Source organism: Chionomys nivalis, chromosome 22 (assembly GCF_950005125.1).
Source record: "Chionomys nivalis chromosome 22, mChiNiv1.1, whole genome shotgun sequence".
NCBI classification, from domain to species: Eukaryota; Metazoa; Chordata; class Mammalia; order Rodentia; family Cricetidae; genus Chionomys; species Chionomys nivalis.
In genome coordinates, this window is record NC_080107.1 from 22,360,326 (window position 1) to 22,648,683 (window position 288,358).

General features: G+C 42.1%; 2 protein-coding genes across 2 annotated transcripts in view; both read left to right on the forward strand.

Moving 5' to 3' along the window:
- Positions 1-40,065: 40,065 nt before the first annotated feature.
- Positions 40,066-158,127, forward strand: Acvr1 (activin A receptor type 1). The gene is made up of 10 exons (XM_057754948.1): positions 40,066-40,154; positions 110,069-110,142; positions 130,250-130,513; positions 132,425-132,636; positions 135,886-135,985; positions 139,875-140,021; positions 144,419-144,694; positions 148,909-149,106; positions 156,042-156,172; positions 156,883-158,127. Exons 2-10 carry the CDS (start codon positions 110,076-110,078, stop codon positions 157,015-157,017), a joined length of 1,530 nt encoding a protein of 509 aa, XP_057610931.1. The 5' UTR covers positions 40,066-40,154; positions 110,069-110,075; the 3' UTR covers positions 157,018-158,127.
- An 89,983-nt stretch (positions 158,128-248,110) lies between these two features.
- Positions 248,111-288,358, forward strand: part of Acvr1c (activin A receptor type 1C) — an 87,520-nt gene continuing 47,272 nt past the window's right edge. Inside the window, exons 1-2 of the mRNA XM_057754908.1 lie at positions 248,111-248,355; positions 285,984-286,214. Of these exons, the coding sequence (XP_057610891.1) occupies positions 248,283-248,355; positions 285,984-286,214 (304 nt within the window). The 5' untranslated portion in view covers positions 248,111-248,282. The remainder of the gene's footprint in view (positions 248,356-285,983; positions 286,215-288,358) is intronic.

The window sequence follows — 288,358 nt, forward strand, 5'->3', positions numbered from 1 at the left end:
GAAGGTCATGAGCCCAGATAATAGACATTGAGCTACAGGATTTGTTTTTACCTCTGTAGATACTGGTTTTTGCTTTGATTTTTTTTCTTTTCTCTTTTTTCTTTTTGTCACTATGCCCTGGTTCTTCCCTCTTGGAATAAAAAAGTATGTAACAGCTTTATTTTCCAGAGGCCACAGTTAAAAGACTTTAGACTTTTAAAGAGAGATGGAACTTACAGGCGCTGTGAATTTTAGACTGTGATACTTCTAAAGTCATAGTATATTTAATATTGTGATTCTAGCATGAGGTCTTGGGGATAAACAAGAAAAGAAGATGATGATTTAATAGTGATTTTGTTTGTTTGATTTTTTTTTGTTTTGATTGTTTTTGTTTTTCTTTGTAGTCCTGGCTGTCCTGGAACTTTCTCTGTAGACCTGGCTGGCCTCAAACTCAGAGCTCTGCCTTCCTCAGCCTCCTGAATGCTGGGATTAAAGGTGTGCACGACCACCGCCTGGCCTAATAGTGATATTTTTGTGTGTCAAATTGACAAGGAGTTCCTTGTATTGGTTGTTTTTTGTCAGTTTGACAAGCTAGAGTCATCTGAGAAGAGAGAGCCGCATTTGAGGGGCTGTCTCTAGGGGTTGTCCTGTAGGCATGCCTGTGAAGCATCTTATTAATTATTAATGATTGATGGGAAAAGTCCACTGTGGGTGGTACCACCCCAGGGCAGGTAGTTCTAGGTTGCATAAGAAAACAAACTGAGCGACCCATAGATAGCAATCCAGTAAATAGCATGCCTCCATGGCCTCTACTTGAGTTCCAGCCTTGGCGTCCCTTTGTGATAGACCGTAGATTGTGAGCCCCATAAATCCTTTCTTCTCCATGTTGATCCATACAACATGCTCATCCCAGCAACAGAAAGCAGAGTAGGAGCTCGGAGGAGTGTCTTCAAAGGAGGGAGGGAGGGGCCTGATGACCCCAGCCTGCATAAAAGCCAGACATGGTGGCTTGGGTCTATAAACACAGGCCCAGCACTCCTACAGAGAAAGGGGAATTGGAGATGGGAGAATGGACAGGAACGATGCAGTAATGGGAACCCAGAGCAGATGCAGAAATACTGGAGAGATCTTGGTTCAGAAACGAAGTGGGAGAGAATCAACTCCAAAAACGTTGTCTCTTGACCTCCACACACCTGCTGTGGTTCAAGTACACACACACACACACACACACACAGAGTCCTTTTTTTAAAATGGAACAGAATCAGATTTGCGGAAAAGATGGAAAATAAGTGGGAATAATGGAAACTACAAACGGGTAACTCAGATGTCAATTCTTTTCGGAACTCATCTAGATTTGTCTAATCAACAGATAATTTATGACTTTCTGAAAAGAGCATACTAACCATTTCATAGAGTGAAGAATTTGTTCAAAATAAGTCCTACTTTGGAGCCAAATGAGTCAAGCTCATTTTCTTTCTCCCGTTCTTTGGACTACTAAACTGGCATATGAGAGGACTGTCATAGACCTGCTTTATCTGGAATACACTGAAGGTCTCAGTAATAACATATTTTGATAGTGTTGGAGCTGTTGGACAATCAGACTTAGCATGTTGATTAAGATGGTGCTTTGGGAAGCCTCAATTAATGACAAATTGCTCTTCGCTGTCTAACTTCTGATGTAATGGATAAATAAACATGTGTGTTAGCCGAATTGAGAAAAATCCCTCCTCTTTGTTTTGGCAAAACTGATAGGACATTTCACCTTGTTCTGTGTGCATAGACTGGCTCCTAATATTTGCCAGTATTCTACCCCTCACAGCACTAGGCTCTGTCTCTAGTCTCGGGCACAGTGGGCCACCAATGACCTCAGGGTCAGGGGCAGCCGGGTGCCTGTCAGAGGGGAATGTCTCACACAGAAGATTGTGGAGAAGAGTGTTGTGAGAATGTGCTGGGGCATTTTTAGTCCCTTCTCCAAAATTCATGAGCCACCCCGCACAGATTCCAGTGGAAGGGGTGTGTTAGAAGTGGCAGAAGTTACGATCCTGCTAGTTTTGGAAAATTAGAAGTTATTCTGGGTCAAATTTGATATACACGGAGGTGGATACAGAGATTCCTTATAGCAGGGATGTAACCTGGACTCTTCTATTATTGGTGCTCTATAGCCAAATGTTGTCATTTGATGCATAGAAAATATGGAAGAAACATGTGTGTGTGTACGTGTATGTGTGTGTGTGTATTCCTTTAAGGTTGATACAAAAATGAGGATGACAACCAACACATAAATGATGGGACAAATTTTAGCAGATCCTAACTAAAGCAGGTGTAGGGCCACGGGCCTATATTCCTAGCACTTGAGTTGCAGAGGAAGGAGGATTAGGAGTTCGAAGTCAACCTCAGCTACGTAGAAAACTAGAGGCCCACATGGGCTACATGACACCTTCTCTTAAAAATTCAAAGCAAGCACTGGGATGTAAATTAGTGGCAAAGTGCTAGCCTGGCTTGTGCAACGCCCCAAGTTCGACCACTAGCACCACAAAGAGGAAAATAAGCAAACAAATCAAAACATTTAAAGTCGGTGTGACCCAAGGCTGGTATCTCCTAAATACGATTGAAGAACATTCAATATCACCCTATTATGTTAAAAAATTAAAAAGAACAGCTCTATATACCACACAATTTCATGGCAATCGGGTGGAGAAAAACAGCTTTGGGTGTATTCCAGGGGTTTTAATTACCAGAACTTGGTAGAGGTTAACTGCTGTGAATCATCTATGAAAAATATCAATGCAGTGTCTGGCCACATGTGCTCAGCTACTGACTAGCATGCACAGGCAGGTCCTGTGCTGGGCCCTGTAGTTAATGGTGGACGATGGATGGCATAATCTGCCTAGTTAAGGGTGCATATTTTAGGAGGAACATTGGCTGGGCATGGGGGAGCATACCTGTAATGGCAGCCCTCAGTGGGCTGGGGCAGAAAGACCGATATGATGAGATCAAGGCCAGCAAGAGCTACATAGCAATCTCATCTCAAAAACTATATTCAAAATTAAAACAAGAGCAATCTTCTTAAACTAGAGAATTGGCAACTGGGGACTGAGTTCAGTTTTCCTGGGGTTCAAAGACAGCTTATCCTAACCAGGAGGAACAGTATTAAGTGTTTTATTGGTAAAGATTATTTTATCTGGATTTGCAAGATGCATGCATAACTAACAACAATAGGACAATTAGGATCTTATGTGGCAATAAGGAAAAAATACTGCTAGGCTAAGGCAATTGGGGCCAGGGGGCCATCCCTCCGCTCTTCTTTGCATTCTTCTTCCCTCTAGGACCTAGAGTCTAGGTAGACTTTTCTTTTAGTGTGGTTCCTTTGTACTTATGAGGTGACTTCTACCAACACCAGAGACATCAACCTTCCCTATTAGGAAATCTTTCCTCCGTGGCCCATGATTGTAATCCCAACACTTGGGAGCCTGAGGAAACAGGATTGGGGCTAATGGGACAGCCCAGGCTCCACAGCAAAAGCATCTTCCCTTTGACCTTTGAACAGCAGGGTTGACACTAAGAACTGGTTAGTTCTTAGCTGTAAAGCAATGCAGGGCACAGATTGGCTGAAGCCTAATCGGTGCAACCAGTTTCTTGCAAGGGGATTGTCATTAGCATGATTGCCTTGATTGAGGATTGGTTGGCCTCCTGAGGGGTTTGGGCAGCATGGAAGAGTAGAGGGTGTCTGTGTAGCATTTGGGTTCTGTGTGAATGTAAGAAGACACCTGGGATGGATGCTGAGTAGACAGCGCTAAGAGAAGGAAGGCCTTCTTTTGTAGATGTCTGTGAGGGAAGAGACACTGGGCACATTCCCTTTCGTTCTCTCAGTGGGAATGCCTTCCTTTTCTGAGTAACATAAAATCCACACCGTTAAACCTTGCGCCGTGGTCAAGAGGCATTTGTCTTGTTTCTCCATTTGTGACTATGCCACGTATGTTCTGTTAGGCAGGGCGCAATATAAGAAGGCACAAGAGGAAATCCAAGGCTCACACTATACTCTTCAGCCTCTGTTTACTGGAAATGGATCTGACCTTAGCTTTTCATCTGTTGAGTTCTTGTGTCTAATTGATCTGTGATTGATCTTGAACAAGGCTACCACCACTAAAAACCTCAACAAGAATGAATGCCCTGCCTTTGGAAGTCTTCATGACCAGACTAGCCCAAAAGTACGCTTTCAAAGGGAATTCTGGCTGGGCATGCTGGCCCAAGCCTGTGGTCTCACGTACTGAGGAGGCTGAAGCATATGATTGCCTGATTCTAGGAGCTTGGATCCAACCTCACCAAGATAGTGAGAGGGGCTAGGTTGGGATTCTGGGTCTCTTGGGTGCTCTGCAACCATACATCTAAGGATCAGACCTCAAGAGCAAGAGACGGAATCAATGCTGTCCAATAGGCTTCCCGTGATCATGGAAGCTTTTTTTCTGTCTCACCACCCAATAAACACATTTGTAGCCACATGTAGCTATTAGACATGTGGCTATTTGAAACATGGCTTATCTGACCGAAGAGGGATTTGAATATTTTTTTATTCGCTATGAAGTACTTTTAAAGCAGAAATGAAATAGGCATGTGTATTGCAGTGTGGGTTATGTTTCCTGCATTCTGGTCTCAACACTGTGCTCTGAAAAGCTTGTGGGGCTTTCAACTTTTGTTTATCTGAATACTCAATAATTTGAGTTGCCAAGCCTGGTGGAGTACCCTGTGCAAGACTACGTGCTCTCATAGCACATTAGGAACTTCTGGGGAACATAAAATAAATAGATTGCAGGGTCCTTGCCCTTAAGGAACTTCCTGTGTAGTAACCAGCTTTTGCTGTGTGTCTTCCAGTTTCTGCCAAGCCTGAAAGTGTTAGTTCCATGTTAAAGGGGGGAAATTAAGCAATAATTAGGAGAGATGATGCTTGGCAGGGGCTTTTTTTATCTCAAGGCTACCAGATTTTGTTCATGGAATTTGAGAACATGAGTGATTTGCATATGTTGCATAAATTTGCATCTTGTATTCAAGAGACCTGACTCCAAGTCTATGAAGTACAATTTAATTAATTAGTGGAACCTACTATAGTTGTATTCAAAGCAGGATTCAGGGCTTCACACACAGGAACTAGCTAGCTACTGACACCAATTCAGAAAACTCCAGACCAAGGCAGGACCAACATACACACACAGACAAACACACACAGAGAGCCAGAGGGGCAGGGAAAAGGATCATAGCTGCTGGGGAAGGATATGTACCAGGAGCTTGGGTCAACCCTAATCCCTGTTTTCTATGCATTTTTGTGCATTGGATGTATGATTTCCAATAGCCAACAGTGGAAAAACTCAATAGTATTCATTTGTGCTTTTTGCTGCTGTCTTTAGCATCTTCCACCCTACTTCTTACCTTGTTCCTTTGTAGATAGCTGGAACCTGCATGGGTACTCACAGATAATTTGAAAGAGGAAAGATGAGTAAAAGAGAGGGTGCCTCATAAGAAAAGGGTGGTCCACTTCCACCTCCCCACACCCACGGCCTCGTCTCTCTTTCCTCTACTAAACATCCTTTTAAGATCTTTTTTTTTTTCCTTTTAAGATCTATGCTGGTCTCTTTTCACACCTCTGACACAACGTTCAATAACAGATCCTTGTTCTGAAGGAGCATAACACTGGCGCTGGAGAATTGAGCACACTGGATATAAAGGAAATGAAGGCTCATCTGAGAAGATAGATACACTATGCTCCTGCGGAGGGATGGGAGATTTCATAAAGGATGGGGCAGTGTAGCAGCAGACGAGAACAGGGCAGGCAGGAAGAGATCACTTGGACAGCATACTCCAAGGACTAACCCGTTTGTTGGGGTGCGGCTAGGAGTGGGGGACAGGTAGAGTCACAAAATGAGAGCAGCCCATAGGTGCCTACTAAGCTGCCTGAAGAGAAAAAGTTACTTGAATGTAACTGTGTGTTCTCTGTCACTTGACAATGAATGAAAACACGGCAGAAACCCCAGCAGAAGGGCAGGTTGACTTTTTTGCTAGAACAAAGGCATCTGCTCTGAGCATCTGCTGACCTGGTTAGCTTCGGGTCTGTTCCCAGCACTTCCTACTTTCTAGAACACGGGTTCTGTTTGTTTTGTTTTTCAAGACAGGGTTTCTCTGTGCAGCCTTGGATGTCCTGGAGCTCACTCTGTAGACCCAGTTGACCTCAGACACAAAGAGAACCACCTGCCTCTGCCTCCAGCGTGCTGAGATTAGAGGTGTCCACCACCACACTTAGTTTAGAATACAGCCATGTGGCTGCCTATAACCCGAGAGCAGTGCCTACCTGCAGGACAGCTCACAGTGCTGAGACTGAGTTGGAAAATTGCCCCAAATGCCGGAGCCAGCCTTGGTAAAGTTTCCTTGCAGATACTCTTGAGTCTATTTATTCATTGGAACGCCCCAAAAGTGAATGTCGAGCCTACTTGCAGAGATGCTGGACATTCATCTGGAAGCCCCAATATGGCTTACATCCAAGCCTAGCTACTCTGGAGGTGAGTCAGGAGGATCACAAGTTTGACACCTTGCCTGCAGAGTGCTTCAATGCCATCCTGGGGGGTTTAGTGAGACCTCATACAAAAATTAAAAGTATAAAAGAGCTAGGCATATAAATAGTGGTCGAGCACTCACCTAGCATGCACAGGGTTCAAGCTTCAATTCCTCGCACCACAAACAACAACCCATAATTATCTGATATGATTCTATGGTATATTACAGCTTTAAAATATTTTCATGTTCATTAAAATGTCATCAAGTGATGTCCGAGTAATCAGTTAACAATTTCTCCAAGGAAGGAAAAGACTTCTGCCAATTTCCATGGTGTAAGTATGCTCACTGTGGTCACTTCCGGCTACCATACAATTCCAATGCTCAGAAGTTAGAAAAATGAGAACAGTATGTTTGAGCAAGCTGGGGAGCACGGTCACTGTCATACTCTACATGCCTCTCATTTGTTTGATTTTCCCCCCTCAGCATTATGGTCTTTGAGATTTCCTCATGTTGATATACATTATTTCTAGTTTTTTCTTTCTTTCCTTCTTTTTTTTTTTTTTAACTTTCATGACTGTCTAGTTTATATGAAGGAACTAAAATTTATTATTTTCTTTCTTTTTGATGGGTATTTATCTTGATATTCCAATTGGTTTACTCTTTAAAATCATGTGAGGGACTGGAGAGGCGGCTCAGCAGTTAAGACACTGACTGCTCTTCCAGAGGACCTGGGTTCAATTTGTAGCACCAATGTGTTAGCACACGACCATTAGTGACTCCAGTCCTGGGGATCTGACATGCCCTCCTGTGCCTGTAGAGCAGTGTCCTCAAATACAGCAATCAAAACGGCCATATACATAAAATAAAATGTAAAAAATAATATATAGAAAATGTGGTCTGGGGATGTAGCTCAGTTGATGGGGTTCATGGCCATTATCTGGGAAGCCTTAGGTTTTTTCCCTAAAGACAAAGTTCATCCTTGGTGATATAGTGAATTTAAGGACAGTTTGGGCCCAGACAAGTCTCTGGAGAGAGAGAGAGAGAGAGAGAGAGAGAGAGAGAGAGAGAGAGAGAGAGAGAGGAGAGAGAGAGAGAGAGATAAAGACCATTATTTTCAATGTTTCTTGATGCTCGGGTAGAAAAGACATTTTAATTTAGATGGAGTTTTTTGGTGTTTAATAATAATGTTCCAACAGATTACACTTTGCTTTATTTTTATAAGTATTTGTGCTGTTTGCATGCTCACTAACTACTTATGTATGTGTGCTACTATTCCCTGCATTTTCCACCACTCTTATTTTTTTTAAATTGTATTTTTATTTATTCCTTGGAAAGTCCTACATTTATACAATGTATTTTGATCATTTACATCTACTACTACTTCCTTCAAGTATTCTCCACTCCATCATCCTTCCAACTTCATGTTCTTCTTCTTTTTTTGGGGGGGGGGGGTTCGAGACAGGGTTTCTCTGTAGCTTCTTGGTTCCTGTCCTGGAACTCACTCTGTAGACCAGGGTGGCCTCAAACTCACAGAGATCCGCCTGCCTCTGCCTTCCCAGTGCTGGGATTAAAGGCGTGTGCCACTACCGCCCGGCCCTCATGTTCTTCTTTTTCATTATTAATAACTTCTTGAGCATAATTAGTGCTTCCTGTACTTGTTATGGGTGTGGGACACGAGAAAGCCACCAGTCACTGTGTTCCTAAAGGGAAACAACTCTCCCCAACTCAGCAATCATCTCCGGTGAACAGCTCCTTGCAAAGCTTTGTGCATGGGGGTCCCCTCTCCAACTCATACTGGAATTTTGACTGCCTTGATCTTGTGTGATATTTTTATCATGTTCTGGCAAATTAAGCTTGCTTGAAGTCAGAGGGCAGAGATAGCCACTAGCCAACCAAAATTAACACAGAGGTTTTGGAGGATTCTAGACAGAAAGGATGGGAAGCAGTCAGGTAGGGTGGAGAGGGATCTTAGCCCTTTTGGAAGAAGGAATGGAAGCCGGGCGGTGGTGGTGCACGCCTTTAATCCCAGCACTCGGGAGGCAGAGGCAGGTGGATCTCTGTGAGTTCGAGGCCAGCCTGGTCTACGAGAGCTAGTTCCAGGACAGGAACCAAAAGCTACGGAGAAACCCTGTCTCGAAAAATCCATAAAAAAAAAAAAAAAAGGAATGGAGCAGGAAGGAGAGGGACTGATGGCTTCTTTGCTTCTCTGATCCTTCAGATTTTTACCCTGATACCTGGTTCCTGAATTTTCATTGATAAAGAATATTTAGAGTAATACTTCATGATCTTGTGTAGGTAACTACAACTGCGTTGAAGTGATGTGTGTAACGGCCGTGTCATGTCCAGACGTCAGCCTTTCCCGGCTCTCCTCTCCATCTTCCAGCTGTTACATGCTTTCTGCCCCGTCGTTCACGGTGCTCCCTGAGCCTAGGGCAGGAGTGGGTTCATGACGAATTCCCATCCCAAATGAGCATCCAGAGCATTCACCATTTTCGCCAATTATGAGTCTCTGAATTAACTACTTGTCACTGCAAAACGAAGCTTCTCTGATCAAAGATGAGTAGCACAAATCTATAGGTATAGTCATACAAATTAGAGAGTAGTTTGACAGCAAGACCATTTAGCGAAACAACAGCAGTTGGCTCCTCCTTAGAGCCTGTGATCTCCTGTCATAGGCATTTGAGCAGAATGACGGTAGCAGGCATAAAATTCCTCTTGTGGAGCAGGCTTCATCTCCAGTTAGAAAGTAGGTGGTTTCTCTCATAACTGTCGTGCCACTATCACACCAATGAACACATCCTGCTAGATAAGGGGAGAAACCATTGGTTTGTTTCCTTTCCCAGTAGCCTGCATAGCATCTTCTGGCGCTTTGTAAGCCAGCCAGCAGGGAGAAATGTCCTGCTCAGTTGGGGTTGATTTCTCTATGGCCTACTTTATTGTTGTTTTGGTTGTTTGTTTGTTTTTTTTTGTTTTGTTTTTTTTTTGCTCTAGCTGTCCTGGATCTTGCTCTGTAGACCAGGCTAATCTCAAACTCAGAGAGCTGCCTGCCTTCGCCTCCTGAGTGCTGGATTAAAGGTGTGTGCCACCACCACCACCCTGCTCTATGTCCTTCTCTTAAGAGTGATTGGTTCTACAGCAACAGTCAATGTGAGTGTATTTAGAAAGATCATATGGATGGCATTTGATTGGTGTCCTGATAAGACGAGGAACACCAGCATGCTCGCTACATGTCCATAAAAGGAAGACTGTGGGCAAGAACACCGACCGCCATTTACTAGCTGGGCAGTAGTCCTCACCAGAACCTGCTAAAAAAATAAAAATTTCTAGCATCTTGCCTTGAGCGTTATGACAAAGTAGATACCTTTTATTAAAATCACCTCATCTGTGAGAACTTGACATGGTAACCAGACTAAATATAATAGGCATTATAATGTTGAGATTAAATAGGTATGGTTTTCTTCTATTTTTGGAGACATTATTTCCTTCTAACCAAGCTTTGACTCTTAACTACATCTGAGTAACTCCCATACTGGCCTCTTGCTCAGTTATCCTTCTAATTTAGCTTAGTTCCATCTTCTGTCTTGCACAGTTGCTCTCTTCCGGCTACTTTCTCAGTTTCCCCCAAACTTGCAAGACTCCTCAAGACCTCCATGAAAACCTTCATGGAGGAGCTCTACTTGCTCAGAATAATCTGCCTTATTCCTTGGGGATGACAAAATCCTACCCATTAAAAGAAATACAACTCAAATTCTAGTCTGTAAGACTTAAGACTCCTAGTTCAAATCCAAAGACACCCAAACCAAACTTCTGCAGACACAGGAAAATCACTTACCTCGACAGTGACACGGACCCAAGCAATGCCATTAGGGCCCTCCTTATGACCTGTGTCACTTCCCTGGCACTGCATTTTTGGACCTTCCTACAGACATCCTAAAAGTCCTGCCATTAGGCCACAGAAAACTCTGTCCTTAAAAAGATTTCCTGGTGCGCTTCTTTCTCCTGCTCCTCAATTTCTGCGTCTCAGAGAAGAAGGTCAGTTGGGCTGATTTGAATAAGTGCCTCCCTTTGGGCAATCATTCCAACAGAAAGCACTGGGTACTGGCAGAGCCAGGTTTAGAGAACCTGTAGACAGCAGAGGAAGGAAGGCTGAGCCTTAGGACTAGCTAACCCATTAAGATACGTGGAGCATGGAAGTAAAATTCCCTTCACTTTGGGAAGGAGATTGGCATTTCTTCACATTTCATACATTGAATCCTAACATGATAGTGTAGAGATGTGGGTAGGTACTTTGAGAGATGATTTGGTCATGAAGGCTTTACCCTCATAAATAGAATTAGTTCTTGTCAGAGGGTGCTCCCCTGCCACCTCTACCATGTGAGGACATAACTAGATGACACTGGTTTATGAAGCAGACAGCAAGCTCTGCCAAAGCCTCAAATTTACTGGACTCTTGTCCCTAGGATTCCCAGCTGCTAAAACTGTAAGGCATTGCTGTATGCTGCTTATAGGTTACTCAGTCTGAAGTATTTTGCTAAGGCACCCCAAAACAAGCTAAAACACCCCAAAAGAAATTAGATAGACAACAGAATGTCTCACGTACACTATGTATGCATGAAGTTGCCCTTTCTCTTGTCTTCAAGGCTCCTCTCTACAAGTGAACTGTTTCTAGAATCTCTCACTCCATTTCCAAGGACCTTGTGTTTGGTGCTATTCTCCTTAAAGCTGGCAATCCTGTCTTCATTTACCGTATGTCTTTCACAGTTACAAGACTGCGAGCATGCATCAAGGATCTAATAAAGGCTTCCTAATTCTTCGGTCTGTGCCCTTATGTTTTCAATGGAGTATATCATTTAGATACATTTCTATTGACTTGATTTTAGGGCTTTTGTTTGTCTAATTGTTTATTGCTTGTTTGTGTTGTTTTTTAGTAACAGTCTATAATGGTTACCATATCTATTGCTGTGATGCAATACCAAGACCATAGAAAGTTATAGGAAGAATAGTTTATTTGGGCTCAGAGCTCCAGAGGGGTAAGAGTCCGCCATAGCAGGGAAGCATAGCAGTAAGTGTCAGATATGGTGGCTAGCACAGGAAACTGAGAGTGCACATCTTCAACTCAACTGCAAGAGTGAAATAGGGAGAACAAACCAGAAGGGAGTCAGCTATGAAGTCCCAAAGTCTGCCCCTAGTAAGGCATTTTCTATGACAAGGCTGCACCTTTTCATACAGCACCAAGTGGGGACCAAATATTCAAATGCCTGAGCCTGTAATGGGAGTATCTCATTTAAACCACCAGAGGGTCTCACTGTGTTAGCCCAGGCTGGCCTGGAACTCAAAGAGTTTTGTCTTCCTCTGCCTCCACAGTCCTGGGATCAAAAGATGCATCACCATGCCCAGCCTGGCTGTGGTCTTAACTCAAGTGAGAACTTTCATGTTCTGGTGATATCTCGAACAAGAAGCCATGGTTTCACATGTTCATTTCATGTTCGCACTACATTGCAATTTGCAACATGCTTTCACATTGTGTGATTTTTATATGTGGAAAAGAAAAAGGTACCATTTCAATTGCATAGGTGTGGAGGCCCAAAAATATGAACCTATTTTCACCTTGTCTGAAGGTCAGAGAGTTTTAGTTTGTTCAAAGCTGTTGACAACGAGTGTGGCTACACACCCTGACCTAGGGTGTGGTTACTTGGTCTTTGTGACATTAAGATGGCCCATATAGGTAGATCTTTTCCACCCTGACCAATGGTCAGGATATTCAAGCATACTTCTGCTTCTTCTTTTGAAATAGGAGGTTTGACCTAGGGAGTGGCTGCCTTCAGGATTCTTGGTCTAGGGTGGGTTTACTGCTTAAACAACAGGATGATTTTCTCATGGATTAATAGCTTGATGACTCAAAGTATTGTAGCAAGTAACTGTTCTAGTTGTCCTTTGTATCATGTTAAAGCAGTCTTTTGTATTCTTCCCCCTATTTTATTGGGGTATGGGAAATTAAACGCAGGTGGATTTCAATATTCACTGGAACTCCCTCCTGGTACTAGCCTATATTTTCTGTTTTATTATTTTTACTCATGTCTTCATTCTCTTTACTATTTTTCTAATCTCCGTGGTAAGTGGTATTTTTGTTGAAGCTGGTCCCCAACACATAGGTAAGGAAAATAAAGATCAGATGTGGTCCCTTTGCTTAGCCAAGTCTGGCTGCCAAATAGCACAGATTGGCCCCAACCTTTGGGGTTTTGCTTTTCCACCACAGCCCAAGGACAGGGACTAAGTGCTAAGGAAGGAATGGTGGGACACTTTTCTGAAACGGTACCCTGGGGAGCTGCCTTCATGAAACTCTGGTGTCTCTCCACCATGGAAGAGAATTCCATGAATGGGGCTGCCCTGTAGAATCTCTACCTCCGTGCCTGGAACACATGTTTGCAGCTTGGAACCAAAGCATCTTTGTGGCCCTGAATGTTACTAAGGAGAGATTCAGCCTACGTTTAAATGCCAGATGACAGAAGCAAGTGGCCAAGCAGTGCAGGCATCTTTGCCAAGTTGGAAAGGGAGCAAGTGTGACTAAGCCAATGGGACTAGAGGTGGCAAACAATTCATGTCTGGTTGGAACCAAGCACTGTGTTGGTAATAACACTTCCAGAACAAGCAAGGGTGACCATAAGCCCCTGTTCCAAGGAGCCCTGTGAAGAAATGAGCCGCCTGCTTAGGTGGTACTTCATGGGAATCCATCAGTGGAGTCTCCCTCGAACAATCCCAGCAATGATGGCAGAGTCACGACCTGGCCTCCCCTGCCTGCTGCTAACCCAACAGAAGCTTGTAAAGGCAGAACTTCAGGGCCCAGACGTCTTGTTTCTGTTGCTTTTGCCTTTGCCAGAGCGTTGCTCCAGAGGAGGTTTGCATTGTGTTATAATCACACGGTTTGCAAAGTGATAGTTACGAGTCTGTTAGCATTTCCACCCCAAACCTCGCATTTTCAGCTGCTCACAGTGACTCAAATATAAGAATTCTCTTTAGGCTGAAATTTGGCACACAGGGTCTCAGGCCCAGCTGGGGAGCAATTTCAACCTTTTTTTGGGACCGGATTTCAATAACATCCATTTGGCTGTTTTTGAATAACAGCAAAAGTACAACAGAAGAGAAGTTAGTGGGTTTTTTTAGTGCAAAATGTCACCATTATGTGCCTGCAGAAATGGTACGGGGTGGGGACCCACCCTATCAACTCCCAGCAACCTAGCAGGTGATTCGCCTCTGAGTGGTCTGAGTATGTACACTATATTCTTAAATATATATTTAAAAAAAAACATTCTAGTCTGTTATTCAGAACAGAGGAGAGATTTTGTTTAATAACATATTGTGTTTTTGAAAAGCAAAGTTGACTTGGGAACAATGACGTACACTAGTGGATATTGAATGTCTCCTACACCCACCGCACAGTGCCACCCAGGCGATGGCAAATTGCAGGATGCAACCGAGTTCCCACATGGAAAGGAAAGACTGGCAAACAAGCAGTGGAATGGGGGCTGGGGAAAGACATTCTCATGACTGCACAAATGACAAGAGCCCAGAGACCCAAGATCTTGTGCTTTCTTCTGCAGGGAGAAGATGCCAGAACTCAGATCCTTTCTCCACGTCCCCAGTCACTTATAGCAATGAATCAAGTCATACATTCCTGAAAGGCAAAATGATTAGAAAACAAAACAAAACAAAACTTGGTCTGGTTTCTTTTAAATGAAACATTTGTGGGGGAGCAAAGAAAACTCGATGGATATAGATAATCCCAGCGTTCAGGAGGCTGATGCAGGAGGATCACAAGTTTGAGATCCTGCCTCAAAAAACAAAATAATAATGAGTCATTGAAAATAATACCACGCTTGTGCATTCACCATGCAAAATATGAAACAAACATTCCAAACACAACTGAAGTTCTTTTGTGTATCCACTTTGCTGATAATTTCTTGTCTTTTCATGTCAAGATTTATTACTGTTTTCTTAATGTAGGATACTATTCTAATTTTATTTCAAGGAACTTATGATTCTTCTTCGTCCTGTATTATTAAGGTTTATCTACATCCTGTTTGTGTTTATGCCTTTTCTCGACAGGAAACCCCACGTTCCACTCAGAAGTAATCACCTACACCATAGCTGCAGCCCAAGACTGAACAGCGTATTTCCCGTCTGAAGGCAAAGTAAGGTAATTTTCCTCAACCACTGTCAAAGGGCCTCAAGGACTGCTTCTAACTAGACTGTAAATACGTGGTTTGCAGACTGGGGAAGAGCTCTCTCTAGGACTTAAATTCAGATCCCCCGAACCCATGATCCCAGTGTTCAGAAAAAGAGCCAGACCATCTTTGGAACAAGCTGGCTAGTTAGACTAATCTGCATTTGTAAGCTCCATTTCAACTGAGAGATCCTGCCTCAAAGAATAAAGCAGAGTGTGATCAAGGAAGACTCCTAACCCTCATCCCAGGGCCACATATGCCCACACACATGCATTTGTACCCGAATGTACACCTGCACCTACATACATGTTCATGTGCATGCACACCACACATGAATACATAGGAAAGAAAGGGGTTTTGTCACTGCTTTTTGTTTGTTTGTTTGTTTGTTTGTTTCATTAACAACTCCATCAATTCCAGTATCGGAGTTATGTCTGACTGAAACGCAAACCATCCTCACCTCTTTTTGGATCATAGGCCTTTGCTTTTTTTGTTTTGTTTTTGTTTGTTTAGGCCCACATGTTTCAGGAAATCAGGGTCTTTTTCTAAGTTCCAGGGCTATAAGCAGTAATTCTAGTAATTAGAAACCTAGGTCCAAAAGCCAAGGTGCAGTGGTTCACACCTGTAGTCTCAGCCCTTGAGAAGCTGAAGCAAGAGTCTTGTGAGTTCAAGGCCAGCCTGATCTACACAAAGAGGCTAGATTCAAGATTGCTTTATTTGGACCAGTGTGGCGGCACACGGCTATAATCCCAGCACTTACGAGGCAGAAGCAGGACCACCATCAGGTCAAGGTTATCCTCAGCTATTTACGTATTTAGTAAGTTTGAGATCATCCTGTGCTCCACATGACCCAGTCTTAAAAACATTCCCTCCCCCAAAAAATCCCCCCAAGGGCTGGAGTGACAGTTCAGGGAAGAGCCAAGAACACATAATGTTCCTACAGAGGACCCTAGTTCAGTTCCCAACATACACACATCAGGGGGCTCACAACTGCCTGTATCTCTCTGGTTCCAGGGAATCCAACATCCTCTTCTGGCCTCTGCAAGCACCTGAGTCTACATGATACACACAAACTCACTCAGGCACACACTTGTACACATAAGGTTAAAAAGTATTTTAAGCTGGGCAGTGGCAGCACGTGCCTTTAATACCAGCACGTGGGAGGCAGAGGCAAGTGGATTTCTGTGAGATTGAGACCAGCCGGGTCTACAGAGTGAGTTCCAGGACAGGCTCCAAAGCTACACAGAGAAAACCTGACTAGAAAAATAATGTGTGTGTGTGTGTGTATAATAACTTTTTTAAAAGTTTCCTTTGTTTAGTGTTTGTACAACCTGAGATAAATCATTAAAACAATCTTCATTCATTGTCATAGTTATAGCTAAATAATGTGGAAGATGCCCCAGAGCTGGAGTTATAGGCAGTTGTGAACCACTCAGCATGGGTGCGGGAACTGAACGTGGGACCAGTAGAAGAAATGAGTGCTCATAGCGGCGTCAAGACACCCCTCCAGCTCCATAGGATTATTTTAGTGTTTCTGAGTCACTGAATTCACCAGTGCAGAATAAAAGCCCCCTGAAGGCCAGGAGTGTCATGGTGTCATGCGTTTGAGTCACGCAGACATCCCTAGCATGGTACAGGGCCTTTGGCATGGCACATGCCCATGTGGTCCATATGTGTTTAACTAAATTGCCTGAATTTTCAGACTCATGAAATTTCAGGCCTCTCTCTCTCTCTCTCTCTCTCTCTCTCTCTCTCTCTCTCTCTCTCTGTGTGTGTGTGTGTGTGTGTGTGTGTGTGAGAGAGAGAGAGAGAGAGAGAGAGAGAGAGAGAGAGAGAGAGAGGTGTACCCTGTTACTTGTCACCAAAATCACCTTGGCAGACCAAACTTCTTAAACTGTCCCTGCCTGCACACTCAAACAGACCTTGTTGTGCCAGGGGTTAGCACAGTGGAATCCATAGCTCCATTTAATTCATTCAGAGGTGGGCTCCTGGCACAAACCAAGCCAATCTTAGTATTTTGAGGAATCAGGACTGGGTTTAAGACTGGTTAAATGTGACCTTGCTGCTACGTGGCAGCTATGCTAGGTGCCCTTGTGAGTTGCAGATGCAGCGAGTGAATGAGGGGGAGATCAAGGCCAATCGACTGTAGAAACAGACCAAGGACAAGCCCCAGAGGCAGCAGAGTGTGAGGAGCTCCTACTTTCCAGTTCTTGACAGTTGGAGGTCAGGTTTTCTTGTAATAAAGCCTCTTTCTTCCTTACATCATTCTGAGCAAGGAGGAAAGATTGTTAGAGACCTTTTGTTTGTGTGTTGGTTTTAATTATAGCCATGTATTCTAGGCAAACCACACCTTACTTGCTATAAGCATAACATGTATTCATAAAAATAATCACTTTCAATACAGTAAAAAACAAAACAAAAACCCACCAAGGAACAAATCCAACCAAACATACAACCATGAAAGCTTTGGACCCTTCCGCGAGTAACAGACTGGATGACCCTGGGGGTCTCCGGTCTACCTTTCGCTGCTCTTGGCAGCCATTCTGATCCTCTCCTCTTCTGGCTTCTCTTCCAAATCAGCTTTGAATGACCTCGCAGTTGGCTTTTTGTTTCTCTTTGAGGTTCGCATGCTCAACTCTAAGAATTGGTTATCCCTATCAACCTAAAGCTGGCTGGACTCCACATCTAAAAGGTTGCAGTAGCACACAGACCAGCTGGTGGAAGGCCGTGCCTGATGGCCGTTGTACAACTGCTTGCACATCTGCAGGTCCTGGCGTGCCCTTCTATTACTGTCTGCTTTCTATTGCATGCTGTCAGAGGTCTGGTGACTGCATCTGTTTGAAGTGTGTCTGTAGGACTCTGAACATGGATCCGTATGTGGCTTGGAGCAAGGAAATAGGTCCAGCAAAGTGTGCTCACGAAGTGCTGATGGGTGGAAATGTTGGAAGAGGTGTGTGGTCACGTAAAGGGACTGCTTCCATATTTACCTCTGAGCTAAGGATCATCTTAAACGTTCCCACACCCAGCTGCCTTCTCCGTGCTCTGAAGAGAGACCTGCTCATAATGGTAAATCCCTTGTACCTGTCACTCAGTTGAGTTAGCTGTTTCCACATTAATAGGATTTGGTGTTAGCAATTAAGAATTGTTCATTTTGTATTCCTCCTCTAACATGCCTTCCTCTACTTTCCTGGTATCTATCACTGTAGACACACATGCACACACACATGTGTACGCACATGCACACACGCAAACATCCACCCACACATGTGCATACACATGCACATACACACACGCACACACACAAGCACAAGTACACACGCATGCACACACTCGCACACACACGCACACACATGTGCGCACACACAAATACCTGCACACACATGCACACACACAAACACACACTTTCATTTGAAACACTGAACCTGGAGGCTTCCCTATACTTGGCCAGTATCTTCAAGGTCACTGATGTTACTTCTCGTCTCTGCTGTGTGGGAGCCAGAGAGTGAGTCACCAGGGTGAATACTGCCTCTGTAATACTACCAGATTGTGTTTGTCTCCACTTCAAAGCTCCTCACTTTAACAGAATAGTATTTCTCCATCCCGCCCACCCAAACAGCAGTCTGGATGCTGAAAAGCAGCAGTTACATGAACAGCACTCTTCTTTCCTTAGGCCTTCCCTTCCCCCACCTCAGAGTAGTAGCAAGACCTTCAGGGAAGCCATGAGGCCTCAAACTAGACAGGTTTGGCCAACTAGAGAGCACAGCTGGGCATCTTGTTTAACCCTCCCTCTCGCCCTCTCGTCCTTCCTCCCTCTTCTCCTCCTCTTCTTTCTCCTAGCCTCTTTCAGTTTTATCACATGATACTATAACTATACCTTTCTTGACCTCCCTTAATCATTCCTTGTCTCTGTAGGTCTTAATTGTCTTTTCTTTTCCATTCATGAAAGAGTTTATGATTCTGAGTTTTCTGAGATATGAAAGACAGACTGGGGAGAGTGCTTTAGACTCAGAATCTAAAGAGAAAGAGGGAAGGGGAGAGAACAAGAGACAGAGAGAGAAAGAGAGACAGACGGACAGGCAGGCAGACAGATAGACAGAGAATCTTTCCCACTTTCACGATGTCATAAGCTCACCTGTAGTAAACTCATGACCTTGACATATTGGCATATCTGCTGCACAGCGACTACCATGGAAGGGAGAGTTAGTCAGGGACACAGCCACAGCGATAATTACTTTATATTCATATTTCAACTCCCATGACTAAAAGAAGCCACACTAACTTGGTTTTGAGACAAGGTTTTGCTATAAAATGGTATATAACTCAGGTTGGCCCTGAACCTATGATCTTCCTGCCTTAGTCTCTTAGTCACAGAGATTACAGTTGTGAACCACCCAGTCGTCTTACTCACCTGTGAGTACGATGAGATTCAAAGATTTGAAATCGCTTGCCCAAGACAACAGGCAGTAGCAGAAATGAGGAAAATGATCATGTAAGTACCAGGATTATGCCTTTTACTCTTGTTAGTGTTGAGTGAGAGATCGGGCATTAACCCATCTTTATTTCTCAAGGTTTCCATGACCTGAATTCTTATTTCAATTTATGGAATACACAGAAAGAGTATACTTTTCTCTGATCCTTCTTATGTTACTTGAGCCCAAGGTGACCTCTGGTTGTTGCCAGCAGTGTTTGGACTTACCATCCCTACACTAACACAGCACATCTTATATTTCCTGCATGTTCTCATTCACGCCTGTGTGTGCTAATCAAGTGTCCTCTAGGCCTAAAAAAGTGACACAGCTTACCACCCATGCTGGGGCATTTGTGTGAAGAAAGGAATATTATTATAGCCATGCTAGACATACCAGGATGCATGGCTATCTTCTCTGGACAAAGTATAATGAAGCTGATGTCTCCTGTGAACCAGGAGACTGCTTACAGCCCCGTCCTAACAAAACAAGAGAACAGAGGTTGTAGGGGATGGAAGAGCCACCTGCCACCTTTACATGGCTCTGGGGGTTGGACTCTGGTCGCCATGTCTGTAAAGCAAGCGCCTTTGCCTGCTAAGCCATTTAGTCATCCCTCAACAGTCATTTTAATAATTTAAAATTACACTTATTTATTTATTTTTTTGGGGGGGCATTGTGCACACGTGTAGAAAGCAACTCCCAGAAGTCAATTCTCTCTATCCACCCAGGGGGCTCTGGGGATTGAACTCAGGTCTTTAGGCTTGGCGGCAGGCACTTTTACCGACTTAGCCATCTTGCTGGCCAAATCATTTTTTGGCTCTACTCTGGATATGCTGAAAATATATTCTGCGTCAGTTTTGGGTAACTAACTGCATTTTAAACGCTCCTTTAAAAAAAAAAGAAAGAAAGAAATCATCTCTTTATCAAAGTGATACCAAATATTTGCACACTCATTCTACCCTGAGAGGTGGGAAGGAGGTTCCTGCTGGAGTCAATTGCTCGACTGTTTACAACATTAGGATTTCTTCAGCGATGCCATCTCTGTGGCCTTCATCACTCACTATTTGAATCAAATAATTTAAACCACATGAGCCTTTTCTCTATTTTTTTTTGGGGGGGGGGTGGTTGAGGTTGCTGTGGGTTGAGCCAGAGATCATACATGTTAAATGTGTGCTTCTCCATAGAGAGACACTCTAGTACCTTAAACTATGCTAACCTTGTAATTACTCCTAGCATAAATTCTTAGGGATTCTGAGCCATGAATATATACATCTATGCATATACATATATGTATATGTACACATATGGCCAAGAATATATTCTTAGCATCTTACATTGGATTAAGAAAAGGGAACATTTCAATGCCTTCCGAACATCACAGTAATAACAGTTGCCATAAAATGAACAACATACATGTCAGTTATTCGCATACAATACCCCGAATATCTAAAGCCTGTAAGAAGGCAAGCAACCTCTGCTTTATATTTGGGGAATCCCCAGCTCAGAGAAGTTGGGTGACCGGCCTGAGACCATTCAGCTTGTGCCTAGCAGAGCTTGAAATATTTGGGGAACTCGTAAGCGCTCTGTGAATACAGAAAAATGGTTATTGGAAGGCCACGTCATGCATGTGAGCCAGTATGCCCTTTGGAGAACAAGCCCTAGACACAGACCTGAGCAGCGGTGTCGAGACACAGAGAGTCGTGTCTGTGTTATAGACAGCGCCAATTACCGGTTCGCATTTGGGATGGCTTGGGGCGCAGCTAAGTGTTTTCCAGGCTAGCCTGGGGATTTACTTCTCTTTTGTTGGCTGAGCTGCTGCACCGCTCTTGATTCCTATTTTCAAGGCAGCACAAGCGCAGCGAATGTTCTCTAATTGCGCTCCCTTCCTGCAGTATGCCTGCTCCTTCTGAGCTCTGCGGGCTGGTTCCATACGCAGCTCGGGTGGGGAAGGGCTGGTGGCAGCTGCAAGTTGGTGTGTGACACATTGGGTAGTCATATTTCTCTTCTCTGTGGCCCTCCAAAGCCCTTTCCAACATAACTTTCCCCCATCTGTTCTCGTTTGCACTGCATAATAGGGGACAGGTTTTGGAACTTGGGATTCAAAAAAAAAAAAAAAAAAAATTAAGAGAAAATAAAAATGAGATGGAATTTGAGTAGAAAGAAACTCACTGGCTTCCCCCCGCCCCTCAATTGCTGGGATCATTACCAGAGTATTAAATCGATCAAGTTTTTGTCTACTTGATTCCTTTTACATGGTAGGGAGGAAGAGAGAGAGAGAGAGAGAGAGAGAGAGAGAGAGAGAGAGAGAGAGAGAGAGAACTCAAATTGCTTTCAATTGCTTTCAATTGTCTGCATAGCAATAAGACAGGCAAGCATGGCCGAGCCAGGACACATCCAGCCTTGCCCATAACCTGGCTTAACTTTCCTCGTGTTTGTTCAGCTCCTTTAATAAGTGCATTAATTGTCTCAAGCCCCGGGTTCCTCCTCTGAACAATGGAGGCCAGATGGGGAGCTTAGAATATCTACAGCCATATTCAGAAGCATCACAAGACCACCTCTGTGTTCTCCGCGATCTGGGAAACAATACAAACACCACATTTCTACATTTTGCCACAATCCATTTTTCTTCTGTAAACCTGGGGGTGGGGGGAGGCAGGGGGAGGTGACTGCCAGGATACTCCCGATTTCACAGATATCTCCTTGACGCTGACATAGGCGTTTAAGTTTGAAGAGTGAACACATTTAAGGAAGAATATTCAGTAAACAATAAACATGGATCTGACAAAACAAAAAGGATACAAGAAAGCCTGCTGAGGAAGCAATTAGGGGCTGGGGGTATGGTTGGTGGAGTGCTTGTCTCTCATGCAGGAAATGCATCCCCCTGTCCTACAGAAGCAAAATAAAATAAAATAAAATAACTAGATGTGCTGACGATGCCTGTAATCCCAGCTCGGGAGGGATCAGAAATAAAAGGTCATGCTGGAGGCCTAGCAAGTTGGAGGCTAACCTGGGCTATCCAAGTGGAGTGGTGTTTCTTTCATCCTTTTCTTAGGGTCTCTGAGAAAGTTTTATTATGGTGTCAGTCGTAAGTTCCCAGTGTGACATTACTCATAGACCTGAGGTCACTGGCTCGGCAGGAGTTTATAGTCCTTTGAGGGGGCGTGCAGCCCTCCTTGACAAGCCCATGAAAGGTCATGGTTTCCTTGGGAAAAGATATATTCTTATGCTCCCACACACCTGCCTAGAATTTCTGGGTCCCCAAGATAATTTAGCACCCACCTGCAGACTCCTGAAGGAGCAGGGAGCATGCACTCATGGCTGTGTCTGCCTGCTTCGCTATTTTCTTGGGTTCCTGGGTCAGTGGTTGAGTCTTGAGACCTCGTTTTCTATATATCTGTAAGGAACGCCATCTTCCCTTCCTCTTTGCAGAGGCAGGGGAAAACAACCCAGCTTGCTGTCTGTGCTGATGAGACAGTACACACAACCTTTACTTCCCAGCCTCCCCCATGCCCGCTTTCTCAAAACCCAGATATACTACAAAAATATCTGTAGCCGAGACCTCTTCTTAGGTTTTTCCAGGTCAACTCCTTTTCACTTGGGAGGTGCAGCTCCCTACTTTATTAATGTAGAAACTCTGAGCGCCGCCATTTCTTGGTTGCCTGTTACTGATTCATCCAGAGACTGGAACCTGTCACAGATAGACCAATTGGCATCCCGGTTTTGCGTACCAGAGTCTCTGAAAAGAAATCCAAGGTGTGAGCCAGGATAGGCTTCTCGTTTGTTAATTCTGTACAGAAGAGCCAGGCCCACACGGGTTCAATAATACAGCTCCCCCCAGCAGCTTCTTGGGAGGTAAATATTATTTTTATAATCCTTTATGCATCCTCTCTCCATATTTCCCATAATTCTCAACCCCTTCTTCCCAAGTTCTCTTACTCATGAGAGAAGGGTGATGATAGTCAGAAAAACTATTCTTCTTTAATCTAGGACACAGGATTTCTATGTAAAGGAAGCTTTTTTGTTGGTGGTGGTCATTGAGATAGGAGCTCAAACTCACTGTGTAGCTGAGAATGCTCTTGGACTCTAGATCCTCCTGTCCTCCCAAGCGCCAGGCTTACAGAACCATGCCCAGCCCAGAAGAAGAATGATAAACAGATGCATTTACTGAAAGCACTCAGGTGCTGGATTGTTTTGCTGGAGGTTAGATGCATGCTCTCATTTCATAACTCCACCTTCCTCTTGAAGCAGGTAGAATGATCCACTTCCCTGTGCAGATAAGGAAACCGTTGCATAGACAGAAAGTTCTGCAACTAGCTGCAGCTTCAATACCTATTCTGTTTTTTCTTTTTAAACTCCCTAAAATAATTTGGTTTACTTCACTTATTTTTGGTTGTTAAGTCTAGGGCACTGGTTTGCTACATAGTCCATGTGGCATCAAGCTTGCCACCATCCTGTCTGGGTCTCAGCCTCCCCAATGCAGCGATTCTAAGACATCAAATGTGGCCTCTTTAATTTTGAATAACTAACTTATCACATAGTCTGGAGCTCTGCTCAAAACATTAATAATGAGGGTCCGGAGAGATAGCTTAGAGGTTAAGAGCGCTTGCAGCTCTTCTAGAGGACCTAGGTTTGGTTCCTAGCACCCACATTGCAGCTCACAAACACCTGCAACTCCAGTTCCAGGGAATCCAGCTCTGCAGGTACCTGAATGCATAAGGTGCACACCGATTCATTCGCACACACTCCAGTTCCAGGGGAGATGCTGCCCTCTTCTGACCTCTGCTGGCACCGCACACACATGTGATGCACTTACATGCAGACAGTCAGAAAACTCACATATATAAAATATATTAAATAAATATTTTTAAAAGCATTAAACCACATTGCCTTCCTCTTTCTTTTCTGTTGTTTCCATGTTTCTACCCCATGGCTGGGGATGTCTGTGCAGTAACAGCCAACAAAGAAAGTGCATACTTGCTTTTACTATCTTCTCTTTTGACTGAAATTATGCGGCATAGTATCCCTGACAGGGATCTTTTTGTTTTATTTGCCAAAATATTGAGACGTTCACCTTGTATTATCTGTTACAAACTTCCTTATTGCAGTTTTCAAATGTTCTGGCGGTCATTGTAGGGATGGATCGTCACTTAGTGACAAAGTATGTTACGCTGCTGAACACTTAGGTCATTTCCACCTTTTGCTTTTCTGTTTAGTGCTGCTACAAGAACTTGGCACACACCACCTTACAACTAAACATCTGTAGACACTGAAATACGTTTAACAGATACCAAGTATCTACAGCATAGAGCTACAAGGTGAAGTGTGTGTGTGTGCGTTTATACTTTTGCAAGGACATTTCAAGCTGCCCTCTACAGACTTTGGACCCCCCTACCACACTGGCCATAACACGAGAGCAATGCAGTATTCTTTGTGACTTCAGGCTCTCCTACTCACTTCTGAAAGATTTATCTTCTCAAAAAGTATCTCAGGGATGATTTATGAAAAAAAGTACAGAAGCTGGGATGTAGTCATAGGTGGGGCCTTTACCTAGCAAAACCCAGTGCTCTTGGTTCGGTTGCAACCAACACACACACACAAAGATGTGCACACACACATGCACTCTCTCTCTGTCTCTCTCTGTCTCTCTCTGTCTCTCTCTGTCTCTCTCTCTCACACACACACAGACACACACACACACAAACACATACACACACACTCACTCACACATTTTTGCTCTTTCCTCCCCCCTTCCTCCCTGCATGATTAGTTTTATTATCCCCTGTTGTCTACTTTCCCCCCTCCTTTGCTTAGAGCTCCCCCTACCTTCCAAAGGAAGCTGAAGTTTATGAGCTTAGAACCTTGATCAAATCTGATCTGCTTAAGGGTTCTACTAGCAGGTGATTGACCTCCAAGCCTTGTAAATTAAGTCTTTCTATGGGGCTTTTAATAACACCTCCCTAGTCCCAATGACAGCAGCCCCAGACTGGAAAGACCCACCACAAAGTTCCCTGCCTCTGATCTTAACAGCAGCCACACATAGCCCAACCCATACAGAGTCTCCCCGTCCTTTTTCCTTTCTTTCTTTCTTTCTTTCTTTCTTTCTTTCTTTCTTTCTTTCTTTCTTTCTTTCTTCTTCTTCTTCTTCTTCTTTTTTCACATCCTTCCTTCCTTTTCTTTCTCTATTTTTTTTTTGACAAAGGGTTTCACCATGTAGTCTGTTGTCTGTCCTAGAATTCACTAGGTAGACCAGGTTGGCCTGGAACTCAGAGATCCTCCTGCCTCTACCTCTCCAGTTCTGGGATGAAAGGCGTGTGCCACCACACCTGCCTTTTTCTTTTCTTTTTAAGGACAGGGTCACTCTATGTAGCCCTGGCTTTTATGGAACTTCCTATGTAGACCAGACTGGCCTTGAAGTCAAAGTGATGTGCAAGTGAGTCACTGACCTGGCTCTTTAGATTCATTGGGAGGCTATTGACTGGGGAGTCTAAAATAGCCCCGCCTCCACTCATGGTAGAAGTGTCTAGGATCAGCAGAAACAAGTTTTGGAGAACCCTTGTGTTCATGTGCATTTCAGATTTATAAAACACCCAAAGGAGCAACAATCTTCCTTAAAAAATCAACATGGCCCGCATGGTGGTGGCACAAGCCTTTAAATCTCAGCACTCAGGAGGCAGCAGCAGGAGGATGTCTGCAAGTTGCAGACCAGTGGAGAAGGGGAGGGGTCTGCATTATAAGACCTTGTCTCCAAAGAGGGGGCAGACAAGATGATGTAATTAGCGGTGACTGAAATTTGATAACTCTGTCTAAAAACTGCCCTCCATGATCAACCCAATAAAACATCTAAAGGACGAACAGAGACAGCCCTCACTCCCTCACACTCCTTTCCTCTTGGTGGTTTCCATGCCAATCGTTCAGGCAGGAAGAACCAGGAGCAATCTCCTCTTTGTAATGATAAAGCTTTGTCTTCCAGGCAACTTTAAGTTCAGTTCTGAAACTTTCAAATGTGGCTTTGCAGGCTTCTGTGAGTCAACTGCTACTGAATCACACAAAGAGGGCCTTTATTAATAAGCATATTCTGCTCATTGCAGAGAAAATGAATGCCTCAGAATAATTTGCCAAATATTTAACAAGAAAACAGAAAAAAAAACACAATGCGGTAAACAGACAAGGACGTGATGAGCTGTCTAGGTAATTGGTTGTTTCTGTGCACCTGGTTCCAAAGACAATATTTAATGTGTAATCTGTTTCATCTGCTCAGGGAAGTGAGTGTAACTCTACCCTCTGGATCACATCTGCATTAAAATGAGGGGAGGCAGAGTCTCATTGCCGTGCGTGGAAATTTATGCACACGCGTTGCCTTTTTACATGGAGACAGCAATTATACCCCTAGAAATGCAGTCTGTGGGAGAAAATGACATATTCAAGGCTGGGGAACAAAAGCCTAAAGCTAAGGGGACATTAACGAGGTTGGGAACCCCCTCTCAACAATTAACATGATCATTTACAAAATCTGCAGTCTATAAAATTATTTTTAAAACATGTTTTTCAAAAACAATGTGGCTTTCTTTTTTTTACTTCCCTAAAAAAATTCATTAGCAGTCGTAGAGAATCTGTTTAACTACTCCACACCAACAAATATTTTAAACTCTCATCAGAGATACCTAGTGATTAAAAAGCACCAAAGTGGTAGATGACCATTGGCTTAAAACAGTCCTGAATGAATTGGGTGGGGAGGGAGGGGTGGTGGTGGTGAGGGGGAGGGTGTGGGCTGGGAGTGTGCCTAAGACTGGTTCACGCTTATATCAGAAAGTTGTGTTTGGAAACAACAATCCTTAGGCAGGTTTATACAGAAAGGAGGGAGGGAAGAAGGGTGGAAGGAAATAAGAAGGAAAGAAAGAAATGAAAACTAGTAACTCATTAAAAAAAAATCATTTGTTGGGTGAGTCTATTAAAGGAAAAAAAAAGCCACTGAAGTGGGTTCAAGTTTTTGCTTCTCCCATCCTCTCTGGAGACTTTACAGAATAGCAAGGAGGGTTGTGTTGCCTGCCCTCGCAACAGCAGGGCAGGGATGTGGAGTGAGACAGGAGAAATAAAATATGAAACAAGCCAGTCAACAAAAACAGACTCGGCATTCCTCTCCACCTGCGCTACCAATAACAAACATCATGTATGACAAAGGGCAGAGATAAACAGATGGGGATGGCGGATGCTGTGCAAATGACTTTTGCAGGGTCATGTGACTCCTGGTCCAGCTCTTTTTGTGGGGACAGGGTTTCTCTGGTGTAGCCTTGGCTGCCCTGGAACTCGCTCTGGAGACCAAACTGGACTTCAACACACAGACATCTGTCTGCCTCTGCCCCTGGAGTGCTGGGATTAAAGGTGTGCACACCCCCCCCCCCAGCTGGTCCAGCACTTCTGAGCTGTACCGGCCTACTTTCATTCTCTGGGGTATCTCCTTTTGTCTTTTTATAAGTATTGGTGTTTGATCTACATGTGTTTGTGAGGGACCCGGATCCACTGGAACTTGAGTTACAGACAGTTGTGAGCTGCCATGCGGGTGCTGGGAATTGAACTTGGGTCTTCTGGAAGTGCAGCCAATGCTCTTATCCACTAAGCCATCTCTCCAGCCCCTCTTCTTTCTTAATAACCCTTTTCTAGGACCTCATCATGTGCTCCTGCTATTGTTTTTCCTTGGGACACAAGAACCTGGACATCTCAGCAAGTGCCCCTCCCTACTGTGACTGGACCTTAAACATCCCTCATATCCTCCTTTCTGGGCACAGAAAAGATGCATGTCACATACCACCTGTTCTCAGGTATGGCTTATATCACCACCAAACTATATTTCTCCTAGACTAAGATAGAGCACCATGAGTCAACACAGTCGACCAATTGTTATACAAGTTCTCAGGTTTTTAATGCTTGACCTTAATATTTAGTGTATTTGTATGTACTGGTAATATGTAGTAATTTGTATGCACATAATTTTTTATTCATTTTTTTCAAAATATGAGTGAACACTCTACTTTTATTACTTTCATAGGAAGCTTATCATTTCAACTTAGGAAAGCTTGATTTAAAACCATTTAGATATTTAGAATGTATGCATGTATTTGAAACTTTTATTAAACAGGAACATAAACATCACCAAATTTTCTTCTGTTTTCTTTCCTTCCTTCTTCTAAGACAGTCTCACCATGCAACCCTGGCAGGATCAAGTTGGCCTAGAACTCATAGAGCTCTACCCAATTCTGCTGGGATTACACTTGTACCAATATGCCTAGCTTCTTCTTTTCTAACTACCAATCTTTTGAAAAGGAAAAAAAGTAGAAATTATATTAAATCATTTCTAAATCGTTGCCATTATTTTGTTCCAAAGGTCTCATAGTGATGATAATGTTACAATTTTTGCTTTATTCTGAAAAAAATCAAGTATCTAATGAAGACTGTTTTGAGTATTGTTACCAATGCCCAACTCCTAAGTAGATGAGAGTCATGTGGGAGCAAACGATTCTTTGTGGAAATGTTGAATGGTTTCTAAGACAGGGTTTCATACAGCCCAGCAAACCTCCAACCAGCTATGCAGCTTAGAACGGGGGCCTTGAATTCCTCAGCCACTTGCTGCCACCTCCCAGGTGCCGGGATCTCAGACGAGTGTCACTCCTCTAGGTTCTAAACACTTGTCACCAAATCTGTGCCTAATTTGCCAACAGAAATCACAAACCCTTCTTAACAGCGAGGTCACTTCTCCCATGGAAATGCACATTAGAGCACGTGAGAGGTACCAGGGAACAATTTTTGGATGGCCATTTTCTTCAGTAAATTGCTTTTTCTTTGGCCTTTTCACCAACTATGCAGAGCTAATCACTGCTTCCTCTTTGCTGTGAGGCCATTCCTTTCCCATCCCAGCCTCTTCTCCACGACAAGGAGAACTAGGTGCTTTCAGAGTTCACGTCTTGAAACTCTGGCTTCTTCAATAACATAATAACAATAACAGTAACAACAGCTGAAGGGCTGTTAGAGTGGGACACTTGCTTCCTCCATTCCAGACTGAGTTGGACCCTAGAGGACCTGTGCTGTCTGTGGCGCACTAAGAGGAACTGAGTCAACACACTCATCAGTTTGAAAACTCAGATTTGTCAACAAGAAAATGGAATTAAGATTGGAGAATTTCCTATTTTGGCAACATTTGCCTCAAGACTGGGGTTATATAGAGATGAATTTAACTGAACAATTTATCTAGCCACCTAAGAAAACGAAAGCTCATTTAATACTCCCCCCACCCCCATTATTGGTAGCAGATAGTATTTCAGGAAGTTGCAATGAAGTAAGCACATAGTTGCTTTATCCAAGGAACTTCACAACTGGTCTTCCTTATTCCTTGAAGTTTCTTCGACAATAGAAAATACTCCTCCAGAGCAGATGAATAGCCCTGTTCTGAGGATGGAGTGCTAATACTCAAGAGTTACTGATAGATTAGAATCTCTATCTTGCTCTTACTTAGCAAGCAAGAACCCCCATAATATTCTTAGTAAAAGTAACACCAATGTAGATAGAGTGGCGGGCTGCTTCCCGTTGCTCAGCTCCCAGCCACTGGCTAGCTTTACCCAAAATAATTACACGGAAGCTGTATTCTTTTAAACATTGTTTGGCCCATTAGCTAGCTCTAGCCTCTTACAGGCTAACTCTCACATCTTGATTAACCCATTTCTATTAATGAGTGTAGCACCACGAGGTGGTGGCTTACTGGGAAGGATCTTAACCTGCGTCCATCTTGGAGAGGAGAGCTATAGCATCTGACCTACTTCCCTTCTTCCCAGCATTTTGTTTTGTCTACTCCGCCTACCTAATTTTCTGTCCTATCAAAGGGTCAAGGCAGTTTCTTTATTAACCAATGAAAGTAACACATAGACACATGACCCTCCTCCATCACACCAATACCACAACAGAATAAGCAAAGCGCATTAATTGAAAGAAAACTAGAAAACTACACAATGATGTGTGGACAAAGTCTGGTGTCATTAATAATAATCAAATGAGTTCAAACTAAAACAAATTTTGGGGGGATGTTTGTGATGCTGGGGACTGAACCTCAGCCTTCACATGAGGTGGGCAGGTGCTCCACTATGTTACCAAAACAGATCAAAACAGTTAACTTTAAAAATTCCCTGTTGGACTGGATGGGGGTGGTCTATTTCTTTAATCCCAGCACTCAGGAGGCAGAAGCAGAAGGATCTCTGTGAATTTGACAGAGTGGGTTCCAGGACAGGCTCCAAAGCTACAGAGAAACCCTGCCTTGAAAAATTAAAAAAAAAAAATCAAAACAACAATAGCAACAACAAAAGACCTCCCCCCCCCTCCAGTTCCCAACTGACAAGGACAGGGTTGGAGACAGTCTAACCAAGCATGGTGGAAGACCCCTGTAATTTCAGCTTCTGGGAGTCAGAGATAGGAAGATCACTGTAAGTTTGAGTCCAGCTTGTTTTACATAGTGAGTAACAAGCCAGCCAGGGCTATAAAGTGAGACCCTGTCTAAAATAAAATAATTAAAAAATTTAAAAAAAGAGAAAAGAAAACTCAAACATATTAATGGAAAGGACTCAGAAACTTAGCAATCAGAAATATGATTAGGGTTGTACTCTTGGGATTCTATCCTAAAGAAGATGGTATGTGCCCAAAAGTTGTGTATAGCCATAGATCTTAGTCACACTCTCAGAGAATATCTAAGGACTTCGACAAATACTCAGAATACAGCCAAAAAAGGAAAAGAATCTATGTGTTTTTACACATAATATGTGACTATTAATACAAACAACCCAGGTAAAATTATCCCAATTATTTACTTACAGTGTATATAGCAAAAATAATCTTACCTTCTTTGAAATACTCCTTTTTGCAGCAGGAGAGATATCTCAGTAGTTTAGAACTCTAGCTACTCTAGTTTTCCAGAGAACCCAGGTTTGATCCCCAGCTCCCACATGCTGGCTTATAACCAACTATAATGCCAGTTCCACGGGAGTCTGACACCCTCTTTTGGCCTCCACAGGCATTGTAAACATGAGGTATATAGACATACATGCATCAAAACACCCATATACAAAATATGATAATTTAAAAATGCTTTTCTCTGCGTTTATCTTTAAAGTCCATGTGACATTATTTTTACTTTTAATTTCCAACAAGTTTGTTTATTCTTATTAATAACTATTATGAAAAATAAAGATATAAACCAATAATAAAGAGTATACAGTAGGAGATCACTGGTATATACAGGGTTTCACTTGGAGGCAATGAAGGTGATTTGAAATTGATCTGCAGTGATGATTGCATTGAACAATTGAAATGGGTGATGTGGACAGTATGAAAATTATTGCTCAAGGAGTCTGTAAAGATGGCTCAGTGGTTAAGAACACGTTTGGTTCTTCCAGAGGACTGAAGTGAGCTTTCCAGCACCCATGTCAGGCAGCTCATAATGCCTGTAACTCCAGGGAATCCACTGTCTTTGGTTTCTGTGGGCATTTGCACACATGAACATATGACTGCGCACAAACACACATATACATGGCTTAAAATCAAATAAGTCTTCAAAGGGAATTACAGCTCAACATCATTTCTATTAAAAAGATGGAGTTTGGGGCTGGGTGTGCAGGCACATGTCTTTATTCCCAGTCCTTGGGAGGCTGCGAATTTGAGGCCAGCCTGGTCTGTAGTGAATTGTAGGCCAGCTCAGGCTACATAGTGAGTCCTTGTCATAAACAAACAAGAAGTAGGGGTTGGGGTGCATGTGGCTCTGTAGTTGAGTGCTTGCCCAGTCTGCCCAAGGCCCTGGGTTCAATCTATAGTGCATGCACTTGTATGTATATGTATTTCTCTGTGCATGCGTGTGTGCAAACATACACATGGTACAAAGATGACCTGCACTGACAGAATCTCAAGATTATCACTGTTGGCATCTTTGTGCATAGCCCTCTATACTCATTTCTGCACAGCATACACAATAGTCTAAAAAACCTCAAGAATTGGGTCACAGAATGCATACCACTTAAGAAAGCATTTTTAATTACAACATGTATAATTTCATAATCAGAAAGTAAAATTGGACCAAACGGTAGTTAGGAGAACCAAATTCTAGCCCCAGCCTTCCCTTAAGTAGTTGTGAAACCTTGAAATGCTGTGTGTTTCGGGGACTAACTTTTCCACGGCTAATAGGCAGGGATGGGATCAGAGGAAGATCTCGGGAAGCTCCCAAGCTTCCTAAGAGGATAACAAAGTAAAATAGTCTTGGGAGTAACAATTTTATTGTAACAGAAAAAACTGTTTATCAAAAGATGACTAGTGAACATCCAGATACATTGTGACATTAATTAAAAACAAAAAGCATAGAAGAGCGTATACTATGTTACCAGTTGTGACAAAGCAAAAGAAAACACATGTAATTGTTCCTATTTCTAGAAAGTTTCTGAAAGGATACATGGCAGCTGGCAAGGAGAGGAAACTGGTTCTTTGTGCTTGCTTCACTACGGTCTGTCCTTTTGTCCTTGTGTATGCTCTATCATTCATTTGCCCATGGGTTTGGGTGTTGTGATTGAACCCAAGGCTTTGAACAAGGGCAAGACGAGCACTGTGGTACATGTCAGCCCCTTGAATGATCTTTGCAAACGCCACCAACAAAACCACATGAAGACAAAAACCTTGGCAACAAGGCCTATGGATGTCTTGTGTAGCGAGACCTAAAGAATTCACTTCCTGGTGTTAACTCGATGGATCACTTCCCTTTCCATGACTGGTGAGACCCACATGGTTTGGAGTTGGTCCGGTGGCCTCAGACTCGTCCTGTGGTCATTTCCATCAGCCTTCATCCCACTGGGTCTAAAAGGCTTTCTGGGCGTTCCTGGAAATCTTGAGCTCTTTACTCTCAGAAAGGTCAAATGCAGGAATTCAGCAAAAGTCTGGGATTTCAGAACTGAGAGGTCTCAAGATGCAGCTGAGCCCTGGCTCCACACCAGAGGAGAAGAGTGGAGGCTCTGAAATCTGAAGTTACTTGCATAAGGTCACATGGCTAGTTCTCCACTATATGTAATTAACCTTAGTAGCTGCTCTCTGGAGTTTCATTCAAAAAAAGTAGGTTAATAAAAAGGAAGTGCCCACATTTTAGATATGGTTAGAATTGGGGCCACATTAGGCCTTAGAAAATTAATTTGATTTCTTATCTATGACAATGTCTTTGCAGTACAAACGCTCAGAGAAAAATCAGGAAAAGGAACAGTCTCTAAAAACGAAAAGCCACCTTGATTCAGAGTTCTACCATGCTGAAATTTGAAATGTATTTGCTTAATTTGATGAAGAAATTGATTTGATCTTCCTAACTGCATTTATCTGAGGGACTCATGGGACTGGCTTTTGAAGCCCACATCTAGACAATGAAGCTACATTAACCATAGTTAAGTAAGTTAAAAAACTCTAGGAACTTCAGCGTTAGGACCTCAGGAAAGACTGAGTGAATCCAGCTGTCAAGGATGCTGGGAAGTCAATCAGGGGGAGTCTGAAATGCCAGCCAAGGTGGCAGAGTCTTGGGAAACAATTTCCTTCTCAAAGAAAGAAAGAGACCTACAAGTAGAGTGTGCACACACACACACAGAGACACACACACACACACCCCAAAGCTGAAACCCCAGTGCCGCACCTCCCACTTTAGAAATACGAATCCATATGCATTCTTCACCAGCGGGATTCTGTCCCATGACTGTCAGATCCTTTGAAAATATGTGCATTTCTATTTTTATAATGTTTATTATTTCTGCTTATTAAAGTCATGCTATAGAATAATTGGAACAGAGAGACCGGGAAAAAAAGGATCAGAAGGCACATTTCTGGTGTATGCAAGGCGTCTCCAGATTGTCAGACACAGGGTCTCTGTAGCCCAGGCTTGCCATCACTTACTAGGTAGCCCAGACTGATCTCAAACTTGCAGTGATTCTCCTGCCTCAGAGAGAAAGAGACACCCAGAAACACTGAGAGAGAGAGAGAGAGAGAGAGAGAGAGAGAGAGAGAGAGAGAGAGAGAGAGAGAGAGAGAGAAAGGAGGGAGCAAAGAAAAGGAAGGGAGGAGGGGAGGCACTCACTCAATTTTCTGAAATATTTTTTTGTAGAGTTTAGTGTGTGTGTGTGTGTGTATGTGTGTGTGTTGACAGTGTCTTCCCCTGTTGCCCTCCACTGTAATCATCATTATTATTGAGACAGGTCTCTCTATCTAAAACTGACTGTCCTGAAGCTCACTATATAGACCAGGCTGGCCTCAACTCAGAGAACGGCCTGTCACTGCCTCCCTAGTGCTTGGTTTAAAGGTGTGTGCCACGACCCACCACACACATACTTTTTGAACAGGGATCTCTCTGAATCCAAAATTCACCTATTGGCTAGACTGGCTGGCCAATGAGCTCCAAGGATCTTTCTGTCTCTGCTGAGCCAGCGCTGGGGTTTCAGGGGCAGGCTCCTGATATAATGCTGTGATCTAAGCTTATGCCCTGATACTTGCTCAGCAAACCACCCATTGGGTTATCTTCCTCTTGCTCTTTTGTCCTTTGCATCTCTGTGAGAGGGAGAGACAGTTATGGCCTGATGGAGTCAAAATGTATATTTTCAACTTAGAACTCATTGATGGCATCTCCAAAGTTATAAGATGATGGTTATTCTTTTAATGAAAACGCTTTTTGGTTTGATGCTTATTATTTTCTTAGCATAAATTCTTGAGGTACAACTATAGTGTCAAAGGGTATAATTATTCTTAAGATGTTGATAAGTATCACCTAATTATCTCTTATAAATTATTTTTCAGTTAGCAATTTCCTCAGAAACTATTAAATCAATTTTACCAACAGAAACATGCTTAGTTATTGACAAAGGTTAATGCAATATTTGCATGGACTATTTTATTTGTTTTGTATTGCCTATCCTTCAGTATTTATCACTTTATTTATTTGTTTATTTTATAAGGCATGGTCTGTCCATGTAGGTCTGGGAACTACTTATGTAGACAAGGCTGGCCTCGAACTCACAGAGATTCTATATCTATCTCCCAAAAGGAATACTATTGCTATGCCTTGTGGATCTTTTTTCAGTTTCTCCAGTTCTTAAAGAATAAACATTCTTAATTCTCACACATAATCACTTTGATTTTCATCAAATTTGACTTTTAATTAGAGGGTCCATTTTGTTGATTTTAAGTTTTTTGTACATCAAAATTTTTAACACTTTTGGATATGCATTGTGAATAATTTCATTGTTCCCCCCTTATTTGATTATTCTTTGAACAAATTTTGGGGATGAGTTTTACATAGTCAATTCAAATCAATTACCATTTATTCTATGTTTTCTATTTAGAAAGCTATTTTCTTCCTAAAAATAAGAATTTATTTAGTCTTGCTTTCAATTAATTCAGGATTTAAAATAATTTAACTCTTATCTTGGTGGTACTATACATCTATAGTCTAAGTGACTGGGAAAAAGGGGTCCCCTGAGCTCAGAAGTTGTAGAGTGACCCCCCACATTCTATTTATTCCTTGTATAAATATTTCAGAACTGATGTTAGCAGACACGAACAGAATTTTTCCAAAGTGCCTCAACAGGGTTTAATAAACAATTTTTCCCCCAAGACTTTGTAACATTTTTTTTTAAACCACAGATGGCCCCAAGTTATTATACACTGGTGTGTCAGGCAAAACTGTCACAATGCCTGGCGTGGAAAATGGACAGCTTCAGGAAGTCCTGTGTGGTACCCACACTTTACTGAGTACAGTAGATGACCAATAAACTCATATGAAACACACAACTAATGAGTCACAGAAACAGTTGGAAAATTTAAACAAGCAACAATGTTCTTTATGATTCTCATTGTTCCCATTTGGGAAGGAAGGTGCTAAGTCAGGGTTTTTAGTGGTCACTTTAGCTTGAGGTCCTCTTCTATCTCCCACTGTCAGATCAAGTCAGTTCCATCTTTAGATCACGGCATTAGTTTTGTGATTAGTTTTGTCACAACATTAGGACTAAATTTCATATCTCAACACCTTTCAGTTCATGATTCTCCAAAAACAGTTACGATGAAATGGGTCAGTTTTTTCCTCACACTTGAGTTTCGTGATGTACAGACACCTTTAAAAGGAAAAAAAAATCCTATGGATTGCCAATTATACTATTTTTATTAAACTGTCCCTGCCATTAGAGATACATAACAAAAAGCTGTGGTCCAGAATATGATACTAATTAATTTCTTTAATATGACTTTCTTTTCACACATTGTAATTACACTAAAGGCACAAATCTCCTGGATTAGGAGATCTTGGGGTGGGAGCAGAAGAGCAAGTGCCCTCATTCATGTCTGACAAGAGAATCTGGAGACTCACTGCACCTCGAACCCCACAGAACCCTCAAAGCTCTTTATCTAGGCTGTGGAAATGCTCACCCGGACTCCAGGGCTCAACTTAAATGGGAATAGTCACTAGCCCAGATATCAGCTAATCTGCATACGCTTGTGACCACCAAAACCAAACGAGACAGGGACAAATTATAAACCCAACGCTTAAAATCACTTTCTTTAATGATAGCATCCTGTTGAGGAGAAATGTCCATCCTCATCACAAACAGGATGCTATTGCTAGGAAGGAGGAAGTGGGTTTTGGCTGTTTGTTTTTTCTTTTTAGCTGTCTACAAGGATTTTATATGCCCACCACTGCTTCAACAGACTATCAGAATCTGTTCATTGCTTCAACCAGTAGCCTTGATTTTTCTTCTAGAACCCTTGAGAAGCTGAGCTGCTGCACACTGTCAGGATCTTTCCCAACGCTTCCTGTCCAGGAGCATCTCGCCATTATTTGAGAGGATTTGTTTTGGGAAGTTGGTAAGCCAACAAAACTGATGTCTGCTTGATGCATTTAAATAAAACATGTTCTTCTATCCCATCATAAAATGTAAACTCTGGAACCAACAGGAAATGGCTTCAAGATACAAATGACTCAATTCAGCTATCTAAATATTTTAAATGAAAAGAATTAAAAACATTACAATTTCTGGCAAGTATCCCTTACAGCCTCGAGTGTGGAAAGGGCGTGGTTGTTACTTGTAGGATTAAAAAGCTTAACTATAAAAGTGAAGCCGTCTGCAAAAATCTTATGGAATACATTCCCCACATTTTATAGAAAAATAGCATACAGGACTCTTCGGTTGCTCAAGACCCTATTTCCTAATAGTTTTTGAAATCTGTTGACTTTTAGAAATGAACATGTTGATCTGGGCGTAAAGGAGGAGGATATGCGGAAAACAGAGAAGGTGCCAATTCAAAATGCAGCCGGCGGTTAATTAAGAGGAGTCGGGCTCCCTGAAACATATGACTGGAATTGGAGAAGCTTAGACTGACAGAAGATTTATTTCCTCCATATTGCTCTAAGGGTGTGATTTCTCTCTCTCTCCCTAGTTTTCTTTCTTTCTTTCTTTCTTTCTTTCTTTCTTTCTTTCTTTCTTTCTTTCTTTCTCTCTTTCTCTCTTTCTCTCTTTCTTTTCTTTTTTCTTTCTTTCTTTCTCTCCACTAGGGTTAAATCAGTGGGTTGGCTCTTGGGGTGGAAGAGGCAGTGATTTCCCACAGAGCCCATTTGTACTCCAGAGACATTTGCTTGTTGCTATTGGGATGGGAGAGGTGTCCTATGGAATCTGAGGAGTACTAGTCAAGGATGTTGCTAAATATATTTCAACATGTAGAATGGCAAACCCAGCTCAAAGTACCAACAGTGCCAAGGTTGAGAACTCCTGGAACAAGGTCCCTATGCCAGAGGGCTTCGCTCTATGTGCACAGGGCTTGTGAGAAGTTGTATCTCTGTCTGCTCTCTTATCTTACCTATACATATGTACACACAAAGTACAGTACAAGGCCACAAGTACTACACAGAGTCCTCCCATACAACTTCATAGAACACTGGGTAGTCACAGGAGAGCTGTTAGGAGGTCTTGAGCTAGGCACAGGAAGAACACAAAGCAGGCCAAGCTCCCTTGATTCACCTATCAGCAAGCCCTTATTAAACTAAATTCACACGCACAACCAGGCATGATGATATACGACAACCAACCAAACCCCCTAGCTTCCTGGCCTCCTGGAGGGGACTGTAAACATTTGGAGGACTAAAAGCATACACCAGCTTGAAGAGGTAGCTGCATTGGAACCTCACAACCACTGCCTGTCATTTCCCCCTCTTCGGTTAAAAGTGTGTTCAAGGTCAAAAACAGTGAGCTACTGACCCTTCAGCTAAATGTCACCAATGGCTCTGTTGCATTGTTTCATTGAGCAGGGATACAGATTGGTAGTCTTGCCTTGATCTGACCTGGAGTTTCCTCTCTGATCTCCACCAAATACAACTACATGGCCTTTCTAAATGAACCATCCAAACACAAAAGAACCAACAAGCTCCTTGTCTTTTTGCTTACACAACACCTGAAGGCTATTCTCTAGCTGTTCCTTGCACACATGCCTGTGTTACTAGCACGGCTGCAAACTCCTGCAAAGGCCAGACCTTCCATTTCCTTTGCAAGCGTCTACAGTGCTGCAGCCAGCGACCCAATAAATGCCCTCTGCATGAAGGGACATGTAGGGATAAAAAATTCTTGGTGTCACGATTTTACTTTGCTTTGTGAGAGGATTGTACATTATAAGCTTCTAGAGAGCAGAGAAAATGGTTTGGTGCACCATGTAAAATTTGATCCTTGCATGCCTTTTTTTTTTTTTTTTTTATGCTCCAGATAATATTAGCACACTGGGGTGTTTTTGTGTATCTAAGGACCGAGGTTGTCAGCCTCTCTGCGGCGGGGAATGTTCCTTCCTTCCCACTGTAAGCTCCCATGGCGCCTAGGACAGGGCGGGATTATTGCAGAAGCCCCCTTCCCCCGCGACTTGCTTATTATTATTACCAAGGAAGCAGACTGCGAAAATGGCAAACGCTTGCATAACCCCAGACCCTGCGAGGAAATGAGCAGAGTGGAAGGGGATCAGCAGGCAGGGCAGCGACGGCCTGGCCAAGGCGGAGCATTGAACACCCACCCCTCCGCCTGACACGCAGGGTTGAGGATGAGCGCACGAGCCCCCGCAGTCCCCGGCAGGCTGCCTGCCGCTCGCCCGCCCCGCGCCCCGGGAGCTGTCCAGACGGCCCCGCCCGCGCCTACCTGGCCGCTCCCCGCGCCGCGCTCCTTCCCTCCCCCCCCTGCGTCCCGCCAGCCCTGCTCGTAGCAGCCCGCAGCCGGGGCGGCCCGAGGGGTCGGAGGTCGGGGCGACGGGCGAGCGCGGCTAGGCTGGCGGGCTCCCCGGGGCCGGGCGCCTGCAGGGGGCGCGAGGAGCGCCCCGCCCCGCCGCCGGCCCTCTCCCTCCCGGCTCCCTGGATCCGCGCCGGGAGGAAATGATGTGTTGCTGCCTGGTTAATCACAGCTCCAGACACTCATTGGCCGAGCGCTCCGCAGCCACTTCCTCCTCCTCCTCCCGCTCCTCCCGCTCCAGCTCCCGGTCGCCGCCGCCGCCGCCGCCCCCAAGCGCTGGGGGAACTTTGCTGCCGCCGGCTCCCCGCCGCCCCCGGCCGAGCCCCGCGTCGCCGCAAGTTTCCTCCGCCCTCCTCCCCGCCCTCCGCCTCCCGCCCCGCGCCAGTCGTCTTCCCGGCTCCAGCCCGATCCCTGCCGCCAGCCTGCGTGCGCCCCGGCCCCGTGGCTGCCAGCCTCCCGCCCCGTGCCGCGCCGCGCCGCGCTCCGCCGCCGCAACCGTCGCCGCCGCCGGGGCCACCCGCCCGCGGCCCGCGGAGTTCCGGGCTCCTCACCGGCTGCAGCGCCCCGCCCCGCCCCGCGCCTCCCGCGCCGCCCTGCAGCGCCCCGCCGCCTCGCGCTCTCCGCCTCCCCGGGTTCAGCACCCGGCCGCCGCTGGACCAGAGGTGAGGACAGGTCGCTGGCCGCGCCGCCGGAACGGGGAGGATCGAAGGAGGAGGAGGAGGGAACCTAGCTGGAGGCGAAGCCGGGATGGGGGTGGAGGGTGGGCGTCTCGGTGCCTCCCCCTCGCTTTCATTCTTTCTCCGGCAAGCTGCGTGCCCTCTCGACAGGGGGAAGCCGCTGCGGAACGAAACTGTCTTGCTATGGGCCTCGGCTGCGGGTGGGATCCGGGGAGGGCAGAGGCTTGGAGCTGGGGTCTCGAGTGTGCTCGGGTGTGTGAAGGGTGAACTCCTGCAGGGTGTGCGCCTCGGACTTAAAAATCGATCTGGCCTCCCGGCCCCGGGCTCACCTTCCAAGCTGAGCTTGGCAGACTAAAGAGATTGGCGAGTCACCCCCACCCTCAAAATATCCATCCCTTCCAAGAGGAATTTTCTGCTGGAGAGACAGCCAATAAACTCTGTTCAACTCCCTCCCTCCCTCTGTCCTTCCTAGCTGCAGTTTCAAAAAGCTTCAAAGCCAGGAATGTGGGATTCATCTTGCGATCCCCAGAAGGCAGATGTGGTTACAGATGTTGCACGGTACTTTGCCAAGTTTAAAACCCTTCCTTCAACACTAACCAAAACAACGAAGCTAGAACCTTAGGCGCTCAGGGGAGAATTGTGGGCCTCTGGGTCACTGCGTGCATGGACTTCCGTCTGGTTCAGAAACTGGCTTGGCTCTGTCCAGTTTGTGCCAGATACGTCTCCCACCCTTCCCTACCTCCCTTTACCCCTGGAGTTCTGAACAACCACCCCCTTGCAGGGCAGAGGAGCGGCGGAGGAAGCTACTTGAAAAAGAAAAGAAAGGAAAAGAAAAGAAAAGAAAAAACCCATCCATTTTGTAGCAGAAGAAAAGTGTTGGTTAAAAAGTTGTCATTCATTTGGTGTTTGGAGAGAGGCAGACTGTAATGCAGTGGATTTGTTCCCTTTATTGGCTTTTTCTGCATTGTGGTTTGGGTGAATGGTATGAGATGATGGGAAATATCTCTGATCCCACACATGTTTAATGTAATTGTATGTATATGTATTTACGTTTGCTTAGCTATGTCATTTTTGAAAAAAAAAATCCCCAAATTGAGACCTAACCCAATGAGTTTAAAGAATCCTGTTCCTGAGAGGCAGACTGCTCTGACAGCCCAAGGGAAGGCGGTGGCAAAAAATAGACACCACCTCCCTTTTCCCCAAAAAATTCTTCCTGGAAAGGTGGTGTTAAGAAACTTCAGAGATGGGCTGATCCAAGTGGCGGGCCTTAAATGGAAACACTATAGTATGTCCTGGCACTAGTCTCTGGAGGTGGGTTGCTGGCCAGGGGCCCAGGCTTGGGCAGGCGGCAGACACTAGACTTGTGCTGACCTCAGACACTGCCTTGCCATGCTGCTCTACAGTTGGCACACTGCTTAAGTATGAAACCCAGGCCTCACCCATGGCACTCCTGGAGACAGTGCGGTCACGAGGTTATTTTAAGTCTGGATAGGCTCTGGATTACCATGCGAAGATCCAGTCCCTTGTTCTGTGATTTGGTTACTTTTGTTTTCTGTCCCGGGGCTGATGAATGGAAGGAAGCGTTCTGTGGCCGAGCTGCTGGCCTTAGGTTGCTGTCGCTTTGTAATGGGCCATAGCATCTCTGCTGCCATTGTATATGTGAATCCTCTGAGGTGATGAGTGACGAGGAGATAAACCCTGGCTAGACGGCAGAGATCAAGGACCGGCATGGGCATGCGCTGGCTTTGTGCTCTCTCTTTCCACTGTGTCGCTGAGTTTTGCTGGAAACAGAGCGTGTTTTTTTTAGATCAAACTTGATTGAGATAATAGCCTTACAACTTTTGCGCGTTGGACTAAAAATGATCACTTGAATCTGAATAAATTTCTTGTAATTGCTAAGTAATTACAGAGAATATTAAGGATGCGGAGTTAAAATGCCATATTCAGGAATGTAATGCGTTTCAGGAGCGAGGAACTTAATTTGATTAATAGCATTGTAATGAGTGCCCTCCCCTCCAGACTGGTAATTTACTAAGTTTTCTTCCTGCACTCAGGCAACGGGTGACAGTGGCTGAGTTGGTAAATAGAGGGTATCTTACCCATGCTTCTGCTCTTTCTAAGGTTGGACTGCGATTTGGTCATGATAGGCTTCTAGGTGTTTCTTTAGGTTGGATGCAGTAGTCGGCGAGTTGAGGGAGATACAGGACAGAAATGGATTTGAAAAATGATCTTGCTCTCCAAGGTCACAAAGAAAGAATCAATGCTGGGGGACCTGATCGCTCCTCTGTGGCTTTCTTGACTTGTTGGGTTCTTCTATCACGATTCATTTTCGTGTGATCGAATCTCATGTCCACCCCACCAGGGATTATGGAGAAGCAAAGTATGAGTGGGGAGCCAAACCCTTGGATATGTTCATGTAGAGTTAACGATAGGATGATGGGATGTGCCGAGTATGAGCCATGCAGCATGCCCACCTCCATATGAACACTTTGCATGCTTTCCCTTGTGCGCTTCTCCCGTAGGAACCTGAGGCTTGATAGATTTAGGCTGTGGAGTTCGTATTTGTTTTTTTTTTAAGTATGTTTATTTATTTATTATGCATACAATATTCTGTCTGTGTGTATGTCTGAAGGCCAGAAGAGGGCACCAGACCTCATTACAGATGGTTGTGAGCCACCATGTGGTTGCCGGGAATTGAACTCAGAACCTTTGGAAGAGCAGGCAATGCTCTTAACCACTGAGCCATCTCTCCAACCCTGGAGTTCGTATTTGACTCCATAACTCCTGGGACTCCAGAACACATGTCCCAGGCTCTTGTCGCTAGTGGTTGTCAAACTTTTTTTTGCAGCAGCTCAGTGTCACTTAACTTTAATTATTTCATATCGTGCTTCTTCGGTTTTAGATTTATTTTTTATTTTACATTTATGGGTGTTTTGCCTGCGTGTATGTCTGTATACCTCATGCAGTGTCTGTGCAGGCCAGAAGAGGGTGTTGGAACCTCTGAAACTGGAGTTATGAACCTTTGCTAGCTGCCATGTAGATGCTGGGAATCGAACCTGGGTACTTTGAAAGAGCGACCAGTGCTCTTGGCTTCTAAGGCATCTCTCCAGCCCCCTTTAATATTTTTCTTAAAAGAAAACCCAATAATTTAAAAACACCATCTTTTAAGAAGCAGCCAGCTCTTGGGTTAGGAAACAATGCAGTCATGAAGATAGAATCGACTTATACTGAGCCCTCAAATGCAAGGCGGTGGTTATGTGCGTCTGTGCTGCAGGGACCTGGGGTAAGGGCAAAGAAGGTCACACTATTGGTGACATCCAGATTTTTTGATTGAGGAATCGAGTTCATGGGTGCTGACTTTAGTTTTACACTTCATAAGCTACATACATGCTACATTTTTTCTCTGTGAAGCGATAAAGAAAATTAAACATAGTAATTAGCATAATGATTACTTGGGACTACTTCACTGCACTTTGCTGACTGTAGCCCCTAGCTTGCTTCCTTGCATGAAGGAGACACCTTTACTATTGGCTGGTTGACAAAACCATGGGTAATCATTTAAAGCTGATGAGTAAAGTTGAGGTATTGCCCCTTGTCTGTTTTCTGCTCCTTCTGCCCTCATTCCCTGTATCATGAGTGCCGGGACAGCCTGGGCTTCGCAGGGGTTTCTCCTGAGGGGCCTGGGCTGCGCTGCAGCTGGCCCTTTTCAGCGTCATCTCATCTCCAGGATGGGGCCCAGAATGGAGTCACAAAGCCTTTACGTGCTTGCGTGTCTAGCGGTGAAGCTAAGTGACTGCTCGGGACCGGAGTGCTGTTGAAGGGGGAGCAGTGCCTGGGGAAAGTGTTAGCAGTGTTAAGTTGGGGAGGCTGGGCAGTGAAGGATTTTAATTGGAATCCACAGTCTCCTGTGTTATTTTCCCAAGCAAGTTTTGGGCACTGTGGCTTTATTCCTGGAAATGAGGATTTGGAATTAGGTTTCCTGGTACCGAATGCCTTCTTTGATCTTTTGGAATGAAAACTCGGTGTTTTTTTTTTTCTCCCTGTGGCCAGTTCTAGCTTAGAAGATACGAAGGAAAGATTGGCCTCTTTTTTTTAAAAAAAAAGCCATTTTTGATAGTCCTGCTTGTTTAAGAATCAGAAGCACAGAGGCCTGGAGAGATGGTTTGATGTTGAGAGCACTGACCGCTCTTCCAGAGGACCTGGGTTCAATTCCCAGTACCCACATGGCAGCTCACAACTGTCTGTAACTCCAGTTCCAGGGGACCCAGCATTCATGACAAAACACCAGTGCGCATTAAAAAAACAATCAGAAACCCCACACTAGGTTTGGTCTGTTGCAAAGTACAGTCTAATAAAAACCTCTGTCGGAAAAAGCTTCATGGAATTGGTTTGGCTGGTGCATCCTGACTTTTAGTTGAGATGGAAGGTGGTTTTGCACCCCCCTCCACCCCAAACTAACTAGTAAGAGACCCATCAGGATAAAAAGAAGAAGGGAGGCTGCGGTGGTAGCCTAGTGGTTCAAGCCCCTGCATCACCATTGGGGGGCAGGGAGGACAAGGAGAAGAAAACTCAGCTTCCTTGATAAAAATGAACACACACACGCGCGCGCGCGCACACACACACACACGTTCGCCCTCCCCACCGTCCACAACTGCCCTCCCAGGCAGGGTTGGGAATCTGAGCCTGTTTGTGAGGATCGTCCCAGGTCCTGAGAGCTCGGCGTGTCAGTTTCCACTGCTTCATTGTTTGACTTCGGGGTTTTCGGTCCCAGACCAACATTCCACTTTGCCCATTAGGGTTGCTTCACTGTTTACTCTGGGTGCTTGGCCTTTATTTCAGTGACTGGGAAAGCCATTTCAGATTCTGCTCTTTCTAAATTCTGTGTAGATACATGTAGTGGCTGAAGGTTGTTTGGGGGCAGAGGGCAAAGTAAGCAGCCATAGCACAGATGTCCTGTTGGGTCTCCGAGGCCAACTCTCCACCCACTGGAAGGCCTGACCTTGACTCATCTGACCCTCTCTCACCACCTTTCCCTTTCTTTGGGAAAAGTCAGAAAAATCTCACCTCAAGGAAGACTGTGTCCTGATTTTCTCAGCCCGGCTATATTCTAAGCATTGTATCAGCGTCCCCCCCCCCCCTTGGGCCTTGATTCATCTCTTTGAGGTATTGACCTGAGAGTTAGTCATTCTTTATTTTATTCTTTCCCTGTGGTTTGTTGCCTTTCACTGACTTCAGACCTTTTCAGTTGTCTCACTGACTGCGCTCAAGGCAAGGACTATGTCTTTCTTGTCCTTTGTGTATCTTGTACATCTAACCCCGTACTGGATCAGAAAACCAGTACTTTCCTTTAGATAAATTCTAAAGAAGATTCATTTTAGTTTTAACTCCTCTCTCTCTCTCTCTCTCTCTGTCTCTCTCTCTCTGTCTCTCTCTCTCTGTCTCTCTGTGTGTGTGTGTGTGTGTGTGTGTGTGTATGTGCACATGAGTGCAGTGCCTGCGAAGTCCAGTAGAGGGCATTAGATCCTCTGGAGCTGGGTTACAGGTGGTTGTGGACTGTCTAATGTAGATGCTAGAAGCCAAACTTGGGCCCTGTGTAAGAGTACTATATGCTTTTAACTGCTGAGCCAGCTTTCCAACAATATGGAATGTTTTCTTAATCCTGAGAGGATGAAGGGATGACTGGATGTTATGGATGTAAAGGGACCCTGTATTTTAGTAAAGGGGACAGCACAGAGAAGAAAACCATCTTGATACCTGGTCCCTATGCATGGATGGGAAGCAAGTGGAAGACATATACTAGGTGAGGAAAGTGTATTTGGTACCCCTGCCCTGTTTTTATCTCTGTGATGATGATAAAAACCCAGGGCCTCACTCCTCCTAATGTGCTCTATGACTGAGTCCCCTCTTTCACCCTTGGCTGTAGCTTATACTTAGTAAATTTAGCAAATATTTATTTATTTATTTTTAATGTTTTATTTTAAACAATTTATGTGCATTGGTGTTTTGCCTGCATGTATGTCTGTAGGAGGGTGTCTGGTACCCTGGAACTGGAGTTACAGGCAGTTGTGAGCGACCATGTGGTTGCTGGGAATTGAACCCAGGTCCTCTGGAAAAGCAGCCAGTGCTCTTAACTGTTGAACCCCTTCAGTAAATATTTATTGCATTCCTTTCAGTGCACATTTTTTTTTCTCCTCTGTGAGTAGGTAAGGGAGACACTTCTATTCCAGGGTAGAACATTTTAACTCATTTTTTTGTTTCCACCGCAAGGAATCCTGCATTAATGTGGGACTCAAACACTGGCTAATCAAGCCCTTTATTCTGATTTTCTCCTGTGACAAGTGTGTGTTCCCAAAGAATTGGCAGTGAAAACCGAACACTAGACAGTGATTATGTCAGAGGGAAAGAAAGAATGTGAACATGCCAGGCAGTGGTGGCGCATGCCTTTAATCCCAGCACTCTGTGTCAGAGGCAGGCGGATCTCTGTGAGTTTGAGGCCAGCCTGGTCTACAGAGGGAGTTCCAGGACAGCCAGGGCTACACTGAAAAACCTTGGTTCAAAAAAAAAAAATTGTCAAGGAAAAGAATGTGTACAAGCTTTTTGGAAAATGTATAGAGTCCAAAGTAAACCCCTCTCTTACTGCATTTTAGGGGTTGACTTTGAGTGGATGTAACCACAAGGAACTGTTCAACCTGAACACTTGTTGCCTGGGCAGTTTGGTGACCTGTGAAAGCCAGGATTGGCCGTTCGCGGTTACACTGCAGCATAGCTGCCATTGAAAAGCAAGATTGCCCTAGGTTTTGCTTCTGCTTTAGCTGATGGAAGAATTATTGATTGAACCACTAAAAACATAACCTTGTGTTTTATAAGAAATAGACTGATGGAATAAAGAGAGGTGTGGGGCTTGGTGCTGCTCAGACTGAGATGGGAGAGGTGACGCTGTTTGGAGTGTGCAGCCTGTAGGTGAGGTCTGGAAAGGATCTCGAGGGGAAGCGGTTTGGAGCAGAGGGGCGTTTAGGATGACGCTGAAACCCAGGTTCTGAATGTTATTCACTTGTGGGTCTTTCTCCTAGTGGAAATATCATGTAGTTAGCTACTGTCCTGAGGTAATGCTGGTTGTCACCAAGAATGCCAGAGCACTTGAATTGTGTCTCTTTTTTTGGCTCCAGGGACGTAGACCAGACAGTTAGACCTAGGAATAGTGCGTAGGGGACAAGAGGACAGGCGGTGGCTGTCCAAAGTGACTTTTTTTTTTGGTAGGAAAAATGGTGAGGGACAAGTGAACTCAATGTTATTTTTTATGTGGTTTTTCAACGGGAAGGATCTGAGCCATTGTGGGCAGTAGGGGCTGGAACAAGTATCTTCCCAGTGCGGTCTAGAGAGAAACGGAGCAGCTCGTTCTGGAGATAGAACATTAGGTAAACATAAATGTTCAATGTCAGGGTTTTCAAAAGACTTTTGACTCACAGGGACACATTTTCCATTACGGTCTGGGACACACACACTTCTCCACATGCATATTAGAAACGAAACCAAATTATGGCGTTCACTAGACTATATTGTAATGCTTTCTAATTTCTGTTCAGTTTTTATTTAAAAATTCTGATCTCTATCTACTAAATTGATTTCAAAACTTGCTAATGGTTCCTAATCAGTAGTTAGGAAAAAAAAAGTGTTCTGTTCCAGGTATTGTGGAAATTAGCCTTAATTTGTTTATTGAATAGTTGCTAATCTGAGTGAGTATTTTGTCAGGTTTTTTTTTTTTTTTTTTTTTGGCATGAGAAAGCCTCCACCTCTCTCCTTCTCCCACCGTTTTCTTTTCTTAGTGCAAGAAGAATTTTTGCCTTTTTTTCAAATCATTTGAAAAGGGCTCATGTGGGACTTGCTGAGCCCCACCAATAGCAAAGATGGGGGCTGATTCATTTGAACTGGGCAGGAGCCCTCGGCTCTCTGTTTATGGAAACCATACTTAAATAAAATGGCTTCTTTCCGTTGAAGAGGCAAACAGGAGTAGCTACCTGCTCATACCGAAAAGATGGGAATGAAGTTTGGACGATGACGCCATCATGTATTACTCAAAAATGAAAAACGAAAGGTTAACTGTTGGCGTAAACAGTTCGCCCATTGCCATTGTCTTTATTAGTAAACGTTTCTGCATTCTTGCATCTTCTTCTTTTGCCTCTTCGGTCTTCATTTACTGAATGTTCATCATGTCTTCCTGTACTTGGGCTGAGCATGAAGCCTAATAAAACCAACTAGACTTGCAGGAATTTTGGAGGGGAGTTACGCATCTCCTGTAAGAGGCAGAGTAACTATCTCGGTCAGAAGGTCTAGAGAGAGAGGATCAGCCCAGCACCTGGCTGCTGTTTGGCCAGGCTCGGAAAGAGGTGTCATTTACGTTATCATCATGACAGATTTGTGTGTAGCTGTGAGATGGGCAGCATTCTGGAGATAGGTTCTGGTTCTAGTGAAGAGGAGGTAGTCGGTTTGCTGTGGGAGCCAGGGGGAAGACAGTGTTGACCGGACACATTTTCAGTCACTGGATCGGATTTTACATCTTGGCATTCCTCGGGAGAACATCCAAGACCTGGGAAAACAGGAAGGTGCAGTTCCCGTAGTGTACCTTGACTGTGTGGAGTATGCAAGGTGAAAGAAAGAAGAAAGGGTAATGTGGTACCTTGTGGTTTCCTGGGTTACTGGGAGAACAGGCCTGGAGCTGTGGATATGGGAGAGTTGATAGTGCTGTCTAGCATGTACAAAACCCTGGGTTTGATCTCTAGCACTGCCTAAGCCAGATGTACTGGTCGACACTTGTAATTCCAGCACTTGAGAGGTGGAGGAGGACCTGAAGTTGAGAGTTATCCTCAACTACAGAGGGAGTTTGAGGCCAGCCTGTCTTAAGAAGCTAAAAAGAATCTGGTCCTGAGCAAGCTATCCTGTGTTAGCTCATTTGATACTCTTATCCACTTGAAGTAGCTTCTTCCGCTAGACCCACTCTGCAGAGGAGAGACAGAAATTCGCGAGACACGACAGCGTGATCAGCCTGAGGTCACACATCTGAGCTTGAACCCAGGCTCTCCAGGTCACCATGCCCCTCCCCCCCATTGTTGCAAGTAAGGCTAGAAGTAGAAACTCCTAGTTCCCAGGCTAGTGTGCCTTAGAGTTACGTTATGGTTGGCACTGCATTTTAAACATTTCTTAAAAGCCGGGCGGTGGTGGCGCACGCCTTTAATCCCAGCACTCGGGAGGCAGAGGCAGGCGGATCTCTGTGAGTTCGAGACCAGCCTGGTCTACAGAGCTAGTTCCAGGATAGGCTCCAAAGCCACAGAGAAACCCTGTCTTGAAAAACCAAAATAAATAAATAAATAAATAAACATTTCTTAAAAGGTTGCCATTATTGAAGATGAGGTCATTTCCTACTAAAATAGCCCAACTTCCATTCGTTCTTGTGACTCCGCGATACTGGTAACCCCTTGATCCTGTTCCTGGAGGAAGCTGTGAGAGCCACTTGTGGTTGTCTGAAGGGTCATAGGTTCTGAGTTTGCCTCTGTCTCAGCTCACCCTGTTTTCTCCTAGACGCTGACATCTGCTAATAGTTGCTTCTTATCCCCTGTTCTTGCTCTGGGGTTTTAAGACCTCCCTAACCTGCCTTGTTTTTCCTACACTCTAATTGCACTGTCCTTGTGGCTGTGTGTGCTTGAGACCCTCACGCTGTTGGCCTCTAGGGAATTTGTTTGGTAGTGAGGATTTATTTCTCAGAAGCCAGGAAGAAACAATAATACTAGATGGAACAGGTTTTTAGTTTGGGGCTGGAGACAGAGTTTGTTGGATAACTCACTTGTGATGAGAAGGAGGGTGGGGTTGGAGTAAATGTATCTGACTTGTGGAAATTGCATGACTGGGGTAATGGTGTTGATCTTAAAGTATGAAGTTGGCAAGAGGAGCTTGTTTGGAACGGGATGAGGTTGCTGGGAGAGCAAGGGCACCGTAGAGTAGTTTTCTTTCGGTCCTGTGAGAAGTTGGGGATATAGCATTAGAATCCTGGAGGTGAAGATTTGGGGCTTTGGCTTATTTTGATTGGATCTGTGTTCCTGCTTGATGAGAGGATGAATGTGGGGGCGGCCCCTTTTGGGAATGGGGAGAGGTGGCCCAGAGCGTCCATGACAAAATGGACCCCGGGGCAAACAGTTCAGAGTTTCTTATTGACTTTTTGGGGTCAAGCGTCAAGCCTCTCACATGAATTAAATGTTTATCCTAAGGAAGGAATAAACTCAGCCGTTCCACTTCTCCACATGGGAGCTGATAAGCGTCTTTTCATAGACTCAGAAGCAGGTGGCCGCTGTCTTTGATAGATGACGACATCTGTAAGTTACACGCATGCTTTCCTTAGGTGAAACTGATTCTGTGACTTGAAGTTTTTATTCAAAAGTATTTATTTATCTTTGTATCATAGGTCATAGAAGAAGAACCTATTGAGTCCCAAGATGGGGGAAATTGCCAGAGGGTAATAATGACTCTCTGTGAGGTTTTATTCTGGCTAGGAATGGAATGTTCCTTGACCAATTCACATGAATCCATACCTCCATACCTCCACCTCCATCCAGCTTATTGTTTCTTGACTAGCTAGGTCCACCTCCGCTGCGTGGTCTTCTCCACCTGGTTGCCTTTTGATCTCCCAAAGGTCTGGACATTCTGTCTACAGGTGGGGTGATTCTTGCTCAGGCGTGGGTGCTGCTTATGGAAATCTTCCAGGAATTCACTCCTTTTCTTCTCATAGACTTGCAACTGCTTTCGGGGACGTGCAGCTCTGGCTTTTAAAAATTCAAGTTAACCTTTATTTATTTATTTATTTATTTATTTATTTATTTATTTATTTACTTATTTATTTTTTAACTTACATGCTAAAATCTTTATCTCACACGTACACATTCCAGGCGTTCCTGAACGCGTGTTTCCTTGGGTTTGGTTACTACTTGTGTTTCTGGCCGTTTACACTGTGCTCGGGATGCACGTACGTGTTACAAAACAGGAAGGAAAAGAGAACCCAGGAAAAAGTAGTTTTGTACTTCCACCTTCTGTTTTCTGTTATTAAAGGGAAGGCACCAGTCAGTCAGAGGAATTGTTGCAGCTCAGTTCAGGAGTGCTTGTGTCGCATAGGGAAGACCCCCGCTTTAATCCCCAGCATCAAAAAGAAGAAAAAAAATCCAAGTTCGCCATTTTCTCAGTGGTAACATTTAATTATGTTTGCAGTCTTATACTAATGGTGGCGTGTTTATTAGATACAGAATTTTACCATGGTTCCCAGGATGGCTCAGGGTTCCTGGAGTCAAGCAGTCATTTTGCATTGGCCTCTCAGGTAGCAAAAACTCCAAGTGTCCGCCACCGTTCTGACTGTGAATGATCTTTGTTTCTATGTGTGCTGTTCTTTGTACAAATTTCAGTTCTGTACCTGTTTTTTTGTTTGTTTGTTTTTGTTTTAACTAGTCTTGGAAAACTTCTCTGTTCATATGAACAAAGTTGTCTTCTTATTTACTTGCAGTACTGAGGGCCTCTCACCCCGCGTGTGCTAGGTGAGCACATCTCTGAACTGCCTCTTTTACTTTGGATCACCTTGTATTATGTACTATAACTTATGTTTGCTTTAGACAACCTTGTGTGCTGTAGCATTGCAGTGACTGAGTTTATAGATGCAGAAATGTTTATTGACTGTGTTTATGCATGCAGTCTTGCATTGACTGCGTTTATGTATGCAGTCTTGCATTGACTGTGTTTATGTTTGCAATAGTTCCCCCATTATCCACGGTTTTACTTCCTGCTCTCAGTTGTCATTGCTCAACTGTGGTTCGAAAATATTTCATGGAGAGTTCCAGAAATAGTTTTAAGTTTAAAATAACGTTTACTATGCGATATCATTTTAATTATTTTGTTTTATTATATGACCATTAATCTTCTACATGGTTTGTAAATTGTGCTTTTGCATAGGCATGTCCATTCTAGGGAGAACTGGGGTTCACGTACGTTTCAATGCTCTCCACTGAAAGCGCCCACTGGGTGTCTTGGGGCGTCTCCCTTGAGGGGGGAGCATACTGCTTACTGAACATCTGTGTCTGGACAGCTTGATTTACTAATTCCTGCACATCTGAGAATAAATACCGATGATTGCTCTTTGCTTTGTAACTTTATTGAGGTAGCAGTGTGCATCAGGCTTTTCGTATGTGTTTGGGGAACACAATGCATGGTGAGGATGCAGGACCCAGCCTTGTCTGCTTTTGCTGAAAGCCGGTTATGTGGTCAAAGAAAGTAATTTTATTTTCAGTGTTTTCCTGTCTGTCAAGGAAGGCAGGAATTATTTAGCGCTGGTTCTTCCTAATGTTAAATAATTCTCTAGTCTCTCTTTTTTTTTTTTTTTCGGTTTTTCCAGTAAGTGGAGTCTGGTGATTTTTTTTTTTTCCCCTATGTAAGTTTAAGTCTGTGAGTAACTGTGGGCTTTGGAAGCCTTGCAAACCACAGCTTTACTTTGATTGTTTTAAAGTACCATGTCTGCCTATGTATGTCAAAAGCGGAGCTTATGTGGCTGATGGCTGAATTTTTTTCTAAAAAAAAATGTTGCGAGTGATAAGTAAGCATTTAGTGACCAAGGAACTCATATAGTCAGCTTTCTATTATTGATCACGGATAGAGACAGTGGGTTTTTATACTTAGGGAAAAAGTTTTATTTTTTAATAGCTTTAAAAAACTAATAGGCTAGTGATGGACAGTCTATAAGAAACAGCAAAATTTTATTTATGATTTTGGAGCAGATCAGAGGAGACTGCTTTTGATCATGTTGTAAGATTTAGAAAATACAATAAGGTTTATTTCTGAAGCACTTAGTCAGCATTTTTTCCTTGGTGGTGCTGGGACTGGAACCCAGGGCCTGTGTAAACCAGGGAGAGCTGCAAGGCTGAAGTACATCTTGTAGGGCTTAACCACTAGGACACTCGCTGTGTTTAATAATGCCATTGACACCTTTGCACTAACCAAGCTAGATATAGCTAAAATTTTAAACACATAGCATCATATAAAATTCATGTTTGTTCTCTGTCCTGGATTTTCCCTTTAGAATTGGTTCCCACAGCCAAGCACTGCATTTGACTCTTTCATTTGATCCGCTTGGAATTTTTGGATAGCTAATATAATAAACTTTTTTCTAGAACATTTTTGAGCCCTTGGTTCCCCCCCCCTTTTTTTGGTATTTATTAAACCTCTTTCCATATACAAATTTATTTACATAGCTGTAGCGAAGACAAAACCAAAACAGAGCAGCTTAGATATTCTCTCGCAGAAATGAAGTTTTATTTGTTTGTAAAACTGAATCCTACGTAGTCCCCTAAAACGATGACTTCAGATGACTGTTCATGGGAGCATCATACATTTTTGGGGAGACAGGGTCTCTTTCAGGCCTGGAACTTGCAGTGATCCTCCTGCCTCTGCATGCAGTGCCAGGATTATAGGTGTCTGCCACCACAGCCAGCTCAGGATCATAGTTTGAATTTTCCTTAGTGCCATTTAGATCGATGGTTATGAAGCTGTGCCATAAAGGGGGAGACAAGCTCCTAGGGGATACACTGCGACAGTGGCAGCTGCCATTTCCTGTGACATCGTGCCATGGGCCGTGATGATTAGGAGAGACAGTCAGTAAGCACAAAGGAGTGGAGTAAATATCAGGACCTTAGGTCACCTCTATAAGGTAGCATTAAAGATGGCCTCCTTCCTTATAATGGCGATTCACAATATTGCGACTTTTGCTCCTCTTGAGTAAAATCTACCCTGTCTCTATAGGGTTTTATGCCTATGTGAGGATTTAAACAATGATCTGGTAGCTACACTTTGGAGAGGCTGGCTTTAATTTTACATAGTGCAGGCGTATTTGATTGGTGCGAGTGTCTAATTATAATTATTGACACAGTTCTAATGCTGTTTTAAGTGTGATATGTCCGTGATTTTGATAGCTCTGACTGCCTTGGGCCCGCCATGGCAGTCCTCATAGAGGGTTGTTTAAACTTCACATTGTGGGAGGGATTCTCAGTGAAGTGGATGCTGGGGGAGCTTCAGGGGTCATCTTCCAGGGCAGTGATGTTTGTGAGCTGCTTGTGGAAGTTCAACACAAGTTCTCAGGTAGCCTAGGGCCATCCAGGCAGAGGCTTGGGCGGTGGGGGGTGGGGGAGACGACAGCATCTGCATCCTTTAAAAGTAAACATCAGCAGTGATGTCTCAGTGAATGCTAATGGGACCAGAGATGAGGCAATGGTGTCTTTAGAACACAGACCTACCAGGAATCCTGCTGAGCTGGATTCAGCTTCTCACTGCCCTTAGCAGGTCCGTTTGTTTGTTTGTTCTTCGAGACAGGGTTTCTCTGTAGCTTTGGTGCCTGTCCTGGAACTAGTTCTTGTGGACCAGGCTGGCCTTGAACTCAGAGAGATCCACCTGCCTCTGCCCCCCAGGTGCTAGGATTAAAGGCGTCCTCCACCACCACCCTAATTTGAATGCCTTTAGAAGTCTGAGATCCAGTGAGGCAACAGCAAGCAGTAATATGCAAGAGAGCTGGGAAGGGACCAACCACGTGCTAAGGAGTATTGATTTTGATTTTTTTAAAGTATGGTTGATAATTCAGAAATAATAGAGGACTCTCATTTTCTAAATAATGTGTGTGTGTGTGTGTGTGTGTGTAAGTCCCAGGTCAGTGTAGACTTTTCCCATTGCTCTCCACCTTTATTTCTTGAGACAGGGTCTCTCACTGAAACTAAAGCACCTTAGGCCTGGCTGTCCAATGAGCTTCAGGGTTCTTTCTGTTCTTGAGCCCTGAAGCTGGGTTTGAAGGCCTGTGTTACCATGCCTTGTTTTTACATGGGTTCTTGGGATCCGAACCCAGGTCCTTGTGCTTGTATGTAGCACACTTTTCTGACTGAACCATCTCTCCAACCCCCACAAATATTTCTTTTGCCAGGTAAATGCAAATTTAGCTCCATCCCTGGACCCCATGGGGAAACTGACACAACATAGTTGTCCCCTGACCCCCACATGTGTGCTGTGGTATGCCCCGCCCCCCATCCTTGTGCACACACAGGAGTAATAGATTTTTAAAAAATTAAAGAAAAATCAGGAACTCAAATCACACCGCGGGAGTTCCACTAAAAAGGTCCCCAAATAAGTGTGCGAAGCACATTGTCTCAGACAGTGTAGAAGGTGAACCGAGAGTTCCGAAGCGTCTGTGATGAGGAAAATCATTAACTTAATCACTTCTACTGGGACATCCCTGGGGTCTTCCAAATTTATTCCGCAGAGGAACCCTGTGCAGCTGTTAACACCCCAGGCTTAGCAGACTGCCTTCTGCTGAGTACTTTCTGGGAAAGCCAGCATTGCTTCTCAGGCTCATAACACTGCTTATCTGTGTTGGGAGGCCAGCTGTCCGGGCTTGCCTGGGAACCAGGGATGTCCTGGGATATAGGACTTGTAGTATCGAGGTCCCGAGCCAAAGCTGGGATTCTATTTGCTTATCATACATAGGAATTTTCTTTCTTTCTTTCTTTTCCTTAAACACCAGCCGCAGCCACTTTCTGATGGAGTGGTTCCCAGTCTTGTTTACATCCCTGTATCCCATCCCAGTTGCTAAGCGTGTGACTAAATTGGTCTGGGATACTATGGAATGTTTCAAAGGTCCCCCAAGTTATCCTACCATCTATAAAAGTTGTTCAAAGCAATTAAATGTGTGGGAATGTAGTCTTGATGTGTCGCTTACGGATTGATTTTAATATGCAATAGAAAAGAACATTATCCATGAAAAAGAAAAGAGCCGAAATGCCACTTAGTAGCGTGCCAGGGGACCGCAGTCCTCCATGCTCTACACTGTGGGAACACTCTAGAAGGACTGGCAGGCTGGAAGGGCAGTGAGGAACACAGGCCTCTATTTAACAAGGGTGTGGCTTTAGAGGTTTTTAAGACTGTTTGGAATACTGAACGGCTGGGACGTGGTTCGGGAGGGGACAGGGTCTGGGGTAATTAGCTGTAGGTGAATACTGGAAGGTGACTTGGATTGATTGGCCTCGGCGCACTCGGTGGAACTGTCTAGAATGAACAGTTTAGGGGAGAGCATGGGGCAGGGTCACATAAGCGTTTTTACCTAGTGCAGGCAGTGGGGAACCACATTCTTCAGGGAGAAAGGTCAGAAAGTAGAACAGGCCTGGGGTCTGCCATGGGTGTCTGGAAAAGAGCAGTGTGGGTATAGCTGGTGGGTGGCTAGCACCCTAGGAACGGTGCCTACAGAGCTGATTTGTGTTGGTCATTTACGACCTCTTAAGTGTTTATTCTATGGATTCAAGATGAAGTCACATTATAATGGGTCAAGAAGGAGGAGGTAGCTAGCTGGAACTAAGGACTTTTCTAGAAGTTTTTCCTAAAGAAAGGGCTTGAGGTAATAATACTGGACCTTAGGAAATAGGCCCTGGCCTGATGATTAGACACCTCTTATTCATGGAGACTATTCCAAGAGTAAACACAGACGGGCTGGTCAGATACTCAAAGGAGGCAACAGAGTCTACCAGGGCTCCATGAAGTAGTTTTGCAATATAGCTAGCTCACGTTTTGCTTTGTTTTATTTTGTTTTCCCCCCCCACTTTCTCTGAAGCTTCTCTTGTCGTTTCCCAGACACAGCAGCTGAAAGGTCAGAACTGACGCGTTTATAAATGCCTTTAAGGGTTCTTTTTATGGTGGCGGTAAGATTGTATGTGATGGTGAGTCAACCTTTGTTCCCTCCCTTCTGAGATTACACAGAGCAGGACACTGGTGGCCCTCTCAGGTCCCTCCTGCAGGAAGCAAGGCTGACAATAGGATTATTCCACTTTTCAGGGAAGTTTGTATAGAGTAAGGACTTAATGATGATTAATGATTTTCGGGATGTGTCCAAGATGGAAGCATGATTTTTGGTGTGGTGGTTTTTCCATTATATTGATGGGGAGTATGCTTAAAATTTTTTCTTTTTGTTTTGTTTTCTGTTTCTAGTGTTCATAGTTTTTTTTTTTTATTTATTTATTTTATTTTTACTAAATTTTTTATTTACTGCTGCCCTGAGACCTTGGATGGTGGTAGTGATGGTGGGTAGAGGGGTTCTTCCCACTCATAAGATGTTTCCTGTTACCTTTGAGTGAGAGTCACAGGAGCACAACAACAGGATTGACAAAGACATCATGCATGGATCATGTAGCTTGAACTTGTGTCATGAATGGGCCATGCAATTATCTTGAGGTCAGTGCTATTGTTTTGCATGTTTTGTAAACATTTAAAATGTACCTGGCCTTCTCACCCTAAGAACATTCCCTCTTCAGATGCCTTTTTGATTTATGAAGAAATTGTGTCCCAATAAGTTTTTTTTTTTTTTTTGGTTTTTGGAGACAGGGTTTCTCTGTGGTTTTGGAGCCTGTCCTGGAACTAGCTCTTGTAGACCAGGCTGGTCTCGAACTCACAGAGATCCGCCTGCCTCTGCCTCCCAAGTGCTGGGATTAAAGGCGTGCGCCACCACAGCCCGGCAATTGTGTCCCAATAAATTCAGCATAAGTCGAAAATATCCAGAGTCAAAACACGTTTTAACCCAGTGACAGCTTAGCTTATTGGTGATGTTATTCTAAAGAACCCTTATGCCTGAGGCTGAGCTGAGAAGGGGAAGGAGTATCTTATCTATTATAACTCTGGGGGAAAGATCACAATTCACATTAAAAATAAAACCAGTAAAACCATTTGTGTGTGTGTGTGTGTGTGTGTGTATGTGTGTATGTGTACGCACGTGTGCGTGCACTTGCTTCCAATGCACATTTATAGAGTTCGGAGAATAATTTGGGGGAGTTGCGTTTTTCCTTCAACTGTGGGTTTCAGGGATTGAACTCAGATCTTCAGACTTTGGTGCTAGTGCCCTGGCCATTTTACTAACCCCCCAATTTCATATCTTTTTCACTTCTCCTCTTCTTCCTCATCCTCTTTCCTTCCCTCCCTCCTCCCTCTTCCTTCCTTCCTTCCTTCCTTCCTTCCTTCCTTCCTTCCTTCCTTCCTTCCTTCCTTCCTTCCCTCCTCCCCTCTCTCCTCCCCCCCTTTCTTTGAGGCGGAGTCTCTTCCTCTATATAGTCCTGGCTGCTTTGGAGCTTGCTATGTATACCAAGCAGATGTCAAACTCACAGAGACCCACCTGCCTCTGCCTCCTGAGTGCTAGGCTTAAGGGTCTGTGCCACAAAACCTGGCTTTCCTTTCTTTCTTTTTTTAAATTTAAATTTTTCATGTAGCTTTTTTTGAGACAGGGTGTCTTTGCGGACAGTCTGGTCTTGAACAGACAGAAATCAGGCTGCCTCTGCCTCTCAAGTGCTGGATTAAAGTTGTGTACCACCATGCCTGGCCTCACATTGAAGGAAACATTTATTATTTTGTGTGTATGATGTATGGGTAGGTGTGTACATGCCGTGGCAGGCTCTGTGAAGTCAACTGTCCCTTTTCACCTGTAATGTGGATTCCAGGGATGGAACCCACCCAAATTACCAGGCACATCGGCAAGTGCCTTTACCCTCTGTCTCCCAGATTCCCATTTCTAAGTAGGGGTTATAGGATAGAGTAAATGTCCATGAGTCGAGCCGTCATAAACCAGATTGAGTGTGTTCTAATACACTTTATGTTGAGGCTGCCTCCTTATGAGAGCCTCTCATGCACTGTGGAGCAGGGACCGGCACAGAGATGACTCAAACCTCCTCAAGGAGCTGACAGTCTAGAAATAATACCTTATTCAGTAACTCTCACGGACGCTCTGGATTACATGTTGAGAACAGAGGAATTGTTATTGTGTTATACTTTCTCCTTCTTAATCACAACGAACCACTGTCAAGTTTTTAATCCACCAATCTATCTATGTATCAATTATCTATCTATCTATCTATCTATCTATCTATCTATCTATCTATCTATCTATCAATCATCTATCAGTCTGCCTGTCTGTCTGTCTGTCCTATCATATATCCATCCATCCATCCATCCATCCATCCATCCATCCATCCATCCATCCATCCATCTATCCATCCATCTATTTTCTGATGAGTCATTAAATCTATAATATTAGGATTTGGAGAAAGGGAATGATTGGAGAATAAAGTGATGGAATCAGAGAATCAGAATAAGAGGCAGTAGTTTGGTTAGTGAGGGGTTCTGCCTGAGCTGTAAACAGTTGAAAGTAGGTGAGAGTCATTCGGGAAGATGGGAAGATGCAAAGGAGCACACCAGTGGGGCCTGAGGATGGGATAGGAGAATTCAGTCCAATGTCTTAGAGGGGAACGTGGTAGACGTCTTTCCAGCCTTACTTACAGCCACAGGATGACAAAAGCATATAATATTTTTTTTTTCTGTCTCTACTAAGCGCTGGTAGAGTGTAGTTTCTTTTGTGCAATTCAGTTTGCATGGCAGTTTAAAAAAAAAACATATTTCTTAGGGTAAAGAAAAGCCATAAAAATTGGACTCTCTCTTGTGTTGATATTAAAATTTTAGGCTGTTTCATTATGGAGGAAGGAATGTTTTAGTCATCAAAGAGACCGAGGAGGATGAGTTAATGTTTGGTCATCGGAAGATGTAGCATTAAGAGCTTATTTCTTCTGGGAGGAGCAAAGGGCAATCGATGAGTCAGGCAGACTCTTAAGTCATTCCCCTCCACTTGGTTCTGCTACTCTCCTGCTAAAGGACCACAGACCCAGCAAGTACAGCTCAGACAGTGATGCATGCTGCCGTTTTTGTTTTTGTTTTTTTTGTTTTTTTTCCCGAATGGGAAGACCTCCTGAGAGGACACACGGCGGTCCACCACAACTATGATTCTTAAGAAGCTGGCATCTATCTATCTGTCTGTCTGTCTGTCTGTCTGTCTGTCTGGGCTGTGGCTCCAAGTGGCCTAGAACTCACAAAGTACCCCACGCTGGCTTTGAACCTGAGGCATACTCCTGCGTTAGCCTCCCCACTGCTGGCATCCCAAGCACAAGCCTCTGTGCCTTAAAGCTGGCACGACTGACTATGGGGGTACATGTGAGTTGTTCAGCTAGGGAATATGCTCTAGTTTAGTTGGTTTGAAACCTCAAAGTGCTGTTTACGATTCTGACTGGGCAGTGTTCTCCCTTGCGCTGAGCCATAGAAGGGGCCGCGCTGGCTCATAACCCCGGGAGAGTGGAAGCATACTTTGTGGATAAGGACACTTTTTGGGGCGCTTGATGTTTCTTAGTCTTGTGGCAGAATCTTCGGTCTCTCTGTACCTGATGCTGGTGGATTCTGTTATTTTAGTTTTAATTCTTGGTAGCTCAATCTGACCTGGAACGTACTATGTACATCAGGAGGCTGGCTTTGGAATGACAGAGATGCACCTACCTCTAGCTACCTCCTTGGTGTTGGGATTGCCACACCTGGCAATAATCTTCCATTTTTGTGGAGATAGAAGCGATTGCCAAATATTTGTGTAAATCAGTGGAAGGCAATTAGAAATATGTCTCTCAAAGAGGAGAATGAAATGTTAAGAAATAAAAAACTGTCTCAGTCTTTATTTTCGGGTCTGTTTGATTCAGGTTCCTGTTCTTCAGCTTTCTTTTGTCTTTGAATACTAACTATGTTTCAGGTTCTCTGCCAGTGACACAGGCCCAGAGGTGCTATTCTGGGCTTCCAGAGAATTCACAGCTTAGCGAGGGAGCCGCACGAATAGGTGGCTGGGTTCAGTTTCGGAAGTGCGTAAGGTGTGCAGTGTACAGCAGAGATGGGGGGGGGGGGACACACCTACTTGCTTTCGGGAAAGCGTGTAGACAGGTCTTGACAAGGGTGGTTACTAAGGTTGTAAGACTTTGAGTGGCAAGTTTGCTTTGTGATGTAAGGAAGGGTACTCCAGCTTGGAGAACATTCCACACAGAGGTGGAGGGCATAGCCGGAAAACATGGCACCTGCCAGGAACCTCAGATAGTTCAGGTAAACAATAGCATACAGTGAGTGTACCCTAATGGTGTTGTTGGGATGCAGGGCTGGAGAGGTGGGGAGGGGATTTCCTCACTGAGTGAGACTGCTTACTGTTTGCTAGACAGTTCAGACATCCTTCTCCAACTTTGTTCCTATTGGGGAACTGCAGGCAGGAAAGAGAGTTGATTAGATTTGAATTTTGGAATCATCACTAGCAACAGTTTTGAGGTTGGCCTTTTAGACGTTTATCTATAGCAGGCACAGTGGGACACACCTGCAATCCCAGCACACAGGTGGTTGAGGCAGGAGGCTTGATATCTGTAAGTGAGCCAGGTCTACATAGAAAGATCCTACTTCTTTTCACTTCAAGGAAGCTCTTCCTGGCTTCTCTGGCCACCCAAATTGGCTGTCTCTGTCCCCGAGGTTTGAGGCCCTTAGTAGGTAACACGGAAGGACCACCTGAACAGGATCCCACGACAGCTGCTGCAGAGCTGTTCAGATAGCAGAGATGGCAGGGCAGCCGAAGACGCCGTCGAGATGCTCTGAGCTGCACGGAGTTGGGAGCTTATGGATTATTTCTGTATTGTCAGTTTTCACATCCGCATTTGTCTTATGTCGCCCAGACTGCTGTATTTGGGAGGGTCACACTGTCCTACTCACTGAGTCTGGCTGCCAACACAAATCTGAAAGGTGCTGCATCAGTTCTGCGGCTTGTTCCATGTTCCCTTGCCCTCTGCTTACCACTTGTCTTTCATCCCTACCAGTGTAGGACCTTATTTTTGCTTATTTCTTAGTTTATCTGGTCCATATCAATACGCTTTTTTTTTTTTTTTTTTTGGATCATGATTATCACTTAGGAAAGATTTGAGTCTAATCATTACACTTGTGGTAGTTTGAACGCAATTGGTTCCCATAAGCCCGAAGGGAGTGGCACTATTAGGAGGTGTGGCTTTGTTGGAGTAGGTGTGGCCTTGTTGGAGGAAGTGGGTCACTGTGGGAATGGGTTGTAGTCTCCTATAGTCAAGCTACTCCCAGTGAGATAGACTATCTTCTTGTTCCCTGCAAGATGTAGCCAGCGCCAAGTCTGCCTGCCCACTGCCATGCTCCGTGCCATGACGATAATGGACTGAACCTCTGAAACTGTAAGCCACCACCTCAGTTAAATGTTTTTCTTTATAAGAGCTGCCGAGGTCATGGTGTCTCTTCACAACAATAGAAACCCTAAGCCTGCTCTTGATGTAGAAACTGAGCAGGTGTGTTTCTTCAACGTTCTGTCCATATTAAATTGCAAATACTTCATAAGAGGTCTCGTTATGCTTTGCTGAAGCCGGATGTGTACAAATCGGGGATCTTACTGGAGAAGGAAACTGTGTCGCTCCTGTTCATTAAAGTGAGTTTAAGATCTGCTCCCAGAGCTTGCGGGGGACTTCAGTTTGCTGTCCAGAGTCTCGTGGAATGGTCATTATAGGTGTTCTGTAGCACCTAGTGTTAGATCAGTTCAGGTGTTTCTTTGTTGACATACATTGCTCCAAAGTTTGCAGTTTTCTGAAATTGCTTTCCTCTTTTTGAATTTCCATTTTCAAAGTTCTCTGAGTGTTCATTGTTCAATAAGGTAGCTGCCAACCCTAGTCTACCTAGAGATGCTGCTGTCTCTAATGAATCTACTGACTTCAAGTTGAAAGCCTTTGCAGGAAAGGCCGATTCATGGAGCAGAAGGTTAAGGCCGACTATTCCTGGAATTAAGATCAGAGCATGAAGGAGCAAAATGGCCACAATTCAAGCTGTTAGGCTTGCTCATTATCCCTGCTGGTTTATACATGTGTATTTATGGCCTGTGTCTTCTGCTAATACTGAGTCGTTTTTGAAAACGAAGTAAATGCGAATAAACGCGTGTGTAGAAATACTTTGTATAATCGTGAGTAGTGTGCCAAGAGTTACTGAGCTTCGAAAAAAAATATATATATAAAAGAAAGCCCCCTAAGTCGTCAGCTTTGGCATATGATTCTAATGCCACTAACCTAGGTAGGTTATCCAAATGCTTTACGATGTTTGCCAGCTCTTCCTGGTGCCTGCGTGTTCTGAACAAGGGCCACAAATATACATGTATAAAGCAGCAAGAACAACCAGCAAGCCTGGGCAGTGGTGGCGCACGCCTTTAATCCCAGCACTCGGGAGGCAGAGCAAGGAGGATCTCTGTGAGTTTGAAGCCAGCCTGGTCTACAGAGTGAGTTCTAAGACAGCCCAGGCTACACAGAGAAACCCCGTCTCAAAAAAACAAAAAAACAAAACAAAAACAACAAAACCAAGCAAGCCTAACAGAAGCCGTGAAGTCATGAGTAAAGAGTATTAGAAATATTTTCAAAGTAATTTTTGATTTCCATGAGTTCCAATATTTTGTTTTTGTTCTAGAAGATGACTGGAATCTAGAAGCCCTGTTCTCAGTGCTTCTTATTTGATAGCGCTGTTTGTTTCTCACCTATAACACACTAGGGACAGAAATTGAGATGTAAGTGTTTTAGAGAATGTTTCAGTAATTTGGCTGCACCATAACTGGACACATGGTTAGTGGATTCTGTCACAGGACAAGGTGTTTTGAAGAAAGCATTGGTCCGTGGTGGGAGGGAAGTTTAGTTGGACAAGCTCTGGTCTAGGTGGAAGTGAGTGATTGCTCTGGTCTAGGTAGGAGTGATCGATTGCTTTGGTCTAGGTGGGAGTGAGCTGTTATTGCTCAGACTGGGCTTGCACCGTGAGAAGAGGCTCCAATTGGAGTGTGGATAAACTTGGATGGTAGAGCGGTGAGAAACTGCTACAGGAATAGATGTCAGATTATTATAGATTATCTTTTCCACTCCCGTAATCCCTAATTTGTTTGTGAAGCAGTTAAGGTTAAAAAAAACCATAGCTGATATTATTTTTGCCAGGTCTTCAGTTTGCTAGAAATGCTTCTTCTGCCCGACTGTTCATAATCTTTCCAATCAACTCACACTAATTTTTGGCCAGCCTATGAGCTAACCATTTCTGTATCTAGAAGAAAACTTTGAGACTGCTCAGGTCGATTTTTAGCCAGGGGGCATTTCCTTTCTGCCTCTGTACACCCTCTTACACCGCAGATCCTGTCTCGCCTAGACTGCTCCAATCCGGGCCAGCTCACATTTGTGCGACCTGTCTGCAAATCTACCTATCGTCCATTGTATTGCTCACAGCAAGGACATCTTTTCTCAGGCTCTTCTGGGGCAGCATCTGGGAGCATCTGGGAACTGGATCCCTCTGACAGTTCCCTCTTTCCATCCTCTGATGTCTGGGTGACGATGCTGTAGGTTGAAAGCTTGGTTGGGATTGCCAACTGAAGCACCTACTGGCCGTGCCTCCACACAGGCTGTTTGAGCTTCCCTAGAACAGGAGACGGAACCTGCAAGTTTCTTAAGACGTGGTCCTAGCTCGGAACTGTTACTGTCACCTCCACCACATTGTGTTTGTTGAGCTGCCATAGATTCCAGGGGAGAGGGGCTAAACCCACCTTGATGGGAGGAGAGCAGAGAATGCTGGCCCTTAAATGGTGGCAACCAACCTATCTATACCTACTCATTTATACCTACATCAGTTGCTCCCTCCCTCTGCCCCAGTCTCCTTTCTATCTCGATGCCGGCTCATGAATCTCCCTTCTTTCCTTCCTTCCTTCCTTCCTTCCTTCCTTCCTTCCTTCCTTCCTTCCTTCCTTCCTTCCTTCCTTCCTTCCTTCCTTCCTTCCTCCTCCTCCCTCCCCCCCCCTCCCTCCCTCCCTCCCTCCCTCCCTCCCTCCCTCCCTCCCTCCCTCCCTCCCTCCCTCCCTCCCTCCTTCCCTTTCTTTTTCAAGACAGTGTTTCTCTTTAGCTTTGTAACCTGTCCTGGAACTTGCTCTTTAGGCCTTTGAACTCACAGAGATCCACCTGCCTCTACCTCCGGAGTGCTGGGATTAAAGTCATGCACCACCACTGCCCGGTCCAGTTTATCCTTCATAATGTATCCTACATTATTATTTTTCTGGTTCCTTTGCAGCTGTCTTTAGTAGACGCCCGAGTCTTTGAATATAAGAACCAGGTCTCGCCGGGCGATGGTGGCGCACGCCTTTAATCCCAGCACTCGGGAGGCAGAGGCAGGCGGATCTCTGTGAGTTCGAGACCAGCCTGGTCTGCAGAGCTAGTTCCAGGACAGGCTCCAAAGCCACAGAGAAACTCTGTCTCGAAAAAACCAAAAAAAAAAAAAAAAAAAAAAAAAAAAAAGAACCAGGTCTCGTTTATCTTTGCGTACCTCATAGCAGGCATGTTCCTTGAATGGAGCTTTCAATGTCAAAGCAAGCAGGTCCCAGAGTGAGAGCCAGATGGGTTGGGAGTTAGCAGTGGCTAAGTAGGGAATTGTAAGAAACAAATCAAAAGCTTCCCATTGGAATAGAGATTGTTTCTGATGTTGAATTTTAAAGCTTTAAGAAAACTGTCTCTCCATTATAAAGCAGTTCTAAAGCAAAAGTTCTAAGCCTCGCCGCCCCCCCCCCCCATTGCCATAAAATTAAAGGAACTCTCTTTTAGTTTAAAAGAGGAGGATGGATTTTTTGCTATTAACCATCTTTTTGCCCAGGTCAGTCTTTGACCTTGACATTCAGGTCTTAGTGTTTTTTTATTTTTTGAAAACGATTGTTTCAGTCCATTACTGGGTCAGTTTAGTGAGTAACATCCAAGGCTATAGATAAAGGGAGACAGAAGGTATGGATAAAAATTCATGTCTTGCAAGGATAAGAATTATTTCATGAAATTTTCAGTTTTAGTTTTATACATGCCATGTTGGTAATGAGCTGAAATGTAAAATGTATTTTTTTCTGTTTTAATTAGAGATAAAGTTTATCAGAGGACTTACGTATAAATGCCTTGTAAACTCTGACCTTGTGGCTTATTTCTTTTTTTTTTAAATTCTTTCAAAGTTCTTTCTTAGGGATTTACTTACCATCTTCCAATGAGCCCACATGCATTTTTTCTTTCTGTTTTAGCCGTCCTTCCTTTCCCCAGTTTCTTCCTAGGTGCCTACAATCCCAGTGTTTGTAGAGAGAGAGGGATCCGGAGTGCAAGGCTAGTGAGACCGAAAACGACCTAATTTCTCAGTTTGGCATATGCTGCTGTATCTCTCCCCTTCCGGAGACTCCAGACAGCCCTTGTTCTCAAGATAAACAGGAGGATTTGGCTTATTCTCTTTTCTGCTGGCTCTTGTGTGTTTGTGTGTATGCGGGGTGAGTGTGCATGCAGGTGCTTGTTTGTGTGCGGTTCAGAGGACCACTCCGGCTGTTGTTCCTCAGGTTAGGACACTTCTCTTTGGAAACAGCCTCTCACTTACCTCACTAGGCCTGTTAGCCAGTGAGAATCTCCTTCACTTCCTCACACCTGGTCTTTACCAAACCAAACCAACCAACAAAAGGAATGAGTTCTATGATCGCATGATCGCATTCAATTTCTTACGCTTGCAAGGCAAGTGCTTCACACGACTGAGGTCTCTCTCCAGCCCCCTCTGGTATTTCTTACTGAAGCGTAGGACCTGCAGGGTAAAGTGTGCAACATCTCAGCACACAACTCAGTGAGTTACTGTGCCTGTGTTTGTCTGTGTGAGCATTGTAGAGGGAAACCGACTATTCTTAGGTCCTCTGCAGAGCGAGACGGATGGGTGACTAAAAGAGTGGATTTTCTGTTTGTTTACTTTGCCATGTTTAGAGTATTTCCACCCCCTATCTGTAGTTTTTCTGTAATTTTAGTTATTGCATGTCATCCTAAGCCACCAAATAATACAATGAAAAATCCTGGAAATAAATAATTAAACTGCTTGTTATTCCTAACAAGAATGGTAAGAGCATGTGTTATACCAGTCCATTCTTTTGGGTGTCAACCTTGCTCCTTTGTGACGGTTTGGTGAAGTTTATGCTACTTGCCTGTTAAGTCAGTTAGTAAACATCACAGCCATCAGCTCGATCCTCTGAGGTGGTGTCTTAGAAACTCTTACTGTTTATTTAATAATGGCCCTGAAGAACAGCTAATCACGCTGACACTTTTACTATCTTATCATTATATTAGTAGTTATTGATGGTAATCCACTACTGTGAAAACAGGTGTTAGTGGGTGTGGACCCTGATCAGAGTTTGAAGTATCCTCTGGGGATCTGGAATGTGTCTGTTTTGGAGAGGGAAGACCACTGTAATCACGTTTAGTTGTGTGTGTGTGTGTGTGTGTGTGTGTTCTGTAGAGCCCGTGGCAGTCAGAGGACACTGAATGTTGGTTCTTTTTTTTTTTTTTTTTTTTTTTTTTTTTTTGGTTTTTCGAGACAGGGTTTCTCTGTGGCTTTGGAACCTGTCCTGGAACTAGCTCTTGTAGACCAGGCTGGTCTCGAACTCACAGAGATCCGCCTGCCTCTGCCTCCCGAGTGCTGGGATTAAAGGCGTGAATGTTGGGTCTTACCTTACAACTTATTGGAAAGCTGCCTGTTGTTGGGTGCTGTGTGTGCCAAGCTAGCTGACTGGGGGCTTTCTCCTCTCTCTGGCTTCCCTCTTGCAGTGGGAGTACTAGGATTATGGGCCACAATGTCTCTGGGATCCACACTGAGGTCCTGACACTTGATTTACACAGTGAGCCGTTCTCAGGAGTCGAACCGGATAGAGCCTAGTTTTACAAGGCAAAGAGGTCTCAGGCAACTGAGTTGGGAAAGTGTTAGTCGGCGAGGTAGGAGATGCCTGTGAACTGGTGCAGAATTAACTGGGACCAGAAGAGCTAAGGGGTGGAGGAGATGGAGAATCAGGAAGAACTGGAGGGGAGGAGGGATGGAAATGGGGAATCATTTCAGGAAGAATTCAGAGAAGCAAAACCTAAATTTCAGAAAAGAAACAAAAATTAATTTGCTGTTGCTACCCTGCCAAGTTATGACTTTTTTTAAATCTCAAAAGCATAAGGGTTCATTCATTTACAGTTTTGTAGACTCTTGGGGAGAATTTGCTTCCTGGGGCTTGTGGCCCCTTCTGTCTGTGAAGGACATTCTTTTTCAGTCTCTGTTCTGGTCTCCTCACTTTCTCTTTGGAGTTACAATCCTCCCCATCTCCTTCTTAAGGGAAGCTTGTGTTATATTTAGGGCCCACCAGGATAATCTAGGATAATCAGCTCACCTCCAAATCCTTATTTAATTGCATCTGCAGAGTCCCCTGTCCTGTATGGCAGCACTCACAGGTTCTGGAGATAAGGATGTAGACACTCAGGTTTTGTTTTTCAAGGATTTTTCTTGACAAAAAGGGAAGGGTTATCAGGTATTCCAAGCTAGCCCGCTCTCCTTTTTAATATCATATTGATATTCCGACCACAGCACATTGTGGATTTATTTTCTTGTAGGAACATGTCTACTGAGTCCCCGTTAGCTAATAGAACTAGTAGAGGCCGGACTGACATTCAGGCTGCTGGTTAGCCCAAGAACACATTGAGCTTTGGTGTCTTCTTTTCATGTCAAGCAGCTGGCTTTCTCCATTGTTTCTTTCCTGACCAGCTTGGTTTTTCCTGTGTTCTTTCTTCCTCTGGCTTATAGGGTCCCCAACCCCTTCTTTCCCCAGTGGTCCTTGCTATCTCTTACTGGTTTCCTTGGGCACACTTGATGACTTCTGGTGGTGACAGGATTGAATTCTATCACAGTTGTGGATGTTCTAAAATGTGAAGTCAAGGTTCCAGCAAGGCCCTGTGCTCCCGGTGCCTGGTGGGGAGATTCCTTTCTTGTCCTTTCCAGTTCCATCCTGATCTGTGACTGGATAACTCCAGTCTGCCTCTACCCATATAGGATCCTTCCTCCTCTCCCTGCATCCTCTGTGAGGACATTGTCATTGGATGTCAGGCCCACACAGATAATCCAGGATGATCTCAGCCTGAGACCCTTAACCTAATTAGTGTAATTAATTTGTAAAGACCCTCTTCCAAATAAGCTCTGTGTCAGTCAGGCCTGCTGTGGCTGTAGCAGCTGAGAGAAGCAAGTTCAAGGAAGCACGTTGGCTCATGTTTCCAGATGTTGATGACCAGTTAGTGTGAGGCTTAGTTTCTCCCACTGCAGGTTAAGGGCCTCCAACTGTGGATACCTCAGTGGATTTGCCCATTGAGAAAATCAGAGCACTCCTGTTCAGTCACATTTCAAAACTGATGAACCACCATCTGGGGACCAAGCCTTGCACACATGAAATATTAGCGGGGGTTCTTCCACAAATCTTAATGAAGACATGTCACGTTCTCTTGGAATAGGATATGCACATGACTGCGAGGTGACACTAATAACCCCACCCATGCCACCTATGCCAGCAGTCCTAGATTGCTTCTTTGAGTGACATCCCTACCCAACCTTTTCTGTTATTTTGTTTTGGTAACGTCATGCCTTATTCCTTTTTGGTAGCAGTAAAGGAGCTGCCCTTTGTATCTCTGGGCCCTTCCTTGAGTACTTGAGTGTCTGGAAAGGGAACAGAGGTTGACACACCAGTGGATGAACATAGAAACACTTGGTAATCTGGTTGGGGCAGTGGCTTTGGAGGTCTGCAGGATGAAGCTTTGAGACCCATTGGCAGATTGGGCCTTGTCATTGTCTCTTGAGAATTTGTCATACCTTTCTCTCGGGTGTCGTTATTTTCACTGGAATTATCCTTTCTAATTGGAGTTATCCTCCTCAGTGCTGGAATCTGCCATCCTGCCCACCATCCCCAGAAGATGCTTGCAGGTACCTGCACATGGTCTCCTGCAATGCACCAGAGCTGGAGTCAGGGAGGGCAGCCTGGCACTCATAGGAGATGGTTGCTTAGTGTCATCTACTTTGCCTTGATCTCTGCACAGCTGCTGTGGATAGCTTGCCTGTGAGCATGGGTCTCTGGCTGTTTTCCTGATTATGCTCAATTTTATTTGGTTTGATTTTAAGGTTATCAGATAGCGTTTTGTCGCAGTCTTAACTCTGAGTGGATGCTGCCACCCTAGTCCTCTTAAAGTGAGACTGTGACTTTTCCGAACAAAGCCTTGGAAGGTGATTCATTTTAGCCTTATTTGTATTTTAAAGCTGGTATTCGGTGACCAACTTCATCCACGAATCTGGTGACTGCTGAAGTCCTTGTAATGCAACTATTTCTTAGAGTGACAGTGTTCCATGCCCATCAGGTACACGTTAATCCTGTGCTATGGCATCCCAATGGAGAAGGAACACAGAGGCTGTGATGCAGTGGAGAAAATGGCCTGTAGTGTTGGGCAGTGTGGAGCTGGGTTGGGTGTGCTGGTCTACTACACTTTGGAGTTGTGATATCAGAGAAGTTACATAACGTCTGTGAACCTGAGGTGGCTTTCATCTGGAAAAGGGGGATAACTCGTGTATCATGGTGCATACTGGAAGAATTAAGTATAATGATTTGCAGATAAATCCCTAGCTCAACAGTGTTTGGTACCTGAAAGTATTTAGAATATTGTGTTTACTAGTGTTTATATACAGGAGAAACTGAGGCAGGAGTAATGACGTAGGAATCTTCCAGACTGCCTCTAGGAAGACTCTGGAGTTGGGTGTGCTAGTCATGACAGCAATGGCTGTTGTTACCTTGTGGAAAGGGAACAGTAACCAGCTCCTTCCCTGATCTGACCTACTTGTTACACCAGAGCGCTTTTAAACTCTACTTGCCCTTACTGCAGCGCACCTCCAAATTCAATGGAACTATCCATTTTAGAAGTGCTTTGGTTAGCATTAGATTCCTCCCCATCCCTCTCCACTCCTCCTCTTTTTTCCCACAGTGCTGGAGCCCAGACTCAGGACATTGTGCACGCTACGCAAGGACACTGCCGCTGAACGGCATCCTCAACTCAAAATACATATTTTTAAGGAATGACTGTTGAAGCTCGAGGTTTATTCTGCATCGCGGGGCTTCTACAACAGCAATGTGATTAAATACAGCGTCTTTTGAACTAGGCAATCTGGAGTTCACACAGCGGGTCTCAAGAACCAGATGAAAGTTACAACAGACCCTTATCCAGGATGAACATTTTAATTAAAATGTTTCTGTGTATCATTTCTGCTGAGTGGGAGGAGAGTATGGGCGAAGCTTATCTGTTGTGGAGTATTATTTTAAAATGTGTTACATTTGTTTATGCTGTGGAACATTTTGTTTAATGATGCAAAGATGTGTTGCATTCCTTTATGTTGCATTTGTTTAACTCTGTGAAGCTGTGTTACTTTGTCTAAAACATCTGATGGGTCTAATAAAGAGCTGAAGGGCTAATAGCCAGGCAGGAGACAGAATATGCAGTGCTGGCAAGCAGATGGAATAAATAGGACAAAATCTGGAAAGAAAATCTTGGAGGAAAAGAAAGAGGAGGAGAGGAAGACATCAGTGGCCAGCCAACCAGCTACACAGAAAGCCACAGAATAAGAAAGAAAGATATACAGAAATAGAAAAAAGTAAAAGCCCAGGGGCAAAGGATGGATGGGATACTTTTAAGATAAGAAAAGCTGGCTAGGAACAAGCAAAGCTAAGGCCAGGCATTCATTTGGAAGACTAAGACTCCATGTGTGATTTATTTGAGAGCTGGGTGTCATGCCTCTTAAAAGAGAAAAGAGTTAAAGAAAGCAATAGCACTTAACATTGTCTGACCTTGACCATTGATGTTATTGGCTGTTGATGACATTGCCCTGGTTTGTAAGTTGAGGTTTTAAGTAGTCTTGTATGTACTTATATGGAAAGGGTGTTCTCAGAGATTTGGGGTCTTCACAGGAGTGATGTAGTTAGATGAATGAGTTAACTTCTGTGTGGAATTCCATGCTCTGTGCATTGGCTTTTATGACTCTAATGTCTGCCTACCGTAGACACTCAGTATCCTGGAGGGAAAATGTGCGGATGTAGGTAGGAGAGACAGTGAGCTTAGTGGGCCCAGAACTCTGTGAAGTTTATTTCTAGTATGACCTTTGCTAGGGTCAGGAGGTTGATTGAAGAGACCTGTCCATACTTTGGAGCAGCAACCATATCAAACACTTTGGCAAGTCCTTATAAGTAGTATTGCCTTTGGGTATCTATAGTGTGGGTTCTTTTTTTTTTTCCTCCATGTTCATGATAAGGAATGTTTCTGTAGAATGTTTCCTCCTCAAGCCAAATCAACTCCGGGGCTTTGTGGTTGTCTTAAAGGAGTAGGGCAAGGTTGGTCTTCCTCCCCTTCTAGTGGCACTGCACATTTTTATATTGTATGGTTTATTCTCAGCCCCATATTGAGATTTTTTAAAAAATTATTTTTAGATCTAGCACCTCTTCTTTTCAAACTTTGAGGATCAGAAGCTAAAAACGGACAAGACAGGGGTGTGACCTGAGGCCTAATTTGGCACTGAGAAAGTTGTGCACATGTCTCCTGTTTTTGCCATGCCTGGTTGCTTGTTCTGACTTTTCCTGGGGGAAAGTCCTAGCTACAATTTCTGCCACCAACAGGAGAGAGAATCGTGGCTCTGCCAGGTCTGTAGCTAGGAAGATATTTATAGTTCGCTGTCAGTGGCTGGGAGTCCACCCTGGCTTGGCATATGCCTTCTGTCTGAAAGTTCTGGATGTTCTTGACCTGGACCCTGCCCTTGTTGGCCAGACAGCAGTTAATGATAAAGTGGATGCCTGCAGGATGCAGCAAGTGATGGCCTTGGCAGCTCCTGGCTTGCAAGTGCTTGTGCTTTGACCAGCCTGGGTGTTCAGCCAAGAGAGTGGCCCTGTCTATTGCTTACTCTGCTCCTGGCTTCCATAGCCATGGCTTCCTAGCCTTCCTTGTAGCTCTGCTCAATGACATGGGGGTTGTGTGATCTGAGATTTTGTTTTGTTTTTTTTAGACAAGATTTCCTTTTATAGCCCAGGCTGACACTAAGCTCATGACATCTCTTCTGCCTTAGCCTCTTAAGTGCTGGGATCGCAGACCCAAGCCCCTACACTAGGTTCTAGTCCATTTTCTTTCTCCCACTTGTACCACGCTTAGATGTATAACAGCCCCAAAGGAAAACACACATCGTGAGCCTACCTCGCTCATCTCTCCATAAATCCAGGTCAGACGTCTAGACCTGCTTTACAGAATGGCCTGAATTAGGCCACACCCCCATTTCCAGTTTATAGCAGGCCTGAGGACTACAAGGAAACATCTTATTTATTCCTGGGTTTCATGGTAAGGTAGGAAGAAGGTGTATTTGGATGCTATTAGAGGCCATGGGGATGTGCATGTGTTTCTTTTGCATTTGTAAGTCCTAGAAAGCCCAGGTGACATCGAAGGCTGCTTCAGATCTGGGCTGACTAGTGCTCCAGCAGGGTCTGTGGGAACTTGTCCCTGGCCCCTGCCACTCTCTTCCCCCCCTCCCCAGGCACCCAAACTCTTCCTGTATCAGCTCCATTCTCAAGCAAGATTTCCCTTAATGACATCAGGATTGCTATGGCATATTCTCCCACATTCACGCAGACGGAGAAAACCGAGCGTTCTTTGCTAGTTGTTCCAATAAAGATCTCAGAGTCACTGTGGCTGGGTCAGTCTAGGTCATAGCTCACCCCCAAATCCAATTCAACGCGCCGCATGGTGCAGTCTGTCCATCCTCAGCATGGATTCAAGAAAAGGAGCGCTTGGGATGCCAGTTCAGATTCAGGGGTTGTTTCTGGAAAAGCTGGGGTGCAGGTTGGAGAGCTGGGGAAGAATGATTCCATAAAGCTCATGTTGAGGACTTTCTTTATTATGAATGAACACTAGTTTTGGGTCACTTCTATTTTGTTGGAATTTTAAGAAGTAGTAACCCTGTTCTGAGTAAGTCTAGCACTCCCCAGAAGCAGAGAGTTGGGGCCTGTGCTGCTGTGCTGGGGTGATCTCTTCAGGGTATTGAAGGATGCTGTGCTTGGTGACTCTGTGTTACGACATAGCGCGGTAAGCCCTCACACCTTGTAGGCCCATTGTGGATTGCTGTGAGATGACCGGTCCCAACAGGTTTCATTTGTCTCTGCAAACACATGTTCCATTTCTCTCTGGCCATTCAGGTTCATTTTTGGTGACCGTCTTGTCAGCTTGGGACTGGGGATCATGGAGGACAGGCTGTGTTTTGGCAGCACTTCAAGCCTGGAGCAGCATCCTGCAGCCAGCACTATAAGCTGTATAATTTGTCCACGGAGGCCTATGCATTATAGAGATGAAAATTCCTTCCCTGGCAGCATTCACTGCTTAGCATGCAGCAATTTGGCTGTCAGAAACAGCTGGCCCTGCAGGGTGGGACAATAGAAAGGCGAGACCAGAGAGAGGCCAGTGCTTACTCAAGTCTCCCACTGTGAGAGGATCAAGTTACCTTATGGAGACTGTCGTTAGGCACAGCTTCTGGAAGCACCAGCCTGTAGCTCAGATACTTAGTGACTTTCCTTTTTTTTTCCTTCTCCTGAATGGAACAATAACAAAAATTTTAAATTGAATGATTAACTTTTGCTGACACTCAGATGTTCAGTTTTGGGGTAATGAGCATTCCTGAGGAAGTAAACACTTCTAACCTTACACTGCCATTAGTAGTGTATTAAAGAAACCGTGGAATGGGGGAAGGGCAGGATCGCTTGGCACCTGTGTAGTGGGCATCTTACATTTTTAGGTTGTTTACTTAGCGTCTGTGTTGAAGGGGCCTACAGTTGGGTTCCTATGAGCCTTGTCCAAGCATTCAGTAGAGAATAGGGTGTGCGTGCTTCCCAGAGAGCAAGGTCGAGGAAAGGGGCCAGTGACTGAGTGGTTGGACACTCCTCTCTCAACCTGTGTGGGTGGCTTTGTGAGCTTGCCCCATATGGACTTAATGTCTCAGAGTGTGATCTAACTAAACAGTGCACTTGAGAGCATGGTCTAACCAAAAAGCTCACCTCAGCCGCAGAAGAGACAGCAGACTTTGACAAGAGGGTGTGTTGTCAGGCTTTAAATGGTGCGGGGTTTCCTCTGCATTCCCACATTAGTGACGGATTTATTGCAATGTCTTATATAGGGTCTTTGCTTCTACCCCTTTGAAAGAAAAAAATAAATTTAAAAAATAATCTTCTAAGTATTATTATTTAAAATTAGACAATCCTAGCAAGGAAATTTCCTAATATATAATTTTTCTTTCCATTTCTTTCTTCTGTTCTTGTTGGTTTTTAGAAAAGCTACATGTCAAAATGGCAATAATCATGCTACAGTTTAAAGTCACACTGTGGCCAGTCCCTTCCCTTTTTGAGACCAACAGCATTTTAGAGGTTCAGGGTGACTCAAGAAAAAGTTTGCCTGTCGGAATTTGTTGGTTTTTCTGTGTGGCGAGAGCTGTACTTTTCCCACCTTTTCCTCAATATCCGTTTCCTTTTTTTACATGCCAGAGGCAGGAGTTTCCCAGATGTTGTTGGATTAAAGAGCGTGTGGAGGAGGGGAGAAAGCTTTCTTAATGATAAACAGAGTCAGACTGGCTGGTTCTGCACTGACAGGAAGAAGGAGAGATAAAAACTCCATTAATGGTGTGTGCACTGCCTAAGTAGCCAATAAAACAATGCTGTCCTCTCTGGAAGCCAGTCCCAGATTGGCAGTGCTTCCTGCCAACTGCAGGGGAGGACAGCTGCATCGAGGGCGGAAGTATTCCCAGCTAGCAGCCGCTGTCACTGATTGGCTGGGGGGGTGGTTCTTTTGTTCTCCTCCTCCTCCTCCTCCTCCTCCTCCTCTTCCTCCTCCTCCTTTCCCTATCCTCCTCCTTTCTTTCCTCCCCATCTTCCCCAGTCCTTCCCCTCCATCCTTCCCCTTCCTTTTGTACAATTTCCCCTCTTAATGTACACTGTTTTAGAAATTGAACCACATCTGATTAAAACTTCATGGTTACCCATGGAATAAAGTTGGCTGGCAGTTTCCAAACTACTTGTCCTGGTTAGTTCGAATTTGCGACCATAGAAATAAGTGCTATTGAAAAGCTACACTCCCTAAAGTTCGCTAGAGGAGTCACCACAACAATGACCACCTTGTGCCCCTTCCCCGGTATATTTGAATTTTTCCGTTCAAAGCAAATAGTATGAAACTCATTGTCTCGATGATGAGATGGTTAGTAGGTAGAGGACCCCCAAGCCTGATTACTTGCGTTGGATTCTGGGCTCCCACATGATGGAAGGAGAGAACCAGCCTCCAAAAGATGTCCTCTGACCTCTCTGTATGTGTGTTGTGGTATCATATAGGCCTGTGTACCCATGATGTGTGCACACACACATGTAATAATTAAAAACCAACAACACCTATTGTTTCATTCTAGAAGGTAGCAGAATGATCTCAAAGGTTGGTCTTGTCAGCACTCAGCCTGTGTTCTCCCTTAGCCTCTCCTTGAATGTAGCTCTTCTTAGCTGCCTTGCCACGCTTTTCTCTGTACAGAGGGGACATTCTTTCCCCAAAGCCCTTAGGTTTCCAAAGGAGGAAAGAAAAATTGTACTGAGTAGAGCGGACAGTCATATGTCTTCCATCTCTTCAAAAAGGTGACTGACTGTTGTAGGGAGCTGCGGGGCTGGCGTTCCTGCTGCCCCAGTTCCTGGTCGCCTGGCTAGCTTATGCCCCGAAATAACAACACACAAACTGTATTCTTTTAAACACTGCTTGGCCCACTATATCTAGCCTCTTCTCGGCTAACTCTCGCACCTGGACTAGCCCATTTCTAACAATGTGTGTAGCACCCCAAGGTGCGCTTACCGGGAAGATTCTAGCCTACGTCCATCCTGGGTCGGAGCTTCATCGCATCTGCCCTCGAGAGCAGAGCTATGGCATCTGAGCTCACTTCCTCTTCCTCCCAGCATTCTGTTCTGTTTATTCCACCCACCTATGTTCTAACCTATGAGGGCCAAGCAGTTTCTTTATTATTTAACCATGACCTTCCTCCATCAACTGACTACCAGTCACCTGTAGGTTTCAAATAGAGGTGAATCTGTTCCTTTTCTATTTTTGAAGGTACTAGGGAAGTTCGCACCCTTAGCCTCAGTTTGTGGATGAAAGAAACAAAGTTTGAGGAACAAACTCTCTATCCCAGAGTCTTCTCTTCCTGTTCATGGCAACATCTGGAAGGAAACATGTTGTTGCCTATAGTTGAATATTTATGACACACAGTTGCAGTGCACATACAGATGGGTAGATGTCCCCTGGGTTCTGCCTGGGGCTGGTGACCTAGGACCTAAGAGTTTAAGCCTTTCTGTTGTCAAAGGATGGCAGAGCCAGGAGTGAGGAGAACAGAGTGTGTACCCCAAAGCATTCTTGGGGAGATGAATCTGTTCTTGTACATCTGTTTATTTATTATGTGTGCATGTGTGTGTGTGCATGTTTGTGTGTGTGTACATGTATGCATGAGTGTGTGCATACATCACAATCACGGCACACTTCTGAGGGCAGAGGACAATTTGTAGGAGTTGGTTCTCTCTTTCCACCATGTGGGGCTGAGGTACTGAAGTCTGGTTGTCAGGCTTGGTGACACCCTCCCTTTCCCGGATGAGCCCTCTGACTGCTAGCTCTGGGGGAAGAGGAAGTGAATCTTGAGGAAAATCCCTGCTGATATGCTCACCTGGTAATGCGGCTTATTCATTTATCCCCTTGGAATGTCAGTCAGAAGGAGACAGACAAGAGGGAGGGACAGTTCAGGAATGCTTTCGGGTATAGCCTGCCTTTCCTTCTTGGAAACAGCTTTCTGACCCTGAGCTAGCCCAAGGTTCCTTACAGTAAACCTCACACAAAGGCCACTCCCAGGCTTCACTAAGAGGCCTAGCATTGCCAAGCATGGTTTTGTTTATCTTTTGACTACAGATGGCAAAATAAGAGCTCTTTTAGACAGGCCTTTCTGGGAGGCATCCTTGGAAGAGCATGAAACTTCTTCCTGCTGTAGTTTTTATGTAGATGGCAAACAGAAGAGGCCGCTCTAAGGAAATGCGACCCTTGGTGATTAATATTAGATAGATGGATTTGGACAGGTCTCAGTAGCTCGTCAGTGCGAATTGTCTTTTTCTACACATCAGGACATAGCTGTTTTGTGTTGTTTAAAGGGCTCGGGTGAATTCTAGTTGTAACACTTTGTCTTTCCTTTTTATACTTCATAGAAGTTTGGAGGCCCAAAAATGTGAGCCTATTTCCACCTTGACTGATGGTCATGAGAGTGTGGAGGTTGCTCAAAATTGTTGATAAGTGTAACCACACTTCCTGACTCAGGATGTGATTACTTGGTTCTTTTGACATTAAGATGGCTCATACAGGTAGATCCATTCCATCCTGGTAGATGGTCAGAATATGCAAATATACTTCTGCTCCTTCTTTTGTAATATGTTCCCTGGGGAGTGGCTGCCTTCAGGATACTTGGTCTAGGGTGGCTTCACTGCCTAAACAACAGAATGCTAATGACTTGATGTCTCAAAGTGTTGAAGCAATCAACTGTTTGAGTTGTCCTTTGTATCAAGTTAAGAAGTCTTTGTTGCCTTCTTTCCCCTTTTGTATTGGGGTATAAAAGTGTAGGGAAAATTAAACATGAACAATTTCAGTATTCACTGGAATGCCCTCCCGGTACTATTTTATGGTTTCTGTTTTATTATTTTATTTATGCTTTTCGTACTCTTATATTTCGAATCTCCATGCCTCTACCCTGGCAAGTGGTATTTTTGTTAAGGCTGGTCCCCGACATAGAAGTTTACATGGGTCCAGAGTATTGTTGGTGGATGGGTGTGTCCGTATTAATGAAGAATAGTGATGTGTGTTGAAGACCTGGTTGGCTGGCTGGCGGGGATATGGTTTCAGTTTTCTGTTTGCCAGCTAATGCCAGGGGATGTGAATAGGAACACACATGCAGTGGCTATTAATCTGAAGGTTTGCCTTTATTCTTCCAGTAAACACCCCTGGTTGAGGGATCATTGCTTTTACCATTGTTTTCAGCCCGCCTGTGGGGCAGAGCTAGGTTGCAAGTCCATTGTGAGAATTGCCAGGTGATTTATTATTCATTGTGGAAGTAAAGATGATACAGGATGGGGCTGACTCAGCTCCAGCCTCCCCATGCCTTCTGCCATGTCTTTCAGAGTGGGAGAAGGCAGCGGATAACAAGTTGGAGGAACTGCTTTTTTTTTTCTTTTTTAAGTTGGTGAAACTAAAATCTATTAAGGAAAGGAAGGAAGTGAGTGTTATAAAAGTCAGGGTTATGGTCACAAGAGTGTCAGTAATAGTGATCCCTCACCTTGACATGGTGCCTCCTCCTACCAGGCTCCGTTCTGCGTGCCTTATGTGTATTAGCTCATGTAATTCTCTTAATAACTCTGCCAGGCAGGCACGAGTTTTAATTTAATTTTGTAGATGAAGGAAATGAGGGACGGGTAGTTAGTGCCTATGGCCTTGAAGGTAGCAAATGACAAGGCAGCAATGTCTGGTTTAGGCTGGGTTTTTAGCCAGTGTCCGCGAGGAGACAGATTGTGACTGAGGAGTGCATAGTGTGCTGGCCACTTCCTCGGAAAACAAAACAACACAGGAGGATCTTACTGTGATCTCACATGGTGGGAATTGAAAGGCAGCTCCAGGGAGCCTCATTATCCTGGCTAGGCATTGATCCTGTGAGATCCCACACTCTGGGCTTACTTGCTTCTCCCTGCCCTGCCTCCTGATATCACCAGGTTGGTGATTAGATTTTGGCATGTACATTTTCTGGAGGCCACAAACATTTAGACTATGCCAGTGACTGAAAAAAAAAATTCACAATTCTGTGTGTGTGTGTATGTGTGGTTATATCTGTACCATGAATTCATTTTTTTTTTTAATTGTGATTGGGTGTATAAGATCCTAGATTCCTTCACCATTCTTGGTGTTTGGTAAATGATGAACTCCGCCGCTGGGAACCATTTACCCACTTTTAGAGCATCTACTCATGTATTTTCAGTGTAGACTGGATCCTACTTCTGTGCAATACTCACATTTATTTACCTCTTTCTTTAGACAAACACACACACACACACACACACACAGAGAGAGAGAGAGAGAGAGAGAGAGAGAGAGAGAGAGAGAGAGACCCATTAAAGATTGAATTTGCCTTGGCCCAAAGTGTTAGGCGTTGACTCTAACTCAGAAGTAGAACATAGGGTATATTTTTTGGGGGGTGTGCGTGATTAGAAAGCCCATGCAAAGTTATATTTAAAATCAAAGTTTCCAGACATGCCTGGGGTCTACTCTTCACGTGTCCAAAGTGCATGACAACGGGAGGATGCTTCAGGGTAAGTTAAGCCAGGTTAGGGCTGGTGATACCTTCAGAGAGTCTCAGTGCAATGTGTGGTCTGTGTTGTCTTCGAGTAAGCCTGACTGCAGGTCAGTGTTGGCACAAGCACCGAAAGGGCTGCAGCTGGGAAACTCTAGTGGCCATGAAGAGTGGCTGCCTTCACACTTAATGCCTTCCTAGTTCAAACTCAGAAGCTGCCAGTGTTAGAAACTGAGCCATTCTAAAACTTCCCGAAGATTATCACTTCCCTTTGAGACTTAAAAAGTGGAAAAGCAAAGTCAGAGAGACAAATGCTTGCGGGACGGACTAGGGCTTAGTCATCTCAAACAGCGAATCTTTCTAAGAAGTGTTGACATGTCAGGTAAACATGGTGACTGCTAACGTTATTTCCTTTCTGTATCCATTGTACTTTCATGCCCTTTCTTCTTTCAAGGTTTGGTTATGTGTATGTGTGTTTGCTTGGGTACGTGTTGGGGTGTGCGTGTGTTCTTCTGGAGTGAGGTTAATTACAGGAAGTTGTGAACTGTCTAGCATGGGTGCTGGGAACCAGCCTCGGGTCCTCTGCCTGAGGAGGACAAGCTCTGAACCACTGAGCATCTCGCCAGCCTCTCACGTTCTCTCTCTCAATGGAAACAGTCCTGAGGGTGTTAGTTTGCTGAGGTTACCCACCATTTTCACATATAGCCACTGGGTGAACCCACAGGCTCCATATTTCCCTTGACCCTGGTGTTTTGGATAATCTTTGCCTGACCCCTCCTTTTCCACCTAGTAAACTCAGATACTCTCTGGGCATCTGGGATTGGAGGATCTGGGAAGTCAAAGCATGATGCTAGTTTGCTGTTATTTATGATTTCTGCTAGAACTTCACTGAGGGCATTAGCACCTGGGGATGCATTGGGATGATGGGTTATTTCTAGCTTTTCTTGAATAAAATATTGTATTTTGTCTTATGGTTTTGGAGATTGAGCCTAGGCCCTTGCATGTTCTGGGCAAGTGCTTAGTCTTTGAGCTACATACCCATCCCTTGCATTTCTTTTTTAAACTTATGTGTAGCATAAAGTTTACACACACATAAATACATGCGTGTGTACACATGTATGTTTGTGTCTTAAGGTTACTATTGCTGTAATGAAACACCACAGCCAAAAGCAACTTAGGGAATAAAGGAATTCTTTAGCTTATGTATCCTGAATCGCAATCGAGAGAAGTCAAGGCCGGAATTCAAACTGGGCAGGAACCTAGAGGCAGGAGCAGATGCAGAGGCCATAGTGGGGTGTTGCTTACAGGCTTGTCCTTCATGGCTTGCTCAGCCCGATTCTTTATAGAATTCAGCATAACCAACCCAAGGGTGGCCCCAGCCACAATGGAATGGATCCTCCAGTAACAATCATGAATTATGAAAATGCTCTATTGGTTTGCCTTCAGCCAGATCTTAGGAAAGCATTTTCTCAATTGAGGTTTCTTCCTCTCAGATGATACTAACTTGTGCCAAGTTGATGTGAAAACAAGCCAGTATATGCTAACATAGATAGGGGTTTTGTTGTTGTTGTTTGTTTTTTTGTAATCATTGGACAAAGAGAGCACATTTTAATTAAGGATGAGAGTAGAACCATTGAGGTGATGTGTACCTGGGAGATGGTAATGGGAGGACTGTGTGTTCAAGGTCAACCTAAGATACAGGCTGAAACACTGTCTCAAGCAACCAAGCAATCAATCAAACCAAAGCACCCTGTGAATTAGTTTCTGAACTGGGTCGGCCGCACTTGCTTGTTATGCCTAAGGCCCTGGGTAAATTTCTAATTTACATTAGCGATTCTGTCACCTTTGGGAATTGGGTTATCAATGGTAAATATAGATTGTTCCTATTAATTGTCAGGTAAGATGCGCCAGCAGAGATGCGCTATCGCAAATGACCGGAGAGCCAGCGTTTCAGCTGGTGCTGATGTAAATGAACCCCAGGTGTGGAAGCTGACGGCTCACGATGGAGAGTGTGAATGGGATCAATGGCAGGCATGTTTCGTTTTGGAGAATGAATCTATCAAAATGAATCTGGTGCAAAACTGTCCTAATTAATAATAACCCCCCAATCAAGAGCCCTGAAATTCTGTTAGTGGACTTAATGCTTAATGATAGGAGATTAAAGTGTGTGTGTGTGGTGGGGGGGGGGATATCTGTGCTTTTTCCTGATAGAAAACTGCTTGAGTTATGGAAGCTGAGTATTCATGCGGAAGAGATCATGTAGTCTTGACAGTAGCATGTATCCTGGACACAGCCCCATCTTGAGCCTCCCATCCATGTCACTCCTCTCGGAAGTATCATGGGAACATAAGGAGAACTCCTGAGGGGTTTCTCCCCATTCTGGTAGTTGAGACACAGGCCTGACTCTTCACCACTCCACCGTCCTTTTAGTTGTCTCGCCAATACCCCCTGAGCCCTTCCTTAGGTGCTGCTCATGTTCACTACACCAGGCCACAGTCCACCTTTGATGCATGGGTACCCACACCGGGGCAGACACTCAAGGTAGGGAAAAGCTGTGATGAGTGTGCCCTCATGATGTTGTGCATAGTCAGCATTCCTTTGCCGTGATAAAATGCCCCAGATGATCACCTTCACAAGAGGAAAGGTTTATTTGGTTCCGAGTTTCATTCTGCGCCTGTGCAGACTTGTCGTGGCACAGTGCATTGTGATGGGAACATGGAGAGTGAGAGAGACCTGTTTTGCCTCTGGTGCTGGGATGAGGGAGAAAGAAAGGTCTCAGTCTTCCCTTCAAGGTAATGCCCCATCACCCAATTTCTTTCCACTTGGCCTCCCCCACTGAGAAGCCAACCCTCAGTAGGGCCACAGACTGAGAACCAAGTTTTTAATCCATGGGGTGTTGAAGAGCACATTTACAACCCATAATATAATCGGAGGAAGAACGCAGCCTTTCTCACTGCACTCCCTTCTCGTTGACTGCGAATGTCTGGAAAGAGGCCAAAGAGAGGCAGCCCGGATGCAGGAACTATATGGGGCATGGCTCCAAGTGACCGTCTCAAGAATAATTTTCTGGGAAAAAAATTAGCATTTTTCTTGTAAGATGAGGCATCTTCCTCCATAATTTTACTGACAGTATCTTAGTTTCCAGTAATACTGCATTGTTAATATGATGTCTGAGCGTTGCTTGCCCGTCCTGCCTTCTTTGGCGATTTGGAAAACAGATTGTGTTCTGCTGGAATGGATAATAGTTCTTTGTTCTCCAGTGTGAGTAGGAAGCTATGTGGGAGTGTCTATGTTTAGTGTTCACACCTTTTCGTATAAAGTGAGAACCATTTGTGGCTCACTCTTAGTGACTTGGCTTTGAGACTGGGTATCTATTTATTTATTTATATACTTACTTATGTATGTATTATGTATGTGTGTATAGATGTATGTATTGCTTTGGCTTAAAAGTAGAGATAAGACTATAAGTGAATTCCAAAAGGCCTACCTCCTTCTTGCAATTAGCATTAGTATTTTTTGTTTATATTTTGGGAGGTTTCCTCAAGCTTCGAATCTAGTATCAGGATAGATCCATTCATTCATCCTTTATGAAGGAACTGTCATTTACAAAATGGCTCCTGATATTTCACTGGTGAAAACACTACTTTTCCTTGAGGAGTCCATAAATCTACTGGGGAAATAGTTGACAAAATTGAAAGGTTGAAAAACTTTACGGGTGCCATGGTAGTTGAGTTTGAGAGCACCCGGTGAGAAGCATGGAGCTTAGATAGTGTATGTGTTTGGACTTCAGGAGATGATGCTCAAGCTGATCGTGAACCAGAGGAGTTGGCCAGATTTCCAGGAAAGAGTCATTGCAGGCAGACATCCGCCAATGCGGCTGAGAGACTGAGACATCTAGCTTGGGTGCTGCACGTTTTATGCCCGTAGGGGACCATATCTGATGGCATCCGATTTGTCTACATTTCTTTGGATTTTGTTGTTCACTTACCCCTCAGTTGAAAAACAAATTAAATTCCAAGCAAATCTTTGAGTTAAGAACTGCTAAGTTACATGAGAAATGTGTTTACCCCCCCCCCTTTTTTTTGTGAGTGGGCTAGGTGCCATCCTCAGTACAGGAGAAGAGAGCAAAGCCATCTTTAATTAAAGAGTATCCCTTTTAAGTGTAAAGCATAAAGAATCCTGTTAGCAATAGTAAAAGAAATATCTAGCCCAGTGGTGGTCGTGGCATACACCTTTAATCCCAGCACTCGGGAGGCAGAGACAGGAGAATCTCCAGTGAGTTCAAGGCCAGCCTGGTCTACAGAGTAAGTTTTAGGACAGTCAGAGAAGCCCTAACCTAAAACAAAAAGAGAAAGAAAGAAATGAAGGAAGGAAGGAAACTAAAAAAACTAAAACAAAAAGAGAAAGAAAGAAATGAAGGAAGGAAGAAAGGAAGAAAGAAATATCTAGATAGACAAGCTTTGAGTTTTTGAGTTAGTGGGGAATTTACTAATTTGGGGCTACCTCAGTTTATAGTCAGGGCAGCAGGTATCCGAGAGAGTAAGCGACTTCCCTGTATCACACAGCATGGGCTTGGAGGAACACTGTTTCGTTAGTTAAGTGCTTTCTTTCCGACCTTGGTTAGACCTCTGTAATCCAGTAGAGGGAGAAGGCCTTCCTATGGAGACCTCTGGTGTGTACCAGCCCCACCAGTGGTAGATGCTGAGTGACCCTCCACTTTTGTTTTGTGTCAGCTCACTGTCTAGAGGGCTGACAGGGGCTCGTGGATGGTTGGGGCTGGAAAGGATATGGCCCAGTTATAGACACCTGTGATCAGTGTGTGAGCTAGCCTTGGGAATCTGGAGGAGCCAGGGATGGCGGCCAGCCTGGACGATGTCGTAGAACCCCGTCTCAAAGCAACAAACCAACCAAAGTGATATGTAAGAGCTCATCTTTCTCCTTATTTTGTTTATGGTTGAAAGAGTGTTTAATTTCATAGATCAAGTTAGCCCACGATGGGAGGTAACCTTTCTGCTTTATCACCCTAAGTTGGGGGATCGTGGGTGTGTGACACCCCGCTTGGCTTTTGTCCTCAAGAGGCTCGCCACGTGGTTGTTTGACTATTCCTGGCAGGACCGGCAACTGCTTACAAAGTATACGGCTTGTCTGACACAGTTACAAAGTAGTGAACACACCCCCGAAAGCAAGGTTGCATAAATCATTGTTCATATTTTATTTTTAACTTGATTGGACTTCCTCCCTCCTTGCTCAGTCTCATGTTCTTGGCATAGGGTCAGCTGCCTTAGCAGCCTTGGGAATGTGTATATGCCTGTGGGCAGACAATCGTTCCAACAAAACAAATGGGCTAGTGTGTTGAACGGTTCCTCAGTTTGTTATTGTTGAAGCTTAGTTAGGGAAGTGACCTGATGACCGTTTTATTTAGGTTAGAAAGTGGCTTACTTTCTATGGAATAAAAAGGTTTAGGAATCCTTGGCTTCTTACGTTCCTGTTTTGCTCAGGGTAGAAGCATGCCACACAGTGGTTTTAAGTATGGGCTTGCCATTGTCAGTGCATTTGATTTTTTTTCTTTAATTTAAACTTGGTCTGTTCCATATAGTTTTCAACCTAGCGTGATGTTGGACTAGGCATTGGAGACACAAGACGTTGACTGCTGAGTCCCTGCTTTCTGGAGTGTCTCCCAGGGAAGCTTTGCTAGCAGGTCTGTGTAGTGAGGTATGTAGATCTTAGCGCACCAGAATAAAGCTGAGGAGATACAAAACACCAGACACTTCATTATAAAACCAGAAAAGCTGGTCCTGGCCCAGTGGGTGGCATCACTTGGAACTCTTTATGAAGGTGTTTTGAGATCAGGAACTGATGAAAGTCTGGATGGTGTTATGTGCAAAGGTAATCATCAAGGCTTACCATGTTCCGGTGAGTCAACAGTTAAAACACGGGCCCCTTATGGTGAGGGAGTGGGGTGTTGGGGTGGGAGGCACACGTGACTATGAACCCGACAGTCTGAAGAGGGCTCTGCTTACCATTGAATCTGGTTCCGTGCAGGGGTGGCGTGTTGGGAGAATGCACGTGTGCACGCCGACACATGTACTAAAAAAATAGACGCCATTGGGCACAGATAAGAGGAAAGGCCAGGGACAGGGAAGACGCGAAAAGAGGGAGTTGAGTGGCTGCTTGTGTGGGTGTCTTCTTTTGGTTCTGGTGGAATCTATTCTCTGAAGCCTCTTCGCTAGTGAGGCGGTGACAGTGGAGTCGGGGTGGGGTTCCATTTCAGCCTTGTGGTTAAGATTTACTTATTTAATTTATAATTTTGTGTGTGTATGAGTGTTTTGCCTGCATACATGTATATGAACCATGCGTATGTGTGGTGCCCATGAAGGCCAGAAGTGGATGTTGGATCCCCTGGAACTGGAGTTATGGATGGTTGTGGGCTGCCATGGAGGTGCTGGGAACTGAACCAGGGTCTTTTGGAAGATTAGATAGTGCTCTTAGCCACTGAGTCATCTCTTTAGCCCTTGTCTGTAGCCCCCCCCCCCTTTTTTTTTATTTAAAGTCTTAAGAATTCATTTGCGCTTCTGCCAGTGGACATGGGGCTCTTAGTCTTTCATGACCTTCTTTTCTGGTTTTTATGTGGAATCCTTTGCAATAACTACTTAAAAAAATAGCAATCATGGATCAAAGTGGTCAGTCAGATCTTAGCCTTTTCGTGATCAACTGCGGTCATCCCCGTTGTTGCCTGTTTTCACTCCTTAAATATTGAGCTTATCTATGCCGGCAGTAGTGAACCCCTGAATGCCACGGCCTTCGAACGTGGCCACTCTTCTGGGAAGTCACGATGCTGGTTTTGCCTGTAGGAGACTACTGCCTAAACTGTTGGGTCAGGTCACGTGACACGGTTGCTCCTAGGCCTGGGCTTCCATCCAGGGCTCTGGTGTAAGCCGGGAACTCTACTATGGCCTGCTGCCTTTGTTCTCTCAGGTTTCATCCTTGAGCCTTTATGTTTCTGGCACAAATAAATGGGTCTTTGGTTGAACAAATAAAAAGGATTTTGATGGACCGCCAAACCACTTCAGTGGAGAGTTCTGAGGTTACAAAATATAAGCAGGTTATCTTCAGAAGTGTAGTCTGGTACTTAATTACGCTCAGTAATTAAGTAATCCACTGTGAGTCCCTCTCCTCAGCCAAATTATACATAAATTCTAGAGAAGAGTCTCTCTGGTAGTTGGGCCTTAAATTGGGTTCCTGGGAGTGTACAATCTTCCTTACATTTTCTCTTTGACTGATCCTGAGGCTGGGGACAGACACGTGTTTTACCTTAAAACACCCTGGAGATTTTATTTTGTTTTTTATATCATGCCATCTCTCCCCTACACGTTCTTCTTCCTGTCTTAGACATCTAGTGTTTGCTTCCTACTCATATGCCAGGAGGGAGGGTAGTGCTTCCGTGACCGAATTCTTTACGAAGACTTCTTGGATAGTATACTGTATCTGTTTTTTTTTTTTTTTTTTTCTTTTGTTTTTTCGAGACAGGGTTTCTCTGTGATTTTGGAGCCTGTCCTGGAACTAGCTCTTGTAGACCAGGCTGGTCTCGAACTCACAGAGATCCGCCTGCCTCTGCCTCCCAAGTGCTGGGATTAAAGGCGTGCGCCACCACCGCCCGGCTTATATCTGTTTTTAAAAACCTAAGAAAAATCTGTTATCAAGGGAGTGCAAAATACGTTATAATTCTTCTACGAGAGTTAAAAGAGTCAACACAGAGGCATTCGTAGATCGAAGGAATCTGCCGGTGTCAGTGTGAAAACCCTGTGAGTTGAAGGATAGGGTAGATTGACATTTCTCGGAGTCAAAGCAGGAGAGACATGTGGGAGAGAACTGGTCACGATTGCTTGTAGCTGTTGCTATGTTATAAATGTGTGTTTGTGGCCCAGTCTGCTCCTCTTGGTGAGTCATCCTTGCAAATAAAGTCAGTTTATATGCACAGCACACTGTATACAAATCCTAAGTGTGGCATTCCAAGAAATAAGTTTCAGAAGCAAAATACATCTTAAACTTGGCAGTTCCAACCTACAGTTGTGCGTACTACTGTTAACGCAGCTCGTGGATTTGAATGTAGGTTATTGTATGGGTCAACAAACTTCTCTGCAGGGCTAAATAGTAAATATTTTAGGGCTTGCAAGCATGCGGGCTCTGTCACAATGATCAACTCTGCCATTTCAGTGTGAAGGCAGCCAACACAGTATATGCAAAACGAACACATGTGTCTGTTCCAGTGAAACTCTTATTTGTAAAAGCAGATTGTGGGCTGCAACTGGCTTGCTGCTGGAATACTATGCAGTAATGTTTGCAGGTGTCCTCCGGGCTTTAATATTTGTTATAGACCATAATTCTTTGCAAGTATCACCAAGGACATTATCTTATTTAACAGTGTCTTCACCTGTCCATGAGAAAAGAAAGTTTGGCTTTTTCTTCTCCTTCTCCTCTTTCTCTTCCTCCTTCTGTGTCATTATTACTGAGATTGGTCCGTACTGTGTTTTTCAAGCTGGGCTTTAATCCCTGGGCTTAAGCTCCCTTCCTTTCTTAGCCTCTGAAGTAGCCAAGATATGACACAGGACTATGCAACCATGAACGGTTTGTTTGAAAATATTTTAAGAATGATTGATTTTTGACTTCTAGAGACATTTTTGTAAATAACTATATTTCATCCTCAAATCCAAAGATTAAAATGTGTTAATCAGAGTCAGGAAGCCATTGCCCTGTTCTATACTTTGCTTCTCGATTTGTCGAACAGTGGCATGCCCAGGGTTTGTCACTCTTCCGACTCCTCTCAGTCCTCTAGGATGGTTGGTGCTCAGAACATGTGACTTCTTTTTTCTATAAAAAAGTATTTCATTTATTTCATTTCTATAATACAATCAAGAGACAGTTTAACCTAGAACTTAAGGGCATAAACTTTTGGAGTCAGAAAAATACAGTTTCTGGTTTTTACCACTTATTAAAATATGACCAACTTACTAGAGCTGTCTGAACATAATTTTTTTTATGTATAAAAGAGAACTTGTGCTTTTGTCCGTATCTGTTGTAGTTGATAGGACTAAGTTGGATAACATAAATAACGTGGTTAACGGGTGTCAGAGAAGAGGGACTCCTAGCAGCTTTCCATGGCGAAAGCTATTTATATTTCCTGTTTCATGGAAAAAAAAAAACCTGAGAGACATTAAATGATGTTTGAAGGTCACATGTAGCAGGTTGAGAAACTCGCTTGCCTACTTCCAAGTCCGTGTTCTTCTATGATACCCTGCTTCTTCAGGAAGTTTTTATATGAAGGCTGTCTTTTATTTGGGTACGGTCTCTGGGTGGGGAAAGACAGAAACCCTCAATGTTTGCAAGCCACAGTTACTAGAATCCAAGGATATAGTTTTAACTTCAAAGTTGAGGCTTGTCTTGATTTTGTTTTCCTGTTGCTTCGTTTCTGTACTGACTCCCAGGAGCTTGCTTCGTTGTAAGTACTTCTTGTGTTAGCCCATCCTCAGGTCTGTTGTCCTTCGCGGACTTCTAAGAACCGGTCGTACTCTTTCGACTTCAATACAACAAACTCATGACTGTTCTAAGTACCCAACACTGGAATTAGAAAGCTGGGTTGGATCTCTCTATCTTCTCCCTCATGGTTACCCTCTCCTCCTTCACAGGAGCATGGTTTAGAATTTATGGACTAGGGTTCCTTATGGCTCAGTTTGCTGCCAGTGGTTAAAACTCCATAGCCAAACAAACATGTTGGCCAGACTTGTAAGAACAATACTTAGGCCTCAATAAAAGCCTAGTTCACGTTGTTGCAGTTTGTTATATAATTATCTTATAGTGCTCATTTTAATTAGTACATAAGTCTTCAGTTTGCATTATATTTTTGATGACTCAGGGTTTTGAATATAGCTGTTTTCCATCCCTGTCGTTTCTGCCCAGGTGGCTTCCTGACATGATACTGATTTGTGGGAAGATAGGCTCTAAATGGGACATTTGATGGCTTAAATATTTAGAATTTGTCCAACCCTGGAACTCTTTATTTTACCACACTTTCAACCTTTTTTTTAAATTTTTATCTATTTAGTTTCTTTAGACATAATTCTTTTATTTCATGTGTACAAATGTTTTGCATGCATATATGTGTGTGTGTGTATACTGCCTGTGTGCCTGGTGTGTGTGGATGTCAGAAGAAGGCATCGGAGCCCCTGGAACAGGAGTTAGAGGTTGTTATAAACCACCATGTGGATGCTGGGAACTGAACCCTGGTCTTTTACAAGAGTGACAAGTGCTTTTTAACAACTGAGTCATCTCTCCAACCCCCTTACCAAATATTTTTCATATAGTACATCACACTTTTGGCTACAATCTACAGATCTTTAGATAGCCCAGTACATTTGGCAATAGGTGTTAAATTATACTTAAATTTTAATTTGTTTTTTTATCCTGCAACTTTCGTGCACCAACAGTATCCTACGTATTGAGAAGGAAGAATGGAACAGAAGAATAATATGTAATGTGCACCGGTTTTAAAATGAATTTGGGGGCTGGAGAGATGGCTCAGTGGTTAAGAGCATTGCCTGCTCTTCCAAAGGTCCTGAGTTCAATTCCCAGCAACCACATGGTGGCTCACAACCATCTGTAAAGAGGTCTGGCGCCCTCTTCTGGCCTTCGGGCATACACACAGACAGAATATTGTATACACAATAAATAAATAAATATTTAAAAAAAATAAAATGAATTTGGGAGAAATCCACTTTACAGTATAGAACTGGGCACTAGCTCGAGACTTATAGAATATAAATGCCAAGGATTTAGAATGAGCAAGACCTGGAATCCAGAGAAGGCCCATCAGAGGCAGGGATGTTGACACTGTTGAAGGGCAGTAAAGAATCCCATCGAGTAAAGATAACAGGTCATAGAGGTTGTAGTTTAAAAGGAGACCAGGGCAAGGAGCACAGGGTGAGCACTCAGTAGCACAGAGAATTACAAGGATAATTTAATAAATAGTAACTATCAGTTTAGGCTTACTCCCTTGTTGATTTAAACCTACCCCTGATCCAGCGGCACTCGTGATCTTAGTCTTCTGACCAGCCAGAGTTTGGATGGTTTCGGCTACCGTACTCCGAAAACACGAGCGCGTGGAGTGACTTTCCCGTGAACCCATTGCATTTTTCCCGGCCCCAGAAGCCCAGGGAAGTACCTGCATTTCAGCAGTTCATGGAAACTCAAGGGTCTGTGGAGCATTTTTCAGGTGCCCACTTGAGGAGCCACCATCACCCTGACTTGGCCACATGATTGCTGGGAATGACCCATCTACAGAGATCCTTTTTAGCCGGGCGGTGGTGGCGCACGCCTTTAATCCCAGCACTTGGGAGGCAGAGGCAGGCTCCAAAACCACAGAGAAACCCTGTCTTGAAAAACCAAAAAAAAAAAAAAAGAGAGAGATCCTTTTTACTGTGTCTTATTTTAGGTGCGTCATCATTTATGTGTCTAGATTTTCTTTTCAAGTTGATTGGGATCCTCAGTTTAGGCCCAAGTGAAGCATGGTGTCATTAGTGTCTGTGAAACTTCTCTCTTGAATTCCACGGTAGGTGGAAGGCTTTTTTTTTCCCCCACATGGTTATTTAGGAATGCTGTATTGTGGGTTTGTTTTCTACTGAGATTTATTTACACAAGCGCTTTCTTGGCAAAGTATTCCTGGAGGTTAAAAATGGGGAATTTTTTTCAGAGAGGAGCGTGGGGTCTGGTACTTTGACTAACGATTTGAATGGGAAAGTTTGATTCTAATAAAAATTTCCTCTTCCTTGAGCAAATGTTGATGTTTTTCATTTTCCAGGTCTTCCTAAAGGAAAAGGGAGTTTGGGTGGTTTTTGTTTTTTTGTGAGTTATCTGGAGCCCCTTCCCTTCTGCTTTGTGTTTGGTCCCCACCATTGTTTTAGGAGTCTTTGAACTGTATTATCTACTGGTACGACTGTTGCTTGACTATGGACCAAACCCAGCAGTTTCTCGGTGGTTCTTCAAGGTTTAGTTAGCCTGGTGTACTGCTGTCTTTAGGTGGGGAGGGAGACTTCATTTATCCTTATAATGTGCAGACTTTTTTTTTAAAGAGCATAAAATCATATTCATAGCCATTTTTTGTTTGAAATTTTCTCATGGTGGTTTAGAGCGTGTGGCATATGAGCTTCAAAGCAACCTGACTTTGAGTTACTAACCTCTTGCTGGGTTTGTGTCACTTACAAAAATATTTAAAGAGCAGTGCAGCTCTCTGACCTCAACACATGTGCCTTAGCGTTTCAGATTTTCCGTCCTTGCTCCCCTTGCTAATGGGCTGTCGCTTCATGGTTCCTGTGGAGAAGCTTGTCAAGCCTACTTCCTGCAGGCAACTAGTCAGAAATGCAGAGATGTCTTCTTTTTCCCCTCTGCACCCCTGAATGTTGGTCTGACCATAGGGAGCCTACCTGTAGGGGAGTGGGGGCCCGGACATACAGCTTTAGAAGATTTCAGGAGCGCCTCTCCTACTGTCCTCTCCCTTTGAGCAGTCAGTCCCTCTCTGAAGGAGGACCTGGACGGGGTGTGCCCAGGAGATGGCTTTAACTGTCGCCTTGTTGGGACTTCTCCGGACCTCACGGGGCAGTGTTGTCAACCACGCAGCTTTTCCAACAAATCGCCTCTTTTAATGCCATTTGGCACAGATCAAATCCACATGGTAAATTTTCTCTGCTACAGTGTTGGTTTGTTGTTTTCCATGAATCTAGTACAAAAAGGTTTGGGGTTAATCCCAGCACTTGGGAGGCAGAGGCAGGCGGATCTCTGTGAGTTTGAGACCAGCCTGGTCTACAAGAGCTAGTTCCAGAACAGGCTCCAAAACCACAGAGAAACCCTGTCTCGAAAAACCAAAAAAAAAAAAAAAAAAACCAAAAAGGTTTGGGGGCAGCTGGCTAGTTCTTAGGTCTGGCATGGCCTGAATGGCAAGGTTTCTACTGGGTCATAGCTTCACACTCCTTAACTTTGGGCAAGCTGTTCACTTGCTGCCAGCATGTCCCTACCTAGAAAATGCTTCCACTCCTCTCTTCCCACCAGAGCCACACTGTTTCCGTTTTTCTGTCTTACCTTTTCCACACGTGAACCTATTTATTCAGAGACATGTTCTAAGTACAAAGCACACATATCTGCTGTTCTAAAACCGATGGAACATAATTTGATGTTGCGGCTAGCAACTTGCTTCTCTCTGCACTTGATATATTGTGGGGTTTAAGTTCAGCGCAAGTCATCCTCCCTTAGTGTCTGTCCTTCATATGGCAGTAACGTGGTATTAAACAGCCTTCCTCCACTGAGGAGTTAGCCTATAATTTAAAGGGGCGGGGAGGGGGCAGACCTCTCACCTTAGGGAACCAAAAGAGCCTTGTTGATACTAGGCTCCTAAGGTTGTGACTTGGATTTCAGGCCAGGTGGAGCTCTCTCTGGGCTGCTATGGAGGTATGAATTGTATCCGTGTTTTTTTTTTTTTTTTCATTTCCTGATGGTTGGTAGTTTGTAAATCCTGGCTTCCACCCTTAAGGGGTCTCAAGCTTATTTTTCTACTTGGGTGCAGTGGTGTGAGGCTGAGTTGGTTTTCAAAGGAAGTAATGAGTAACAGGGGTGGCACGGAGACACTGCTTTGTTTATTTATTTATTTATTTGCAGGGTGGAGGAGACGGAGTCGGTGGCTAGAGTTAATCACTGACTCTGTCAGTCTCAATTATGAAACCATGTGAAAATGATTGGGCTCAGTTGTTTCTCCATGTGGCCAAGGGTGGGAATCTCTAGAGGAGCCTTTCAGATACCTTTCTTTGGGAATGCATATTTGTATTTTTAAAAATTATTTTGTAAAAATATTTTTTTAGAAAGGTAGTATAATTGATGCATACAGGTTTTTTAAACTTTTTGTAATAATTTATTTATTTTTATTTTATTTGCATTGGTTCTTTGCCTCTATGTCTATGCGAGGGTGTAGGATCCCCCGGAACTAGAACTACAGATAATTGTGAGCTGCCATGTGGGCGAGGGAAATTGAACCCAGGTCCCCCAGAGGAGCATCCAGTTCTCTTAACCGCTGCGCCATCTCTTCCGCCCCTTGATGTACACAGGTTTTAAAAGACACAAAAGAAGTGTGGGTTGAGAAATAAGTCTCTTCTTCTGGTTTGCAAAGAACCCACTTGACCTTCTGACTCCCCACTGTTGCTATATTCTGAAGTTTTCTTTCAGCGCGTATATAACACAGTATATGCAGACCGTAGGCTTTTTCTCACAATGGCAATGATGTGTGAGTTTTGCATTGAAGTGACGACTCTTAAATTTCTTCCATATATATTAGTGTTGCGTTCCTTTTCAGTGGGTGTGTGGTAGCCTGTTGGGGAGGATGTCGTGTGCTTAGCCCATGGCTTATTGAGGCACACATAGGTTTTGTCCAGCTTTTCCGCTCATGAATAAGGCTGCAGGGAATGGCCTCATGCGTGGTCTCAGACATTAAATGCAGCTGTAGGGCCCGCTTCTAGCAGAACCGCTGGATCAAAGAGCACTTGTTGCCAGTTGTTCTGCTCACCTCAGGAAGTTTTAGATTTCTCCACAGAGGTGTGCACACCATTGCCAGTCCTGCACCTTTGCCAGTCACAGTGTAACTGACAAACCGATTGGTGCAAATATCAGGTTACCATTCTGCCGTTTCCATTCTCTCGTTTCACACTCAGCATCGTTCCCTAGGTCTAAAAGCCATTTATGTTTCTACGCCGTTCCCTTTAAGTTTGTGTCTTTTGTCCATTACCCTGATATGCTCTTGATTTTTATTACCAAAATCCTGGTTTCTTGCAAAAACACCGATTTCCATGGTCAGTTCCGAGCTTCCCTTTCCCCCTTCTCCCGGTTTGTGCTGTCTGTATACTTCTTTGGTCGTTTGCATAAAGATAAATTGTTTTGTTTTGCCGAATATTAAACATTCCGTGTCGTTCGATGTATTCATTCTACAAATATTTATTGAATTCCTTTCACATATTAAGAGTGTGTTTTAAGTACCCAGCTGTACGGTAGAAGAGAAAACAGGCTCCGGTTTTGTTCTCTGAAACGTGGATTCTAGTGGAGGAGCTTGTAGCTAAAACATCAAGAGATCTGTAGACAAACTTCCTCCGTGAGTCGTTTTGTGGCTCCAGACATTTGTGTCAGTGACGCTAGTTCTCTGAGTGACAGATGACAAGACCCCTGCTCTGGCTCCGGCTGGGGTGATGTGCTTCTCTTAAAGGAGCTGGAATGCTAGGTATAATCCAACCTAATTTCCCTCGAGGTGCTCCATCAATTAGTGTAAGGCTGACCTGCTCTAACCAAGGGACTGAAATACGCTGTGGTTCAAAGAACATAGACATTGACTTCTTTTCGTCACTTAGCAGCCCCAGCTGGGCAGAAAAGCCCCTTTCCACCTGAGGTTGCGTAACCAGGGTTCTTTCTGTCCCATTGGCCGGGAGTGTCGCTGAGGTTATTATCTGTGTGGTCTTATCGGGTCCGGTCAGTGGCAAGAACAAAGGGGAAAGTTCAGGGCAACTGTTAGAGTTTGTAGGTATCACTGCAGCTTCTGTAGTCGGTGAGAACTTAGAACTGTGGCCACATCTAGCTGCAGGGGAGCCTGGGCAGCATTGTCTCTGCCGGTCGCCTGCTACCCAAGGAGAAGGGAAGGAGGGATTTTAGAGGAAAATCAGCAACTGTCTCATTGGCTTCATATTTCCAGTGCCTCCCCTGCTGTCACTACTTGGTCTTCTTGCAGAGTGGCACTGTAGTCAACGTATGAAACAGTTCCAATCAGTTTTTCATTGTTTATTTTCTCTGAAACTTTACCCTCCCCCCTTTCTTTCACATGGTCTAACAGTAGTGGTTCCAGGCTGCCCTTGAACTTGAGACCCTGAATCTCAGCCTCCTTACTGCTAGGAGTCTAGGCCCATATCACCAGTTCTGGCTTTCCTTTGCAGTATGAGTTTCCCTATAGCTTCTGGCCTCTTTCTGAGATTCCATGCAGCTTCACTAATTAATTCATTAATTCTAGGCAAATATGAGAACTCGAAACCATAATGTACTTTCTTGGGTGTGGAGTCTCCCTGTCTTGTTCCATTTTACAGGATTTCCACATTTAGTCTTTCGTGTGACTTAGGCGTTTTCAAAATACAAAAACTCAGGAGAGTCACTAGCCACCACTATGTCCCCATGCGAGAGAGAAAGCTGCTGGTCTCGCTGGGGTTTGCTCTGCACTTTGTCGGCAAGGGCTCATATGTTTATGGTGTTAATTCTGATGATCGTGTTGCATAGCCACTCTGGGAAACACTGATCAGGAAGCTGGTCCTTCTGTGTCATCTGACATCAGAAATGGACTTCACTGAAGCAGGTAGGAGGAGTTAAGGACCAACTTATATGACATGGTGTTAATTTTATTTTGGTAAGTGGTTTCCCTTATAACAAGTAAACTGGTACTTGTTTTTCTATTGAAAGTAAACTCAGGTTTTGGGACACATAAACCTGGGCAGAGTTTGGCATACTGAATATGATGCACCTTGCTTGTTGTTGTGTGTGTATGAGTATGGGGTGTGTGTGTCAAACAACACATATTCATCTTTGATCTTGATCTTGACTGTGTTTTTTTAACTGTAAAACTGTTTTACTCTTGAAGCATTGTTGTGTGACAAAACCTGCCCTGGTGACAGGAACACACACAAGTCTACCCACAACAGACCAAAGTACAGATGCCACCAAAGTCCAGCTTGGTGAACCAATGAGTTTTATTGGGGTTACTTCCAGGAGAGTGGGTGAGGGGTTGCTTACAGGGGCAGCAATGACTCAAAGACAGCTACACCACCAAGGTCCATACCAGCATGGGTGACAGCTCCTAAATCTGGAAGCTAGAGTGCACTGCACAGCCTGCAGGCAGATTGACAGGTTTGAGAATGTCCTTTCCAAGGGATTCTGGTCTAAACCTCTTCCAGGCAGCTCTGTTGGTTTCTGTTTTGCAGGCAGCAGGTCTGGTCTCAGGGCCATCTGCAGGGTTCGGCTTGTCTGTGAGGTGTCTTTGCAGAACCACTTCCTTCTGAGAGGCACTCTTGGCTTTTATGGATTATTCTGTTAGGGAGGGGCCTGGTGACTCTGCTCAGTTTCAGGGACTTCCTGAAACTGTTGACCTCCTTTACCTTCCTGCTTAAAGAATGTCCCCTCAGTATGAAATGTTTCAACCTCAAAAGAAACTGTTACACAGCAAGCATCTAGTTTAGTTAATTCTGGTAAAGTGAGAATTTTGTGACCTCCATACAGGTCAAGCACATTAGGTCGTTAACAGAGCAATAATTGCAGTTTTATCAAGGAATGGGTTTGTGCCTAGCAGAATGGTTTAGTTTGGCCCCTTCTTCTCCTGTCTGGTAAGGCTCTTAAACTTCAGGTTTTTCACACATGCCAGTTCTTTCTCCGTATATCTGATAAAGAACTCAGCCATTGGACTTCTAGTTCCTTTCAGGATAGAATTTGGTGACTGTATCTTTCTGCTTTAATTTGCTCTCAGTGGGAAATGACATCTTAGTACCACAGTCTGGGTACCAGCGATACCCATTGCCAATGGGTAGCCGTGTTTTGAAGCTTTTTTTTTTTTTTTTGTGGGCAGGACCTGGGATCATGAATAAAATATTTCTCGCAAATATTTCCAATTTAAATTCAGTTTCAGAGGTTTTCCTGTTTATGTTATACCTATCCCTTCTCTATCCTACACAGTGGGGACTCTGGTCTATAGGAACACTGTGGAGTGACAATATCAGCCATAGTTACTCATTTACTCAGTACTAGGCAAACAGCATTGCCACTATGCCTCAGTGCTACCACTGTACCGCGACTTGCCATCATAAAAACCAGTCCCCCCCCCCCCCCGGCCCCCTTATGTGTGCTGGGTCTTTCTCCTTTCCTCAGGGAGAGATTGTTTATCATTGACAATTTCCCAGAATTAAACACTGATTTGATTTTAGGTTATATTGGAATAATTTCAATATTTGTTAGATGCGATGCTGGACTTGTAGATAAATTTAAAGGCAGCTGTAACTATTAGAGAGCTAGTGGGAGAGATGATACAATGCTTGGGGTTCTCAGCTGAACACCCCAAGAGGAAAATGAAAGAACAGAAGATGTCAGTTTACATATCTTTAGAACTGGAGAGTAGGCTGTTGGCTTGTTTGTTTTTAAATTTTATTATTTATTTGTGTGTGTGGGGGGGTTGAGAGGTAGCCATTGTTTTTCATAACAAATAGAATAAATTGTTTTTCTACCCTGCAGGCTTTCTATCTCTATGTGTTTGGGTCATCATCTATTTTTAAAAATCCTCCTTATTGAATACAGTGCACTTAATTTTATTTTGAACATTGCTCTGTTTAGGTCAGTGAGTGGTTTCGATTGGGTGTCTCATTCTTTGGTTCTATCTATTTTCTGGTCTCTTTCCCATGCAGTATGCATCCAGAACCCCCCATCCTGCCTGCACTCCCCCTCCTCCCACTTTCCAGCGCCTCCTTGTTTTCTGTTGTGGTTACTTGGATGCTAACCGGTTCAGCTTGTGCTCTGACCCTGGTACATGGCTCCTTTGCTTTCTCATGACCGTATTTATACTTTTGACGGATATATTTAAATGAACAGCTGCGCGTTTGTTGAGTCATTCCACAATTATCTGATTCTGCCGTAGCTGCTTGACTGGCAAAAGCCTATTTCAAGCTAAATTGTGAGAGAATTCCATTAATCACCGTCTCTTTGGGTGGGGGGGAGGGGAATGGAGAAAGACCACTGTGAAAAAGTCCTTTTAAAGATTAATTAGTGATTCCCGTTATTTAGAGGACGTTGATCGAGTTGCAACTTAACGCGTCACTTGCAGAAACTACACAAAGGTGTAAATAGCTATCAAAGGCTTAGCAATACTGGCCTGGTAGGCGAAGCGCTCTGAAATAACTGTTGTGCAGGCCGCTCCTTACCACTGCTGATCTCTCCAAATAAGGAATCCTGGAGGGGCTCCTTTCCCATGGTGATCAGGGCTCTCCACTCAGGGCTCGAATTCATTGGCTAAGTGTTTTTGTCTTGAGCTTCCTGAATAAATTACACTGGGTACAGACAATGCTGTGTCTTTCTTTTCTCTCTTCTCAAGTCTACTAATTGCAACTGTAACCTCCGATCAAGTCTTTGGCTTCCACGAGCCGGATCCATTTTCATCTTGACACCTCCCTTCGGTTCTTTCTGAGGTTATTAATAGGCATGGAAGCGTGGCTTTCTGAATAGCGTCAATAACTGTTAGAAGACCTGGGGTGGGGGGAGATGGTAGGTCAATTTCTGATTTGTAGGAGCTGTGTTTTCAAGCTACTAAAGTTGTCCTAGAGTCACTAGGGATGGCTCTGGGGTGTATCAGCTGGTGTCTGCAACGAGAGATTCAAGCAGGCCTTTCCAAATGGGCTATTGTCCGCCAGGAGCTGTCTGGTACACCCAGAGTCTGCCAGCGCCTTTCTGTCTGGCTGCTTCTCTTGGACGGGACTCTGGAAAGCTGAAATCCAAGTTAGAAGTGATCTCTTTTAATTGATCTCAAATACCCAGTAGCTTTTCAATTAAATTGAGGTCGCAGAGCCCCTCCTGCTCCCAGGTCACTTCTTTGCCATGCCAAGCAGTATCAGACTGACACTTGACCTTCCTTTCCCCACCCAATCCAAATGCCACCATAGACTAATGATTCAAACTAATATTTTAGTTGCTCTTGAGTGCCTGGTTGCTGCAGGGGAATGTCACCATGCAGGCTTGGAGTCAGATGACTTGCGTGGTGTTTGCATGTGTTGGGGGAGGTGGGCACACTTTGAAAATACAATAATAAGTTCATGGTGAATTTTGCTCCGAAGTCAATGGTTTGGGACAGGTATAGATAGCTAAGGCGTGTAACACATAGAACCAAGTAGGAAGCGGCAACACAGGAGCGGTCTTGGAGTGTGAGGGACCCAAGTGTGAGAGGGAAGGTGGAAAGAATATAAAAGGTGTTTTTTCTCACCTCCACAGAAATATACTGTAGTGAGAGAGGAGAGAGAGGAAAAAAGCAGGAGAGAGAGAGAGAGAAAGGGATGTCAAAGGAAAGGCATGGGGGGGGAGAGAGAGAGAGAATATATGACTATGGTTTTGAATTGTGTCCCCTCCCACATCTAATACCTATTTTACCACCAATATTGTCAGTTGATCCCGCTAGCCTTGACATTTCTCTAGGTATGTGCTTTATGTCTACTGCAAACACTTACGAAGCTGAGCAGGATGTCTACAAGTTCAAGGACAGCCTCAGCTTCAGCTACATAATAAGTATCAGGCCTGCTTGGATTATTAGATCTATCCTCACAAGACCAAGTAAGAAAGCAAGCCATAGAAACAGCACTGTCATGTGTGGCGGTAGGTGTCTGTTGTCCAGATGTTGGCGGGATGGAAAGGTCTGTACAACCAGAAATAAGAAAGAGACCGTGTCTCACTGAGGACTAGGGGTGGAAGTGGGATTTTAAGTAGACCCCAAGATCCAAATATAAGCGTTTCCTCGGAGGAAATAAGGAAGTTCTTCTTACCCTTTGATAATAGAAGAAAAGTTCCAGTACACCTTTCAGACTAAAGGGAGAGGGGGTGGGACCCTGGGAAGAGTCGAGGATGACGTAGAACCGGTAGGAGGCGAAGGCATCCTGCTTGCTGCAGCAAAGCTGCAGAGCTGTCGCTGTGTGATCCCGAAGGAAGGAAAAGGAGGATAGGAAACATTCTCCATGGCCAAAGAAAACCTGGATTGGAGGGACTGGAGGGAAGGCTCAGTGCCGGCTTTGGAAGCCTAAGACCTTGGCTTGAAATTCCCGTACCGTGTAGAAAGCAGAAGCAGCGAGTGGTCTGAGTGGTCTCTGAGCCAGCCCTGAGGTGCGGCCGAGGCAGGCAGATCCCTTGGGCTTGCTGGTCAGCCAGCCCATGCTGAGTTTCAGGTTCAAAAACCTGTCTCAGAAAATAAAGTGGGGAGTTGTCGAAGAAGATAGATGATGCTCACATCTGGCTTCCACGTGCATGCGCACATACATGTTCCTGTCCCCCCACAAGCATGTCTTCACACAACCACATGACCAGCCCATAGGTCACATGCATGAATACAATTGGAAGGGAAGTGGTAGTACTTTCTGAGCTGTCAAAAAGGCATGTGGCAGGAAACCAAACTGCTCGAGTCTCAGGGATAGCGGAGTTCTCATTTGTATCAGGGAGAGCAAAGTCTTTTGTGTACAAGTAAAGTAAATTTAAAAGTAAAGAAGTAAAAGCTAGTTCCTTGTTCCATGGCAGCCTATGCTAAACCCTTCATTTACTTTTCCTTCAGTTGCTCCTCCCCTCCCCCAATTTACAGATTATATTTTGTCCCCCTTTTTCCTTTCTCATCGCCGTTATCTGGAGTGTACCTGCCACAGCTGGAACGTTCATAGGGGAACCCCTTCAAAACCCTCTCTTTCCTGAAATGATCTCTGATTATTTCCTCTTACCACAGCAGGAACAGATCCAGGGTCTGGTTTTCAGTTCTACAGGACTTGTCCAAGGGGCCATTTGTATTCATCTGTGGCAAAAGATCAAGTTACACGCTAATATTCCGAAGGAAACACCCTACCAGAAAGCCTGGCAGTGGAGTCTATATAAAACCCGAGTCCTGGCAACGTGCAGACTGCCAGTTCTGAGTGTGGTGTTAAAAATATTTAACAGGTCGTTTGTGAACTGAAGAGAAGACCCTGCCTTAGCTTATATGGTATGATGTCTTCAGTTTGGCTTCTCTTCGTGGCTCCCACTGACAGCCTACGTCTCTCTCACCCCTTCCAAAGGCCCAAGTGTTTTGGAGGAAACTGCCCTTGGGTAGCTCCTTTTCTCTTGGGCCGTGGTGCCTATTTTTACATTATCCAATTGGCCAGACTGGCTGGGTTTTGTCCTAGATGGGGGTTGTTATAAGTATGCCTTTCTTTCATTGTTTCATTTAAAAAATATGTATTACTGGATTTACTTTGTCCTCAAATAAACCTTATACTAATTTCCACATTTATTTTGAGGTGTGAATTATGAGAGAATTGATGAATGAATTAAAGGGTGGACGGAAACATGAACATACTTGCAAGAAAGTCTTGTTTTTTTTCCAAAATAGCTTCTTTGACATTGATATTTTTCTTCTGGGAGACAGGGGACATGAGGGGAGACTATTGGAGGTCACAGAGTGTGTAAAACTAATTTTGACTATAGAGAAATAGAGAGAGGGCATAATTGAAAGGTGACTCAAATCACCTTGAGTTAAAGAGTGTTCTCCTAGGAAAAGTTGAAGGTAGATGAAGCTCAGATTGGTTAGTTTGGATCAAATATTGATGGGAAAACTGGATTGATGATTAGTGCCTGATAGGGTGGCCATTTCAGGATAGTGGTTAAATCACGGTAGTGATTGGCCAAATGGTCTTAGGTTGAGCTCGTGTGCTTGGATAGTCACCTGTACCCATCCATTTTCTTATTTGCGAAAGATCACTATGAATATCATAAATGCTTTAGGAAGAAATTCTGTATCTTTTTCTCTAGACAGAGAGCTAGACATATTACCTGGGTGCAGTGCTCCTGTAGTGAGGATGGCTTGATGTTGGCTCAGCAGCATCTTTCTTTGTTCTGCCCCTGGCTTTTGGGTTAAGCAGAATTTTTTTTCCACTGAATTCGTTCTTACATTGTGGAAGACACAATAAAAAACATTGCACATATCATGGTGGAAAAAGTCATCATTGAATAGTAGTGGGAGAACCCTCAAGAGTGGCGAACAGGATTAGAGTAAAGTTGACTTCTCCTGGATGGCATCAAAGTCATTCAAAACAGGGATGAGTGTTTATTGCCTGTCTTTCAAGGCTACATTTTAACTCAAAGATTGTTAAATATGAAACAGTGTCAAGAAATTCCCTTTTCAGGAAGACTCAGTGAGTCGTAAATGGGCCAACTAAATGAATTTGGGCAGGCAGGCCAGATTAAAGAAACTTCCATTGCATGTTATGATTGTTTTCCTTATATAGAAAGCAAATCGCATACTTTGCAGAGCCCAGCTTGTAGGAGCATCCGTTATTGCCTACCATAGTTTTACATTACTTTATCTCTAGGAGTTCTGAAAGTTGAATACAGAGGGCCATTATGCATTGATTATTCTGTGACCAGTATCAAAATGATATTTTTGGTAGTAGACTTCAGAGGATTTGTGGGTTTTTTCCACCAATCCCAGATATAACATTGTGATGAGCAAAAAGAACTACTGAACTTGACCTGAACCCACTCATGTTAAAAGTTGAGGCAAACACTAACTCTTTAGCTAGCGTCTCCCAGATTTAGAAATAGGGTGTGAAAAGTACCATGGTATAAGGAAAGTGGTTCTGCCTTGTGATCGTCTCTTTTTAAAGGAGAGAACGTGGCAATGTTTTCCCTCCCTGAGGATAGGCCTGAGACATCGTAAGAGATGGCGCTGATCCAAAGAGGGTTCTCTCTCTTTGTGTCTGAAGCATTAGGAGTAGTTGCTAGCAATGGAGGAATGAGCCAAGAGTAGGAAGGGGAAATATACATATAGCAGAGGCAAAAATTTTATACTCTGAACCCTGTGTTTACAATCCCCAGAAGCCTGTCATCTTTTGCTTAGGGATTTTGGCAGTTGAACCAAAAGGAGATGAGCTGTGTGAGCACCTTCCTAGATTCCCCCAACACTGAGCATGCTCTTACAAACCTGTAGTTGTCTATATATTCTTCATATATTAAAAGATGTCTAATGCATTCCTCCGAGACGGTTAGAATTCTCAGATGCGGGAAGGGCTCCCAGGAGTTTCGACACTCCACAGCATCTCTGTCAGGTGTGGGGCGGGTGCTCAGTCCAGAATACCCGGAGCTGGTGCTGATGCAGTAGCAAAGGATAGAGCTTTCCCAGAGAGAGAGGCGGGGCCATTGAGGTGCTGCTGCAGAGTCTGTGGGGACTCTGAGACATTTGTCAGGGTTCTAAGGTTCTCTAGATCCAGTGTTGGTTTCCTGCTGTGTTTTCCATGTGTATGTTAGCCAGCAACATGCTCTAACAGATGGGCTGTAGAATCATGGGTAGGATCACGCCAAACGTAGAGACTTGTTCAATGTAAAACAATGCCACTTCCCTTCTGTATACATGTTCTCTAAAAATAATACTTTTTTCAAATTTGCTTTTTAAATAAAATCTTTTAAGATTTTTTTTTAAAAAATGTAAATACAATGTTTTATAAATTAGTTTTAGTTTCTTCTTTTTTGTTGTTGTTTTACTTTGTGTTTTTTTTGAAACAGGATTTCTCTGTGTAGTCCTGGCTGTCCTAGAACTTGCTCTGTAGACCAGGCTGGCCTTGAATTCACAAAGATCTGCCTGCCTCTGTGCTGGGATTAAAGGCGTGCGCCACAACTGCCCAGTGTGTTTTACTTTCTAACATAGTAAATATCAGTAGCTAAAGCCCACATACCGGTTACTCGCGGTTTTCAAGGAGTCTAAAGAGGCCTGCGATCAGTAAACTCACAAAGCACTTGAGAAATTCCTGAGCTCAGGGTTATTGAGTTATTGTCACTTCCATTCTCTGGGACCAAGAACAAAAGAATTGAAAGTTTACTTTTAAAAAAAAAAAAAAAAAAGCACCTTTTTTCCCTTTCGTGTTTTAAAAAGTAAAAATACATACTTTGTGCTTTAGGTCAATACTTTAGTAAATTGATTTTTTTTTGTTTGTTTGTTTGTTTTGAGGTAAGCCCAGGCTGACCTGGAATTTGCTGGGTAGCCCAGGCTGGTCCCTCTGTCTCAGCCACATGCTGGTGGTGCCAGGATTCTATATGTGTACCATTCCAGGCTTGATGTTTCTTATAGTTAAGACTCGATCAGTGAATCCCTACTCATTTCTCTTTCTTTATACTTCCTCCCTTTTTTGTAGTATAATTTTTAGCAGACAACCAGTGGGCAGGCAAAGCAAATGACAGCCAGCAAGTGCTGCTCACTCTTTTGTTCTCGAGGTTTTTCTTTTCTTTTTTCTTCTTTTAATGTGATACATGTTGCTCTTGGTTTATAGATTAGCTTGAGGAAGTAAATTTATAATTTTTTTGTCTTATGAGCTTACATCATCTTATAATAATGATAGTAGTCTGTAAACAGGTGTCCTGGGGCACATAGGCTTTTGTTGGTTTTTGACATGGAAAACATGGTAGAGATGGTTTGTCGTAAGTTTTTTAAATTATTAAAGCATTGTTTATGTTGAAGTGTGTCGACTGTTGACATTTACCTGAACTCGGCTCTTACAGAGATGATGTATTTTTTAATCTTCCCTGTCCTTTGTAGGTGTGTATGATGGGGATGGTGCTAATTCTTTCTAATTCCAAGTTAAATTGAGTGTGTTAGATCCCGGAGAGTTCTAAGTATTTTACTGCTTGGCTCAACTGCAGTGAACAAGAGGCGTGCGTACATTCTGCTACTGAAGTTTGGTAAGGGAGATGTGGTTGGGACAGTACACTAGGTAAGAATATATCATCATGAATTGTGTTTCATGCGGATGAAAATCAACAGTACTAGAAAAAAGCGTTAGAGGATTTAGGTCAGGGAGTGACTTTCCCGTGGAGATTGAAGGGTGAGAAGGAGTTTAGCCAGGTTGGGCCCTGAAAGATGAGCTCCGCCCCAGGGAGTGTGATGAGGAACCAAGCTCAAGAGATAGCGGTAGACCTCGGAGGAAGAGGGTGGGAGTGCGCAGGGGGCCAAGGAAAGGATGGGATAATGGCGGATGCAGAGAGTTGACGGCAGTGTGGGTGACAGTGTCTTAGCTTGGGTCTCATTGTTTCCTTGCTCGTCAGCCTTCCCAGGGGTTCTCAAACCATGTTCTGATGTGTAGCTTAAGTCCTCAAGATATACCGTAACTGGTGTACCCCCAATGTGTATTAATATTAACCATAAAATATGTGAATAGAATATGTACATCAATCAATTCTATCATGGGGCAGCCTACCTGAGATAAGAGACAAGGTTTTTGCTTGTCAAATGAAGAGGTTTGTTGTGTGGCAGGCTTATATATTGCTTTTCTGCCTCTACGGGGGGTGCTGGATGGCAGTGGCAGAAATCTGGTAGAGGAAACAGTTTCTCTTCATTGCTAAAAAGCAAAGGAGGAAAGGGAAGTGTTGGGGCCATACTACCCCCCTTTGAGGGCATGCCCGCAGTAATCTTAGGACACCTCCTAGGCCCTACCTCTTAAAGGGACCACTGTCTGCCAGTAGTGCCAGCCTGAGGACCAAGCCTACACTATAGCAGCACATAAAACAAAAACTTACAGACATTAAAGGTTTGCCCATGGTGGAATCATATTATTAACGAAACACTCAAGATACTAAATCTAATGTTTATTACACAAGATGGAACAATGTTCATTTTTTAATATCTTAAAAAAAATGTGTATTTGAAGAGACTATTTCATGTCAGGTTGACCTGAATTCTGTTGCTGTTCTCCAGTGAAGTGGCGAAGGAGGAACCTCTAGGAATATGTGATGTCGGGGCCTGTGTTTTGATACTCTTCTGTGGTACTTGTATCACTAATATAATTAATCTCTAGTTTCTTCGCTGATGCCAGAGTACTTGCCGTTTGGGGAGAGTTCATCTCACTACAGCAAGCTCCTGGGAGCTTCGTAGGCTAGCCATGACTACCCTTTCGTTAACAGTCTCTCAGAAAGGTACCCCCTTTGCTCCCTGGAACAGAGAATGATGCCAAGTAAAGCGGTCAATTATTTACTCCTTTGGTTTATGGGAACAGTGGTATGAAAGCAAGCTCGGAGTGTTTTCATTTTCCAGCTCAAGGGGTTTCTTTGTGTGGCTCTTAGATGCGTGTAACCACACTGGAGTTGAATGTGTTACTGCTGGGGGCTGCCAGAAACATAATTCTAGATATTAGACCAGCGTTGGGGAGTTGAAGTCATTTCAGGTAGAGAGGACTTTTGCAAGAATTGATCTCCTAACTGTTATATAGTACAGTATTTTAGGTCACCTAATCTGCAACAAAAATCATATTGATTGATTGATTGATTGTATATATGTATGCATGTATGCATGTATAGGTTTTAGTTTGACCTTGTTATATAACCCAGACTAACTTTGCACTTGTAGTTCTCCTGCCTCTGCCTCCCAATTAATTCCTCCTGTGTATCTCATACCTAAGAAATTCACTTTTAGATTGGTCATGCTGGTGCTTGCCTCTAAGTTCAGTTTCAGGAGGCAGAAGCATCCCCGCTCCCTCCTAGTCTGGAGAGCCCAGTGGCATGTTAGAGCAGCTCAGCTCCTAAAGGTCTTCATGCTGCCGCACACAGTAGCAGAGAACATTCCAGTGCAAGTTAAGAGCGTTCGTTCACTTAGTTTCTTTTCCTCAAAGCCAGTGATGCCATCTTTGGAACTCCATCACTACCCCACTCATTAAATCTTTTTTGTTTGCTTGTTTTGTGGGGTGTGTGTGTGTGTGTGTGTGTGTGTGTGTATAGCCCTGTCTTGGAAATTGGCCTTGAACCCAGAGATTTCTCTGCCTCCCAAGTGCTGGGACTAAAGGTGTGTATCACCATGCCTGGCCCTTCATTTAATTGTAACTGCCCCCCTTCTTCTAAGCCTTTCTCTGAACACAGTTAACAGGGAGTATGGTGAATTAAACAGGCCACCGAGAAAAACGATGATTTAGGATGAGCTAGGGGCTCAGGAGGTAAAGTGCTTGCTGTACCGGCATGTGAACCTGAGTTTGATCCTTGATACCCACATAAGAAACCGAGCATGGTGGGTTTTGGTAGCACAAATTCTAATTGTTCTTAATAATAAATCCTGGAGTCTGTTATTAGGGGGTGAAAGCAGAAGGGTCAGAGAAGCAGAGCGGCCAGCCACTAAAGTTCCTCCCTCTACCAATGCTCAGACCAAAGGGACGATCCGGTCCTCACACTGCCTCCTCAGACAGATTGTCTAGACGGCTGCCTCAGACTGCACTGAGCTCCTGCCTCCTCCCTGCCTTATATTCATCTCTCCACCCAGCCATATCACTCCTATCTCCACCTTCCTAGTGCTGGGGTTAAAGGTGTGTGGTCCCAAGTGCTAGAATCACCTTGGTGTGAACTCTGTTTCTCTTTTAGACTGGCTCAATTTCAGGTAGCCTAGGGTGACCTTGAATTAACAGAGATCTGTCTGCCTCTCTCCTGGGATTAAAGATGTGTGCCGCCACTGCCTGGCCTGTAGTGACTTAGCTCTGCACTCTGATATCATTATTTTATTTAAAACACAAACAAAATATTTTTTTTGTAATTATTATTGTTATTATTATTTGAGACCGTTTCTCTGAGTAGCCCTGGCTGTCCTGGAACTCACTCTGTAGACCAGTCTGCAACAGAGATCCACCTGCCTCTGCCTTTGGAGTTCCAGGATTAAAAATATATGCTACCACCGCCAATTGAGCATGATTGGTTTATGCTTATAATCCCAGTGCTGGAGAGGCAGAGAGGGTTGTGTCTGTGCACTCATTGGTCAGATAGTCTAAATTCATCATTGAGTCTCGTGTCTCACTTGGCAACTCTGTCTCATAGAACAGGGTGGATAGTTCCCAAAGAGTGACACTCCAGGTTGACCTCGAGTCATTGAAACTACCTGCACAGGTGTGCACACACACCTGAATACAAATGTGAACCCACCCCACCCACTTACGCACATGTGTGCACTCTGCACAGACACACGGGAGATAATCTACTGGCTTTTGTTACTTGTTGTGAAGGTGTAAGCATGACAGCGCGCTGACCTGTTCATGGAAGAGCTGTACCAGGTTCTTAACTTCACTATCCAGGAAACTGCACCAAATCAGACTCTCATTAGATTCCTGATACTTGCAGGAATTAATTTTCAACAGGAAGGTTCTTAACTCAGGGAAGTGAGCTTCTGCAATGTAGTTCTAGGTCGGCACCAACTTGAAATTTCTACTAACTATCTTATTTTTTTCTCCATGGACATTTCCTATCCTGTAAATTTACATAATTTCTTATTTTGAAAGTATTCCTGTCTTGTGTCTAGTCTCTGAAAAGGCTAGCCTTTTAAAACTCGAAGTTGATGTAGAAATGCGGTGTTTGCAGGAGACGGGGTGGAGGAGATCTTCCTTTTTTTTCCCTCTTGGGTTTTCATGATGCTCTAAGTTCAGCCTCCAAACCTTCAGAGGAAAAGTGAGGCTCAGACACGGTGACCTGCCTTGAATTATCCAGTCTCATATCTCTAACATCATGTTAGAGTCATGATCTTAGCCTTCCAGTCTTTTGTACTATAATGCCAATGTCATGTACAATAAGAGTAAAATTCAAACCTAGAGTCATTCAGAATGTTTTATCTTCAACATTTTTCCATTTTTTTTCTAATTGAGTTCTTCATAGGGAGGTAGGCTTGGAGACATAGCCTTGATGAGGTCACCGGCCAGAGGGAGATCTTAAATCCTTTGAAGATTTGTTCAGATCCATGAGCAGAGAATATTCAGATGTGCTAAGCACCAAGGCATTCTGTGTTGGGTGTAGTTGAAGACCTCCCGTGGCCTTTGGAGATGGTATGCCTGATTTACTGTCATCCTGCGGTTAATTTTTGGTCTGACTTACATGTCTTCTTTTTCCTTCCACAGTTATACCATGGTAGATGGAGTCATGATCCTTCCTGTGCTGATGGTGATCGCTTTTCCTTCCCCGAGTCTGGAAGGTACGTGACACTCAGCTGCTTGGTTAGGATAACGTGCTGTGTATCCTTTGGCTTACCATAAAGCATTTGGTCCTTAATCTTGTTTGACTTAACACACCCTTCGTATGATAAATATCCACACTGTCCCTTGACTGCTTTCAGTGCGCTTCTGATACACATTGTATCTTGATTTATGTGTGTGCGTGAGCGTGCAGTTTTTAAAGGTTCCGCGGAATACCCTACCAAAAATAAATATGAAGGTGAAATAGAATCGATTGTGTAATTAACAATAAAGTATCTGTGTAAACAAAGGTACACTGTGCTGTCTGCGCCCAAGCACATTAGATATTATGAAGTGTGGTATTCTCTATTTATTATCTGTGCATTAATGTCTACTGTTTTGAATGCCCATGGTAAATATGATCAACATGCTACCTGGAAGTTGCAGAATAAGCAATTCCTAAGTTTTAAGTAGCTGTCAATATGCTTATTGTAGTATAATATTATTATACTTAGTTTTATACTTCTGTTTTTATCACTTACTGCGCCTCATTTTAAAATCTGTTTATTTATTTTGCGTGTGTGCACGTGTGTGTAAGTGTGCCTACAATGGCGTGTGTGGAGGTCAGAGGATAGCTTCCAGGAGTCAGTTCCCTTTTTCCACCCAGCGGTTCTGGGGCTTGAACTCAAGTGGTTTGGCTTTGCCTTTACCTACAGAGCCACTTCCAGTCTTTCCTGGGATTAACTCACATAGGAAACATCGCAGAAGGTAGCCAGCAGGGCGGCGGGGGCGGGGGCGGGGAGAGTAATATGCTTAGAATTTGATGGTATCCACACTTATAAGTGTGGTGTAAGGATAAAGGGGATATTCTAATGTTACATACATGTGTATATTCAGCCATCTACCTCAAAAACTATGTGTATGCCTGCAGGCCAGAAGAGGGCACCAGACCCCATTACAGATGGTTGTGAGCCACCATGTAGTTGCTGGGAATTGAACTCAGGACCTTTGGAAGAGCAGGCAATGCTCTTAACCTCTGAGCCATCTCTCCAGCCCCCTACCTCAAAAACTAGATGACTGCTGTTACATTGTGTGGCACTGGTGTCGTTCATATGTTCTACCTTCAGTGGTTGCATTTTCTGAATAATGAAAACTTTTGGTAGAATGTCAAGAAAACAGAGACCTGTGGCCCCTTTGATAGTTTTATCTATCTGCAGTGAATCACGGTGTGTTAAAGGTTCGCTTCTGTGGTCTAGCAAGAGGCCTTCTGGTTATTAGGAGGTTGTCCTCCAAGAACTTTGTGGAAAGCCCTGCCATTTCTCTTTCTTTCACACCTGATTGTGAGATATTAGTCTCCCTCTGCACCCCCTGCCCCGTTCTCAAGACACTGCTATATGTTGTGTTTATAGTTTGCAAACCTCCAGTGGCAATCAGTCATGGACTGTCACCTCCACAGCTGCCCACCCCAGTAACCCTTTTCTGTTATTAATTTGATTACCTCAGGGATTGGTTGCAGTTATGGAAAGCTGACCAGAACATCTGCAGTTTGTATGGTAGTTTTACTTGGTGGAAATGTAATATACATCAAGACAAGTTTTTGTGTATAACAGGTAGATATTAGGTTCAGTTAATTATGCAAATTGTTTAGGTAAACGAATGTGTTGAGGCGTAATCAGAACTTGTTCTGATACAACACACGTGGAGGCGTTTGCATATGATCCCAGCTACTAGTAGGTGAAGGCAAGACGATTAGAAACTGAAGGTTACCATTGACCACATAGTGAACTCGAGGCCAGCCTAGGCTACAGAAAACTCTGCCTCAAAGTAACAAGCTTGCTATGACCTAGGCTACGTCTTTGTCTGTTTGTGCGTCTGTAACAAAACACCACAGACTGGATACCTTATAAGCAACAGACATTTATTGCTTATAGTTCTCCGTCTGGGAAGGCCAAGTTCAAAGTGTTGGGCGGGAGATCTGCTGTCCACTGAGAACTCATTACTCAGAGGTGGCACTTTTTCACTGTGTCCTATGGTGGAATGGCTAGCTGTCTCTTTTATGAGGGCGCTGTCCCAGTTTCGTTGCTGTTGCTGTGATTAAAATGCCTTGACAAAAGCAGCTTTAAAGGAAGGAAGGGCTTATGCGCATGTGCGACTCCAGGTTAGAGTCCACCGCAGTAGGGAAGTGAAGACAGCAGGAACTTCAGACAGCTGGTTACATCACCGGCACAGTCGGGAGCAGAGAGAAACGAATGCACGGGTGCTCCCTCGCTTGCTCTGCTCTGCTCTGCTCATTCTACTTTTCCATCATTCAGATTTCCCTGTCCAGGGAATGTCGCTGCCCGCAGTAGCCTTAAAACAGTTCCCCCACAGACATGCTCAGAGGCTAATCCAGTGCCTCCTTCACTGAGACTCTACCTGGGTGACAAGCGAACATCACAGGCACACGCCGAGGGTCTTTGCTCTCTCACTTGTCCTACCTTCTACTACTGCTGTCATCATGGATTTCAGGGGGGGACACAAACATGCATACACCACAGGGAAAATTGTAGCTCATGATTTAATCTAATCAGGCATTTCAAAGCCTTGGGCTTCTCTGGCTTTTTCTTACTGTTATTGATTCCTTCTTTTCCCTACTTTGTTTCTGGAAAGTTACTTAAGGGGTGGAACTTCTCTTTTTGAATGCAGCAAAACAGCTGACTAAGAAAGAAAGGAAAAGTTAATCCTAACTCTGGGCAATAATAAATCCCACCTTTCCGTGTTGCTATGTCAGTGTATTCCAACTGCAAATCTTAAAGTCTATCTCGGTGTGCCCTGGAACATGTCTGTTTTGTACAAGTTCCTGCAGGAAGAGCAGCGCTTAGAGTGATTCTCAGTTTTCTTCAGATGAGACATAAGTCTCATGTCCCTGTTGTGAGTTCTTTGGGATGTAGAGGTCTACTTTGCATAATTGATGAGCTTCCAAGGAGGCAAATAATTAATCTGGTTAGTGCAGCCAACTCTGCAGAAAAGTCAGTACTCGGTGTCCTAGGAGTTATTTTGTTGAACTTTAGACTTACCTTGTTGGATCTATTCCTACTTTATCTATCTATGTATCTGTATCTATGTATCCATCATCTGTCTGTCTGTCTGCTTGTCTGTTTATCTATCTATCTATCTATCTATCTATCTATCTATCTATCTGTCATCTTTCCAACTCCTCTCTCTGTCTCTCTGACTCTCTCTCTCTGTGTCTCTGTCTCTCTCTTTTCTCTCTCTCTCCCTCACTCCTTCCCTTACTCTCTCCATTTTCCTCTTTGGGAGTCACAGATCCACTACATGTAGCATTGGAATGTAGGTAATAGTTAAGGAGGTCTCTGAGTGTAAGATATAAGCTGGGTTTTGAAGACAACAAAAACGAAGGTCTTGTGTCCATTTTTTTACTGTGAGAACATTTAGATTTTAGTTCTAGTAAGGTGGCTTCTATTTTGTTTCTGTTGAGCAGCGCTGCTGTAGTCTAGTCTGGATATCTAGAGTCTGTCTAGACAGCTCTCAGCAATGAAATGTTGTTAAAGACATCGCAATGCTCTCGTAGGCGTGGCAGGTGGTGCCCCAGACGATCCTGTCCTGCAAGTGCTGAAGGCATTCGGCATTCGTAGGAGGAAGCTGGAAGTATTGGCTGAGTTACCAGTGCTTTTCAGTAGGACATTTTGGAGGACCCATTTCTTGGTCCCCTTACTCAGGGCTTTAATGCTCATTGCTAAAAAAAAGTCTCAAGAATCTTGGAAACTAAGTTCTCTCCAAATTCTACCTCTCCATATGTTATTAAGTTGTGCCTTTTGATTTCAGTTAATATCACGTTGGACCTGTGATGGAAGCAAGACAGTAGAGAAAAGGAGACCAGAACAGAGGTCGAGTTGGAAAGAACCAGAAGAGAGGGGAAGGAAAACAGCAAAGAGGGAGGGAGGAAAGGGACACTTGGGCGGTAGCGTTAAGGACCTTGTTCTGGGTTTGGTTTTTTGTTTTTTTTCTCCCTCTGTGTTTTTAGCACTTAAGCTTTGTAGAATCCAGCAAATGACCTCTTTATTTTTAGTATTTAGTGAAATTTATATATAATGGATCATACTATTTAGGATTTTCTGTACGTTGCATTTTCACTTTTAGTTTCTGAACTCTGTACACATTTATTTACATTTCTATAAACGGCCCATTTCACCATATTTCTTTCTTTCTTTACTGGCATTTATACGCAGTGATGGTGTCACGAAGACATCTCCATGCAAGTATACCATGTGGTTTGACCTTATTCGCTTCCCTGACTTCTCTTTCTTTCCCCCAGACAGGCAAATGACTGCGTACTGGAAACAGATAATAAAACCCATTGTTCTGAGCTGATAGGGAAATGGATTGTCACTAAGATTTTACTAGTTAGTAGACCACCACTCCTATAATTCAGCTAGTGACCTGAATGTGGGATTCTGTCCCTCCCCTGTAACATTCTATGAGTACCCTAAGTTGGAGTATGCTTGTCACGTTTGCGACTGGCTTAGGTGCTGGTCACCTTCTTTCCTTTTTATGACTTGGCTTTGTTAGCTGTCAGTAGTATATTCTGTAAAAGGAACTTTTGCTTTTTATATATACACTAAGGATTAAAAAAACTGCTTGCAATACACTCAGTTATAAAGTAAAATTTAGGGTACAAAATGCTTAATTGAAAGAGAGAAATACTAGAAAAGATAATAAAAGTCTGGTGCTGAGCTTTGTAGATTACAAGTTGAAAAGAAAATAGACTCCCATTTAATGTATACTGGGCAGTAGAAGCCATCTAGTAACTATGTCCTGCTGAGGCCACCCGATGCTCTTGGGGCACACGTAAAAAGTCACAGATATTTTGTTGTGATAGATTTTGATGTACAGACTTAGTCCCTGGAACAAACAAAGGGCACTTGGTGGCATGCACCTGCGCTCTTGTCCAGGATGCTGAGGTAAGAGGATAGCTTGAGCCTAAGAGTTCAAGACCCACCAGGGCAGTACAGGAAGACACTGCAAAAATCAAGCAAAGATGGGAGAACATTGGTCAGTGGAACCTATGTTACATTAGATGGGAGAAGTAAATCCTGGTGTGCTGTTGAAAAGTAGGAGGGTAATTGATAATGATAATATAGTGTACATTACAAGAATTTTGAATGTTGAATTTTTTTAAATCACAAAGAAAGAAATATTTGAGGCATTAGATATACTCAATCTGATTTGAATATTATGGAGTGTTCAAATATCCCAAAACAGCATGCAGTACTAGTAAGTAGGTACAATTTTCATGGGTCAACTTTCCTCTTATCTCTTTGTTTCTTAGATATTTTTATTTTTCCTATCTCACTTCTTTCCATGCCCTTTCTCCATGGTGCTGGAGACCTAATGTTTATGTTTCTTAAACATTGATTAGAAATGTGTTAACAGTTCAGTAATAGGTCAAAAGAAGTAATTGAGATAGCATTTGAATGTACTTCAGAATAGTCCTCAGGTTCTGTGGAACTAATCAGCATGGAAAAAAAGTAAGAATTTTTTTCTTATCCAAATATGGAAACCTAGAAAATGCTGTTTATTGTAGAAAATGTTAATCCCAATGGCGAGAATAAGACCACTACCATAATTTAAAGCCAAATTTGAAGCAAACTTTAATTAAATACTGACCAGGTGGATGGGCTCTGCCCAGGTTCATCTGCAGGTTCCTGGGAAATGGCACCAAATCAAGTTTTTCAAGGGCTTAAGGCCGCGGTGGTGCACGCTTTTAATCCCAGCACTCGGGAGGAAGAGGCAGGTGGATCTCTGTGAGTTTGAGGCAAGCCTTGTCTATAAGATCTAGTTCCAGGACAGGCTCCAAAAGCTACAGAGAAACCCTGTCTCAATGGGGGAAAAAAAAAAAGAAGGAAAGCTCCCAGAATTCATTGCTTGCATTTCCCATCAGGTTCAATCAGTCAATCAGGGTCAAACACACGTCCTGCTACGTTCGGCCTCATCCAATCAGGGGGCGAGTGTATAACCTGTTGTATTTCTTGCCTGTGATCAAGTACATTCTTTCAGATGAGTCAAACAAGCTTCTTTGGAGGCAAGAAAACTTAGGGCTGTTATCTCTGATAAACAGTAGCCTCCAGCATTTCAAGAACTATCTGTCCTTGAGCAAGGGGCTGTCAGGTCAGAGCCATTTTTTGTTTCAGGGAACTCTTATGCATAGAATTTAAACTTAAAGTGTGACTTTGGCTCTCATGCTACCTTTTTGATGGTTATAGGTAACAGTGGATATTTAATATGTTCCAGTTATTGGGCTTACTGCTCTATATTATTTCTCATATTAATTATTTTTTCATAACCCTACCCTAATAAGACAGGAACTTTTTTTTTTTTTTTTTTTTTTTTTTGGCTGTACCTTCAGAATGGTGAAAGCTGCTGAGGGTGCACGGCCAACAAAGGCCTACTGTGAGATATGATGCACACGAGCTTCGGCCATCAAGCCTCTTCAAACTTTTATATTTTTCTATAAGTTAGTAGCATCCATCCACCTTCATCCCTTGTGTGGTACATGCTGGGCTCCAGCTCAGTGCAGTTTGCTGGAGGGGGTGAGAAGAGAGCTTGGGCAAAGGTTGAGGCCCCCTTCATCTGGGTTTGTGTTTTCCAGGTCTCTTGTCTGTCCTCCGGGTAATCATCTCTCGTTTTCATTATCTGTACAGCCCTAGCTGCAGGAAGAGTTTTGTTTGCTCTCAGAGAGAAGAGCACTCGAGTCCTAATTACCTGTATATTCTTGCCCTTCCTTCCCACTAATAAGACTAATCATGCTCAAACACTGCTATTATGCCACCAGGGAGAAGCTGGAGTCTCCGAGCTTGCCTCTCTCTTTGTCTCTGTGTGCGTTTGCAGGTGGAAACCATGACATGGAGATTAAAATGGTGACTGCTTTTTTGGAAGTCTTTCAAAGCTCCGACAACCCCCAGTTTATTGAATTGACAAACCACAGCTAGATTTGAAGACAGCAAGGAAGTCTGGACTTAGGCACTGTTTTGTTGCAGATTTTGGCCTTAAATGATTTTCTGTGTTGACTGGATTGTAGACTTCCCAGGGCCATCAGCCCTCAGACTTTCCAGCCCAATTACCCAATGAAGGAGGGAAGTGGGTAAGTTCAATAGACTTTTGTTAGGGTCCACAAAGGTGCCCCTCTTTGCCAGTGGGGGGAAGAATAGAATGAACCTTTCTTTGGGTTTCTTGTTATTGAGGCCTCAGGAAGTTCTTGAAGGGGCGAATGAATGTAAAAGAAACGTCTCAGTATTGAATTTGTTGCTCTCATTTCTTGTTACTGTCATTTGTCCCCTTTGTTCAGAATAAAGTCTTTTGCTTCACCGTATCATGAAATTAGTTCCTTAAAGGAAAGATGTGCGATACACTGGGCCTTTTGCCATTAGGAGGACCTAAAATGCAGTTCTCTGATGACGCCGCACGTTCTCCCAAAATTGCTTCTGTTTTTATCGAGTTTTCTCTTGTAACCAAGTGATTGTCTATGAACTGCTGTTAGGTGAGCGGCTTAACAAAGGTTTCTTTCAGCCGCTCCTTCCTGGGAACTGTTTGCTTCTGCCATAAACTCGGGCCACGTCTGTTTATCTAAGTGGACCGTTGAAGAACAGAGGGGGCAGCACTCACCAAAACGAAAGATCAGACAAAATGAAGAATTGAACAAATGGGCAACCAAGTTCACTCTGCAGGCAAATGAGGTGATTCTGCTTGGGGTCAATTGTGGTACGTAGGGCAAATGCATCCAAGCCTTGTCTTTTGTGAAGATGACCTCTGAAGGGAGAGGAGAGATACCATTTTCTCTGTAGCAAAACTAATGACAAGGGGTGCCTGTCAGGGGTCAGGTCTACAACTTTCACCTTTTTGGGGGGCAGGATATGACTGAAAAGAAAACCCATTTAGAAATGAGTTTCAACTCTTAAGGCACTGTTAACTGGGCTGTCCCCCTACAGCCTGGGCTGACCCCAGGCAAGCTTCCGTAGATAATGGTTATTCCTAATAGTCGTAATTACCCAGAACTCAAGTCATTCCAAGATCCTGTGAGACACAAGGCCATGTTTTTGAAATTCTCCCTGTGACTCATGGCAAGAAATATTTGGAGTGGGACCCAAGGGCAAGCGTCAAGACCCATCCATCTAAAAAGATGGCATCAGGAAACAGTGATTACTTTTATTCTTCTCCTTCCTTCATTCAATCCATCATTTTTCACAGATAAAACAAAGAGCCTAGTTTGCTTTTGCTACCCAGTAATAGGTCAAAGCCATAACTTTAAAGGGAAAAAGCCCAGAGAACTCCCCCAAAGTTTCCTGCCCAGTCCTTTAGCTGGAAGGCTTGACTCCTAACCTTAGCCACCGAAGCTGGTCTAGAATCTTCTATCTATCTATCTATCTATCTATCTATCTATCTATCTATCTATCTATCTATCTATCTATCTACCTACCTACCTACCTACCTACCTACCTACCTACCTACCTACCTACCTACCTATCTATCTATCTATCTATCTATCTATCTATCTATCTATCTATCTATCTATCTATCTATCTATGGTTATAGTTTCCTCCTCTGTCTCCAAGCCACTGACTTGACAGGAAGAGGGAAGCTTACATTTACACCTTTTTAGCCTGGGCCACAGCCCTGGGACAGAAGTGACCTGGTTCTAATCAGCCAAACCTGAGTCCAGGAGCAGAGCGTCTCCCATAGAGCTGGCCGACGCTGCAGCTAGCGCTCTTGTGGGTTAGTGCGGACCATGGACTTGTCAGGATATGTGAAATGCAGCGTGGGGGAGGGAGAGAAGGAAGAAGCTGGGGAGATGTCTCTCTGGGGAAAGTGATGGTGGAATTCACCTTAAACAGGCACAGTTCTCCTGGAGCTTTTGGTGGCAGGGAGAGTGGAGACGGCCTCTTCCCTCCTCCCTCCCTTGTTTCGTTTGTCTTCGGAATTCTGGTACCTACTCTAGGATTGATGGAAAATCTTTGCGGTTTCAAAACCACGGAGACCCACAGATTCATTCAGAGCAGTTATGAAGGATAGAGAGTGACAGCAACCACAGTTTGGTTTTGAGTTTGACTCTGGTGGCATGGAAGGCACTGTCGGATGCCTTGTAGCTTCCTAGAAATGCCATCCTTTCCTCTCGACTTCATGGCCTAGTTAATTAAATACACATTTTCAGTTTTTCACGTTAGGATAATGTTTGATGGTGTCAGTTAAAATCAACCTGAGGACCTATTTTAAATAAACTTATTTTAAATCTTGGCTGGGTCTAGAAATCTGGTATAGGAATCAGGAAGGAGACACGGCTGATCACCGTCATTAAGCCGTCTTCCTTTTTATTGTGCATCTGTGTGAGTCTTTTACCTTTCTTTACGCACCTTTCCGTGTTCTTTATCATACTGTACAATGATGGCGGTTCCTGCATGCATCTTGTTGCAAAGAACCATGGGAAAATGCATGCCACAGGTTGTTCACAGAGTAAGCCTTAGGTGGAGGATTGGTCGTGTTCACTGTGTCATCTCTAGTGCTTATAGGAATGACCCCCCCCCATAGGCTCATATATTTGAATGCTTAGTCACCAGGAAGTGGCAGAATTTGAGAAGGATTCTGAGGTGTGGCCTTGTGGAAGGAAGTGTGTTTCTGGGGGTGGGCTTTGAGATTTCAGAAGCCCGTGGCCAGCTCATTTTCTTCTGTACATCTCTGCATCAGGATGTAACTTTCAGCTACGGCTCCAGTGCAGTGAGTGTTGCCCTTGCTCCACACGCCCTCGATGCAATGATCATGGACTCTGTAAGCAAGCCCCCAGTTAAATGCTTTCTTTTCTAGTTATGGTGTCTCTTCACAGCACTGGGACAGCGACTAAGACATCTATCATTAGTGCTCAGTAAATATTTGACAAATGAATAAATAATATTGGCTGCAGTAATGACTTCTGTAATATGAAAATGATAGCATAAGAGCCCGAGGGACTTGGTCTGAGCTGTGAAGATGGTAGAGGTCACTCACACCCTTTCAAGGCCTTTATTTTGAGTTTAGCACAAGAGTTGCTTAAGATCCGTCAGTCCGCCGTGAGTTCCTGCAGGCGTCAGCTGCAAACAAAGCCAGGGCTGTGATGCAGATGTAGGTAAGAAGTGGGTTCTGATGTCCAGGAGTCACACCCCAGTTGTGTGAACCCGGAGCTACAACACAACCCTTGTATTCTCCTGCCAGGGGTTTTTGACCTCACAGATGTTGGGCTTGGCAGTGGAGGGAGGAAGTGCCGTGAGGATGAACAGGCATTGAACCAGCAAGGAAGGGGTTGAGGAGGGCATTTTAGGCAGGGGATGGGTGGGGCCCAGAGAAGTGGGAGCATAAGGGAGGGGAAAGGAAAATGTGGGGGAGACCCTGAAAGTCAGGAGAGGGGATTACTCAGGACCCAGAATTGGAGAGCTGCAAGAATGCAGAGTCTAAGGTGCTTGCCATCCACTCTGAAGGCCGTGGCTAGTTACCGAACAGGTCGACGGGGGTGGGGGTGTAGGAGAGGGTAGATCATGGGCTATGGCAAGGTACGGAGAAGAAGGAATGAGTAATACAAGTCCTCCCACCATTAATAAAATTATTCATTTATTTATTGTTTTGCGCATGTGCTTGCATGCCATGCTGTGCACATGGAGATCAGAAGACAACTTTGTGCATGAAGTTCTCTCCTCCCACCTTTATGTTGGTTCTGGGGGGTTGAACTTGGGTTGTTAGGCCCCCGCTGCAGCCTCTGTGTCTTCTTCTTCCCACACCTGCAGTTCTGAAGCAAGCTGATTCACATGCTGTACTTTCAAAGGCGTCCCAACTAACACTACCACGTAGGGTCAACTGAAAAAGACTTATATTCAAAAAGTAAAGCTTCATTCCAGGTAGCTCATAAATAATAATAAAACGACATTGGCTCAACAATAATCTTTGAATCATTCCACAGTTTTTTTTTTTTTTTTTTTAAATGAAGTCAAGTCTGGGCTGCTGACTTTTCTAGCAACTTTCGCAGGACATTTAAACCCTTCTTAGCTGGCCCTTTGTTCCCAGGTTGCCATGGAGCGTCAATAAGCAGCTCAGAATAACCCAGACAGTGAACTGAGAGGTACGGCTTGCTCAATGGCATGCCGGCTGGCCAGGTTACACTGTTTTCCTTGCTCTCATCTTGGGAGGAGCGCTGGGCAGCTGGCTGGCTTGGCAGCTGGGCAAGGTGCATGTCTGTCGGCCGCCCAGAGTTTGAACCGCAACCAAGACTCGCCTCCCTCCTGAGCATGTGCAGGGCCTGGCAGCTGATAGCATCTGAAAATAGTTCCCTGAGCACCTGTCCCTTGTGCACCAGCACCTGGCCGGCTGCCATTTAGGACAATGTGGACTCAGTTGGGAGACAGGTGAGGTGCTGGCAGATTTTAATGGTTTGTAGGAAGATCTGGGGACTTTGGCTCTCCTTAAAGAATGAAAGGAACAAAACAAAACACAAAAGCAAGCCAGCAATGCATTTTGAGCAGGTTCGTGCTGTACTTGTGGCTGTTGGGGTTTCCGGGGGCACCTATGTCAAGTATGTGTCTGAAGAAAAAACAGGCGTAATTTCTGCTTTAGAAAGCAAAACATTGAGTTAAGTTGTTTTATTTCATTCCATACTCGCTCTTCAATCCCCAGTGCTTGCCAGTTGATGGCTCCTAGGTGTTTCCCTTGTTAAGCCATTATTTCTCAGTAGTGGGATTGTGGGCACATGCATTTACAGAATGGAACCACAGTACGCTAAGTGCTGTTTACCTCTCAAAGTTCCTTTCCAGTTCCTTCTGGACTTTCGTTTCTTCAGTGGCCTTGGCATGCTGGCGAGGATGGAAGCAGGCACCACAAGGAAATACTTCTGAAATGATCGGTGGTGTTTGAGCTTCTATTTAAAAGTGGCCCTTCATAGATACCTGGGTTATCTTTAGGCCGTCAGTGATCCGAGGCTACAGGAGCCAAAGGGAGTCTGCGGAAACTCTTGCCTGTTGTGTTTAGATATTCTTGCTCCTCAGCCAGAGGCCTCGTGACACATCTCAGATTTAGCCGGGGTTCTTCTGCCGAAGTCCAAGAGGACTGGAGAACCTAGGAATGGCTCGGCAAACTGCAGGGATTGAGATGGGAGGACCGGAAGAGCAGTCCTCTGTGCAGCCATTAGAAAGGCTTGCTCTTTCCACGTTGAGTGTAGGCACCTGGGACCTTTCTGTGGGCTAACGCTAAAATGAGGCTCAAAATGGCTCAAACTCCACCATCTCGTGGTGACTGTAGTGTTTTTTGTCGGTGGCTAATAAGGCAGTTTTCTCCAACGTGTTTAATTCCTTTGGTCATTTGAAGTTGACCACTAGGGAAGGAGTTTCTGAGGCTGCAAAGGTCCACACACTGCTGTACAAGACACAGGTTTGCATCCAACGGCATGGGATCCTGTCTCTGTTAGCCGGAAGTGGAACACTAAACTGTATCAGGCCTTAGGGATGACTTGGGAAATTGTGTGGGATGCGGCAGTAACAGTATCAGAAGTTTGAACCCTGCGCCAGTTCTTTCTCTTTTTCTTAACTGTTAATCAGAAGGAAGTCTTAATTCATTGTTTTCTTTGCTTCCTTGGGATGGGACAGAGCAGGGAGCAAGGGAGGATGATTGACTAATTCAAGACGTTTTACTTTTTTACCTTTAGTGCATCAGCAGGGCCTCCTTTGAGACTGCTGTTAAGCAAACTGGAGCCCCATGCTTCAGTCGGGAGGGTTTATTTCTGCTTAAAACATCCCCAAAAGATGGAAAGGTGGACTAGAAGTTTCCTGTGTTTTCCAGATCCCAGATTGATAATTCTGGAGGAGCTTTGCCTCCTGAGTCCCTAGAGAAGGTTAGCACAGGACACAGAGAGGAGAGAGCAAAGGTAGGTCCTGGGGTTTCAGTCACTCCTCTATTGGCTAGTCCACGTGGCATTCCTTGTTTAGGGTTTTCTGTTACACTTTAAATTTCAGTTTAGAACCTGTGTGGGAAACCTCAGAAGCAAGTCCTCACAAGTAGGAGAAGCAACAGAGGAGGCCAGGACCTCTCCCTGCACTGCCGCAGCCTCCTGGCTGAGATGGAAGCATCCCCAGCCCCCTGCTCCTTCTTCCTTCCAAATCCAAAGGGAACAACTTCTCTGAACCATTCATAATTCACTGGGACTGTCGCCCTCTTCCTCCAGGCTCTGCCATGCCCTCTAAACTGGAGCTTTGTTCCAACACAGGCATTGGCTTGTGTGGAGCAACAGTGATATATTTGGGCTCTGAAAATATTCCTCCAAACGTGATTCCCTTCAGGCCTGCAACCCTTTGTTCTGTGAAGTGTTGCTTCAAGAGGCTTGCAGACAAAGTGGAGAGGTCATTATTCTGTTATTTTCTCCCAGGTTGAGGAATTGCCTTCTAGACTGGGTGCCTGCCTCTGTTAAAGCCACGACTGCTGTTTTCAGAGGGTCATAAGAAACATGGAAAAGCCCGGCCAATGCTGTCTATGGTTGCTGCCCAAACTATTCTTTCATCTCTTCGTCACTGGAACACAGGCCGAGCTTTTGGCTTTGAAGCAGAAGGTGTAGCTGCTGCAATAGGCTTAATTTGTGGGGATTATTTCAGAGTCAGCCCAGGCATAAAATAAACAGATGGCACCCCTACCTCCGTCCCCCCAGCTTCAGGAATTCAAATATAGAATGACTTAGGGCTCCTCATTACCTGCAGCAAAGCGCTAAGGGGAAAGTGAGAACTCACTCTTCCTTCCCCATTCCCTACTGAATTTACCATGAGCAACAAAGACAGGCAGATTTGCTCTGCTGGGCAGCCAGGGGCTGTATGGATCATTCCAAACTGATTTGTCTTGAAGACACTGACTGTTTATTAATGACCTTGATCATGGGAGCATCCTAGCAGCCCAGAGTCCACGAACTAGCCAGAGGAAGACCACCCACAAAGCCCAGCTGTTTTATGAGTGTGTTTAAGAGTTCTTTATTTAAGGAATGCTTACATTTTACTTCTGGCCTCTGATAAACAAACAAGCGCTCTTTCTCTCTCTCTCTCTCTCTCTCTCTCTCTCTCTCTCTCTCTCTCTCTCTCTCTCACACACACACACACACACACACACACACACACACAAGCCTACATTGCCTACATTCTCATAGAAGATACTGATTTTTCCATCCACTGGGAGTCCAAGTAGTGAACAAACGTGATGGTGGGATGGCCCCCCTCTAGGAAGAAATGATTTGCACGGACCCGCTGGCAAGTGACTAAGCCTTGCCTGAAGATCTGTGCTGACATTTGAAGAGTTTATGGCTTGCAAACCAGCATCAGGTCTCTTCCCACCCCTGAAAGTTGTCTGTGAGTGGAAAATTCATGCTGAAGCAAATACCCGTCAGGTTGGTACTGCCAAGTATGGAGACTACTGCCAGTAGGTGTAGACCAGGTCCTCATGGTTGCTGGCCATCAGAGGAAAGGGCCGGGGAGCCATCTGTTCTGAAAGATTCAAGTGCTGGGCTCTAGCAGGCAAGGGGAGACCCACTAAGTAGATTTAGTCCTGTCAGGGAACAAGCATGCCATGTGGAGGGGTTCCATAAAGAAAGGATCTACGGTCCTGTAGCAGGAAGAGGCTTCCTGAGGACTCCCAAGTTCTGGAGCGGGCAGGGTGAAGAGCGCATGAGTCAGACTGTAGTCTTGTCTTGCAGATGCTGGAAGTCAGCGACCATCAGCCTGTGTGGTTGCATGAATGGGCATGCCACTCACTGAGTTAGAGAGCACTCAGGAGAAATGCATTTGGAGTAGCTACATCCTGAGCTCAGAAGTCTTGGACTTCCTTATTGTCATTCTATTTTAGAGCCTTTGACTCCTTCTGTTCTCCCGTTGCTCTTGAGATGGATTTGTTTCTTGGCTTTACAACTTTCCTACGTATCAGTATCTCTGACTTAAAAAATAAGAGTAAGATGTTGATTCCCTATAGGAGTGTGTAGACAGCATTTGCAATCCTGGTGAGTTTCAGCCTCAAACATATACAGCCCGCCTTTTTGCCAAAGGATCAAGGGCCGCTCAGTAGACATTCCAGATAGACCTTTGTGTTTCTGTCTGAGGAGCAGGCTTGCTGGCAATGAAACCTGGCATTGCAAAATCCTTCCTTAAGCCTTTGTTTAATGCCAGGGATCTCAAATGCTTGCAAATTCTGGAGAGGCGCCAAACTGTGCTCCCAGATTAGGAGCCCGGTGGAAGGACTCCCATAATCTATAAACCTAATATAAACTGCCTTTCAAATGAATGAGTCGTTTGGACTGCTGGAAGGAGGCCAAGGATGTTTGGAGTTCCCTTTTTTAGCTTATACAAGTTTTGCACTATGGGGCTTTTATAATCACCTTCTAATTACTACATTATTATTTACCCTGCTTTAAGGTGAGCCTGTTAAAAACTCAGCCTGTCCCCTTTTGCTGACCCTTAGCCTGGCCCCTGGGTGCAGGGCATAGGTAGTTTGCAGCGTTTTCTCATCTGTCTTGTGTTAAAGATCTTAGTGGGAAATGTGGACTTTTGTGCACCATTTAGAACGAAAATCTGTTTGAATGCTGTAAGTGTTACACAGTACACCACTAGGCAGGTGGGGACAGGGGAGTCTGCTGTATTGTGCCTCAATTGCTGAAGTCCTAGTTCAATATAAATGTGAATGATGTTATGACGAAGCCCAAGCTATCAACCGTCTGAAAAAGTCTGAGCTGCTCTTTGCTTTGAGTCTTCCGTTGCCAGTCTGGAATCATCTCCCAGTGACTGTGTGTGTCCAGATGGTGAGTTGAGCCTTGCCCAGAACAAGAAAATAAAATTTTAGGGAGGGGGGCAGTTTTGAGACAAGGTTTCTTTGTGTAAAAGTCCTGGCTGTCCTGGAACCCGAGATCCGCCTGCCTCTGCCTCCCAAGTGCTGGGATTAAAGGGAAATGCTACCACTGTCCACCTGGAAAAATCTTAAAAGATGTGGCTGCTTGAATTCTTGGGGACTCCCAGCTTGTGCCTCTGGCTTGCAGAACAGCCTCGATCTTCTCCCACTCTAGTGGCTTCTTTCTTCCTCCCTTGATAGGAAGCAGCCATCCACTGTGGTCTCAATTCTCCAGTCTGTTCCCAGCCAGCTCCAGCTGAGCGCATTTTCACACGGCCCTGGTTCTGGTGATAGAGGAGCAAAGAGCAAGCAGAGCCAGCCATAACACTGAGTAATGCCGGGATGTGCCTTCTAGAACAAACAATGTGGGTGAGCTTGCAGAGAGGGAATACCTCTGGCTTGACATTTAAATTACTGAATTATTTAAATGAATGTCAATTAGGCGGAGTAGGCTTGCTGCCTTCTGCCAGGGCACTTCCTGGTTATTCGCACAGGCAGGTGTAAAGACTATATTCACTTTAGATATATCACACTTCCTGTTGCGCCACGGAGGAGCAGCGCATGACACAATTATAGTGTATTGATCTCATGGTCTGAGAGGTTAGGAACCCACACATTCTTATATGTAGCCCTTAAAGGCATCCCCTAGCCCAACACCCAGCCCAAATAAAATAAAACAGGCCCACACATGTTATGGTGAATGTTAAATTTTACCAGACTGAAAAAGTGAGTCATGGGCACTTTGAGACTTGTTGTATTCCTAAGAATTGTGGATATTAGCAGCTAAGTGTGTTCTGCCTTCCTCTTAGCCTTTGTTGAATTAGTAACCCTAATTCATAAAATTGCTTTGACGTCTCTTCAAACTAACACAGACTGCCATCTTGTACTATGAACTTAAGGTTCTCATTTATTATTGTGTGTGTGTGTGTGTGTGTGTGTGTAAAGTAAGTGCATAAAGGATTTACTAGTTAGTTTTATGGGAATGTGCCAATTAAATAAATGAAATGTTGGGAGGAAAGCATGGGAGAACCAGATTTGATGAAGGTTTTGGATTCGTGCTTGGCTCCTGGTTCCATATCAAAGATGGAGTTAATTATTCTATACCCATACCAGCTCTTCTCCTGTTGCCTCTTTCCTTTGTCCTGAGTCTGGAGAGCAAGACTAGGTAAACCAGGCATTTTGACATTTGATTGAAAAGAATCACTGACAGGAAAGCAGGCAGGAACTCTTATTTCTTTCTATAAAACTGCAAGAAGTGAGTAGAAGGTTGAAGGAGACTTATTTGAGGCTGCAGGGCTGAGAGCTGATGAAGGTTAATGCTGCTTCCTGCCTTTGCGCAGGACAGAAGTGGCCCCACTAAATGTTAAAATGACTTGGGGCTTCTTGTGTCTGGTAAAATGCTCTGGTTATAGTCCAAACACCTGTCAGACTATGTATCTTGTCAAAAGCTAGAGGCCTTGGGAAAGTGGCGTTTCTTCCTATGTCAATGGCTGGAGAGTTTAATTTAGGCTACAGCTTTGAAAACAGAAAATAGAAACATACTATTACAACCACAACGTGTGAATTTTTGTTGTCTTGGACCGTGCATTTATCTGTGTGTTTGTTTACTTTTTTGTATATTGTGATGTTATAGCTCAGTGGTTCTCCAACCAAGGGGTTGAGGCCCCTTTGAGGGTCGAATGACCCTTTCACAAGACCATCAGAAAACAGATATTTACGTTACAATTCATAACAGTAGCAAAATTACGGTTGTGAAGTAGCCACAAAAATAATTTTATGTCTGGGTGTTACCGCAACATGAGGATCTGTATTAAAGGTCGCAGCCTTAGGAAGGTTGAGAACCACTGCTGTAGATAAACCTGGGCAGTTCACCCATGCGTCCTGTGCTTCTCCGTGAGCTGTAGCCTCGTTCTCTGACCATCCATCCATTCTATAGGCTCAGTGATGAATACGATCTTTCCAGTTTGTTGGTATTTCTGGTGCAGTGCATTGACTAAATGATCTTTGGTTATCCATCATCGGTCTGTGAATAGTCACTCCTTTATTTTGTTTTCGTCTTACCTCTTCATCACAACTAACTAGCTCTTCATCTTCAACCCAGTATTGGCCAATGTCCTTTTCAGTGTATTAACTATGCTCTTGGATAAATATGATTACAAATCCTCTATAATTAAAGTGTGTGTTTTAAATTTGTACCTGTTGCCTTATTTCAGTTTTTAAAATACAATCATTTAATGTTCATTTCAGATCACACACCCATCGCTATGACATCATTAACTTCCCAATAACTCCCCTCCCCGGTTCAGTTCCTTCTCAAGAGCTATCACCTGTCGGGCAGTGTAGCTGGCAATACTCAGCCCAGCTTCATGCCAGTCAAGAGTGGCAAGCATGTCTAGACTCCCTAGAAATATTATCTTTTAACTCTCCTTTGGCAAGAGTAAGCTTTTTTGCTGGATTGTGTGTGTGTATGCATGTATTTATATGTGTATATATACACATATATATGATTTTTATTCTTATAGACTTAGATAGGGGCAGGGATATTTCTTGGATCTCTCTAGGCAGAGAAAATAAAGACTCCCTCTACCGTCTGTTTACTCCTTAAAGCTTTTACTCATTAGAAAAGTCTGAGGGCTCTTGATCCTCAGGGGTTGGTCTGGTGGCATACATAGCACCGGCAGAGGCTAGTTTGGCTTCTCTGCCCTCAGGCATGTCTTTGCTTTCGGATGAGCCCCTTGTGGCTTTCAAAAAGAGCTAGCAAGTCACTTATAAACAGAAGGCCCTGTCTGTGTGTCTGCATGTACTTACTCTGTGGGACGCAGCACCCACACGACAGTGGGCCGTGAACTATATTTCCACTTCTTTGAAGAGGGAAGAAGAAAGATTAAAAACGCATTTTTCTTTTTGAGATAACCCACATCTCTATACACACCCACACGACTCTGTGTAAATGAACTTGACATTTTCAAAGACCTGACTTTAAGGTCTTGTCTTAAAAGCACAGCCACCCGACCTCTTTTTCTTTTTTCTTTTTTTTTTTTTTTGTTTCTTGCTTTTTTTTCTTCTTCTTTAACTTAAAAGAAAAAAGCAGTTATCTCACAGACGGGCTATTGAGAGTTCAAGGATCAGAGGGGAGCCTCCCTGTGCCACAGACCTTGGGAGAGACTTGCTCCAGAGGTCGGATTTCCTTGAATAGGGCTTTGGTGACAGTGGCCTTGGCAAGCTAAGGAATAGCCTTTAGGACTGAACTCGGCAAATTCTGTCTTCACTTTGCTCCCTGAGCTGGCGGAAAGTGTTGGAGGCAGCAAGTCTGAACTAATCATCCTGATGAGGGAGGTGGGAAGAACGATGTGAAAATGGAACTCCAAATAAGTGTTTGCAGAAAGACAGCTGGGAGGTCGGAGGAAGTGTGCCTCCCTGGGATACGGTTCTGTCTCACTTTGCTTTGCTTCTCGGTGGCGTCACCGGGAACTGCCTGGTCCCTGGTCATACCTGTTACCTAATTGTTTAAATATAGTTTTTTTCCCTTTGTTTGTGCCCTCTGCCTGAGTATTTGATGCCAGTTTTTTTCCCTTCTTTCCTACCAGTAGACAGTTCTTAAGAGCTACTAATTGTAATTTTAACCAATATACAGACTCCATCATCATCATCATCATCATCATCATCATCATCATCATCATCATCATCATCACATGTAGTCTAGCATCCGGTTAAGAAGGTTGAGAACTTGGGTTTGTAGCTATCGACTCTTCTATAAGTGTGTTCTGAAACACTCAAGTCCCGAATCATTGCTTGCTTCCAGGGGCAGAGCTGGCAGGAAATGGTGCTAATGGTTGCCATATATTTATTTAGGAGCCATTTGGGGGGTATAGAATAAAGGTGATGAAGTGTATGTTCCTAACAAATATTGCTTTTTAGATGCAGGAACTGGAGATATAAGAGAGGGGTTCCTCACTAGTCTGGACAGCCCCTTGTTAGGTCTCTGTGCTAGCATGTTCTTAAGGAAACTACAGAGCACGGACAGATAGACCCATGGACTAGGATGGCGTTATTCTTTGGTTGTGTGATAGTCGTGTGGAGTAGACATGGGTCCGTGGTGATGTCTCTGTGATCAGGTTTGGGGTGATCTCAGGGCAACCTGATTTTTTTTTTCCCTCTGAGAGTGATGAAGCTCATATGAGTGAATCGTTTTCCCCTCTTACCTCTCCTTTGCAGATGAGAAGCCCAAAGTCAACTCGAAGCTTTACATGTGTGTGTGCGAGGGCCTCTCCTGCGGGAACGAGGACCACTGCGAAGGCCAGCAGTGTTTTTCCTCTCTGAGCATCAACGATGGCTTCCATGTCTACCAGAAGGGCTGCTTTCAGGTTTACGAGCAGGGGAAGATGACGTGCAAGACCCCTCCGTCGCCTGGCCAAGCGGTGGAATGCTGCCAGGGGGACTGGTGTAACAGAAACATCACTGCCCAGCTGCCCACTAAAGGTTCCCATGGCTTTTTCTATTTCTAGATCAAGGGGGTTTATTAGTGTTGCCCCAAGTTTGTGTGGGTTAAGGATCTGTGTGGCCAGAAGCTTTCCTCTTACACCCTGAACCAGAGCTGGTGAGCCATGGCAGGTCAGCCTGGGTGAGGAAGAGAAAGGCTTTTGCAATCTAAAAGGACAATGAGCATTCTGGGGCAAGGGAGTGATGCGACATTCATCGAGGAAAGATTTAGGGACAGGGTTTGCTGACCAGAGGTCACCACGCACAGGTGTGTGGCTCCCGATAGCACCTTCTGTTAAGGGGTGGTAGTGACGTTCATAATTCCTTTAGTAATTCAGCCTAGTAAACTTTCAGCTCTAGGTCATGTGGTACCTGGTGCTTGCATGGAATGCCTTTCCTTTGTTAAGAGGACAAAGGAACGTTCTCCAGCATCTTCCAAATATAATTCCTGGCCATGTGAACAGAAGTCATATGTGATTGTGCATGAGCCATGTACTTATGGAATTCCCCCTCATGCGTTTCCTATGGATTCCATGTCCTTTGGAAATTGGTTTCCCTCCGAAACTGTTTTCTCATACAGTGAACTCTAAGGGGCTATCCAAAGTTACTGTCAAAATTAACATGGGCCCCCACTCCAAGCCAAATTTATTCCTTAATATAAAGTACCTCTTAATAGGTTTAATTCTATGATTTTGAGCTTGTGGAAGAAGGATATGACAAATGGCACAAGAGAGGCCACTCGGAGCCTTCACTGCCAGGACTGTCATGAGGCATAAAGGAGGCAGGAGGCAGAAAACCAAAAAGCTGATAGTTCATGTGGCAATTTTTAAGTTACCGTGACCTGCTTAGGGCAGGTAGAAGAGACTCCATTCTAATATAAAAATAGGGTTGAATAACAAGGGCTTGAAAAACAGGGATCAAATATTGAAGTAGTTGAACTCAAAGGTTATTTCCCGTATGCTCAGTGTGTTAATTTTCTACTAACAGAAGGGATGGACAAGAAGAAATCTCTGCATTCACACAAAAGCTATGTCAACAGGGTGAAGATCCTGATAAGCGCACACCGCCACACATTAAGTTGTACACGTTTATTTATATACTTATTTGTGTGTTTGTGTGTGCGTGCACACATGTACACACGCACCTGCGTGTGCGTGCATGTGTTGGGCAGATAAGAGGACAACTTATAGGAGTTGGGGTTCAGGGGTCAAACTCAGGCTGGCAGGCTTTATAGTGGGCACTCTTGCCCTGAGCCATTTCCCTCTCTCTCACCAGCCTGTGTTTTAACAGAAGGCATTTCCTGTAAGGAATTTCTTATTTGAGAGACCACAGTATCTGTCATTTCACGACATATCCTCCATTGCCATACAGATGACATGAACAACAGCATGCGTTGCCATGCATTGTCACGCAGAGTATTAAGTGAGCCAACCTGATTCTCAGGACTTGGGGAGTTAAAGAAACTTAAAGAGTCTTTGAGTAGAGAGTTGGGTTGCTGAAAGGAACCCTGAAAAAGGGAAAGCTTAGGGGAGATTTCTCCGTGGGGTATTACAGTGGAATGGCTGTCCTTCAGGGCTTAATGGTAAATCATCTTTCCGTATGAAATTCAAGTTAATAAGAGCAGCAGCGAGGCTTACATGGCTCTTGTATTTTAGAAGCTCTTCGACAGTCGTGCACCAATACAGTTGATTCTCGGCGGGATCCTTTCTAAACGTCAGTTCTGCCTAACCGAATGATCACTTGAATAAATGGCTGTGCCATTGGCTGGATGTTAGGGAGTGTTTTAGTTGTGAATTGTTTTGATTTGTGAGATTGTTTGGCCAGGATCGGGAGCCACTTCTTAGGATGTTGGTAAAGAAGAAGGAAATGGTGGTCCTGACTCCCACTTACCATTTTCTTCCCATTCTCCAGGGAAATCCTTCCCTGGATCACAGAATCTCCACCTGGAAGTTGGCCTTATTATCCTCTCGGTGGTGTTTGCGGTATGTCTTTTAGCCTGCATCCTGGGAGTTGCTCTCAGGAAGTTTAAAAGACGCAACCAAGAACGCCTCAACCCCAGAGATGTGGAATATGGTACCATTGAAGGGCTCATCACCACCAATGTTGGAGACAGCACGCTAGCGGTGAGTTTGTGACCCCAGAAATGGAGATGGATACTTTCTTGAGTGTGGAAAGCCAACAGTGAACTGACAGTTCAGATGTGCACTGGACCAATGTCCAGTTGTATGTGAGCATCAGGTTGGCTCCCGTACATGAGCACATCCATCTAAGCAGACACTTGAAGAACGGGCTTGGAGATTTTACTTTAGTAGATTTTTGGTGCTGACTTTTCTTTGGGGAATGTGAGGAAAAGGGATAAAGAATGTTTGGTGGACTGGAGTTTTGGAGGCTTGGAATGGCGCTATTCAATTGCTCTATTTGTAACAACAAAAACGTTTTGTTTTTTGTTTTTTTTTTCAAGGAAGCATCTTTTCATTAATATTAAAAAAAATCTTTTTCCTTTTAGATGATTTGAATACCCCATACTTTAGAAACTTGACTTCTCCTGAAGTAGCCATTAAGTTTTTGATGCTCCAGTACTGCCCCCTTGTGGAGTATAATCAGCTGATTGAACCGGCGTCCTCCAGTCGAAATGTGTAGCACATCCGGAATTTCGAATGTTTTAGTAGCTTCCTTTACAAGTGGGGGGGAAGCAAAGCATTTGTGATTTTTTTTATTGTTTCGATATACAATAAGATTATTGCTATTTTATGTAAAATTCCAAAGTTATTTGCAGGGTGCCTTATTCCAGACCCTTCAGAGTTTACTTCTTCAGCATAGAAGGCACTATGTTTATACATTTGAAAATTATTCCCTAGCCAGTGAGGTGGCCCAGGGTGTAAAGATGTTCACTGCTGATCCCAATGACCTAAATTCAATCCCCAGGAGAAAACTGACTCCCACAAACTGTCTTCTGACTTCCAAACACGTGCTGTGGCAAGGCTACCCCCCCCCCCCCCCGCTGCGCAAATAAATAAATACAGTCAAAATATAAAGTTACTCATATGTTTTAAAGCTATAGTGTCCCCTTCCAAGTGAATGTCTTCCTTTAGTTATTCTGCTAAACTTTCAGCTAAGCCGGGGAAGTAGGTCACTTACCATAAACAGCCTACTATAGAGTGCAAAAGAATAAAGTAGCAGAGTTCTCCATGGATACTAACGACATGGCTTCTCTGAAAAAGACGTGGATTCGTGGGCGTTAGGTGCAAATGACACAACCAAATCCGCTCCCTCCTTGTCATAATCCACGGAGTTGCAAGTCAATCAAGTCATCTCCGTAATGTGATTCCGAGCTGTTTAATGCTACACTCCTGTCTTCACAGCAGATCGTCATGCATGAAGGCTGGCTCCGCTGCGCGACAAGTCTCTTAAGTGCCCGGGAGTTCTCTAATTAGGCTTGCTCTGCAACTTTTTCGTGTTCTAGAGAAGATATACCCTAGGCAGTGGCCACCCTTAGCTCATGTGCTACATGCACCTGGACAGGCGTAGGACCTACCTGTGGTCAGGTGTCAGAACATTGCTGATGATACAGCCTGCACCATGCCCTTCTGCCTGCACCATCAGTGTTCTGCATAAAACAGGAACAAGTTATCCTTGCGCACCTCCTTTTACTCAGCTGTCTGAGTTATGGCACAGTGAGACTGGAAGAGGATACCCCTCCATTAAATATTGGCTTTGAAGTGTGTTCTGAGATTTAGGGTAAAGCGGATGGGTTTATGGAGTTTGTAGCAGGAAGACGTGAGGATGATTCCCGACCAAGCTTCAGCAGAGCACGATTCTAACGTAGATCAGTCAGAACTTTGTTCCTCGGAGCTGCTAACGTGTCTAATTACCAAGGGCAGTAATTGGAACGTCTAGTGTAAATTACTGTTTAAATAGCTTTTAGGGTTTTGAAGTAGGAATGAAAACCTATGCCAAAACAGTTTTCTCAACACAGCCCAGCCCCATCAGCTGACAGAATGTCACAATATAATGACATAGCAAGAAACAACCAGTTGTCCTTATTTCCTTATGTGAATGGTGTGTTCTTTGCCACGGTCTGACAAAGTGTGGCCTTGCTAAAGCTTACCCATGGCTGGAGCTTCAGGGATTGAGGGAGGTCTTTATTAGTCTTTGTTTGATCTCCTCCCACCCTTTCTTAAATCTGTGATTAGAACCCAAACTGGGCATCACGGGCAAGCAACAGCTTAATATCCAGAGTTGTTTTTCTCACAAATAATTGAATGAATGGAGACAAACATGGCAAGAGAGGCAAGAGAGACTTGCTGGAGAGGCGTGAACCCTGCTTCACCAACATCCATTTTCTTCCTGATTATCCTTTTGTGGGTTCTGGATTTCTTCTGTTGACTCTTCAGCTTTTGGTAATTTTACCCGTCAACCATAGTTTGGTAACTTTACCGATCAATAGTGTTGTGCAGCAGTGCTGTATCGGAGGGAGAGAGGATAAAAGTTGCAGAAATCTATGCGTTGCTCGCCTACGCTGCTCGTGTCCTGGGAAGGGACTAACTTTGGGGAGGGTTAGCTGATACTGCAACTGTCCCTCCACCACCACAGAGGTCAGTAGAAAGGAAAACTTCATAAGTGAACTAACTGGCAATCTCTTGCCAGCATGCTCACTGGGAGAAATCAATTTTCAACTCTGGTTTTATGTTTTAAATGAAATATTGTTTTACGTCTTTCCTTTCTAGTTTGCAATTCATGTTCAGAAACGGCTAGTAAGTATTAATTTAGTGGCTCCTTTGTTCATCTATTACCTGAAAAAAAAGGAGCCTCCATCCAGAGAAACACCTACCTGTAAGAAACACGCACCTATAAGTACCAATTTAATGGTCTACATACTATTAGAATCTTTCCATTACACTTGGATGTTCATACTCCTAATTTGTCTGCTTCTAATTAGACATCTTTAATTTCTTTGGCAACTAAAGTAGATCGTTGGATAGATAGTTAGTGAGAATTGCAGAATACACAGCTCTAATGCTGAAACATCCCCCACCCCCATTCTTCCTACTTTTTCCTCGTGTCAGTCCTTTGAACTTTCTAATGTGCTTATTAACTTTGATCAGCTTCCCTTCTTATGTATTTGGTTAAAAAGAAACCTCTAGGGCTCAAGAAAGAATGACTTATGCACCAGGAAAACCTGCCTTTGCTTTACCTCTTAATTTTTCTGAGACACACAGTTTCTGGTCCTTTCAGGGGCAGTTTTCAAGCATTAGCAGGTTCACATGACCAGAGTTGATGGAGCTCATGTTGGTTACCACGGCATGCATCATAGGGCCCCGAAGCAGGAGCCATAGCTCAGTAATTTCTTTTTCATCTTGTTTTCATTACAGGAATTACTGGATCACTCATGTACCTCAGGAAGTGGCTCTGGTCTTCCATTTCTGGTTCAGAGAACTGTGGCTCGCCAGATTACCCTGTTGGAGTGTGTTGGTAATTCTCGGTTTCCCTTCCTTTTGGGAAATGGACAGCATCAGCTGTGATTCTAGAAGTAGAATGGGGCTTGGAAAAGCCTACTTCTCTTTGCTTATTGTATTTCCTCACTAAGCGCAGGAGGTGCCAAGCACCGGGTGATTATTCAGCGCGGGAGGGGGGAGAGATAGCCGTGGGGGGGTGTCTCTGTTCTCTGTGACTCATGTTTGAGAACTTGCTGAAGTGCTGGTAAGGGGGTCATCACCAAGCAGTAGAGACAATGCCTAGTCAGAGTGAATCGAAGAGGCTGTGTTGCCCAAGGACTGAATGATCTAAGGTAATAGATTTGGTTAGTAAGGTTTTCCCATCCTTTCTACTGTCCCCTCCCTCTAAAAAGAATGATGAGTTTATCTGCTTATTGTGTATCAATCAGAAACAAGGAAACTTATTAAAATATACTTTTAAAAACTAGAGTGAAGTTTACTAAATGTTTTCCTATTAAGTCCTTATTCCCAAGAGCTATATATATTTTTATAGCCTTTCAATTTTCTCCTCCACCATATTTTAAGTTGGTGGATTAATTTTTTTCTAAAAAATTTGTGCTCCTTTATTCACTAAAATTTTTTTGATCTGTTATTATTGCATGTGTGTATATGATGTCTGTGTGTGGATGTGTGCATGCTATGGCACATATGTGTATATTTTATATATGTGTGTGTCTGTGCATGTCATGACACATGTGTGTATATGATGTCTGTGTGTGGATGTGTGCATGCTATGGCACATGGTATGCATATTACATATGTGTGTGGGTCTCTGCATGTCATGTCACATGTGTGTATATGATGTATTGTGAGGTATGCATGCTACAGCACGTATGTGTATATGATGTATGTGGGGGGCGTGCATGCTACGGCACGTATGTGTATTTGATGTATGTGTGTGGGATGTGCATTCTACAGCACATGTGTGTCTATGATGTATGTGTGTGTGTATGCCGTAGCACATATGTGTATATGATGTATGTGGGGGGTGTGTGCCTTCTCCAGCACATGTATGTCTATGATGTATGTGTGTGGGTGTGTGCATGCCATGACGCACCTGAAGTTAGAGGATAGTGTTGTGGCGTTGGTTGTCACCTTATACCTTTATGTGGGTGCTGGGGATTGGACTCAGATCATCAGGGTTGTGTGGCAAGCACTTTACTGATTGAGCCGTATCACTGGCCCACCTTCCTTCAGTTTATGAGGGCACACACTTTTTCAAGTACTGGCACTTATTAGAAGTCCTTAAAAAGACTCAGCAATAAGTCAGTTTGACTGGTGGGTTAGCTGAAATGCTCATAAAGGACTTAGCACACATTCTTCTGTTTCTGAATTGGCAGCATGAATTCCCAGGAATTGGGAATTTCTGAGTCAAACATGATGTTGTAGTAGTAGTAGTAGTAGTAGTAATTGCCTCGTGGATTTTGTGAAGATGGTGCAGAATGCTTTGTTTTTCAGACAGGGTCTCTTTTGGCCCAGGCATACCTAGAACTCAGTACACAGCCAAAGATGACCTTCTCTTGAATCCTCCCTCACCTCTGTCCCTTGAGTGCTGGGATTATTATAGGCATACATCCAACGGCCAAATGCATTTTTAAGGTCCTGATTTTCAGGACTGAGGGGATGGCTCAGTCAATAAGCGCTTGTTGTACAAGCGGGATAACTTGATTTTGATCCCTGTGGGTCACACCTATGAAGCAGGCACTTCGTCGCCAAGCCTCATCCCCAGCCGTCGGTGGTTTGGGGGCTGTTTCAGGTGTGACTTAGACACACCTGCTTTCTTTCTATGTTTAGGTTCTTATTGGTGTAGGTTTCCAACAGAGCACAGGGCGGGTGTGCATGCAGGTGGCTCGGCAGCTGCCTACCGCAGCCCTGTGATGGAGCAGTCGCCACACGCCTGGACTGACAGGCTCATGACATTGCCTTGTAGTTTCATCTCCCGCTGCACTGCCTGCCACCCCGGCTATTACAGCCCATGTGACCCCCATAGTTTTGAGATAATGACCTCCTTTTTCCTGCCTCTTTGATCATCCTTACCTATAATTAAAGAGATTATTGAAAGGGGGAATCTGTCCTCGATAAGCATGTGGCTATTGAATGAAAAAGTAGGGGGCATGCATCAGATGGAGCTAAGTCACCCCATTTTCTAAAATATGCTCTTCAAGTGACTTGAAAAAATATTCGACTGCTTTATGTGCATAGGTGCTTTGCTTGCATGCATGTCTTTTTTTTTTCTTTTTTCTTTTTTTTTTTTGGTTTTTCGAGCCAGGGTTTCTCTGTGGCTTTGGAGCCTGTCCTGGAACCAGCTCTGTAGACCAGGCTGGTCTCGAACTCACAGAGATCCGCCTGCCTCTGCCTCCCGAGTGCTGGGATTAAAGGCGTGCGCCACCACGCCCGGCGCTGCATGCATGTCTTTATATCACAGATTTGCCTGGTGTCTGAGGAGGTAAGAAGAGGGCATTGGTTGTTTGCCATCCTGTGGGTTCTGGGAATCAAATCTGGGTCCTCGGAAGAACGTAGAGTGCTCTTGAACACAGAGCCATTTCTCTAGCCCCCAGGTGACTTTAAAAAAATTATTTATTAGTATTGTATGTATACATTTATGGAACACATATATGAATGTATGGCAGAGACTACTTTGTGGAGTTAGTTCTCTCTTATATAGATTCTAGGGGTCAAACTCAGGCTCGCACTCAGCAAGCACATTTACCTGCTGAGCCATCTCTTAACTCCCAAACACTCTTTTAAGTGTCGTCCACGTGCGCCATCACCAGGGACCTTCTAAACAGACACCCATGACCGGTGCCAGAAGTCAGAGCTCCTCTGGAATTGCGTGCTTGTGATTTTGAAAATCTGCTTTCGAAAACTATCTTTCTCCAAGAAACCCTTTAGAGGTGGTGGTGATTGTGCAGAACGGCCTCCCGCCAACACCAGTCTGTTGCTAATCTCCAGGACCTCAAACTGTCCTTCTGTGTGGGAAAAGCACAGGAGCACATGCGATACTCGTGACTAGAATTGCCTGGGAGCGTCCAGCGTAAAGGAAGGGCGCCAGAGAAGCCATTCGGTGATCTAGCTTCATACCCTTACCCCTTTGGCTTTTGATATCATATTGAAATCTAAGAATCAGTACTATTTTCTGAATTGTGTCATCACCTTTCCTGTGTTTTCAAAAATGATATGACAAGGATTTCTATCCTTTTGACATGGTGACTTTACAGTGTCATCTACAGATATGCTGACCTGCCTGCAGGATTAGGGATGCCCGTTAGGTACCCTTCAGGAAAGCAATTTAAATATAAATGCGCAGCTAATTAGTATCAGCTAATTGTGTGGCACTGATTGGAAGGCAGTTTCCTGTCACAATGAGGTGGACAGAGAAAGGAGAGTTCTACCTTATCTTTGTATATCTTTGTAGGTAAAGTATTTGAACTCCCAAATTGAGTTTGCCTAGCAAATAATGGGAGGGGTTAAGAGTTTCTGGCCTTAGGCTCAGTGTTTACTACAAGAGTTGTTTGGTCTGCCTGTGTGTCCCGTATTTACCCTTCTGTATATCAGAAACAAAGAATAATCCCAGCATCACATAAAGAAACACAAAGCAAAAGTTATTGGCAAGGCAGTTGTTTTGCAAAAAGGGTCTACCAGAACCCAAAGCAAACTAGTGAAGGCATGTGCCGAAATGGCCTCTGTGATGTGGGTGGTGACTTTGTTTCATGCCATTGGTGGGGGCTCAACTTCACAATCCGACATGACTGGCTCGTTTGCAGAGAGGAAGATGGAGGTTCCTAATATGAGGACACTGTCAGGTTGACTATGTTTGCTAGGAAAAACAAAAACGTTTCTCATGTGCTTCATCTGTTTGTCCCCAGGGAAGGGCCGGTATGGAGAAGTATGGAGGGGCAGCTGGCAAGGCGAAAATGTGGCCGTAAAGATCTTCTCCTCCCGCGATGAGAAGTCATGGTTCAGGGAAACAGAACTGTACAACACTGTGATGTTGAGGCATGAAAATATTTTAGGTGAGTACAAGCTTTCATTAGCTGGTCTTGGTAGAGATAAGATGCTTGTCCTGGTTCTCTCCCGCTTGTCACATCTGCAGTTTAGAGTCTCTTCCAGAAAACGACATAGTGACTCTCAGCATTTATAGACTATTTAATTTTTTAACAGGTATTTTTAAATTTAAATATGCACATAGGTTATAATTACCTGCATGATGAAAAAGAAATCTGTTGCAGGGCCTTCTAACTCCTGGACCTGCAGATGTCTTTAAACAGAGGTTGCTGGACTTCTTAGTCCTGTATCTGCGGATGTGTTTAAACAGAAGTCGCAGGACTTCTTAGTCCTGTATCTGCGGATGTGTTTAAACAGAGGTTGCTGGACTTCTTACTCCTGTATCTGCGGATGTGTTTAAACAGAAGTCGCAGGACTTTTTACTCCTGGACCTGCGGGAGTGTTTAAACCACACCAACTTGCTCTACTTTGTTCACTTCAAGGCTTCTTGGGTGGTTCCACTTGCCCCGCCCTTCCTGAATATTTATTACTAGAATCAAACTAAGAAAGGTCTTTGGATTTTTTCCTAGAGATTCACAGCTCCCAGGGACGCTGTAATTAGATGCACATGCCTTCAAACTAGGCATCACTTTCAAAGACCAGATTTACAGAGGGATTCAGCATACATTTTCATTTGAAAACTCCTCGCATACTTCTGGGACTCACAAAATATAGATGAATTTTCATCATCTTATCACGAAAGCTTAGCAACACTTTAGAAATATGCGAAGTGCCCACTACCATCCTGCTATAGCAATGGCTTCTATAGTTTCAGAAGGCTTGAAGTGCGTTTCCATTAATACACACATATGGTGAAAGCTGCCTAGAGTGAGTCTTCAAAAATAGAAGAGAAATCTGTGTTGAATTTAACTGTAGGCTCTAGTGTTGGCCACTGTATGGCTATTGGATTATGTCTGGGTATTGTACCTTATACTCCTCTCCCTTTCTATCAATTTAGTATTTAAATGTGACCCGGAATCTTGGTGGCTGATGATTGGGTGGTCATCCAAAGCTTTGCTTCAACAGTACAATGGTGACGGTCAGTCTCAGAGACATTTAAAAGTATCTTTGAGGGGCTGGAGAGGTAGCTCAGCATCTAAGAGCACTGGTTGCCTTTGCAGAGGTCCTGGGTTCTATTCCCCACACCCACCTGGCAACCTTTTGTTAACTCTTGTTCCAGGGATCTGATGCCCTCTTCTGGCCTCTGTGGGCACTGCATGCACGCACCTGGGGCATACACAAGCAAAACAGCCATGCACACAAACACGAATTAAATAATTAAAATGCGTCTTTGAGTGCTCCCCAATTGGTCTACGGTGTTGGTGACTTCTAGGCCTGACATTCCTCACTCCCTAGTTGTCAGTTGCAAGGAGTCTTTTGGGCTTCAGTTACAAATCTGTTTATGTCTGGCTACATCTAGTAATTTTCTTTCTGTGGGACTGTGTCAGACAGGTGCTTTTGGCCTTATTTGCATTGTTCTTGACTCTCTACTATCTCCTTTCCATCCTTTAACCTTTAACAGAGACTGGCTGCATTGCCCAGGATGGTCTTGAACACCTGGGTTCATGCAGCCCTCAGTCCTCAGCCCCCCTGAATCAGTGGGAGAAGAGGTTTGTGCCACACCGTGCCTGCCTTGCATATTATGTCTCCGGGATCTGATTATGATCCTCCTCTCCAGGAGTATTGCAAAGTCTAGGTCCCCAAAGCAAATAGTTCAATTCAACTTATTCTTTTTATGTAGGCACAGTCGCATGCTCTGGGCCCTTGTTTGTTCCCTTTGTTAAACCTGTGGGCTAGCTCGAATTTCAAGCCTTCATCCTGCTGCATCTGGCGAGGAAGAGATCAGGTGTAACTAACGCAAGCTTGCGCTGTGGTGCTGGGAAACTGGCCTTTACTCTGGGGAGTAAAACTCTTCCCTAATCTAAGGACCGTTCGAGGCCCACTGCTCCTGCCAAAGTTGCATCTGACTGCGCGTTCACTGCCCTATCTGTCACTAAGGAGGTTGATTGGTATGGAGGTCTACTCCACGTCTTACATCATGCTCCTTTAAAAACATATGATATCGATTGCTTTATGCCTTCTTTTTGCCACAGGGTCTAATGTCTTTCGGGGTTGTCTCAAACTCACCTATGTAGTCAAGGAGGATCTTGAATTTTGACCTCCCTGCTTCTACCTCTCAAGTGTTAGAATTACTGCTAGAAGTGCCACCATGCCTGGCTTATGTGGAGATGAGAACCAAACCCAGGGTCTCTTATATTCTAGGCAAGCAAGCCCTGTACCAACTACATCTCCCATCCTGCTTTATGTGTTTTTAAGCATAAAATTGAATAGCATTAAAGTTGGCGTGTCTGTGCAGTGATCACCATTGTCCTTCGCCATAACTGCCTGTGCTCTGTGTCTAGTGTGATGGGCTGGTAAGATGGCTCAGTGCTTGCTGTTAGACCTGAGTTTGCTCTAAGTTCAATCCCCGAGATCCCCATGGTAGGAGAGAACAGACCTCCACATGTTTTTTGATTCCATGCACCATGGTGGATGTGCATATTTGCTTACTTCCACAAAATAAATAAATGATAATAAATATAATAAAAATAAATGTAATTTAAAATTTAAAGCACTACTGAGGGGCTAGGGGGATGTCTCAGTTGGTCCAGTGGTTACTTTGAAGGACTGACAGCCTGTTTGGTTTCCCAGAACCCATGTAAAAGCTGTGCTGTAGTGCAGAAATTTTATAATCCCACACACCCCTACTTGGAGACTGGAGATAGGAGAATTGCTAGGAGCCACACACCAGCTAATGTATACCCATCAGAGAACAGCAAGAGAAACCAGATCTCAAAGAACGGGAAAAGCAAGGACTGACACCTGAAATTGTTCTGTGACCTGCACACATGAATCCTCACATACGCATGCGAACACATACACACATACATGTGGATGCACAAACACTCACATACGAGTGCTGTTGATTGCTTAACATCGCAATCTCTGGAGACTACTGGGGAGGGAAGCACACTGCTCCTGAAAGTATACAATTAAACTGTTCTCTGTACACACTGTGTGCTCAGCATCATGCTGAGCATTTCGAATGCACTATCTTACATTGGCATGGCCCTTTAGGATGAACGTTGTTACCCTCATCTTATAAACAAGGAGAGCAAGTGGAGATCTTACGTGACTTGATCATGATCAAGGCTGGTAGGGCCAGTATGTGAAGCAGTGGTCTATTGGTAGGGCCCAGCCATCTCCACACCGTCCGTTTGGCACCTCTCCTGGTTCCTTAAGAGCATGGCCCCTGCAAACTTCACAGAGGATCGATCACTTTTTGATCACGTCTAGTTCTTGAAGAGCCAGCGCGACAGTTCTGACAGAACTATTGGGTCTAACCATCCTCTCCCTGTATTACAAACACATCAAGTGGGTGTACCCAAGTCCCCACGTCTAGGCACCTGCTCAGCTTTCATTAGTGCACGTCTCTGGACTCCAAACCCAGTCATCCTACAACAGCATTCCAGCACTGAGAATCAAATGTACTTACATAAACTTGGGAGGTAAACAGTTACAAAGGTCCTGTTAGTGATTTCAAAGTGATTTTTCCTGGTTTAAAACATAATGAATGGGGCAAACATAATCCTTCTTTAAGATCTAGGGTTCATAGGGAAGGGGAGAGGGAGAGCTTGCTTTTTCCCCCCCTCAGGGGAAGAAATGAGTATGGGCTTACTACACAAGTATATGTTAGCAGTTTGGTTTTTTTGGAATTGTATCTTCTAGCTTGGGATCTTTATTTTGGGAAAGAATTCCTTGACTGTACTTAGGATGTGTACAAAAGCAGCTGCGCGTGTCTCATTTCTCTCCAAGACCTCTGCCACCTCTGGATACAAGCCTATTCCAGTGCCTGCTCTGAATTTTTTTAATTATTTATTTTAGAAAAAAATTATTTAGATTCTGCAGAGGCTGCCGTAGGCATGGCAGTAGCCATACCTACCTGCTCTGAACTATTAGGATTCTGGGTGCTGGGCTCATGGTGCCAGGTCAGGACTAGAAGGCAAGCATCCAGTTCCCAGGTTCGTAGGGTTAGAGCACTATCTGTCAAGAGTTCTAAAATTTTATTACGGGTGAGCACCAAAGTATAAGTGTCATGTGATTCTTTATACTGTATATTAGTATTTACAAGGATTACTTATGGTGGAAATTGGCAGGACATTTTGCCGTTCATTGGCGCTGTTCCTTTCAGGAGTAGATGCTGTTCCCTGGTGCTTTTGTAATTAATTATATTTTGTTCTAGGTTAGATGCGCTCGGTGACCGTTTTGGGTTCTCAAGAGTCACAAGGTGGAGTTCTCACTGTGAAAATCCCGTCCTTCTTCCCAGGTTTCATTGCTTCGGACATGACATCCAGACACTCCAGCACCCAGCTGTGGCTAATCACACATTACCACGAAATGGGATCTCTGTATGACTACCTTCAGCTCACGACGTTGGACACCGTTAGCTGCCTTCGGATAGTGCTGTCCATAGCCAGTGGTCTTGCGCATTTGCACATAGAGATATTTGGGACCCAAGGGAAGTCAGCTATTGCTCACCGAGATCTAAAGAGCAAAAACATCCTGGTGAAGAAGAATGGCCAGTGCTGCATAGCAGATCTAGGTAAAGCTTAGAAACCATTCTTAGTTACCTCATTTGCTAACGTTGTTCTCCAGTGGTTAGCCGTGTTGGGCCTGTGTCTCCTCCTAACATGTTGTACTGAAAATTTCAAGCGTTAAGGAGAACTGAATGTCTTTCTAAGCTGCGTATGGACCACTTGCATCTTTCCATTAATCAGCAGCTGTGTGTGGACCACTCGCATCTCCCCGTTAACCAGCAGCTGTGTGTGGACCACTCGCATCTCCCCATTACCATTTCACAGTTCTCTCATCCTTACTGTGCATTCATCTGTCCATCTATCAGTTCATATTAATCAGTTCATCTTGGAGCGTTCTAAAGCAAGTTGCATACGAAAGAACCCTTTGCTCTGACAACTTCGCCATTCAAACTAACTTACCATTCAGAAGAGCACCTTATTTGTTCATTCATTTTTTTCCCCTTCCAGGTACACTTTACATATCCTGAAACACCCAAACCTTATATTTTCAGAGTTTTGACAGAAGCTGCAAACCTCAGGTCTCTGTCGAGACTTTCTTATTATTTTCTAGAGTATGCTCCGTCTTTATCTCACCATCCGCGACAACTACTGTAGCATTCTGATTTCACGAACTTTTGTGGAAAGTAGGTGTACAACTAAATATTTATGGATTGGTTTGTCTTAAAAATGGTGCGTGAAGTCATTCTTCAGTCACCAAAGCAAAGTTGTCAAGTGGAGAAAGTGGGCCGTGAGGTAACTCGTCCTTTGTGAAAGCGGAGCCCCCCACCCTCCAGGGTTTTGGGTGTGCCGACGGAGTTTCAGTTGTCCTACAGAGGAAACTATCTTCCCGGATAGTGGCAACTCTGCAAACTGATCTCTACCCTAAACCCCTAGGATTGTGGCTGTGTGGTTGTCCTGATAATAACCGAATGGTGACGTTATGACACCTCATTCTGAAAAAAGGTTTAGACAGAATTAGCTTTAGTTGTGTGATAAGATTAATATGCTTTTGTTCGATTTTAAAAGCAGAGAATTTGACATGTTAGGGAAATCCATTTCCTTTGAGTCACCTCGTGTCAGTGTTTTTGCGAGGGTGCGGGTGTGGCCCCAAAGCCACATGGAGCCATTGAGTTGTGAAGAAAACTTGCACAGCTCTGTCATGGCTCCTGGAGGCACGGTGATTTGTGTGCAAATTCTGTCACTCACTCTGCAGTTTTGCTTGTTTATTTACTTGTGGGCTCACCTGGCTGAAATGCCAACACTCCTTATGCTCTGTCCAAGGGTCAAAGGGGGACCCTAGTGCTTCATGCCAAGCTCTGAATTCTACAACATTGGTGCCCTCACAAGAACTGTTCATGTACCTCAACAGCAGTTGTGCCTACCTCACAGGATTATGGTAGGGTTCGGGCATTGCTGGAAATGTCTGAGAAGAAAGGATTCCGGTGAGGGCTGTGGTTATAATAGGGAAGCTCTAGGCTTTGGTTTATGGGACTTGGTCAGGAAGGAGATGGGGGATTTTGTCCAGCTAATTAATGGTTCAGCCACATTTTTTTGGTACGAAGCCTTCCAATTAGATGCATTAGCTGTGGCAAAAACCCATACTACTGAGTCACTGCCTGAGACCAGTAATGTTGTGTAGGAAACAGCCCCTTGAAGGCTGGAAGTTGCATGTAATTATTCACGGTTTACCCTGAAATTAAGGACCACTCATCAGGAATGGTGTTCTGTTATCAGCGCCGTTGAAAGGACTATATCCAATTGATTTTTCTAACTTTTTTGTTATTAAAATCAGTTAAGCGTATAAGATTTTAATTAATTTGTTCTTTAAAAATAAATTTTATTATGAAAAATACTTGCAAATAAGTGAAAACATCACATAAACTGTTTGAAGGAATATTAGTTTTTGTTTTGTTTTGGTTTTTGTTTGTTTAGTTTCTCTATGTAACAGCCATAGCTGAACTAGAATTCACTTTGGAGACCAGGCTGGCCTTGAACTCAGAGACCCACCTGCCTTTGCCTCCTACGTGCAGGGATTAAAAGGTGCACACTACTACCACCTGACCTGACCGTGTTTGTTTTGTGGGACAGGGTTTCTCTGTGTGGTCCTGGTTGCCCGGAAACTCCCTCTGTAGACCAGGCTGGCCTTGAACTCAAGAGTCTGCCTCCCTCTGCCTTCCTTGTGCTGGGATTAAAGGTGTTTGCCACTGCCACCCGGCTTGAAGGAATATTATAATAACTCTTAGATTCAAAATTGAACTTTTTATTATATTTTCCTTCTGTGGTTGTGTATTTTTACTCATTTTGGTGTGTGTGACAGATATTATAACATTTTACTATGAAATATCTCAAAATTTATCCCCCCATATCAAAATATATCTCTTCCAAAACCACAGTTTAATCTCATCTAAAAACCACTAGAGTCTGAATATGTCACCTAGACTGGCCTAGACCCTCCTTTAGCCTAGTCTGGGATCCTCCTGCCTCAACCTCTGAATGCTAGAGAATTACAGGTGTGTGCCACGATACTTGGCTTTGGTTATTTCTTGGCTCTCCCAGGTAACGATTCAGTCAAGGTTTACAGATTGCATTTTTTTTCTTTATAGTGATAATTGCCTGCTAGTAGGTAAGGGATTCTCTGTAAAAACTTAGTACCCAGCATCTTCTGGAAGCTTCTGTTGTTGTTTCCCTCCCCTCCCTCCTTCGCTTCCTCCCTCCCTCTCTCCTTCTCTCCCTCCCTCTCTCTCTCTTTCTTTCTTTGCAGTATCTTATTAGTTGACCTAGAACTCACTGGCCTTGAACCTTGTAGAAATTCTCCTGCCTCCCCAGAGCTGGGAGTGTAGGTGTACACTGATAAGCTGTTGGTCAGGGCTCTGGTCATTGGAAGCCTTCCCTGTGGTGAAATGAGCCAGTTCCAATACGATGCAGTCACTTGGCTCTGGGCAGTGAACTTCAGTGCCTCAGTGCCCTGCACATAGGCCTCTCCACAGGGCTGTTTACTGGCCTTTTAGCATAATGAATGGGCCAAAGAAAACAAGCAGGAAAACTTTTATTCTGTCTTTTGGGCCCTTGTTTCAAAGACACATGTAGTCACTTTTTGTTGTTATTAACGTGGCTAAAGCCAGCATGGCTGCCATGGCCTGTCTCACCTGCTCCTGCACACCAGGCTGATGTTTTGACTGTGGCTGTAGGAGCATATATGGTTTGGCGAATGTTCACAACAGCCCAGACAGAGAAAGAGGACCCACTCTGTTTCAGATGAAGGCAGCTGCTAAAATCTTTGCCGATTGTGAAGGGTAAAACGGTGCTCTTTGGCCTTGTGTGGAGTCACATCTTCAAGACTATGGCCTGAAGAATTCATTCACTGCAGAAAGCTGGAGGGATTTCCAAGGCACCTTAGGATGGCAAAGTTTCCCGGGGCATCTTGATCCTATTTGGCATTTCTCATTATGTTGAGTGTTATAGCAATCATTTTTAAGATGGTCTATTTATGCATCAATAAATAATTCCATCCTCGAATAAGCCAGGCACAAATCTGTCTTTCCCCAGTGGCTAGCGCGGAATGGCAGGTCTCTCTAATTGACGGAGGAATTCAGAAACGAGCCATGGTTTAAGTGCTTTGGAACCATTTAACAAGAGAGATTCACTCTGAGTCAAGGTTCAGCTCATTGCCGTCTGTTCCCATGATTCCAGGGGGAAGGCCCATGGGTTCAGCCAGCCTGATTGCTCTGATAAGCGGCTGCCCCTTTGGGGATACACCATAACCAGTCGTAGCTTGCCCCTTATGGAACAATAAATTACCTCAGGCTTTTGGTCTCGCACTGCCAAAAATTTGTGTTTGGAGGTAAGTGGGAGAAGTGGTGGTGTTTGAGCATTTAATTTGTTGATTTTTAAGCCACCTTGAGATTCACATAGAACATGTATGGACCTGTTTTTCCATCTGCTTCCAACATGGCCTCATATTGCTTTCGTGTTTTGGTCTGCATTTACAGAAACCCTATCTTCTGGATCTTTATATATTAACTTGATAGTCTCATAATCTTCCTGAAATTAGTACTTTTTCCTGCTCTCGTGTCCAAAGTTACACTCAATCTGGGGCTATTCGGGATATTCTAGGTCTAACACGAGTGACACACTCACCACCAGAGGGCGCTTATGATTGGGGTTGTTTTGAATTCCTTCAGCTGCCCTGTAGGAAGAACGCAGTAGCTAACTAATCACGCTGTTGTCTTTTTCCCTTTAGGCCTGGCAGTCATGCATTCCCAGAGCACCAATCAGCTTGACGTGGGAAACAACCCCCGTGTGGGGACCAAGCGCTACATGGCTCCCGAAGTTCTAGATGAAACTATCCAAGTGGATTGTTTTGATTCGTATAAGAGGGTCGATATTTGGGCCTTTGGCCTTGTTCTGTGGGAAGTGGCCAGGCGGATGGTGAGCAATGGTAAGTGTGTGGCATTGTCTTTGTCCGTAGTCTCTTGATGCCACGTGGTCAAAAACACAGGGGAATATGGCAGCCACGTTGTTCATTGAGTCAAATCATGCTTGCCTGACTTCTGGTGGGTGAAGTGTGTAATGGCATTGTGCTTGGAATTTCAGAGAAGAAACAGCTGAAGGATTATTTTTCAACCAGCATAATTTTTTCTTGCTTTTTCCTTTGGGGCTCTTGCTTCTTTCCTTTTGTCCTCTGGCTTTCTGTTTGACTTTCTTCTCACTGTTCTTCTCTCTTTGTTCCCCCATGAGCAATGTCTAACCCTTATATAAGCATCTTGCTATTGCAGAGTTCTTTTTTTCTTATCATTGGATTATTGAGCAAAGTCTGTTCCCACATTTAGAAGGAATTTCTTTATAAGAAACATTCAATCACAGTTAAATTCAAGGACTGTGGATGGATGGGTGGCTTGTATTGATCTGTTTAATTTTATAAAATGGTGGTTCTCTTAGCTGATAGGAAAGCCTTCCTTCCCTCCCTCCCTCCCTCCCTCCCTCCCTCCCTCCCTCCCTCCCTCCCTCCCTCCCTCCTTCCTTCCTTCCTTCCTTCCTTCCTTCCTTCCTTCCTTCCTTTCTGGACTCATTATGTAGGCCAGACTAGTCTAGAACTCACAGAGATCTGACTGCCTCTCCTCCCAGGTGCAGGGATTAAAGTGTGTGCCACCACGCTTGGCTTATTTGTTAGTGTTTTGGCCTGTGCCTTCCACAGCTGGTTCTCCCTCATGTCCACTAGTGAACGTTCACGTAATGAAACTTTGTATTGAATTAGGAAGCTTTAATTTCTGTTCTCTCACTTTAGGAATGCCCCAACAACATGGGGTGGTTTTCATAGCACAATCCCTTGAGTCAACTTGATGAAATTCTTATACCTAGAAATATGTCTCTGAAATTATCCCGTAAAATGAGAAGAAGAAGAAGAAGGCTGGAGAGATGTCTCAGTTGTTAAGAGCACTGGTTGTTCTTCCAGAGGTCCTGAGTTCAGTTCCCAATACCCACATGGCAGCAGCTCGTAATTGTCTGTAATTTCAGTACCAGGAGATCTGATACCTTCACACCAATGCGTATAAAATAAAGTTAAATAAATTATTTTTAAAAAGAGAGAAGAAAATGATGTTTAAAGTTTTATTCAATTTTCAAAAGTCATTTTATCTTCCTGTAAACCACTGGGATCCCAGTTCTGAAGTCTTCTAGAAATAAGACATGAAATCTAAATCTTTGCTACATCTGCCATCCACTGATAGTTGTCTTCCTAAGGACTGAGATTGTGTGGTAGTTACAGTTTTTGTGAATAACGGTCAGAGATTAAGATATCCTGTGGCAAAAATGGGGTTGAGTAATTTGATATAGTTTCAGTGGACAGTAGCTGAAGTTAGCATGCCTTCATGATAGGGTTTTCTGTGACATCGGTGTGTCCAGTTTTAAGATACCCTCAAAGGATGTTATGGCAAGTGTTTCAGATTAAACATCTGTGAACGGTAACTTGACAGTTCTTTTTTATGGAGCCATGGACATTTTCTGGTAATTATTTCTCAATCCACTGCCTTTTAGTTAGTGCCATCAAAGCGCTTGAGACCAGTTTGCGACAGAAAGATTGCCTAGCTGGTTTATAACGTTCTGAACTTTGCCTGAGATTGCACATGGACTTCATTTCCTCACCTTTTCCAGTCATTTGTGGCTGCCTTAGAGCTGAGGGGAAAGCCAGATTTTGCTTAAGCCATCTTTTCGTTTGTTTGCTTGTTTTCATTTGTTTGGTTTTGAGACAGGGTTTCTCTGTGTAACAGTCTGTCCTAGAACTCACTCTGTAGACCAGGCTGGCCTCAAACTCACAGAGATCTGCCTGCCTCTGCCTCCCAAGTGCTGGGATTAAAGGCGTGCACCATTACCACCAGCTAGTTTAGTCTTAACAAGAGCATTTGGAGGATTGGTACCAGAATAAACAGTGTGCTGGGGAACTTCCCCCAAGAGGAGGAAGCTGGTGTTCATGGGTCAGCACAGTAGCTGGTTCCCAGCTTCGGGTGCACAGCCCAGAGCCAATCAGGCTGCTAGGCAGGAATGCGTGGTGTGGGCTTTGTAAGAATGTGTCACAAATGTGTCCTGTGTCAGTGTCACAGGCGTCCACCCAAATGGCTTGAAAGATCAGCTGTGATTAATAGTAGTCAGCCTGAAGTTAGAGTCATCTGCTTGAAATTCAGCCAAACAAATGTTAGGTTGCTTGCTAGATCCTGTGATTAAGGTTATTTTTGGGAAGAAGAAAAAAAAAAGCAAAAAAAAAAAAAAAAAACTGGCTGGGAGGGGAAGGGAGAATGTTTTGGTTGTTTTTGTGATTTATTGATCTCTCCTTTGCATCGTGGGTTAGGCGTCTAGCTATTTCCCAAGATGCCGTGGGCTGAGCTTCTGTTCTGTGATGTGTGTGTGTGTTTAAGGGGAGATAAGGGTATCTTGTCTCTCATTATAAAGCAAGTTTTAACTTCTAGAAGTGGCTCCCTTGATCTTTTCCTTTTTCTCTAGTCCCTCTTCTCCCATGAGCTTCCACACGCACATACAACACACACATGCACACACGCCTATATGCACTCACATGCACATACACATACATGCACACATGCACCCACGCCTATATGCACTCACATGCACATACACATACATGCACACATGCACACACGCACAGGTGCATACACACTCAAATTAATGTGCCTAAACTCAGACTTGAGACTAGTCAATGCTTCTTGAACCCCTGTTTTGTTTTAGCCACTGCTAGCCCCCGAGAGGAAAGGTGAGAAGAACGGAAAGCAGGAGAAATGCTGCTCTCTTCTCCTCGCTCCTACACTCATGGTTTCCCTTCTCCACTTTGTTTATATGTGCTTACGATCGTCTTTCTCTTGTATGCGACTCTTAAGCTAGTCTCCGCTCTTATTTTAAATGGTCATGTGGTGTTTTATTAATGTGGCCCTTCCCAGATTGCTAGACATCCTGTGTCTCCTATTTGCAGCCTATGGTAGACATTTTTGTGCATGTAACTTTTCATTTGGGGAATTTAAGTCCTCGTCTTAAAAACAGTGGTTTTAGTAAGTCAGAATATGGATGTTTTTATGGCTTGGCACACATTGCCAAATTACTTTCCATAAGGGTTGTCCTAATTTACAATATTTCCTTCACCCCAGGATACAATGTACCTATTTCACTTTCTTATCACCTTTAGGAACTGTCATTAAAATAATATATATATTTTTTAAATTATTGTGTATAAAATGTACCTCATTTAAATATATGAACACCTCATATTAAGAAGGGTTATTATAATTATGTCCTTTGAATTTCAGAGTCTATTATAACAATTCATGACCAGATAGTTCTGTTGGAGCAGTGATCCTCAAGTGAACCATGAGCATAAAAATATGTCATATTTTGCACTTTTATTGGAATTTCACATTTATTTCCTACTAGTAATAAGCCTCATGCTGTTTCTGTATAGGAAATGAGACTTCAGTCCATTTTCACGATCAAGAATTTCTCAGAAGGATCTTTTGGATTTTATTGGTGCTAGTACTTTGACAGTGAGTTTGGAATCATTAGGGAAGAACGGGGTTTTCCCACCTTTCCTGTGTGGATTTCCATACGAACTAAAGGCAGGGGTTTGCTTGGGGATATAGTGAAAGCTGGAAGGCTGGAGCAGGCATCAGAATCAGTGCCAGCTCATGCCGAGATGCTGCTGGGCTTCAGCCCTGGACTCCAAAGTAGGGGTTCTGAGTTAAAGAATGTGATGTCCAGGGTTTGAATGCGCACAGTGGACTAGAGGCGTCCTGAGAAGTCAGAGGCAACAATGCCCGCAAGCATCTGTAGTCCAGAGGGTAAAGCCATGTGCCTCTGTGGTATTTGGTGGCTTCTTGCTTCCTGTTGTGTGTTTCTGTTTTCCGATGCCTGGAACCAGGGCTCTCAGGCGTGACACACAGAGGCTTGTGTGGGTGGAGTCCCTGGAGCTCTATCTCTGGTTCTGAGCCCGCTCGGATGGTAGAGTCAATAATATCCCAGGCTCTCATATTATACTATGACATTACTATTTAGATTTGTTTCACCATTGGAAAAATATTGATAGTACCGCCAGTTACCACCATGAAGAGGTCATGGCGGTTAAATGCGATCATGTCAGCGAAGCAACTGTTATTTGCCTGCTGCATAGGGAGGGCATTGACTGCCATTTCATGGCTCCGTCTACTGGAAATAGGTTTCCAGGAGCTTCCAGATCTTCCCCACCTCCTACTGTCTACCTCTCCCCCTCCCCTGTGTTCCACATGTTCCCCCATTTCCCTGCCTATAGGAAGACTCTGGGGGAGCACTCCTATTTTTCTGACTTTAATTATTATGGAATAAAAATCCATATTCAGATGTGCCAAAAACTATTGTATCACAGAAAAAAAAAATACCCTGGCTGGCCAAGTTGCATCGCATGAGCTGGGGACTAGGAAATTCTTAGAGTAAACGTATGTTTGGCACATGTAGTTTGGGAAACCTATTCTAATGAGTTCTTGCGTTTGCCAGAGAGGCCCATGCGCTTCTGTTCGTGAGCACAGAGGCTTGTGCGTGGGAGCCATGACAACGCTGGATGTCCAGCATGCGTCATGATATGACTTCGCTCCCTTAGTGTGCACTAAGGTTTGAGCCGATGAATCAGCCCAGGGAAAATATTCATATTTATACTTTTTAAAAAAAATTTGAAAGCTTTTATTTAGTTGTTCATGTTAACCTTTAGGGAGGTGACTGGGGACAGGAATGTGGAGGCGAGGCTGGAGGAAGAATTATTTTTGTTCCTGCGATTTCCTGGAATTTTGTGTCCCCAATTTGGAGTTGCTAAAGAGAGGAGGACCATCCATTGGCCTCATGCTGAAATAGTGTGGAGGCATCAGAAGTTTGCGAGAAGCTGTTTGTTTGGTTTTCTTCTTACTTCCTCTAAGACAAATATTTGTGTCTTTTGTATGGTCCTGGCCTTAGTGCGTGGCCTCTCTACTCAAGAGGCATCCAGTTCCAGCTCTGTGGTGCATTTTGTCTGTCTAGGTTTGAGTGATACGCAGCTCTAACTGGGGAGTGGCCATGAAGCTATCTTAGACTCAATGTAGGAGCTAACACATAAACATAAGAGAATTTCTCCCTTCCAAGTAAAAGTATTTGTATTTAGAGGCATGAGAAGGAGTTGTGGATCTGGGGAGACAGTGTAGCCCTTGCACGAGGATGTGAGCTCAATCCCAGGAAGCTACGTAGAGAAGCTAGGCATGATGGGGCATGCCTGTAATTCCAGTGCTGGGAAAGGTAGAGGCAGGGGCATCTCCGAATCCTGCTATCCAGCCAGCCTAGTCCACTGATCAAGCTTGCACCCAGTGAGACTCAAATAAAACAAGGTAAGACCGAATAAAACAAAACCCAAAACATGCAATACACATACATGCACACACGCACACACATACATGCCCGCACACAACAGTTTGGAAATACTTTTGTGCAAGATGTTATGTTTCCCAAGTACTGAAGGGTGAAGACATTTTTTGTTTAAACGTGGTCAGGGATCCTTACAAGAGAAGTAAGTAAGATTTGGAGATGGTGTAACTGCTTCCCTTGAGGTTTATGCCCGTTAGGAGCAATTGCTATTTGCCTGGAAAGGTTTTCATTTGGATCCACATCACAGATTCAGTTACACAACGTGGCTACATTATTTAGGATTAACAAAGTATCAACTAGAATTTTGAAGATACAATTTAGACTACTTGCCCTTTTAAAAACAAACTCTGGAGTCTGTGAGGTTCAGAAACCCTGTAGTATTTCTAGAGCAGATGCTCCTCATCTCTGAGCTTCTGCATAGTGACTTGTGTTTCTGTGAAATTGGTGTGAGTGGATTCTCACTAACCCCTGCGACAAAGGAAAAGGGAGATGAAGCTTTTTTAGGGGGCTTGCAAGAACAGGGAAAGCTTAATTATACCTTTTACTCACAGCCTCCTTCTGTCCTCTACAACAGCACCCCCATCCCGTGTGTCTAGGAATAGAACTTCCATGCAGGAAGGAAAAGGGCCAGCAGCTGAGTTAGTCACTGACCACATAGTTGGTGAGGGGAAACCGAGTGGTAAGTTCCCTGGTTCCCTGGCTGTAAGAGGACAGTCACTTTGCTAATTCCATATGGTGAAGTCTTAAATTGATTTACGGAATTCGTCTTCTAAGTGAAAAGACAGGTACTGATAATAACTGCACTAGCTACTGAACGGAGGCTTCTGTCTGGTAGTTTGAGGACATGCCTGTGTGGAGAGTGAGTGACTGGGAAATGACAATCTCAGATCATGCTATTTGTGTGCCCCTGATGGGAGAGATTATTTGAAAGCCATGAATTTTCCGACAAAATAAGTTCATAACAAAAAGGTGGTTTGGGTGATGGTCTTGATTTGTTATTTTGCCTCCAGGTGTTTGCAGATACTTTTTAAAAAGATTTTTTTAAGTTAATTTTATGTGTATGAGTATTTCGCCTACATGTGTATCTGTGCAACGTGTGTGTGTGTGTGTGTGTGTGTGTGTGATGCCCGTGGAGGTCAAAAGAGGGTGTGGGTTCCCTGGGAACTGAAATTACAGACGGTTGTGAGTTCTTTGTAGACAGTGTTGGAATGGTTTGTGGTACTTGCGATTTCATGAGAGGATTTTCAGTCTTCATCTTCTTCTCATTTCCTGCAGGGTATATATTTATTACCTTTGTCTCAACTTATTTTAGGACCCTCCTGTGGCTTCCAAAGGTGCTTTGACATAGGAGAGTGGTGGCTGGTGCTTTATCCTGTCACATTATAACTCACGACAGTGAAACCCTGCGGGGAGGGGGTACTCTCCTGCTAACCCACACAGTTCTCATCTTGTCGTACACAGGAATAGTGGAAGATTACAAGCCGCCATTCTATGATGTCGTTCCCAATGACCCAAGTTTTGAAGATATGAGGAAAGTTGTCTGTGTGGATCAACAGAGGCCAAACATACCCAACAGATGGTTCTCAGACCCGGTAAGCATGCTGTGTTATTAGTTTAAATCATTCCAGCAACTGTTAGCTTCCTGACTCTTAGCATTGATTTCATGGGCACCGTGCATCTACTCTTCTCCTACACAGTGTTATGTAGGATCCTGGAGCCTAATTGCGTAGGTTTGGGTAGCATTGTAATTCTTCAAGAAGCACAATCTGGCCGATGTTGCTAATGGGTGGCACTCCCATGGGTGTCCATGTGTGACCAGTGTCGAAAACGAGATCACTCATTACCGTCGCCCTAAAGCTGCGGTTGCATGTGTCAATCAGAGGCATCAATGGTGATTAACTCTTGACCATCTCTGCTTACCTGAGATTCTAAAAGCAGGCTGTACGATGCCGAGGAGCTTGATTGAATTCCTCGTTAGAAGCACATCCCAGATGATTCCTAAGATTTCACTCTCGTCACTGGGTTAGTAATATTACTTTTAGCAGCCATAAAATGCAAGGGCTCTGACTTGGCCCATGACATTTGCTGATAAAGTATGCTGGTGGTCCTAGGAGTCCAAAAGAAGCTCATAAATGCTTCCTCATTGGTGGCTAAGGCCTTGAGGACTTCCTTAAAGAAGATGCCTATAGCATGGCCAGCTTCCCAAGACCTACAGGTTCTTCAAAGCAATTGACACAACATCTGCCTAGTCTCTGGGCCCACCAGAGAGTGCGTCTGTGTGATGTTTCTTTCCTCTCCTCAGACATTAACTTCTCTGGCGAAACTGATGAAAGAGTGTTGGTATCAGAACCCGTCGGCGAGGCTCACAGCTCTTCGCATCAAAAAGACTTTGACCAAAATCGATAATTCCCTAGACAAATTAAAAACTGACTGTTGACATTTTCGCGGTGTCAAGAAGGAAGAGTCAACACTGTCATTGTCCAGCCGGGACCTAACGCTGGGCCTGACCAGTTGTCAGAACAGAACCCATCGGTCTCCCTCCCGAAGTGGCTGCTTTGACAAAAGCAGATGTCTCTCCCAAGCCATGTTCCGGGGAGACACTAAAACCACCCTAACCTCACTCAAAAAACTGTGACCTGGGCACTTGGTGAACTGTTCCCACCACAGAGACTAATGGTGGGCGGATATGGTTGCAAAGGGAGGGGACTGGAGGAACACGGAGAGATCCTGCAAGAGGTCTGGGCATTAAGACAGTGGCTTTGCATATCTTTCACGGGTCTCCTAGACACTCCCCATGGGAAACTCAAGGAGGTGGTGAATTCTTAATCAGCAATATTGGCTGCACTACTCTTCTTTGTTGCACTAGGAATTCTGTGCATTCCTTACTTGCACTGTTACCCTTAATTTTAAAGACCCAACTTGCCAAAAACATCGGCTGCGTACTCCACTGGTCTGTCTTTGGATAATAGGAATTCAATTTGGCAAAACAAAACAAAACAAAAAAATGTAATGTTAGACTCTGCTGCATTTTACACACGTGCTGATGTTTACAACGATGCAAACATTAGGAATTGTTTATACACAACTTTGCAAACTATTTATTACTTGTGCACCTAGCAGTTTTTACAAAACTGCTTCATGCATACGTTAAAGCTTATTTTTATGTGGTCTTATGATTTTATTACCGAAATGTTTTTAACACTAGACTCTGAAATGGACATTTTTTCTTTTATTATCAGTTAAATTCACATTTTAAGTGCTTCACTTTTTTTTATGTGTGTAGACTGTAACTTTCTTTTCAGTTCGTATGCAGAACATATTTAGTCATTACCCATGCGACACCACCCAATATATTACTGATTTAGAAAGCAAAGATTTCAGTAGAATTTTAGTCCCAAACGCTGTGGGGGGAAATGCATCTTCTTCGGAATTATCCATTATGTGCATTTAAACTCTGCCAGAAAAAAAAAATAACTATTTTGTTTTAATCTACTTTTTGTATTTAGTAGTTATTTGTATAAATTAAATAAACTGTTTTCAAGTCAAATGGTGATTTTTTTTTAAATGTATAACGAAAAATCTGTGAAATTTAATGTATTTTCTTTGGGGAGTAGTAGAGACACAAAACTAATTTGAAAATTGAATTTGTTTTTCAAGGGGATTAAGGAGTCTGGGGACCTAAGGGGTTAGCTCACAGTTTGAATTTGAGGTCCCCACAATTCTTTTACAACTGGATTCTTTTCCTCAGTCTCCCTGGTTTAAAGTGTATGAACAGACCTCTCTGCTTGTCCCTCCTCCCTGGGCTATGATTCTGACCTGGAGGATGGCTATTGTGTAGTGCAGGGTCCCAGTGAATCCAGAGCCTTATACACCACGGAGCCTGGGAGTCTCTCTACAGCAGCATCGAAGGTAGGATTTAGAGAAACCCCCAAAGGGGGTAGGGACTCCTGAAGGTCCTCTGTAGGTGGTTCATGCCTTTGTTAGCATACGTAGAGTAAAATCACATTCAACTTGCTTTGGGTGAAAATGGACATTTTATTTCAGGTTACACACTCCATAGAATTTACTATCTTAATAAACTTAACACACGCAGGTCAGAGGCATGAAGCACATCTATGGTTATGTCATCATTTCCCCTGTATCCATTTCCTCTGTATCTACTGGATGCTAGGCTTCCTCATTCTCCTCCTCACCAACCCTGACAGCATCCTGCGGCTCTCGTTTCCCTCCCCATGCGTTTGAACACGCCCGTCATGTTCGTCTTGTCAGTGGGATCATACAGTCTTTGTTCTTTAGTGAAAATTGACTTACTTTACACAGAGATTTCAAGTTTTATCCATGGTGTAGCATATGTCTGAACTTCCTTTTTTTCTCGCTGAATAATATTCCGTGCGTACACATACAGCATCTTGATTGCTTGCACATCTATTGATGAACCTCCCAATCTTGAGCTGCTGAGCGGCTGAAAGAATGCTACCGTGAATACCAGTAGACATGCGTGTCTTTGAGTTCCTGCTTCCAATTCTTTTGCCCGTGTACTCAGAAGTTAAATAGAATCGCTTTATTTTTTTTAAGATTTTGACTACTTAAAAAAGAATGCAGTTTAATGAATTTAAATAAATGGTGATGAGCTGTTGGCATCCATGGACGCAGAGCCCCACTGAGCAGCAGAAGGCTGTTGGTTCCAGGAAGGCACATTCCTGCTCGCGTCTTGTTCCTCAGCCACGAAACTGCCCTCCTGACCATCAGCATCATATGCTACCATCAGTTGTTTTGAACATATTACCAGTAGAAACATACCGCATGCGTGTGGGAAGGAGTGGGGTCACCGGGAGTGGGGTCTGGTGAATGGATTCTACTATTAAGAGGGCTGGTCGGGGTGTATTCCCATCCGCGTTCTGCTTGTTCTACATCTTCACCAGTTCCTCCGAATTTTCTTTTCCATCTCAGTCTTTCTGGTGGGTGTTGTACACACATTTCAGGAAAACGAAGAAACAAAGGGGGAGAGAATGAGTAAATGATGGTTTAAATGGCTCTTGTCATCCTCCTGGAGCAGAAAAGGCCTCAGTTCACACCGGCTAAGTGTGAGTTGTGGATGTACATCACCAACATTGCAGCCTGGACTTGGATCATCAATAGTGATATCATTTGGTACCCACCCGCTAAGACCGGCTGCTTCCGATCTAGTTTTGTAGACCAGTATGTCATATTCCAGTTTCAGAATGGCCTTTTTGGGGAGTAATTTTGACCCCATCTGATTTCCCTCTTAGTGACTTTGAATTTTCTTTTAAAAGCCATGTTTTAAAAACGACATCTATGTGTCTATCTCTGCATCTATATATGCATCTATCATCTGCCTGCCTGTCATGTTTGTTTTAGGGGTATACATGTGCCACAGTGCATACACGTAGCTCAGAGGACAATCTGGTTATCATTTCTCTCCTGCTATGTGGGACTCAGAGATGAAACTCCCGTTGCCACTCTTGGTGGCAGGCACCTTTGCTTTCTGAGCCAATCCACTGACCCTGAATTTGAATTTTAACCTCAAGATTAAAAAAAAATTACTAAGATTTTTTTAAGGGTGTTTTGTCTGCTTGTATGTCTGTACCACATGCGTGCGGTGATGGTGGAGACCAGGAGAGGATGTCGAACTCCCTGTGAGTGGGGTTTCAAAGGGTTGAGAGTCACCATGTAGGTGCTGAGATTTAAACCCAGGTCATCTGGAAGAGCAGCCAGTGCCCTTAGCCGTCTGATCAGCCTGTGATTTGTATTTGGGTACTGACCCATCGATGCATGAGGTGAGAAGAAGCCTAGCCACCCTCTGAGAAAGCAGGTCAGTGTGGATTCTCCTCCATGTCCATGCAGGAAACAGAGGTCCTAAGAGGTCTGTTGCTGAACCAGGACTGAATATTTAATTCTAAGATCTGAGCTGATCCTCTAGCTACACGTCAGCCCTTCAAGGTGACTTCTGTCTTCACTGGCATTGGGCTAGCTGCAAAGCTCTGGGGTGAGAACACGTTTGTTTTCCTTGGTCTTTCAAAATAGACTCCTTGATTGTTATATCAAGGAGATGGTTTTTATTTTTAAATTGTGGGTGTATGGGTGTATTTTATGGATGGCCATGTGTCACCATGAGCTTGTGGAGGTCTGAGGACAACCTATGGGAGTCAGTTCTCTCTTACCATGTGACTCTTGGATATCAACTTGAACTCAGGTGTTAGACTTGGTGGGCAAGCCCCTCTGTCTGAGTGCTTTCTTTATTTCACGAGATCGGCAAGAAAACACAGGTGGATTGCTGCCATATTGTCTTCCGTGGACATTGGACCTCATTAGAAGATACTGTTGTCTACCCCTTTTATATGCCAGTGTGTGAAGTCTGGATGTATTTAAGTCCACCTACTTAACTATGACATGAGAGGTAACTAGAGGAAGCCTGCAGGGCAGGAGAAAGCCCGGATGTCTACTAGTCTGCATCCTGTGTAGTCAGCAGCCCCCAGCCCAACTTCATAGTGGCAATCATTTCCAAAATGCCATTGTTTCTTCGTCCACTCTGCAGCTGTCTTATATTTGCAGAAGCAGCCTTCTGTGTCCTTCACTATATACACTGCCCAGAAGTGAGGGCAGCTCCTCAGAAGGTCTGACTTCTTGCAAGGACCTCAGATGTCAGCTCCCTCTCTGGTGTTCTCCTTCAAACTTTGGCGCACTAGAACAAGCCCACCCTCCTACTTCTGTTCCTCTGTCTCCTCTGTGTGCTTTCTACATGTGAACTTTGCTGTATCTTTGGCTTTTCCCCAATTGCTAGCAGCCAGACCCAGCTAACCATTCTCCAAATGTATTGAAATAGAATGAAGGACGGTGTAGTCCCTGACTCTTCCTTGGACTAATACCACCATTGTCCTGTGACCTCTTTCCGTCCACTTTATGAGACAACAGCGTAGGTTTTATAGTCCCAATTGGCAGGTTAGAAAACTGAGGCTGTGACCTGATTATTCAACTAATTAGTACTAGAATTAAGATTAGATTCTTAAAGCCAGAGCAATCTCGGTTACCTGTAACTCCCTCTCAGCTCCATCCTTACCTCCCAGTTTCCATCCCTCCTTCCCCCGTGGAAGGATTGGGAAAGAATTGCTGGTGTAGTCTTATCTCTGTATGCGTTTATATTCTGCAGAAAGAGTGAATGAACCTGTTGGATGTCCTGTTCATTTTATTCCTAGAATGTTAGTATCTCCACTATGGGTCTGGTTTTCTTTCCTCTCACCTCTTTGTCTAAATCAGTAATATTTTATTTTTTCCTACATAAACTGGAGACCCCCTGAAGGACTCCTAGTCCCTATGTCTGTACACTGTTGAGTACTTTGGCCTCAAAGATCCACCCCCAAGAGTTCTCATGTCATAGTCTGCCCTTGTCTAGGGTCCCAGACACAGTATTTCAAAGCCTAAGTAATCTATATTTCAGGAAGTGACCGACCATGCAGTACCATCCTGCTCTATATAGAGGTCATCTCGAAGTGTCCATTGTGTGACTCTCCTGAGTCCCTGCTACACTTCAGCAGATAGTTAAGGTCTCCTGAGCAGTCATTGTGTGTGTGGTTCTTTGCACTCAGCTTACACACACAACTAGGGAGTTGCACTCTATTTTTACCTGCTGTTTGGAGATCCTCGGGCTAATGGAGGTTATGACTCTGCTTACCATTGTTTCCTTTCAACACCTTAAGAAATGAATTAAAATATACTTTCCAGTTGTAAAAAAGAAATGCCTGGAGAAAAATCTCTCTCAAGCTATACTAAAATATTCCACATGATTATCTCTGAGGAGTGACGTTCTGACTTATTTTTTTCCTATTTCTTTTTTAGTATACATGTGCATATCTGTGCATGTGGCTATCTGTGCATGTGGATCTATGTGGGGGGTGACCACAGTTAATGTCAGGTGCCTTTCTCAGTCTCTCTCCACTTTAGATTTTGAGGCATGGTCTCTCACAGCCTAGCGCTCATCAATTAGGGGGACTGGCCAGTAAGCGCCAGGCATTAGCCTGTATAAGGCCCTGCTCCAACACCAGGCTTATCGACACACACCAGCTTTCTTGAGGGTGGGTGCTGGGGATCAAACTCAGTTCCTCATGCTTGCATGGTAAGCACTTTACCCTCTAAGCCATCTCCCTAGGTATCTTTATGTAATGAGAAACTTCTTTGGAATGTAAAAGACAACGCAGTTTTGTTCTGGTTTGGGAGGTCAGGCCAGTCTGTTAATTACCAACTGACTTGGCAGGCGGCTGATAATTACTTTCGTCAATTTACAATTTTAATACTTTCTAAGTTATTGTCTAAAAAGTAGCTCTGCAGTTACAATGGCAAGCTGAAGTCCCTGCTCTTTCTCAGTCTCACTCCCTCTCCTGTGGCCACCCCTTTTGCTTTTTAGTCTTTGCCTGTGTTTTGAAATAGCACAATTATCTTTCTTGTTTTTGTGTTTGGTTCCAGACATTATTTATTTGCTTCTATTCAAGAAGAGAACGTACCTCGTACCAGCTTTTTCTCGCCCTCATTTTGCATGTGTTTATACCTCTTTCCTCTTTGTATTCATTAATTGACTTAATACATATTTATCGAGTGCCCAGTGTGTGCCTAGTTGATTGCCATGAAAGTAAGTGTGTGTGTGTGTGTGTGTGTGTAATCAGTGAACTAGCAGACAGAAACCTCTTTTCATTCAGAGAGTATTTTTGAGTGCAGTCAGCGCCCATTACTTGATTTTGTTACTAATCATGTTATCCACCAATAATTCCATTTCTCTCCCTGTACAGAGTTTGCTTTCCCTAAAGTAAATGGTGTGTGAGTGTGTGTGCATGTGTGTACTTGAACCCTGAGGTTCGAACCTAGGACCCCATACATGTTAGTCAAGCACTCTATTGCTAAGCCACAGCCCCAGATCTGGACTGATTTCTTCTTTCTTCTCATTAATGAATTTTTGGTATACAGTTATTCACTCTTCTCTACCCATCCACTCAAGTCAACCTTTTGCTTCTCTGGAAGTTTGGAATTCTCTTTCAGCATGCTTCAGGCTACACAGGTTGCTGTGTACATCTGTTACTGCTCTCCTCCCGGGTCTCCCTTTTTAACCACTTGTTAAATTCCCTGGCCCTTTCTTGTATGGGAACCTTGGATACCAATACCTCCTTTATCATTTATTTATTTTGCTAAACTGTATCACCCAGGATTTCCTAGAAAGAATATATGGGGAGTGAAGTATTTTAGACCTTTTAGAACTGGGAATCTCTTTGTTCTACATGCGTACCTGATTAAGAGTTCATGATTATAGCAGTCTAGGTTAGACCTTAAGACTTTGGGGGTAAGAATATACTTTATCATCCTACCTTGCCTGTTGATGCTGAGAAGTTTTGTGTCATCTGAGTATAAATTCTTTACATTGTTTTTCTCAGTGGAGTTTGTAAAGTGTTTTTTTTTGGCTTTATGGTTATTTCTATCTTAAGTTCTTATTATTTAGATTTTGGGCCTTCTTAACTGGTCTTCTGACTTAAAAACATTATTTTGTGCTCCTTTCCACATCTGTGCCTGCAATATGACATTAAGAACATTGAGTCCAAGAACAGATGCCCTGGTGAGGAGCCAGTTTAGGACAAGTCACTTCCTCTTGCTCTAGTTTCTCCTGCTAAGCGGGCATGTTTCATTATGACGATTAAAGAAACCAGTACTTACTGTTTCCTTGGTCACACTTTTTAACATTTGCGTCGCATTTCCCATTTCTCAGCAGTATACTGTACATTCAGAATGTGGGAAGCGCCTTAAAAGTTAATCCAAGCATAAAAATATGTAGTATGCCTCATCAAGTAGGGCCCTTGTCGGGTTAGTCAGAACTAGTCTAAGCGTGGTAAACTTGTGCTACCCTTGAGTCTTTCCAAGGTCCCTGTTTTCTGTCAGTTCTGGTGTGATGCACTGAGAAAAGGGGCTCATCTGGATAAGTCCCTGTTGTCCAGAGGAAACTGGGGAAAACTTTCAAGCTCTCAGTAGTAATTTTTTTTTTCTTTTTTTTAATTTTCGAATCAGGGTTTCTCCGTAGCTTTTGGTTCCTGTCCTGGAACTAGCTCTTGTAGATCAGGCTGGCCTTGAACTCACAGAGATACGCCTGCCTCTGCCTCCTGAGTGCTGGGATTAAAGGCATGTGCCACCACCGCCCGGCTTCTCAGTAGTAATTTTATACTTTGAACAGAGGCGCTCTTTGCATTGTAACAGTCAATATTTTCACCAGGCATCCTCTCCTTTTAGCCTTTCCTGTTTGCTATAGTGTGGATTTTTGGTAATAATTTTTTTCAGCTTTTGTATATCTGGAGAAGTCTCTGCTTCTCAGAGCTCCAAGGTCTCAGTTGGCAATTTTTAGGACTTTTAAGATGCCATTCTACTATTTTCCTATTTGTATTATTCCCGTGAGAGAGAGAGATATCACTGTCATTTTCTCCTCCTTGATCTGTGGGTAATGTGCCTTTCATTCTTCCGGAAACCCCAGTTATAATACATTATTTCGGCTGCTGAATTCCCACAGATCGTTGGTGGATACCATGTTTCTTTTCTTCTGTGTTTTATTTTGGATGGTTTCTATTCTAGGGTCTTCAGAGTCGCTAATCTTTTCTATAAGACTTAGTATATTATTAAACCCTCAAATTCATTTTTTCATCTTGCATGTTGAAAATTTTTAATTTGTATAGCTCAATGTAAACATTTTGAAAAATATCTCTGTCTTTAGTTACAGTGATTGGCAATAGTGAATATAGTTAGGATAACTGCTTTAATGTCCTTCCATTCCGATCATTACATATGTCAGTTATGGATTCATTTCAGTCCATTTTTTCTTCTCATTAGAGGTTCCTTGATTCTCCATAAATCTGATAGTTTTTGGGTTTTTTTTTTTATTAGATTCCGGACATTGCAAAATTTACCTTACTGGCTTTCAGATATTTTTGTGTTCCTGTAAATATCCTTTAATGTTGTTCTAGGATTCAGTCACTTGGAAACAGTTTATTTTTTATGGTTCTTGAGTTTCATAGTTTTAGGTGGGGCTGGAACAGGCACAGCCTAGCCCTTATTTTCCTAAGAACAACCATTATTTATGCGTTTTTCCAACTTGTTTGGCAAAAACAGGCACTGATCTTGGCCCGGTGTAAAGACCAAAAACAGTGGCCTTTCATTTTTTCAAAATTTTCCTCTATTCTTTCTCCATCTTCAAGTGGTTTTTTTCACAGGCTTTTGTTTTCTGAAGCTACTGTTCAAAACCCTTCTACTATTTTATGTGGCTTGTAGAATTTCCCCCTTTTTATTGCTAGGCGATTTTCAGATCTCCAGTTGATACATTAAGGCAATAGTTCTCAAATCGTGTTATTTATATCAGCGACAAAGACACGAACTGGAAATTTGTTATGTGTAGAGTTTACCAGTGTAGACCTCAGACCTATAGAATTAGACACTCTGGGTGGGGGAATACAATAAAGAACCAGTAAGCTCTGTTTTTAATAAGCCCCCAAAGTAAATCCAATAAATGCTAATTTTTGAAAACCTAATACCTTAGAACCCACAGATTGAGAATATAGAAGGAGTTATGATGTGGGCTTCTCCTCTGGATACTGTGAATATGTTTTATTACCATTGCTTAATAAAGAAGGTGTTTTGCAGGGCAGAATATAGCTAGGCGAGAAAACTAAACTGAATGCTGGGAGAAAGAAGGTGGAGCCTCGTGGTAAAATATAAAATAATAGAAATGGTTTTAAGATGTAAGAGTTAGTTAATAAGAAGCCTGAGCTAAAAGAACAAAGCGTATGTAATTAATATTAAGTTTCAGAGTGGTTCTTTCATAAGTGGCTCCAGGAACAGGCGGGTGGAATAAAACTGGTCCAGGGAGACTACCAGGATGGAGAATTCTTCTAGCTACAGAGGGATCTAAGAAAACATTGCAAGTGTCTTTGAATCCTCCTAAGCAGGCATCTACTAATCTTGCTGATGTAGGTTAACTTAATTCAATGAAGATGAGCTACTCAAGATGAAGGCCATATAGGGAATCATTTCTGCTTTTCCTCCGGAACCCTTCATGGTTGGGAAAATTCACTACATATCCATTCTTCCCTTAGAGTGGTGAGAGTTTGGGAGTTGAGACTAAGCTGGGAGCTGGCAGTAACTAATCTTAATGTGTATGAGATCATGTCCCCAGCTTCTGGGATCTCTTGGTCCCTGGTGTGTGTCTGGTAAACAAGCTATTGGCTCCAGAGGGGGCACTTGGCAATATCAAAGAAAAAAAGGGGGGAGGGAGGGAGTTTCATGCCGTAGGGCAGCATGCATCAGAGGATAGTTGCAACAGCATTGGGCAAATGCATTTCTTTTGAGAAAAATGCCCTTTCAACAGCAGTGGGTCAGGCTCCCCAAAGGGCGGATTTGTCCAAAAGGAGTCAATCTGGCTCTCTGCTGTTTTTCCCTTGACAACACAATGGCCAACCTCTTCTGTCTGCTTCTCAGCTATAGGACACAAAAAAGAAGACTGAAATTGGTGCTTGCCATGTTTCTTTAAGTAGATTTTCTTACCACAGTCCAAATTTGGGCAAATTTAAATAATTGGTCTCTTCCTGAATACGCTCCAATTTGAAAAGCATATAGATCAGTAGCCTGAGAAATCCATTCAGTAGTACAAAACTGTAAGGCAGTTTGTTGATGATCTGAGCCAAGCAGGTGCTATCAAAACACATGTAACTGAATTTTTTTTAAAAGATGATTTTGTATTGGCAAGACAGTAGATAGACTTAGTATCTGGTGGAACATTATTAATACAGCTGAATACTGGCACATTCTTACAATTTTTCCAAGGTTGTGAGTTCTCAGCATAGTTTAAGTAGGTACCATGTCTTGGTCTATATATCTCTTCATTGGCCCGGCTGAAAGTGGGCCACAAAGCTCTTCTTTTAGTACCGTCTGCTGCTAATTTACTCCAGAGTCAAGCCTGTAGTAAGTGCTAAGAAACACCAGACAAGAAGTTTTTCAAAGACAAACTTGCCAAGATATAGCGTGCCCTCTGCATTTTAGGAGTCTGGGGACAGGACCCTCACCCATCCACATCAGGGGCACACAGTCTCTTGTATCTCAGCGTAGTCAGTGCACTCATGATGGTCCCTGTAACCAAACCTGCCTTGGACGTCTCTCTCCACTTTCCCTCATCTTACCACCACCAATACCAAGTTCCCCGGAGTGAGTCCTGTTTAAAAAGTCATTCTGGTCCATTTCAAAAGTCATTTGCTCTGCGCTGACACTTTTAAGAGCTTAACATTAACTCATTTAGTTCTTTGATAAGAGTCATTTCTGATCCCACTTGCAGATAAGAGGGTTGAGATGCTGAGACCAGGAGTCCCTGTATCCTCACCTCCATGGCAATCTCCTCTGCTTTCGGAGCTTTGTACTGCATAGGTATTCCCATGACATGGCTGGGTTTATAGTTCCCACGCTGCCTGCCCAGCAGAAAGTTGTTCCTACCTATTGTGAGCCTTTTTGCCCTTCGGCTGTTTTATTTTTTTTCCTCTGCTGCTTTTTTCTTCCAGAATGTGAGTTTCTTCATATCAGGCATCATTTCACACACTCTTGATAGTTAATAAATAGTGATTGTTTCTCCCCCGTCTTCATGGTACTAGCAGAATGGTAATGTCATAAATGTGGCCTACCATGGAGCTCCTTCCTAGGGTTCTTCCGTTCAGCCATGTTTTTGTTGTCATTGTTGGGGTTATTTTTGGAGCTGGGAATCAAACCCAGAGTCTTGCACAGAGTTGGCAAGTGTCTTACTATGCTCACCCCAAACTACCAGGGCTTTTCCAACTAGAGAGGCAGAGAGAACCTTAAGGCCTTGGTCTGGACACACACAAATACATTCTAGGTTATTGAAGATTGTTGACCCAGACTTGGAAAATGTTCCTGTTTTTCAAACCATGTGAGGATTCCTGGTTGCTGTGTAAAATGGATCAAACTTCAAAACACTGTGCATACTCCAGAAAACCTGAAGGTGAGAATTCCTATATAAATTTTGCATGGTTTGCTTTAGAGGGAACTGAGCAAAATTTTAGTTAGGCATTGTTTTTTTAACATCCAGAAACACACAGATTACATATGAATACTCAGAAGATAGTAGTTGGGGTGGCATTCAGAAAGAGGCCCAATCAAGTGAAGTTTAAGCAAAGGTTTTAAAAGGAGGTGACAGGTGAGAAAAGATTGGTGACATTGAAAACAAACAGCTCTAGGGTAAAAGGGAAGATGTTAACCAAAATTCTTGGCACTATCCAAAGATGCCTCTTGTTAAAGTTGCTCTCCCATGAAAATGGCAGTTCCTAAGATAGATCTAAGGGGTTGGGTGGCTTTGTCATCATGGCATCAAAATGACAGGGTGGTAACATCATCAGTTCGGAGTGTGATAAATGCCTTGGGAGCTTTTTGGAGAATCTGCTGAGTCACGGAAGTGTTTTCGAGAGACTCCTTCTTCTGTCAGTCACACCCATAATAATCTCTATTAATGTTTACCGTGAGCCATAATATCACACACGGTCTGAAAGAAAAGGAAGACTTTAGAAATAACACACACACACACACACACAAACACACACGCACACACACAAGAGGCTGGCACAATTTCAGGAACATGGGTAGCAATTATTGACTTGCTGACCATCTCTTCAAGTCATAAGTCAAGCAGTCGCAGGCAATTTTTGCCAAGAAATAAATAGTGGAGGGAAAACTGAGAGGTCTACCTTTCCAGAAATGTTTGACTGACTTGGGAAGAAAACAGGCAGCTCCAAGAGAACACACTGAAGAAGTTGCAAAACGAGAAGAGGAGAGAAACTAGAGAAGTGAGCAAGCAGGCTGACATTTGACGGAGAGTCTTTGCCAATGTCTCCCCACACAGAAAGACTTACTGTTCACTTCACATTGTTCACACTGCAAAATGTAAAGAAGGACTTCTCCCCTCACATTTTAATATTCGACAGGATAGGAGCTGTGCTCACTTCTACTAGCTATAAAGCCTTGAGGTGACCATGGAGTATTAGTCTCAGGGTATATCCCCAACTTTGATCATAACCCTTAAGGGCAGGACATTTGATGTGGACAAACACAAAAAGGGAAAATTACAACCACGTAAAAAACAAAGTGACTCCAAATGTTGGAAAAAGGAGTGTACATTCAAATAGGCAATAGCTTCAGAATGAAGCTTCAGTTACCATGTATAAGATAAACCGTAGCAATCCTGTCTGTGTCTATAGCTATTTATATAGTTAATATAAATTGTGACTGCATAGAAGACATAAAAACACATGTGAATTTTTAATTTTTTCCTCCTGTCTTATATTCTAGCTCACAAAAATATAAATGGAAGCTGGTTTTTATGTTTTGACAGTCTTTTGCCAATGTTATCCTTACGACTTTATACAGCGGGGATTTAAAATTGCCTGAGAAGTTATTTTGAACTTAGATTTAAAGCCAAGTCCACTATGAAAATATAAGGATGTGGTGGTGAATTGTTTATGTGCCCCATGTGGCTGGTGAACAGCCCCACAAATTCCTAATCAATTAGGAAATCCACAGAACTGTGAACAGCATTGGTGGCATGGCCAAGGGACCTTACTGATGCAGGGGGAATACAGTAGCTAATCAGCTGAATTTAGAACTGGGAGCTGGTCATGCCTTGCATCATCACCGGATGCTTCACAAAGTTGAGGAGAGATGGAGAAGAGCAGAGGTAGATGTGCTGATGGGAGAAGATGGAAGAAGGGGTTCACTGTGACTAGCTTTGGAGGTGGGAGGTGGGGGCTGCTGGAGGTTGTTACAGGCAGAGAAATAGCCTCCCTTATAGTAGCGCCTTCAGGGTGGAATGCAAGATGGCTAACACTTCGTTAACTGGATTTGGGCTTCTGAACTCTTGTTTAGGGGTGCGCAAGCACGTGCACGCATGTGCGTGTGTGTGTGTATGTGTATATATATATGAATGTGAGTGTGTGTATTTGTGCTTGTATTTGTGAGTATGTGTGTGTCGTTTAGGGCCCTTGGAGACCAGAAGAGTGCCAGATCCCCTATAGCTGGAGTTAGAGATAGTTGTCAGCTTCGGACAATGGTGCTGGAAGCTGAACTTGGATTCTTTTGCAAAGCAGCATACACTCTTAACGCCGATCACCTTTCCAGCCTCCTCTACCCCAATTTTTATTACATTTTTATTTATTTGTGGGGAAGCGCTGAGCCACAGCTCACGTGTGGAAAGGAGTCAATTCTCTCCTGTCATGTGAGTACCAGGGATTAAGCCCAAGATGTTGGGCTTGGTACACTGAGCCATCTTACTGGCCCCGATCTTTGGAACTCCTAGCATATTTATGTATGCTGCTTAAGCCCATAAGGCTGTTGTAACTTGTTATGACAATAAATCGGAAACCAGTTCACCTTAGTCGATGATGTCAAATTAATCTTGCTTCCATGTGCTAATAAAATTCATTGAAGAATTTTAAGCCTTCTGCTTTTGACTATGAGAGTTGCCCTGTCTGAAAACAAGGGCAATGTTTAAAGTCAATTTTTTTTTTTTTTTTTATCATCACACACTGAGCAGCCTAGGGAAGAGCACTTAGGAGAAAGAAAGCGGTCCACCCTCTAGGCACAGCAGTTTTCTGGGAGAGTGCAAGTCAAGTGAGTAAGACTCCAAATGAGGCAAGCCATGTACGCTAGACCTGTGTGATGCACAGATGGAGACCCTACCTGCCCCCAGTTCTCCATCTGTGCATCGCAGATATTCGTCATCTGTTGCTTAGTGGAGGAAACTAGAGATCCAGACAGTGAGGATTTATAGAGCCACATAACAGAGGGAAGGAAACTAGATAAAGGGCATGGACAATATATTTGTACACAGTGACGTGCTTGAGTCTTTGGGCTAAATAATGCTTTGCAAATGAATAGAATAAAATTCTGTGAGGCTGGCCAGTATGAACATCTCAGGAATATGCAATCTTAAAGGATGCAATGGCTGAGGTCTTGGCTGGAGGCTTGTGTGGTGTTGGAACCTTGAGACAAGGCTTAATGAGAAGTGTTGAGATTAGAAGGGTGACCCCAGCTGGCTCCTAGCTGTTATTTGTTTTCCTGTCTTGTGATATGATTGCGATGCCATCCTCAATGAGGCCCTTCCTAAGCTGAACTGATGCTGGTGTCACGCTTTTGAGCCCCCAAAGGTGTGAACAAGATATACACCTTTTCATTGTGAAGTTACCTAGCCTCAGATATTTGCTATAATACAATAAAATGGGTCAAAACCAAATAATTTTCTAAGCCTATGCAGGGGTGAAAGTTGTTACAAGAGCCCGAGTAAGGGAACCTCAGTGAATACACGGAACATGTCAGAGCAACCTGAGACAAGGCTATACCACAGTACTGAGGCTCTCACAGGTGGAACAATGGCTCTCATAGGTCTACTCTAAACAATAAAAACAAATTCCCTAAATAGCAAAGGGATTCACCAAAACATTTTAAAATGTAGATTAAGATCAAAATGATTAAAACTAATGTAATGAAATCACACACTCAGCAATGTAACATCTACATTGTCCAGTGTGTAATAAAAATAGTAATTTCTGCACATCCGATGAAGAGAAGATAAATAGAAATACATGTAAATGGAGACTGTGCTTCTGTTTCCTGGCCATCCAGACTGAATAATCACAAAAAAACTTTATTAATTATACCACTGTTTCATCAAAAGCTCAGAAATATTCCTAGCTAGCTTTTACATCTTAAGTTAACCAACTTCTATTATTTTATATTTTACCACAAGGCTCGTGGTTTGTTACCTCACTTCTTGCTTCTTGGGAAGCTACATGGCGTCTGCCTGACTCTACTTCCTTTCTCCCTACATTCAGTTTAGTTTTCCCACCTAGCTATATTCTGCCCTGTAATAGGCTAAAGAAGCTTTTTTATTAACCATAATAAAACATTTTCATGGCATATAGAGGGGAATACTACATTGTCTACCCTTTTCTGTCTAAATAAAAAAGGAAGGTTTTAACTTTAACATAGTAAAATTACATGTAACAAAACAGGTATCAGGCAAGAATTACAGTTACAATATTTAGTCTGTTTGTATATGATAAAATTAAAGAAAAATATTCTATTATCTATTTTATCTTTGTGAGTCTAAAGTTTCATATTTAATTCATCTTTTATCATAACTAAGAAAAACTATAACTATCTGTCTTCAAGTCCATCAAAGACTACAGAAGGATATACTATTACCTAAGTAAACATGAAGTGCATTGTAGCAACTTCCAAAATTTTAGAATTGACAGAGACATCTTGCTGCCTGGACAGTCACTGAAAGTTCTTCTTTAACATTGCAGGCACTCATTTTTGGCCTACTGGCCAATTGTATCTGGCAGACTTTTCCAGGAAGCAGGAAATTTGAAAGACTGTTTCACCTATATTGGCAGTTTGTCAGTCGCTTCCTTTTGTGTCCTGCAGAATGCCTAGCAGACTCTTTCATGGATTATCTCACCTTCTTTTGGCAAGTTCAGCAGCCCATTTTTCTGTGAATCCTGCATGTCCAGTTTATACAGTATACCATTAAGAAGTCAAGGCTGGAGCAGTTTCTTGCCCAAATGGCTAGCCTTGTCACATTGAAGGCAAATTTTGTAACAAGTTTTCTTAATGCCTATCAACCTCTTTGAAGTAATTGGTGCTGTCAGAAGCAGACATGTCTCACTGTCAAGAAAAGTCTAATAAAACCTTTAAAATGCCTTATTCTGTAGGTCTTTGAAGTGTTGAAGATTATCTATCTAACTGAAATATATCTCTGTATACTAGAAAACCTAACTAACATGACTTCAAGTTTGACTATTATAAATGACTATTAATCTGTAATTTTAAATTATATATTACATTTTAAATGAGCTATATAAACATAATACCTTAAACCAGAGTAGAAATATACATATAACAAAATTGACTTTAAATTTATATTAATAAATCAAAGTCCATATCAATGTAAAGTATTCATTTCTATATCCCCACCATTTTCCTCTCTTTTTTATATTTATTTTATCTTTATTCCTTTAATCTATGGCTGTCTGTACTCCTTTTTCCTCTCTCTCCTAAGCCCATGTACAGTTATACAACACGTTGACCCATTCAGAGATCTTTTTTTGTCTGAATCTGTCTTATTGTATATCTGTAATCATTTTCTGACGAGGTGAGGGTTTTGTTTTTGTTTTTGTTTTTTTTTTAATACTAAGCAGGCATGACTAGGACTAGCACTGCAAATTTGCCTGTTTCCTCTGCCCCACCCAACATGGCAGAGGTATGTTCACTGCCTCTGTGATCCATGCTCACATCCCCAGCCCCAGAGATGCAGTGGGCTGTCTATGTTACTATTAAGCATCTCGTAGCACTTGGCTCACTAACCCCATTTAAATGCTCTGAGGCAGGACCTCCCAAAAGAGCCAGAGCCATTTCTGCAATCAGTACAAACTAGGAAACCATCTCCTAAAGAAGACACGCCTCTGCTTGTGGACAGCAGAAAATGCAACTACCAAGAAACTCCAATTGACTCCCATTTTTGTGGGTCTAGAAGCCCCTTCCCCCCACTTTTTTTTTTAAAGCTTTCTTAGGCTTTATGTGGATGTAGATTGCCGAACATTGGACATCATTATATAAGTAAAGACTGTGGTTTCATTTCCTGGCCACCTAGACCTGAGTAATCACACAAAACTATTTTAATTACACCACTGTTTGGTCAACGACTCAGGTGTATTTCTAGCTAGTTTTTACATCTTAAATTAATACATTTCTACTATTTTCTATTTAAACATGAGGACTGTGGCTTGTTACCTCACTTGCTTCTTGGGCAGTAACCTGGCATCTGCCTGACTCAGCCTTCTTTCTCCCTAAATTCAGCTTAATTTTCCCTCATATATATATTCTGCCCTGCCGTAGGACAAAGCAGCTTCTTTATTAACCAATGGTAATAAAACATATTCACAGCATACAGAGGAGAATCCCATATCAAATACAGCCTTGAAAGGGACCAGAAGGAGACAGTGAGTCAAAGATACTCATAGATCTGCTTTCAATATGATTATTATGTTCATGGATTTAAAAAGAAAACATACATTTAATGTAAATATGGAGGTGAGATGTGATAAGAACTCAATTAAAATTCATAGAATTGGAAGTTGTTATTTGTAATGAGAATTCTCACTGCCTAAAATGTCAGCAGATTAAAGACTGCAGTTCAAAAAAGGTCAATGATCTTGAAGGCCTGGCACTAAAAATTACTCAAAATGAATTCCGGAAGGGTAAAAAGTAGAATCAGTGAGAAAATTGGAGTAATTTAGGGACAGTATTCACAGAATTACACAGGAAAAACTGGAGTCTCCCTGAAAGAGGAGTGACAGAAATGTGCTCGAAGGACTAATGTGTAAAGGCTTTCCAAAACAAGGAATATCATTTTCACATGTATTTAAGGATCCCGCCCCACAACGTCCCAGAAACTAAGCACAAACAAAACCCCATAAGCATTAACATGACACCCAGACTTTGTTTATTAACAGTTACCAAGGTTTGGTAATAAGGACAATATATCCAAAGTGGTCAGGGGAAAAAGACACATGCATTGAGGAGTGAAGATAGGAACACAGACTTCTCATTAGAGGTGATGAGAGTCAGAGTCATCGGAATGGCATTTCTCAGTATGGAAAGTAAAACTGTCAACCTAAAATTTTATGCACTGTGAAAGTATCCTACAAAAAAATGAGGTTAAAATAAAGCTTTTTCAAATAAACCAAAGCTGAAAGAATTCACCCTAAACAATTCCCACTGGGGAAAAAAAATTTAACGGAATCTCAGACCAAAGGAAAGCACACTTGATGTGAACTTGGACAGATGCAGGGATGAAAGCTGAAAAAGTAAAGATGTTCATGAATGTAAATTACTTCTTTCTCATTCCACATTATAGCTTCACGACTATTAGAAAAGGTGAGCTTCGGGATGAGGAATTTACCCAGAGCGAATAAAATATTCCTTATAGAGTCAATGCATCAGGAAGACAAAAATCTATCTCCAAACACTCATGAATGGACCTAATAACTGAGGCTGGAGAGACTGAAAGGAGATATAAGATCACCTACAGTTATAGTTGGCAATTTCAATATATCTACCGCACCTTATTTGGTGATGGGGTTAGAAGCTGGTATCTCACACATGTTAAGCAGGTTACCAATTGAATTCCTTGTGTTAACACATGTATACACATACGTACTCACACACAAACACACGCTCACTTACATGCACAGGTGGTCACAAAGCAAAACAAAGCAAAACCCTAATTAGAAGATCCCGGTATGGTTAATGCATCTAGCCTTTTTGTGGCCTATGCACCTAGCTACATCATTCATTAAAATTCACTTTAAAATTATGGGGCTGGAAAGACGGCTCATCAGTTAAGAATACTTACTAGTCTTCCAGAGGACCTGAGTTACGTTCTTAATATCTAGATCAGGTCATTCACCACTGCCTGTAGCTCCAGGGAATCTAACACCTTTTGTGGGCACTGGCATACATGGCCTCCATTCAAACGCACATACACATACATGCACAAGCACACACCCAAATAATTCTGTAAGCACTATTTTAAAATCTGATAATGCACCAACAAGTAAATAAATTCTTCTCTTTACTGTTCAACTTTAAGGAAGCTTTCCTCTTTAGTTAAGGGATGTGAGGGCTGAGCTTCAGCTCCTTTATAACTTCAACTTCAAGATCAGATAGTAGAACACTATTATTTGCAGAAGTTCCTCAAATATTTAGAAATATCTGTGCATCTATTTTATCAAAGAGTGAAATTAATCCAGGTGGAAGCACTAGGAGCTTCCATTTATCCTTATATTTTCTCATGCAGTGTGTTCTTTTTATGTACCAATTTCCATTCTAGTGGATTTTTTTTGTTTAGAACTTAATTTTTTTAAAAATCAGATTTATTTTTCGATATGTAATCATGTTAAGATGTAAAGCTGAATCCAAAGTATGATTTCTAGACGAATAAGATTTTTAGCTGGATGGAAAAGATAAAAACAAAATACAAATGGTGTTGACATTAGGAAGCCATGACTCGGCTGGTGGTCATTGTCTATTTTCCTTCTAAGTATGTAAGACCTTTGTGGGGGCATGTTAAAAGAAATATTTCCTTCTTGCTTGATGAAGATGAGAAAGTCCCTTAAAATGCAGGAGAAAATACTTCAACATTTTTTTTTTTTTGTTACATGGTTTAAACCCTTTGGGCCAATAGTCATATTTGTTAGATTATGTAATACTTGATGATACAAAGACCAGAGAAGTGAACAGAAAGCAGTAACTCTTTGGCATCCATCATCTCTTCCTCTCTTGTTCTGACAGGCATAAATTGAAGAGCAACGTATAGACAAGGCAAAGAATCTTTAACAATGACAGGAACCAGCAGCCACTAGAACTTAGTGGGGTTTGACCTGGGAAGTTCGAGTTCTTCGGAAGAATGGAATGGTGGCTTTTTCTGGCCTGGCATTATATAATTAAGTTAGAATTGGTGCACCCTTATTAGTTCTTCCTCACAGTGTCCAAGGGCTCACCTGTCAGGTTCTGTACCATTTAATCAGCCTCCAGCTTAGCAAATGGTGTGTGAATTGATGATGATTGTGGCATTTGCTCATTTTTATGACATGACTACTCCTACCAAAGCAGGTTTCAAAATACCGGTGAAAGAACAAACAGCAAACTTGGGAAGAAAGGTTTACAAAGGATGCTAGGCCAGTGCTGGCTCTAGGTAACAGCCACGGGTGGAAATACTGGTCCAAAGGCCTTATGATGGAACGGGTCATTCAACAGCTCTCACCAGAAAATACGTCCACTGTCAGATGGGAACAGTAGTTGCAATGCAGAAGACTCCACTGGGTCTAGAGACAATGCTAGACCCAGCCCTGGATGCCATGAAGCCCAGCTATTCTTCAATTTGTATTTCTAATTTGTAAAGAATTATGAATTAGATCTTCTAAATTCATCCAAGCACTTTCTTTTATACTTGTAATGAGTACTTTTGATTTAACATATGCTTTTCATTCTATAATTATTCTAACTCAGGCCCTGAAATAGTGGCTGAAATACACAGTAGACAAGGTCTCTCCGCTCTCACTCAGCTCAGAATCCAGTAAGGGAAGCCTTTTATATTTATGATCGGAACTAGTACTATAAAAGAGAGGGGTGCCATTTACCAAGCAGGGGACTGGCTCTTCAGATAAAGGAGTGGCCAGCAGGTGTGAACCAAGTCTTTCTTCTAACCAAGCTTGCTTTTTCTACACTGTGGCTCTTGCTTTGTTAATACAGTTCTACACACATTTGAAAGTAGCTTCACACACCACTCTCTAGGCTCAGATTTCTCCTGGTTTGCAAGAGTCTAGTTGCTGTTTGGGACTATAAGTGAGTTTCTTGGAAGTAATCTAATAAAATAAAAGGAATGGCACACTCCACTTGAACCTTTAGGTTTCTCTAGTAAGATGGCCCAAGGGCATATTTGGATAAACCATTTGTCTGCAAATGACTCCTCTTAGATAGAAAATTGGGTCAGCGATGATATTCATTCTGCCATTAGTGGGCCAATATGAAGAAGGATTTTGGAGAGGTAGCTTGCAAGTCTACTAGGGGAATGAATGAAATCAGAGGACTGAGGGTTCAGCAAGATCCAGTAAGAATAGAATCCCAGGGATGCGGAATTTCTCTGTGCTGTGCTGTGCTGTGTGTTGATAAGCAGGCATGCGTACGTATCTCAAGGGGGGTTCCAGAGCAGGAATAAGCCAGAAGATATTTGAGTGGAGGAATAGAAGGAAGGAAAACAATGATGATGGTTTGGCAGGCGGCCAGTATTTATTGTTGAAGCATCAATTTTGGTGTTAATCATTAAACAACCCATGCCACTTGGCAATTTACAAAGCACTGTTCAATAAGTTACCTAATTTCATCCTAGGTATGGCCTCAGCGTCCTTGTAAGTTAGTTAATGTGGCGGCTGTAAACTCTTATTTCCCGAAGAAGAGAGTGAGGTTCAGAGTCTTCAAATGTCTTCTTTCAGAATCACAGAGTTGTTTGGATACCAAGGTTAGACCAGGAGTAGACACGCTACAGATTGTGGATCTACTGTGTCTCACTGTCTCACTTTGTAAATGAAATTTTATCAGGGCACAAGCACCGCAAATTTTAAACTATTGTCTCTTATTCTTTTTTGTTGTATAAAAGCTGAATTGATTGGTCAAGTCGGTAGTCTCAACAGAATATGTAGTCTCCAAATTTAGCCAAACCAAACCACTCCATCTGGACCGCCACGGAAACAAAAGGAGCTGACGCAAATCACGGATACCACTGTGGCACCCTAGTCAGTCTGATGACAGGTCTCTGACCCCAAACTCACCAGAACGTTAGCAGTGTTCTGTGCCTTTAGTGTGAAACCAGTATCAGAATAGAACACATCTTCTTCAGCAGTTCAGGAAAGAACACAGGCTAGCGGCGCACAGGTATGCCATTCGGTAGCCATAGTGCTAACATGAATTTGTAGCTCACTTTAAAAACTAGAAATATTTTCCATAAAACTCAAATACCTACCTTTGCTTGAAGAATTGGGAAAATCTGAATCATTGAAATAGCACATGCTTATGTATCTTTGAGAAAGCAGCAACTGTTCTGATTTAAGATATATTTATATTCTCCAGTTCCTGGAGGAGCCAGGCAGGTATAGGAATGATTTCAGTGCCTGAAAGTGGACTGAATGGAGAGCTTCTATCCCAATCCTATCTGGCTATCTTCACATGCAGCCAATAAATGCTCTTTGAGATTATAGCTCTGGAGCTTTCTTAGGTACTGTTTTCTTTGAGAAGTTTCAAATCCATATTTTATAATTGAATTTTCACATTTAAAACATATGACTTTTGAGGAAAATAATCAAAAATAAATATAGGGTATTAACTTTTTAAATAAATATGAGATTCATCAATTAGACAGTATGTTTCCCCTACATTTGATATCTGCTTGTTATCATCACAATTCCCCCCAATTTAATCTATTGACTATCCCACTGAATATATTTTACATGGAATTAAGGAGCCATGTTAGTCTATATGTTAAGCAATTTCCCAAAGTCACAGGTTTAGCCGGGCGGTGGTGGTGCACGCCTTTAATCCCAGCACTCGGGAGGCAGAGGCAGGTGGATCTCTGGGAGTTCGAGACCAGCCTGGTCTACAAGAGCTAGTTCCAGGACAGGCTCCAAAACCACAGAGAAACCCTGTCTCGAAAAAAACAAAAACAAAAACAAAACAAACAAACAAACAAACAAAAAACCAAAAATAAAGTCACAGGTTTAATGAGTTTTATTTTTTATAGTTATTTGTTTGCTTGTCTGTCTATCTATCTATCTATCTATCTATCTATCTATCTATCTATCTATCAATCTATCTATCCAAGTTAAACTGTGTAAATGAGAGGAAGTTTACAAAAGGCCTATAATGAACATATTCCTGTCTAACCTGCACAGCCTTTGGTTAAAACCTCGCCTTACCCCATCCATCTGTGGCCCTTTCCTTATGTTGCCACCACAGTTACCATTTAGACACACAAATGTGATCATATCATCTTCCCCAGATTAAACTATATTTGTGAACGTTCTGGGCATGGCATATACATCAGTCAGGATCGAGGCAAGACCTTGGAGCTATCCTGGACTCGTTTTCTTCCTTCACCTGATTCACTTATTTCTTCCTTTGAAACACACCAAACACCTACTCACTACTGCTATCATCCTGTCCAAGCCACCATCTTTTGCCTTACTTATTATAATAGCTTCCTCCCGATGCTCCCTCTCTCCCTACATCCCTACAGTCTGTACTCACAGTATAATGATGGAGATCATCTCGAAGCAAGAGTCAGGTTGTTTTATCCATTCTATTCTAACAGTCAGATGACTTCCTGCCTCTCCAGAGCGGGCATCTTCAAGCTCCCAAGTCCCTCTACCCTACTCCATTTAAGATCCTTTGCTGATTTTCTTTTTGAAAAATGCATGAGCACAGGTCCGTGTCTTAGTAATAGACCTTCAGCCCTTTCACTTCCTATCTCTCATATTTTTCTCTGTGTGTTTTGCAAACCATGAGATGGGTCATACAATGCCCATTTCAGATTTCCCTTTGAGTTCGCTCATTTTTGTTTGAGGAAAATTGTAGCTGTTCGCAATGCTTGCTTTCTGATTTAAGTGAATGAAATCCAGGGAACTCAAAATGCATCCTACACACTCGGTAAAATAAACCCTTTGCTTTGTTCTTGAGCTCGGGTGATTTTATCAGCAATGTTTACTCTCTGGTCTTTTTTTTCCTCTCTTCTTGTTCTCTGAGTGCTTCTGTGGAAACGGCAGCTGCTGTGACTCCGGTTCATCAAGGAAGAAGGTAGGATGACTTCTGGCAGTGCCGTGCTCAGTTCTTGCCTACCCCTTCTCTTCCCATGACACTGTACCGCGTCCTGAGCACAGGTTGATCCCTCCCTGACTTGTTTGTTTCCTCATCCATTTCAACAGAGGCATGTTGAGGACACAGCCTTAAGAGACTCATGGGACTAAAGAAGGAACCACGCTGCCATGTTAGCAGCACAGGCTCCAGAAAAACATTTTAGAGAAAACTTCCAATCAACTCTCCTAGTGACTGTATGAAAGTCTTTGTGTCTGCTTCATTTCTAAGCAGTACAGGATTAGCTGAAAGTAAATTTACCCATCCCAAGTCTCAAAGCCTGTGTTGAAAGGGACTAAATCCTCGAGTTACTGACTGTTTTAAGATCACCCAACTGCAACAGAGAGTTGGGAGTGAAATCCTGGTCTGAGTCCTCACCTGCTGTGCTCACAGGAGCATGTAGGTTCCTAGGAGACTCTAGGGACCTAACATCAGTTATCTAAGTTGACGAGGTGGGCATGACTAAGTTAATGCAAATTAGCCCTCCCACCACTGAATTCAGTACTGAGTTTCAAGGCCCCGCATCACAGCGTGGGGTGTTCAATTATCTCTATTTTTAAGCACTCGAGAGTCAGATTGTGTTAAAGACCAATCTAGGATAGTGGAGGCAGGGGATCAGCACCCTAAACCTGATCTGATCTCAAATAGAACCTAAACTCACACTATTGTCCTTCTTGGTCACTCTTTAAGATTTTTACTCCCTTAGAGTTTAAAGCCAACGAAGAGTATTCCCATAGGCAAGGCGATTGGTTCGAGTCCAAGTGGGTCAGAACAGATTGCCTGAGGGAGAATATGTGTTTAGTCAGAAGGTTCTTGTTTCAAATAGAAGAGTAACCTGAGGACTTTGGTGGGTGGCTTTAGGTTGAGAAGAAGCTGTGGTACTCAAGGTGGCATTTGATCAAGCGTATTTATAGCGTGTCACAGAAACCTCCTTAGTGTCTTTTTGATGTGAAGAGAGTCACAGTGTGTGGGGGTTAAGAAACTGGGCCCTTCTGAAAGTACTAGCTGTGTGTTCTTAGGCTGGAAGCTAAATCATTCTGTCTTCCCTGCTGTGATGTCAGATGAAGATGTAAAAATGGCATCCACCTCAATGGCCATTGGAGTTTTGAGCGAATCATAACATGCCTTGCCTTGAACCTTTGACCATACCCATATGTAAGACGCTGGCAAGAGGTTTGCCATTTTGCTCCTGATGAGGTGTCTCTTCCTTCTCTTAGGACAAACTATTTCAGGGAAAGGTGGGTGATCTCAGGAAACAGAACCCTCTTACCAAGATAGACAGGACAGCAGGTGCCACAGGATACAAAGGAGGGGAATTCTGTGCCTCCACAATCCATTCCTTTTTATGTAGGGAAAAATGAATATTTTCCCATTCAAATAGTTTTCTGTAGGTTTAGTGTCACGCTAGGCACAATGGTAGTTCACCTAGATCCTTCTTCAAGGAAATATATGCTATCCAACTACAAGAAATTGACGTTTGTCTTTCTGGGCCTGGGTTACCTCACTCAGGATGTTTTTTTCTAGTTCCATCCATTTGTATGCAAATTTCAAAATGTCATTGATTTTTTTCCACTGAGTAGTACTCCATTGTGTAATTGTACGTTTTCTTTATTCATTCTTCCATTGAGGGGCATCTAGGTTGTTTCCAGGTTCTGGCTGTTACAAATAATGCTGCTATGAACATAGTTGAGCAAATGTTTTTGTAGTATGATTGAGCATCTTTGGGTATGTGCCCAAGAGTGGAATTTCTGGGTCTTGAGGTATATTGATCCCCAATTTTCTGAGAAACCACCATGCTAATTTTTTAAGTGACTGTCCAAGTTTGCATTCCCACCAGTAATGGAGGAGTGTTCCCCTTTCTCTGCATCCTCTCCAGCATAAACTATCATTGGTATTTTTGATAATAGCCATTCTGACTGGTGTAAGATGGTATATCAGTGTCCTTTTTATTTGTATTTCACTGATGGCTAAGTCTGTCGAACATTTTCTTAAGTGTCTTTTGCCTATTTGAGATTTTTCTGTTGAGAATTCTTGGTTTAGAACTGTACCCCATTTTAAAAATTGAAGTATTTGGTATTTTGATGTCTAGTTTCTTTAGTTCTTTATATATTTTGGAAATCAGTCTTCTGCCTGAAGTGGAATTGGTGAAGATCTTATCCCATTTAGTAGGCTGTTTATTGACTGTATCCTGTGCCTTGCAGAAGCTTCTCAGTTTCAGAAGGTCCCATTTATTAATTGTTGCTGTCAGTATCTGGGCCACTCATGCTATATTTAGGAAGTGGTCTCCTGTGCCCATGTGTTAAAGGCCATTTCCCACTTTCTCTTCTGTGATGGTCAGTGTGTCTGAATTTATATTAAGGTCTTTGATTATTTGGGACTTGAGTTTTGTGCATGGGGTTAGGTATGGGTCTATTTGCATTCTTCTACAGGTTGACATCCAGATATACCAGCACTATATGTTGAAGATGCTTTTTTTTTTCCATTGTATAGTTCTAGCTTCTTTGTCAAAATCAGGAGTTCATAGGTGTGTGGCTTAATATCAGGGTCTTCAATTTAATTCCATTGGCCCACCTGTCTGTTTTTTAGGACAGCACCAATCTGTTTTATTACTGTAGCTCTATAATAGAGCTTGATGTCAATGATAGTGATGCCTCTGAAAGTTCCTTTATTGTACAGGATTGTTTTGACTATCCTGTGTTTTCTTTCTTTTTCCTTTTTTTCCTTTTTATATGAAGTTGAGTACTATTCTTTCAAGGTCTGTGAAAAAATGTATTGGGATTTTGATAGGGATTGCATTGAATTGGTAGATTGCTTTTGGTAGGATTGCCATTTTTATTACATAGATTCTACCTATCCAAGAACTTGAGAGATCTTTGTACAGGTCTTTCACTTCTTTGGTTAGTGTTACCTCAAGATATTTTATGCTATTTGTGGCTATTGTAAATGGTGATGTTTCTCTGATTTCTTTCTCAGTCCCTTTATTATTTGTATGTAGGAGGGCTACTGATAAATATATATATTTAGTTATTCTTGTACCTGTCACATTACTGAAGGTGTTCATCAGCTGTATGAGTTCCCTTGTAGAAATTTTGGGGTCACTTATGTATACTATCATATCATCTGCAAATAGCAAAAGTTTGACTTCTTCCTTTCCAATTTGTATCCCCATGATCTCCATTTGTTGTCTTATTACTCTAACTAGAATTTTGAGTACTAAGTTGAATAGATATGGAGAGAATGGACAGCCTTGTTTTGGTCCTGATTTTGGTGGAATCGCTTGAGTTTCACTCCATTTTATTAGATTTTGACTGCCAGCTTGCTGTATATTGTTTTTATTATGTTTAAACACATTCCTTGTACCCTGATCTCTCCAAGACCTTTATCATGGTGGAGTGTTGGATTTTGTTGAAGGTTTTTTTCAGCATCTAATGAGATGATCATTTTTTCTTTCACTTTATTTATATGGTGGATTACATTAATAAATTTTCATATGTTGAACCCTTCCTGCATCTCTGAGATAAAGCCAACTTGATCACAGTGAATGATTTTTTTAATGTGTTCTTGGATTTGGTTTGCCAGTATTTTATTGAATATTTTTACATCAATGTTCATGAGGGGATGTTGGTCTATAATTCTCTTTCTTAGCTGAGCCTTTGTGTTGTTTGTGTATCTGGGAAACTATAGCCTCATAAAAAGAGTTTGGCAATGTTTCTTCTGTTTTTATTTTGTGGAACAATTTAAGGAGTATAGGTATTAGCTCTTCTTTGAAATTCTGGTAGAATTCTGTGCTTGAAACCATTGGACCCTTGGCTTTTTTTAGCTTGGGAGACTTTTGATGACTGTTTCTATTTCCTTAGGGGTTATAGGTCTATTTAAATTGTTCATCTGGTCTTGATTTAATTTTGGTATGTGATATCTATACCAAAAATTGTCTATTTCTTTTAGATTTTCTGGTGCTGTGGAGTACAGGTTTTTGAAGTATGACTTTATTCTTTTCTGCATTTCCTCAGTGTCTGATGTTATGTCCTGCCTTTCATTTCTGATTTTGTTAGTTTGGATGTTCTCTCTCTGCCTTTTGGTTAGTTTGGATAAGAGTTTGTCCATCTTGCTGATTTTCTCAAAGAACCAGCTCTTTGTTTCACTGATTCTCTGAGCTGTTTTCTTTCTTTCTATTTTATTGATTTCAGCCCTCAATTTGATTATTCCCTGTCATATACTTCTCCTGGGTGAGTCTGCTTCTTTTTGCTCTAGAGCTTTCAGGTGTGTTAAGTCTCTAGCATGAGGTTTCTACACTTTCTTTATGTAGCCACCTAGTGCTATGAGCCTTCCCGTAAGCACCACTTTCATAAATTCCATTTTTGGCTATGTTGTATATTCATTTTCACTGAATTCTAGGAAGTCTTTAATATTTCTTTATTTCTTCCTTGACCCAGAGATGATTCACTTGAGTACTATTCAATTTTCATGACTTTGTAGGCTTTCTACAATTAGTGTTGTTAAATTTTGACTTTAAATAATGGTGATCCGATAAGACACGGGGGATATTCCAATTTATTTGTATCTGTTGAGGTTCACATGTTACCGAGTATGTGGCCAGTTTTATGAGGTGCTGAGAAGAAGGTATATTCTTTTGTATTTGGGTGAAATGTTCTATAGATGTCTAAGTCCATTTGGGTCATGGCATTTGTTAGTTCTCTTATTTCTCTTTTAAGTTTCTGTCTGGTTGATCTGTCCACTGGAGAGAGTGGGGTGTTGAAGTCTCCTACTATTAGAGTGTGGGGTTTGATGTGTGATTGAAGCTTGAGTAATGTTTCTCTCACATATGTGGATGCCTTGCATTTGAGACATAGATGTTCAAAATTGATACTTCATCTAGATGGAAGTGTTCTTCTCCATCTCTTTTTATTAATTTTAGTTTGAAGTTTATTTTGTTCGATATTAGGATACATATGCCCACTTGTTTCCTAGGCCCATTTGATTGGTAAATCATATCCTAACCCTTTATTCTGAGGTAATGTTTGTCTTTGAGGTTGAGGTGTATTTCTTGTATGTAATAGAAGGTTGGGTCTTGTTTTCATATCCACTCTGTTAGCCTTTGTCTTTTTGTAGGTGGCTTGAGTCCATTGATATTCAGAGCTATTAATGACCAGTGATTGCTAATTCCTGATATATTTTGGTGGTAATGTTTGCGTGTTTCCCTTCTTTGGGGGTTGCTACTGTCAGGTTATCTGTTCTCTGTGTTTTCATGAGTGCAACTAACTTTCTAGGGTTGGAGTTTTCCTTCTAGTACTTTCTGTAAGACTAAGTTTGTGGATAGGTATTGTTTAAACCTAGTTTTAATATCTGTTTAGTATCTTGTTTTCTTTGTCTATGGTGATTAAAAGCTTTGGTGGGTATAGTTGTCTGGACTTGCATCTGTGAACTCCTAGTGTCTGCAGTACATCTGTCCAGGACCTTCTTGTTTTCAGGGTTTCTATTGAGAAGTTGAGTGAAATTCTGATAGGTCTGCCTTCATATGTTACTTGGCCTTCTTCCTTTGCAGCTCTTGATATTCTTTCTTTATTGTATGTTTAGTGTTTTGATTATTATATGGTGAGGGGACTTTTTTTTTTTTTGGTCCTGTCTATTTGGTATTCTGTAAGTTTCTTGTACCCTCGTAGGCATTCCTTCTTTAGGTTGGGAAAATTTTATTACATAATTTTGTTGAAAATATTTTCTGTGCCTTTGAGCTGGAGTTCTTCTCCTTCCCTATTATCCTTAGGTTTGGTCTTTTTTATGGTGTCCCAGATTTCCTAGAAGTTTTATGTCAAGAATTTGTTTGATTTAACATTTTCTTTGACCAGTGAATCTATTCCTCTATCATATCTTCAATGCCTGAGATTCTTTCTTCCATTTCTTGTATTCTGTTGGTTATGCTCATGTCTGTAGCTCCTGTTTATTTACCCAGATTTTCCATTTGCAGAATTACCTCAGTTTGTGTTTTTTTAATAGCCTCTATTTCAATTTTCAAGGCTTGAATTGTTTGCTTCACCTGGTTGATGTTTTTTTTCTTTGTTTTCTTTAAGAGATTTATTGATTTCTTCCAATTTTTTGTTTGTCTTTTCCTCCATTTCTTTAAAGGAATTTTTTATTTCCTCTTTAAGGGTCTTAATTATCTTCATAAGTTATATTTAAGGCTATTTTCTTCTGTTTATTCTGGGTTAGGATGTTCAGGTATGGTCACTGGGTTCTGGTGTTGCCATGTTGCTTTTTAGGTTGTTGACTGTATTCTTGCATTGATGCTTACCTATCTCTTCCTCCAAGTGGTGCAGGCGTTGTCTTTGTCTCTTGGTCCAATCCTAGCAGTCAGTATTTGTATCTCAGGGATCCTCACTTTGGCTGATCATTGTAGTTGCTGCCTGTGTCTTAGAGAGATGCTCTTGGTCTGCTCTGTGCAGTCACTGTCTGTGTCTTAGGGATCCACTGAGGTCTCCGGGTTTGGGGATGGAGTGGGGCTTATAGATTACAGGGTCTGATTGATGGGGGAAGGGTAGAACAGTGTACCTACAGGAGGTTTGCCTGTCTACTGGCTAGTGAAGCTGAGGCAGGTGGGGGAGGGGTATGGGGTTTTGCCTTGGGACCTAGGGTCTAGAGACTGAGCTGTCCTGCTGGGGCACTCAGTGTTCACTTAAATATTGGTCTGTTCTGTGCAGTCACAGTCTGTGAGTCAGAGATTCTCTGAGGTCACGGGGGATGTGTAGGTTTGGGGGCAGAGTGGGACTAGTAGGTTACAGGATCTGACTGATAGGGAGGTTTGGAACAGCCTGCTTGCAGAAGGCTTGTCTACTGCCAGGCTAGGGAAGCTCTCCCATTTTAACTTCTTGTCTTCAAGTTTTTTTGAACCTTTCCTTTATTTAGCTTGTTCACAAGTTCTCTTATGTCTCAGGTTCCTTTCCTTCTTCCCTTCCCTTCCCTTCCCTTCCCTTCCCTTCCCTTCCCTTCCCTTCCCTTCCCTTCCCTTCCCTTCCCTTCTGTTCTCTCTCTCTCTCTCTCTCTCTCTCTCTCTCTCTCTCTCTCTCTCTCTCCTCTCCCTCTCCCTCCTTCCTGCTCTCCCTCTCTCTCTTCCTTCTTTCCTTCTTGTCTTACTTTCTTTGGAGGCAGGGTCTCACTCTGTAGTCTCCATTGACTTGGAGCCCACTATGTAGCCCAGGCTGGCCTTTAATTCACAGAGATACACCTACAAGGTATGTTTAAAAGAAGGAACTATAGGATCCTTTTAAACACCACCCCTGGCCTTTCTCATCTTTCTTTTTTATCAATTGCACAGACTGTGTTTGAATGAGCAATGAGCTTTTAAAAATATGTACACGCGTGGCTCTATCACAATCAAGATACACATCAGTAACTTCAGCCAAAAAAATGGAGGGCTGCAGTACCTCTGCCCAGTCAAAGCTCGCCCCGCCCCTACCCCACTACCCTAGCAGAGGTAACCACTTTCTAAGGCAGCAATGTGATGGATTTGTCTTAGTAGAATTTCATATGAATGTAATCCTGAAGGGTGTGCTTGCCTTCTGCCTGGCTTCTTTCTCTCACAGAATGTTGCAGTGATCATCCAGGTTGCTGCTCTGTTTCACCGCCCCACAATCCTCTATTGCATGAATGTATGACAATTTGTTTCTTCATTTACCCGGTGTTAGACATGAGGTTGCTTCCACTTTGGGGCGACCATGAATAAATCCAGTATGAACCTTTATGCATAAGTCCTTGCGTGGCTGAATAACTTGTTTTTGGTGGTGGTGGTGGGACTAATTGTGTAGGTGTGTAATTACTGAGTCATACGTTAAACATATGTTGAACTTTGTAAGAAAATGCCAGTATGTGTTACATTACACCACAAAGAACCCATAGAACCCATGTTCTGGTTTCTCCAGACCGTCTCCAGCATTCCCCATTGCCAGTCTTTCTTATCTTAGCCAACCTAGTAGGGACCAAAGTGGAAGCATCCCATTGTGCTTATAATTTACAATTACCTCAAGAAAAGTAATGCCACACATATTTTACTCCTCTCTCTCTCTCTCTCTCTCTCTCTCTCTCTCTCTCTCTCCCTCTCTTTCTCTCTGACAGGGTCTCCAAATGTAGTTTAAGGTGACTTCAAACTCTCCGTCCTGCTTCCTCAATCTGCCAGGTTCTGGGATCGTAGGCATTTTGCACTACATCTGGCCCATGGTTTCAGTCCTTGATGGATCAAGCCACTTTGTGGAAGTTTTAAAATAACTTGCTCATTTTTAAACTGTGTGACTTTCTTCATCTTGTGTGGTACAAGCTCGATACATATTTTAGGGACTATTCTCAAGTGTACATATTGTGAATATTTATTTCCTCCTGATTTGCATCTCGCCTTATTTTCTTCCTCTGAAAGAAGTCAAATGTTAAGGATGCGTTTGTCGCATTTGTTCTCTTACCCCGTCTTGGTACCCTACTTCAGAAACCATTGTCTAAAACTGCACAGAGGCCCTCGTAGATTTTTTTTTCTAGGAATGTTTTTTAGTTTGAAATTTTGCATTTAGGTATCTAATCCACTTAAATTAATCTAACAAAGACTGTAATATGAGTCTCATTTTCCTAGAATCATTCCAATGTCCTCTATTATTGTAGCGACGTTTCTCCCCACCCCCAGAATCACTTTGGTACCTTTGTCAAAGTCAAATTTGACTAATTTTGTACTTTTTTTAAAAAGATTTATTTATTTATTAAGCATACAATGTACTGCTGGCAAGGAAGGCACCAGGTCCCATGTGGTTGCTGGGAGTTGAACTCAGGACCTCTGGAAGAGCAGCCAGTGCTCCTACCCTCTGAGCCATCTCTCCAGCCCTAATTTTGTACTTTTATATGAAGAGTCTATCCTTACATCCACAAAAGATATTTTATTGCTGTAAATTTGTAATAAGTCTCAAATCTTGTTTTTCTTTTTTAGAACAGGGCTTTCCCTTCTAAGAATCCATTACATTTTCATGTGTATTTTCAATTCTGCTTGCTAATTTCTGCAAAAAATTCCTGTTGTGATTTTGATTTAGTTCCCACCCAATCTATCTGGGGAGAGTTGATACCTTAAAAATAATTGTGTCTTACTATCCATGACTATGATTGCCAACTTGATTGGATTGACAAGGGTCTTGAAGATTAATAGAACTCGCCTCTGGGACCAGACAAAACCAAAATGAAGAAAAGATGAAACTAGCAAGTGCAGGCCTTTTCTCTCTGCTTCCTGGATGCCATGATATGAGGTTCTCCATTCCAGCAGGAGCTGCCCACACAAACTGAAACTACTTGGTAGAATGACCCTTCTAGACTAACATCACCTCATTTCCTAGTTCTATCACAGTAATGGATACACTTACAAATATAATCCATCTCTTATTTAAACCTTAACTTTTTCTCTTTTTAATTTTTTTTCATTTATTTTATATACCAACCACAGTTTTCCCTCTCTCCTCTCTTCCTGTTCTCTTCCCCCACCTCCTGTCTTAAAGTTTTTATAAAGAATTTGTGTTAAGATTTGTAAATATTTTCCACATATTGCTCTGATCATACAATTTTCTCTTTATTAATATGAGTTATATCAATTGATTTTTAAATACTATTTTACAATCTATTTTTTTTTGAGGTCAACAGAAAGGATTTTATTGCTTGATCCATACCAACACCAAATTAACAACCTCAGTATTGATTAGCACTAAGAACAAATTTCTTCCTTGTCACCTTTTAGAAAGAATGAATATATGTACACACACACACGTGCACACACCACATCTTATTGTGTTTACTGCTCAGGTTTGCGCTACTATATTCATAGAGTTGTCATGGATTTTGAGTAACTGCTAACCCTCTTCCAGCATCCACCCGCCCCTTCTTTTTTTTTCTTTTTTACTTAAAATTTCCAACTGCTCCCCGTTTCCCATTTCCCTCCCCCTCCTCCCACATATTGCCCCCTCCCCCCACTCCCCTCTTCCTATCCCCACTCCTCCCCCTAGTCCACTCCCCCTCCCTCTCGATACTGAAGAGCAGTCCAAATTCCCTGCTCTACAGGAAGACCAAGGTCCTCCCACTTCTATCTAGGTCCAGGAAGGTGAGCATCCAAACAGGCTACGCTCCCACAAAGCCAGTTCATGTATTAGGATCAAAACCTAGTGCCATTGTCCTTGGCTTCTCATCAGCCTTCATTGTCCGCCTTGTTCAGAGAGTCCAGTTTCAACCCATGCTTATTCAGTCCCAGTCCAGCTGGCCTTGGAGAGCTCCCAATAGATCAGTTCCACTGTCACAGTGGGTGGGTGCACGCCTCGTGGTCCTGATTTCCTTGCTCATGTTCTCCCTCCTTCTGCTCCTCATTTGGACCTTAAGAGCTCAGACGGTTGATCCAAATTGGGTCTCTGTCTCTCTCTCGATCCATCGCCAGATGAAAGTTCCTGTGCCATTCTCCTTGGCCTCTCGTCGGCTCTCATTGTCCACCACATTCAGAGAGTCCGGTTTTATCCCATGTTTTTTTCAGTAGCAGTCCAGCTGGCCTTGGTGAGCTCCCAATAGATCGGCCCCCCTGTCTCAGTGGTTGGGTGCACCCCTCATGGTCCTGACTTCCTTGTTCATGTTCTCTCTCCTTCTGCTCCTCATTATAACCTTGGGAGCTCAGTCCGGTGCTCCAGTGTGGGTCTCTGTCTCTATCTCCATCCATCGCTAGATGAAGGTTCTATGGCGATATGCAAGATATTCATCAGTATGATTATAGGATAGGTTCATTTCAGGTTCCCTATCCTCAGGTGCCCCAATGAACTAACTGGGGACATTGCCCTGGGCTTCTGGTAGCCATTCCAGGTTCAAGTCTCTTGCCAACCCTTAGGTGGCTCCCTTAACTAAGGTATGAGTTTCCCTGCTATTTTTATGTGTATGTTTGCTTGCCCTTTATGTTTATCTGTGCATCACATGCACGCGGTGCTCCTGCTGGCCAGAAGAGGGCGTGTAGATCCCCATGGGACTGGAGTCATACAAGGTTGTGAGGGTCCTAGGGCACAGGAAATCAGATCCGGGTCCTCTGAACAAAGGACCAGTACTCTTATCTACTGAGGCACCTTCCCAGTCCTCCTCTGTTCATATTTGAAATGCTGAAATAATTTCGCAGTTCTGCCGGGATGCTTTGTGCCCATGGTACACCATTTAAATACTGTAGGTTACATCTTTTATAATATTTTGGTAGGGATTACTTGTTTGTTTATTTATGCTGAGTTCAGTTCCACATGTTTGGCAAGTTTTCGACAACTGAATTGAATGCCCAGCACCATCTCTATAATTTCTAGATTTATTATTACACACTAACTCCCCTCCTGTTTTACATATTTTTTTCTGTATTTGTGTGGTAATCTATTATTGACTCTAAATCTTGTAATACCGATTTTATTTTAATGCCAGATTTTTCTACATGAAATCAAAGATTATCTGTTGGGCTTTAGTCTGGCAGTCATTTAAGTTATTAGTAGAATAATTTGATTTATCTTTTAAGTCTATTTTTTAAAAACAGCATTTGCTATTTCAGTTGCACTAGGGCCCAGCCAGGTTAAAGGGTGGCAAACATTACACTGAATGAAGTAACCCTGACTCAGGAAACCCCAGAGGACCTGACCTGGATCTGACTTGAAAACCTCCTCTGTGAGAATTAATACCATAGTTTTCAGGTGCCGTTCAAGCTTCCAAAGGAGGGCAATGTATGCCGGTCCCATCTGTGTTATATCTGTGTCTGCAAGTTTCTCTTTCTTTTTCTCCCTCTTCCTTTTCCTCCCTTTGACCCTCCTGTGAACCCTGTCCCCTGCTCCCTTTTGAAACTATGGCTTCTCTTTCTTTAAGCATTATTGTCCATCTAGATGCATACATATATAAATACTACCAGCCGAGTCTGTTTAGTGTTATTTGTATGTACTATGTAGATGATTTCAACTTCAGAGTGTATACACACACATATGTATACACCCCCATATATATATATGTTACTCAAACTTCCAAATTAGGGAAGCAACCAATATTCTACCCAAATGTAATGCTTATTAACCACAATAATCACCAGCATGGCACAATAAATTTAAGGGTTCAGTAGTGAGACCCATATATTGGCAGCAACCTAGGCCTGCTCAACAGGTGAAAATTATGCCTGGGACTGGGAGCCTAGCCTCTTAGCCAGGGTTAATGTGGTCATTGGATTTAGAAAAGAGCCTGCAACCATCACTGGACCTAATTAGCACAGTTCTAACTGCATTCTTTGTATGTTCTAACTCTTTCAGATCCTTGAACTCTGAACCTGTAATGTCATTTCCACTCAGGGAGAATGCTGAGATCTCCCACATCCCTCATTTCTGCATGGGGTTTTAGAAAGAACCTCACTTGCCCAGTGCTTGCTGAGTGCGTTTCTCATATCTCAGGCCTGGCAGCTCTCTGCTGCCTGTTTGGTCTGGAAACTGTTGTTTTGTCTGTTTTGTTCACTATTGGAGTTGACTGTAGTCTGCTAGTGAGTTCAGACTTTCTTTCTTCCCAGTGATCAGAAACAGAAGTCCCATCCTAATTTCCATAAGTATACTATTAATCCCCCTGGTTGAGAGTATGGCCACTACCATAGTTTAAGGTCAAATTTGAAGCAAGCTTTAATTAAATACTGGTCAGGTGGATAGACTCTCTGGCCAGGTCCATCTCTGGTTTCCCAGAAAATAGCCCCAAGTCACATTAAAAAGGCAAAACTCATAACTCACTGCATTTCTTACTAAGTCCAATCAGGAGCAAGCATACATCCTGATGTACTTCTTCGGACACACTTCCAGCCTACATCCAATCAGGGGCAAGAGTACATCATGACATATTTCCTTTTCAGGTACCTCCTGCCCTCAAGTGATTAAGCCCTTCCTGTGCATGTGAGTCAAACAAAATTGTTGAGAGTGAAAACACGTGTCTTGTTACCTCTGATAAACAATAGCCTCCAGTGGCTCAGTCTGTCCTTGGGCAAGTGGCTAGCGGATTGGAGACATTTTTGTTCCATGGTTCTCTTAGACATAATAATTAAATCTTAAAATGTACCTTTGGCTTTCCTAATACATATATATAATTTAGGGAGCCATATAGTATTATTAAAAGGTCACAAAACCAAAGCCAGACCATACAATACAATGACCTTACTAACCATATTGCTCACATCTAAAGACAGCCACTTTAAATTTTTTGAGTTTCATACATGTGTATTGTATTTACACCATTTCTATTATCTCTCTCCCACTCTAATCCTGCTGGCCCCCTGACTCCTCTCAACTTTCAAATCTCTAGACCACACACACACAAATACAACTTTCTGAGCCCATTTAGTGTTGCTTGTATGCATAATATTTTTAGATCTGAACACGTGTGATTAGAAAACTTATCATCAGTTGACTATCCCTGGAGGAGATTGATTCGCTTTTCTTAGCAGCCATTAACTGCCAGTTACTCTTCACTCCGAAATGGTGATTTGTGGGATTTCCCCATTTACAATGGTCTATCAACTGCCGGTGCCACTGTGCAGGTCTTATCTAGGTGACCATATGACTGAGATTTTATAAGTGCAGCTTCTCTACACACATTGAAATCACTATCTTGCCGAAGATGCCCTAGTCCTCTGGCTCTTACAATCTTTCTATCCCCTACTCCCTGTGATGTTCCTGAGCCTTAGGTGTAGGGTTGTATTGTAAATATATCAGTTGGTGTTGGGCACCCCAAAGTCAGTTATTCTCTGTATTTTGATCAGTGGTGGATTTTTTTTAAACTGATTTTTATTGAGCTCTACATTTTTTCTCTGCTCGCCTCCCTGCCTCTCCCCTCCCCTTCAACCTTCTCTCAAGGTCCCAATGCTCCCAATTTACTCAGGAGATCTTGTCCTTTTCTACTTCACATGTAGATTAGATCTATGTATGTCTAGAAAACATCATTTTGAGTGAGGTAACCCAGACTCAAAACGAAAATTATTACATGTACTCACTCATAAGTGGTTTTTAAACATAAAGCAAAGAAAACCAGCCCACAAATAACAATCCCAGAGAACCTAGACAACAATGAGGACCCTAAGAGAGACTTACATAGATCAGTGATGGATTTCTATAATGGTTGCTGTTTGCTGGAAAGAGAAGGTCCTTTGATGATGGATAACCTACACTTATCTGTAGATAAATGGATAAACATTTAGAATACAGTTAAGAAGTACACTGTTTAGGAAGGTGTAAGTAGTAGGTTCTCCTCTAGAGTTCATGACCTCACTGGTCACCAGTAGTTGACTTCTTTTACAATACCAGACATGGATCCCCTCCCAGTGAGGGAGGGAGCCTTTAGTCCAATTAGACAACTGTTGGTCACCCCCAAGATACAAAAGAAAAACAAACTACCTTCAACATAAATATTATACTTGCATTATTGTGGCATATGAATGTTCATGCTTTGTTCCTAACATATACTGTTATTTTCATTTAATGCATGTGTTTCCAAGCTTTTATGGAGTCAAGCTTCTTGTGGCTTTGTCCGTTTTTATAGACAAGTTCTCACAATGTTGTGCAGACTGGCCTGGGTTCTATTGTAGCTTCACATTGATAGGATTATAGGCAAGTAATTTAGTCATTTTCTAGCTCTGGAATAGAAAGTCTCTGAAACTTCCTCTGGCTACTTAATATCTTCTTGGTCATATTCATGTGCTGAAAGTATTCTATCTGTATGATCTTACATGAAGAAGCTCCTAAAACCTGAAACTCAAGCTGTTCTGACCTGGCCTTGTTCCCTGTGGTCATCTCTCTTTCTCAGGGAGACCGTTACTCTGGCATCCCTCAGTTAGACTTCCTGTACCCTATACTTTATTCTTGACTGGCCATGGTATTTTTGCTGCTTGAAATTCTCTAGTAACTAGCCTGAGAAAGAATATGAGCACCCGGTTTGCCTTTTTCTGTTATTTACTTTTGGTGAAGCTGCATGCTTTTTATTTTTAATTTTTTTTACTTTGATTCATAGTTTATTACACATCTGAGGAAGATGTCAGCAGTAAGGGGGAGATGGTATTAGAGATCTTCAAAGTTTGACCTACACCACAGGAGGGCGTATATGTGAGAATTAAACAGGATTGGGAACATCCCATTCCTCAACACCCTCAGGGCACACAGCAGTGCCGGGATGAGGTTGGATGCATGCGAATTAAAGGAAAGCCAGAGCAAGTTACCACTGCTGTGGCTGAAATAGCAGAAGGGCTGCCGGGCAGGGAGCTGGGAGGCAGAAGATATGATGTGATGGCAGAGGCATCTGATACTTGCTTCCATCCAGCTAAGCTTTTGATAAGCCCTTTTATCCCAGGAAACGATGCTGTTCCTTTCATAAGACTTCTCTCTCTTTTTTCTGTTTTGTCTTTTAGGAACACCTGTTAATCAGATTTTCAGGTCACTTAGACTCTGAAGTGTTCTTAAGATTTTCTTCTGTGTTTTCATATGATGTTATTTTGCTTTCCTTTGAGGAATATATTTTTCTCAACTTTATCTTCTGATTCTTTTGACTTTTTAATTTTGACGATGATATAATTTTCTAAAGGATTAGTGTATATATATGTATATATGTATGTACTTACACACATCCTGTTTTTGCCTAGCCATTGCAATATTGTCTTTAAATTCTCTTGATATTAATTACAAGTCCTGTGCCATTTTGTTGGATTTTTCTATGAAAATGCATTTTTAGTTGTTTCTATATTTTCTCTTGTCTTTTTATCTTTGAGCTCTGTCTTCATCTTAGAATTGTCCTCCAGATAGTTGTTGATTATTTGTTAGAATGGAATTAAAAGGAGAATTGAAAGTTCTCTGTTTGGGTGAGCCATGTAATTAAAAAGCTTCCAGAGTCATTAGATTGAAGGATTTCATCTTGGCTTGTCCAATTCATTGGAGAAAACTCTTACAGTCTTTGACCTAAAGGGTACAAACCATGTTGCCAATACTAAGTACTCCATTTAGAGCAAAGGTGAGGTATATATTTAATACACAAAGTTTACAGTCTTTCTGGGTGGTCAGTAAGACGTCCTTTGTCAACTATGTCTGGTGTCTCTTAGCCAGAGAGCACATATTTTATAATCTCCAGAGAATGAACTCTAATCTCACAAGAGACAGAAGAAATCATGAATGTGAAGTATTTCCTAAACAAACGTAAAATCATGCTTCCTGATTTCACCCTATCTCCATGCTTCCCTTAGTGGTGCCCCTTGCTGACAATTCCTGAGGTTCAGGGGTTTCTACCACATAAAATGAGTCATTGCTTAGTGCATACCTCTGCCAGTTTAGACTCTAGCTTCATTGGTTTGCTAAGTTACCCATCTGTTTTCCAGCTTCCAAAAACTTGTGCCTGGAATTGCTTCTGTTCTCTCTGTGGTGTATTTCTCCAAATCGCTTTTGCATGGAATATAAACAGATACTTGAAGATCTGCTTTTTCTTCCAGCCTACCAAATATAGATATTGACCAAATTAAGACTCCTGGCATCCCACTATTTTCTGTGCTCTGAGAAATTCAGATCCCTTCAATGTGTGCATAGCATAATAACATTTGTGTCTCTTAATGTGTCAACTTTGGCTTACTGTGGGGTTATGAAACACTCCACAGTTAGTACAGTGTATAAGAGACAATCTCATTCATAATTTTTACTTTATTCCACTTCAGTATAATAGAACTGCAAATTCTGGAGCGGATTTAGCTTTTCATTCCCATTGAGCTCACCATGTAAGCAAGAGAAACCAGAAAACACGATCAGAAACTTATTTATTTTGAGGCTGAAAAAACAGTGGTATTGGCTTGTGCATTTCTCAAATATAGGTGGCAAGGAGAAGTTATAATCCAAGTGGCTATCTTAAGATACCATGGTAGTTTGAATGAGAATGGCTCCCATAAACATAGGTTTGAATGCTTGTTGCCCAGTGGATGGAATTGTTTGAGAAGGATTAGGAAATGTGGTCTTGGTGGAGGAGGTATGTCACTAGGTGTGGACTTCAACTTTCTAAAAACTCATGTCATTGTCAGTTAGTTCTTGCTGCCTCATGCTTGTGGATCAAGGTGTAAGACCTTATATGCTACTGTAGTGACATTCCTGTATCCCTGCTCTTATGCTTCCTGCTATGATGGTCAAGGGCTCTAACCCTCTAAATTCTAAGTCCCAAATAAATTCTTTCTTCTATAAGTTGCCTTGGTAATGGTGTCTTATCACAGCAATTAAGGACAATTAAGACTAAAGTGGGATTCCTCTCTGTATGCTGTGAATACCATTGGTTAATAAAGAAACTGACTTGGCCTGATAGGGTAGAACACAGCTAGGTGGGGAAAACTAAACTCAATGCTGGGAGAAAGAAGGGCAGGGTCAGAGAGAAGCCATGTAACCCCACAAGAGACAGATGCCATAACTTTATCTGGTAAGCCACAGCCTCATGGCAATACACAGATTAATGGAGATGGGTTCATTTAAGATGTGAGTTAGCCAAAAGTATGCTCAAGCTATTGGCCAAACAATACAAATGATATGGTTTCTGTGGCATTATCTTGGGCAACACAAGACATACACTAAAATAGACTCTCTCTCTCTCTTTCTCTCTCTCTCTCTCTCTCTCTCTCTCTCTCTCACACACACACACAGACACACACACACACAGACACACACACTCTCCATTAGGTTCTATCTTTACTTACTTAGGTTGAGCCAGAGACATTTCTGGAAGGACTTAGCATTTAGAGTGATATGAGTGGCCTATCAGATTAGGCATACATTATTCACCAGAAAACTCTGCACCCCTAAAGCTATTCCAGCTTTGTGACACAGAAGTAAAAGTGTCAGCAATTGCCTAGAGTGGTTAAGAAGGATGTGTGCTGAGTTGGAAGAGCTGAGTCTACAGAATTTTAGGCTGGAGCCCAATGTTCCAACAGCAACAAACTATTTTCTACCCAGAATCTGTTTTAGTAATCACTCTGCAGTTGCTGCTTCTAATGAAACTCCAGAATCACAATGAATTGCCAAAGCAATCTACTGTGGAAAAACCAATACTTTACCCAACAACTCAGAAATTCCTGAGAAAAGATTTGTGAGACAAGCAGGCATTCTTTTCTGAACTTTGGGAGGCCCAAATAGGTGTGATCCGGAATCCATTTTGTATAGAACTTAGCCAGAGAGAAAAGGCATTATCTGCTGCTTTTTAGTTTGGAGAAGGAGGATACATGCTGTGTCACTGGTAGGGATATTAATGGCTTTAAAAGTAACACAGAGGAGGTGAAGAGAGTTTATTTAAGGGGAGAATGGTGTCACTAAAGAGGAGGAGGAACCAAGAAAAGTGGTTCTTGCTCTTGTTTCTAGGTTCATCTCGGGTCATAGGAACTTAAGAGAGTAATTCAGAAGAACTGAGTTGGAAAACAGGGCAGTTATAGGGCCACAGATAACTTTAGGCAGTTTAGGCATACATAGGTCTAGTAACATATTTTATTTATAATGTCTTTTATAGGTAAGTCCATATTATCCAGGTATCTTTTGGTGATAGAAACTCATCTTAAGATACTTTATGTTCTATTGACCTCCGTGTCTGACAACAACCATTGATGAATCAAATATGGATGGATCTAGAAGCTGAGATGATCAGCAGAAACTTTTGTCTACCCTTTGGTTCTGTTGGTATTGCTTTGGCAGGCTCTCTTCATGTGGTGGTTACTAGCATCAGTTTAAGTTTTGTGTGAGACATAGTTTTTCATTTCAAAGAACCTCTGACTTAGTGCCCATGAGAAGTAGCTGAGAGAGTTTGATTACCTGTTTTGTGGGCAAGATATGATGGTCACAGGATCACTGATTTTAATTACATAGGATAATGGAAGAGTAATTGTTCATAGCAAAGTACATTGGTATGGGAGAGACAAGAAGTGTACTTACATTTTGCAAAGAATTCATTTTAACCCCAAACAAATACATCTGTTCTTTTAGTATCAGGTGTATGGTAAGGGCATTGACATGGGTAAAAATGGAGGCATTTCTTGTGATATAAAAATTACCCTATTTGCGTTTCCCATCAACCACCCTACTCATGAGATACATTACCATAGGTGGAATTTTCTTTAGGCCACCAAGCATCTCCCAAATGAAGACACAGAGACTTATTATTAGTTATGAAGGCTTGGCCTTAGTTTACGCTTATTTCTCGCTAGCTCTTTTTTAACTTAAATTAATACATTTCTATTAATCTATATGATGTCCCGAGGCTCCTTTACCTCATCTATGTACTGTCCATCCTGCTTTATTGCTTCCTCTGAGTCTGGCTGATTGGCCCCCAGATGGCTTGCTGGCTCCCTTTTTCTGTCTGCCAGCCCTGCCTGTCTTTTCTCTACCTAGCTTTTGGCCATTCAGCTTTTCATTAGATCAATCAGGTGTCTTAGGCAGGCCAGGTGAAATAGCAACACATCTCTGCATAGTTAAACAAATGCAGCATACACAAAAGCAACACACCTTTACATAACTAAGCAAATCCAGCATAAACAAATTCAACACATGTTTACATAGTTAAACAATTATTCTGCAACCAGAACAAATGGTTAGCATTGTTACCTAGTTAAACAAATTGTATTCTACAACACATTATCCTTTGGAGACTCAGTTCCAACTAGGAGAGTGAAGAACACATAGGTCAATATGATTTCAGAATTCTTGATGGTTAGTTCTTCTACTGTTCATTTTTTTTCTGAAAAAAATCAGTTACGTTGGAATGTATAAAATTTACAGATTAATTTGAGGAGATTTAAAAATGTTTCATGCATGCTTGTGCGTGCATGCATGCATGTGTGTGTGTGCGCATGCTCGCGTGTGAGCATGGTTGAATAAAAATGATACATTTGAATGGTTAGTAATTTAGGAGTGACACTACTGGAGAGGGACTAATAGTTAGAAAATGGAATTATCATGGATGTCCATCAGATGATACTCGAATCATAGAATTTTATATGCTGTGAAGAAAAGTGGAATTATGGAATGTAAAGGTAAATGAATGGAATTAGAATGAGGTAACCTGAGCACAGAGAACCAGATGTGACATTTTCTCTTTTATAATTAGATTCTAGTCTTAGATCTCTAATTTTTATTGAAAATATGCCTTTTTCACACAATATATTCTGATTAGAGTTTCCCTTTCTCAACTTCTAGATTTTCCCCATCCCACCCAAATCAATACTCTTTCTTTCTCTCTCTGTTTAGAAAACAGGCATCTAAAAATAATAAAATAAGGTAAATAAAAACAAATACATCAGAATCAGATAAAACAAAGAAAAAGCAAAATGAGAAGCACATAAAGCTCATATAGACACAGAAACACACACATTTGCACACACAGAAATTCCATAATGGCTCCAAACTGGAAACCATAATATATATGCAAAAGACTTGTAAGGGAAAAAAAGAATTTCCAAAAATGCCATCAAGTTTGTTTTATTGAGTGGTTTTCATACACAGTGAGATTTAGTTGGAGGAAACTTAGTTTTCCTTTGTTAACAATTGCAGATAGCTTCTGGGTTGGAGATGGGGGCTTGTGTCTCTCTCCCTCCCAGGCATCACTTGTCTTAGATCCATGTAGACCCTGTGCATGCTGCCACCGTCTCTGAGTTCATATGTGCATTGGTCATGCTTTTGTGTCCTCCATCTGCTCTGCCACACAGAGATCCATAACTGGATAATGGTTCCAAGAGACCTTGGAACACTGATTCTTAAATGCAATGTCTCTGTCAAATTTCTCCCCTCTGCTCTCAGATCTCTAATTTTGGATGTTCAGCTTGGAGTATCTGCCGAAGCCAAGAAACTAGGAAGATACCATGGAGAAGAGAGTTTTGGGGATTGGGAGACAGCAGAACATAGGTAATATGAGCAGGGAGGGAGAATACTGAAGTTTAAGGAGGGAGAGGGTAAGGAATAGGGAAGATGAGGAGGTAGGGGAGGGTTAACCAAATGAAGGGGTAAAAAAGCTATATGGAAAACTATAGTCTTATAGTCTTATTACCAAATTAGAAAATGCAATTCATGGCAATAGAAGAAAACTTCGAAGGGAGAGACCATGCATGACTGGAAAAAGCTGTTCCCCAAGTTGTGGAAGAGGAAAGATGATGTCAAGTGTCTAGGCAAAGGACCAAGGGTAGGGAAAACCTCAAGGTCCAGGGACAGAGGATGACCCTCAAAACCGAAGCACCTTTCCAGACTCAGTTTTTAAGCTTTAGGTTCTGAGACTGAAGGTGAGGGTGGCAAAGAATGAATGTGGTTAGGAAAACATGAACTAGTTGGGTGGGTTGGGGGTACTGCCAGAGAAACTGTGCACATCAAAAATACTGCTGCGGTGCCTGGTTACTTAGTCGTGGCTGTCTGGTACAAAGTGGTGAGAAGGGTTTAGAAGTTACAGGGGTGACTAAGGCAATGGTTCAGTAGATAAACTGCTGGCCCTGTTAGTGTGAAAACTGAGTTTTGACCTTTAGCACCGACTCCAGGCAGGCATGGTGGTTCTCTGGTAATCCCAGGACTCTGAGTGGAATTACCGGATCAAGCTGCCTGACTAGATAGACTAGTTGATCCAGAGAGAGCTCCTTCACCAAGAGACCCCAGTAAAAAAAGTAGGAAGTAGTGGGGGGAAGATACTGAATGTCAGCCTCTGGCCTACAAATGCACATGCATACATGTATGTGCACACCTGTACACATGTGCACAACAAACATGCAAAACACACCACATATACAGGTATGTGTGTGTGTGAGAGAGAGAGACAGACAGACAGAGAGAGACAGTCAGAGAGAGACAGAGAGACAGATGACAGGGGAGGGGGAGAGCTGATAAAGAAAAGACAGCTGCTTTAGGCTCCATGCAGTATTGGGGGAAGGGTTGTTTGTTTGTCCTGGCCTCCCAGTACCGAAATAATCACACAGAAACCATATTCATTAAAACACTGCTTGGCCCATTAGCTCTAGCTTCTTATTGGGTAACTTTTATATTAATTAAACCCATTTTTTGTTAATCTGTATATCGCCACATGGCAGTGACTTACCAGCAAAGATTTGGCATGTCTGACTCTGGCAGCTCCCTGGTGTCTCTCCCTGGCTCCACCCTTCTTCCTCCCAGCATGCAGTTCTGTCTTCCCCACCTACCTAAGTTCTGCCCTATCAACAGGCCAAGGTAGTTTCTTTATTCACTAACCAAGAAAAGCAACACACAGACAGAAGGACCTCCCACACCAATGCAGGATAATACAAGACAGTGCCAAATGAACTCAACACTTCTCCCAAGAGCATTTAGGGGAACAGTCTGAGGAAGCATCCAGATCTCATACCTGAACATTGCTGTGTGAGGCAGGAAGTAAGAATAAGAATTATGAATTGTTTTACTCTGTCAAATATCGTGGGAATTAAAAAACGATGTGCATTATAAATTGCTTAAGATAATTGTTTGGGGGATGAGAGTAGAGCTTAGGGAGATGGATAGAAAACAAAAACACTTAACAGAATGATGTTTGTGACCTCAGAAATTAATTACCTGGGAGGTTTTTGTTCTGGAAAGAATTTGCATTTAGCAACCAAATAAATGCAAGGATCATGAAAGCAACCTGCTACTTAGCAATCAGTCTTCCTGATCTCAACGTGCGTTCTGTGAGTTCGAGCTGCCACTCAATCAGTTTAAGGATGCTCCTTCATGTATGAGATAACACAAAGTTTCCAAGCACCTCCAGCAGTGTTTTCCTCTTTCTGTAATCAAATCTTTATTGGGAATTTACTATGCACCAGGTGCACCAGGCTGCAGGCTACTGGGCTGGTCCTAACCTATTTCCTCTACATGTGGAAGCAGGTGAAGCAACCACTCTTACAAAAAGTCCATGTAACAAACTCCTATGAACTCAGGCACTGAGAGACAGGAGACAGCTTGCCTCACGATCTGGTGGATTATCCACAGAGAAGTGGACTTCCAGGGCTAACGAAATGTTGATACCATCATTACCTGTGCCTCACTTGGGATGTTTGTTTGCCATGTATTTACTGTATTTACAAAGTGCCAAGTCTACAGTCTTGATGTAAAGAGAAACAAAAGATAGGATCTCTCTTGTTTTCATGAAGATGAAAGTGGCCTGGCTGGGAGATATACAGATCAAAGGGGAAGCGTGGAGCAGAGGGTAAGGTTGGATATGAAGAAACTTGTAGGACCTTCTTCTGCAGCCTGGAGACAATGGCGGTATGCTACTCATGTCTGTTCTGTAAACCAATTTCCAAAATAAATCTGTTTGTGTTGAGAAGTGGTATTGCGCAATGGTAGAAATGGAGTTTTGGAACAAGTCTGCCTAGATTCAATATAAGCTTGAACAGTGTCTTAATTATTTTGTCTATGTTATGGCAAGAGTAACCATTTCCCAGATAACTATAGGATGGGCTGTGTTTATCTGTGTTGAATTCTACTTTCCCTATCATACAGCAAGCACACCTCCTCTTTCTCTCCCCCTCCCTCCTCCCTTTTTTCCTCTTTGTGGGGGATGGAACCCAGAGCCTCACCCATGCAAAGTAGCTCCTCTCCTATTACATTCCCAGCCCATTGTTATTTTTTGGAAGACTGTGAAATAAATCCTATTACTAACCTTATTTAGGTTCTGTAGAGAACAGGTTTCTAATGAAAGGAAGTTATGTTGTTAGGGGAATGCCATTGAAGGGGGTAGGGACAACCTGGTTGATTTTACCTTCATCTCCCCTCTCCTGTACCTCCCATGTCCCTTGTGTGTTTGCCTGCAAATATGACTATTGTATCACATGAGTGCCTGGTTCCTATTGAGGTCAGAAGAAGGCATAAGTTCTCCTGGATCTAAAACAAAGGTTTTGAGATACCACGTGGGTGCTGAGAACTGAACCAGGGTTCTCTGTAAGAGCAACAAGTGCTCTTAAACACTGAGTCATTGTCGCAGCAATGGAAACTAAGTGATAAAATTAGTGCTGAGAACCGGATTAATTGCTTTCTATCCCTGATGATGTGGCTCAAAAGCCTTCAAAATTTGCTGAACATATAGGTAGAAACTAGAACACTCACCAAGAGCTATTCTGACCAGTCCACTTTCATTCTTTTTAAAAATAATACTGAGATAATTAACAAAGCAAGATACATTGCTCTTATGTGTACAGAATGATTTTTTAATTAATTTATTTTTCAAATTGTTTTTATTGAACTATATTTTTTTTTCTCTAATCCCCTCCCATCCTCTACCCTCTCCCATGATCCCCAATGCTACCAATTTACTCAGGACATCTTGTCTTTTCCATTTCCTATGTAGATTAGATCCATGTATGTCCCTTTTAGGGTCCTCTTTGTTGTCTAGGTTCTTTTGGATTGTGAATTATAAGCTGGTTTTTCTTTGCTTTATGTCTAAAAGTCACTTGTGAGTGAGTACATATGATATTTGTCTTTCTGGGTCTGGGTTACCTCACTTAATATGATGTTTTCTAGATCCATCCATTTGCCCACAAATTTTAAGATGCCATTATGTTTTTCCATTGTGTAAATGTATCACATTTTCCTTATCCATTCTTTGGTCAAGGGCATTTATGTTGTTTCCAGGTTTTGGTTATGACAAACAATGCTGCTATGAGAATAGTTAAACACATGTCCTTGTGATACGATTGAGCATCCTTTGGGTATATACCCAAAACTGGCATTGCTGGGTCTTGAGTTAGCTTTTTTCCTAATTTTCTGAGAAATTGCCATATCGATATCCAGAGTGTCTGTACCATTTTGCACTCCCACCAGCAATGCAGAAGTGTTCTCTTTTCTCCACAACCTCTCTAGCACATGGTGTCATCAGTGTTTTTGACCTTGGCCATTCTTTCAGGTATAAGATGGGATCTCAGAGTTGTTTTGATTTGCATTTCTCTGATGGCTAAGAATGTTGAGCACTTCTTTAAGTGTCTATCAGTCATTTTAGATTCCTCTGTTGAGAGTTCTCTGTTTAGGTCTGTTCTCCATTTTTTTTATTGGATTATCTGTTCTTTTGATGACCAATTTCTTGAGTTCTTTGTAAATTTTGGCAACCTGTGCCAGAGAAGATTGAATTTGTTAATATATTTAGAAGAAAGACTCAAATCAGAGCATTTGTTCTACCCTAGGAAGTTTTAAGGCTATCCTTAATGTTCTATATCACTAACTGGATTCCAATAAATCCAGAATTGTTTCCTCTTGGCTTTCAGCTGAGTGCTCCCCATGAATACCTGCCTTTCAATGCACGCATTTTACAAAGTAAGAACTCTCTCAGGTAGGACAAATTCTTCAGTCATAGCACATTTTCCTGATGCATGACTATAAAACCAATCCAACTCACTCCACACCCTGGCTCCACTCCTGCAGAGTGGCACCAACACACACTTTACATTTGAACTGTAGTGTACAGTAAGAGAACACAAGCCTCAGGTCTCTGAGGAGATTGCCCCAGAGCAACTCAATTTACCTAATGTTATGTATTCCATGTTGGTTTTCTCTTGTGCATTAGGGTACCAAAAGTACTGAGAAGTCCTGTAAAACCAAAACCTATCAACCAAATGTTACTAGAGAAGCTGAATCTCAGAATGTTGTCTTCCTTAAGCAAAATCAACAGCAACAAAACAAACAAACAAAACAAAACTTTTGTCTTTAGTTTAACATTTGGAAAGTTGTTCTCATGATTTTGTTCTCAAACTCTCTCAACTTTCCCAGCTTAGAAAAAATAATTTCCTAATTGTCTAAGTTCAACATCTAGAAACTTCTATTTCCTCCCCCCTGTGCTTCAGAGCTTGACTGTTTCTTAAAGTTTTGGTTTCCAGATAGGCTTCACTGGGAAGTGAGGCCTAGTGGGATGTCTTTATATCAATGGGAATGTGGGACCCCTGTCTCTTTTCTCTCTTTCACTTCTTGTCCTGTATGGTGAGCTGTTTTCTTCTGCCGTCCATCCCTGCCATGATCTGCCACTGTGTCAGATATCCAAAGCCAGGAGGCTAACTGATCATGTGCTGGAAGCTTTACAACTGTGAACAAAAATAAACTTTCTCTCCTTATAAATTGATTATTTCAGGCATTGGTCATAGCGACAAAATGGTAGCTGACTTGAACCATTTTTCTAGATAGAAATCTCTCACAAAATGCCATTGATTCATCAAAACTCCTCAAAATGGATCATGTCAACAAGTATTCTATTTACAACCAAAACATTTTAAAAACCAGTTTTGAATCTCTCTTGAACCCTAGAAAGAGGCTGACTTGTGAAGGTCAAGATGGATATCAATGTTCTTCATGGCGTTCATGTTGTTTACATCTGCTTATTGTATCAGTCATACATTCTCGGGAGATGGGGGATCAAAGAGATCCCTAGAATGCAGTGGATCAAGAAAAGTTGCTAATTTCTTCTTCTTTCCTGTAATCTGATAACTTTATTGATCTCTGAGATCTCAGGGATCCATGTTTCTTTCCATTGTTTCTCTGTCAGTTGCTGGGACATGGTCCTCATTGACATAGCTGTAACAGAGTCATTGTTGCATCAGCCCTGGATAACGGAAAAATGAAAAAACCAGGAAAGCAATTTCCCAGACATCTAATCTAACTCAGCCAGTCACATGGTTCCGTTTGGCTGTGATTAAGGCAATTAGGCACTGTCTTGGCCAGCTTCTTGGCCAAGTGCACAGGAAGAAGAGTCAGCGGATCTCAGCATGGCTAGTATTTGCTTTGCCATCATCTTTTCATTCTGGCCACAGAACATTTTCTCATTCACACATTCAGCCCATCAGTATTTATTTACTATAACTGTTTATTCAATCAGTACATGTTTTAACACCTATTCTATCTTATTCTTAATGGACATGACACCACAAAACTAAACAAATGGTGACTATTTTATGACCCTAACAAGTTTGGGAGAAATATTTGTGGAAGAGAGACTATTTAACATTATCACCAGTGACGTTATTTCTGGGGGAAACTCATCCTTTTAGCACACTGGAAGAGACAGCTCTACTGGCTTTCAAAACTCTTTAGGACGAGCTGGTTGGGTATATGGAGGTGGAGTCATCTCCCATATCTATGGGGGACCGGTGCCAGGACCTTCAGGAATACCAAATCCTTGATGAGCAAGTCTCTTCTAAAGAATGAAGCTGTATTTACATGGTGCCTTCTATATATGAAATTGTTTCTAGATCACTTCTAGTAACTAATAAAAGTAAATAGTCACTATGCTTCATCGTTCAGGGAAGAGAGATGAGAAAACATATTCAGTAAGACACATTTTCTTTTCAAATCGTTTCGATTTGTGGTTGGTTGAATCTAATCTAACACATGGACACAGAGGGCTGAATATACTGAGGCTATGTCTCCTATGTTATGAACTATGAATAATTAGCCAAAAAAAAAAAAAGGCAGGACAACGTTTTGAGCAACAGCATCACAGCTGTTGCTTAAGTGTTCCTACCTAGAAAATGACTACTTTAGTTGCTTAGAGAACCTCTTGCCTGCTACTTAGTCAATGGGAAGTTTGTCAGTGCTTGGATGGATTTGCTATGAATGGTTTGTCAAGGCAAACAGCAAGATGATTCTTAGTGGCAGGCTTAACAGGCTTGAAATTGAACTAGCTAGCACACATGGCTAGTACTGAGGTTTGCACGGGAAGACCTGCAGATAAGATGTGACCTATTGTTGACTCTGTAAATAAGTTCATTTGAACACAGCTGTGTCTATTCATTGACATGCTGACTATGGATACCTTCTTGCATTTTTGAGTAGTTGTAACAAAGACTCTCTGGCTCCCAAAACCTAAACTATTTACAATCTGCCCTTCACAGTAAAATTAACTTACCATTTGGTCTTCAGTACCAATGCACAAGACATTGGAAAGAATTAAGAAGCTTGCAGCTCCAAATGTGGTCAGTGGAGCAGCAGCATCAGCAGTAAGGCACTTAGTATGGATACAAGAATCTTTTTTTTTTTTAAAAATTATTGATTTTTATTGAGCTCTACACTTTTTCTCTACTCCCCTCCCTGCCTCTCCCCTCCCCTCCTACCCTCCCCCAAGGATACATGGATACAAGAATCTTGAGCCTAAACTAGAGCCTCTGATTTAGAATACACATTCTGATAAGATCCTAGGTTACTCGTGTATGTTAAGGTTGAAGAAACCCTCATCTAGATAGCTCTAGACCAGTGGTTCTTAACCTGTGAGTCACAGCCCCCTTACATATTAGATTTTCCCACATATCAGATATTTACATAGTAATTCATAATTAGCAAAATTATAGTTGTAAAGTAGCAATGCAATAATTTTATGGTTAGGGGTCACCAAACCGTGAGGAACTGTAGTAAAGGGTCGCAGCCTTAGGAAGGCTGAGAACCACTGCTGTAGAACTTGAGGAAGAACCCCCACAGATTCACTCTGAGTAGACAAGAACTTTAGACACGTGAGTTTCAGGAGTATTGGTTGTGCTAACAACCATATGTCTATATTCTGGTGAATACAATCTTAGTAATGGTGTACTTTTACTCCAGAGAACACAGTCCAAATGAAGATCCATAGAGCCATGGGAATTGATGGGATGGATATTTAGTGCACAGACTCTAAGTACCCTCAAATCACAATGTTTGACAGTCACACTTTGTGAATACAGCTGACCTGGAGCTCTATTTTCCTTTTTCCCTGTTGTGAGCTTGAGAATGGACACAGGATATTAAACAAAGTGACACAGAAGCAGCAGTCGTTTTCTGACGTATCACACTGGTCCATTTTATCGCAGGGGCAAAACGGTCTCTCTTTCTTTGTCTACCTCCTTGCTTCTGAGTTCTTATCTCCAAAAGCTACAGTTGGAGTCAACAGCTTGGAGGAGGAGGGGAGATGTGATCAATTTTTTAAAAACAGTCACTTGTCACCTCTTGTTTTGTTTGGGGTACTCTGAAATAAATAAAAGCCACCCCAAACAAGGTTTTTCCTCTTTTGAAACGTTATGCTGGGGATGGTTCTTGGAACCCTGTAAGAATCATCCTAAGTGGTGGATATTCTGAGAGTGTTGAACATGAGAAATAAGTTGATTGGTGTCATAGCTTGCAAGGAAATACAACTATGGTCTGTAGAATTCTCTGTAAATTATTTAGGCCCCCTCAAAGTGGAGAAAGTCTCCAATAACACAGGATGTTTCTCTTCAGAATAGCAGACGTATTTATCCTTCCAAAACAATCTACAATAAAGCCTGGAGTCAAGGCTATAGACTGCTTTCTTGTTGAGGCAAATACGCAAACACAGTGTGTCAACCTGGAAAATTTAATAAATCTTGCTGCTGGCCTCTCCACCGTAACCTGTCACAGCAGAGAAGACACAGGAAGTCGGTTTGCTTGTCTCTTGTGTTGCTGTTGCCTCGCTCAGGATATTTATCCACTGACCTTGGTCTCAGAACTATTTCTATAGCAAACAAATAGTATCTTTGATTGATTGAATTTATCTCCTTTTTCCATTTCCATGATACAAGCTCAAATGAATCAGTTACAATAAAAATTAAAAGAAGACAGAGGGAGGGAAGAGAGGAGGGAGGGGGGCAGTCTCTCAGCTGGGCAGGATTCAAGATGCCAGCCCAGTGCAGTTTGTAGTCTGGCGTTTCTCTCCCTCCAGAGTAACCTCCAAATGATTGCGCATCTCCCAACTCAGGGGCACAGGATGGAAGGGACAGTCAGACCGACTTAGGGTCCTAGGTGCTGGAAGACATCCTCATCCAATTCTCCAGGGTTAGTGATGCATTTGACATGTGTAGAAAATGGAGCCTATGAGTAAATGCTTTCCAGATGGAGAACGAGTTCCCCTTCCCCTTCTGCAGTGAGCTGTGCTGATCTAAATAAGCTCCATGAATAGACAAAGGCATGCTCTCGGCTTGCCAACTTGCTCAGTCTAAAGCACGAGGGATTCTTGGCCAGCAAGAGTTCCAACACACCTTCCGGGGGCAGTGTGCCACGTTGCCAATTGTTTCTGTTTCTGCTTATCACCTACAGGGCTGGTGTAATTGTACTGCACACGCAGATGAGGAAACTTGACAAGCGACAGGCTCAGGTTCTGTCTCATCTCTGTGCCCTGCTGCATTGTTTTATGAGTGAGCCACGAAGATCTCATTTATCTATCCATTGTCACCAGGCAGCCATTAAGATAATGAATACGTAATAAACCACACACTGCATTCAATGTTGAGGATACAGAGGTAAATGAGTCACTGTTTCTGTTCTCGTGGGACTCTGCCAAAGAGGAAGAAACAGATTTTGCTTTTGTCATGAATTTGAATTGTTTTTTTCCCCCATCCAATGCTTTCTCTTGGCCTTAAGAGTGTACTCGTTATGTGGCCGGTGCCAAGGAGGCCCTCCATAAAGCTCGCTCAGGCAAAGCGTGTGCTCTTCGCATGTTTACACTTCTTGACAGACATAATAGACCTACGGAGGTGACTAAATAACCAGATGGGTGATGACAAATGTACTCATTAACTCCAACAGCCCACTAATTCACAATCTGAAAAATAACATCCACCCAGTAAGGAAAAATGAGTCTCTGAAGACTGAAAATGTGACCGAATAGAACGACCGGGGCCCATGTTGAAGAAACCACCTCAGCCCCGTGTCTGAGCCAACGGACTCCTAGCTCACACAGCATTCTAACGCTGCTGGATATCTGCTCCAACTTGCAATGCGTTTTAAAAGGGACCTGTTTCCTTTTTGGGCACTGTTCAAAGGAAGAGATTCGGCTTCCCATAATGCCATATTAGTAGAAAAGCATCTGAACTGGGAAACAGGATGGGAAACATTTAGAGGCAAAATGAAATTTTTTTTTAAAGTGCTTGACTTGATTTGTTCTTGAAGAGCGTGATTGAGCTTAATAGTCTTTTCTCAAAATCTCTATTCCTTTTTACCGAATGTAGCCATGTCCCTCACCCTTTGTTCCCTTCCCTTTCACGCCCATTAGTCTGAGCTCTGACCATCTATAGTGCACTGATAATGGGTGAGTCCCATTAGCTACCAACTATAGCGTTCCTATCATCAGGAGAACGGCTTTTAATCTCGTATTCTCTCAGTTTCATGAAGATGTGGACTGGAGGTAGCAAGCCCTGAGTGGAAGTCTCTCTATTGTTCAGCCCCTTCTTCCTGGAATGTTTGGAAGCAGCTACACTCACAGGAAGGCAGGCCTGGTGAGCTGGAAGGAAACCTGTATCCACACTGATCCCAGGGATGGAGCTTCTGGCCTCTTGGGGTTGATCTTACCTTGGAGTGCTGCTTCCAGCTGACAGATGCCGGGCAGTTCACAGACAGGAGAATGGCCTTTTATTACAGAAAGATGTGACAAGGGGGTTCTTCAGAGAGGATTTGTGGGACAGTATCTGATCGAAGCTCCGTTCTTCAGCAGGAAGGGATGGAGGTTTGGGGTACCTAAAGGACTTCGTTTTGACACTTGGACATTGAAAATAGTTATAATATGTTCATTATTTTAAAAAGTGAGCAAGGTGGTGGTGGCACACACCTTTAACCCCAGCAATTGGGATACCGGATAAGTGGATCTCTGTGTTTGAGTCCAGCCCGATCTACAAGAGCTAGTTCCAGGACAGGCTCCAAGGCCGCAGGGAAACCCTGTCTCTAAAAACAAAAACAAAACAAAAAAGTGGATTTTTAAAATTGTTTTTATTGAGCTATACATTTTTTCTTTGCTTCCTTCTCTTCCTTCATTCTCCCATTCTCTCCTCCCCTCTTCCATGATTCCCCCCCCCCATACTCCCAATTTGCTTAAGAGATCTTGTCTTTTTCTCCTTCCTGTGTAGATCCATGTAAGCCTCTCTTAGGGTCTTCTTTGTTGTCTAGGTTCTCTGGAGTTGTGGACTGTATGTAGGCTGTTTTTTCTTTGTTTTATGTCTAAAAGCCACTTGTTATATTTGTCTTTCTGGGTCTGGTTTACGTCACTAAATATGTTTTTTTCTAGATCCATCCGCAAATTTCAAGATGTCATTATTTTTTATCACTGAGTAGTACTCCATTGTGTTTTTTCCTTTTTCCTTTTGCTTTTTTATATTATTATTATTTTTATTCTTTTTTAATTAAAATTTCCACCTGTCCCCGTTTCCCATTTCCCTCCCCCTCCTCCCAAATATTGCCCCTCCCCCCACTCCCCTTTCCCTATCCCCACTCCTCTTCTCCTCCCCCCACTCCATTCCCCCTCCCTCTCCATACTGAAGAGCAGTACAAATTCCCTGCCCTGTGGGAAGACCAAGGTCTTCCCACTTCTATCTAGGTCCAGGAAGGTGATCGTCCAAACAGGCTAAGCTCCCACATAGCCAGTTCAAACAATGGAGAAAACAAAATTTTCCAGGATAAGCGACTCCATTGTGTTTTAAATCTAGAGGTGAGATGTCAATTTGCTTTTCTTTGAATCACGTAGGAAAGCGGTATGTAGTGTTTTAGTCACTTTTCTAGGTTGCTTGTTGAAGGGCTGAGGCTGGGGCACAGGAATAGTACACTTGCCTAGCTGCGTAAGGTCCTGGATTTGATTACCAACATCAAGAAGAGGAGGAGGAGGAGGAGAAGGGAGAAAGAAAGAGAATTCCGACACAGAGAAATTCAGAAAATGTGCAAAGGGTAACAGAATCAGACACTAAGGAAGCTGGATGTACAATGTAAATCTCTCTTCTTCCTCTGGGATACTGGGAATTGAATCTAGACCCCGCTACACGTTAGCAAGCAACCTAACCACTCTGTTACACCCCCAGCCTAATGCACATCTCTCGACTTTCTGTGTTCTACAGGCTAGTCTTGTACTTTTGTAACTCATTTGAATGACTTGGACCTTATTTAAAAATTAGTATTTTAGGAGCAATTAACCATCTGTAGGTCAGGATGTCACTGGGGATAGTTTCTTAAATACTCCTGTGGAATGTTGTCTTAGGTCTGGTGAAATCTCAGGGCAGTTTTCATTTTGAAAAAGGAAGGAACTGATTTTTGCCGGATACTCAACCAGTTCCTGAAAGAGCTTTGGTAGGAGTTCACATTTTGTGACGTCCAGTCCAGATATCTTTCTGATAGATTATTCCTTCCTTTCTCAGCAACACAGTCTTCTCCAGAATGTCTACCTCCAAAGGAAAAGAAACATAGGAATGGTAAGTTTTCACTCTTAATAAAATGTTGTTAAAAGATAGAGACACATTTCTTGATTAAAAGTCAAATGTAAAAATTGTAATATTTTATATTTATTGTAAATCATGCTACTCTGTCGGTTGAGATATTATGAGTGGCATGTGGCAGTTGCCCCCATCTTATAAGTCCTTAGGTTATTCTTATGCCTATTATCCTATCATCATTTTGAGACGAGTCTTTCTGAGCTACATTGCAAACAGTATGGGCTCATACTATTTAACACCAGTGTTGGGCAGTACTTCATTAACTTTGCATAAGATTTGATTTGTGTTCATCCCTCCTTGGGGGATTCCATTGTCATTCTTGACTAGTTTCTTAGACATATATATGATAAGTAAGCGGCTCTTTTTGAATATCTGACATGCTTTGTTGGTGAACATCTGCTAAATACAACTTTTATTTGTGTACATTTGAGAACACATGGATACACGTATTTAATGGGCACAAAATAGCATTCCAGCAAAGAAGAAAGTGAAGTATTCTACCCTTTTAGACTTTCCAATGATAATTCAGTTGTGAAACTGGAGAGCGTGGTCCTTCTTATAAGCCCTCTTAATTACCAAACAGCATTTAGTTAGAATGAATTAATTTTACTCTTTCTCTGTGGTAAGGAATTTAGATTATGAAGTGCCCAAAGGAATTCATTATGAGGCAGTTTTGCATGTAAGCGGGGCATCAATCTACCTTTCGCTTTTGAGCAATATTCAAACTTATGGGTAAAACATTCCCTTGGGTTAAGGCAGATGTCTTAAGAAGTTTCGTTAATAACTATTTAGAGTAACTGTTTATGATTCATGAGCTACACATGCTTATTTTCCTGTGGTTCACTAGACCAGCTGTAAACTGGCCTGACACATGGCTTCAAAAGAATAAATGCATAGAAAAAAGTCCCAAGTTATAATTCATTTTTTTAAAGTTGAAATCTGTTCTGGTTTTAGAGTCAATTAAGTGCCTTTTATTTTAAGGTTCTGACCTTTTCTTTTAAGGTTTCTTTTCAGTGGAGGTGTAGACATTGATTGTACATTAATTTCAGCATTTTTATTTGAATATGGTAGACAAGTAAATATTTCCGTTATTTTGTATGTGTTTTTGGAATATTTGGCTATATTACTTAAGTAGAAAGCATGCATCTCTGGGAAGCTGAGACAAAAATAGTAAAACAATATTATGTGACCTGAAGATCCTGAATTCTCAGTTATGGTCTCAGTGACTTAAAATATGAACACTGTGTATATTTAATCATGAGTGTGGCAAATAATCTTGTAAAACTTAATCAGCATAGAAGTGAATTTAAAAAGAGTGATTCCATGCTTCACTCTTTATGTCTCATCCATAATACCTTCTAGCACCTTACTCACCAATCTACCCACCTGTGTATTCATATACACACATGTGTCTTTTATTCTTGAAGCATTGAGATCAAATTATGTATACTACATAGTAGCCAGTTGTTTTAATCTTACATGTGTATATCCATAGAGAAAGACTAGACAATATTTAGTAGCTATTAATTATCCCAGGTGTCCCTTAACTAATTTCTTTGCTGATTTCTGACAGCTAATGATATCAGAAAATGGAAAGATCATGAATAGGTAGGATTAACATAGTAACAATGGCAATATTTAAAAAAAAGTAATATACAGATTCAATACAATCCCCATCAAAAATCTCAATACAATTCTTCACAGACCTCAAAAGAGCAATACTCAACTTCATATGGAAAAACAAAAATCCCATGATAGCTAGAATGATCCTGTACAATAAAGGAACTTCTGGAGGTACCATCATCCCTGACTTCAAACTCTACTATGGAGCTATAGTAATAAAAACAGCTTGGTATTGGCATTAAAAACAGATATGTGAATCAATGATTGCAAACTGAAGACCCTGATGTAAATTCACACACCTATGAACACCTGATTTTTGACAAAGAACCAATATTATATAATGTAAAAGAAGAGATTACTTTCAGGAAATGATGCTGACTGGAGGTTGAGATGTAGAAGAATACAGATAGATCCATATCTACCACTCTGGACAAAACTAGAGTCCAAGTGGATCAAAGACTTGAGCATAAATCCAGTTACACTGAACCTGATAAAAGAAAAAATGGGGAATAGCCTTGAATACATTGGCATAGGATACTACTTTCTAAATATAACACCAGTAGCAAAGACACTGAATCTACAATTAATAAATGGAACCCCCTGAAACTGAAAAGTTTCTGTAAAGCTAAGGACACTGTCAATAAGAAAACAATGACAGTCTACAGAATGGGAAAAGATCTGCACCAATCCTACATCCAACAGAGGCCAGGTATTCAAAACATATAAAGAACCCAAATAAACTAGACATCAAAATACCAAATAATGCACTTAAAAATGGGATACTGATCTAAACAGAGAATTCTCAACAGAAGAATACCAAATGGCCGAAATACACTTAAAGAATTGTTCAACATCTTTAGTCATCAGGGAATTGCAAATCAAAATGACTCTGATAGATTATCTTACACTTATCAGAATGGCTAATATCAAAAACACTGATGACATCTTATGTTCAAGAGGATGTGGAGTAAGGGGTACATTCCTCCACCTTTGGAGGGAGTGCAAACTTGTGCTATCAAAAACTTTAATGGTTCTGCCTCTAATGTTTTCTCACAGGGTTCAAAAGAAAGATGCCACAATAAGCAAAAGGGAACTAAATAGAAAAAGTACACTTGTAACACATTCATTCTATCCATGTCTCTTTATTGTTGTTCTCTCTTAATTTGTTCTCTATTCTAATTCTTCTGTACTAATGGTCTGTAATTTCTTAGCTCTAATTTTCTGTCTCGATTTTAATTCCAATTCTCTGCTACACTCTTCTTCTTCTTCTTCTTCTTCTTCTTCTTCTTCTTCTTCTTCTTCTTCTTCTTCTTCTTCTTCTTCTTCTCCTTCTCCTTCTCCTTCTCCTTCTCCTTCTCCTTCTCCTCCTCCTCTTCCTCCTCCTCCTCCTCCTCCTCCTCCTCCTCCTCCTCCTCCTCCTCCTTGATTTTACCATTTCTGCTAATTTCTAGGTTGCTTCTGCTCCAGATTCTGTTAACTCTCTTTGCTCTTATCCAGCTATATAGACCCATATAACCTTGCAGGCATAGAGAGTAACCAGACAACCCACATAAACAGACAAGGGAAGTTTATGGCCTTTGATCTATTAGCACATTCTTCCGAATGTAGCAAACTCTGGGGGCCTTTTAAATCTGAAGTTTACACTTATTTCTCTAAGCAATTGAAACAAAGAGGAGACTCAAGCCTCTGAATTATAAGACCTGGGGCTTGATGCCTATCAAAGGCATTAGTGGAAGTTTGTCTTCTTCCAGGTTGTGGGTAGATGGTTAATTATTTTTCCTGTGAGTAAGACACAAGCAGTAAATCTCCCAAACTAAAATCATCAATAAACTGAGGTGAAGGTGAGCATGAGGAGTTAGGAATCTTTTAATGGAAGGTTAGTTTTAGGTCATTGCTCTTCTTATTTATAAGTGAGGTAAAACCAGGGCATGCTTATTTTTTTTAATCTATATGAGAAGCTATGAATAAAACGCTTTGGGAATGTAGTAATTCTATGTCCTTGGATATCTGGGAATGCTTTAAATAGAATGCTTTTTCCTGGGACCTCAGCATTGACCAAATGCCTGCCAATAAAGATAGTTGCAGGAAAGTAGATCTCTACATTTATATCGAAGAAAGAACCAGAGATCTGGTAGTGGGAAATAGGTTTCTTGATGGTGTGTGACTGTCTATGTACATACACATAGCTGTGGTATGTGACCAATAAACCCCAAAGGCATAGGGAAAAATTGTTCTCAGTAAATGATCAAATAGTGCTAAACTGTGGGAGATAAATCCCAAATTTGTAACAAAAGGGATAAGCTACAGCAAGAGATCTATAGCAAGAAGCAGTCACTTTATTCACAAGGCAATAATTCCAACATGTCTTGCATCTTGTCTTAATTCTCCAAACAAAGCCCTTGACACTGATGAATTGACCTTATGAAATGAGGCTGATTAATTACTGAATTATCCTTTGGCTCATAACATGCAGCCACTTTGGAAATGGTATGTGTGTTTCTCAAAAATGGGAATCAATCTACCTCAAGACCCAAGTATATAAATCTTGGACATATAGCCAAAGGTTGCTCAATCATACCACAAGGACACTTGATCAACTATGTTCATAGCAGCATTATTCATAATAGCCAGAACCTGAAAACAATCTACATGCTTCTCAACTGAAGGATGGATAAGGAAAATGTGGTACATTTATACATTGGAATATTACTCAACTGAAAAAAGCAATGACATCATGAAATATGCAGGTAAATATATGAAAATAGAAAAAGTAATTCTGAGTGATGTAACTCAGAGGCCAGAAGACATACATGGTATGTTTTCACTCAAAAGAGGACATTAGGAGTAAAGTACAGGATAACCAACCTATAATCCATAGCCCCATAGAGGCTAGATAACAAAAAGGAACAAATAGGGATGCATAGATTTCTTTGGGAAGGGAAACTAGATCTCCTGGGTAAACTGGGGTAAAGGCTGGGGAATGGAGAGATGGGAACTTGGAGGAGCTTATTGAGGAGGCTGGGTGCAGGAGGCAGTTTGGGGGTGGGACAGAGGGCTAGGGAGAAACCTGGTACCAGAAAATCTTCTAGGAATCCATAATGGTGACCCCAGCTAAGACCCCTAGCAATAGTGGAGAGGATGCCTTAACTGGCTATCTACTTTAATCAGATTGGTGACTACCCTAATTGTCATCAACTGATGGAAGTTTATCCATTAACTGATGGAAGCAGATGCAGAGATCCACAGCCATGCCCTGGACTGAGCTCTGAGAGTCCTCCTGAAGAAAGGGAGGAAGGATTGTATGAGCCAGGGGAGTCAAAGCCATGATTGAGGAACCCATCGAGACAACGGACTTAAGCTTGTGGGAGCACATGGACTCTGGACCAACAGTTAGGGAGTCTTCATGGGACCAACCTTTGCATATGCGTGACAGTTGTGTAGCTTGGTTTGTTTGTAAGGCTCCTAGTAGTGAGATCAGGAGCTGTCCCTTGTGCTTAGCTGGCTTTTGGGAACATGTGCCCCGTGCCTTATTACCTTACTCAGCCTTTATCTAGGGGGAGGACTCAGTCTTATCTCAACTTGATGTGTCATGCTATGTTCAAGTCTATGGGAGGACTACACCTTTTAGAATAGAGATGAAGGAGGAGTGGGTATATAGGGAGGGGATAGATGGGAGTTGGGTAGGGGAGAGGGGATGGGAGAAAGGAGAGAGGGGAAACTATGGTCAGTATGTAAAATAAAGAAAAAATGTTAATAGAAAAGAAAGAAGAAAATGTGCTTCTTGGCTCAGTGGTTAATAATATTGGGTGTGAAATGAGCTCTCAGCACAGCCATTAGGCACTCACAACCACCTGTAACTCCAATTTTCTATGAAAAAAATTCAGAGATTTTATATGTATAATATGTTTTCTGTATAGAGTTTGGATACATACCTTGCATAGTGGGCAGTGCTTCCCCCAGAAGACAAGGGCAATTAAATGAAAATCTCACTATCAAGCACAGAATACAAAAGAATGAATAAATTAAAGTAATAAAATAAATATAGCAAAACATAAAATAATAAAATATAAAAAATAATGATCCTTTACAAACTGGACCACTTTCAAAAAATAATATATGGACAAATACATACTTTTTATTTACTCAAGAGCATTTTTAAGACTTAGTGTATTAAATAAATTTCGCTGTGGGCTAGAGAGTACAGCTCAGTGGTAGAACACTCATTCAACATACCCCGACTTTGGTTGCCAGCACCAAACACTCCCGCACAAAAAATTTAAACTATTTCCATAGAAGAGAATACCTCATAGTCAAGAAAAAGAAATATAAGGCTTAATTGGACTAGCACTTGTGACATATGCAAGAATTATACTGCTAGGTAATCAAATAATATATTTTTAAAATATTAAAATAAGACAATGCATATTTTTGGTCGTTTTTTGAGACAGAATATCATGCGGTTGAGGCTGGCCTTGAACTCAATAAATAGCTGAGGCTGACCCTCAACTCCTGGTCCCCTTTCTCCCTCCTCCCACCCTTTTTTTTTAATGCAGTAAAACTTTTATATTTCTATTTTTCCTTTTTATTGAAATATATTTTTATATATTAGGTCCTGTTTACAGTTTTCCATTCCTCTATTCCTCTCCAGATTTTCAGTTCTTTAGATTATACTTTTTAACTATCTTAAAAAGTAGTGGGTTTCTATAGGGTCTTTTACACATCCTTAATTTTGGCTAACCCCCTCCCATCCTCTCCTTGTCTTGTCCTTCTCTGCTCTCATTCCCACTTGAAGCTTTTAGCCCCAATATCCCCCCTTTTACTTTCATATCACATGTGTTCTACTCCCAACTCATCCCTCAAGGCCCTCCTCAGCCTCTCTTGTGTCCTTTGCTGTTTCTTGACCTCTATAGACAATCCAAACTAAGCGTACTTATCTAAAACAAAAAAATCAAAGCAAGGCTCCAGGTGAAGGGGAGCAAGCTGTGTTTGCCTTTCTGCACCTGGGTTACTTTTCTTACTGCAGGGCTTTCCAGCTCTATCTATTGTCATGCAGTTTTTAGGTCTCATTCCAGCAGAATCGAATTTCACCTTGGCCATGCACCACATTTTCATTATCCACACCCGAGTTGATGGACAGGTAGGCCGATTGCATTTCTTAGCTATTGTGAAGCATCGTCTTTAACTTTGGAATTTCTAGATTAAAAAAATGTGTGTGATTTTATTTTGGAAAACTTTAAATTTTAGAGCTTTTGTATATGGTGCTTGTAAAAAGTATATTCTATTAGCAATTTGTGAAAGGGTACTTTCCTTCCGTTGCTGTGATATACTCAGTGTCGCGTGCTTGCGCACTCTCTCTCTCTCTCATTAAGATCGAGCAGGTAGATGAAAATGACACTTCATTATGATCTTGTTTTCTGTATTTTAAGATTCTCAGTGAGGCTGAACAACGATTCATATGTTTAATAATTATTTATATTATCGTTCCTATTAATAGGCGTCTTCCATTTCTCCCAGTTTGATTCTTGGGTTTTTCTTTCTGAGTAGAGTGAATTCTTCACATTTAAAGCTATTGATTGTTCATTAGTTGTATCGATTACAAATCTACTCCCTGACAATGCTTGCCATTTATCATTTGGATTTTGGGTCATTTTGCAGTGAGCTCATTTTTTTTTTTTTTTTGCAGAGTTTATCATGAATTTTGGGTGGTCATTGCACAAATTTTATTTTCTCTTCTACATTGCTTTTAAAAACCACTGTATCTCATCAATATTTCTGTCCCTTATTTTTCATATTTGGATTGTATACATCTGAAAATTATTTAATTTTTTTTGTACCAATGTTCAAAGCTACTTGAGAGATTTGAAAATACTGGCCACTCCATTTGTCCTCCTCAGTTCCTTTTTGCATGTTTCCAGCATTATTTCGTGACCCAATTGAGTGTGAGCTAAGTCATTTCTTGATTATAATTGTAGCTTCTGGGGTCAGACAGACATGCTATTTAGGTCCAGGCTCTGCTATTTACCAACTGCAATACCCCCAGAAAGTATTGGTGGGTTCTAATGGCCATAGCTGTGGTAGTGCCTCTATATAGGCTGGATACAAGAATTCAATGAGGAGACACATGTCAGGGGCCTGGCACAGTAAGGACTGGGCCATGTTTGGTTTTTATCATTATTGTTACCATTTTCAATGTTATTATTTTTGTCATTTAATTGATAGAGTTTACGGAGATGGCTCCTTCTGCTGCTCTGGTGAGGGTCCCAGTGAAGTTTAAGGAATATCAGCAATTAATGTAGGCTACACTTCCAAATCTAGGGACTTTACTGCTGCATAAAATAAAATAGGGTTAGGGCTGATTTCCCCCAATGGCATCCCTTTTTACCCTGTTTATGCAATAACCATAAAGCTCTTTGGGAAACATGAAAATTTCTGTTTATCTAATTCTGGGGTTTAAACCTGGACCGGCATGTCTGGTGGATAACTGAAGTATAAATTAAGAAAAAGAAGGAAAACCTTCCTGGTAATTCATAACATTTTACAGGTAATAAGGGAAAATACCAATAGACATTCCACAATTTAGAGTTTCTGACCCATATACATCACAAAGCAGAGTGAAAAAACTAATCGCCTGCTCATATACAAAAAATTAGTTTAATGACTGTACTTGCTAAAGAGTGTATGAAAATTAAGAAGAAAAGATAATGCATAGCTAGCAAACTATGAGAAAACTTCAAATGCAAGTTAAAACATTAAAAATACTTACAATAGCCAAGATCACACTTTGTAGGTAGAATTCAGTCAGTGTGAGAATACCTAAAAGTAGTCTACATACACTTTGGGTAAGGAAACACCACATAGAGATGTTTCCGCTACATACTAATGTGTGTGCTAAGCTATACGATAAGAAAATTAACTATGACATTGGAAATAATCTGGCTCCCCACAGGCACACCACTGCTTGATAAGGAGTGTTATGTGATGATTTAATAAATAACACACGGTTAATTCTGGCATGGAGATTTCTTAGGGACACTGTGATATGAGAAAGCAGCCTCCATAAGTGAAGAGGAAGCCTCCGGACCAAAGCGCGCATGCGTGTATAACCGTGTAGAAAGAGGTCCAGGAAAACGCGCACCTGAGTGTGGTCTTAGTGTTTCTGCCACAGGGAAGGGGAATGGCAGCGGGTGGTAAAGACACTGTGGAGGTTTGTTTCCTTTTATTCCCTGAACCTCTTTGTTGTTCAAAATGTTTATAACTAGAATGTACTCTTGTGCACTTCTGTAACAAAAACTTTAAAAAGACCCCGCAATAACAGGGCCATTAGTGCCCAATCCTACTTGCTGTGAAAGGTAATGGAAGTATCACTCCTAAAATCTTGCCCAGGATAATTCCCTTTTATAGAATACCATTGGAGAGTCGATGCTGAGATCACAGTTATTCAGACTGTAGTGTTGAATTCTTCACAACCGCAACCCACAGGGCCGGCCTGCAGCGGCGCATGTTTGAAGATGAGGCCTAAATCCTCATTAGAGCGGGAGCTGGGGGATAATGAGGTGATTTTGCTGACAAACTGCACCTTGCTCCATCAATGTGTTCTGCGCTGCAGCAAGTACTGTCACGTTCTGGGATAGACTGCCTTTCTCTCCCGCGCTCCTCCTGAACTTTTGCTCTTTAACATATAAGAAAAACCGTGGCCGAATGAAGCCTCCTGCGATCATTAATTGTGAAACTGACTTACAGTTGTTTGGCAAGGCTGTTGCACAAGGACATCATTAATCTTCCCTCTTGAAATTTCATGAGAAATAGATTGATGCCCTAATATCATTGAATTTTCTGCCTCCGAGAGTGGCCTTTTGGGGCCGTAATTTGTTTTCTGCTTATGACAGAGATCTGTATACGCATAACAACATCAAGAATGCAAAGGATGGTATCAGCGAGCTGCCACAGAGACAGCTCCGAGCGAGGAAGGTGGGGACACACTCCAGGCTGACCACTCACCATCAGAAGAAGGCAGATACAGTTGGTTTTCTTCCACGTTGAAACGGAGTTCAAGGATTGTAAATCTTATAATTTGTAAAGAGAAGCAAGAGGTCCGATTTTATTGGCTTTCACTGTTAGCTTCCAAATATCTGGAAATACAAATATAAAATAAAAGTAATACAAAATTTTATATATATATATGTATATATATATAATCAACCTTACAAAAGTTAACAAGCGAGTTTAGCATTTGAATACGTACCACTTTGCTACATTACATTTATGACTTTTTCGGGGGGGCGGGGGTCAGATTCCCCAACCTCCGCCGTGTACGGACTCTGCAGAAGTTCTCAATAATGCAGGCTAGCAGGTCCTACTCACATGCATTGGAAGCTATAGTTTTTACACGTTCCTCCATTGACTGCATAAAGTTAGTTCAACAAGAGCTCCTGGCTAGCTGCCAATCAGCTATAATTGGAATGGCAGATGGATCTATCTTAAATGCAAATTCTAATCCATTAATGGCGGTTGTCTGGAACGCTGACTGAGGAGAACTGACAGTCTGTGCCCAGGTCTGTGGGGAAAGGCTAGTGATCGTTTAATGATGACTATCTTGGGCACAGGCCAGTGGGGATAGATGGTACCTGTGCGAGTCTTTTTCTCACCAGGACTCATAGAGTAGGATTTTTGCTTTAAAAGTATTTTAAATCTCTTCATTATGATATGGCCCTATCTTCTTCCCTAAGTTTGTGTATTGGGAAAGAGAAGGAGAGATAGCAGCGGTGGGTGGAGCATGAAGGGAGAGAAAAAGAGAGGAGGGGGAGAGTGGGAGGAAGGAAAGGGAGGGAAAGAGAGAGAGAGAGAGAGAGAGAGAGAGAGAGAGAGAGAGAGAGAGAGTGTTACTGATTCTGAGTCAAGACTCAGGGCAATTACTTCCAGGTTCCTGAACTTGGATTTCCAAAAAAAGTTTCAAAATTGATGAACGTCAACTTTTATTTACTAGACATCAGTCTAATTAAGTCTGATAAGCATAGCACAGTTCTCCTGGGTAGCAGCTCTATTTCTAAGACGTTCCATTTCTGCTGACCTAGCCACCAATGATCTGAATACTATCTTTTGGCTCTCTTATTAGTCATAATTTTGAGGAGAATCGAGATGTCTCTGTGTATACTTGAAAACAGCTTATTATTATTTTAACCAGTTTAGATGGTCTACGCTGAAAGCAAGTGATTAAAACTATACGACCATGTATTCCTAGCATCAGTTAACTTCAAGTGAGCAGTCTCCAGGAACCAAGGTTTTTCTCTTCTTTTTGTTCCTCCTCAGTCTCCGAGTAACATTGTTTGTCTTTATAGCATGAGACTAGCTGCTGTCTTCAAACACCTCTTCCACGAGAGGACCAGACGCAGTAGTGAAGAGCACCTTTCTCCATGAGCACTGCTCTCATATTAGGAAGAAGATTCTTTCTGAAGACCCTGTTATCCTCTTCCCTTTTTATCACCAGTCATAAGGGTGTCTTAAATTCCCTCACTAGACCAGTCATTGGCAAAGGAACCAAACCAATGGCGATTCATTCCCTGGGCCGGACAAGTTGCAAAGAGGAGATCAGACAACAGCGGGTGATGAGTGGCAGGGGATAGTGAATAGTGTCCTTAGTTCTTACCTAGACAACAGTGCAAAGAGTTCATCCTAGTGCTGAGATAGTCAGAACCATCTCCTAGCATGAGGAGGTTCTGAGGGTCTGAGATGCATGTTCACTAGCTACTCGGAGGCTAGAAAGTGCCCAAATGATGACTTTAGATGCAGAGACAAGATATATTCGCTACAAACACTATTATCTGTGCTCAAATGAAACATGTTTTGGAAAACTTACATTATTCCAATGCAGTGATGGACAATCGCTGATAAAGACATTTTACTTAATAAAGCAGGTTGACTATTAGGCCAACATATCCAGTAAGTTCTAGCTTTTCTCAAACCGACCCTGAATCTGAATCACAGGGCTTTAGAAATTCTAAGAGGCTTTGGGAAAGATGAATAGCGTCAATGTGAAGAGCAGAATGACCCATGGCATTTGTAAAAAGCTCAGAGGCATTTTACAACCTATAGAGCTTAGATTTACAACACGCAAAACCAACATGCCTGCTCCAAGCGAAACGATGCTCTTAAACGGCAAGAGAGAAGTAGTCAGATGTAGGAAGCAGCCTTGAGTTTTTACAAAATATGACTAACTTTTGTTTGCTTCTATCCAGTGATTTTTAACCTTCTGGGTTTAAGGGCCTCATTGAGAATCTGAACAAAGTTGTGGAATACTTCCCAGAGAGGCACATTTGCATAGTGGCACAGCGTTTTGAATATTAATAACCTCCACTCTACCGTTCTTGGCCCTATTGGAAGAACTAAAGCAGCATAACTAATAACTAACGATAGACACCATTAACTGAGTCCTTTCCGGTCTTCCAGGCACCACTGAGATATACTCGATGTGAGCAGCAGGGGCTCAAAACTGCAGTGTTATAAGGGCCCTTCATTGTTTCAGATGAGAGTAATTAGATCCCTTCTGACTGGTGAGAGAAACAAAGGGTTAGGGAAAAATGAACAGGAGTTAAAAATCAAAATTTCATACTCATTGAACATAAGTGAACTGCTTCAACCCTCAAAGTCTTAGTTTATGTCACCTGTCCCCTGAGGAGAGTAACCATTCCCATAAGAGCAGAGTAAAAGCAATGGAAACTGTATGTAACTGCACCAGAGCCTGTCCCTGCATACAGCCTTCATTGTAGGCTTGCATAAGAGGCTGATTTATCTGTGGAGAGAATCCTGTTCATATAGGAAATGATTACTTGGACTAAAAAGTTCATGGCAATAATATTTATGCTGCATGTTAAAAACGAATTCTGACACGAAAACAAAGGGGAAATAGCAATGGCATGAGTTGGAGACAGGTTTGTTTGAGCCACACAGGACTCGAACACCTTAGCAAAACAAAGCTCTTGAATTCCCTTGCTTCATCCTCCCTATGAGCCTGAATGTTTTAAGGCTTTTGGAGGTTGTCAACTCCTAAAGCTTTAAGGTTTTCCAGCCAATACTGGCAGTTCATGGTCCTGTGGAAAGGGATTCTTTCAAGCGATCCGATAGTTCTGCAGAGGGAAAAGAACAGAACACAGCAGCATGAACAACATGCTGTTTTTCTAGTGCCTCTGAAGCAAGAGCGAAACCCCATCATTTGAAGAGAATGGAATATATAATCCGGAGAAGAGTAAAAATCCGAAGATTGACTCATTTGTTTGGCTCACAAATGATATCTTATAATTTGCATCTTTTCATTTTTAGTGTTTATTGGTGCCAGCTGTTTGCCTATACCCTTCCCCCTACTGGTTGCTCTTAGGACATGTCCTTATCCACCTCCCCACAGCTCTACGAGGTGGGCTCTTCCTCCTAGAGTCTAGCTCGAGGCCCCCATGACCTGTTACTAGCTCACCCTGTTAGTGAGGGGTGGGATGAGGAAGTGAGCTCGCACCTCCTCTTCTCCAACTACAACCCAAGGCTTGCTGCCGATTCCAGCTTTTCAAGGACAATGTGGACTGTAACAGATAGACAAAAGAAAGATAGCAAATGACTGGCTAAACCAACTCAGAAACTAGAGAAGAAATGTGGATGGAGCAGGGTAAACAGGCACACTGGTGAGATTTTCCGTCATTTCTAATGGCAGCATGCCTCTGATTCAGCCAATGACCCAGTGACCCAATGACCTCCAGTGTGAGTCAGAAGTATTAATGTCTGGAATGCAGGTCCAGATAAAGGATCAGGCCAATAAAAGCTCAGTGACATTTAACCATTTTTGAGGCCATAATTGTTTCTTACAGGAGCAACACAAAAAATAAACGTTCAGTGCTAAGCCCATGAAAGTTCTGTCAAAATCAAAGAGTGGTGATTGCTGCCTGTGAGTTAGTTTGTGCAGCCCTGACTTTCATTTGTCTCCATCTAGTAATCCATACCTTTTTAAAAGATCATGGAAATGATCATCATTTATATATAAGCACAGAGTTTTGTGGATTCACTTTTACATGGCAGCATAGGGAAACAAACAGTATAGCACAGATGATGAGAACAAGAGATTAACAACCACTCAGACAATTGAGGACAGGGATCTTGAAAGTGGCAATTTCATTTTTGTCCTTGGCCAGTAGTCAGAAATGTCCTTAATCCTATCCTAGACAGGTCAGAAATACAGAGGTATTTGAGGACCATAGTTTCTGGTCTGGTTTCTTGCTGTCTTTCTTTCTTTACTCAGCCTGGAACCTGTAAGTGAAGGTGTGATCCAAACTCCAGATAAGACACATCCATCCTGTTTTGGGAACAGCTTTGGAACAAAAGCTCTATGTTTTCATGGTGGAAATGGGTTATGCTTACCATAATCTTGGGAGTGATGCTAATCATTGGGCCTTGTGTACTCACTTCTGTCTTAAACTGTTCCCTTGTTTATGATTGATCTATACCCCAAAATGGTCCTCCTACGATCCAGATTCATCTCTCTGGGTGTCCTTGCTTGTTTTCTAAAGCCTGAGATGAGCATCAGTAAGAATGCAGACCCTAAACCCTGTTATGCCCTGATTATAGTCCTAAATTATCTTATGGTCTTAGTTTGAGGGAGGAGTCTTGTGGGAATTAGTGGACTCTGAGGCCACAGAGGGTGGATCCTTCCTTCATGATTCACTTTTTGTTCCTTGGTGATACTATAAGAGAAACATCACAGTTGTCCTTCCTAAGGATTTAAAATACATATGAAAAAGTAGAGATATTTTCCTTTTGTTGAGGTCAGCTAAGGGAAAGCTACTTCCTCCTGGTCAAAATAATGAAATCTTAGTCTACCTCTAGGACTGAGTGGAGGAATGATAATATTATCTACTATTAGAGTCTCTTCCCTTAAGAGTTAATCCAGCTGGGCCTGTCAATCATCTGTCAAGAAGACTCCATAGGAAAGCTGATTCACCTGAGCATGTGCTTAGAAAATGGGAGGAATAATTATCCCCTCAATGAGGTAATGTACTTATATTTCTGGAAGCCCCGTAGCTGCTTACAGATACATGGGCTGCCAAGCTTGTCCACTCCTCTGAGTTCTAACACAAACAGTGTAACTTTTCTTTTCCTTTTTCTGTCTCTTCTTCAGAGATTGGCCAAAAACCTAAGCATGATGTCCCTGATAACTCTGGACTCTCACTTCCTCCTTCTGCTTTGCAGCTATTTGCCAACTTCCACTAATGAGCATGCCAGCTTTCTCGGACCCCGACTAAAGAAGGCATTCCTTTCTCTCTTCCTCTCTCCATCAACCTCCTGCTTGGAGCTGCCAACATTTACAGCTTGCCCGTCCTGTTGTTTCTCTCTCAAACTCTAATTAAATTGTCTTTGAGCTTTTCTCTGAGTCTGTTTTCAAATTCTTTTGTTAACAAGATTGAGAATCCAAAAGGGAATCCCAATTTTCCTGGTAGCAGGAATACTTTCAATTAATTATGAATTAATTAAGCTAATAGCCATTGGCTACTACTACTGATTAAGTCCTTACTAGGTTACAGACATGCCTTCATTTGAATTATAATATTTAGTTATCATCTCTACCCGAAGAGGTAAACAATGTTACTGGTCTCATTTTCAAAGATGTGAAGATTGGGGTTTAGTGAAGCTAGACAGCTTATCTCACAGTCCTGGAGTTAACCAATAAGAAGAGTCAGAAAACAAATGCTGACAGAGGTATCCCAATACATTATCTTCTTTGTAGACATTCAAGATCTTCTATTCCACCTGGGCTCAAAAGGATTTGTGAACCATAAACATTTATTTCTGTAGTGTTCTTATATGTATGTGTATGTCTTGTTTTTTTCTTTTTTTTGTTCTGGCTTTTTTAGATTCCCATCTTAGTAACTTCCATCTGAGCCAGACTGACACTAATCAGTCCTCTATTTCATGCCTTAGCTCTGGATTAAATTCTGCTGTTGCAGAGCCAAATCCTAGGTCACAGTGACCATTTCCTTCTACTTCTCCTACATCGGAGACTTGCTGTTATTAGATTGTTCTTAGCATTGCATTTAAATCTTCATTTAAGGAACAGTGCTAGAAAGACAACAAAAATCTATGATAGTATTTACTTTAGGAATGTTTTTTAGTCATTGTCAAAGTTTTCTAAATAAGATTTCAAGTAACCTATTACTTTTGGACAAAAGAAAATATTTTTCTGTGTAGATAAAAAAAAATATAGTGATGTTTCCTTTTACTTAAAAGTCAGAATTTCAGTGGGGCAGTGCTTTAATCCTAGCACTTGGGAAGCAGAGGTAGGTGGATATTTAATTTGAATAAGCTGGTCTAGGTTATCCCAAATTCCATGTCCCAGTGTGGAAAAAGTTTTACAAAGCTTTTATAGTAAAAGAAAAAAAAAGTAATAAATCAAGGCACTTTCAAATACACTAAGTAGGAGTTTCAGCACAGTGGGGAAATCTCAGTTCCCTGATACTATTCTCAGCCCTTTGAGTATGGAGAATAGTCAGTACTTTCCAAAGTATTTATCAGGATGTTTAGTTCAGCTTTTCCTGGTAGTTATAGAAAGTTAGGTCCAACACAAAGGTGAACAAGGAAGGGGTCTTTATGGGACTAAAAATAGAAACCCTAAGATAAATTAGGCTCTGGACTTGCAACATTCCAACTGCTCCATATCATTGGAATTCTAATCAATCAGCCATTGTGGACCCAGCTTCTTTCCAGGGATTTTTTTTTCACAAATATTACCCTTGATTTTAGCTTTGTTTTGCTCATCCAAACCTGCCTGAGAATTTCAAATATTTGCTACCATCCAACACTAATTATGGAAGGCTAGGCTTGCACCTGGCTATACTTGCTTCTCAGCATCTCAAAATCAAGGGCTAGCATGGAACTCACACACACCCAACCTGACTCTTCTCAGTGCTGCCCTGTGTGAACGATGTCTTTTTTCACCCAGTGCAGACATCAGAAACTCTGGGAATTCCTTGAACTAACCCATCTCTTGCCTTGCTCCATCTCTATCAATACAACCAACCTCTTTCAGCCCATATCCCTCACTCAAATTGGTACCGGTTCACATTATTTTATCCCCAAGGACTGCGGACTTTTCCCAGCTACCAGCACAGTTTCCACTCCTGTCTAGACATTCGCCATCCTTCAAGCTAGAAAGTCTATATAATTCTATCATTTTCTTGCTTAAAGTTCAATAGAGTCTCATTACATTAACAGGTAGAACCTATAAAACCCAAATCCTTGACTAATGTGGCAAAAAGACATCTATTCATTAATTAACATTTATGTACATGAGTGTGAATAATGTGTGAGCACTGTAAATGGAGGCTGCTCTTTTGTTACTGGCTACCCAGACTCGAATAATCACACAGAAACTATGTTAATTATAACACGGCTTGGCCAATAGTTCAGGCATTTTCCTAGCTAGCTCTTATATCTTAAAGTAACCCATTCCTGTTAATCTGTGTATCATCATGAGGCTGTGGCTTACCAGAAAGTTTCCAGTGGTGGCGTCTTTCTCCTTCGGCAGCTACAAGGCATGTCTCTGACTCAGCCTAATCTCTCTCTCTCTCTCTCTCTCTCTCGCTCTCGCTCTCGCTCTCGCTCTCGCTCTTGCTCTCTCTGTTCTGATTTCCTGTCTGGCTTTGCTCTACTAATCTAATGGCCCAAACAGCTTTATTTGTCAACCAATAAAAGCAACACAGACACAGAAGGACATTCCACACCATTTCCCCTTTTGTGCCTAGTTAAAAAGGAAGGTTTTAACTTCAACATAGCAAAACAGTTATCAAGCAAAAATTACAGTTACAGTACTTCTTTTTTGAGTCTGAAGTTTCATATTTAATTTATCTTTTATCATAACTATGGAAAACTATAGCTATCTAGTCTTCAGTCCATCCAGAAGGATATAGTACTATCTAAATAAATATGAAATACCTTGCAAACAACTTTCAAAACTCTAGAATTGACAGAGACATCTTGCTAACTGGATAGTAACCCAACATTCTTCTGCAACATTAAGGCATCCATCTTCTGCCTATAGGCCCATAGTAGCTGGCAGACTTTTCCCTGAAGCAGGAAATTTGAAAGGCTGTTTCGTCTATATTGGCAGTTTGTCAGTCACTTTCTTTTGTGTCTTTCAGAATGTCTGGCAGTTTCTTCTGTGAAGCAGGAACGCTGAAGGACCATCCCTTTGTTTCAGTCTAACAAAGTTCACTGGTTCCTTTCCTGTGGGTCCTGCAAGTCCGGTTTATACAATATACTGTCAAGTAGTTCAAGCGAGAGCATTTCCTTGCCCAAATCGTTAATCTTGCCACAATGACAGAAACTCCATAAGGAGATTCTTCCATGCCCATCAACCTCTCTGAAGTAATTGGTGGTGCCAGGAGCAGATGTATCTCATTGTCAAGAAAAGTCTAAGTTCTTAAAATATTTTAAATGCCATATTCCATCAGTCTTGGAAGTGTTGAGGATTATCTATCTAACTGAAATGTGTCTCTGTCTATCTAGAAAACCTAACCAACATGACTGGAAGTTTGACAATTATAAGTGACTAGATCTTGCCAAGTAGGTGAAACTAGCTTTGGAAATTTGCCCATCTCTTTCTCCCCATTGGTGGAATTGCAAGCACACACTACCTCACCTGGGTTTGTTTTTTTTTTTATTTTTAAGCAGGTTATGAGTTTGAACTCCTATCCTTGTGCTTGCAAGAAAGTACCTTATTGACTGAGCTATCCCTCCATCTATTTATTGATTGATTGATTGATTGATGTGATAGAGATTAGATTTAGGGCTTCTACTTTTATGGCTCTGGTTTATCACTTAACTGTATCCCAAACCTAACCTGCCCAAACTTAGGATTTCTTTGGATTCATCTCTAGTGCTTTCTATATACTACCACGTTAAAGTCACTCTGGTTCCTCTGAACTCAACTGTCTCTGTCACTAAGCTCTTCACGCACACAGAGAGCCAATTAATTTCAGATTGGAACCCTCTTCAACATTCACTATGCCAAAAAAACCCTCTTTGTCAATGTGGAAATATTAACTCCATTATGGTTTATATATATTTTGGATTTATTCTTTCTAGTATTTATTATGATTTAATTAAATAAAATAACTTAGTTAAATTATTATGATTAAATCAAAAGCAATCACATAACTGCTTGAATAAAACCTTTTTCTCTTTTCATAAACATAAAATCCATAAGCAATAAAAAACATCCATCTTCCTCCCTCTCTCCCTCCCTCCCTCCCTCCCTCCCTCCCTCCCTCCCTCCCTCCCTCTTCTTTCTTTCTTTCTTTCTTTCTTTCTTTCTTTCTTTCTTTCTTTCTTTCTTTCTTTCTTTCTTTCTTTTTCTCTGAGGTAGGATTTCCTTGCATAGACCTGGTTGTACTGGAACTTACTCTATAGACCAGGTTGGTCCCAAACTCACAGACATCCACCTGCCTCTGCCTCCCGAGTGCTGGGATAAAATGCATGTACCACCGCTGCCCTATGGTATCTTTCTTTTTCATACTATATATTTATTGTCTACCACAAGTGCTTTATACATACTAAGTATTGAATTAATAATTATAAATAATAAATTATAAATAATAATAAATAATAGGTGTGGTTCAAACATCTGAATTGGTTAGAAAGTCCTACTTAAAAGAGTAATTAAATTTTATCTTGGGGAAATCATTAAAATTATTAAGAAAAATTTTACTTGGCCAGGTGTTGTGGCCAGGTAATTAAAAGCTTTTAATCTTAGCACTTGGGAGGCAGAGACAGGTGGATCTTTGTGAGTTCAGGGCCAGTGTGGTCTGCAGAGCTAGTTCCAGGATGGCCAGAACATAGATAAACGCTGTCTTGAAAAAGATAAAAATTTTAAGCTAGGAATTCTATTTAATGTTGAGAAAATTAATTCTAGGCACAAATATTAGTACAAAGTAGGAAAGAAGACAATGAACATGTGCTAGGCCCTTAAATCCTACATTTCAAACTAATTACAATGTGATTACTACAAATGCCCTGTGGGAATTAATGGGCAAGGAAGAGAATCAAGGAGCAACTTGACCACAGTGAACAGTTATGACATGGTGATATGGCAGTGATTTGATAGTTGATTCAAACAACTGTTCTCTCTTGCAACAGAGGCTGAGGGGCCATGAAGAACAAGGAGGTAGGATTACCCTGTCACTGTGGGAAGAATTTATCATTATTCAAATTTGTTAACTAAGGAGTCCTTGACTTGGACTTCAGCGAAATAATGTATACCAATTCAGCGCAAGGTCCTAGGAACAATTTCAAATATAAAATAAAAGTGACTTAGACTTACATGAAAGCCATTGGGGATTTGTGAAGTAGCCTTACTCAAACTGAGAGAGCAAACAGTGGTAAATTTCCTGGCTACTTCCATGCCATGGGTATCTGAGGGATTTGAAAGCCTTTGAAGAACTCCCCGCCTCCCCACTATCTTTTTCTTAAGGTTGTAGGATCCGTCCAGAAATTTCTGTGGTAGGATACATTCTAAAGCCTTGCAGAAACAGATGACAACTGATTGTACATTTCTCTGGCCTTGACTTTATTTTCTGAGCTTAAGAGGCAGCTGTAGCAGGATCATGGGATGGCTCAGGAGATACTCATTTTTGATGTTTTTGACTGCAGGCTTGTTGTCATCCACCATAGTCAATACCATGTACGGGACTGGAGATGTCTGTGTGTGGAGAGTGAGCATAGACCCAGGCCTCCTTTGGTGATGTTTTCTCCTTGCTTCCTGACACGGCTCTTCTGAGAAATGTTAGAGCCATCCTTGCGTGGCTGGTTGCAGAGTGAGGGGGGTCTCACCAGAGAGTTTGCTGTCTCCAGAGTCGATCATAGTATGAGAGGATGATTAGTGGGACACAGTGACTATTTAGAAGGTGGATTTGGGGAAGACAAGGTGGAGTACCTGCTGTTCTCGGATATCAGCTCTTCCCTTTGAGTAAAGTGACCACTTTACTGCCACGAGGTCCACAGAAAAATGAGCTTGGAGCTGGGGAACATAAAAGCGCTTCTAGAGGAACACAAGATAAAGCACCAATAAATTGCATTTTATGAACTGGATTGCCTAGATGTATGTTCCTTTTTGGTTGAGTCTCTTTTTACTATCTGTGAGCTTTAGTTGACGGCATTTTAAATGCCCAACCATTGTGTGGGTGCAATTACCGGGAATTTTAGAACAGTTGTGTTCCATGCTTGCTCTCTGGAATTGGAGGCGAGCATTCCCTTCCCCTCGTGTCCCCTTTTGTCCCTGCTCTCTGGACTCATGTCAAGGTAGGAAATCTGATGCCTAAGAAGCATTGTCCTTGACCTCTACCCTGTTGGATAATATTCTGTCTTCTGAAAGCTCAGAAGGCCTTTGACCTGGTTAAAGCAAATTCTGTCTTCTTATAGGTAGTTTTCAAGAATTTTTGAGAGGGAGTTCATGGTTTTCTATAGCCTTCAAATTTTCCCTAATGAGACGGCTGTTTTCTGAAATTCTGAGTTTGAAGCAGTATTTCTGAGCGCAAGGGAAAATTAGCTTTCTTGGAGAAGCCCAAAAGCAATTGTTGTTGAACATTATTTTATGATACATGTGCTTTCTTGGCAGAGGATGTTGAAATATATAGAACACCATGACTCTGCAAAACTCCCCTGCTTAAAGGTGGCAGTAATGTAGAAGAGGATAAACACAATTATGTGATTCACGGATAGTCTGCTCATGGCAAGTTGTATTTGCACATGAAGTTACTGACTGCTGTGCTTAAAATGTGTCCCACAGATGTTAGGTGTAGCAAATTTACTCCCCAAAGTCAAATTTAATTGCATGTAAAAGTATTTACTTACTTCCTTATTTTTTAAATTTTATGTGTATGTGTGTGTGCTCAAATGTTAATGGCCTGTGAAGGTATTTGTTTGTGACTTGAGTTGGGAAGGCTTGCCCACTGTTCCTTAGGCAGGACATTCTGGAAAGTGTGGAGAAAGTGGATGGATCAAGAACCGGTTGCGTGACCTACCACTTTCTGTCCTGACTGAGGATTTGTGGTGGCTAGCTGCTTCAAGTTCCTATGGTCCTGACTTCCTGTTATGAACTAGAATCTGGACTTGTGAGCCAAAGACCTCTTCCTTCCACTGGGTTGCTTGAGTAAGGGCATTTTGTCACAGAGGCGGGAAGCAGGGCTGAACTCTAACTGTGTTATGAAGTTACAGTTCTAGAAAATGGACCAAGATGTCACCTTAGCAGAAAAGGAAAGCTCCAGGGTCTTCATTTGTAACAGCATACCCAAATATTTGTGATGTTTAATTACATTTAGTAGTACACTCTTTGATCATACAAATTATCAAGACAGTTCTATGTATTTGTTCAATGTCTGTTTTTCCAGTTTAAAAAGACTTCCCTAAGGGAACGTGAATATGAACAAAGTAAGCCTGACACTTGTATGAAAACACCGTAATGAAACCCATTACTCTCTATGCTATGAGAAAAATTAATAAACTAAGACTTCCCTAATCTTAGCTAATTATCAAAGTTTTTGTGTATGGCAAAATATTATTATCCCCATTTGTGATAATTTTAGTAGTAAGTAATTATAATTGCTTAATAGTCTAAAAGCATTCCATTAAAAAACAAGGTACATTTTCTCATTTTTATCATTGAATACAAAATGTGGGGAAATTATGGTTAAGTAAGGGTTATAAGAGATCTGAGCCTTCAGTTTCTGCCTGTGACTTGACAGTATTCAATAACTTTTTTAATTCTGGAGAAACGAGACTAGACTCCTGGGGTTATGGATCCCAGCCTACCAGTTTGGCTTAACCCCTTTGAATATTCTTTCTATTTTGAGAAAATTTCCTGCCTACTCCTTTCTGAAGAGCTCTGTAAAAGCCAGACACTTCAGTCTCCATCTTCCCTTGGATCATAGTGAGGCTGAGCAAAGTCATAAGCATTCATTGCAAAGGCCTTAGCACGAATGTCCATCCAGACTCATGGCCTTGATAGTAGAAGGTACGTTATTTACACCAATAAAGGACCAGGGCAATAGTGTTCTCAAAGACATTAATTTTTTTAGATACATTTATTTCTATTTTATGGGTGCAGTCACTTATCTGTGTGTATGTGTGTGTACCATGTGTACACTTGGGGCTCACAGAGATCAGAATAGCACATCTGAATCTTTGGAACTGGCGTTACAGGATGCGAGCTGACAGGTGGGTGTTGGCTACTGAACCTGTGTACTCTGGAAGAGCAGTAAGTGCTCTTCACTACTGAGCCATGTCTCCAGCCCCTGCAGGGGCAATTATACGGAAGAATGTGGCATTGTTTTTGCTCCTGTGCCTGACTCTTGGCCATTGTGGAGCTGTGACCGAATCAGATGAATAATAATTTAATAAATTGAGTTTCCAGTTTTACTTATAAAATTCTGCTTCATCTGTACACAACTACAAATCTTGACTGATGTGACAACAGTTTATTTTACTAGAATACCTTGGGTGTGAGCCAGAGCATGCTCTGATGTCATGATTGCGAATTTGCTGCATCTCAGCTTCACCATTCTCTCCCCCTCACTGTACTTCTTTATACAGTGCTTTAGGTTTGGCAATCTGAGGACAAAGGGGTTTCTCTTTGGTTATAAAACGCCGGTGCTGTTGAATTAAGTTCTTGGTTCAACAATACTGAACTTGTGTGTGGAAGTTCTGGGGAAAGGTAGACATATACTAGGAAAAGAAGGTTTCAGGTAATGTGGATGACAAACCTAAATGTCATGTACTCATTCATTTAACAAATACTTATTTTTTTTATTGAGCTCTAGATTTTTTTTTGCTCCTCTCCCTGCCTTTCTCCTACTCTTCAATCCTCCCACAAGGTCCCCATGCTCCCAATTTACTCAGGAGATCTTGTCTTTTTCTACTTCCTATGTGGACTAGATCTATGTATGTCTCTCTTAGTGTCCTCATTGTTGACTAAGTTCTTGGGAATTGTGATTTGTAGGCTGGTTTTCTTTGCTTTTTGTTTAAAAAAACACTTATGAGTGAGATTATGTGATAATTGTCTTTCTGTGTCTGGGTTACCTTACTCAATATGATGTTTTCTAGATCCATCCATTTTCCTGCAAAATTTAAGATGTCATTATTTTTTTCTGCTGTGTAGTACTTCATTGTGTGAATGTACCACATTTTTCTTATCCATTCTTCAGTTGAGTGGCATTTAGGTTGTTTCCAGGTTCTGGCTATGACAAACAATGCTGCTGTGAATATAGTTGAGCACATGTCCTTGTGGCACGATTGAGCATCCTTTGGATATATACCCAAAAATGGTATTACTGGGTCTTGAAGAAGGTTGTTTCCCAATTTTCTGAGAAATCATCACACTGACATCCAAAGGGGCTGTACCAGTTTGCATTCCCACCAGCAATGCAGGAGTGTTCTCTTTACCCCACAACCTCTCCAGCATAAGTTGTCATCAGTGATTTTGATCTTGGCCATTCTTACAGGTATGAGATGGAATCTCAGAGTTGTTTTGATTTGCATTTCTCTGATGACTAAGCATGCTGAACATTTCCTTAAGTGTCTTTTAGCCATTTTAGGTTCCTTTGTTGAGAGTTCTTTGTTTAGGTCTGCACTCCATTTTTTATTGGATTATTTGTTCTTTTGATGACCAATTTCTTGAGTTCTCTGTATATTTTGGAGATGAGACCTCTGTCTGATATGGGGTTAGTGAGGTCTTTTCCCGTTCTGTAGGCTGTTTTTTTGTCTTGTTGACTGTGTCCTTTGTTTTACAGAAGCTTTTCAGTTTCAGGAGGTCCCATTTATTAATTGTTTCTCTCAGTGTTTGTGCTGCTAAGGTTATATTTAGGAAGTGGTCTCCTGTGCCAATGCGTTCAAGTGTGCTTCCCACTTTCTCTTCTATAAGGTTCAGTGTGACTGGCTTTATGTTGAGGTCTTTGATCCATTGGATTGAGTTTTGTGCTTGGTGATAGATATGGGTCTATTTTTATTCTTCTACATGTTGATATCCAGTTATGCCAGCACCATTTGTTAAATATGCTTTCTTTTTTCCATTTGATATTTTTTTTACTACTTTGTCAAAAATCAGGTGTTTGAAGGCATGTGGATTAATATCCGGGTCTTCAATTTGGTTCTATTGGTCCTTTTGTCTGTTCTTACGCCAATACCAGACTGTTTTCAGTACTGTAGCTCTGTAGTAGGGTTTGATTTCAGGGATTGTGATGCTTCCAGAAGTTCTTTTATTGTACAGAATTGTTTCGGCTATTCTGGGTTTTTTGCTTTTCCATAAGAAGTTGAGTACCGTTCTTTTGAGGTCTGTGAAGAATTTTGCTCTGATTTTGATGGGCATTGCATTGAATCTGTAGATTGCTTTTAGTAAGATTGCTATTTTTACTATTAACAAATACTTATTAAGCAACTATTAAGGGCTGTTGATTATATGTGAAGGACGAAGCTGAGGGAAGAGATAAAAGGTGTAGTCAGAGTATCTGCCTTGTGTGGTAACAACTACTGAGGTCAAAGATCAAGGGGAAAGATCTGACTGCAGAAGGGGACAGCAGTCTGCTTACCCATCATGCCTTGGGTTGCATCTGCCCTATTTAGGTAGAGATCTTAGTACGACACACAGATTTGGAGTTTGCAGGTAGCAGAAGAAACTGATTTGAATTCCGTAACACACAAGACCTACAAGGAGGGGAGTGCATGAACTTACCCAGGGACTGCTTGGAGTAGCAGTCCCCAAAGAATGGCTAAGGAACCCTTGAGGGAGCTCTAGAACTTTCCGGTGTCCCCAAGTGGAAATGACTTCTGTAAGTAACACTGAAGTCACTTTGCCTTTGTTGCTTTCAGTCACCCACAGGTACATGCTGGGTGTTATCAGAGGCTCTGTGATGCAGAATGTTCTTGATCTGAAGGCTAGCAGGATGCTTTTTCCAATATGGTTGTGTTTGAGGAATTTTTCTACTTCAATTTTTAGTATAGTAAGTACTAAGAGACATAATCCAGTTAAACACAAGCGTTTTAGTGCCCTTATGGAGATCATATAAGGACTGTGATCCCAGAAAGCTGGGAGTTGGTGCACTACAGAAGTCAGTCTTGAGTCTATAGACAATGACGGTGACTGAGGATTCCAGGGCAAGGAAGACATAATCCTAACCAGAGTGTTTTGGTTGTAGCCCTGAGGATGCATTAAGATGGGGATAATGCGAAGTGACAGACATGATTTAATAGCTAATTATGACAACTCAGGTATGAAATTACTCAGAGATCAGGATGTGGGAACAACAGCAGGGATGACAATGGCAACACAAGAGAAACGTAACTGCAACTTGATTGCTGACTACAGATGTGTCAGCGTGGAGGAGGGCAAGGAGTCAAAGACACGCAAAGTTGGAGCGATGTGTCCAGAGAAAGCATCTGGCTGCTTGCATGTATCAGCTATAGGAAAAGCGATCCTTGGTGTCCAAGAGAGATTTAAAAGAGTAACATTTTCCCCTGGAAATAAAAGGAGACTCATAAATGTAACCTGAATTTCTAGCTAGCTGTATTAAAATAGATGAAATTAATTTTAATATTTAATTTAACCTAGTATATAAAATACCATCACTTCAACATGCAATTAATGTAAAATTCTTAATAAATTCCTAAAAGTTTCTTCTGTGTTAGGTCTGTGAAGTCTGGTATGTATTTAACCTATATAGTACATACATATCAATCAGACATCACAGGTCAAGTACTCAGTAGCCACGAGTGACTGGTGACTGGCACTTCTTGAGTCAGGATAATCAGAATCCTAATGTTTTTGCCTGGAATTTTAATAACTTTGTTCTTTCTGAGCTCATTTCTCAGAAGTGGTAGGTTTGTACTGAGTCATCTAACTCTCTTACCTTTTGGTGACCTGGCTTGTGTAGGGTGTCTTCACAGATCCGCTCTGAGGAAATGATCTAAGTGCTGGTGGTTTGCTTCCTGAGAACTGCATCTCGGACCTGCTGCTTGTACCTAGTCCGTACTGAGTGTACCTAGTGAACACAGAACACAGATGTGGTCTGTGGAAGTTCAAATGGTCTGGCTGATTGGAAAAAGAGTACAGCCGATGTCATATGAGGGTAGAGAAATCAGTGAGGGAGTGTAGCCTATAGATGGTGGGACAAACAGAAAATAAAAGCGTTGAAGATAGACTTAAAGCTCCAAGCAGCAGCAGAGCTAAGAGATGGTTTGATATCTCTTTATTACCTGTGTCCACAGAAGGTTTTATGTGTATTTTTCTTTTTTTTTTTTTTTTATGAAATCCAAGCTGTCTTGTGAAGGTGGATGTTGAGAATTTTTTATAGAACATAAATGAATAATTTAAAAAAAACTATAGGTGCAAATCCAGGTTTACTCAGTTCAGAGATTAAAATTTAAGATAAATGGAGATGATCAGGCCTTCCATTTCTGTCAGGGTCTTAGGGCTATCGTGAAGGAGCATTGCAGTAAAACAAAAGATTAGGCCTTGATAGGGCCTTGTAGGTTACAGCAGTATGCTTGCTCCTCATCCCCTCACTTCATGATAAGATAATAGTGCAATGAGAAATGAAAAATAAAGACACACAGCCTCAGAGTTTCTGGAGTGGATAATAATAAGTGTGTATGATAAGAGCTCCTAAAGAATATCCAAGTAGGGCTGGAGAGATGGCTCAGCGGTTAAGAGCATTGCCTGCTCTTCCAAAGGTCCTGAGTTCAATTCCCAGCAACCACATGGTGGCTCACAACCATCTGTAATGAGGTCTGATGCCCTCTTCTGGCCTGCAGGCACACATGTAGACAGAATATTGTCTGTCTACACAATAAATAAATAAATAAATATTTAAAAAAAAAAAAAAGAATATCCAAGTAAACAGTCTTCACATTCAAGCATTGCACCCCTTTGTCTGGCTTACTCATTAAGAATGAACTGTGTTGTATTTCTGTACTTTACCATCCTGATGCTTGCTTCTTTTGCTTACATAAGATTTACTCAAAGTCTGTTGAGTGAGGGGTTACGAACCCCTTAATTATTTGTTTTCTTTTGGTTATGAGAATTTGGGAGTTATAGTAGTGAGTTGCTATGGCAATGGCTATGTACAACGAGATGATCAAAGGAGGGGAGATGCTAAATCTTGAGAAACATATTTGCATGCAAATTTTTCTCTAGTGGAATTTAAAAGTCTTGCGTGTGAAATATTTTCTATTATGTACAAAAACATAAAAGGCATTCTTATCATATAAATTATGTATTTCTATTGTTTGTATTAAATTACAGGAGCAGTTCATATGCTACGAAGATGATTTGATTTGATTATTAATAGCATTTAAGCTGGGTGTAGTGGCATATGCCTATGATTCCAGTATCTAGGATATGGAGGCAGGAGAATTAACTCAAGACTGACCTTAGCTAAACAGTGAGTCCCTGTCTCAAAAAACAAAGCAAAAAAGTTAATTTTAAAAGGTGGAAAAAACAAAGCAAAAAAGTTAATTTTAAAAGGTGGATTTTTTTCATAAAGGTGCATACATGTGTATATGTGTGTGTATGTATGTGTCTGTGCATGTGCAATCTACATATATGTTGGGAAATATCACAAGATCATCTCTCAATTTCTATGAAAATAATATAAAGAACTCTAGCACATTAAAAGCATTTGTCATTGCCAAATTTATAATTTTTCAGCTTCAGAGATTCAATACATTTACAGTGGTTAATTCTTTACTTCAGAGTTTCCATGGTATTGACATTGGATACTCATAAAAGATAGGAAATACAGTCTTTGAAATTCTAGTTTAGAATACTCTTAAAATTAAGCCTTAAGTTTTAAGGATTAATTTTTAGAAATATGTGGATATGTGTGTGTCGGGGTATGCATATGTGAGTACAGGGGCCTACAGTGTCCAAAAAAGAGGGTCAGATCCCTTGGGGCTGGAGTTACAGGTGGTTGTAAGCTGTTCAATGTTGGTTCTGGGAATCAACTTAGGTCCTCTAAAAGATCACTATGTGTCCTTAACGTTTGAGTTAAGTTCTTAACTTTTGAGGCCATTGGTCCAACCCAAGAACTTAAATTCTTGACACATTAACCGTAAATTGTGTCATAAAAGTTTGCACACAAAATTCTAAATTATCTGACCATATGTCAACTAGAAGGATATTTCCTGTTCTTTTAGCTTCAGTTTTTAATATATTATGTTTTGAAGACAAGGTAAGCAATTCCACCATGTCGTGAGAATTCTTTAAATTAATACTATCCAAAAGAGAGAGACTGTGAGTCTCCCATGTAATATGAAACATCTGGTAAGCACACCGTATCAAGTCACTTTAAGGGCTGAGGAGTTTTCTCTGTGGGTAGCGATACTTAGTTCTGCAATCATGATTGCTTGAGCTCGCGTCTCCAGCACCCAGCTAAAAAACCAGGTCGTGGCTGCACACGCCTGTAACTTCCGCACTGAGTAGAGGAAGAGTGTAGCTGGCTTTCTTTTGAGCCGCCAACTAGCTCCCAAATAAAGACACAGAGACTTACTATTAGTTATAAAAGGTTGGTCTTAGCTTATGCTTGTCCCACTAGCTCTTAGAACTCAATTTAACCTGTTTTCCTTCATCTACATTTTGCCTTGGGGTCTTTTACCTTGCTTCCATTTTGTATGTCCTACTCTGTGGCTGGTGACTGCCTGGCTGGCTGGCCTGCTGGCCCTGGGCATCTTCCTCTCTTTCTTACTTGTTCTCTATTAAACCTAGATTTCTCCTCTTTCTACTTATTCTCTCTGTCTGCCAGCCCTTCCTACCCCTCTACTGCCTACCTATTGGCTGTTCAACTTTTTATTAGATCAATCAGGTGCCTTAGGCCGGCAAAGCAACTCATCTTTGCATCATTAAACAAATGCAGCATAAACAAATGTAACACACCTTTACATAGTTAAAGTGATAGTCTACAGCATAAACAATTTTAACACATTTTTGCCTAGTTAAAGTAATATTCCACAACAGAAAAGGCAGGAAGATTTCTGAGTTTGCTGGCTAGCCATTCTAATGGGGGTGGGGTGGGGGTGAGAGGGCAAACTTAAAAGACAAATTGTATCAAGAGAAGGTGTAAAGTGATAGAAAATGACATCCAGTGTCCTCCTCTGGACTCTGCAAAATCACATATAAGGTACAGACACATGCAGACATACACATATGCACACACACGTACATGCACACTTGCACAGAGCTACTTTAAAATCAAATACATCAAAGCCTGAGATAGTCAAATTCTCAAGAGAAGCCTTGTGTGTGTATGTGTGCGTTATGTGCACACATTCTTGTGTGTGCATTTGTAAGTGTGCAGATGTGGAAGCCAGAGGTCAACACTGAATGTCTTTATTTCTTGTTCATCACCTTGTGGTTTTTAAGACACAATCTCTCATTGAACCCAGGGCAACGCTTATGCAAAACGTAGCACAGGTTATAAAGCAAAAAGGGGTAAGTGAGAGCAATTTTTATGATATATAGTAATGGATTGCCTTATGAGGGAGTAAATTCTGAGAAATGAGTCATTGGGCAATTTCTTTGTTGTGGAACCATCATAGAGTGAGTGTATTTAACTGAACTTAGGTAGTGTGGCCTCCTACACACCTATATTATATGGTATAACCTTTGCTCCTATGCTGCAGATTGCCCAGCATGTTTCTGAACTGACTCTCTAGAAAACCGTGTCAGAATGCTAAGTGCTTTTGTGTCTAACTATACCCAAATATGGGAAGGCCACCGTGAAACACAGTGTGATAAAATGCATGGGGCACTCACCTGGAAGAAAATGTGTCCCGGGCAAAGGACTGTGGGTTGCTCCAAGCTGCTTGCAAGTGAGCAGTGAGTGAACATGAAGGCATCAAATCTCACTGTGTACAACCTTACTTGTAAAAAAAATTCAAAATACCATTCTTCCTTCAATAATAAATTTAGCTCAGTTTAGAATAATCTTAATTTTTTTGGAAACTTCTTGACTTGTTTGTAATGTTGGTTAGGTTAAAACACAAATGTTATAGTCCTTCTTTATATCTCTATTACATAACCTTTAATCTATTTAAAATTTTTTCTTAAACTATTTTGTTACATCTATCTCTCCATCTGTTTATCTACCTATCTATCTATCTATCTATCTATCTATCTATCTATCTATCTATCTATCATCTATCTATCTATCTATCTATCTATCTATCCATCCATCCATCCATCTATCTACCTATCTATCTACCTACCTATCTCTCCATCTATCATCTATCTATCCATGGAGGACAAGGGAGTGTATGTGAAGGTCAGAGAACAAATGTCTGGAGTTGGTTCTCTCCTTCCACCATGTGGGTCTTGGAGATCAAATTCAGATCGTCAGATTTGGCAGCAAGTGCCTTTACCTGCAGAAACATCACATTGACCCACTTTTACTTTTTAATCTTTATGCTGCCATTAAAACCGAGATGCAGATTCTTATCACTGTTAACTGCTTCCTTCAGTATATATAGTCAGTCCCTGGGGATGGTCTTCATGGTCATTCACTAAGCTGCCATCTTCAGTTATAACAATACCTTCTCTGGATCCCTCTTACAGAGTCTGTCAGAGGCAGCTAAGTTACCTAGGGCTATAAATATATTTAAATGGAAAGAATGCACTTTGAAAATAAAAGTATAATATAGTAAATATGCAAACCAGGCACAATCAACTTATTGTTATCAAGTATTAGGTACTGTGCACAATTGCATGTGACTCGAAGTACAATAGGTTTTATTTTTCTCACTAGTACCCGGTCAAAAGTAGGAGTCTTGGGGCTGGTGAGACAGTTCAGCATTTACACTGCCAAGCCTGATACAAGGTCTGAGTTAAATTCCCAGGACCCACTTGGTGGAGGGAGAAAGCAGGCACCTTCAAGTTGTCCTCTGACCTCTCAGGTATGCTCTCTCTCTCTCTCTCTCTCTCTCTCTCTCTCTCTCTCTCTCTCTCTCACACACACACACACACACACATATACATACACACACACACACAGAGAACACAGAGTCCCATCCCTAATATATAAATATATATAACAAAACTTTTTAAAATATATGTTTTATGCTGTGCTACAATTTTCTTATGTCATTTGGAAACAATTTTTTTGTTTTCTCTTATAATCATATGAAACCACTGCCACATAAATTTATTCCATTTGCCCCAAATATTATAGTTTTGACTTGTAAACCAACACAAATTTATTTATCATAATGTATCTTGCGTTATCACCTTTGCACTAAGCCTTTGCAACACGCCATGGATTTTTGTACTGACAGAACATGTCGATTTGCTCTGGACACTCTGCAGACACTCAATACCCACCTGCTGTTTGTGGAGACCATATTGACGGTGCACCAACAGACTGAGAGGAAACCACTGAGATAGCTGGGAGTGTTAAAGTTATTCAACATCAGGCTTCTTGGCATCAAAACTTTGCTTTCTTAGAAAACAAGAGCATTCCAACTTTCAGAGGACAACTTGCATAGAGGCTTTCTGTGCGAAATGTTTGGGAATAAGCAGCTGGCGTCCTTTCTGTGTCTGGGCTTCCGCGACACTCTCAGGCTGTCTTTTCTGCTCTGGTCTGTTCTAAAACAGACCCGGAGAGTGCGCACTTCTGCGCAAGGGCCAACTCAGAAGCCAGCTGTGAGCCAAGACAAAGCCAAAATATATTGTGTGCTGGCAGTGTCTTGTTTATTTGAAAAGGTGTCTGCTGTGGGTGTCTGCAACGGTTGAGATGTGTACCACATCTCCATTTGTTGTTGTTGTTGTTTGGATCCAGGATGAAGTGAGGACGAAGTCTTTTTATACTCAGGGATGTTTTGAGTCCTCCTCCGTGGTGGTACAAAAGTCCCCCAGAACTTCCACTCTAGTGCTTCAAAGTTCACCACGCATCCCGCCTCCAACAATGCCATCATCCTTTACCAGTGAAGTCCTCTTATTCCAGGGTTTTTCAAGGCTTCAGAAAGAAAGCTTGTTATTTAATGCCAAGATAAGTGAAGAAGTATCTCTTACTCTAATGCAACGAATTTATATGACTCAACCACTCAAGGAGCCTTCTAACGTCAGTGATAGCAGCTGAGTTGTAGTCTTGGTTTTGTGTGTTAATCAGATGAAAACAACCCCGCTTACGTTTATGCTCAGGCTGCATGGGTAAAACCGGGTTTAACTTTGTTTCTTTCTATTTAATCGGGAATCTTGGTCTAGATGGAAAGCACAGCCCTTTTGTCAGTAAGCCCTTGCAGGAGGGTGCCTGTGCGGGGGTGGGGGGGGTGGGGGGGGTGGGAGGGAGGGAGCGGGGGGGGGGGAGTGTTAAACAATACTCAACCAACTTTCGATGATTTGAGCAACTCTTTTCCTCCTCCTCCTGCTGTGTGTTTAACCACCTCCCTCGCCCAGTTGCTAAAGCTGCAGAGATAGCTCCTTCTACAAGTCTGGCCCTTTACTTCCATTACTTATTATAGATGCCCATATCAGCTTGGCAGAGTTGGCTCAGCTTTGTGTCGTCATTTGTAGGGCACAGGAAGTCTTCAGATGAAGACATGAATGTACAGAGTTTGTTTGGTAAAGCAGAGCTGTAGGTCCGAAGGCAATGGTGCCGGAGGCCATTCACAGGGATCCACAGAGAGGGTGCGCTCTCACAGATGAGAAAGTGGGATGCGGTGGTGGGACAATCCTGTGGGAACAGCTGAGGCCATTCCCAGGGCGCAGGCTAGTTACATTTAGGGACACCGGACGAGTAAACGAATGTGGAACGATCTAGAAGGTGGATCTTCTGTAGGAGAATGTAGAGAAAGCAGCTGCTACCGTCCTACGTGTCTCTAAAGTCTCAGGCGGGCTTTGCTCTCCTATCCCCCCCCCCCCCAACCCAACCCCACAAGGAGAAGCTAATCCCGGGGACCTGGTGCGGCCCGCTCCTCATCGCCCACGAGAGGTGTCACCTCCCCGCCACCCCTCCGCCCTCGGTCTCCTGCCCCGCCCTCGGGCGGGTGGCTGGCAGCGGTGCCCGCGGAGGCGCGGCAGGGGCGGGCCCTGTCCCTCGAGGCTGCCCGTGGGGCCAGTGGCAGGAGCGGCGCGCCGCCAGCCGCGGGGGGCGTGGGATGGGGGAGGCGGCGGAGGGGAGCGCCCGCTGCCACTAGAGCCAACCGCGCACTTCCGAAGGGTGTCGCGGCTGCGCTCCCCTCCCGCGCCCCGGGAACTTCAAAGCGGCCCGCGCCGCCCGGTCGCCCCGCTGCGCTCTGGGGTCCCGCAGCCCGATCCGGGCCGCCTGGTGGCCATGAACCCAGCGCGCGGCTCCGCACTGAGCCTGGCCCTCTTGCTGGTGGCCCTGGCCGCCGAGCTCGCGGCAGGTACTGAGGGTGTCTCTTCTTGGTGCTGGTGAGGGTGGTAGTGGGGGCCGTCTGCGGGTGAGCACGGTGACAGAAGGTACTCGGAGCCGGGTGGCCGTCCTGTAAGCCAAGGGGGAAAGGCAGTCGGGCTGAGGGGGCGCAAGTCAGGGCGCAGCGTGGGCACCTGATGTCTGGCAGTTGAAAGGGTGGGTGTACAGGTGTTTGGGGGACCGAATCATCAGGAGGACAAAAAGAGACAGGGGCGTGGGGTTTGGGGAGAGGGGTTGAGGTGGAAGATTAATTCGAGGGCAGTTTGCAGCGGAGGGAGTAGGGGAGAATTTGTAGGTGCGTGCTTGGCTGGGAGCTGGGCGGCACTACTTCACACTGCAGCGACTTGGAGGAGTGCAGGTGCGCTCTGGGGGTGGCTCCAAGTAGAGCCCCGGAGAGACGCGTAAGGATGGGAGCGTGGTGGGGGAGGAGGTGGCAACTTACTCTGAGTTTTAGGAGGAGAAATATATTCCGAAGGCCGTTGGTGCCAATCTTGGGAGGCAGAAAAGGGGGCTTAAGGCTGCGTGGCTTGCAACGCATGTTGCTTTCGAGGTAATGGTTTTTACTCAGTTTCCGGAAGGGGGAAGAGGTTATGGCAAGAGTCCCAGCGTTTATAACAGGTCTGTGCTGCGATAGGCTAAACAGAGCCCTAGACCCGAGCTAGAATCCAAACGTTTCTTTTACAGTGTTTACTAGAAACTGGGGCAAATGCATCTTTGGTAAAAAAAATAAAATAAAAATAAAAAATAAAATCATAGTCTGCTCTGATTAGAAATCTTTAGGTCTGAAACTATCTGTACGTTGCCCTGGATTACAGAGAACAAGGACAGATTCGCCCCTAACTCAGTTTTTAAAAATGTCAATCAGACATTGAAAGCATTTGCACATAAAAAACTGGTGTTTTTCCGTAGAGCAGTACTTTGTCCGAAGCTGATTTTGATGCTTTTTTTTTTTTAGATGACAATCTGTTTGACATTAATAGCTATACTCAGGGTGGGTAGTTTTCCTCGTGGTGACATGTGCGAGAGACTGTTTTGAATAGTGTGATTGCTGTCTCGTACAGATTTCAGATGGCCTGAGAGAATTACCAAGTACAATATTCAAGTTAAAAAGCGATAATTGGAAGGAATTAAGTGATAAAACTGAAGGATGAAAACATCCCCCACCCATCTTTAAAAAAGCAGTTACTCTAATTCAGCCAGAAAGACAATGCGGGAAAGTTAGAGTTTGGAAAATTCATCTATGAGAACAGGGCTGAAGGTGGAAAAGCCTTTGTAGAAAATGGGCCAGCTCTCTGTTAACTGAAGACATTAAATGTGTGTGCTTGACAACTGAGCAGAATTTACCACCCCAAGCTACAGAACCATAAAGACAGTCTTTGAAGCATCACAGTTTTGATTGGCTACCTGTGAATACATCTCTCTAAGTAAACCACATTATCCCTTTTATTTGAGAGGATGTTTTTTGAACACAGAACCAATTATACTTTTTTTATGTATGCTTGAGAGATATGTTTTATTGCATAATAGAATTTTTAGAAAGTTTGAGAAACTAAGGCACACCAACTTAATAATATATATTCTATTATGTTCTCGACAAGGCATGGAAACTTTTGACACCAGAACTCTATATATATTTAAGTGTGTATAAAATAAAATACATATTCCACTTAAATTTGTTCCCTTAAAAACTGAGATACCAGAAAATTCATAATGTGGAACTAATATATCAAAATAGTGGTGAACTTGTTAAAGTTGAACTTTTGTAACCAACTTTTCTATCCAATGCAATTATTTTCAGATTTCTTTAGGAAACTTGAAGATATTTTGTGTCCCACGTAAGCAGTGCATATTGTTGTCTACTAATAATGGGACAAATCATTATTTTTTCCAGGTTTTATATAGTTCTTTGACGTATTTTTAAAATTTACTTGCTTTTATTTTATGTGTATGAACATATGCCTGCACATGTGTATTTGTGTGTGCATGTGTATGTGTGTGTATACCATATGTTTGCCTGGTGCCTAAGGAGGCCAGAAGAGGGTGTTGGATCCGCTGGAACTGGAGTGATAGATGGGTGCAGGCCACCATGTGGGTGGGAGCGAGCCTGAGTCCTCTGCAAGAGCAGCCTGTGCTTTTAGCCACTGAGCTGTGGCTCCCGGCTCTCTTTGGTGTTTTGATAACGGAATTCCAGGTAGATTTCTCCCCAAATTAAATTGTGTTTCTCAAATGGCTTCTAGTCTCTTTTTGTAAGTTATGTTGTAAATCCTACTGGCCATTTGCAAATGTGTACTTGACATTTTTGGCACGTTATATGGGAAGTTGTTCTTGGCATGATGACATAGTGAAATAGTGTGTCAGAAAGCACCAACCTCCAAGCTGGCTCTGCTGCATGCCAGGTCTAGGGCCATGAGTATCTGAAAGCTTGGGTAAGTGGCTGACCCTTTCTGCTTTGGTTGATCCTCTTCAGCATCTCCGTCACCTTTGAGGTGGCCTGGGGTCACAGAAAAGATCATCCTTTCTCTTTGAGAATCCCAGAGTCATAACAGTCAGTGTACTTGCTGCTCTGTACTAGATTGCTTAAAAGGGGCTTCTCTGGTCATGTGACTTTCAGATACCTTGTTGTTGATGAGGCCCCATAGTGTTTACAACACTCCTAGCTCATACCAAGCAAAGAATGGGCAGGTAATGTCCTAGAATCCTGCAGGGTTACACCTTGTGTATTCTCTTCTGATGTCATGCCATTTCTTTGTCCTTTGGTCAATAAAGATTTATTGAGAGGCCAGAACATCCCATAGCATCGCTCTAGAATTACAGAGCTACTTGACAACAGGCATGGGGCTGAGGGTAACAGGTAGTGGCATATTTTCACCCAAGCAACAGTTAGCAGTTCAGAAAACTCAGAGGCACTTCTTTTACTACTACTACTACTACTATTATTATTATTACTATAACTATTATTAAAAATTTCCACCTCCTCCCACCTCCCATTTCCTCCCCATCCCCCACTTCCCCTCCCCCTAACTCAGAGGCACTTCTGCAAGATAAAGTGAAAACCTGGGGCTGAGCTTAGAAACCCAAAAGCTGTTGCCACCTTTGCCCTCCTTAGGCACAGTCATTTATTGGTTGATGGGCACAAATGTGGCAAGAGCCTTTCTGGTTCCAAAGAAGAGATATCTCTGGCCTAGGAGAAACTGTGTGGGTACCCTTGGGGCTTATTTCATCACTATCTGAACTGCCTAAGGCTTTTGTCTTGCCCCAGGCTTTCAGAGATGCAGAGTTGTGAGCTCCTCCGACTCATTTAAGTTATGCAGAAATACAAAGAATTGGAAGTGGCAGAACATAGTAAGCTAAGGAGGACATTATTTGACTCAAGCAATGGACATTGAGAGACAGATTGCAGGGGGGCCCAGTCTAGGAAGAGAAGGAGGCTGCAGGCAGATCGCAGGAGCTAGACTGTGGATTAGAGGAGTTGATTAATTCAGTTGAGTTTTAAATGCCCATTAGACACTAAAGTGGACATCTTAAGTAAGAAATTGATTTTAGGGGTCTGGAATTCAGAGGACATGTCTGGACTGATGGGAAAAAAAACCCAAGCCAAAGTCATTTGCAGATTATTTTGAAAGATGTGCCGGGCTCTCAAACGTAGTAAACAAAGCACAGACCTGGTTAAATTGAATTTCAGGTAAATAATGAATAAATTTTTAGTCTTCATGTGTCACTGATACAACACTGGCCATATATATATTGAAAATTAGCCAGGTGGAGGTGGCACATGCCTTTTATCCCAGCACTCCCAGGCGGATCTCTGTAAGTTCTAGGCCAGTCTGGTCTACAAAGCGAGTTCAAGGACAGCCAGGAATGTTATACAGAGAAACTGTCTCAACAACAGCAACATTAACAACAAAAAACCCCCCAAAAAACCAAAACCAAATTAACCAACCAAATACCCCCCCCCAACCAAACACAAATCAAAACATACACACACACACATACACAAACAAATTAGTTTTGGTGTAAATTCAAGCTATCTGGGAACTCTCTGACTTTAGTTGGAAGCCCAATGTGGAAGCCCTGTCATAATACCAATTCTTGCTGCATGTATCCCTAATTTTTTATTTTATTTTTTTTTATTAAAGAACAGTGAGGGCCTAGTTCTGTGTCAGGACCTGTCTTAGTACCTTTGTTCTGGTTCTGCTTCTGTCCCAGGTTGTGTCTCAGGATAGGTCACTGTGAACTCTTTGAACATGGAGTTCCCCTGCTTCTGTGTGGCCTAGAGGCAGTTCTAGCCTATTCCAATGTGATTTTTGAATATCTCAATATAAAAACCCATGCAAAGGAGACAAACATAATTCCCTGGGGTCCCTGAAAGTGACTGTTATATCAAGATAGTGGGTTTTACCCAAATTTGCAGCCTTTTGAAAATGACTGTTATTTATAGATGCCCTTTTGATTATTTGATTATTTGATGCCCCTTTGTTGTTTGTCTGTTTGTTCTGTTTTCTCTTTTAGGTAAAATCTTCCAGTCAGTAAACACTGACCCAAATCATGTTTCTCAGTGGTATTCGCATCACTTATCACAAATGAGTTGCTTGTTGTACATCAGAAACTTAGGGGCTGGGGTACCAGACAAGATCATGATTAGGGAGGTTGTTAAGCCCTATAGGACCTGCTCTGTTGAACACAATTTGTTGTTTGGGGGCATGATTTAAGAGAATGATTGCAAGTCTTTGGGAAAGGAGGCAGCATATAAATATGGAAGAGCCAGAGGCTGTTCAGGGTCTGCTCTAGCTTAGGCTCCACCTGCACCTGCTGTCACTGCTGATGGGCGTCGTCTTCAGACGTGGATACTTGTTCTCATGAATTCTTAAGTTCTAGCTATGTTAAGTTCTAGCTATGTGTTAAGTTCTCACATATGGAAACAGCTTATTGGAATAAATAACAAAGTGAACGTTCAAGTATTAACAATAAGCTAAAACAGCAAAGCAAAATTTCTGAGAGCAAAGCGCAAGGCATGCCCCACTTTAGGGCTTCGTCTTAGAGGTTTCTCCTGGATCTTTCTGTTGCTTTGGCTTAAGATTTTTTTTTTCTCTGTCAGTTGTCAAGACTTGAGGGTTTATCTTAAATTTAAGATAGTGTGATTTGTTCACAAGTAAGACGCAAGGGATACTTCCATTACCTAAAGATACCTGAACATCATCTTGGCTCACACCCTTCTCTTGGTTAAGTGTGGAGACCTAGAAAGGGGCTGGGTGTGGCAGAGCAAAGGAAAATAACCTTCTGTTACTTGGTTCCTTGACCCCCAAATGCGTGGCAAGACTCCAATATACACTGCTTTCCTAAACTCTTAATAACCCAATAGTCAATGGAACAGTGAAAGAGTCATGTAGAAGCATTGATAAACCAGAGTCCCAGATCCCCACACTGCGCCACATCTTTGACGCGCCATCAAATGTTTGACAAACAGGCACCACAGAAGAGGCAGATCAAGGGCTCCTCAACACTCCACACATTAGTGTGGCTCCCATGGAAACCTGCGAGAGATCCACGTAGCAATGATGTGATATAAGGAATCGAGATGGCGGAGTATCTTCTATGCTGAAGCAGGCTTACTGTTTGCTGTGCTCGTTTTGGTAAAGAGCTGGAAGACAAAGCCATGCCTCTGAGTTCTGTACCTTTCTTGATTTTGAGAGTTGAGTCACAAAATCCGAGGGCTGCCTGGTCCCTAGAATGTGAGCATTACAAGAGGCTACTCTCCCTTAGAGGTCCAGTAAGAAGGGAACGGAAGAGGGAGCTGCACAGGAATGTGAACAAGCCCACAAGGCTTCTTCCCATCTTGCCCCTCACTTCCCTGCTCTGATTGGCTAGAGAGGCTCCACTTGGTCTCTTTCTTCACCTTCCCCCTCTAAAATCGCTTACCTTCTCTATTATTCTCTTCTGTCTTTCTGAGAGTAGGCACGCCAAGATATTGTCTCTTTGGAGCTGTTTTAAATTAATCCTCTCAAAAATTCATGGGTGAATCATTCGGTATGACTCAAGAGCTTGCTTATTATTTTTTAAAACAATTTAAATTTGCAGTGACTTATACATCCCAAATTAGAGCAATCTACTTTTTTCATTAAACTTTTCACATAGAAAATACCATTAGAATGCTCAAAAATTGAAAGTGAAATGTGCCCCGCCCAGTCTGTTTTGTCACCTTAATCTCATTGTAAGGCACAAGGATAGAGACAGGTGCCACATCTCTGTGTGATGTCTAAAAGCTTTGAACAACTTCATGATTGATTTAAATAAAGATTTTTTTTTTTTTGGTGTGGTCAAAAATAGGACAAGACAAAAATCTAGTCCATCAGGACCTGGAAAATGGTAATTCTACTGCAAAATGTTTCCTACATTCATGCTTATCCAAGAGATGGTAATTGAGAGTGCTAATCCAGATTAGAATGGTTTTTAAGAAACAGGCTGTTTTAAAACAGAGCCAGAATATATTAAAAAGTATTAACTCATCACAGCTCACAGTTCTATCTGATGACACTTTCCTGGCCTTCTCTGCTAGATGTGTACTTTTTTTTTCCTTTTCTACCACCCCCATTATCACTCTTGAAGAGTAAAAATTCGACTCTGAACATTTGCCTGCTCTCGGAGTTATAGTAAGACACTGTTCTCACTAAGACTCATTCCCCTTACAGTATGGATTTCCAGGAAATAGACAATGCACTAATCCTGGAAGCCTCAGAGAACGGTTGTAGAATTAGAAGATTCCTAATACGTGTGTACTTGAATAAAATTATTTTTTAAAAAAATCTTTCCTAGGACTAGTTTCTAGCTATATTTAACTACAAGACATTGCGTTTTTTCAGGGTGAAGAAAATTGAGTTCAGTAAAACAATCGGAGCGCTTTAAAAGAGTTGAGAGCCTGTGAAACAAACTCAACATGTTTTGGGTTTTGTCATTGGTGTAGAGATTTTTTTTATTTTTTTGCAATAACTCATCATCTGTCACACATTGTCAGAGTGCTTCCATTTGTATTTCTAACCTGAGGAATTTGAACTCCATCTCTTTTTACCTAGAAGTTTATCAATTTTATTGATTTATTTCAAATATATAGTTATTGGTTTGTTTTTCACTTTCTCCCAAGTTTGTCTATTATTTCCTTCTGCTACTTACTTTGGGTTTGATATAGTTATCTTCCTTCCTTCCTTCCTTCCTTCCTTCCTTCCTTCCTTCCTTCCTTCCTTCCTTCCTTCCTTCCTTCCTTTCATTTTTTTGTTTGAGACAGGATTTCTCTGTATAGCTTTGAAATCTGTCCTGGAACTTGCTCTATAAACCAGGCTGGTCTCAAACTCACAAAGATACACCTGCCTCTGCCTCCTGAGTGCTGGGATTAAAGGTGTGTGCCACCACCACCCAGCTATCTTAGTTTCTTGAAGTGGTACCTTACATTAAGTGTTGGCAGATTTTCTCTGGTGGATCTAGTAGTACATATTTCTCTCTCTGAATGGGTCTCCTAAAGTTTCTTTTGTAATTCTCTAATTCTTACTTTGTAGTAATGAAATACATATATGAATAGGTGTTGCTGCATATCAATAAAACTTTATTTATAAATGGCCTAGACTGTAGGGTTGTAGTTTACTGATGCTTTCTTTTGTTCTTTTCTAACATAAGTATTTAAAGTTTTAAGTTTTTAGCTCTGCAGTCACTTCAGCTCATACATGTAGTGTAATCTGTCATGCTTCCATTTTGATTGAATTCAAAATATTTTCTTGGTAATTTTGTGGGGCCCATATTGGATATAGATGCATGTTGTTTAATTTACAAATGTTTTAAGAATTTTTATTTACATTCTAATTTAACTCCAATGTCAGTTTAAAAATATATACAACTTGTGTGATTTCAATTATTAGAATTCATACTTGTTTTGTAACTTGACATGTATCTGACCTAGAGGATATGCAGGAGAGGCTTCACGGGTTGATGTTCTATGAATATCTGTTAGTTCAGGCTGCTTGACAGTGTTAGGCAAATCTTGTGCATCTTGTCTCATGCTATCTCAGTTACCGAAGGAGTGTTGATTGAATCTCTAATTTACCTGTAAATTTGTCTATTTATATTCCTATTTTTTTCCAGATTTTGTTTTCTGGATTTCAAATTTTGTTATTGGATGCATGCATATAAATGATTATTGTGTCTTCTTTCCAAAAAGTCTTTTTATAGTTTTATTCATATGGGTGTTTTGCCTACATTTGTGTCCATGTAGCACATCATGTGTGTCTGGTATCCACGGAGGCCAGAAGAGGGCATCAGATCCCTTGGTACTGGCATTATGAATGGTTGGAAGTCACCAAGTGGGTGCTGGCAATTGAACTAAGGGCGTCTGGAAAAGAAACCAATGCTCTTAATCACTGAGCCATTTCTCCTGCCCATATTATATCTTTTTGATACACATTGAGAAATCTGTTTTATCTATGGTGATATATTTTTTTAAATAACACATTGCTGTTAATCACTGGTAATAATATTGTTTACTTTGAAGTCTCTCCTGTCAATGCAGTTCTTCTATGATTTTTGCTAGTCAATATTTTTAGATCTAGTTTTAAAAAATCTATTGAGATAGCTATTATAACTTTATAGGATCAAGGGCAATAACTACATTTTACAGATTTTTGCATTTTCTTATTAGCTTACATATGACTTTTTATTTAAATTGACTTTTTTCTGTAGCAAGCATATAGGTGAGTCTTCCTCACCAACACTTGCATTCTTGCCTTTTAACCAGAATGTATAGACGATATACATCAAATCTATTTATCAGTGTGGTTGGGTTTAAAGTTGTCCCTTTTCTTTTAACTGTTAATTTCCTTTTTTCCTTTGTCTTCAAGTGGTATATTGGGCCAAGTACAAGTATTATATATTATATCCACATTTATAAGCCACATTTCTTTGTTTTGGTTGTTGCCTCAAAATTCCTACATCCACCTTTAAATGATCATAGTTTAAGAACTTCGTTGTGTACTTCATCTCTCTGTCTTTGTGCATGCTGTTAATCTCACCAATCCTCCTTTGAAATATCTTATAAATCATAGAGTACATTTGGTTATTGCAGCTTTAACCCTTTCATTGTGGTTAAATAAATTAACAAGTGAGCGGTCCTTTCCTTTCACATATTTTTGATTGTTTGTCAATCAATTGGATAATTTTGCTTTAGTTTGAACAATTTCTTTCCCCATTATTTGGTACCACAGTCTGATGGAAATGAATTGCAGTTTGCTTTTGTTTTTATTTTACTTTCACATCATCCTCCAATTTATTACCTAACTTGTTAATCTTAAAATATCAATATTAAATAGCTTTATGGTTATTGATCATCTACTTTCTAACTCCATTTTTAACAGTGGTTGCTTTATATTTTTTTTTTTTTACCACATTCCAACCCATTTGTCCATACCTCTTTCTATTAATAATACTAATAGTTTTTATGTGTTTCAAAGTAGCATATAGAAGCAGCATGTTTCCTTCTAAATACTTCAGCATGCATATTATACAGAGGCCAATATTTGTTTAAAAATTTCTCCTTTGATTAAATATTTAAATATGATATGATAATCGTGTGCATTCATTTTGAGAAACGTGGTCACCTAGTCTTTAAGTGATATTAATGATTAACTTCACTATGGTGGAATGACTGCCTCTTTTCCTTCTCCGGTAATTCCTCAATGTCTCACTCCCAAAGACATCTGCTATTTTATTTTCAATGTAGGTAAGTTTTGGTTTTTTAAATTCTTTTTTGTAGCTGCTAATTAGGTTAGTTTGTTGGTAGTTTTGTTCAAACTGTGGACATTTTTACTAACAGAATGGTGTTAAAAGTTTCCCTTTATGTTGAGTTACTTTTTAATTTTTCCTTTAGTTCTTTCTTAAACATTACTATTATTATTTTTCATTTATTTATATATTATTTAGGTTTTTTGCTGTTGCTGTTGTTTTGATTTATTTTTATTATTCACTCATATATACTGCTCTGACCAAAGCTTCCATCCCCTCCTCTTCTCCCACTCTACTCTAACTCCCTTCTCTCCTAGATCCACTCCTCCTTCATTTTGCTTAAAAAAAAAAAAGGAGGTCTCCCATGGATATCAACCAGATATGGCATAACACATTACCAGACTAGGCACAAACCCTCATATCAAGGTGGCATAGATGAGGTACCCCAGTAGGAGGAAAAGGGTTCCAAGCTCCAGCAAGAATCAGAGATACCCCCAACTCCCACTCTTAGGAGTCCCACAAGAACGCCAAGCTACACAACCATATCATATATGCAGAGGACCTAGGTCAGACCCATGCAGGCGCCCTGATTGTCCTTTCATTCTCTGTGAGCCCCTATGGGCCCTGCTTTGTTGATTCTTGGGTCGTGGTCTTTTAGTGCTCTTGATTCCTCTGGCCCCGACAATCCTCCCACCTATTCTGCAGGGTTCCCTGACTCTGTCTAGGGTTTGGCTGTGGGTTTCTGCATCAGCTCCCATCAGTTACTGAATGATGTCTCTCTCATGAAAATTGGGCTAGGCACTGATCTATGAGTCTTCATTAGGAATCAAACATTTATTTATTTATTCATTCATTCATTCATTCATTCATTCATTTATTTATTTATTTATTTTTGCCAGTCTTGTTTGGTTCTCTCCTGGGTCTCTGGTCTGTGCAGCTTCTGGTTTTCTGGTTGTTAGTCATCCAGGCATTGTCAGGTGTGGGCTGTCTCTCATGGCACGGGCCTCCAGTTGGACCAGTCACTGGATGACTCCTCCTACACGTTCTGCATCATCATTTCCCCAGGTCACTTTGCAGGCAGACAAATTGTAGGTTGAGGCTTTTGTGGCTGGGTTGCACTGGAAGACTTGCCTGGTAACAGAAGATATCCAGTTCAGACTCTGTATCCCCCATTACTAGGAGCCTCTGCTAGCGTCCCCCTCACAGATTCCAGGCGGTTTCCACAGCAGTTGGGCTCCACATTGCTCCCCTAAGCCTTCCCGGACTCATTAGTCTCTCCCAGTACTCTCTCCCCACACCCCATCCCTGCTTCATTCCTCTTGCTCCCATTCCTACCCATCCACAAAAATCTGTTCTTTTTTGCATTTCCAGGGAAATCTATGCATCCCCTACCTGTTACTTAGCTTCTCTAGGTCTGTTGATTATAGAATGATTATCCTTTACTTAAGAGCTAAAATTCACTTATAACTGAGTACATACCCTGTTGGTCTTCCATGGTCTGGGATTATTTCACCCAGGATGATTTTTTTTTCTAGTTCTACCCACTGCCTGCAAATTTCATGATGCCATTGTTTTTAACAGTTGAGTAATACTCCATTGTGTAAATGTGATACATTCTGTTTATCCATTCTTCACTTGAGAAACATCTACGTTGTTTCTGGTTTCTGGCCATTAAGAATAATGCTGCTATGAACATAATTGAGCAAGTGTTCTTGTGGTAGGATAGAACATCCTTGGGGTATATGCCCAAATGTGGTATAGCTGGGTCTTGAGGTAGATTGATTTCCAGTTTCCTGAGAAACCACCATATTGATTTCCACAGTAGTTGTACAAGTTTGCACTCCCACAGGCAGTGGAAGAGTCTTCCTTTTGCTTCACATCCTTTCCAGCATGAGCTGTCATTTCTGTTTTTTTATTAATATAATCTCAGCCATTCTGACAGGTGTAAGATGGAACCTCAAAGTAGTTCTGATTTTCATTTCCCTAATGGCTAAAAATATTGAACATCCCTTTAAGTGTTTCTCAGCCATGTAAGAGTCCTCTGTTGATAATTGTTTAATCCGTTCCCCATTTTTTAGTTGGGTTATTTGGTTTGTTGATGTCTAATTTCTTGAGTTCTTTATGTAGTTTGGATATTAGCCTTCTGTCAGATATGGAGTTGGTGAAGATCTTTTCCTATTCTGTAGGCTGCCATTTTGTTCTATTGACGGTGTCCTTTGTCTTACAGAAGCTTTTCAGTTTCATGAGGTCCCATTTATTAACTGTTGACCTTAGTGTCTGCACTATTGGTGTTCTGTTCAGGAAGTTGTCTCCTGTACCAATGTACTCAAAGCTATTACCCACTTTCTCTTCTATCAGGTTCAGTGTATGTGGTTTTATATTGACGTCTTTGATCCACTTAGACTTGAGCTTTATAAAGGTGATAGATATGGGTCTGTTTGCATTCTTCTACATGTAGACATCCAGTTAGAGCAGCACCATATGTTGAGGATTCTATATTTTTTCCAATGTATATTTTTGGTTTCTCCATAAAAAATCAGGTGCCCATAGGTGTGTGGGTTTACATCTGGGTCTTCAGTTTGATTCCATTGATCAAAAGGTCTGTTCTATGCTAATATTACACAGCTTTTGTTACTATAGCGCTACAGTAGCTTGAAACCAGGGATGGTGACACATCCAGAAATTCTTTTATTATAAAAGATTGTTGTAGCTATCGTGAGTTTTTGTTTTTTCACGTGAAGTTGAGTATTGTCCTTTCAAAGTCTGTAAAGAATTGTGTTAGCATTTTCTTGGGGATTGCATTGAATCTGTAGATTGCTTTGCGTAAGATGGACATTTTTAGTAGGTTAATCCTACTGGTTTGTGAGCATGAGAGATCTTTCCATTTTCTGGTACCTTTCTCAAATTCTTTCTTGAAAGACTTGAAGTTTTTATCAAACTAGTCTCTCAACTTGTTTGGTTAGAGTTACATCAAGATATTTTACATTATTTACAGCTATTGTTAAGGATGTTGTTCCTCTGATTTATTCCTCAGCCCTTTTGCCATTTATATATAGGAAAGTTACTTATTATTATTATTATCATTTAATCTTGTGTTCAACCACTTCACTGAAGGTACTTATCAGCTATAGGAGTTCCCTGGTAGAAGTTTTCAAGTTTGTTTATGTATACTGTCATATAATCTGCAAATAACAATACTTTGATTTCTTCCTTTCCAATTTTTATCCTTTTGCTCTCCTTCAGTTGTCTTGTTTTTCCAATTAGAACTTCAATTACTATATTCAATAGATATGGAGATAGTGGACAACCTCATCTTGGTCCTTATTTTAGTGAAATTGCTTTGAGTTTCTCTCCATTTAATTGGATGCTGGCTGTGGGCTTGCTGCGAATCACCTTCATTATGTTACATGTCCTTTGTGTCCATAATCTCTTCAAGCATTTTATCATGAAGGGGTGTTGAATTTTGTCAAAGACTTTTTCAGTATCTAAGAGATGATAATGTGTTTTTTTTCTTTCAGTTTGTTTATATGATGGATTACATTGTCTGATTTTCATATGTTGAAACCACTCTTGCATCTCTGGGATGAAGCCTACTTGATTATGCTGGTGACTGCCGTGCCCATTGTTAAGTGTGTTCTATTGGCTTCTAGGCACCTGGGTTTGGGGTGGTTGTAGGTCTAGGTGCCAACTTTTGAGTTTGTCTTTGTTGTTTGGGTGTTTTGTTTTTGATTTCTGTTCTTTGATTTTCTGTCTGGAGTGGCTTGTGATTGAGTAGAGGGTCCCACTGAATTTGGGGGCTGGATTTCTGATGGCAAGGTTGTCCTCTTGTCTAGCCAGGGTATAACAGGGGGTTTCTGCCTCAGTTGGGGACTGGAATTCTGGTAGCCAGTGTGACCTCTGGTTTCAACTGGAGTTGTGGGCCAGGATATGGTGACAAGGAGAGGAGGAGTGCTTAGGGTTAAGCTGGGTGGGCACTGAGGAAGTGTTGGCATTCCATGGGAGGGAGGTTTACCTGGAGTCCTGGCTGTCAGTGTGGCCTCTGATAGAGCAGAGGGTTTCTGCAGGGAAGTTGTCGTATTATTATTATTATTATTAATTGTGATGATAATGATGATGCATGTGTGTCTGTGTGTGTGTGTGCGTGCACCCTGGACTGTGTGTGACATCAGAGGGCCACTTGCGGGAGTTGCTTCTCTCCTTGTACTGTATGGCTCCTGATAGAACTCAGGTTTTCAGACTGAACAGCACAGATGCCCTTACTCACTCAATCGTCTATCCTGCCCATCTTCAGTTTTGTCAAATTTTACTTCATATATTTTAAAATTCTTTTAGTTGGATATATATGCATTTATAATTGATGTCTTTCTGATGAACTGATTATTTTACTATTATAAGCTAACTCCTTTTGAGGTAGGTCAGTAATAGAGTCTCTCAACAATATTCACTTGGTGTCTACAAACAACCATGATAATGTCATGATGTTTAATGCTTGTGCATATTGTTTTACTACCTTTTTACTTACAGCTTACCCGTGTTTTTATCTCAGCTGTGAACTCTGTGAGATGGAACTGTAGTGTCCTTCAGCATATACTTGGTTCTCGGTTTTAATCACTTGGCATATAACACTATCCGACTTTGATTAGAGTAGTCAACCCATTCTTACTTAGCATACTAATTGATATAGTATTTGCATTCTATTTTTCTATTTGTCATTCTTTGTTGTTCTTTTTTCTTTTTTTCAAAGTGATACATTTTTAGTGTTTTGTTGTTATTTACTGATTTCTAACTCTATCTTTTAGTTATTTTTTTTAATGATTGCTATGAATCGATTACTTCTTAACCTAATGTTCATTTTTAGTCAATATGGTGATCTTTTATACTTATTTTTCATGCTCACACATTCTTACATCACACATCCTTCTTTACCCTAACATTTACCTCCACTTTAAATGCAAAGACCTTATGATAACATGGTTAAATTTCTAAACAGTATATTTACCTCAACTAAAATAGCTTTGTGAAACAGGTTTATATATAATGCTGATGTTGGAAATAGCATATAGATATTTAAGATAACTGTACTGAAAGTCTATGATGGAAAAATGAATGAACTGATGTGGTAATTCAGTAGAAATAAATATTAGATATGAAGAACAGGAGATAAAGAATATTGTTGATGGGCTCATCAGCAGATTTGACACAGCGAGAGAAAGTATCATAAATTTGAAGATAGAAATCACCCTAAATTAATACAATTATACCATCTTAATATTATTATACTAAAACAAAAAGTATCAGGGCTTAAAGAAGAAAAGGTACCAAGAAGCAAAACAGGACACTCAAGGTACCAGGCGGTACTAAACGTCATACTTGTGTAAAGAGGATAGAAGGAATATCAGTTAATGATTTTGCAGATGTAACGAAAGACTTCAATGTTGAAATAGTAGTGGCGGCGGGCTGTGTCCACCACCCGGCCGCCCGCATGGCTAACTTTATACCCGAAATAATTACACGGAAACTGTATTCTTTTGAACACTGCCTGGCCTATTAGTTCCAGCCTCTTATTGGCTAGCTCTTACATATTGATCTAACCCATTGCTAATATTCTATGTAGCACCACGAGCTGGCTTACCAGGAAAGATCTTAACCTGTGTCTGGAGTGGGAGAATCATGGCAACTCGACTCGGCTTCTTTCTCCCAGCATTCTGTTCTGTTTACTCCACCTATCTAAATTCTACCCTATCAGAGGCCAAGCAGTTTCTTTATTAATTAACCAATGAAAGCAACCGATAGAAAGATGACTCTCCTCCATCACTTCAAATTACTAATCACAGAAACCCAGAAAACCAAACAGAATGACAAGTATCTCTTCTCCCTTACCCTACATTATTAGATACCTCATATTTTAATTGGTGGGATTCAGAAAAATCTGAATAAAATAGATGCATAACACATGTAGAAAATTTATCCTGCACCATAATTAGATACCATTAAAAGAAGAAAATAAATCACATATAATTATAGCAAGCAAAAACCTTTCAACCTGTTGCGGCTGAGATCTGACACATACCCCAAAAACTGTTTCCAGCTGGTGGTGCTATTGGAAGGTGATTGAATGGTGAAGATCCTGACCTAGTGAATAGATTAAAGCCTTGATGGGTTCATAATTGAATGGATTATCGGGATCTGTTGAAACTGAAGGGAGATTATGAGTGGATGAAGTTGATCATTGGGACGGTGCAATTGAAATGGTTATATTTCTCCTGGATTTGTTCATTCTTTCTTCCTGGATGCCAGGAAGGGCCCTGCCCTTCTGCCATGCTCTTGCTTTGCAACAGACCTAAATAATGAACCCAGATGACCATGAACAAAAAACCTCTGAAAGGATGAGACAAAGTAAATTACTCCTCACTTAAGTGGGTTATATTATTACTAAACAATGTACACGACAGAGATTGGGCTGATTCTAGGGCAAAGTCCACAATAACAAAAGGTGACATTCACCAAGAAGATATGACAATCTTAAATGCATATGCACCCAGCGGTGGAGCTTTAAATGTGTGAAGCAACTCTGATGGACTTGAAAGGGGAAACACAAAGACCTAGGAAGTTCAAAGCGTCAGCATTACTAAAACATGCAACTAGGCAAAACTCAGCATTGCATAACCCATGATGCTATCTTCTAAAATTGAGAAAAAATAAAAAATCAAATAAATAAAACTGAATTTATTGTCTCTGTAAGGCATTTTTAAGTATTTTAAAGATAAAATACAGAATATTGGTTATGTACCAACAAATAAAGGTCTACAGGGATGGTAAAAATTAAGAATAATATGAAATACATTTCTCCTTAAGTATAAACATTCAGAAAGGTCTTTGAGTCTTTAATGCAAAAATAGCAACAAGTTGCTGTGACCTCATAGCGTGTGCATAGGAGAATTATGATAATCCTATAACACAGAGAGAGGGGGAAAGAGCAGTTTACAAATTCAAATTCCCTAAAGCACATGTGAAATGTAATATTATTTGAAGATATACTAAGTATCGGCTACTGTGATTTAAGATGTTTACACAGAACAATTTAAAATATTTTAAAGGAAATATAAATAAAAAATCAGTAATGCAAGTAAATAAAACCAAAAATATAAAAGTAATCAAATGCTTGAGGTGACATGAGGCAACTAAAGATGTCTTGGCAAACAGCTGGTTGAGAATATATTCTGACTCATAAATTCCTGATAAAATAATTATACTTAATTCTAATTTTAGGATCTTTTTAAGGTCAAGTACCCAATCTACAACCATCAGACTAATAGACTTTAAATACCAGTAAACTTTTCTTATTTTTGCATTCCTTATTAGCTGATATGTAGTCAAGTTATGTAGTCAGAAATAAACTAAAAGACACTAAACCCAGATATAATCACAGAAATAATTAGCAATATATTAGCTCTTAATTCAGTTATATCAACAACCACTAAGTATAAATGGTTTAAATAAAACAATTTAAAAAACCGAGAGCAGCAAAGTGTATAAAATAAAACAGTTGTTTATTTTCTATGAAAATCTACTTTGAATGTAAAGAATACACCATCAATAGAAAGAACAAATAGGTTAAAAGCGTGAAAACCTCATTTCATTTGAACAGTAATAATAAGAAAGCTAAGTAGCTATATTAGTAACGAATGCTGACTGTACACTTCATTAATTGGGATGTTACAGGACTAATTCCCTAATAATGAAGGGATATCTTTGCCAAGAATATGTAATTCTTTTAAATGTGTGTGACCGAGCTATGGAGCTTCAAAAGTAGGATAAAACACTGATTAATTGAAAGGGAATATGTACACACCCATGATGCTCAAAACCTCCTATCAAAGACTCTTACTCCCCAAATTTTAGGAAGATGTTTGTTCTCTATAAATGCTTTCAATGGAGAAGTGGTGAGAGAACTTTCTATTCATAGACCCAACATTACTTGTGTCTTAGTCAGGGTTTCTATTGCTGCGACAAAATGTCACTACTAAAGAGCAAATTGGGGAGAAAATGTTTATTTGGCTTACCTTTCCAGATCATAGCATCACTGGAGGAAGTCAGAACAGGAACTCAAACAGAACTGGAACCTGGAGATAGGAGCTGATGCAGATACCATGGAGGGGAGCTGCTTATTGGGTTTCTCCCCATGACTTGCTCAGCCTGTTCTCTTATGGAACCCAAGAACAGTGGCCCAAGGTGGCACTATCCACAATGGGCTGCCCCCCCCCCCCCATAGATCACTAATTGTAATGTCTTACAAGTGAATCTCATGGAAGCATTTCCTCAGCTGAGGTTCCTTCCTCTCTGATGACTCTAGCTTGTATCAAGTTGACACACAAAACCAGTCAGTAAAACTCAGAAGCCACAACAAAAGAAAATGTCAGACAAATATTTCTCATAAAAATGCATGATCTTAAAAAGATACTATCAAGGTTAATGACAATATAATAATAGAGCAAAAGTTATAATCAAGTGAGGTTTACCCTGGGAATGACATGTCTGATGCTATATTTAAAAACATAACATTGTAAATCACCATTTAAGCAGACTATGGAAGAAAGCTCTGTGAGATCCATAAATATCTAAAACCCAGATGAAAATGCTCACCGACTAAGCAGTGTTGAGAGAAGTTAAAGAGTTAAATAAACAAAGTTATATGTTGTATTAACATAATGGGAGGCTTATTTAACAACTGTTTTGATTTGTTGGATATCTAAATTTTAAGGAAAGGACAAAGTATAAATATTTATGATACCCAAGTTCAAAGGCTTCAAAATCTACAATAATGACTGACTGAGGATACTGCTCAGTAAGGGTCACTTGCCTATGTGTGGCCCTGGGTATGTTCCCAGTACTGGAACAACAAGCAGCAGCAAAGTCAAGTATTTAAGAATATGTGCTTGACTAGAGGAGAGGTAGAATCTTACATACATGTTAACTGCTTTATGATAAGAGTAGACAGACAATTTAATGGAGGACCAGCTTGGATGCCTCAGTGGACAGAAGCACTTAGGTTAAGTCTATATGACCCGATTTGATTCTTAGAACCCACACAATGAAAGGAGAGAGCAGATTCCGGCAAGTTGTCCTCTGACTTTATAGACCTTGCTATGAATATTCATAAATAACACACAGAGACACACACATACTGACACACACACACACACACACACTGTGGATATGTGAATGCAGTAAAATGTTTCTAAGGAAGATAATTCAATGCAAAAAGGATTAAAAAACCAAATGATTCTGGACTATCGGTCATCAATAAACCAAATCATATCCTTAAAGCCTAACTTCATGTCTGAAGTGTCACATTGCATCATGGACCTAACAATCAAACCTACACAACAGCCACACACTAAAAGAAAACATTGTATCTTATGTTCTTAGCATAGACAATATTTCTTAGTGAGAGTTCTAAAAGTGACATCCATTAAAAATAACTTAGATATCACCCAAACTAAAAGTGTAGTTACTTGGTAAAGCACTTGTATTCAGTATATAAAAAAACACTCACAATTCAAAGGTGTGTAGTCTAATAAGAACTATTCAAAGGACATAAACAGCTGGAATTTTCATATATCACTAATTTGAATGTAGAGAGTTGTAACTATTTTGGGAAGCATTTTGGAAGTTTATATAAATACTCACTCTTTATACAACATACTAACTCCACTGTCTTGTATTTGGCAGAGAGAAATAAAACCTGAAGATCTTTATGTTCATATGCTTGTAAATTTTTTCTTAATCTATAAAAATTTGGAGAAAAACAGATATCCTTTAATTACAGTGAATAAACAGACTTATGCATCACTTCACAAAACAAGCAAGACTTTCGAAGATACAGAACACGTCAGGCAAGATGAAAACAGTCTCAGAAGGCCCTTTACTGGGCATTGTGGAGAAGGCAGACACACAGGACCAGAACAATTCCCTGCTCACCAGAAGCTGGCTAGGAAGTATTGCCTTATAGTAAAAGGATGAGGGGCTCTGGGGACAGAGATGGCTGAAATGCCTTTATCAAACCATGTGAACAAGAAGAAATGCGTGTTCCAAATGTGATTTCCATCTCGTTATACCCAAATTCCTTCCCAAATGAAGGGTGCAGGTAAGCTTAGAATGTATACACGTCTGGTGCTTGTGGAGGATGCTTCAAATTGCTTAAGCAGAAGCAGCAGTATGTTCTTACTGTCAAAGTCCTGAGCTAATATCCGAAAGAACAACAGCCAATTGGTCCAAATGATGCCTCTGGGAAAGAGACCCGGAGAGATGTAATTTTCATTTTAACCTTCCTATATTATTATTTTTGCTATATGCATTTATGCCATTAATTAAATAAGTAAAATATTTTTTAAATATTTATTTATTTATTTATTATGTATACAATATTCTGTCTGTATGCCTGAATGCCAGAAGAGGGCGCCAGACCTCTTTACAGATGGTTGTGAGCCACCATGTGGTTGCTGGGAATTGAACTCAGGACCTTTGGAAGATCAGGCAGTGCTCTTAACCACTGAGCCATTTCTCCAGCCCTAAGTAAAATATTTTTAAAATTATAAATAATTGATTTAATTTTGTCACGTAAGTTCCTTTGTAAGTAAATAATTTCTGTAGATATTACTTTTTGCATGTATCATCTTCACTCTGTAAAATGATGTAAACTGGGAAAAAATGAAATCAAATTTGGATATATTACATTACATTTAATTTGTCAGCATAGAGTGTCTTGTTCCCTTGGGAAAGGACATTGCAATGAAGGGACCTTATCCTACACAGGCATAGCTCCTTGTAATTGTTTTGTTGCTCATGTGTTCTTCTAAAAATTAAAGCGTTTGGTTTAACAGCAGGTCATTTGTCACTTACCAGGGAACACTTCTGAGCTCATGGGTTCCCTTGCTCCGTTAGCTAAACCATTAGGCTTACTTATGGAGAATTTTGCTTGTATCTGCAATCCCGTGAATACATTTAACAGACCCCATTCTGCTGAGTCAGGCTACTTATCCTCCTGTTCAGGATATTACCATGCGTACAGTAGGCAGTCAGCATTTTCTTGATTATCTTCTCTAGTCAGGAAAGTGACCAGGTCTGTCCACACCCTCCCCAGGACGATTAAAGCGATGAAAGAATGAACTCTTAGGTTATGTTGGCTGTTGATCTGTGCCTGCATTAGCAGAGAAGTTTCCATAGACAAAGGGAGGAGTTGGGGATGATTATCTATCTGGATATTTCATGGACAGCCCTGGATTCCATATGCTCGTCTAATTTTGGAGTACAAATTGCAGTTTTGGGACTTGAAAACAGAGCTGCCGTCATTGTGGGGTAGTGCACCATGGCAGCAGGGCCTGTGGGTGTTCACCCAGACTGCCACCACTGCTATTTTAAAGGACTTTCACAACAGCCGAGGGAGGACATCCCCATGACTCCATGTGAATAAATACTTCAGCAGATCAAGGGTGGACTTTAACAAAATAATATCCACTTCTGATTATTGTATCAATATGTGTCCAACGTGGAAGATTAGACGAATGTGTTGATAAAGGCTACATTCAGCTTCATACCTCAGCAAGCACCCCTATTTTCATGAATTTTCTCAGTCTTTGTTTCAGTGCCTATATTTCATGATTCTACTTTTAAAATATTTGTAGTCAGTAAGTTCCATGATAATTAAATACTACTAAGAAGTGGGGCATATTGAAATATTTACACTTCAAAATCTTTTCAAATATTTTGACTTGGGAATATTTCACCTATTTCCGTGTTTTAGTCTCATAAAAAACAAGAAGTTCTGGATAAACTTTGTGAATATTTTATCTAAAAGAAGAGATCTAAATACAATCTCAAAATTATCCAATATTTTAGGACTACAGTTTTCTTATCTGAGCTTGATATGAAGATTAAATTTTATTCATCACACTGTTCACATTAAAAACTTTATATATTTTCAGATTATAATATAATCGCATCAACCCCCCTTCCCTTTCGTCTCTCCAGACCCTCCCATGTACCCTTCACCTTGGTCTCCTTCAGATTTACAGCCTCTTTTTATTTAGTTGCTGTTATACACACACATGTACACACACACATACACACACTTATTTACAATAAGTAAATACAAACATCTTAATATGTAAAATGTTACTTGTAGGTATGTTTTCAGGGCTGACAATTTGGTACTGGATAACTAATTGGTGTGCTCTTCCCTGGGGAAAACTGTTTTTCCTGCTCTCGGCATTCCTTGTTTCCTGTCTAGGATGGAGTCTCTTGAGCCTTCCCTGCTCCATGTCAGCTTGTCTGTTGTTGTCGTCATTGTTTTGTTCTTGTTTCGGTGGCCACGTTGGTGAGACTTCCTGGGTATACCTGCTCTGACATTGCTAGGAACCACAATTTCTCAGTAAACACCTTGTAACTTGGTCTTTTGCAATCTTTCTGACTCCCCTTTTGCAAAGATCCCTGAGCCTGAAGTTCTACCAATTTATTTATACTACAATTTATAAAATAATTTTCAATTTGATATTAAGATTACATCTTTATATTTATTTTCTTTCTTGAATATTAGTGGGATGAATCCTTTTCATATTATTGACAGTTTTCTTTTTTGTTGTTGATATACTTTGTTATTTTTCTGTGTAAAATGTTTGCAAACCTAAAAAAAAAACAAAAATAAAACCAATTAATCGAGCAGGAAAAATTTTAGTAAAGCAGTAAGAGAGTTAGTGTTCCAGATATTTCTACCCTCTGATTATACTCTGGTGTTATTGTTTTGTGCCGTGAATGTTGCTTTGGAACCACTGCTTTTAGTGTATTTATGGCAGAGTGGCACTAAAGCCAAGAGTTTGTCAAAACTAGAAAGACCTGCCAGAGTGCTACAAGTTGTGTTTTAAGGCATGAGGCTTAGGCCTTCAGTACAGAGCTGGGAATCCATAGCCTGCAGTAGCTGGAGCTAGCGCTGTAGTTTTAATTATCTGAGACACATTAAAAGTGTTGTCTGTATCTTTGAATCTTTGGACAGCCCTGTGAGATAAAGGACCCCTTTATGAAGCAGTGTGAAGACCTATTTAGACAGAAGCGATAACCTCTCAGGCCACAGGGCTGGTTAAGGATTTCAATTACAGGTAGAGAGTTTTTCAAAGCACATGGTCTTTTTAATCATAAACCTGGTCAATTTCTGACCAAATTGAACTCAATACAGCAGGAAGAGAAGGGGTTTTGTTTGATTCTTTGTTTAAGTTTTTTCCTTTCTGATTGCTTTTGTTTTACATCAATTTATACCAAAGGAGCTGAGTATTGCAGGCCAAGATGCCTTAGCCTTTCCATTTTCTTTGGCTAAGACAAAGCTTCAGAATTTGCAGAGTTCCATTTTCTCACTTATTGGTGCATCTCTAGGCAAGGGCAATTATGACACTGAGCGGTACTTTGATAGACAGAAGAACCAGGAGAAGTCATGTAAACCTCATCTTCTAAAGTGACTGCGATCATCCCTAGAAGTCTGAGGATTACATTTTTAGAAGTATTTTTTAAATTATGGATTTATGAAGCTCACCTCCCACTCATCAGCTCTCACTCCTACCCGACTTCTTTGGAGATAGGGCCAGGTGGCACTCCCCTTTTCTCTTGAATAGTGCACATTCTTGTGACTATCCTCGGTAGGTCTTTGAATGTTGGGTTAACATTGGAAAGAGACTCAGGATCAGCGTGCGCGCACGTTCACACACACACACACACACACACACACACACACACACACACACACACACACTTTTCCTTACTAATCACTTGTCCTCTTTTTCCCCTTTCAGCTCCTCCCTTGTTCCTATTTTTAGCTCAATCAGCTTCTTACTTGAGATCATTCCCTTTTATTTCTAGAATCATCCATTCTTCACCATATCTGATCATTATAGAGGTGTACATGTGGATTGTGATGGAAAATTTTTTAATCAGTGAGTCCCCGAGAACTTTTGAGGACTTTTACTCCCCCCTCCCTGGAGTTTAACTATTAATTGCCAATTGATGACTTGCCTCTTCCTTACAATTTTAACTGCTTCTTTGAAGCAAGGCAGGGATTCATTAGTCTCTTGCAGTCGTTGTCATTGACAGTATCGGATGCCAGCTTTCTCAAACCCACTACGTATGCCACACAGCCCCGTTCTCGTCTCAGTACCTCACTCTCCCCACCCTCTTCCCTTTGGTTCTTGGGTTCTCTACTTCAGTGCAGAGAGAGAAAGCATCAGGCGGAGAACCCCACAACTTTCGAGACCTCCACACGATGAATTCTGATGAAGGCTTCAGGCTCATTATCATAAACTTTCTGGAACACATTTCTTCCCACCTGTGGTTCCCAGGCAGAAAGTCCTTATTCTCTGGGTCTATCCTCCCTCATACATGCAGCTCTTGTTATATGGTGGCCACTGAAGCAGCCATATCTTAGGGTCACAGAATCTTGGATCTAGAGAACATTAATGATCATCTGACAGAATACTTTCTCGGAGTGATTGGTTGAGATATAATCCTCAAAGACCGTGTGATTATAACTAGGGTTAGAACCTTAGATTTCCTAAATTGGCTTTGAACTGCCTTGACTAGCTTGGGATTCCTGAGATGCAACTTTCTTTACACTTTCCCATGCAACATCACTCGGTATTGCTCAAAATTGCGTTCTGCCAGAGTTGACTTGGTTGCCAACTATTTTCCACGGAGGCAATATTAAAATTTCATATTGGTATATTCCTAATCAGTAATTTATCATCAATTAAAGCAGATATGATTGCAGCATTACTGGTCTTTAATCATTTTTAAAAATGCACACCATCCTCCAGGTCCTGGTAAAGTGACATAAATGTGTAGGCTCATCAAAAACAGGATCTGAGCTGGGCGGTGGTGGCCCACGCCTCTAATCTCAGCACTCAGGAGGCAGAGGCAGGTGAATCTCCGTGAGTTCGAGGCCAGCCTGGTCTGCAAGAGTTAGTGCCAGGACAGGCTCCAAAGCTACACAGAGAAACTCTGTCTCAAAAAGCCAAACAAACAAACAAACGAACAGAAACCAACAGGATCTGTGGCCCATTCCTAACAGAAGCAACTATCATCAACTTGTATTAGAAAAAGACAATTGAAATAAATCTAATATTCTAAAATATAATTTTTGGCATTTGAAAAGATTTCAGAGATATTCCTTGATCTTGGAAGAGACCATCCTTAGTACTGAGATACATGTCCCACCTTACCTGGTGGGGGCATAAGAGAGGAGGGGAGATGTGTCTTCGAAAAAGCATGCGGGCCTCATACTGCAGTTCTAGAGCTTCAGCCAAGGGAAAGCTAGGGGTAGGTGCAGGTTTTATTGCTCATATTAAGGAAGCTCAGTGACAGCACCCTTGCCTAGGCTTCCTGTCTCAGTAGCACAAAACAAAGCAAAGGATAAAGAGTGATCTAAGTAGAAATCACCCTGTGAAAAGTGGCCCCGTGGCCTGCGTACTGTCTCTACAGCCACTAGGTGGTATCCAGATGCCCCCAATCCATCCCAACCCTGGACTGCATCCCTTCGGGCTGTGCTCTGCAGTAGGTGACAAAGCACAGCCTCCAGGATCTGGCTAAGGAGTGTTCTCCTGTGCCTTGCAGGGAAGGCGACCCGAGAGGAGGCAGAGAGGAGAGGACGGCTCAGGAGGCTCAGAACCCCTCTTGCCGACCAGGGGAAGGGACTGAACATTTCCGGTGGCACACGCCTGGGGCGCCCCCGCGGGGGCTGGGACACTGGAGGTGGTGATGGGGTGGGCGGCGGGCAGGGAGTCTCTTCCAGCTGGAGAGTGGGAGTGACAGAAGCCGCTGACAGGGAGGGGGCAGGCGAGATACTCCAGGCCCGTCTGGTGGGCGAGGGCTGCCGCGGTTTCCCCGGCTGCTGTGGTTTTCCTAACTGTCTGACAGTGGCAGGCCTGGCTGCAAGGAATCTTCTCCAGGTCTCTAGACTGGGAGTCTATGCCCCCAGCCCTAGTCGGGTGAAGCAAAGCCTCACCCTAGTGTCCCAACATCCTGTATTCAAGCATGCTTGGTGTAACACACTAACCCCTATACCTACTGGGCAAAAGTCCTTTAGGGCAAGCCGTTAACCTTCTACCTCCCCAGTTCTCTTCCTTAACCCAGGGCTTGGCCTATGGAGAATGATAATATTAAAAACAGTTTAATACTTAACGGTTTAAAGCAGTTCACTCAGAATCTGGTAAAGAGAAATCTGCACCAGCAATATGTTCAATACATGTGCAAATTTCATATACATGTAACATTTAACTGTCCCTGACCATTAGTAAATTGAGAAGAAAATACTGAATATTTAGAACACATCTAGATGGACGATTTTCCAAACTTTAAGACAAGGAAGAAGTTCCAAATACAACATGAGTTTATATTTGTAATATTAAAATTTTAAAGAGACCATTACACGTATTCAGATACGAACTCTATACCGATTTGGGAAAGCCAATAATGATAGTCGTTTTGGAAATATGTGGACTATGGGTAATTTACTTTCACTTCAATAATATCTATATTACTTCTTTTTCAAAAGAAGAAAATATCATTAAAACACAAACTCATGCATTTGCCTACGATTCATGATGATGTGGCTTCCACCCCCGGCACAGCAAGAGACAACCAACCAAACAACAAGATGAAGACAATGGCTAAGAGAAAACAATAAGTATAGAAGTGGGAATGGGAAAAAGGGCTCCCATATTTACAAAAAGCTCTTGCAAGTTAGAAAAGAAATTAAGACTCACACAGGAGATGACCACAGCAGACCAAAATCTCACCCAAGAAGAAAACCAAATGAAATATTTAAAAAACAAAAAGGGTTTAGCTCCTTTAGCTAGGAAACAAAGATTAAAAGAAACTACAACTAGGAAGCGTCATCTAGGTTGCAGAGACGCCAGACACGGAGATGTGTCCTGTGGTGCCTTCATACAACACCGGTGGAAATCTGCCCTGCAACAAACAGCTTTGAAAAGTCCTTTCCCAATAGCTACCAAGAATGTCTGATGTTGTAATTCCAGTCTGGGATGCTTGCCTAGGGAAGGCTTCATGCAATGTTATTTATTTGCAAACAATGAAATCTATCAAAATGCCTGAAAATAAGAAAATGTTGTCAACTGTCTATTTTCACGGAGGACAGCCCTGTGCATTCCATTAAGTGGTTATAACCAAGACAGCACGGTGTTCATAATATTATCCTGGAGGAATGAGTGTAAAAGCAGCACCTAAATTGTGTTTATGGATTCATATGAACAGCTCCTATGTAAGACTGGAAGAAAACACACCACAAAAATAGCTAGAAGTCGCATGTCTTTAAGCTTTGAATTCTCCTGTCGTTTGCACTTCTCTACAGTTGATAGTCGAATCCACCTGCCTTGTACTAGTATCACACTGAGAGACCCTGCTGTAGGTGTTGGGGTTGTGCTTGGATGGAAACAGAGAAGGTTTTCTACTTTGTGACATTTTCATTATATTGGGATAAATACAACAAATGAACTAATTACAGATTTCTGGAAAGAACCGAAAGAGATGAGGAGCAGATGCTTAATTAGGGTGATTCTGTGGCGATTTCACTGAGGTGGAGACATCTGGGCTGAAGCTTGAAGAAGAATTAGAAGGAGGGGGAAGGGCTTCGGGTGAACTGAAGCCAGGCAGGGGTGGGAAAGAGTCATTTTATGAGTCATGAGAAGGAGACCAGTGATGGGAATTTAAAGATGACGTTCAAAAGGCCGGAAGAGCTCAAACTTGTATCCTGTGAGCCTCTAGCAATTGCTGATTTGATTGATGTAAACATAATTGGAGACTACTGAGCATTGCTAGTCTCATTTGAAAGGATGGAGGGAGAGGAAGATCTTCTTAAGAATGTGTCAGAGGAACAATGAACCCTGATAAAGGATGCTGTTGCTTTTAGACGAGATACTCCAGATTGGGTCATTTTCTGAAATGCAAGACTACAACATAAAGATTGGATCAAGAGGCTCAAGATAGTCTGTGCTCTCTCTAAGGAGAAACGAATTTAGATTGCTCTGCCCTGTGCCAAAGCAGTCAGCATACAGGCCCCACCCTCGCTACTCAGTCTGTTGCCCATTGGTGCCTAACTTTCAGTGATCTATCAGAAGGAGAGTACTGCCATTTCCCCAATCTAACATTTCTCCTAGTTTTTCGCTCATTCAAAGTAATATTTTAGAAGAATCTACACAACACATTTCGACACAGATCAGCTAATTAGGCAATACCCTTAACTACTGATTTCTGTTTGTGACTTGCTGTAGAATCTAAGGGGATAATACTGTAGCCTTTTTCGGAAAGATCTGTGAAAATCAAATCATACTGATTAGCAAAAAAATATCCAAAAGATAATGGTTAAAGAGTTTCTAAATCGCACTAAGAGTGTTATGACCTCACGCTACCATAATTTTCTTTTCTGTGCTTTGTAACAACTTAGAGGCTATCAGCAAACAACAGTTTTTTTAGCCATATTTAAGCATTATTTTTTAATTTTATTTTACTTTCACTGAGTCTTTGTGGGTTTCACTTCAGACATTCTGTTCCCACTTATCTCCCAGTGTCCTCACATCTACCCTCTGCCTTGCTACCTCTCTTCAAGTCAAAACCAAATTTAAACCCAAACCAAAACAAAACAAAGAAAAACAAAGAATAAAAACATAAACAAAAACATAAATAAAATTAAAAGAAAGAAGAAGAATTTTGTTGTGGAACCTGTAGTGTGGTTTGTTGAGTTACACAGTTTACCCTTCCATCTGTTCCTCTTTACTTATAAGTGCTCATTGTCACAACTCATTGGTCTGACCTGAAGCCTCTGGTTTCTGCCACACCACTGATAATGGGCTCTCACTGGGGCTTCTCTTGGATATTCTGTTGTTGTCCTGTGTCCTGGAGATCCTGTTGTTTTGGATCTGTAATTTCATCCCCTTCATATGCTCCAATAGTTCATAGATTTGGTGAATGTTGGGGTGGGCTGACTCATAGTCCAGGTTCTGGCTCTGGGCGGTAGCTGGGTTGGTCAGCTTGCTAGCTTTCCCTTCTCATCACTACTTGGGCCAGCTCTCTAGCACTGCCTTGGCTAGCTCATTCAGTGCAGCCTACACAAGGAGCAGGATCCCTTCTCCTGCCCTCTGGCCCTCAGACCCGGGTTCTTCTCACTCATACTGCCAGGTGCCAGGTCCAGCTCTACTGTTTTACCCAGGCAAAGTGAGGGCCCTCACTCCTGATTGCCATAGGGGAAATATGAGGTGAGCATCAGCTCTCCGGCTTTCATCCCCTCGGGACTGACTCATGTGCATCCCGGACAACAGGATCGGCTCTAGTGTGCTGCCCAGGCTGGGTGCAGGGTCTGCTCTCCTGGGCACTGCTGCTGGTGTGGGACAGGCCTAGCTCTCCCACTCTGGTCATCCCAGGGCCAGCTACTTCACCAGCTGCAGGTGGTAATGTGCATGGGGGGTTATCTTTCCCTCACCATTGCAGATAAGGGGGAGTGGGGTCTACACTTCTGCTCTCAATCCCTCAGGGTTGACTCACCTGTGTTCCTGACCACAGGGTCAACTCTAATGTGCTTTCCTAGTGAGGTGCACGTCTATGATGAGGGGTGGGGCCATCTCTCCCAAGTACAGGGATGAGCTCTCCCTTGAGGAGTAGGGCCAGGACACCTGCTGCATCATTCAGCGAGGGGCAAGGTCAGCCATCCCAGAGCTGGTGAAAGATGGGGCCAGATCAGCATAGCATGGTTCTAATGACCTCTGTGCTAATATAGGCCATAGACATCATCAGAGACCTTGGCTGCAGGAGGCCTACTATGGACCCAGATGGGGCTCTTGGCAGCAGGTAGGGCCCATATGCCACTACAGCCCTGGTGGAGGCACAGGCCACCCAGATCAGCATGGACCCTTATGGCAGCGTGGCCTCTGGGTATCAACATGGTTCCAGGTGACTGACCAGATCCGGGGCATCTGCAGAACCCTCAATGACAACCTGAGCTACAGATACTACCCCAAACCCTGGCCTCCACAGGGCTATGGACCCAGACATGGCCCTAGGCAGTGTTTTGTGCCCAGATATCACTATGACAGTACAATTTACCCAGATCAGCATGGCCTCAGATGAAACGCTGTCTCTGGAAACCAGGAGTCCTGGACATTAACTGAGACTAGGGTTGCTGTAGACCCAGACATGGGCCTTTGCAGCAGCTCTGGCCCAGATAATGTCATGGCCCTGGGTGACAACATAGACTATCTAGATCAGGATGTCCTGGGTGGTAGCATGGTCCTCAGATACCCTCATGGCCACAGGTTGAGCCCCAGACCCCAGCTATCTATGTGGCTGTTGGTGGAAGTTTATGTCCCAACAGCAGGTCCCAAATAACCACTAAGAGGCTTAATATTAATTATAAATTTCCATCTAATAGCTCAGGCTTGTTATCAGCTAACTCTTACATTTATGTTAACCCATATTTCTTATCTATGCTTGCCACCATGTGGCTTGGTAACTTTTTTCAGTATGGCATGTCCATATTGCTTCTCTCTGCATCTGCTGACAATTCCTCAGACTTTGCCCTTCTTCCTCCCAGCCTTCTCAGTTTGGTTCTCCTGCCTAATCAGATTCTGTCCAGCCATTGGACAGTCAGTTTCTTTATTAAACCAATCACAGTGACATGCATTTACACAGTGTAAAGGAATATTCCACATTTCCATTTTTTTCTAATTAAAAAGGAAGGTTTTAACTTAACATAGTAGAATTATAAGCAACAAAACAGTTGTCAAGTAAGAATTATAGTTATAATATCTAATCTATTTGTATTTGACAAATTTAGAGAAAAATTTTATTATCTATCTTATCTTTGTTACTCTAAAATGTTATACCTAATTTATCTTTTATCATAACTAAGGAAAACTTTAACTATCTAGACTTCAATCCCATCAAAGACCCCCCAAAAGGTGAAATGTTATCTAACAACAGGGACATCTGACTACTTGGACAGTCACCCTAAGTTTATCTGTAACTGAGACATACATCTTTGTCCTACAGGCCTGGCATATCTGACAGACTTTTATAGAAGCAAGGAACTTTGAAGCATTGTCCTACCTTGCTTTGGCAAAGTCTGGCAGTCACTTTTTGTTTTGCATTATGATGGTCCAGTTTGGACTGTATACTGTCAGTAATTGAGGAAAGGATAGTTTCTTTGCCCATATAGCTAGCTTCTGCCATGGGGAAGGCAAACTCCACGTGAAAGTTCTTCAATGCTCATCATCATCTCTGAAGTTAATTGGTGCTGCCAGGAGCAGATGTGTCTCACTGTCAAGGAAAGCCTTATGTTATTACAACATTTTAAATGTCATATTCTGTATATCTCTAAAGTGTTTGAAGACCACCTGTCTGTCTAAAATATATCTGTTTGTGCTTGGAAACATACCTAGCATGACTATAAGTTTGATTCTTATAGGTGACTAACTACTAACTTGCATTTTTAAATTAAAGGAATTTATTATCCTAAATACTTTGTAACCTTGAAGGACTAGACATTTATACTACTTTGCTAAATGAGCTACATAGGTATGATAACTTAAACAAGTGTAGAGACACATATACAATATTAGAAAAATAACCTCAAAAATCCATACCAATGTAAAATATTTAAAACTAATAGTTGTTTTTTTTAGTTTAAAAGTAGATTAAATAGACAACCCTTTTATCCTATCATTAATATACTCCCCCTTTTCTTTTCATAATGAAAAATTCCTGAATGTAATCTCCCTTATTTAGTATCCTTCCTCACTATGACCAATAACAACTAGCAAACAATACCCCTAAAAGATCATAAACATCTGTAATCCACAGAACAACCAAAAACCACTCACCCCACCTCTTAGAAACGTGGGTATCAAGTTCATAAAATTACTCCCTGCTGTCTGGGAACAATGACATCTTTAAGGGACACTGAAAAAATTAAGATAATAATCAAGTCTTGGAAGAGTTAGCTGTTGTTCGTTATTGGTATGATAGGAACATACATAGCTTACTTGAAGTCCTACATAGAGCAGTCTATGAGGCTAGAACTTCTTAGCTAACTGTTTTGAAGTTGTTCTGAGCAGTTTTTAATCCAAAGTTGATTTTTGGGTAGTCAGCTTAATGGCATTACTGCAGTCTAAGTGAAATAATCTTTGTGGGGCCCCATCATCTTTTGAAGACTTCAAAGGTCTTCATTCTTTATGAATGGCTACAGTTCACTGAAGAAAACATAAACATTTTGATTGTCATATGCAGCAGATCTTGGAATAGTTAAAGGACCACAATTTGTTATGTACATCCAGGGTACACAAACTTAATTCCTAGTTACATGCTTCAGACTCAAGCCCAAAATCACATACAGGAAGCAAGATGAAGTTTATTTCTAGAATTACTTAGTATTCTATATGACCATTAATATCATTACAAAAAGTTTAAGTATATATAATAATCTTATAAATTTTGAGGTATTTATACCTTAAGATAAAATTTAAAAAGTCAAAATGAAACCAAAGGATTATGAGATTAGTGGCAATAAAATAGGCTGTTAATTTTGGTTTTTCTTCAGTCCCATACCAGGTAACTAACTCTTCTGATATGAGACAGAAATTTTGGATTGCTAATTTTAAACAAGCATGGATGGTTTTAGAGAATGAGTGAGCCACACTCCAGCCCCAAAGCCACCTTTAATCTTTAATTGAATTGGGATTACAAAATGATGATTTGTCTTATGTATCTGTAGAGAACAACAGAAACAAACATTAGGGAAGATTTATGAAATTTTATCCTGTTGGAAGTATGCTATACCATTAGGCCAATTTACTCTTTTTCTTGGACATCTTCTCTGGGTGATTCATCATTTTTCTTCATATGTCTCATTTGTCCAGTGGTCTTTATATTCCTTAATTGGATGCCGTCATTATCCTGGAAAGACAAAAACAAAACCCTGCCCCAACCCTAATTTTGAAGAGTTTATCTTTTTGGCAAGTTATATCTGGCTAAATGAAAGGCATTTATTAGTCATATAAGTTAGTTTAGATAGAATGGCCATGCTCTTTGATGAAATATCACCTTTTCTAATCAAGAGGTCTCTTCTGTTTGAATTTAATCTTTATCAATTTTGATAGTAACCAAAGCTTTTCTTTTTTGGGAACAAAAGCTAAACCTCTTCTCCAATGTAAAACATATCCCGGTTTCACTAGCACCATTTGTTGAGACTCTGGAATCTCTTTGGATTCTCTAGTGCCATTTGTTGTATGTCTTTCCACTTCCAGCTCTTTGACGAGCTCAGATTGTTCTCTTTAAAAAGATTACACATTCAACGGGTCACTCCTAAAATGCTTTCCTGATAGTCTGGTCTAAAAACAGAGTTAGTGAACAAAACAAACTAATATCTGGGAGGAGGATTGAGTATGGAGTCAGATGTTCGACTTGGTCAGTACATAGTTAAGCACAAGGCCTCAAGATATAGGAAACAGGTAAAATGAAGCCAATATATTGAAAGCAGTATTCCAAATTATTTGTCAAAAATATTTGTCTTTTTAATGTCATAGGACCTAAAGATACACACACACACTCTGTATCCTGGTAGTTTTTATACTTCAGTCAACAGGGTGTGCTAGGCATCATGTGTAAATATGGGTAAAAAATATACTTTCTGTTTGATTAGAAATGTGCACATCCTTTGGTAGATGTGGGTAGCAGATGTCTTTGGGGTAACAGATGTCTTGGCTTTTATAGACTAATTGGCAAAGAGGGAAAAAGGGAGATAATTAAAGGGGTGGGAAGAGACAGGAGCAAAGTGCAGTCTTCGTGTTGGGGAAAGATCTAATAGACCTCCTTATTACGGGTAATTGTCCCTTTCTTCAACCTCATTTGCTGCCTTGTACCATATGACTGAAGAGTAAGTATAAGATAAAGAGCCACAAGGAGGGACTGCTATCTGCTAACAACTAGATTTATCTTGCTGTGGAGTGTTCTAAAGAACTGACCCAATTAACATCAGGTTTTAAAACACAAAATAGAAAAGCATAAATCAAATCAGTAATGGCAACTTCCATTTTAATTGGCAGCTTAAGGATCTGTGTTGAGGATGGCTGGTGTAAATATCCTCTAATTATACAAATGCAGCCACATAGTGGACTGGGGAGAAGGGAAGGATGAGAGATAGACTATGGCACGCGTTAGTTTTACATTTTAGGTCTCATTTTGTTTGCTGTATGCTCCTTTTCAGTGCGATTGTCTGCTAATTGACCTGCAGTAAGTAGGGACATGGAATAGGTGTTTGAGCTCATCGCCTTTAGTAAATCCTCAATTTTCTCTGTGTTTTCTATCCTGCAAGGTTAAAGGAAGAGGTGGCGTTTTCTGTCTTACTAAGTCTAGATTATCCTGGTTTGTGTCTTTTATGGGAATTCTATAGCTTGTTAAGAAATTAGTTCAAAGTGCCAATCATCCCATGATAAGAAATACGATGTAACTGTTTTCTTGTGAAGATCCAGTCAGTGCACTGAAGAGAGATATAGGGGACGTGGGTGGGATGTCCTCAGAGGCTTACTTGCTGTAGAATTTAGATAAACTAAGGAGGCAGATTATTTGTTCTAGTGTAAAGCACATGGTACTGAGTTTTATTTGACCACCTGTGCTGTCAATAAACTAGTAGAGAGAATTTGCCTAAAAATATCCACCCTACCTTAAATTTCATTGAAATAATGCAGATCAAAATTTCAGATATCAGTAATAATGACTACATTATTTCTCTTATATTAGCATTGAATTTTATTTAGCCTCTAGAAACTACTGTGGTTTCCAAAATAATTCTTAACACTATGGCAGCTTTGATGGGATAGAAACAAGATCACTTGTGTAGTCCAGAGACTGGTACATTCAGTCAATTACTTGATTTTTTTTTTTTTTGTGCCTCATTTCATATCTGCAAAATGCAGATAATTGACAACCAAGCTGCCCTGGTAATTGAACACATGATAAATGCACATGACATCAGTGTGTGCTTAAAGGTTGAGTGGCTGATGACTGTTTTCACTCCGTGGGGGTCATACATCCCTTAGCTGGTTCCATTGACGTCCTGGCTTAGCTCCTTCTGGAAACAAAAACTTATGATCTTAAAACAAGATCTATTTATTTTTATTTTATATGTACAGTTCTTTTTCTTGAGGTATATCTGGGCACCCTGTACTAGCAGGGCTTGGGAAGGCCAGGAAAGAGCAATGGATACATTGGGACTGGAGCTACAGATAATTGTGAGTAGTGGGAAGCAAATCCAGGTTCTGTGCAAGAGAACCAAACGCTTTTAGCTGCTGAGACAACTCTTCAGCCCAGAGAATCAAAGACTCTGATACTAGAGGGACAAAGTCTGAGATAGTATGTCAAATGGCGAAGCTTCCCACTTTCAGCCCCTTACATAAGAGGGTAAGGACCAGGCATAGAGTGGTAAGTGTTTCCCATGCTTTGTAACTTCAGATTTTCATGAACTGTTAATTTCGAGTTATCATATCAAATGCAGATAGTGCTCTACATGTCAAGATTTCTGGGCTTAGTGCTCTTACTTTGGTTCATTTGTCGAGGACTCCGTGGCTCCCCAAAGTCAGCCATCAAGTGAGGGACAAAGCCAGGCCAGAGACTGTTCTTTCCTGTTTCTACTGACTGTGGTAAAAGTTAAGAAATGCATTAAAGCTTATCGAAACATTACAGATCAACCCCAATTGTTATTCCTTCATTACTAATTTTTTTCTGTTATATTAGATTTATATTCTATTCCCAGTTGCTAAAAACTAGTGGGATGAGAGAAAAATTTAGCTCAGACCATGAAAAGCGCAAGGACACTCGGTCCCACTGGCAGAGCAGAGCGAGACACATTTCCTTGTCAGGGTCTTTGAAATGGCTGTTGGGTCCTGCTTTGGGCAGCTATTCTTGCAGGGATTATGGAGGTCTGTGGACGGTCTCCGTGTGATGAAGAAAACTAGTTTGACTCTCTTGAGTGTTAGGAGAGGTGGTTACTAATGCTTGCATCATACTTCCTTTGTGCCAGAAACGAACACAAAAGATTTCTATGATTAATTTACTCTCCATAGCAACACGTTGAGGCAGTATGTTATTATTGGAGTTATCACCTTTCAATTGAGGCCCAGTGGGACTAAGTGATGTCCAAATGACAACACTGTGAATCAGGTTTTGAAGACACTTGGAAGGTTGGGAAATGCTACAATTCCATTCAACGACACCTGGTTGAAAGGCTGTTTTTTTGTATGATTTCTCTTTTATTTAAGGAAACTGACTTAATATGCTTTTGTTTTGTTGATGTTTTTGACAGAGCCTCACTATGTAGCCCCGGCTGGCCTGGAACATGCAGAGATCCATCTGCCTCTGCCTCCTGAGTGCTGGGATAAAAGGTGTGCCCCACCTTAACACATGTTTTAGTCTCCTTGGTTGTGAGCCTTAGCCTTTCGTAGCTAAGTCTTTCCTCTCTCCAGACTCCTTAATACATTTCTAAATCACTCGGTTTTGTACACCTGGCTGTCTGGAATCTCAGCCACCCTAGAATATGTGATTTTACTACAGCTCATTCCTATTGATAAAAGAGTATTTATTCATGATTACTCATTTATAAATTGAATATTTTGTTAGTGACAAATTGGGTCTAGTTTTAGTCATTAGAAATTTAAAGACGAATTTTATTAACTGATTATATGGCAAAATTTTGGATAGTAAGGTAATTGGGGGTAGTTATACTTTAACCAAACATTCATTAAAATCATGATAGAAATATTTAAAGTTGTAGTACTTAGAAATGATATATTGAATAAAAATCTGAATAAATTATGACCTTTGAACTCTATTCTGCCATTTCATAGCAAGATAGAATATATCATTTGGACATGTTAGTGAGGGTATGAGTGTGTTTGTGTGTGTGTGTGTGTGTGTGTGTTAAGAGGGATGTTAAAATGACATGCTAATAAACAGATTAGTTTATCAACATCTAAGCTTTGAAAGTTTTATTGTCTACTATCAATGTGCTTTCTTTTGTAGAATGGGGGTGCCCATTAAAAAATGTCTGACGGTTAAAGTCTGCATTCAAATGGCAGTCATTCTATCATTCTAAGATATATTCCTTAGTGGAAGAGAAAGTAGAATGGTTCAACAATGCCTTCCAGGTGCCTATGAGAGCAATATCAACCTTAAGGTCCAGAGAATAGAAACACCAATAATTTTGGACCTACATGTTTCTATGGTTTGTTTTGTGTTCAGCAAAAGTATTTACGAGTTGGGAGAAGTGCAATTGAACATAGCGTGCTGGCTCGTTGGGTTGCAGTTGCTCTCATAGCATGCTAGCTCGTTGGGTTGCAGTTGCCCTCACAGCGTGCTGGCTTGTTGGGTTGCAGTTACCTTGTGTCGCGTCATTGTTCTACAAGCTGTGCCAGCCAGCTCCTTGTTGCTGAGTTACGGTTTCCTAGCATTTCATCGGCACTATTGATTTAGGAGTAAACTGATTGAACTTGAGAATGATTTAGAGTATGGGCTAGGAAACCATAGTAACTATAGGAACCGCTGTATAAATTCTGTATAAATCACAATAACCATACAATGGATAACTGACTGGAGTAGCCTGTTAATGAAGCACAGGATGGAGAGGGCGACTTCATCACATTTAAAACCCCTCTTTACGTTATGTTAAGATTGAGCTTCTGTTCTCAAGAACCACAAAGTAACTGCACGTCATCTTCTGCATTTTAAAGCTTCTTGCCTTACTTTTTCCAGGACTGAAGTGTGTGTGTCTTTTGTGTGACTCTTCAAACTTTACCTGCCAAACAGAAGGAGCATGTTGGGCCTCTGTCATGTTAACCAATGGGAAAGAGCAGGTGATCAAGTCCTGCGTGTCCCTCCCAGAGTTAAATGCTCAAGTCTTCTGCCACAGTTCCAACAACGTGACCAAGACCGAATGCTGCTTCACGGACTTCTGCAACAATATCACACTTCACCTTCCGACAGGTAAGGGGTGGCATAGCCACACTCATTCCTAATGATGCTTCACTCTTGGAAGATGATAAGCAGGGCAACAACCAAACCATCTAATATTTCCTGAGACAAAAAATGTGTATTTTACTCTTCTTGTTTTTGGGTGGTAAAACTCTCTAGAGTCTAGCTATGGTTGATGTTTTAATTCTTAAATTGTGCATCCCTGTCAAAACATTGACAATAGTGTCACAATCTTGGGGAAATTTGACCACAGGCATTACAATGTTTGACATAACTAATGGACCTCTAATAAAACGTAAATTTTCATGAATACTTTTTATTAAAGAAAGCAAAGAAAAGAAGGGATATCTAATTTTCAGTAATAGAAATAGATCATCAGCCTACCCTAGGAGAGGAGAAGGGACAAGAAAATCCTTTGGAATGATGGAAACGGCCATATGTGCATCCATCTTCATCAAACTGAAGCATATATACTGTATCATGTTAAAGTCGTGCCTCCATAACGCTGATTTTTAAGAAAACAAAAGACTGGTTTCTGGCTGAGTTTGAGGGCACAAGCAGAGCATAAAATCGATCTGGGAAGAATCTATTCTACCCTACCAAGACCCTCTGATTGCACATCTGTATAAGCAGTGTCTTGTCCTGAAAGAGATGTTGTTGTTCAAGTCCTTTTCTGAATTCATGCTGACTGACAGAGAGTGGACTTATAAAAAGCCAACAGAGCAGCCAATGGGACATCCCTCTTCATCCCCTGCACCTTTTGTATCTTGTCACTGATGAAAACCAACAATAAATATAAAACCTTACTTTAGGATGCCTCTGGCTCTCGGGTAAACCAGGGAAGGACACGTCCATGGCATTACAAGTCATCACCAAGTCCAGGAAGGCTATGTATAGGATAGAGGGAGGCTGTGCGATATAAACCAACATTGCAGACGGCTTTAGGGCATGAAATGGGCTGATAGCTTGTCAGGTTGAAGCGTGTGAAGTAATACTTAGAATGGTGTTTTCTGAAGAATGAACTAGGCACCACAGCGGTACTCAAAAGGATTTAGAGAATTTTTCGGTGGCTATTAAAGTGGTAAACATGATATTGAACTTCAAAAAAGCAGTTGTAGGTCTGTACTGAAAACTCACAATTAATTTTGTTACTGTGTACAACTCGCTTACCTTGATCAAAAATTCTAAACACTTTCGCTTTTTTGTTTTTCTTCAAGATGTCCTATTTCATGCTACTATATCTTTACCACTTAGGTGTTTGTTGTCCTGCTTTTGTTTTTTGAGACAGGGTTTCTCTGTGTATCCCTGACTGTCCTGAAACTCAATTTGTAAACCAGACTGGCCTCGAATTCACAGTGCTGGGATTAAAGGCATCCACCGCCACTGCCTTTTCAGTTCAAACATTTAGGGTTATGTTTAACTTCAATTTGTGAAAAATGGCACAGCACACAATGGCGAGATAAAGGTATAAATTTATTTTATTTTAGTTTTTTTTCCATGTGGGTAAGAAGTTGTTTCAATGCTCAACATCAGTTGTTAAAAACTCTGGCCTTGGGGCTGGGGAGATGGCTTGCTGTTTAAAAGCATTGACTGTTCTTCCCAAAGACTCTCTATAACCCTCTATAACTCCAGTTCGAAGGGATCTTCTGCCTGGTTCTGGCTTCAGTGGGCACTGAAAGTACCTGGTATATACAGATATACATGTAGCATCTCTACACATAAAATAAATAAAAAGAAATATTTAAAAAATAAAGAGCCCTGGTATTTCCATGTAGAGTTATTTTGATACTTTATTTGAAAATAAGGCAGATCTATGTGTGTCTGTATATCTGCATATCTATTTAAAAGGATATATTTATAGATGCTTTGTGCTATGTAGTTTTTCTATGCCTTAAGCAAGTATTGAACTGTCTTGAATACTACAGGTGTTTAATAAATATTGAAATTAGGAGGTGTGATCCTTCTAGCTCATTTTTTAAAAATCTTATCTAAGTAATATAAGTCATTTTCATCTTTGTTTAAATTTAGTCAGTTTACTTCTCCAAAACACACACTGAGATTTTGATTAACTGAGTTGAATATATAGAATAAGCTGGAGATAATAGTCATGGTAATAATATTGATCCATGAACATAGTATGTTTTTCCATTCATTTC

Coding starts and splice junctions, on each gene's coding strand:
- Acvr1 (XM_057754948.1), top strand. CDS start 110,076: ATGGTAGATGGAGTCATGATCCTTCCTGTGCTGATGGTGATCGCTTTT. Junction 130,514..132,424: donor TGCCCAGCTGCCCACTAAAG/GTTCCCATGGCT, acceptor CCCATTCTCCAG/GGAAATCCTTCCCTGGATCA. Junction 156,173..156,882: donor ACAGATGGTTCTCAGACCCG/GTAAGCATGCTG, acceptor TCCTCTCCTCAG/ACATTAACTTCTCTGGCGAA.